At 42.0% G+C, this 288,358-nt stretch overlaps 5 protein-coding genes and 5 long non-coding RNA genes across 19 annotated transcripts; 4 read left to right on the forward strand and 6 right to left on the reverse strand.

The window, feature by feature from the left end:
* Positions 1-8,247: 8,247 nt before the first annotated feature.
* On the reverse strand, positions 8,248-33,296 carry LOC309371110 (solute carrier family 22 member 15-like). Of its 3 annotated transcripts, none has more exons than XM_081913717.1 (12): positions 32,927-33,296; positions 30,384-30,536; positions 21,304-21,436; positions 19,082-19,246; positions 16,999-17,128; positions 16,091-16,312; positions 14,904-15,044; positions 14,653-14,741; positions 14,240-14,348; positions 12,488-12,560; positions 11,686-11,849; positions 8,248-10,181 (listed from the first exon to the last, which is right to left on the reverse strand). In XM_081913717.1, exons 1-12 carry the CDS (start codon positions 33,008-33,010, stop codon positions 10,178-10,180), a joined length of 1,467 nt encoding a protein of 488 aa, XP_081769843.1. In that variant the 5' UTR covers positions 33,011-33,296; the 3' UTR covers positions 8,248-10,177. The 3 variants fall into 3 exon arrangements, with proteins under 3 accessions (XP_081769843.1, XP_081769844.1, XP_081769845.1); XM_081913718.1 differs by lacking the exon at positions 32,927-33,296 and adding an exon at positions 28,215-28,357 and having other exon boundaries at positions 30,384-30,526; XM_081913719.1 differs by lacking the exons at positions 30,384-30,536; positions 32,927-33,296 and adding exons at positions 28,215-28,357; positions 29,572-29,807.
* A 1,045-nt stretch (positions 33,297-34,341) lies between these two features.
* On the forward strand, positions 34,342-41,064 carry LOC309371309. Its single transcript, XR_014169036.1, has 2 exons — positions 34,342-37,141; positions 40,632-41,064. It is a non-coding gene; the product is annotated as an uncharacterized lncRNA (long non-coding RNA).
* Positions 41,065-41,446: 382 nt separating this feature from the next.
* Positions 41,447-73,214, reverse strand: REEP3 (receptor accessory protein 3). The gene is made up of 8 exons (XM_081913821.1): positions 73,015-73,214; positions 60,085-60,157; positions 52,441-52,517; positions 52,017-52,137; positions 51,722-51,835; positions 46,740-46,890; positions 46,322-46,473; positions 41,447-44,643 (listed from the first exon to the last, which is right to left on the reverse strand). The coding sequence occupies exons 1-8, from the start codon at positions 73,044-73,046 to the stop codon at positions 44,587-44,589; spliced, it is 777 nt and encodes a 258-aa protein (XP_081769947.1). The 5' UTR covers positions 73,047-73,214; the 3' UTR covers positions 41,447-44,586.
* Positions 73,215-73,293: 79 nt separating this feature from the next.
* JMJD1C (jumonji domain containing 1C) lies at positions 73,294-187,156 on the forward strand. 5 transcript variants are annotated; one of them, XM_081913418.1, is made up of 26 exons: positions 73,294-73,367; positions 115,476-115,640; positions 135,467-135,580; positions 157,477-157,582; positions 159,436-159,560; positions 160,349-160,492; positions 160,585-160,771; positions 160,860-162,535; positions 163,780-163,952; positions 164,241-166,408; positions 169,189-169,390; positions 171,387-171,601; positions 172,311-172,463; positions 173,061-173,150; positions 174,386-174,513; positions 174,720-174,933; positions 177,756-177,970; positions 178,591-178,869; positions 180,309-180,477; positions 181,323-181,413; positions 181,508-181,638; positions 182,281-182,403; positions 183,010-183,149; positions 184,077-184,253; positions 184,678-184,809; positions 185,959-187,156. In XM_081913418.1, the coding sequence occupies exons 4-26, from the start codon at positions 157,576-157,578 to the stop codon at positions 186,046-186,048; spliced, it is 7,029 nt and encodes a 2,342-aa protein (XP_081769544.1). In that variant the 5' UTR covers positions 73,294-73,367; positions 115,476-115,640; positions 135,467-135,580; positions 157,477-157,575; the 3' UTR covers positions 186,049-187,156. The 5 variants fall into 5 exon arrangements, with proteins under 5 accessions (XP_081769544.1, XP_081769541.1, XP_081769540.1 ...); XM_081913415.1 differs by lacking the exon at positions 73,294-73,367 and adding an exon at positions 77,365-77,517; XM_081913414.1 differs by lacking the exon at positions 73,294-73,367 and adding an exon at positions 91,980-92,384.
* Positions 115,240-123,258, reverse strand: LOC309371306. The gene is made up of 3 exons (XR_014169033.1): positions 123,178-123,258; positions 122,147-122,196; positions 115,240-115,385 (listed from the first exon to the last, which is right to left on the reverse strand). It is a non-coding gene; the product is annotated as an uncharacterized lncRNA (long non-coding RNA).
* A 7,807-nt stretch (positions 187,157-194,963) lies between the features above and the next one.
* Positions 194,964-203,626, reverse strand: NRBF2 (nuclear receptor binding factor 2). The gene is made up of 4 exons (XM_081913795.1): positions 203,469-203,626; positions 197,608-197,692; positions 196,944-196,984; positions 194,964-196,411 (listed from the first exon to the last, which is right to left on the reverse strand). The coding sequence occupies exons 1-4, from the start codon at positions 203,514-203,516 to the stop codon at positions 195,707-195,709; spliced, it is 879 nt and encodes a 292-aa protein (XP_081769921.1). The 5' UTR covers positions 203,517-203,626; the 3' UTR covers positions 194,964-195,706.
* A 142-nt stretch (positions 203,627-203,768) lies between these two features.
* LOC309371223 lies at positions 203,769-218,544 on the forward strand. The gene is made up of 4 exons (XR_014168936.1): positions 203,769-204,639; positions 205,569-206,096; positions 207,967-208,100; positions 218,507-218,544. It is a non-coding gene; the product is annotated as an uncharacterized lncRNA (long non-coding RNA).
* An 18,700-nt stretch (positions 218,545-237,244) lies between these two features.
* LOC309370438 lies at positions 237,245-238,348 on the reverse strand. Of its 2 annotated transcripts, XR_014168565.1 has the most exons (3): positions 238,251-238,348; positions 237,629-237,820; positions 237,245-237,468 (listed from the first exon to the last, which is right to left on the reverse strand). It is a non-coding gene; the product is annotated as an uncharacterized lncRNA (long non-coding RNA). The 2 variants fall into 2 exon arrangements; XR_014168566.1 differs by lacking the exon at positions 237,245-237,468 and having other exon boundaries at positions 237,571-237,820.
* Positions 238,349-239,264: 916 nt separating this feature from the next.
* Positions 239,265-252,416, reverse strand: LOC309370439. 2 transcript variants are annotated; one of them, XR_014168567.1, is made up of 3 exons: positions 250,832-252,416; positions 249,272-249,446; positions 239,265-241,084 (listed from the first exon to the last, which is right to left on the reverse strand). It is a non-coding gene; the product is annotated as an uncharacterized lncRNA (long non-coding RNA). The 2 variants fall into 2 exon arrangements; XR_014168568.1 differs by lacking the exon at positions 239,265-241,084 and adding an exon at positions 247,892-248,033 and having other exon boundaries at positions 250,832-252,409.
* A 26,448-nt stretch (positions 252,417-278,864) lies between these two features.
* EGR2 (early growth response 2) lies at positions 278,865-285,013 on the forward strand. Of its 2 annotated transcripts, none has more exons than XM_081910268.1 (2): positions 278,865-281,413; positions 282,411-285,013. In XM_081910268.1, the coding sequence occupies exons 1-2, from the start codon at positions 281,236-281,238 to the stop codon at positions 283,706-283,708; spliced, it is 1,476 nt and encodes a 491-aa protein (XP_081766394.1). In that variant the 5' UTR covers positions 278,865-281,235; the 3' UTR covers positions 283,709-285,013. The 2 variants fall into 2 exon arrangements, with proteins under 2 accessions (XP_081766394.1, XP_081766395.1); XM_081910269.1 differs by having other exon boundaries at positions 281,273-281,413; positions 282,319-285,013.
* Positions 285,014-288,358: the final 3,345 nt, after the last annotated feature.

Genomic DNA, 288,358 nt, shown 5'->3' on the forward strand with positions numbered 1-288,358 from the left:
CACTTTAGCTAATGGGGCCTCCCACTGCTGTGCGCCGCGCAATTTCTGTTCTCATCCTGAAGCAAAGTTCTTAACCCGAGGTACTATTTCTGGGTTAGCGGAGCCTGTAACCTGAAGCGTCTGTAACCCGAGGTACCACTGTATATTATGATGTTGGAAAGCGGGCATCGCCCAACCCTATTGGTGACATTAGTAGCCCACTTGTGCCAGAGTCGCTGACCCGGCAATGGCAACTGCAGACTTGCAAAATGCTGAGGCGTAATTTGCTGCCACTTCTTGGTATTTACAAGTGGGTGCTCCTCTCCTCCATCACCCAGCCACCATCACCATTGATTTGTGGTACCTGCGGCACCTGCCCTCGTTAGCTCCCTGAACTAACCTGTACAGTTTATCTATATCTGCTTGCCTTGACAGGTCTCTTCTGAGTATTCCTTTCCCAAGCCTGTTGTTGTTGTTTGCTTTGAATCCTGCTCAACCCTGTCTGATCTGAGTTTGCCTGGTGATAATGCTCCCCAAATGTCATCTTTCTTCAGATGATGCTAATCGAGTTTGCCTTCAAAGGATGTGCCGAGATTGCTCCCCTGGTGCAAAGCTGCCATATCTGTTTGGAAGATGGCAAGGAATAAATATTACAGTCATTAAAAGGCTCCGCTATGCCCGACTCTATTTTCTAAAGGGTATGCTGAAGCTGTTACTTGGCAATCTGCCAAGAATGAGCTGAAATCTGCCTCTAACATAAATGTCCTCATGGGTTTCCGCTGAAACATCGTAAAAGCAAAATAATAATCTCTCTGTGAATTCCTGTCTATGCTGCTGCTACTCAACACCCTCTTAGTAGGCCCAGATCCACCCAAACAATCAGGAGTTGGCAATCTAAGGCCCGCCAGATGTTGTTGGACTACAACTCCCATCATCCTTGGGGCAGTTTGGGGCAGATGTGAGTTGGAGTCCAGCAACACCTGGATAACTTCTGCTTGCTAGTTCCAGATCTAGATAAGTCTAATAGGGACTATTCATGGACACTAAGTGAAGTATGTGGTGATGTTAGCGATTGTTGTTGTTTTTGCAGAATTAGCATTATTTCTGGATTATATTTTATCCCCTTTCGGTTCTAAATTTTGCACCCCATTTTACAGAACAGAGGATATGGTAGGTTAAAACAGCTCTGCGGAAGTGGCAGGGAACTGACGATACAAGATAAATTAGATAATGAATCACTAGCAGATCTTTGTGAATTTATCAAGGTGCCTTATACTGAAACAGACTGCTGGTCCATCTATCCCAGATTGTTTGTTCTGACTGGCAGAGGATGTCAGGAAAGGTCCCAGACCTGCAGCCCACAGATTCATTCAAGTACAAAGCACATGCCAGGAGTAAGCAGCACGGTGACCTCTGGAGATGTTGTGGGACTGCAACTCCCATCAGCCCCAGAAACTATAGCTGTCAAGGACAATGAGAATCAAGAGTCCAGAAGCCTCTGGAGGGCTTCCCCTGTACTGTATTGCTTATATGAGTCCTCACTAGCTATTTATGTAGTCTATTTTCTATATTTCTTTGCTTACTTTCCCCCCAAACATACTCAGCATTCTAACCTACATCCCAGTTGCTACTTTTGACAATATTAGATAGCCGTCTAGTCTCTGCCCAAGTTGTCTGCCACGAGAAAGCCCACCATTCCTCTAAGTACCGGTAATTGGTTCCATTGTGAAGGTGGTCTTAATAGTTTCTCCTAATGCTCAGCCATTCCTCCCTGAGACAGCAGAGAATAGTTTCCCCCTCTTCTGTGCTATAGGACAGGGCTGCCCAACTTTCAAGAGACTGAGATCTACAACCACTATAAAAAAAATCTGGCAATCAACCAGTAGATCACGATCGACCTGTTGGACAGCCCTGCTATGGGTATTTGAAGAGTGCTTTCATTCCCTCTCCCCACAGTCTTCTCCAGTCTTAACCTTTCCTCAAAAGACTTTTTTTTAATTGTTCTTAAGGTGCCACACCCGTCACTAGGTAGTCTTCCAGATGAGGTCTGACAAGCGCAGAATTAAGTGGGTTTTTGGCTTTGTGTGTCTTGGAAACCATGGTTCTTAGACTTTATTGTAGCAGCATCACACTGCAAACTCATGTTTCAGGTTGTGTGCAAGTACAGCCCTAACATCCTTTTCACATGTACTACTGCCAATTAATGTGTCTTCATCTTGTGACCTTGGTTATTATCCTCCATTCTGCGCTCCCTAGGTGTGTACTGGGATATCAGAGGTCCAAAAGCGAGCTAATGCTCCATTTTCTAGGTTAAGTGAAGCCTTTTTGTTCCTTCAATGTGCTCCTCAGAGAACTTATGAAAACTCTCTGGTTTTATTTAAGGAATTAGGACTGATTAACTACCCAAAATCCTCCTGCATTAGTTTTCAGACAGTGTTCCATGGACCCTCAGGTTTCTGGTGTAACCTTTTAAGGGTTCTTCAATGAGAAGATCAGGACCAGCAAATGGACTTCCCTTACATAACAGCTTGATTATCAGTACTCCCATTGAACCCTGGCTAATATATTTTTTGTTCTGGGTGTCCATTACCTCAAGTTACAATTTCCTTTTGATTCTCCTGATGGATGCCAATGATTTTTTTTTGTTTTGTTATGGCCAGGATCCAAAGGATCATGCTCCTTTCTCCACATGGGCAACAGTTCAGGGCTTTCAGGGGGACAGGGGGACTCAAGTCACTCCTGAAAAGCAGAGAACCTTCCAGAGTGCCATTGATGTAGCACAAGAGGCTGCAGCTGGTAAGGGAAAATTCGTTAACCCCCTAAGCTTGTATAGAAGTGATTTCCACTCTATGCATGGATCTTTGGACTTCAGCCTATGCATATCTCACCTCATCCTATGCTCAGTATGGCTTACATAACACAATGTGATCAAATGTCAAGGCACTTAGCATTAAGCCTACTCCATTTAGCACAATCTTGAGGACCCATTTAGTAGATAGCATGTCTGGCTTGGGCAAGGGAGATCCAGATTTAAAATCTCACTCAGCTATGAAATTCACTAAGTGACTTTGGGCTGCCATGATACTTTAGCCTCCTCCCATGTCAAGGAATTGTTTTGAGGACAAAAGGGAGCAAGGACCACAAGTGTCACCAGTGGCTCCTTGGAGAAAGGGAATGGAATGACTGAATGAATGAATGAATGAATAAATAAATAAATAAATAAATAAATAAATAAATAAATAACACATTTCATTAGCAACTCTAAATGACTGCACTCACACCAAATTCTGAAAGGTACCTCCCCCGCATTTCAATTATTTAGCTTAATATTTTAGAAATGTGACCAAGTACTGCTTTAATCAAAGTTATAGAACTGTCTCAAGCAGTTGATCACTGCTGTCAATTTCCTGTCAGATTTGGAATGGGATTCCATTCTCCTAAGGAACCAGCAACCAATTTACAATGTAGAACAGAACAGCTTAATCAATTACACAAGTAATTAGTTTCATTGCATTTTTTTATGTTATGATATACCAATTTTCATGCTTCCTGGATTCATCTATTTCAGGATTCCAATTTGTAAGTTCTACAAACTTGATTAACTACAAAATGCTTGGCTTCATAGTGGTACATTATTGTAAATAAAAGGTGGTTTGCTCACTTGGGAAGCAATTTTAAAATGATAAGTACTTGATGATGTATGGCCTATAAGCTGCTGAAAGATAATTGCATATAGTCAGCTGTTTGTAAATTCAACATTATTTAATTACACGTAATTAGATTCTTTGTAAATGTAACATTGATAGTTGAATGTTGTCCTATTAAACTGATTGAAAGCACCTGCAATGTGTAATTAGCTTTTCCAACACCAAACTTTTACATACATACATACATACATACATACACACACAAAATCCATGCCAATTATATTATTACCTTCCTAGCTGATTGCTAATATGTTTGATAATTTAAAAGTACATTTATAAGTATGTATATGAGGCAATGATGAACTGGAATGTATATGTAAGGCAAGAGTTGCTCTTTTTAAATTGGCCTGGAGGTTTCCAAGAGCAGTGCCTTCGATGGACCAGCACCATCAAGCTTTGGTACTTTATTATTGGTGGCCACGCCAATCTTGGAGTTTCCTTTTAGAAGTCAGAAACAGCACATGGCCTGTCTAACTGAACAAGTACTCAATGATCAGGGAGTCTAGAGGGTTATATTTTGGCTCCTGTAGTTCAGCACGCTGTTTCCACAGTGGCTATCCCAACACCTCTGAGAAAACGTGCAAGCAGCACACAAGGGCAATATCCATCTGCTGCTGGTATCCTCAGCAACATGTATGCCACATCTGAACCTGCAGATAGTGTGTGGGTATGTCTATGTTTTGTGCTTGGGGGGTGGGGGAAGTGATATCTGTTGATGTCAGAATGTAACAGTCAAAGTTCAAGGCCTTGTGCTGTGACAGGTTGTAAAAGGGAGATCATGTAATCACAGAATTAGAGTTGGAAGGGACCAAAAGAGAAACATCAAGCCAAAATTCCTACAATGCAAGAATCACAACTAAAGAATCCATGACAGATGGTCATACAACCTCTGCTTAGAAACCTCCAATATGGAGGGTCTACCACCTTCCAAGGGAGTCCATTCCACTGGCAAACAGCTCTTACCGTCAGAAAGTTCTTTTTGAAGTTGGAATCTCCTTTCTCATACCGTATTTTTTGCTCTATAAGACTCACTTTTTCCCTCCTAAAAAGTAAGAGGAAATGTGTGTGCGTCTTATGGAGCGAATGCAGGCTGCACAGCTATCCCAGAAGCCAGAACAGCAAGAGGGATTGCTGCTTTCACTGAGTAACGATCCCTCTTGCTGTTCTGGCTTCTGAGATTCAGAATATCTTTTTTCTTGTTTTCCTCCTCCAAAAACTAGGTGCGTCTTGTGGTCTGGTGCGATAAATACAGTAATTTGTAGAGCGACAAATACAGTTATTTGAATCCATTGGCATGAAAAAGCAGGAAACAAGCTTTCCATCTTCCATGTAAAAGGACCCCTGGATGGTTAAGTCCAGTCAAAGGCGACCATGGGGTTGCGGCACTCATCTCGCTTTCAGGCTGAGGGAGCCAGCATTTGTCCACAGACAACTTTCTGGGTCATGTGGCCAGCATGAAACTAGGGACATCCTACCGTACCCCTCCAACTTTTCTCCAATAAAAATAGGGACATCCTAGGGGAAAGCAGGACATTCTGGGATGAAATCAGAAACCGGGACAGCTTCTCTATATCATGGATGTCCCTGGAAAACAGGGACACTTGGAGGGGCTGCTGTACCAGAACTGCATTGCTGGCTTTGGAGCAGATTCCCTGAAAGAGCTTGCAAGATCTTACCCAAATCTCATGAGATCTTTTGCTCTCCTTGATATCTTGCAAGACTTTGATGAAATCTTTCAAGATCTTGCAGGAAATCAGCACTTACACAGGCACCGTTTCTCTGGCAGAGGTAGGGGCACAAGAGGAGGCACTCATGAGGGTGCTCTTGTAAGAAAAACACTGGAACCTAATTTGAATAATAGACTGCTTGGTATCTAGTGGGACATTCAGTTTGCTGAATGTGCCAACCCTGACCAAGTGTGGTTTTAATGTAAATTTTAATCGCAACAAATGTGCACTCACCAAAGATGGAGTTTTGCATGCACAAGGTTTTGAAAATAATGGAGTCTTTGTGCTGGATACCGGTCAAGAAAGAGCAAATATGGTCAAGAACAATTCAAGTGCAACCTGTGTTCATCTGTGGCACAAAAGGCTTGGACATAGAGACTTCAGGATTATAGCAGACCTGCCAAAGAAAGGTTTGGTGAGAGTAATGGAAATTAAACCTTGTAAAGTTGACCTGAATAGTGGGGAAGGGAACAAGACCTTCTATCTCAAAGCAAAACCAGGGGAAAAAATGCTGAATGTTTAAATAAGAAAGTTTTGAGAATTTACATGCTAAATTAATATTAATTCAAATTAGGCACACTGAGAAGGGGATTGTAAGAAAAACATTAGGGCCTAATTTGAATAGTAGAGTGCTTGGTATCTGGTGGGCGGGGCTTGTGTGCTTTGCTCCGGAATCAGCCCCTCCCTTCAGTGTGTGTTCAGTTCTGTTCAGTTAGTTAAGAATGTCCATTAAGAGGGACCAACTGTCTCTTCTTGTTTCTTGACTCAGACTTGCCTCCTGTTGCTGTACAATGGTACCTCTGGTTACAAACTTAATTTGTTCCAGAGGTCTGTTCTCCTTTCTGACACTGTAATATACTGCCATATCACAAAGTTTAGTTGGCAATACAGTGGTAATTAATTCTGGAGGTCCGGTTCTTAACCTGAAACTGTTCTTAACCTGAGGTACTACTTTAGCTAATGGGGCCTCCCGCTGCCGCTGCACAGCGATTTCTGTTCTCATCCTGAGGTAAAGTTCTTAACCCGAGGTACTACTTCCGGGTTAGCATAGTTTGTAACCTGAAGTGTTTGTAACCCAAGGTACCACTGTATTTAGTTTTTCTCATGATGTTATTTTGTTACAATTTTCTTTATTATTAAAGCTTAGTTTACATTTACGTGAGCCACTTATTTTTCTCAAAGAAAAATTCATGAGTAGGCTGGCCTTGCCTGAGGTCATTATGGGCATGGCACACTGGTATCTGCTTACCTGTAAGCACACACCTTTAGTTAAAATAAAATAAAATAAAATAAAATACAAGTTTCTCAATCTACCAGCTTTGCACAAAACAGCAGCCATATGCATGTTTGTGTTTGTGTTGCTCCAAGCGAGGAAACCTGAGATCCATGGGTATTTGTTCCCATGTGCACATACACCTTTTGTGATTTACCATGCTTGCAAAAAAGAGCAGTCCAAACATAAAAATAAGTGATGCCTCACTCCAAACTAGGTAAGGATTTGGAGTTGTTCACATGAAAGGCTGCCTGTTGCTTCCTTTCCATGCCTTTTCCTCCCCATCTCCTCTATCCATGGGTGTAGCCAAGGGAGGGCAGGGGGGTCCACAAATCTTGTGCGAAAAGGCAGATTGCAGCCTTTTCCCACAAGAGAGACAGCACCCAGCAAAACATCACCACAGGCAGGGATTTTTTCATTGGAGACCCTGGGTGGAGTAGTAGGGGCAATCTCATCCTTTATTTCCACACTGTGGCTCCAGACCAAATCATCTGTCAGGAGAGCTACAGCCTGGTCAGGACAGCTTTCCTGTTATACCTTCTGGGCTTGATGAGGCATGTGATCCCTACCTGTCTCCAGTTGAGGAATCACACACCACTCCCCAAACTAGCGAGCTCCACCTAGGCTGTGGGTCCTTGCCTGCCCTCCCTCAGAATTGCCTGCCCTCAGATTGTTTGATCATTTTTGTAGGTACTCTCTTGGCGGCAGAGTACATGATTTCACCTTTTTGAGCGTTATTTAAGATATCAGCCTAAACAAGAGATTCCAGTGATTCCAACAGCTTACTGCAGGGAGGGCTAACCCTTTTCAGATCAAGTGCCACAGTGACCTCCTGGAGGCTGAATATTGAACTAGCAAGGATGTTATAAAGTCCAGGCTACCTTCCAATAGTCCAAGCATGGGCAAACTTGGCCCTCCAACTGTTTGGGGACTACAATTCCCATCATCCCTGACCACTGGTCCTGTTAGCTAGGGATGATGGGAGTTGTAGTCCCCAAACAATAGTCCATGCCCTAGCCATCCCTGGTTTAGTGTTTCTGATAAAGATCAATGCTAAGGAAAATGGATAATAATGGGATTTCACCCAAAAAGATATGCAGGCCCTACAAACGTGTGTAGACCATGCAATACCAAGGAGGGTTGGCTGTGTTCTTGGGACTTAAGTATCTGCAGCAACGTGTATTTGAGATGGGAAAGCAACGCTGCAAGAATTCAAACCACAGAAAGGTGCCAACTATTATGAGACACCTCTGAAGTCAAAATCACGGGGTCATTCAATTTAGCAAAATTGGTGAGCTACATACTTCATTTTTCAAGGTAAGTCAGCCTACTGATTCTTCTCTATTGTCCAGAGGCTACTTCTGTTTCTGCCAGTAATGCTTTACGTGGTATCCTGTATACAGTATACTTGCCCTTCCCTTTGCCAAAGGATTTATATGATTCTGCTCCTTCCTGTGCACAGAAAGACATAGGCAGAATGTTAGCCTGTCTTCAGACAGATTTACAAAATTTTAATATAAATGTAAGAGAATTGTTTTAACAGTAAAGAATAGAAACCACAGCATTTAAAAGGTGTTTTTATTAGCCATTTGAAACATCATTGGAATAAAACAGCCTCATTAAAGATACATTATTATTTATCTGACATGAGAACTATTTCATTATGTGTCAGTAAGTTGGTGGAAAATTATCTTAGCAACTCACTTCTGCTTCCACAGGAGCTATATTTTCTCTTACAAAAATATAGATTTATAAAGCTTTCCATAATTATAAGCAAAACCCCACGTAAAAATGGGTCTTCCATCTTTTTTTCTGTTGTTTGGACATGAACATCAACATAAATTAATGAATTACCCAATGACATGGACAAAAAGTTCTGGCTGCTATGTTTTGGAATTTTAAAAAATGAAATATGCATAAGTATATATAAAAAAAGCCCCACAAACCCAATAGTTCATCAAGTTTAATAACCAAGTGCTGAAGCACGCTGTTTAAATAAATAATAGATATTTAAAGAATTGTAAGCCAGGTATCGTAAGGGTGTTTTATCATTATTATTTTGCTATGCTTACTTTATTTTAATAGTTGGACACTGAAATCATAAACTGTAAATGTAGATTGTTGTCAGCTGAGCCTTTGCCAGACACCAAAATGATTTGACAGCTGACAGCAGTCTGCTGAATGCTATAAACTGTGGGCCTTGTTTCCAGCAGGCTATCAAAACACCATTTTAACCTTCAATTTTCCCATATATCAAGGGCAAAATGAAAAGAAATCCCTTTGGTATGATGTCATATTGTGAAAACTCGTTAGGATTCGATTCAAAGAACCGTAAGGAAAAGAAGTGGCAATGCAATATTGCAAAGGGCTTGCAGCTCATTGCAATGCTATAGTGTAGTAGGGAGGGTCTATGGCAGGCATAGGCAAACTCGGCCCTCCAGATGTTTTGGGACTACAACTCCCATCATCCCTGACCACTGATCCTGTAAGCTAGGAATGATGGGAGTTGTAGTTCCAAAACATCTGGAGGGCCGAGTTTGTCTATGCCTGGTCTATGGTGTTTCTCATGATTCAGTTTATGCAAAAGGCTCTTGTGCAAAAAGATGAACAGTTTTGGATTTACTTTCACTTTTATACTTTACGCCACTGACGTGGGCTATATAACAGCCCTTCTGAGTGGAAGAATTTTTCTGCAGATGGATGGGCACATTGGGATCCACTCCATAATCATATATAACACTTTCTGCCATGATACATGGAACGTCATTGGTAACTTGCTTCACACAAAACCTGCATTTCCTAATTGATCACTTAACTGTTTCTAACAGCAGGTTTGTACTGCAATAAATTTAATTCTTACTACAGACAAGTCATATTGCAGCAACAGTTTGAAACAGTAACAAAAGGCATCTTTGGTCTTTATAAATATTGTGGAACATTCATCTTAAAACATAAATACAAAAATATTGGCATCATGAAGAGTGTAAAAAGTAACAACGCCTAAATATTCCAGGCTGACCTGTAACCCTCCATTCTGAAGGTGCTTTAAGAAGACTGTGCTAAGGATATCCTGAGCCTATTTAAATAAGCCAGATGCACCGATTAAATACCTTCCTCTTGCTTTCATGTTTAGAATTACTGTAAAAATCCTCAGTATAATTTAACACTTACACAGTTAAGTCATCTAATCAATATAGGATTGGTCCTTTTGTTACCAAAGACATAAATCACCAGGTAATTCTGAATGTCCTAGAACGTTTATAGAGTGTGGCAGTTTAAGATAGATATTTCACTCCTTCATTGTTCCTCGTGAGTTTGTATAACCCCTTCCCGCCATTCACAATTTAAGTTCACATTATTGAGCGTACTGGCATTCCCAAAATACTTTTAGAGTTGAATCTTGATGGCACCACACCTCAACAGTGGAAGTACTGTTGTCATTTTCAACCAAGATATGGTTATTGCACACTAATTGCTTTCTTCTAACTGATTTACCTGTTAAGCAGATGGAAAATAAATTATTAGAATGTGTTGTTGTTTTTTGTACTGTTATCTACTATTATTATTAGTCACTATTATTATTAATCATATAATACCTAGAATTTTCTAAGCGCTATACAGGGATTAAAAGAGAAGACAGTATCTGCCTGAAGGCTCACAATCTTAGCAAGACACAAAAGGAAAGGGGCAAGAAGAGAAAAACAAGAAAATTATGGTACCAAATCTTGAATCTCAGCAATATTATCTATATTGGTAGGTCTCCTGCTTGTGATTCCCGTTGGGTATGTTGTCCTAGAACAATTGGAGCAGTGTGACAAATTATAAATAACTCTGCTTCTATAGGGCTACCTAAAGTGATTTTTAATTGTGTTTTTTACAAATGCCTTTGCAAAAAAATAATATGCTAAATGCTCCAACCTAATTTCAATTGAATCTAACTATTTCAAGTGTTTCAGTTACATGAGCATTTAAATACAGTTGTACCTTGGATACCGAACGCCTTGCAGGTCAAACATTTCGGCTCCCGAATGCCACAAACCCGAAAGTGAGTGCTCCAGTTTGGGACTATTCTTTGGAATTCAAATATCTAGTGCGGCTTCCGCGGCTTCCAATTGGCTGCAGAAGCTTCCTACTGCCAATCAGAAGCCGGGCTTTGGTTTCCAAAAGTTTTGGAAGTTGAACAGATTTCTGGAATGGATTCCGTTCGACTTCCAAGGTACGGCTGTACTGAAAAGGTTACCTGACAAATTTTGCCACAGCTAATAGCTACATATGTCAAATAGAAATAATTTACTTGTGTAATGCATGTTCTTTAAGAATCAGCAACTGTATATTTTACATCAACCAATTTTTAAAAAAATATCTTCACAAAAATGTTCATTTCCTCTGAAATGACAAACTTTTCTCTCATTTGAAAACCTTGACTGAATACTTTGAAATGTTATATAGATTTAAAGAGTTTACATTAAATAACTGTAATCCCCAAATGCCACTGCTATTATGGGATCAGAATTACATTTCTTTTTAAAGTGGCAATGGCAATTTTGCTGAAACTTATCCATGACAACCACTAAAACAGACAAAACTAAGACAACCATTTCCATAGTTTATTTGCCATATGTCTGTTGCTATAGGAAAATATTCCAGATGGCTTCCATAATGATGGAATGAGAAATATGAAACCAGGAGCTCTTCCTGATACCACACATTAAATAGCCTATCAGTAACAGCATGACTAAGTAAAAGCAAGCAAGGAGCCGAGTGAATGAGATAACACAGAAACTCTGCTAAGAACATCATTTCCTATATACAAATAAAAAACAGATTACATCCAGCATTTGGAGAATTCTTTCTCATTAGACATCGAAAAAAATATTAATTATGTACATTTGAGAAATAAGGAGAAAGGGGGGGGATACTCTCAGATTTCAAATAGAGACTTCCTAGATTCTAATAGGGACAGGGGTTACTTCAGAAATTTAAAAAAAATCATTTTTACTCTGCCTTTTTATTTTTAAGTATTTGGTAGGTAGGTGTCTGCAAATCATCAATGGTCTCTGCAATGGGTTTATTCAGTGTTTCTGGTAGTAGAAGAGTAAGGAAACCAGCTGACAATCCACTGATTCCAAAGACCACAAATGGTACAGATGGGCCAAGGGATTTCTAGAAGAAATTAGTAATAAATTCATAATTGATACACACACACACAGATTACTGAAGAACAAATACCAACAAATATATTACCCACTCAGTTCATATGCATATTCCCAAGACAGACATTTGAAAAAATATAATTGTATATATACAGATACCCATAGGTTATACAGTAGTAGTAGTAGTAATAATAATAATAATAATTCAATGACAGCTCACTTTAAGTCCTGTTATCAATGGGTTGTATGCAATGCTAATCCAACTCAGAGTAGACCTACTAAAATTTACAGCTGTGGTTAACATGGTTTCTTAATTTCAATTGATCTACAGTGTGTATAACTTAGTTGGATACAACTGGGTACCTTTTTGACATGCTAAAGAACTGTTGTTGAAGACAGTTATATTCTTCTTCTGCTGAAGAAAATGTAATGTGCTAAACTATTTTCAGTCCACAGAAAGCAACACACCATTTACTAGGAAACTGCAAGAGTATGATCACATCAGCTATGGCCATGGTTAACTATAGCATATGTAACCCTGCTTCATTTAGTGCTAAATATTGTGTGTGTGTGTGTGTGTGTGTGTGTGTATGTGTGTGTGTTTGTATAATGCAATATAATGGAGGGAAGTAAAGTCGTATTACTTACCAGAGAAGGGACAAATGGAGCCAAAATACCACCAAATCTACAAGTCATTGAACATACACCTAAGCCAGCATTTCTGTTTTAAAAAGAGAATTTGTGTTAAGTATCTGCAAAATATTTGCCTGCGAAGAGAGGATCAACACTGAAACCTTTTAATTTTGTTAAACAGTTTATGCATAACAAGATTGTTGTGCTGAAATAATCATTTAATCTTTACCCCCATACAAAAAGTTTACAATGTATTACAATACTAGATATCTTGTTATATTAGTTTCCATACAATTGACTTCCTAATCATCATACTGTGTAACCTGGAAGAATGCAAGGTGAATTTTAGAAAATGGCATCTTACCACTAGGTGGTGATAAAACACCATTTTTTAATTTCTCCATAGTTTGTAAAGTATATTTTTACTAAATGATAATGTTATAGGTTTGGGGTGGGACCAACCTAAACCCTGGAAATTCATAAATGGTAGGATTTTGATTAAAATGGTAGGATTTTGATTAGGTATGAATGAAAATAACAAGCTGCAGAACTGTGCCAGACAAGGAATCCCTGGGTTGGCCTATGTCAGGGGTTGGCAAGGTTTACCTCGCCTGGGCCGGTTCACTCCAGCAGAGATCCCTCTGTGGGCCGGATCTCGCACGCCTGCGATTTCCGGCGCCTGTGTGGGGACTCGCTGAGCAGATGGCTTGGTTCGGGGGCGGCTCGTGGGCCAGTTAAACACCCCCCCCCCCCCGTGGGCCACTTGTGACCCATGGGCCTTAGGCTGCCCCCTGGCTTATGCAAACCAGCCTGGCCCTGCTAGTGAAGAACAAACCCATTAACATGACAAAAGGTGTTGATGGCCCATCTAAGAGGAATCCTTGGTCCTGGGCAGACAGAGACTGCTAAAGTGTACTGGAAAGAGGAAGGGAGAGAACAAGGACAGAGATCTGCCTTGGGCAAGCTGGCTGAAGGGAGGCTGAGAGAGATGTCTTGGATTCCAGTACTGCACTCTTGTGGGGAACAAGTCCCTCTTGATATGACAATGCTATAAGATCTGGACTCCCTCCATCCAAACTCAGGTGTAAATACATGAATAAATCATACTTCTTAAAGCTCTGACAACCTCCACCACATCTTCAATTCTCTAAAGGAATCCCAGGCATGCCTTGGCAGGGACTGGGGTGGCCGGTAACAATACAAATGTTTAAGCAGAGAAATGTATTCAAGCATGCAATATTGTTTCAAATGCGATTAGCTGATCACATATGGGATCCTCTTCCTTAAAAAGCAGTAGAATGGTACCTCGGGTTAAGTACTTAATTTGTTCCGGAGGTCTGTACTTAACCTGAAACTGTTCTTAACCTGAAGCACCATTTTAGCTAATGGTTGTTTAGCTGCCGTTCTGCCGCCAGAGCACAATTTCTGTTCTTAACCTGAAGCACTGTTTCTGGGTTAGCAGAGTCTGTAACCTGAAGCATATGTAACCTGAAGCGTATGTAACCCAAGGTACCACTGTATATATGAATCATTTTGTCCCAGAAAGACTTGAAATGTGGAGAAATCTCCATGATTTAAAACATTCAAGCTTCTAAACATGTAACTCAGGAACAGCAATGCTAATGCTGGCACACCTGTAGCTTGTAAGCTGAATGCACTTGCCGATGAGGTTTCATTTCTTTGCACATTATTGCTCTTGGTATATGAGAATCGTATGGGATTTGAAGCCAACATTTTTTAAAAAAATACAAAAAGAAATTTGTTTACCTCACTACTGTTGGGTAGAGTTCTGAAGTGTAAATATATACGATGTTGAAAGCAGCACTTACAGTCAATTTCCCATATAAAGCTAAGATGTTGGGACTGAATAAAAATCCTAAAACAGAGTTTGAAAGAAATGTGTTACCATTATCAGCTCCACCTTCCCCCATTAAGTAAAATGACACACAAAGTCAAAGTTCTGATTTGGCCACATTTGGAGAAGATTCCACTGAAAACAAGGAAATTGTTTCAAGAACATTTGTATTTAAGTTCAAGTGGCGCTTCTAGCTTGTGTCAGAGGTTCTCTTTTACAAAAGTTATTCTTTGGCATTAAAACACTGCATGCACCTGCTTTCATGCCTTTTGATGAGATGAATTATGTGTGCGTAATGTTTACTTAGAAAAGGACATATACTCACCAGCATTATTTTCTGGTAGGAACATAGTGAATATACAGGCAAGGCCTGAAAATATCAAAAAAGCAGTTGTACTTTTACGTCTTCCTGACCTAAAGAGAAAATGTAGAAGAAGCTCAGGCTGAAATCTCTGCAAAAATGTATTTTACAATTTGATTATTTGAAATGATATTATATTTTCTATTAAGGGCCAACTATACAAGTAAAGGAAAGCCAAAGATGCCAAAGGGCGGAAATAAATAAATAAATCTTACCATGATTTTTCAATGAAGAACATGCAGAGTGGAAATGCTGGAACTTCTACCAGGCCAGAAAGAGCCACATTTAGATATAAGTTTCCTCCCCATTCTCCAGCATTCAGCGTTAAGCCGTAATAGACAAGGCTGCACACATACCTAAATGTATCAATTAAAGGTTGATCAGCTAATGCAGATCCTCAAAGGTCAGTGATGTATGCAACAGTAACATTTATATTTGTACCATATAAAGAATATGTACACAACAGAAGAAAGCATACAACAATGTTACATGTACAAATTATAACAGCAAGAACCAAAACAGAACTCCACCTGAGATTTTGCTAGTTGTCTGATTACGTTATTTTCTGTTATTTTACCATTTGTGGTGCAATTCCTGTTCAGGTGCATTTCAAATACACCAATAAGGTAATTGTGCCATAAACAACAAATTTAGACAATTGGATTAAGATTCTGTTGAAATCACCAAAACCTCAATCACACCAAGCTTCATTTCAACTAGATACAGAAAGATCAAAATCAAATTAGAATACAGGCAGCTCAACTTCTTTTCTTTTTCAATCCCTAAAAGACCCAGAGAAAGAAAATTTTTCTGCATGTCCACTGCAAGTGATTATTTTGCATCTGGTTCTGACTGTATCAACATCCAGTATAATCTTTAGTACAAAAGACTTTAGGGAGACCCCAAACCTACAGTAATAAAACAAAGCCAACTCATATGAAGCACTCCATCAAGAAATAATAAATACTGTATAGTAGTTATTTCAGTTGTAACCTTCTTTGTGGAGTGATACCCTTAAAAAATAAATTTGCTTTTTTTTAAAAAAATGGACCTTGTGCTCTTAAATCCCCCTAGACACACATTCATACACACTTCTAAGTGGAATTCATAATAATAGTTCTGTTATTATACTTCTCATAATGATTATCTCTTTAAGCATTATACCACAGAAGGTATGAAACTTAGAAAAAGAAAGAAACAGAATCAAAAAAATAATGCCTCACGACTCAGAAAAACTCATAGCTCTTTCCAAATATTTATCTACTTTTGGAAACGTCAGCTAATTTTGAAGTTGTTCCAATGAGGAATCAGCAGAATAACATTTTTTTCAAACAGCCCAAAGTTTGCTATTTTGTGTGTGCAACTAATTCATGTACCCCGAGAAGCTCTTTTTATTAATTACCAAATATACATCAAGATGACAGTGCGCCACCGAAGGACTGGATGCTTAATGAGGCTTCGGACACCAGAAGCTGAATCATCCTTTTCTACTGCTCCTGTGCATTGCTTCAGTTTCACAGACAGTCTTTCTTTCCCATTACCAAGGGCTATGTATTGCAGCACATTCTCTGCTTCTGTTGTCTTCCCTTGGGAGTATAACCATCTTGGTGATTCTGGAAGCATGCTGTAATGAGAAACATTCAAACCGAGATGCTCAGGGATAATTACTTTGGGGTTTTTTAATCTGTATATTAACACAACTGTCTTTTCATTAGATCACCATATATTACTAGCCTTTCAAAGCTTGACAAAATCTATCAGAAAGCAGGTAAAAATAGTGTATGCTAGTGATCTGCAGCCTTTTAAATTTATGAATCTGCAAACCACTGTGAGATTAGCCAAATTTATCAAAATATTTTAACAGAATGGTACAGAATGACGACAAACAAGATTACTTCCAGTTCTCTGGCTCCCAAATTAGCAAAGCCACAACATTATTTATATATCCACCCATTATGGTCATATATATAAATTATTTTCATGAATCTGTAAAAGTACAAAAACTGTTCAATCATTTAATTCTAACAAAGCTATACTGAATGTGCAAACACTGCCAACCTTGACTTCCTTGCATACAAAGGGGTGTTTGTGAGAATCACAACCAACTGGATTTTTCTTCTGATTATATTGTTCCATAAGCAAAATGTAAGCATTTGATTGACAGCAAAACAGAAATCCCCCAAGTTCCTCCAACTTATTTTACTTAGAACACAAGTCATTTCAAAATTCTACCTTTACTAGTCTGCTCTCCAGTAACAGTACTTTATTTCTGGTTTGCAAGTTACATAACATACACAAAACATTACTTACAACGAGAGAAGGAGAAAGAAAAGTCCTGGAGAATTGGTTACGAAGGCAAGGAAACGCCACTCTCTTATGTAATAACCCAATAATGCATAAATTGCTATGCCAACCGCAAATGTCAAATTTGTTAATGAGCCTGAAAATAGAAAAAAAGCAAAAGGTTTCATTAACTATGGGTATAAGTCTCTCCACACAGAAAGTATACATAAAGGGTGACCCAAAAGTAGGTATACATTTGAATCAATGAAATTCATCACAACAGATTTTATGGGTACACATAACTGACATTCAACAAAGTGGCAGTTAAATTTCAGACTGGCAGTTGGAAAGATTAGTGGAGTCAGATAAAAGGATTATTGTGAATGATAACAGCAAATTGAGTCAAGAACAAAGAAAGTGGATTCTAAAGCAGTATACCTCCTTTTGGGCCACCCTGTTGTTATAAGAATTTAAGGTCTCATATATATAAATTAAATGTTCATAAATTTACAAGACAAACACATACGTATATAAACCACATGTCTGAAATAGTACAAGAGAGCAATCCTGAAACCATTTTAACTCTCCCAAATTGACCTCAAATGTTTCTCTGCAAGGAGGAAGGAAATGGGAAAGCCTCTCTATTGTCTTCTGCTTACCTGTCTTTAGGGCATCTTTGTGTATTAATAGGGTGAGACTATTAATTCAGGAATTAAAGTATTTACCATCACAAAAGAATGGGCCGGCTGCCCAAGTAAGCAATCGGCTGCCCAAGTAAGCAATCGCTGGCCATTGTCAGCAGACAGGATTTCTGTTGAAGACTGCCTCCTTCTGTGATGTATGTATGATGTTTTTTGGGGTGGTCTTGAGTTACAGGGTCTATATAAGGGCTTGCACACCATTGTTCTGGGTTCCTCCTCCTTCCTGCATGTGGTAAGTGAGCACCCTGTTGCAACAGTTTAATAAAGATCAGGCTTACTAGCTGCTTTGCTTCTCAATACTCTCTGGTTGGCCTCTGTTATTTTCTCCTACCAATAGGGAACCCACTTAAGGGAAAAGGAGCAGATTTTTTCTACATGACTGTATATTAAGACCATAATTCATAAACCCTTACTCATGAGAAGTCCAACAGTGTTTAGTTACTTTATGCATGTTTGAGCCTCTAAGCTAAAAGACCTGAAACGCCTTTGTGGACTTTGCCAATTGGAAACCAACTCAAACATTTAGGAAATAAAATTTAGTATTTGAATCAAGTACAATAAACTATCTTACCTACATACTCTAACCTTCTTGAATCTTAGGCAAGCTAGCAAGCCACAGCAAACTTACTTTAATAAATTAGATCCCAATTGTTTAAAAATACTCTTTGAAATTCAAGGATCTAAAGTGAGTAAGATGAAAAACAAACAGCAGACATGAACTGAAAAAAAGATGAAGAAGAGAAGCGTTTGGATTTGATATCCTGCTTTATCACTACCCAAAGGAGTCTCAAAGCGGCTAACATTCACCTTTCCCTTCCTCCTCCACAACAAACACTCTGTGAGGTGAGTGGGGCTGAGAGACTTCAGAGAAGTGTGACTAGCCCAAGGTCACCCAGCAGCTGCATGTGGAGGAGTGGAGACGCAAATCTGGTTCACCAGATTACGTGTCTACCGCTCTTAACCACTACACCACACTGGCAAGAAAATGTTGTAACTGATGTATTTCAGCATAATCTAAAATATAATCCAGAATAGAGATGGGAACTACATAAATTATGTAGGCAATGGGCCGAAAGCCATTTTCAAAAGTATTAACATCTGTCATAAAAAACAATTAGTTGACTGAACAAATTCAGTGTTGTATCCACCTAAATAGATGCACTAAAATTAATGAATCTAAGCTAGTCGTAGCCATTATTTCCAATGGGTTTACTCTGAGTAGGACACAACTGGCAGAAAGCCCCAGACACAAAGTCTTAAAATTTTACAGTTTTTAGTAACTGGTTCTACAGAATCACAGAATCAAATTCCCATCAGAAATAAAGACCTACTAAATATATATTTTTTTTGCCAGAATTTTAGGAACTGCATTTTTTTTTAGCAGACTGAATCAAATTCTCATCTCTTACCTGTCAGTGCCCAAAAGGATTTTCCTACATATTCTTGTGTCAAAACAAAAGACACTAGAGACATACCACCATTTGTAATTCCAACGAAAAAGCGCGACATTGCAAAAATTTCATAGTTTGGAGCAAATGCTGAAACATACCCAAAAATGACATCTAAGAAAAGACCTGCACAAAACATATAATGGGTAAAAAAAAAATTAGTTTTGTGGTGCAATCCTACATATGTCTACTAAGAAGTCCCATTGAGTATGTTTAGGATTGCAGTTTTCAATGAAGAAAAAAGAAGGTGAAAGGAGATATAATAAGACCCCCCCACCTTAGGTGAAAACTTAGCTCAACTGAAATAGATCATACTGTACTTCTAGTATCTTAAAACATCAAGAGACAAATTATGCATACACACATAAGTTGACAGTACCCCAAATTAAGATTTATTGTTTAGAAATAATCAAATATCCTATTTTGATAAGAGGATGTAGCTACCACAACCCCAAAGTCTTCCTACTAAGTTATTTTAGTATGGACACAAATGTATCAGCTACTTGCAAATGTGTTAGCAATATCTAAAATGTCAAAGGTGTCCAAATGGAAATCTGTGAATGCTCCTTCTACAAGACAACACTGCAATTCTGTGCATGTTTACTTGGAGCAGAGGGTTGCCAACCTGGCACCTGACTGAGCATTCATTAAAAAAGGAGAAGTTTCTAGCCCTCATTCCCCTTGAAAGAAAATTAAGAAGCCTGGCTTCTCCTTCCTGTGAAATCAGAGATGTGATTGATGAGTGAGTTGTTTGGATACCAGGCAGCAGGAATCCCATGTGTCCTACAGAGCTCCTCTTTCCCTTTAATGCACTTTGCCTGTTTCTTATTTTCTAGTCCTTAGATCCACACACTTGCTGCTCTATTTTTCTATTTGTTTGTTTTGCTGCCTCACAGCTATGTGAAGCATTCAACAGGCAGCTACTTCAGAGGCTTTCAAATCTGTGCTGAAGTAGAGGAAGTGTGGAAATCACCTGTCACTTGTTTTGCTGCCTGTTGGTCCCATGGATCAGGCAGCTGCAGGAGAGGGGTCTCAGCTGAATATTGGGAGGCAGGATACGGCAACCCTTTATTTTAATTTTTTTGCTTCTTCTGAATGCTCTACAGCAAGGACTGTTCCATAGTTGTTGTTGGGAGGGCGTCCTCACAAGCTGGAGGCACAGCAGAACTTTGCTGAAGCTCTTCAACCTCCTGGTTAACAGCTGATGTACCGGAAAGCAGCAGCTACTGAGGCTTGAGGCTGCTCAGCTGATGCATGGGAAAACATCCCCGCACATCAGCTGAGTAAGTCCCACTTCCCCTCCATCTCACATGAGCTGGAGCAGCAGCAGGGCTTTCTTGAGCTGCTCAGCTGATGTTTTATGTTTCCATCTCATTTTTATTTCTATACTTTTGGAGCTGGCAGTCATTTTGTGAGTGGTGCCCTTGGCAGCTTCTGGAAATTCCAAGTGTGCTCCAGACCCAAAAAGGCTGGCGACTGCTGGCTTAGAGGTTAAGCCCCATAGCATCCAATGGGGATTTCTGCCTAGTTAAGTGCATTTAGTCTTACAGAGTAATTTTATTTTGTAATTTCATAATTTTGTGTACTATTCTGAAACAATTCTGAAATATAATGTGTGTGTGTATAAATGTATACACACACAAATAAGGCACTCATACACCATCAGTATTGTGATGGGACGATGAGCTGCTTGTGCGTAAAATGCAAGTCCCTCAGAGTTTGATCAGGTTTTCAAACCTCTGCCTGTGACGGAGCCCCTCCAGCATGGCTGCGTCAATCACTAGTAGAATCCGAAAGTGGCTGCTTTCGGAAACGTTTCCAACATAAAAGCTCCTTAACGGAAACACGTCGTCTGGCCTCTCGGCGTGACAGTTTCCGTCGAGGTGTGGGTGTCCCTATAGGAGGTCCTGAGACCTCCCCACTGGTTTCGCTTGAAGCGTCTCTGAGCCATCCCTCCGACTCACTTTCCCTTGGAGTTCTTGCTCGCCCTCTACTGGTTCCCTCTTCCGCTGCTACTGCTCTCTCAACCTCAGGGAGCCTTTGCACCTGCGGCGCTTTAGATGTCAGTTCCCTGACAAGTATGAATCACTTAAATCTAAAGAAATCCCTAGGTGATATTAAACTAGCAAATTTCAAACAACCAAAAGACTGTGCCAGATACACAGTTTTCCATATCATCTTACCTGTTAAATACACAGGCTTCCTGCCCAGCTTATCTGACAGCTGACCAAACAATATATTTCCAATAAGTAACCCAGCAAAGTACAAGGATGCTGCCAGGCTCACCTTATATGCTTCATGTCTGATTAAATACCACTGTTAAAAACAAAAAAGGACTCTTTTCAGTTAAAACATAGTAACAAACCAGTGATAAGTTATCTAATCTCAACAGGTCCACTAGTCAGAAACTAGTGTAATGGCAACAGGCCTGTTAGTCAGAAACAAGTTGCTGCCATTTCCAATGTAGCCAGGAGATTGGTTGGGAAGTGACTGCTGAATCCTTTCTCTGCTTGCTTGCTTGCTTGCTTGCATACATGCTTGCTTACATACTCCTGAAACTGCTGCTCCCGATTCATTAAACTCCCAGTCAGGCTAAAGTAACATCTACCAAATGAAAGAGGCAGGGATCCCTAAATTTAATTTGTTATGGAGTATAACCAAGGTTTCTAAAATTTGAGATATAACATTGAAAACTAGACAGTAAGGATGGAAGGAAGGTGATAATTTGTTGGATTAATATTTTAAAGTGGAAGGTAGGGGCGGGAGACGTGAGGAGGTCCTAAGAAGATAAGAAAATATGTTATGTGATGTTATAACTTTGTTTGTTTGTTATATTGTAACCTAAAAATTTCAATAAATATTTAAAAAAAAAAGAAAGAAAGAGGCAGGGATCCCTCCTGCCAATCTAAACTGCACTTTAAAATTTTCTCCCACTTTACAGGAAACACACAAGACCCATATTCTGGCACATGGAACATAAATTTATTCTACCTTCCCACATCAGATTTGAAGTTTAAAGGTAAATTGTTGGTGCACTATACTTCCCAAGCATCGGTTTACAATGCATTTCCTATTATATGCTGGTTTTCTACAAGAGGCTACTTAATACCCACATGGCATGCAAAACTGCCTGGCTGTGAATGAAAAAGGACTATGGTAGAATTGCACAATGGGAACAGTAAAATGCCTTCTACAACCCCCAAGTTCAGAAGTCATCTCAAGAAGAGAGCACAGAAGCATATCCATCGCAGACCATTAGGGACATAGAGGAGCTCTCTGGTCTGGAATACATTTTGGAGTTTTGCGTAGGAAAGAACTGCAATCTGACATTGGTTACTATGGTAACTAGCAAAATATCGAGCTGAATTCATAACGGCTCCTTGTTTAAACAGCTGGCCCTCATATTTCAATGTAATTCTAGGAAGCTACAGATTTAGAGCTTCTGATGAAGTCCTTGATGTGATGGTTCAGAATTTATCTGGTTAAATTCCCCTGGTGTGTGTCACCTGCTAACGTCAGCTTACAGAAGCTGGGCGGAGACATAAGCTTTTAGAAGCTAAGAAGGAGGAATTTTTCCCTGTACTTTCACTTCTTCCCTCTGTGTATCTGAGAGAGAAAGACGTGCCTTTGGACATGGCTGAAAGAAGCCCTGGACTTTAATGCTGTAATGTTTTAATAAAGAGCTGTAAATAGACGGAGCTGTCTATGTGTGCTTACAAGAAGCAAGACTGCTTTACACGCTGTGTTCAACTCTGCTAAAAAAAGCCGTGACTGAAAGGAGAGACAGCAGGAGTTATTGCGCAGCCAGAGAGGAAGCCTGCCGGACCGCTGTAGGTGATTGATGCGGATCGTAAAGCTGTCTGACGTCGCGGCTCTATCGATAAGGCAAGATCGATAGATATCTCCACAGGTTATGGGGTGTCAGAAAACGCTCGTAAAGCAGTCGGTGTGAGCTCCAGGAACGCTTTGAAGTCAGCGTGGGTGCCGGAGAGCAGATGATTAATTGCCTGCTTCTGAGAGACAGTGAGAGCATCTGATACACAGAGAGCTGGAGCTGAAAAAGCAGCTAAAAGTTGGGAGCTGAGACGCAGCTGAAATATCGTTTCTCCACGGAAGGGAAGGCCGGAGGAAGCTGGTACGGAGTAAGTACAGCTTGGGGCACCTTGGGAGAACGGGAGAAGATGGCTGAAAGCCAGGATATACCGCTGGAGCCTCTAACTCTAAAGAGTTGGGCAACGTGGTCCAGACAAATAAGGGGATGGTTCTTGGTTGAAGGCGTCTGGGAAGCAAGCCAATGGGAGCCAAAATCACCCCTTAGCCGGCCAGCAGCTGGAGCAGGTGAAGCAAGCTGTGGGGCTGTGTTGGCTGAAGATAGCCAGAGGCTGCAAGAGCTAGAGATGCTCAGAGCATGCGTTGATGCATCACTGAGGCCTCATTTGGAGGGCGTAACGACAGCGTGGGCTGCCTGGAATTTGCTGAAGGGCTTGTGTGAGGCGTCAGCGAAAGGCCAGAGCCCAGGAGAGGCTGAAGGATGCCCAGAAAGCCCAATGGGGGCTGGGACAGTGTTGGGGAGCTGTTGTAATGCTTCTACACGTCTGTGTGATGGACTGAGTCCTGGAGAGGCTGGACTGGCAGGCCCTGTTCCCGATGTATCGGCCTCTAGGAGCGCTAGTGAGCAGATCGGGGGGGCGAAGAGTTCCAAAGGCAAGTTTAAACAACTTTCGCTTTGTGCTGAAGCAGAGAGGAGCTTCAGGGGGGGCCAAGCTGGTGGAAGGCACCGTTCCAGAAGGAGGAAGGCCAGGCCAGCTGGGAGGAGCCCCGGGCAGTGTTTTTCCACTGGAGTTCAACGTCGGCGTGGCTGTTGCCCCCACCGGAGCAGAGAGCCGATGCAGGATGTTTTCAAGGACTTTTCCCATGGGAATCAGGGAGGTTTCCATGGCAACAGGCCTGGGAAGACAGGCAGGCGTGGAGCTGAGCCAGGTGGCCGTGGTAAACAGCAGGGAGAAGAGTCTTATCAGGTTTCTGCGAATATGGCAGTGTTTGAAGACGGCCGAGTGGAAAATTTCCAGCTCAGCCTTGTAATTGACTCTGCAGCTAACCGCAACATGGTTCCAGAGATCCCTGCAGTCGAGAGGTGGAATTGCACAGCAGTTCCGAAGGGACAAAATATTAAGTTCGCGAATGGACAGAAAACTAGAGTTCTCAAATGTACTAATGCCTTTCTTTCTATTTTACAGGAGACGGTGGATTTTTGTATTGTTCCAGAGATTCATCACTGTTTGCTATCTGTGCCTTATTTGTTAAGTAAGGGGTTCAAAGTTTGTTTTGAAAATGATGTCTGCACAATCTCCAAAGGGGGGAGGTTACTGGCCAAAGTGCAGAAGGGACAGAATGATCTTTTCATTCTTAAAACGTCTCTTGGGGGTGAGGGGAAGGTTGAGAAAGCACAAGCGTTGCGTGCTACAGTTCCCAACCAACGTGCTACAATTCCCGCTCATAATGTTACATGTGCATGCGTATGGCATCAGAGAACAATTCATGGGTCGGTAGAGGACTTGCAGACTCTGCCCGAGGTTGCCACGGGGTGTAGGATTCAAAATTGTGGAAGTGCCATTGATTGTGACACTTGCAAGCAGGCAAAGGTGAGAGGGTGCAGTTACCCAAAGGTGGAACGTGTGGCCACTAAACCTTTTGAGTTGGTACACATAGATTTGGCCGGTCCTGTCAAGGAACCAAGTCTAGGGGGGGCCAGGTTTCTCCTAACTTTTTTGGATAATTTTTCGCAGAGTTCCTGGGCTCACGGTCTCAAATCCAGGGAGGATGTAGCACAGCTGATCAAGAGCTGGATTGAGGGGGTGGAACAGAGGTTCTCCACCAGGGTTCAAGAGATCATCAGTGACAGAAATGCTGAGTACACTGGTTCTGCGTTGCAGAAGTTCTTGCAGAAAAGAGGGATACGCCACACAGTTAATTCACCCCAGCAAGGGGGGGTGGCAGAGCTGAGGAGTGGAGCTCTGGTTAAGGCTGCACAGGTGATGCTGAAAGAAGCCAGGTTGCCTCCTGAGTTTTGGCTGGAGGCTACTAGGGCTGTGTCATTCACCTGGAATCGTGTCTACAACTCACTGGTAGGCGACACACCGTTCTCTTTGTTAAATGGCCGCAAACCCCAGGTTCACTTTCTGCGGACGTTTGGGACTCCTGCGCTTGTCGCTTTGCCCAAGGCTTTGCAAGGGCCAGATGGAGCCAAAGTCCAGAAAATGATCTTCTGTGGGTATGAGCCAGATGCCCGTGCATGGCGGTTTGCCTACCCGTCAGGTGATCAGAGTAAGGTGCTGATCAGTAAACACGCTGAGTTCTTAGAGGAGGAGGTAAAGTCAAAGACTCCTGTCAGGCGTGATGTTCTCTCAGATTGTCTCTCTGACCCAGAAGACAGTTCTGATGAGGCAGCGGAAGAAGAGGCTGAGGCTGCTGATGACGACCAGGTCACTGACCAGGGTCAGGAGCAGGATAGGGCATCTCCACAAGCTGTTAAGAGACTGCCCAAGAGTGCGCCTAGTTCTCCTGTGAGTGTAATGGAGAGGATTCGAAGACGCTTTAAGTCAGAGAGTGAATCCCATGATGCAGAGGATACACCTGCTGATCAAAGTGAGTCAGAGGAAACACCTGAGTTTGTGCCTAGGAGGTCCAGTCGCACAACTAAGGGTATCCCACCAGAGAGGTATCAGGCCACAGGTGCGTGGGTAAGTTTCGCACAGTGCGATTCTGAGAGTTGTGAGGTGGTTCCACAAATGCCAAACAGGTTTGCCAAGGGAGGGCACAAGGCATTGGGGAAGGGATCGATCTCACAAGGTGTTACTGAAGATGTTGCACAGGTATCACGCAGGGACACAAGGGGGTGTGTGATGGTTCAGAATTTATCTGGTTAAATTCCCCTGGTGTGTGTCACCTGCTAACGTCAGCTTACAGAAGCTGGGCGGAGACAGAAGCTTTTAGAAGCTAAGAAGGAGGAATTTTTCCCTGTACTTTCACTTCTTCCCTCTGTGTATCTGAGAGAGAAAGACGTGCCTTTGGACATGGCTGAAAGAAGCCCTGGACTTTAATGCTGTAATGTTTTAATAAAGAGCTGTAAATAGACGGAGCTGTCTATGTGTGCTTACAAGAAGCAAGACTGCTTTACACGCTGTGTTCAACTCTGCTAAAAAAAGCCGTGACTGAAAGGAGAGACAGCAGGAGTTATTGCGCAGCCAGAGAGGAAGCCTGCCGGACCGCTGTAGGTGATTGATGCGGATCGTAAAGCTGTCTGACGTCGCGGCTCTATCGATAAGGCAAGATCGATAGATATCTCCACACTTGATATGTAGGTTAGTGATCAGTACAAGTACAAAAACAAACAACACCATACAATTGGGTGTTAATCCAAGCGGGAAGGTGAGATGAGCTACAGGAACCACCGTTATAAGAAATCAAAATGCAGCTGGATAAAATATTGAAATTAAGAGTGATGCTAAGAACACGTCCAGCATTTTATTAATCTACATTGACATTTCTTAAAAGTTTGGTTTCTGTAACTCATTTTTCCCCTTATTACATCTGTAGTTCTTACCCACATGTTTGGCTCTCACTAAGTTTATAAATGCACAAAATTCAAATACAGATCTTAGAGTGACACACACCCACCCAAACACTAAAACATTTAAACATTTACCAAAGCAATACAAGAGCCAGTTGTCAAAAACTGACATAATATTACATTTATCAAGCTTTATCATTCTATTCTTATAATAGTTTTGGAATGAGAAAAACATACACCAATATAATACACTTTGTGAGCCCATCATACCTTCAAGCCTTTGGCAAGTTCTTGAATCACAGAATTGGAAGGGACCACGAGGGTCATCCAGTCTAACCCCCTGCAATGCAGGAAACCTTTGCCCAATGTGGGGCTTGAACTCATGACCCTGAAATTAAGAGTCTCATGCTTTAGCAACTAAGCCACCTGGCTAAGATCTAACAGAAGTTTTGACATGACCAAGAACATCTAGTTTATGAAGAATGGACGTTTAGCTATCAGGATTTATGTGCAGAATATGATTATTCCAACAGTGATTTTAGCCAGAATACAGAGGTACACCACTCAAAATAATCATAAGCACTTCCATGCATACATCTGCAAAACCAGGAATTTTATGATGTTATAAATCACTGAGCAACTTCTCGCTCCCACCATTTCAATTCTCCAGAATGCAATGTAATGTAGCTAGTGTGGTTCCATCCAGATGTTGTTAGACTGCAACTCCCATCGTCCCTGGCCATTCGTCATGCTGGCTGGGGCTGATGGAAACTGGAGTCCAACAACATCTGGAAGGCACTACGCTGGCTACTGTTTAAGGCTAGAGAGCACAAACACTTGAGTGTACTGCAGTAAAAAGGAAAGCAGAAAATGTATCCATGTTTGCATGTGCTTACAAATCAATTTAAATTCTAAGAACACCAACATGAGGCTACTTGGAAGATACTAATTGTGTGACATCTCTTTCAATGATGGGCCCAAATTTAAACAAAATGCTGGTTCCCACAAGAGCAGTCACCTTCAAAGGGTTTCAAGCAGCCTAGTTCCGTTTTTAAAGGGTTCATAACCTTCGCAGCACCCTTTATGTAAGCAGCTAGTACATATGTGTACATCTTCCCTGATGGACACAAATCAGTAGCATGCAAGTACCACATGGATAAGGGCTAGAAAATAATGTAAATGATTCTTAAACATTGAAATCAGGCTAGACACATGGAAGTCTGGATGAGCAAATGCTTTGCACACACCCAATCCCATGCTTTATATAAGCCCTTTCAAATATGTAAATGCTGCCTTGAACAATGTTTGAAAGAGATGCACATAGAGGCAGGGAAGCATGGCTAACAAGTGGCAAGAGAAATAATAAGTTTAAAAATAATCTAAAGGTGCTCTAGAGAGCACTAAGCCAGGGCCAGAGAAACTATCTGACAATATCACTTTCTCACATACAATTCTGAGGTGATAAAAATGCAACCTCTATAGCCATAGCTTTTCATCACTGCTTTATTAATTTTATTTCCTTACATTTATTTCCTGCCTCTCTTCTGCCACGGAACTCAAGGCAGCGAACATGTGGTCCCGAGGTGGTCACCCATCCAGGCACTGACCAGACCTAGACCTGCTTAGCTTCAGCAAGGTGGTAGACTTATGTGCCTTCAGACCACACCCTGAGACACAAAAAGAGCACAGACATAGGAGGCTGCCTTATACCAAGTCAGACTTTTAGTCCAAGTAGCTCTGAATTGCCTACTACACTGCCTGGCAGCGGCTCCCAGGGGTTTTTGTAATAATCCTTATTGCATTTGCCCTAAAAACAGTGATAATTATCAGTGGTGAAGCACATTGGTAATGCTGGTAATAGAACCAGAGCTAAAAGAATTGCATGTTGTAGAAACAGCTTGCAGACTTCCAAGAAGGCTGAATGCAGACTCCGCTTATTAACCAATCTACTAATTTCCTGGGCAAACAGACCAGATTGTTCCTAAGGGAGAAGCAGTATGCATGTTCCAACTTTAGTTTAACTTTCTATGTTATCAACATGATGATTCTAGCAAAAGCCCCTCCCCCCTTCTTGTTCTTTTGTAAAATCAAGTGATTACTACTAACCTTTTAGTGGGCAGCAGGAGTGGTTCAAAACGTCTAATTTTTATTCAGCAAAAATGAAACAAGCAAGGATATAAAATCATTTTTGCTTTTTAAAAAAATGTTTCCCTCTTTAGTAGGAAACATGTACCTGTGGAGCACGAACCTATTATTAAATGTTCTAGATGATATTTGAAGTCTACTGTGATTAATGCGTAGGTATCACCATCCTGTATCTCCTGAACCTTAAAACAAACAAAAACAACATAACAGGTGCCATCAAGAGCACTGCGTGTGGGGCCACATTCTCTGAGAGCTGGTGCCTTCCTCTGGGGATCTTCCTTTGTGAAGGCACAATTTAAAAGCAATGTGGAACAGAGATTTTTCTACAGTGATATCTACTTTACAGAATGCTCTTCCCAGAGACATCCAGCTAGAAGCAACCTTCCCTTCCACTGAACGGAGCCTTCTTAAAAAGAAAACAGAACAATGCATATGGACTCCGTGTTTAAACTATAGTAGTTCTCAACATAAATGTTGTTTTTTGCCTGATGCTGAAATAATACTTTTGAGGGTGCCTGGGTACCTGGAGAGAGCATTCCAAAGGTGACGAGACCACACTGAAAGATTCTCTCATCCTGACTACTACCTGCTGCCCATAATGGCAGCAACTGGAGGAAAGTCTCAGATGACAATCTCAGCCGATGTGGGAGGAAGTAATGCAATAGGTATTCAGGTTCCAATATGCTGAGGTTTTCAGGAATAAGACTAGGACTTTGAACTGAGCTCAGAAACTTACTGAGCAACAGCATTGTTTTAGTACACCTGAAATGTGAACTCTTCACCTGGTCCCAGTTGGGAGTCTAGCCACAGTGTTCTTCATTAGCTGCAGTCTTCCATGACAGCCCCATGTAAAGTGCATTGCAGTAGTCAAACTGAGAAGTCACCTAGACATGGATAACTGTGGCCAGACATATTACAAACTACTTCTGAAACTCATCTGTTCCATAAGCAAGGTTGCCAATGGCAGGAGCAGGAGCACTGCAGTTTAAGTACAATAAAATCAAAGTACCCTGGGACACATGAAAGAAGATGCAAAATTCTTTGGATCCTAAAAAATACAGACGACAAAAGAGAAGAGATCCAACAGCAAAAGATGCTTAAAATGCCCACAGCAGTATTTGACTGTACATTAAACAGACTAATTAGGTTTGTGAGACTTTTAAAATATATAAACGTAAATATGTGGTGTAAGTTACACTATGACACTTTCATTATAAAAGAATTCAGATCATACCATAGTAAATTCTAAGCCTTGAAGAATTAGAATTAACAAATTATTTTTACTCAGGGGAGTAGTACTTACACGTTGAACAGCATAAGGAGAAATGTTAGAACTATGAAACACTAAAGATTAGAGTCCTGGTTCAAGTGACTTTTTCTTTAGCAGTGAATTCTATGTTCTCATTTAAAAAAAGAATTGCAACATACACAAAGTTCTTTTCTTCCAAGGTTTTAAGAGGCAGCATCCTATATTGAAGCCATGTGGGCAAAATAAGAAACCTAAAAAATAGAAAAGAATGCTAAGAAACAGCAGCAAAATATACTTGCCTCTGTTGCTATGGATGTGAAGTTGCTGGTAAACCTGACGTGTTTTGCAAGAGCCTCCCTACTAGTGCTAGTTTGAATCTCCTCCAGGTCGAGATGATATTCCGGCACTGCTCCCACTATCACAATAAGCATAGATTGAAAGGCCACAAACACCTTAAAAGCAAAACAAGGAGAGTTTATTTAGAGCGATCAGTCAGATAAATAAATAAATACACATGCCAGGTCCCAACACTCAGTCATGCTCTGGTGTGACAAAGAAACAGAACCCAGTATAGAGTTGTACAGACAGGAAAAATTGAATTTAGCTCCTACACCTATTGCATCTAGGCCTTTTTACTGCCTGTCATACATATGATTAGTTGCTATTTCATTTTTACGGAACCAAGTAAGCCACTGTACTTGAGTCCACTATTTCTGTACAGGCAAGATCTGATGCTTGCTGGACTTTCTCTCACTGACAAGAATCCTGCAATGGGTTCTATTGTGTAGCTGACCACACAGACAGTATGCAATAATCTTCTACTTCACAAACACACTGGCCATCAAAACAATTAGCATCTTCCAAATGTTTATACAAAGGCATTCCAACAACAAAAAAGAGAAGACTAATTATTTGCCCCATGCACATGGAGTTTCTCCCACTGGACTTAGCTTATGCCTGAGATCACACAGATTGAAATGCCTGGCAATTTAAAGCCAGTAGGGTATGGTAAAATCTCCTGTTCCATCTATTCTTAAGGATTGGGTGGGATTTGGGGGTCTTGAAAATCTTCCTTAGTAATATAGGTAAAGGTACCCCTGACCATTAGGTCCAGTCATGACTGACTCTGGGGTTGCAGCACTCATCTCGCTTTATTGGACAAGGGAGCTGGCGTACAGCTTCCGGGTCATGTGGCCAGCAGGACTAAGCCGCTTCTGGCGAGCCAGAGCAGCGCATGGAAACGCCGTTTACCTTCCCGCCAGAGCGGAACCTATTTATCTACTTGCACTTTGACGTGCTTTCGAACTGCTAGGTTGGCAGGAGCTGGGACTGAGCAATGGGAGCTCACCCCATTGCGGGGATTCAAACCTCTGATCAGCAAGTCCTAGGCTCTGTGATTTAACCCACAGTGCCACCCGCATCCCTCCTTAGTAATGTAGCCTTATTAGACTTTACCGATTGTAATATACTTTTCAGTAATATACTTTTTATTATATTCAATGATGTGAATTTTCCATTATCATATTCCACAGCTCTTTAATCAGTGTTTAGTGTGTAAGAAGCTCTCCAAGTTTTAAAATAATCTTTCAAATAAAGGCCCCAATTATGGAAATGATAATGCAGTATCCCCAAGTCATGACAGCAGTGTTGTAGTTACATCTTAATTTCCATTAAAAGATCACATCTCCTTTTCCACATATTATTTTTTGTGGCCTTTAACAACAGTGGAACTCAAAGAAATCATACAGCAAGCCCACAACTTACACTCTTTCCTAAATTACATAGTCAAAAACCATTGGGTTCAATGGTGGGTCGGATTGCCAAAGTCATTTTCCTGGAACCTCGTCCCCCTCTGCCCCTTTTAATTTTTTTGCCACCTGCCTGAAGCTGAATGCAGACAAGTTAAACAAATGTAAATTGTGGGCTTACTGTATCTAGAGTAGCCCAGCATACATCCACTAATCAGAACCAGAACATAACATTTGTGCCAGGGTAATAACCATGTTATTAATATTACTTTGAACACCATTACAACTTGGGAATGATAAACTAGAAATGCCATCTTCAAAAGATTTTATTTATTTTTAAATCTGTATACCACCCTTCATAAACAGATTTCAGGGAAGTTCACAACATAAAAACACAAGATAAAAACAATAAGTGACTTCAAAATCTTAAGCAGCACTTTTCTGGGGGTGGGGAGTGAGTTGGTAAATTAGTAGGGGGGCGGGGAATAGGTCATCAGCCTTTTCTTCTCCCCAAGATATCCCTCATGGCTGCGGAGGTTTACGACCAATGTTTTCCTTCTCCAAATGGGCTACTTTCTCAGGCTGAGAAGCCTCTCCGCAGCACGTGCAGAGCATGAGAATCTGAACCTCAGGGTTGTGGGTCGGAGCCCCACGTTGAGCAGGAGGTTGGACTAGATGACCCTCATGGTCCCCTCTACAATGAAATATTCCACAGGGGGAGGTCTCTCTCTTCTCCAGACACCCAGCGCCCCGGAGGGCGAGTCTCGCTGGTCAGGTGCTTCCAAAGGAAGCAGCATCCTTCTCACTAGCAGCTGCGTTGCAGGAACAAGCGACGTCGCTCCCCTCAAAGCCCCCCCCCCCAACTCAGCATCCTCCCTCGGGAGGCGCCACCAACAAGGCAGCGCAGCCGCTTCCTGCCTGCCCCGCGCCCAGGTCTACGTAGCGCCCTGGCTGTTGCCTTGGCAACGCGCACCACGCGCCGCACACCCCGTGACAAAAGGGGCTGAGGCGGAGGGAATTATGGGGGCAACTGCCATCTGGCCGGGCGGGGAGGGGGGAGGGGGAGCCGGGCGGGCCCCGCGCGTCGCCCCCACCTGCAGCAGCACCAGGAAGGCGGTGAGGCGCTTCTGCCTGGGGCCGAACTCCCCCACCAAGCCGAAGGCCTCGTCCAAGTCCATGGCTCCGCCGGGCCTCTCCGAAGCATCCCCGTCAGAGAGAGCGAGCGAGCACCGCAGGGCCTCGAGCGCTTCTGCGCTAGGCGGTCGCCGCCGCCGCCGCCGCCGTCCAAAGGTGGTGAGGTGGCCGAAGTGCGGGGGAGGGAGGGAAGAGGGAAGCGGGAAGCGGTTCCTAAGCGACCTCTAGCGGCGGTTGCTGACAGGACAATGGCGAGGCGTTTGTGGGGCGGGGCTAGGGCGCCGCCACTCTCAGCCTCGCCCCGCCCCTTTTCTCCCCGATTCAGCCGTAAGGATCAAAGTAGGCAGGAGCGAGGGGGGAGCGGCCTGAGTGCGCAAGGGTTTCTGGGACAAAAGGGTGCTAATGGGACAGCGCCTGGGAGGAATTATTCGTTTCTCTTGTCAGACTCTTCCTGAAGCGTGTTCATTCGAAGCGGTTCCCATGGAGTTCACGTGTTCATTTGTAAAGTGCGCACACAAAAGAGGACCTGGCTTATAGCTTTAATATCTATTTTGAATAAATCCTAAAGTAAAAATATTAATAATAAGACTTAGTTCAAGGAACTCCCATACATCACATAAGAACACTAAATTTTATATGTCGATTTCCATGTATAGATGCAAAATTAGAAATATTATCACTCCATATGGATGTACACATGCATTTGCTGCTCTGGGGAACATGCTGTTTAATTTTCAATTTGGAAAATTAGGTGACTCATCTAAGAGCAAATGAGCTCCCATGCAAAAGACACTAGAAGCGCTGCTGCCCGCCAGCATTTTAAAATCGCCCCAGGACAGCGGAGGAATTTAAAAGCGATTTAAAAGCCCCCGGGAAGGCAGGCAGGGGGGACAAAGACTTTTGCCCCCCGCCAGCCTTCAGAAGAGGTCCAGGACCTCTTCTGAAGGCGTGCGGGGGGCAAAAGTCTTTGCTCCCCCCCCCTGCCTTCAAAAGCCATCCGGGATAGCAGGAAGCGCTTCCCTGCTATCTCGGGCTGCTTTTAAAATGCTGGTGGTGGGGAGCAAAGCCTTTCGGCCCCCGCCGGCCTTCCTGGACCTCTTCTGAAGGCCGGAGGGGGGGGGGAAAGGCTTTGCTCCCTACCGCTAGCATTTAAAAGAGGTCGCCGGAGATTTCCCTATGGGCTTGCTTCGCAAGAAGAAAGCCCATAGGGAAATTCGTTTTGCGAAGCGCCTCCAAAACGGAAAACCCTTTCGTCTAGCGGGTTTTTCGTCTTGCGAGGCGTTCATCTTGCGGGGCACCACTGTACTAGTAAGTGTGCATAAGGATAGTAGTATAAGGCAACCTAACATATAGCTGTTTTCGTGTACTCTCTAGATCAGGAGTCAGCAAACTTTTTCAGCAGGGGGCCGGTCCACTGTCCTTCAGACCTTGTGGGGGGCTGGACTATATTTATTTTGGGGGGGTGAACAAATTCCTGTGCCCCACAAATAACCCAGAGATGCATTTTAAATAAAAGGACACATTCTACTTATGTAAAAACACCAGGCAGGCCCCACAAATAACCCAGAGATGCATTTTAAAGAAAAAGACACATTCTACTCATGTAAAAACACGCTGATTCCCGGACTGTCTGTGGGCCAGATTTAGAAGGCAGTTGGGCCAGATCCGGCACCCGGGTCTTAGTTTGCTTACCCATGCCTAGATACTTCTGTTCCAGGTGAATAAATATGGAGAGAAACTGGAAGGTTGTGACATTCATCACACTAGCCCCCACACAGGCCCCTGATGCAATGTATGGGAAAAGGAGCAAGTATAGTAGGAACCAGTGGGGGAGACTGGCAAGGGGGAATGTACACAGGATATGCCTACTGGCAAAGCAACCTGCAGTGTGCACGCAGGTTCTCTACCAAAACTCCGCTACCCACTTCTTCCACAGGTTTCTTATTGCATTCTTATACTGAGTCACTTACTGGAGCTTTTAAACAAACATACAAACAAACAAACAAACAAACAGACCAGGAACATCTCATTCTTGGAATTTACATTTCTGCATCATAAAAACTGATTTAAGACCAAAACAGCAAATAATGGGCCCTCTCAGAATTCATATTATGCTGTTCACAAAAATAAGGAGACTAAATATTTTCTCTGTTGGGAGTATGTGTGTTTTGAAGATTATGGTTTAATCCCTTCCCAATCCTCTTTGGAGCACTGTTGTAGATTTTGTTGTTATTTTTACACACAAGTTCTGATCATGAATCAGGATCATGCCTTATGGGAGAGAGAATAACTGCTATAAAAGAAGCAGCCAAGGATGTCATCTGACTGAGAAGCACTGGTACTTAATTAGGCTAAGCAAAGATAATATACACAGCTTTCCCAGCTCAGAAATTCCTTTTAATGTAAAAATAAGCCTATAATCATTTATGAACAGAGCGGGTCATCTGTGTGCTACCTGTTTTCCCCCTCTTCATGCAAACTTACCTTTTCATACCTAATATAGGCAAGATTGAATAGGATGGGGAGGGGGGAGGGGGAACAGGATGAACCCACAAACACAATAGCTTATGTAGACATACCCACAAGCAAATAACTAACTGTGACAAATGTCTGGCTTATACTAACAAAAGTCAGGAAATGGCTGGATAGCACTAAAGCTGTTTTTAATTTAGCCTAGCATGCCTATGTCTCAAGGCACATATGGTAGGAAAACAGTATCTTTCGGTATCATCTGGCTTGCCTGATAAGAGGCTAAGCTAGCAGCAAACCAGCTGGTGGTGCTTAGGCATTAATAGAAGGGGTTTTCAGCAAATTCCTACATACATAATTTTCTTTAATATGACCCAATGTTTATAAACATTTGAAATTTTAGAGCACTTCATAAATAAAGCATGCATAAGCTCACTGAACTGACCATAGTTCTCTTATTCTTTGGACAACCACCTTGAGGTGCACTCTAGATTTAAGAGCTTAGACATTACACCAGACACACAATCCGTATTTAGATTTCTGACCCAATTGATTTTCCTCAAGCACCTTCTGGGAACCTCGTATTTCCACTTTCATCCTCTACTTAAACGAAAAAGAAAAAAGGCACAGTGTTAGGAGGGCAACTCAGTTCTCTTGCAGATCATGACAGTGCTTTGGGCACGAAACTAGATGAATCCATGATATATTCAACTGAAGCAATGCTACCAAAACAAATCCCTGCAAAGAAAAAGAGAATACAGAAGAAAACAACACAATTGCTTGCCAATTTATAAAATGAATTTAAAAAACAACACAAAACCACCTGAATAAATAGAATTGTCTAGCAAATGTAGTATAGGGACCACACTCAAGATTTGTACAGGATGTACCTCTAAATATACAATGTGTAAAGCAATTTCTATAACACCTTGCACCTTCTATAACTGTGTATCTTCCTCCTTGCAGGCCTTCAAGCACTTTTCTGGAAATAGAAGTCTTGAAAGCCCATCCAGTTCACTCTTGTTGCTTGTGCAGGTTGGGTACTACCACAAAGCCAAATCATCTGAAGTCAAACTGCAGCAAAAGCCATGTGTGTATGAAATGACTACCCTATGGGATGTGGTGGTTTTAGCTGCAACAGTGCAGCCATTAGCCTCAGCTAGGATAGCCAGTGGCCACAGATGATGAAAACTAGCCTGCCCAGCACAGCAACTTCTGAAAGCCACTTGTGCCTGCCTCCTGCCTCCTCCTCCTCCTCCTCCTTCTTCTTTATACAGCACCTTATACCCATAAGTCTTAGGGCGGTTCACAACATAAAGTACAAAATATGTGATAAAAAATTTGAAAGAATTAACAATACAAGCTAAAAAACCCCACAAACATTCCCAACAAAAGCTCCTACACAATACCCCAGCCCTCAAATACAGACAAAAAACCAAATTAACATATATCGTTTAAATTCATTGTAAAACCACCTGATCCAAGGTAAAACCCCATCCCTTAGTGGGTGGGGCTAAAGAGGCAGCAAGGGACAGGTTTTTGTTTGCAATATTTTGAGCTTGTTGGGGGTGTGTGCATTCCATCTTTCAGATCATGGATGGGGAACTAATGACTCTCATCAACCTTGGCAACTAACCACGGTGACTGGGGTTGATGGGATTTGAAGTTGAGCATCTGGAAAGCCACAGATTGCCCACCCGTTTTAGGTAGATAAAGTTTATTTTTATGTGTCATATTAAATACATTGTATCTTACGCCTTTGAGATAGGGTGCAGTGAAACAACATAAAATTAATTCTGTAAAGAAATTGACTCCACTTTAACTGACACTACTAAGTTTATGTATACTATTTCCAGTGTTTTTCTTGGCTGTTATAATACAGGATCTGAGAATTGTTTCCATCAGGGAGCCCCTGCTTTAAAAAACAAGAGTTTGGGATTGTTGTCCTTTAGTGACCACTGTGGTTGGAAGTTCTCATATGTCTCACTGTGTGGGTCTTCCAAAAACATTCCAAGATGCACACAACCCCTCCATCAATGCGCATACAGAGCATGAGAACGACATTACTATTTCTCTTGGCATCCACTATTAAGAGGAGATTCATAGAGTTGGAAGGGACTTTAAGGGTCCTCTAGCCCAACCCTGTGCAATGCAGGAATCTCAACTAAAGCATCCATGTCAGATGGCCATCCAGCCTCTGCTTAAAGGCCTCCAAGGAAGGAGAGTTCACCCCGCTTCACTGTCAGAACAGCTCTTACTGTTAGTTAAGTGCTCTCATCAGTATCTAAAAGGATGAACTAGGTTGCAAGAGCTACAACTAAGTGATGGTACTATCCAAGCTAATGGGTAGGCCTCTCTTCCCACACCCAGCAGCTACATAGAACAATAGCCAAAGTTGTGAGCTGAAAAGCTGAAGATTGAGCCATGTTTTGCTCTGTGCTGGACTTTGGGGCTCCCCTGGAAACCTAAGGCGAAGTAAGATCTGTTGGGGTGTTAATGCTATGATCATGCCCCACCATCCTACGCTCAGGTTGTATATATGTGTAAATATAACCATATGTGCTAAACAGCCTTAACTGACATTCGTTCTAAGGAAACCACACCCTGGGAAAACACTTGGGACCCTTGGAGTCTCTCACCATTCAGAGACTAGGGTTGTAACATTATACAACATGCATCTCTCCTCTTTGCATGCAAATAGCCCTGATAATTGTAGCTTGATGGTTTTTAGTTTAGTAAACAGAAACACTGCTCTGGGGCTTTCGCTTTGAATTTCCAATTAGGGCACCACAACAGGAATGACAGTACTTCAAGATCATGCAATGGGCCATTTTCCTAGAAGCACTCTATCACTCTCATTGCCAGCTTGGCTAGAATATACCATACTTTGAATACTGCTAGGGAAGTTACTTTACTCTTCAAAGAATAGAAGCAGAGATGTATGTGTTGAAAAATATTGGAATGTACTTTTAATGCCTAAGACAATCCAAAAAGAGTTTTCTGCATCTGCTGAGAGATGAGACTTTGGGGAGCTCCATGTTGTGGGGTCCGATTGCTGCTGCTGCTGCATGGCTGCTATTACAGTATTGCCATAATACCCATTCATCCTGTGCAATTTGACATTACAAGACTACAAATTACAAAAGCACCATTCAGGGTCTTCTGCACTGTGCCATCTCAAAGAGCTGGGAAGCCACAGAGAAGAGACTTGCACTTTAAGCCTGCAGTATATTGTGAGACTGTGAAGAAAGAGCTTGAGGGACAAGGCAAACGGTTTGGTGCATTGAAAGAACCCATCTAGTCCAGCATCCTGTTTTCATAGTGGCCAACCAGATGCCTGTGGGAAACCAGTAAACCAAAGTTGAGCACAAGAGCATCCTCCCCTTCCATGGTTTCCGGCAACTGGTATCTGGAAGCATTTCTGCATCCAGCTGTGGAGGGAGAGCATAGCCATCATGGCTAGTTAGCCATCAATAGCCCTCTCCTCCATGAATTTGTCTAATCCTCTTTTAAAGCCATCCACGTTGGCGGCCATCACCACCTCCTAGGGGAGCAAGTTCCGTAGTGTAACTATGCGCTATGTGAAGAAGTACTTTCTTCCAGCATTCAGCTTCGCATTTCATAGAATGTATGAAAACCTTTCTAATCTCTAAGGCAGCATACCCAATGGTTTATTCAGTGAGGAAGGTTGTTAGAGACAGGCAGCATGTATGATACAGGGTATCAGAAACCAGAACAGTGGGAAAGTAGTGGATCAAACACTTATTAGATCTGCCCATCTTTGCAGATCAGTATTTTCCATGTGCAATTCTTCAGGTGTGCATATGAACCATATTGTAATTGCAAGTCTTAACAGTGCCATTGGACACTGGGGTCTGCTTCCTGGGCAACACCCAACAGCTAGTTGAATGTATGCCACTTAGACTACCCATTTTTCCTTTCATGTATTCCATCCCTCTTATTGCTGTGTAACTTTCCCATGAGAGGATTGGTTACATCCAACAAGAGAGCATAAAAAGATATCCATGTTGTTCAGAAATATAAAAATGGTGGCCTGTACATCCATCTTTCCAAGTGATCCTGCCCGCTCAGCAGTTCCACTAATCCACTTTCCTCTGTGCATTGACACCAAAATTCCAGTTTAGCCAAAAATTTATTCTATGTTATTTAATAAATTATAGGATAATTTAATAAAGTAGCCTAAACATCTTAAGTGAAAAAAGCAAAAACATTAGAACTCCCCACTGTCAAACATCTTTCTATTGTAAGGCAAGACACAAATCAACAGAATCCTAAGATGTACTTGTCTCTGACAAGATGCACAGACAATCTAATACAAAAGTTAAAAGCATTGCACATGAAGAATTCAGGGGGTGGAGTGAGCAGCCAACCCACTTAGTTGATTCCAAGACATTTCGTCTTCAGCAAAATTGCACGTTTCCCATCCCAGTGGAGAAAAGACGCTGGAAGGTCACATATAGCTCACTCACACAAGTGTTTCCAATCAAAAGCTCCTTCCCAAAATTATCAACAGTGCTGGCGTAAGCTTTTTTTTAAATAAAAAACAACAACCATGGAAGCGAAAAATATGTTCAGAAGAAAAATAAAAACAATTGTTTTTATAAGAACGATGAAATCACATCCTTATATTTTAGTTTTGAAAGGAACGTGAGAATATTTTCTCAAGCTTGGCAAGACATGATCATTGCAATTCAAGAGGGCACGCCTGAGGATATTCTGGCTCAAAATAAATAGTAGCTTGTGCATTTTACTCTCCCATAATATGTAACCATTGCTACCATGTGCCACCATTACTAAAAATGACCCTACCGCTCTTAGACAGATGTCTGAGATTATGATCAGGATTTAAAGCAACCATGAAACTATTTCAGCACAACTAAAGAGGTTTCAGGCTATTTCTTGCTCAACCAGGAATTCACTCCCCCACCCCCCAACTGCATTTGAAAATGAGATAGTTCAGCTTTGTATCAGATCACTTTTGGGATCTTTTCTGGAGAGGAGACAAAGGCTTTAGCTAGGCTAAAGGAGTCTTGGCCCTGCAAGCATCCATGGGATCAGAGCAGGTTTAAAGAGAGATGTGGAAGAATGACAATTTGCAATTGGTATGATTCCAACCATTTTAGATTTGAGGCAGCTCAGTACATTACTTCCTATAATGTTTTTATTTCCCTACAGATATCAAGCTGCATGGCATTTGAATGAGACAGGACAAAGACATTGAAAGTATTCCTTTTATTAAGTTGGTTTTTTAAAAAAAATCTTTTCAAGAGCCATTGCATCTTCAAAAATAGCATATACATAGGTAAAGAAGTATCAGTACAAAACTCAGTACTACAAATATGTAAACAAGTTGACAGTCTGTTACAGATGGGAAAGTTAAAGCTTGCAGTCTTAAAGCTGCAATTAGTCAGTATGTTGAAATTGCATTTGTAAGAGCTGGTAAGTAGAAGCAGTCCTTGAAAATAGTGTAATGTTTCTTTTGCATAATATGTACTTCATTCAACATCGATCTATCATCTTTCAACAAAATACCTTGTTTTTGACATGGTAAAACCATTATATTTAATTTGCAGCAATTATTTTGCCATTCTTTGAATCCAAAAAGTTATTTGAATCCAAGAAGCTAAAAAATGGATTTTAAAAATGGGAGAAACGAATTGCTTTTCATTCATTTAATTGAAGGACAACCTCACTGAGTGAGTGTCCAAGGAATGTGCCACTTGTAGTTTCCATGGGTGCACACGAAGCGGCCTTTAGTCTTTCGATATACTTGAACCAGGAAGATTCAGCCAACCAAGAGCTCCCTTTGTATCACACCCATACCATACAAGTACAATCACACCTGCACCATACACATGCAAGCACTACATGTAACTTTGGAGTATTCATGATACAAGTACACACCAACAACATAACATACAAAGCAGCCCTTAAGCCTTACAAATTTTCAGGATGAGTCTGTTTGACTAAAGGCATGGATATATTAAAAAAAAAAACAGCTGAAATAACGTATCATTTCGCAATCAATTCCTATACAGTTCCTTTGAAATTATCTGGTTGGATCAGTTGTAGGAAGACACAAAACTGTTTTGTCTGACCCAGTATGGTGTGTGCTTCTACATAACAAGCCACAAGTTATTTTAAAAGCAAAAGTGGAAGACACAAGTTGAAAACTAGGCTGGCTTATTTTAGAACTATGGTCCTCCAGTATGTAGGCTTCAAAAAAAAACCTTAAGGCTGATTTAAATTTTGTTAACAGAGGGATTATACAACAGAAAGACTTCTGAAAGATAATGCTGGGAATACACCTCCAATTCAGATACTATACTCCTTTCTCCCTACACTCAGTGTAACCACGTTAGTAGCTACTCTGAGGGCCAAACTAGAGAAGATCCCATTCAACAATTAGCAGCTACATAGGTGGCTTTTTAAAAAGAAATTGCAGCCACAGAGACATTAGTCTGAATTGGGAACTTTGTGTGGGAGTAGCCCCCCCATTTTCAATTGGGGGGGGGATGCTCCATGCCAATCAGCCCCATCCCCAGCAGCTGTAATTTACCTTTTAAAAAAAATCAATCATGTATCTAATTTTGTGAACAGCATCTTAGCAAGTTGGGTACAAAAATGTAAAAGCAAGCATTGTTTCTTATTAAAATCCTATTTCCAAAGCTGAAGAGAAAACAGTTCTTTAGTTCCTTATTTGGGGCAAGCTGTCAGTATTCAGAATAAATGGTAAATTCTTCTCTGGAGAAGAGACACTTCCACATGGCATGAATTAAAAATTGTGAAGCATATACATATTTGGAACCACTTCCTTTGGAACCACTTTACCAAGTTAAAACCCTAGTACCAACATATACGGTATAACAGCAGCAATTTTTTTCAAGTGTTTGGTTAAAAAGTGTGCAGCACTCAAAGCTGTGAAGATCAGGCTTAAAATGTGAACCTCTTTTCATGATTTCTTACATAACATTTAATGGCTGAGGGTCTGACATGGTTCTTGCATCCAGAAACAATACTAAAACTCCTGGTTATTCTAATAGATTTGGAAGATTCACCTGTCTAAAAAGGACAAGACATTCCTCAGGAATCTAGCCAAAAATAATAGTATTTTGTGAGCCAGCACTTGTTTTACATAAGTAAGATATGTACATATATGTAAGCCCAACTATCCAGTTGCTCTGGATCGTATCCAACAAAGAATTTCAGTATCTGGCTGTGTAGCTGAACTTTCCTTCCCTCTCCTTTCTTCTCCCATGAGACCCCTAAATCTGTTCTGGGGTTTCACCAACCCTCTGCAGCAGATTTGGGAGGACATGCAGGGAAAGGGAAAATATGACACTGGAAATGAAAAATCTTGCAACTGCTTGGTTGCATACCACCCTCGTGTTCCTGAAATGGCCTTCAGTTCTCTGCAGTGCCCCAACATAAAGCCTTCAATGTTTTACAAAAGAATAAAAAACACAAGCACAATAAAAAGCATACGCAAGATGATTCTTAAACACTAGAAACACAGGACTCTAAAATAATAGAACTAAATTTAGAGTGTGCAAGTTTTTCCTGTTTCTTGAGTTTGACATGTCTAGTACACGGTACACCATACGACTGCTGGTATCCAACAAAAAGGTTTAAAATCTTTTGGGTCTTCAACTTGTAGTTAAATTCCTTTATATACATTCCAAAAAGAAAAGGCACCTGGCCCATATTACTCAGCTGCGTGCTCTCACATGCAGCAGTGAACCCATAAGAGAAAGTCCACACGAAGATAAACTTGGTAAGAGTTGCATGCAGAAAGTGCTAAGTTCAATCCCTGATGGTCTCCAGGTGTTGCTTGGAGAAATACCTGTCTGAAACACTGAGGAGGTGCTGCCAGTGTAGACTATACTAAACTAGATAGACCAACAGTCTATGTGTTGCAGATTTCTATGTTCCTTGGTCAACACTGCATTGAAAAACCCAGTTAGAACTGCAATACTGCAGATCACAGCATGCAAGTGTCCAGATACAAATAACAAAGGGACTTGTGTAACACATTTATTGTGACACAAACTTCTGTGGACTACAGTGCACATCTACCTGTAACTCACGGTAACACTTAATGTATCTGTTAACTGTAGTTCATGGAAGCTCATGCCTGTTGTTTTTTGCTGCAAAAGACTAGCACAGGGGCTGCTCTAGAAAGAGATAATGTTCTGAGTGATCAACTCGGCTGTATGCACAGGCTACCCTCAAATCCCTGGTTACAGTAAAGCAATATACAGACCTCCAAACAATGAAGCAAGTTATGTGAGCCTTCTGGGGTTGTTGTTTTAGTTCTATACTGCAAATTCATATAAAAATATATCTATGCAGTATACAGAATTTCAACTAAAACCAAACTCAGACTGAATAAAGCAGTCTCCCCATGTCACATAGCAGTGAGGAAATTATCAAACGCAGTTTGTCATGTTTTAAGAAAGAGAATTCCACTAGGTATCAGAAACCCCTTGAACGGCCATAAGTTGTTCTTTGGATCCATGCCATTAAGAAGATTAATTGTGAATGACTTTTTCTTTCACACTCAATACTCTTACATTGCATTTTAAGAATTTTAAAGGAATCTAGCACAATGATGCATTCAAGTATAAGCTTTCCAAGTATAAAAAGGAAATTCTGGAAGTGCTGAGATTTTCAGTAAGTGTTGGCATTAACCAAGCACAATGCTCATCCACAAAAGCCACAATTAAAAGTCTCTAAGAGTCAGCCATTAAATTATTTCACTTATGAAGTACAAAAGCGTAATGTGCTAACCTAAACATATTAGCAATTAGTTTTAAGAAACTGAGATTAAACATAACTCCACTCTTTAAAGCAATATATTCTTACCACCATGACTGAATTATTGATATGGATAATCCCTAAACATAGTGGCCAGTTAAGTCAGGTATGCACGCAGAGCTCTGTGCATGCAGGGCTTTCCCCTTCCTCTTCAATGATCAAGAAAATGGACTACACAGGCAATGGGAATCCACACGTATGCCAAGTGTTTCCCTTCAGAGAATGGGGAAATCCTATGCAGGACAAGGCCCTATTGTGGGCCTGCAGGAAGCAACTAATATAGCAGTTTGACATGCTGAATTGTGAAGATCGTTTAGAAGTACACTTGTGGTCTTCTCTTCACTTTGTATTTTAATGAGCCATACCGCACCTGAAAGAAAAAAATGGCATGGAAGATTTAGATACACGGGGCAAAATCTGTTGCAAAATTTGTAAAACTGGCTGTTTATTTTCTGTCAGGAATAGAATCAAGCATAAGGACATGAATAAAAGTGTTAATCCAATTATGTGCAATAAAAACAGCTTCAGATCATTAGCAGCCTTTAAAAACTGCCAGTCTGTGCACAGGGGTAGCCAATATGGTGTCCTTCACATGTGGTTTGATTACAGCTCCCACCATCTCTGAACATGCCTGCTGATAGTAGGTCAAAACATCTGGATGGTTCTATGTTGGTTACCCCAAATGACCACTACAGAACACACAACAAGGTCGATGCATACAGTACAGTCATCAAGAGCTATTGCACCCCCTTCCCACTTTTAGTTCCCTTAGCATATGAAAGATTTGACAAAATACTGAACAGAAAAACCTGGCAAAGCAGGACATGAAGAAGAAACAGATAAAAACAAATATATTTGAAGGCTGGAACATATTAATGCTGTGTGAATGTCACTTAAACCACAATTAGAGAGATCCGGAGCCAACTGCTGGAACAGCAATCTCCCTCCCTCCTAGGGAAAACATGTCCCCCCTCCCAGCTTCAGCATAACTCAGAGGGATTTTAGCATTATTCCTTTAAGCAGACACTGAACCCAAATGTTCAGTCAGTTCCAACTTACCCTGACCTATGATACAAGAGAAGGGGGAATGGAGTCCTGAGAGGGAAGGGAGTAGAAAGAATGAGCAGGGGACTCCCCATTGCTTAACCCAGCCTTCCTCAAGCTGGTGTCCTCCAGATTTTGTTGGGACTCCAGTTCCCATGGGCATCATGCTGGGGAAGGTTGCTTAACTACTGTTAAAAGGCAACCAGTGCATCACTCAGAAAAAGTTCATACACTAGTAAACCAATTTATAAAATCATAGCTGAAGACTGCCAGATGCACCTTTTGAATTATAGCACTTTGAACATCCAACTATGGTAGCATGATGAGCCAACAGTTAATATTTAAAGGCCATTTGTATCATGAAAAAGCTTTAATAAAACCTTATTTTGAAAAAAGAAAGGCTATGTTTCAAAATATCCCCCCAGAGAGGCATAAAACACTAAAAAAAAGTCTATCTTCCAGGCAGCCTTAGAATCACCAAAAAAATCAGCAAAACAAAAAGATGTCAGTAACAACAGTGGAAAAAGCTGCATAAAACACACATTTCCCTTGATCTGGTTCTTGCTGCAGAGCAAGCTGGAAATATTCAGCTTATTAGGTGTTATTTCATGTGCCCATTGTCAGAGACATGGCCTGGAGCAGCTACCCCACTCTGCTGGGGGCAGAATGGTCAGGGAGGGTTTCTGGCTAACAGGGCTCTGAACTGCAGGACACACAGGGACGTCGACAAAAATGGCTTCCAAGTGCCCTCAGCAACATTGTGGAGCATGAAGGTTGTCTTGGTACTCTAGTGACCTTCATGTGATAAACAGGAAGATCAACTTCTCGAGCGCAGATAGCATAAATTCTTATCGGAACCTAAGCAAACAGGAGTGAGAGTGCATTACTGCTGTCCATCAGGAGATCTGGAGTGAGGTGTTGCCAATATGTAAATGACATACAGCTCTATTTCTTTGTACCATCTGAACACAGAACTTTATATTACTAAGTAGAGATGTACTTGCCTCTTTGCGGCCTTTGATAGTTTTTACCGATTTCATACTTTGTGTTCGCCGGAGACCTCTCTGAGTGAACGTCTCATCCTCTGAATACGTCCCTTCCCTCTCCTCATCTGTTTTATCATCTTCAGAATCTTTTTTTAATGGAATATTGTAACCTGATACTGCAAAGTTGAAAGTTTGTTAAAGTATAAATCATTGGTATAAATTATCTTTAAATAAGGCGAATACTGGGGACTAGAAAAAGCTGGGCTATCCTGATAAAATCTGCAGGAACAAGGCTTTCTCGGTTTCCAGTAAAATAACATGGTTGTATTCATCCACTGCTTGCTTTATACAAAATTTAATGGGCAACATCCAATATCAGTTATCACCTGATCTAGCAAAACCAGAAACATCCCAGTTCTTTTAGTAATATACAAACCTAAAGTTTCATTGGTGGTGGAGCTTCTGCTTCTCTTTTTTGTATCAGGTAATGTTTGGTAGTGTCTTTGTCCCACTGGTTCATCACCTTGTATAGCTGTTAAGTCATGCATACTGAAACTCCGCAGCTTTTCAGTTATTGCCCCTTGACCCTGGAAAATTAAGGGGGGAGGGGGAAGAGAAATGTTTCAATAGGAAAAGGATCATTTTCCCCCAAAGTTTATTTGTAACAGTCAAAATACAAATAGTACTATTACAAGGCATCACATGCAGCGCTTCTATTTCCATCAAGCATATTGTGTTTTTTGTGCAGCACCTTGCTTAAACATAAACATAAAACTTGCATAATACAAAATTTACACTAGTAAACCAATTTATAAAATCACATTCTCTCTTTAAAAATAATGTCAGATCTTGACTGTATGTTAAAAGTTATGTTCTGCACAAACGGAGGTTTCCCAGTTTTGTATTAGAGCTGAATTGTATTGTTACACTCCCAGCTGTAGATTAAGGGAGTGACAACGCAATTCTACATACATCTTCGACTGAATAATTCTCAAAATCACTGTAGCTTATTCCTGATCCGTGCTGTAACTATTGCAGTATAGCACATGTACAAGTGCCTCTACGGAAATGGAACTGCAAAAAATACACCTGGAAAAGCTCTATCCCTTAAATAATTATAAGGGGCATGTAAAGTTCTGGGCAAGCTGACAGTTTTGAATGCAACAAATAAGATTTCTTATCTAGCAATGCTTCCAAGTATCAAGATGACACCTATTTTTTTTTTTAAAAAAAAAAAGGATGGGGTGTGTGTGTGTGTGTGTGTGTGTACATGTGCAAGACAGGGCTGAAGCATGCAAGTGCATGTAGCACTTGCAATAGTTTCTATAGTCTGTGAACAAGCCTGTGCAAGCCTGAGGCTCTTGCATTTCTCTCTCAGCTTTTTCCTTCGGCATGGGTGTAAGAAGGTTTTTTGGATACTTCCACTTCCATTTTAGATTAGCTGCCACTTGTAGCGTTGCCCAAACCCAGCCATGGTTGGTTTGAAACAAAACAGCTTGTTTCAAATCCAGCCAGAGTTTTAGATTAATTATAGTTTAGGGTTCAGAGGAAACGCTAAACTGTGGTTAATCAGAACAAAAGTTTCAGATTTGCTCCTCACACAGCTGCACAAGAAGTGGTGGTGGCGGGAATGCACAAGTCTTGAGGCTTGGACAGCCTCATTCCTATAGTGATTAACAAGGTTTATCATGAGATCCATCCAAGTTGTAGAAGCCAAAGTGACAAAAGTGTACTAGTAAGGCAATGCAGAAAACCAGCAGTTAAAATGTAAGTAGAAAGCTGGGAGAAGCACAGTATTCAATGTTTTGCACTGCGTACCACATGTATTTGCCCAGATAGTCAGCATAGTGGTACCTCCAGTCGTGGACGGAATCTGTACCGGAGCTCCGGTTGGATCCCAAGGTTTCCGCAACCAGAGGGACTGCTTTTATGCATATGGCAAAACCTGGAAAAATACTTCTAGGTTTGCCATGTTCACATCCTGGAGGATACACAACCAGAGGTGTGCTTATCCAGAGGTACCACTGTATTGGCTGTGCAAAGAGTCCCCTGTCATGTAACTACTTTGTAGATACAGAACACAAGAAAATACCTCATACACAACACTCAATTTATGGAATTGCTTGCCATAATATGCAGTTATAGCTACTAGCTTAGATGACTTTAAAAGAGATTAAACAAAATCATGGAAAATTGGTCAATCAATGGATACTGGCTACCACAGCTAAACAGAGCCTCAGTATTCAGAGGCATTATACTAAACATGAGATGCTGGGATGTACAAGTTGCTGTTGCTTTCATGAATTGCTTGTGGGCTTCCTGGAAGTATTTGGCTTGTTACTGTAAGAAACAGCATTCTCAACTAAAGCGTTTCCCTCCATCTTAAGTGTAAGTCAGGACCATTTCAAATACCCAACCCAGATTACTCCTTTTTGTGAAATTCTATTTAGCATCTGGATCACAATTTCTGTATGAATGAACCCCAATCTATTAAAAATAGTCTTATAATTATGTACCGTACTTACTCTGAGAATTTTTACAGCTCTCCAGCTTTTATAGGCCTCCAGTTGTCAGGGAACGGCATCTTTGACCCAACTAGCTTCCTATCCTATATTGCCTTTAATTGTGTCCTCCTGTCATATAGGATCTTTAATGCAGCCAACCCAACTGTGCCTCATATATCCATTCCATCTGGTAGAATCTCCTGGCCATAAAGTTCCGAATTTTATTAAAATATAATTACTGAATTTACACTTCAGCATGCAAGCTCATATAAGTTACCTTTTCCTTATTTATTTTAAGCATGGTGAATTTCCTTGCTGTAAAACTTCCATGTGCTATACTAAGCAGTTCTGCCCACGTGAATTAATTCACTAACAGGACCAGCAATCCTTTCAAGCACATTTGGGAGAAATTTGGTTTAACAAAGGGCTGCAGTTATGGCTGACAAAGTAGCCTTACGCCATTCATTTTCTTGTTTTCAGCTGTCAACACATTAGTACTGTAGTAACATCCTTAGAGGTTGCATGATATATAATAACCTGTTTAAACATAGATCTGAAACATGGTATAAATGGTCAGAACTTCTCATACAAATCTTTGTCCTTGAGCAAAAAGCTACAAATTGGCAGTAACCAAAGGCCGTTATGAACCTCTGTAGATAAACCAGCAGAGGAATCATCTCAGAACAATAAATTATGTATTTGGAAATATAATGGTCTTCATTAAACAGATAGTTCTAAGGATAAGAGTAAATAGACAAAGCATGGACAAATATAAAATACTATGTATGAAAGCGAAGTGAGAAGCTGCTTTGGCTGCATACCATCAGCAGTTTGCAGCATTTGATGTTGAGGAAATGAAACCTTGAGAATAGCAGGTCCATGAAAAATGGAAGCCATAAACAAGCCAAATAGGACGAAAGCTGAACAATATGACCCTACATTGTTGTTTTCTTTCAATAAATTGAGCTCCAATGTTCAGGAAAATTCTGTCTTGATCCAAGACTCAAGAGAGGAAGGTTAGGTCTCATGTCTCAGCCTTAGGAAATCCTGGATGTGTGGTTTCTCTGCGTTTGTAAGAACACAGTGGTCACATCAAATCAGGCTACTGCCAATTCAGAAAGAACTGATGAAGTAGGCATAACACTAACCCATAGTTTAAAATAAAAAAAGAGCCACAGCAAGTCATGCGATCACATACTCTCTCCCTGGTGCAGATGTGAGTGTGAGTGCACATATGCCAAAGATAGGCATGATTTGATCAACTGAGGCCTTAAGGAGTCAAGCAATTTCCCCTAAGAATGGCAAATTCTGCATAACCTTGCCAACTAGTAATTATTCCTCCTCAGAATCTCATCTAGTGTCAATTAAAGCAATAGCAATTTCCTGAATAAAATGGCCGTGTGCAGAATTTGAGTAGTTGTTTACCAAGAATATCTGACAACCAGTTCAAACGTTATCCTGCTGCCTAAACACAACACACAGATTATGGCTGTTTGAAAGCTTTTCGCTTGGCAGCACTCCATGAGGAGTGGCAACAATCTCAATTATTCTTAGCACATCAAACCCAAAAGCATGGGCCACTGAAGTGCTGTACAGACATTTCCACTCATATGCAAAGTTTTAGACTAGAAATGGGGTACCTGTAGCCTTCCAGATACTGCTGCACTACAACTCCATCATCCCTGATCACTGGCTATGCTTGATCTAAGGCTATGTCCAGTGTCCTGCTGCCAGCTGAAGTTCATCAGGTATCTACTACGAATAAGGCCCTTGGGGCTGCAGTGTCAATTTTATAGAATACTCTCCCTAGGGTTTCAACAGCTGATCCTTCAGGCACGAGGTTCATCTGGCTTTTTTTAGGAAGGATTTCAGCCTGACTGCTCTGACATATCCATCCATGTCTTGCTGCAAGCTGGTTTTTCCTGCTCTACTTATTTGTTTTTGCTTCTCTTGTAATATCTAATGTGAATCTGACTGTTTAAATGTTCACATTTCTTGTTCTGAGATTTCCTTCACCTTGAGGAAAGTGAAACAGAAGGGCAGGGGCTTTGCTCTGAAGATACCTCTTTAAAGTTAGCCAGATATATTTTTAAGCATTTCCACTACCTTTTTGTTTCTGATCCATTGACTGCTGGTGAAACTTGTCTACAAAGCATTGCTACAAGTATTAGGAAGGTTACACTTCTACTAGTTGCAGTTATAATTTCCTAGAAATATGAAAGACAGGGAGAAAAGAGGAAACTACCCTTCACTAATGCATGGAAATTTACTGCAGGCAATGTCCATCTTGTACAAACTATCTTGTCCCATTTATTCTAAGCACATCTTTGATTGGAGGTGTATAGATTCTTCTTTTATATTGCTATAGTTACAAATGTTGACTTCATTAGTGTCCATTAGCTACATGCCTGAATTACAGGAAGAGCCAAGAAGCTTATTACTTAAGACACGTCACAGAAAGTCAGGAGCACCTTTTGGGTCCAAGTGCAGCAGCCCAATTAAATTAATGTTTTCCAATATCACACAACTCTAAGCAAGAACAGTTATGGTTCAAGTTCATGTAGTGAATTAATATTTTATTCTAAAAAGGTAAAGAGAATTCAGTGGGGATTCATATTAATTTGCCAACTCATATGTACTGTAGCACTGCTTCATGCTTTAATTTCCATGAACAATTACCTCAACTTGATTGAAGGAAAACAGCAGAAAGAAGCCAGAAATCCTACGGAGTGTGATTACCAGCAAGAAAAGGCAACAAGAGAGAAAGAAAGGGTCATCTTCACTATTTTTTTTTTTAAAAAATCATAATATAGCTAGTGTTTAAGAGAGGACATACTTTTAGAACATGCTGTTAGAAAAAAGTTATCCAACTTAATATGCAATGTATTTTTATAATGAACGGTTAAATATTTACCTTTACAGCTGCTGTCACTGCAGCAGTAGCAGCTAAATTTAAGCCTTGTTTACCAAAGTTAACCATTGTTTCATAACCGCGTTCTTTGGCTTGCACAATATATTCATCAATCTCCTAAGGGGAAAAACAGGCAAACAGTGTGGACATTAATCTAATTTGACATAACATTCTCAGTGTTAAATACAAAGTACTAATGCAAGTTTCTCCTCCCCTCCCCTCCCCACCCCAATTGCATTAATTTTTTTAATATTATGGAATAAATTATTTTAAAACCACAAAGAGAGGAATGTCTCACCCTTTCTCTTGAAGAAAGAAGAGGATGAAGAAACTTCCTATATATTAAACTTGCCCCTCTAGTATATGGAGAGAGCAACCAAATAACAAATGCAATCTTCAGCTCGTAGTACAATGGAAACCTGCAAAACAAATCAGAATTCAAAATTGGGTTCTGTTATTTTAGAAACAGGTACATTCCTTCTAGATCAGAAAGCTCTGGATGATATTGAATAATAACACGTTTTAAACAAAAGCTTTTTTTGGCTTTACTTTAATTATCTATAATCCTTAATCTAGTTTTACATATTATTGCTATTTTATAGCTCTACCTTTTTCAGAACTAGCATAGGATAATTCGGATAAAGGGTATGTGACACTATAAACTACAATATGTCAAAACACAACTGGAATTGTAACATGCTCTGAACCCAAACAAATCTTACCAAGATATCATGAGGTCCGTTATTGTTTCAGTAACAGTATAAAGAGCAAACACAATCCAGTACATCATCCACCGCACCTGAAAAGGAAAGATGTGACAACCATTTTAATTTCCAATACATCAATGACAAGAACACAGGATACACATTTTGCAATGATTTAAACTATGCTTACTTGCTGCTTGTATTCATATGTTTTAGAAAGATGGGAACCGTAGGTAGCAGACAGCAGCTGAAAGAGTCAGAACCTTTCTGATAAACAGCCCTTTTACTCTAGCTTAAATCAAAGCAGCTCTGATAGCCTGACCAACTTCTGCTGGAAAATGAACAAAACAACCTATTTGGAAGAAGCAGCTATTGTTTCACTACCATGAGTTAAATCATACAACAAGGAGAAAATACCCTCCATCCCATCGCTTTCCTTAAAATGGGGACTCATGCTTGCAAACCACCCCACCCCTTTCTTCAAAAATATAATCTAGCCTTTAACGCGGACAAAACAGAAAGGTAGCACCACTGAGAATCTTCTAAATATTGTAACATTATTCTCACCAGTTAAGCAAGCTGCAGAAAGTGATACATGTCCATTTAAGCTAGTACAGTATTGGCAGTAGCAGTACACAGTACAGGATAGATGGACAGATAGATATCTCCACCAAAATAAAATTTTATATCAAATTAATATTGTGTGAGTGCTGATAATTTTGTGTTAGTGTCAGATGGAACCCTACTCATTTTGTATCACAGGACTGTTGCTGACCCGATAGCTATAATATAACCTATGGCAATCTATACAGTCCAACAGTTCCAGCCCTTAGCAAGCTACCAGATCACTGCAAAGATTACAGTGGTTTAGCTGGGTCCCATCGCCTGTGTTCAGTTTGAGACCTCCAGCATCCTAACGTAAAGGTAAAGGGACCCCTGACCATTAGGTCCAGTCGTGGCTGACTCTGGGGTTGCGGGGCTCATCTCGCTTTACTGGCCGAGGGAGCCGGCGTACAGCTTCCGGGTCATGTGGCCAGCATGACTAAGCCGCTTCTGGCGAACCAAAGCAGTGCACGAAAACACCATTTACCTTCCCGCCAGAGCGGTACCTATTTATCTACTTGCACTTTGACGTGCTTTCAAACTGCTAGGTTGGTAGGAGCAGGGACCGAGCAACAGGAGCTCACCCCGTTATGGGGATTCGAACCGCCGACCTTCTGATCAGCAAGTCCTAGGCTCTGTGTTTTAACCCACAGCGCCACCCTTTCCATCATCCTAAACAGAGGCTAATCAGAGCTATGCCTCGCACCAGTGGGTAGGCTTATACTTTATGAGGAAAATATCCACTTCTGCTGGCATGCTACACTCACTTAATGATACCGTGTTCCAATCCAGTTCAGAAGTTCATTATCTTGCTTTAATAAGACACAGAAACACAACAATCCAAATCAATGTTCCATCACTGACCCACTGACTCTATAGAGATTGGGAGTAGCTTTCCATAGTTTCAGGTGCAAGTCTTTCCTAGCTCTACCTACGACTTTCTGCAAACAAAACATGTTCTCCTATAAAGCTATAGCCCTTCTCCAAATAAGTCTGTGGCCAGTACACCCCTTTGCATGAACTGTGATAGAACCACATTCTCTAACCAGTTTCCCATTTTACCCATTTCTCAATTCTGGAACAAGGCAGACTCTTTAAAACAGTTTTGAACCACAGTTTCAAGATTTTGACTTGTTCTGAACTTGGTAGGAATGGTCGCCCTGTTCTAAAGAAAGGGGAAAGTGTGATTAGAGACTTCCTGATTTAAATCACAGCTTATGAAAAGGGTGTGTGTATGGGTGTATCTTGTTCAAATCTCAACCTCAGTGAATATATAGTCATCCAAACATGATCAGTAAGTGGACCAGACAAAAGAATCTGAATGCAGAAGCACAGACTGGATGAAATGTCATGGAGAGTCTTCCTTAAAATGTGCTTTTAAAGAGAGAACAGATTCTCAAAGCATGCGATGGGCAAGAAAAGTGTCTGTAGTCACTATTTTTGCCGCTTGAAAAATGAACTGCAGTATTAAGTCCAAGGATTTATTCCCATGGGATATTTTAATCTGTCTCTTTTACATTTCCTACACACATTTATGTCATACTTGGTAATTTAGAGGGTTACCAGAGGGGATCTATTGCTAACTACGCTATACAAACCACTACAAAAATAGCCAGATGCCATTTCCCTGTTAAAACAAAAAATGCATAAATAAGTACTGGTTTTCAATCTATAATAAAAGTTATGCTCTAGTTGTTTAAAAAGCAATTCTCAAAGTCAGGTTGTGAGAATATTCTATAAAGTTATCCTGCTTCCAAATGCATGAAGTACAGTTTTTTGGAGCAAAACATTTTTCTCTAGCTTATTAGCCTGACACTTCTAATCCCAGTTCTCCACAAGGCAGACCATATCAAAATGCCACCATACTAAAATACAAAAAATTGAAAGACACAGCACTACTGAATTTAAAGAAAGAAAGAAACCAATTTTCAAAGCTAAGCTAAAAAAAAGCTTTTGTAAAACTAAAAGTTGTAATTTACATAGTAGATCAATTAATTACCATACTTTCCGTGTATAAGACTAGGGTTTTTTTTTACTAAAAAATAATGTTAAAGGGGGGTAGTCTTATACACGGAGGCAATCTCCCCCCATTTTCTTAATTTTGAGTCCCCAAAAATAGGGGGCGTCTTATACACAGTAGTGTTTAATACACAGAAAAATACAGAATCTCTTTAGCCGATTAACTAGCGCGGGGCGCGGGGGTTAATCAGCAAGGACATGTTTTTATTTGTGATATGTAAACTTAATCACCCAGTTGAGCAATTATATGCATTTTATTAATCAACTAAAAGTTATTTAGACAGCTGACAGCCTTACGTAATCAATTTTAAAATTACACCATTGAACTCATAGATGTATTTTCCCTTGGAGCAAACTTCGCTCGCTTTATTTTTTGAAATTCCTCAGGTTCAGACAGATTTCTTAGCATTTCAGACTGAACAGAGCACCAGTCATGTGATGATATCCTAAGCTTAATTCCCAAAGGAATTAGAGGGTATTTTAAGCACGAGTGAACAGAGTTAAATTAGTGTACATACCAGCTGAAGTTACTACACTGATGGGCTGTCTTCATCTGAAAAAAATTGACCTTCATGTGAACTTCCATAGACTGAGCAGAATGCTTTAATGCAGAGGAAATGGGGAAGAATAGCAGAGGAAATAGGGGGAAATGCCTTAGCTCTAAAACTTAAGGGTAATTCACTGGCATGTTAATCACCCTAGTGCAGTGTTAGAAACTGGGGTATGAAAGCTAGGAGCTAAATGGCACCTTAAACCTAGGTTATGGGCACCGCAATCGAGTGTCTAGGTGCGCTTTTTTATAACAAGAATACAAAGCTGAAAATGAATGAACTGCAGCTAAAACCTTATGTTCATTTTTCACATGGTCTAGTCCTCATCTGAAGACTACAAAAAACAAAGCCATACCCCCCCTGCCCTCCCCTCTAATATTCTTATGAGGGTCCCTTCTCCAGTCTTCAGAGACTGGCTGGAAGTAGGGAGGCAGAAAAAGGTCCTTTCCTTCCAGCAGTGGCAGTTTTAATCTGAATTCTTAGGTGCAGTACTGCACTCAGAGCTCAGAAACTGCTTGCATTAATGAAATTCCCTGTTGCAAAACGCGCCTATCACAATCAGAATTTTGAACATTGCCCTAGTGATTCCATGGAGCCATATTTTGTGGGTTGCACAATTTTAAAAGAAAAATTATTTATTGGTAAAGTGCTCTTTGCAGGGCTAAAAAGAATGTTTCTGATCATTTGGGGCAATGAAAAATCATTTATTAATGCATACTAACGCTGTGGGTTAAAGCCTCAGCGCCTAGGACTTGCCGATCGAAAGGTCGGCGGTTCGAATCCCTGCGGCGGGGTGCGCTCCCGCTGCTCGGTCCCAGCGCCTGCCAACCTAGCAGTTCGAAAGCACCTCCGGGTGCAAGTAGATAAATAGGGACCGCTTACCAGCGGGAAGGTAAACGGCGTTTCCGTGTGCAGCTCTGGCTCGGAAGCAGTGATGTCACGCTGGCCACGTGACCCGGAAGTGTCTCCGGACAGCGCTGGCCCCTGGCCTCTTAAGTGAGATGGGCGCACAACCCCAGAGTCTGTCAAGACTGGCCCGTACGGGCAGGGGTACCTTTACCTTTACCTTTAACATACTATCCATAAGAAGACCATATCAACAAAGATTATCTCCTAAAAGGAATCAAATCCGATTTTTTAGAAATATGTAAACATAAAGATTTTTTCCTCAGGTGTCAAGAATTTATATTCTGATGGAAGACATGTTTGCTTATTAGCACATGATTTCTGAATTTAAAAAGTGAAATGCTGACATGCATGTGCTAGGGTGTGCTCTGAAGGCATGAGACCTGGATGAATGACCACCTAGGAACCACGAGTTCCATGACTGAAGAAAGGTGAGGTGTACATTTACGAAAATATATAAATATGAATGTTTATATTTAAATCATCAACATAGAGCAATGACAGATTAGATGTACTGCTGCAGGAGAGGATAACTTATGGCATTCCAAATGTCGTTGGGTTGTGACTCTTGCAAGAAAAGTAACAATGCCAACTCTTTACCCAACTCAACTAAATTCACAAACTTAAAGTCTCATGAATTTCAGTCTCTGTTCTCTGTACTTATATTATTCCATTTTATATATACTTAAGGGTAAAAAGCTTTAAATGCCAGGCGTTGATAATTACATTTGAGAAGTTAACATTATTATGTTCACGCATTACCAATAATTATTTGAACTAAACTGCTGGTGGAAAGGGGATTTGTGGAAGAGAGTCTGTTTTAAACAAAGAGACATGCTTCCTTAGAGAACTCGTTTAATAATTCAGTATTTCAAGCAGTGCGTGCTTGGGGCAATTACGAACTCAACATCCTGGATGACAGGCTTGCTAATTCAGTCTCGAGGAACTAAAGTTCACCTGGCAAGTTAAAGCAATAATTCAGTTTCACATGCGGAAGGTTTAGCTGGCCCCATCTCATTAGCCATGCTCATACAATCGTATACAGCAAGATGGGGAACCTCCAGATGTTGATGGCAACTAACTTCAATCAGCTCCAATCAGCATGGCCAATGGCCAGCGGTGACTGGAGCTATAGTCAAACAACATCTGGATGGTTAAAGTTTTGCCATCCCCAATATACAGATACTAGTTCAAATAACGACAATGTACAGTATTTACACAGTGTTGAAACAGGGAACCATGGTGAAGTACTTCCAAATAAAATACTGGCTTATATTCCTGGCTTGTTTGGAAGCATTGTGCCGTAGTTCCCAGTTCAGACGTAACTGAAAATAATGTCTGTACTGAATCCTGGGGTGTTTTTGCTACCCATGTAAAGAAGACTATAGAAGCAGAAAAGGGGTTATATGTGGTTGAACTCCACTCATGCATATCCACGATTATTAAGTTAACAATGAAAACTTAGTAAGACATCCTAAATTCCTACCTAATCTGTATATAGATTGTGTTGGTTGAAGTTCTACTAGTAATTAACAGGTGATAAATCTTAGTTTTTAAAAATAGTTTGTGCTTGCCCTTTGAGAATTTGAACCACCGTAAAGCTGTAGGGAAAGTCTCAGATGCAAAGCAGGGAAGCGTTTTAATTAATTTTTCAAGCAAGAATATACAACTTGTACAAAATGTTGTTTTAAACTTTAAAAATCACTTGGTATGGGTCACAAGAATCAAAGACCTTTAATCTTCCTAGATTGTAGAAGATTTGTCAGCTCTCTGCTATCTCAGATAAGGCTGTCAAAGTGTTTATTCCCTTGTAAGACAACATCCAAGGGATGAAAAGAGCACCTCCAGAATAGTTCCTATGTAATCTCACCTTCAAGGACATACTAGCTGCTCTAACTAAATTTGTCAAAGTTTAATGTTTTGTAAAGGCTGTGTGGAGAAAACTTGTTCTCAACATGATTCAACCAAGGTGATAACAATTCTGACTCTCTTGTTTTGAAGGAGAGCTTCAGATCCCCATTTCTCAAACTGGAAGGTGCGTTGTTCCTGGAGAGGAATAGACGGCTGCATTGAAAAAGACATACAAACAAGCCCACCCGCCAAATAACACAGAAACCAAAAAGAAAACACCACTAGAGGAAGATCACAGATTCCAACTCATTCAACTACATAAAGACTCTCATAAAATTGGACATAATAGAACTTAAGAAACTGCATATTTGCACTCTTCCAATTTCAGTCAAGGCACACATTGGAAATAGTTACCTCATTGCCTTCCACTTCAAGTTTAACTGGTTGTAACAGAACAGATTCTAATCTTATTTTTTTCTTAAGCAGGTGACATGAAAAAGTTTCTGCTTAAGTAGGTGAACAAAGACCTCTTTCATTAAGATCAACTAAGGCTGCAATCCTACACATTTTTCTCTAAGAGTAAGCCTGAATTCAGCGGTCTTTACTTTTAGCAGAAATGTAATGGATAGGTTTGCACTATAGAAATTTGAGTCTTACTTCCACTGACTGTACAGCGCACCTATTCAAAAATCCAAATCTTGGCTAGGCGGAGTCTTCCTCTCCCCACAGATGGGAGAGTGAAAGAGGGAGACACACCACCCTCTAGGTCAGTGCACAATGTAATAATATGCAGCATGGCTCTCAGCCTTCCTAAGGTGGGTTGGCTTCACAGGAAAAGTATACCCTATACCACAATTAAGGTTGGCAGAAGGAAATGTGCATCAAATTAGGGAACAGCTGACACTGTTCCCTACACAGTGTTTCTCTACACTGACGCAATCAGGCATGAATTAGGATCACAAGGTGTTACAATAAATTATTGTCTGCTGTTCACAAACTTGTGCAGTAGCAGTATATGAGACGGGATGGAACCACCCACTCAGCACCAGGGTTGCTGCTGATCACCTCAGTGGGGCTGGGATATGAAGGCAAAAAGATTGGGACCATACAGTTGCCCCAGTGGGACTGCCATCATCAATCCAGCACTTCTGCTGGTGCAACTGCTCAGTCTCGGTCTCACAGCTGTCATGTCCCAGTCAGTGTTAGAAACTGAGATATGAAAGCTAGGGGCTAAATGGAGCTTAAACCTAGGTTATGGGCACCACAATCGAGTGTCTAGGCACACTTTTTTTACAAGAATGCAAAGCTGAAAATGAATGAACTGCAGCTAAAACCTTATGTTCATTTTTCACATGGTCTAGTCCTCATCTGAAGACTGCAAAAAACAAAACCATACTCTCCCTGCCCAGCCCCTAATATTCTTATGAGGGTCCCTTCTCCAGTCTTTAGAGAGTGGCTGGAAGTAGGGAGGCAGAAAAAGGTCCTTTAATCTGAAATCTTAGGTGCAGTACTGTGCCCTGACCTTAGAAACTGCTTGCATAAATGAAATTCCTTGTCGCAAAACGTGCCTAGCACAATGGGAGTTTCGATGCTGGTCCCAGCCCCATTCAAGTGAGCAGCAGCATCACCAAACATACTACTGAACTTGAGACAGTATGACTTTTGATGAAGCTGTGTTGTATCACACCACAAACGCAACTCAGTAATGCAAACATACTGCAACAAAACTTACGTATTCCTTCACATTTTTTGTCTTCACAGCTTTGTATGAATAATATGCAGGATACAGCATTCCAAAAACCAGCCTGTTGAAAAAATAAAAGTATTTAGGTTTGACAAGAAGGGCACAATAAATAAGCAATGAATCTGCAATATTGCTTGAGAAAGAAAAGGAGATAAACTGGTTTTTCCAGTCACTTCAAAAGCAAACTTTGACAACATAAATAACCTAATGAACAACTGCTTCAGTTAACAGGACTATCCCATCTGAAGTCTGTATGAAGTTTATTTCAGTGCTAACCCATGAACCAATCTTAACAAAAGTTCCAACATAATCCTGTATATGCTCTCTGTATATTGTATTGCATTAGCCTCTGTAATTCGCCCTTCTTAACTTCAATATGAAATACCTCCCAAATATTATTTCTTTGGTCAAAAAATTAGTTGATTGGGGATTGTCTTTGATGCATTTCTTTAAGGTTGGCTGCTTTGATTAAGAAGGAAGTATTTAGAATTCAGTCATATACACATTTCTTGTTTTGCATAGTGAGTTTATTTTTAAAAACCTGAAAATATTGGCAAACATGATTTAATCTATTAGATTTTTAATACAGATTACCCCATTACACAATCTGCAGTAAGACTTACATATTTGCCATTCCTACAGAAACACGCTTACATTTGGGTTTTTCCCAGTGGCTTTGGCATTGGGAGCTAAACTATTCAACTGGCTGTTGCCAGCAGGGCAAGTGATTTATATGACCTGCAGAGCTCCTAAGGTAGAATTTAATGGGTAGCACAACAAGAATATAAAAGTTTTACCTGTTACAAGTTACACTTACAGATAGAAAACATAGAATAACTACTTTGAAGCTGGACAAAACACAAACCTTATTTGTTTAAGCCATGACTTACCGTATTTTTCGCCCTATAGGACGCACTTTTTCCCCTCCAAAAATGAAGGGAAAATGTGTGTGCATCCTATGGGGCGAATGCAGGCTTTCGCTGAAGCCTGGAGAGCGAGAGGCGTCGGTGCGCACCGACCCCTCTTGCTCTCCACGCTTCAGGAAGACATCTGCAAGCCTTGCGAGCCCGGTGGGAGTTCCCGCGGGCGCGCAAGGCTTGGGGCGGCAGCCTGTAGCCCGAAGCATGGGGCGCCCTCCGGAGGATGCCCCGTGCTTCGGGCAGATGTCCGCAAGCCTTGCACACCCAGTGGGAAGTCCCGCCGGGTGTGCAAGGCTTGCGGCGGCAGCCTGCAGCACGACGCACGGGGCGCCCTCCGGAGAACGTCCCATGCTTCGGGCAGGTGTCCGCAAGCTTTGCGCGCCCTGCGGGAGGTCCCACGGGCTCGCAAGGCTTGCGGGCAGCAGCCTGTTCTATGGGCTGGGGTCGGGGGAAGCTCAGTCTTCCCCTGCCCCAGCCCCGCGGCTGGGGGGGGAAAATTTTTTTTAAATTCATTTCCCCCCCAAAAAAGGAGGTGCGTCCTATGGGCCAGTGCGCCTTATAGGGCGAAAAATACGGTAGTTAAAAATCAGCTTCCTTAACTACACCCCCCCCAATCCCCTCCAAACAGGTGCCAAAGTTTTGCAATTGTTTTGCAGCATTTTGCAGCACAAATCCCACATTTTGCAGCACTCCCAAAACTCAGCAATTGATACTCAAACTGGGAGTCATAGGTATCACCCCCAAACCCAACATTCTCTGTTCTGCAGTCCAAATCCCATGTTTTGCAGCCCATCCCCCAAAAGCACAGAAAGCAATACTGTATATCAAACTGAGGCTATTCCAAACCAATGCAAAAGTTATTGCAATAATTCTTTCTACAGCACCCTGAAAACTGTTTATGCTGGAAAATGATTGCAACATTTTGCTACAGGTTTGGAGGGGACCCAAATTTCAGCATTTGTAGTTAAGGAAGCTTCATGAATGTGCTACAACTACAAATAATAGAAATGCATGAAGGTAAACAAATCTGTTCATCTATCACTTAACATATTTGGCAAAGGGAAAGGTTTGGCTCAGGGAGCTTTCTTTTCTTTTCCTGCATGTCTTCACAAATATCACTAAAGGGCAGAGATTCTAGTACGTTACAGCTGTGTATGTACATACACACACACTTGCCGCAATTATTCACAGAGGTATCAAGTTTACTCTTTGCTAACTAGCGTATATAGCAAATGTAGCCCCATAAGAGAATATCATCTGTTTATCTGAAGACTTCGGTACTCCAAGCTAGTTGGATAAATGAAGTACTTCTGTAGGCATAAATACTCATATTTATATTAACTATTGTATGCACTGTAGCAAAGGCTCTGGGATTACGGTATTTTTGAAACATACTAGGGGCAGCACTACAGCACTACTAAGCTATATCACAGTTCGCTTAACAAAACATCGTACAAAGACAAAAAATGCTTGATTTTTATATTGAAGACACTACGTTGACTTTTAGCTGGCATTAAATAAAAAACCATTTTCAGTCACACAGTTTCAGCTGATTCTAATTATATTACACACTGCTTTTTAATTAATAGACTTGTTTACAAATGTATGTAGTGCCATTTGAGTTCATGATCGTTTCATTTCTCCAGCTTTATAAAACATCGTGCTTTCTCTGGAATGGAGACAGAGATTTCTAAAAAGAATATGCACTCATCAAATATAATAAATATTTATATTCAAATTGAAGTGTGAGGTTTTAAGCATCTAGTCATTCTACAGCATGCAGTTCTCTATATACTGAACATGTTAATGGGGGTGCATGAAAGCAGCTTGCAATGGAGATAACTCTGGCAGCAGACAAACCAATAACAAGATAGGCACACAATCATGGCAAGAAACTCAACTGTAGATGTGAAAGGGTTATCATCCCAGTATCGCATTAATGTCTTTGTAAAGTTAGGTTAACTGAATTTATATACTGCTTTCCACAACAAAGGTCTCAAAGTGATTTAGAACCAAGGAAAAATGCAAGGTTGTATTAAATGTAGCAATAAGGAGCAATAAGGTCAGTGTTAGTGTTTCTCGAGGAGAGTTTAGGAAGGATGAAGGGTTGCTTGGGGGGAGGGAGAAAGAAGTCCTATTCTGAAAGCATAAGGTTACTAGATTTTTTTAATGAATCTGGGGACACTTTTCAACTTCCTACTAATTAGATTGATTTTGTCAGGGGACTGATTTGTAAATCCGGGGCCTGTCCCCAGGAAACGGGGATGTCTGGTGGCCTTATGCTAGCAGGCATAGTTGTGCTGGTTCAGCCAGTACAATGATTTGGTTGAATACAACCCACAGTAATAAAATCACATCTTTAATATATTAGAAGCAGAATTAATAATACAATATCATATCATAGGTGTTGCCCCAAGACTTTGCCTGGTGCCAAACTAGAGAACCAGTCTGTTCTCTCGTTGCCATTCTCCAGACCTCTCTTAGAGGTGGCTCGTAGAGAAGGGACTTAGATGATGACCTTGGTAACTGGGCGTGTTCATACAGGGAAAGGCATACCTTTACACATAGGGTCCCAAGACTCATAAGGCTTTAAAAGTCAAAACCAGCACTTGAATTAGGCTCAGAAACAGAGAGTTATCCAGCACACTCAGGCCAGAATTTGTGCTATAGCTTCAAATTTGGAAAAACAAAATGCCACATCCATCAGCCCAGACAGGAGGACGGTTGACCTGCAGGATGGGTGACAGCCCATCAGAATTCTTAATATTTCCTGTTTGCCCAATGAACCAGCACTGAACCAGCACTAAGTCAAATAGGAAGCCTAGGGAAGAAAGAAGACAGCAACTCTGACTGAGCCAAACACTAATGTAACTAAGGGCATGTAGGGAAGACAAATGCCCATAAGGAAATGTGCCCTGTTATAATGTAATAGAAAAGAACACTCAGCATGCAATCTACTGTAGTTCATGTTGTGAGTCTCCAAAACAGGGGATCCATCTCCCTAGTAAGGTTATGTTAGCGTGTGCACTTCACCAGAATAGTCAGGCTTTAGGAGTCACTTTCTTTCAACGAGGAAGTGTTTTTCTAAACTCAAATAGCTAGATACTGTTTAATACTTGGTTGCCATGGCAGTCTGGCGAAACATGCTTTAAATCACCAGATGGCTGATCTTTATACAAAGCAGGTACTGGCAGCACTCCAGTTCTTTCAAGTATTTCCCAAGGCATCCATGTCTGTAGAGAACAGGTCTACAGCAAATGTATGCAATAGTTCACCAGAGGTAGATTTCACATAATGAAATATATGCACTATCCTTTTACATTCTTCCCAAACATGTTCTGACAACTGGCCCCACCCACACTAGACACTCAGGTAAGTTCAAGGATTCCATACACCTTACATCAATACAGCAGTTTGCCACATGAAGAGAATAAAATTCAACACAACAAGGTTTGCTTCTGTTAAACCAGGACCAACTAGGTCTTTTAAGATTAATACTCCTTTAGAAGAAAATGCCATGTTCTTGATGCACCGGCTAGCATTTAAAAAAAAAAAAACCACCTTTGTGATTATGGCAATTATAGAGGTGTATTCTCCCCACCCAACATGCATATCATGAGAAATGACTAATTCAGTAGGACTGGCAACACAATTAAGATATGTTAACTACTCATCTTCTAATCAACAATTAAAAATGCACTTTACCAAAGATCAATATAGATGTCTTCCAATATACTGAAAAGCATGTTAACATTCCAAGAAGGAAAAAGCAGGAAAATGGACTTTCATTCTTCAAAAGGAAGGATAAGAAATTTATGGCCCTCCAGATTTTTTGAATTCCAATCCCCATCAGCCCTAGGCAGCATGCCTATGTGAGGGTTGGTGTGACAGTGTCCAACAACATTTGAGGGGCCACAAGTCCCCTACACCTGTTTTACAGGAACATTCCAGTTAAAAAATAATTTCAAAAATTAGACAAAAATAATCTTAGCTTGCAATCCTACCAAATAAAAATTACAATTGATTAATTTGCGGTGGCCAATTTATTAACACTAACACTAAATGCATAACCTACAGTGTCCACTGTTACATTGGAGGCATGATCCTGGGATCTGAATCAGGAATCTCAGGAGCCAGGGCAGTGACCTAGCTTAGTGAACTACCTGGGATTGAGTGAATGCAGGCCTCAGATGCTCTCCAAGCACAAAATGGAATGGTGTATAATGTCAGCCCTGGTCAAACACTCTGCCCTTCCCTAGTAAGAGCACATACTAGGCCTTGAATCAGTTACAGCCTCTCAGCCCTGACCTGGCTCTGACATTTACTGCTGATTACTGGTTGAGATTTGTTTACCTGCATTAGTCATGTGCATTTCCTTCTTAGGAGCTAATTCAACAGAACAAAAGCACAGGGTCAATGCTTTAGGAATCAGCTGGGAATGATAAACAGAGAAGAGGATGCTACTTATTAACAAAGTGACCAAACCATCAGTGTGATTCAGCTATCCACATATAAACTTCAGTAGGACTAATGAACTACAGTGGTACCTCAGGTTACATACGCTTCAGGTTACAGACTCCGCTAACCCAGAAATAGTGCTTCAGGTTAAGAACTTTGCTTCAGGATGAGAACAGAAATCATGCTCTGGCGGCGCGGCAACAGCAGGAGGCCCCCTTGACTAAAGTGGTGCTTCAGGTTAAGAACAGTTTCAGGTTAAGTATGGACCTCCGGAACGAATTAAGTACTTAACCTGAGGTACCACTGTATTAAAGCACAGGACTGATGAAATTTGATTTGGAACACTTTGCCCAGTTTCAGCAACCCATTTCTGAACATTTAGGATACTGCTATTTCTATTGCCATTTACATTGGAAATAGAATATAGCTTTCCCCAGGACCTAGAAATGGGACATTTAGGGCAAAGCCTATTCGTTTTCCAGACTGAAACATTATTTGCTATTTTATTCTTTTTAAGTCTTTAAGAGCTATTGTGGACTTCCAAAATGTTACCGATTACATCAGTTGGAGGAATTCATCATCATCATCGAGTGCTTGCCACATTGCTTCAATTGCACCACAACAGTTCATAATGGATAAATTGATCCAATGTGGCAACACTGGCAAAACATCAACTTTTTACTGAGTCTATAAGCATTATAAGATACAGATGTTAAGACAAAAAGAATAGTGAGCAACTACCATAAGCAAAGTTGAAAATAGTTGTTTCCAGTCTTACTATTTCACAACATTCATCTCTATCCCACTACCTAGGAGGATAAGCAGAAGAATGAATAATGAGGTGACTGTGAATGGTTCAAGTACACCAAGCTCTACTTCCCCAAAAAACCTGGGTCCATAAAAACTTTTTGCATAGTTTGGGTCATCCATAAAACTTAAAGTTATTGCAAAAGTGGAACCACATATGTAAAGAACCGAACAAGTTATATCGTTCTCCCTAATAAAATGTCTAGATCTGAAGTCAAGTTTTTCAGAAATAATTTTCACTGCTGGCCTTGGTACCAGCATCATTCTCCAAATCAGGAAATAACACTTCTGGTAGGTTGTATGAAGTTGCCAACTTCCTTTTAAGGATAAGGGTAGACTGTGAAGTAGCATTGAGTCTTCCTATTTTGACAGCTTCTCTAGGAGATGGACGTTGATTTACCTATGCAGAGACCATCTCCAAATCATCTGGAAGAGAGGCAAGTTCTCAAAGAGTATGGAAATAGCCTCTGATATAGAAAGGGCTAAGAACACAGTAAAAATCATAGGTAGCAACGGACTAGGAAAAATCTCTACAGCTAATTGTGAGAAAATACACAGATCTCTCTCTTTAAAAAGCAGTGATTACATCAAAACCTTTATCCATCCATAATGCCACTTTCTTACAGTACAGCTTTGACTTGCGTTCAACAAGATCACTGAATATTTTGCAGAGCCCTATAGCAAAATAAAACATAAGGTTTTTCCTTGTGTCACAGCCTTTCCCCCAGCAGTTTAGAAAATACTATCTTGTGCATGTTGAGCTTATAAGTCTGATTTTTTTATTCCCAAAATTTGCATTAAGGTTTTAAACAGCAACTCTTCTCCGAGTATTAGAAGAACACATAAAAGACAGATTTGTGACTGTACATGCAATGTTCTCTGCCTGGCACTCTTGAACAATTGTCTGACAAGCAGCCAAAACTGTTATCTAAGGACACCACCAACAAAGTGCGATTGTAAACAACTTTCTAGCCAAAAAGATAAATATTGGGCTCCAAATATATAGAAAAACTATTGTTCCTGATTACTCTATGGCACTCTTTGCCACTCTAATAGTGATACTATCTCTCCCAATAATAGTTACACTTAAACATATTTAACTTATGTGCATGGCAAAATAAATAAAAAGAGGGCAGGGTTGTGTGAAAAATGACTTTGGCAATCCCATCTGCCATTAAACCCAGTGGGTTTTGACTATATGCAGTTTTGACTTTTGGCGCAATCTCCAGAACGTAACCCCGTAACTGGGAAGGCACAGTTTTTCACCATTCCTTTGAGCCTTGTTTCAATTTACATAGTGAAGAATCAATTAATCTTCTAAATCTTTAGAACTCTTCTTCATGCTTAATGGAAAAGCATTCTATAGCTCAAGAAGCAGCAGTAACATTTTTGTACAAATCTACTATCAAAGTGCTGTACTGTCGCTCTCCATTTATCACATATATTAGATAAGGATGACTACCAATACTTGCTCTTCTTTTATAAATGTATGAAAGCAGGCATTGTCAGGACTATGTCCAAAGACTGCATAGCCCTTACAGCTTCAGAGCAAAAAATAAAAATTAAAAATTAAAAAAAATCTTCCAAACATGGTTGACATGAGCCACAGCTCAGCAGCATGTTTAACAAAAAAAGAAAGCCTCTTTGAGATACAACACAGAATTCTAAGCAAGGGCCAAATGTCAACCACTTTCACTGGCTGGAACAGAATTAGCATCGCTCAGCACAGCAGAATCCTTCAGCAGCAATTCTGCAGATAACTGTGGGACGGATGTTACACTCATGTACAGTGATGCCCACTATCTATTCTATCAGAACAGAAGAAATGACAGGCATCTTACATCATAGGACAAGTATCCCATCAGCCCAGTGCTTCTACTTCTTCCTCTCAGTAGCAGTTTGCTAGCATGCCTTGTTGCCAAGAATTCTAGTCACAGCATCCCTTGAAATTCCTAGTCCACAGACATTGCCTATCTATAGCAAGTCATTCACCTACAAAGTCCTGGAACATTTTTCATGGTTCAGTGGCATGATTTGCCTTGGCAACAACAGATGGGTCTACTTTTAAAACATATATAAATACTGGAGACTGATTTTAAGGGACAACTTCCCTCTAAGGAATTACCTACTTGGATTTCCTTTTTAAAAACCTAGCTGCTCTCTGAATGCTGCTTTTGTTTCAGTTCTTAGTGCTACAAAATTCACATTATACAAACATGCTGGCAGTTCACATTAAACAGAGATGCAAAAAGATTTTTTTTTTTAAATGTTAGGGCTATTCTAAAACATTCATTCTTTAAACAGCATTTTAGAAATCTGGATCCACATGAGCGCATTTTTGTACTGGAAATACCCTTTTGCTGCCAATGAAAACTTCTTTAAAACATTACACCATTTGAAATACAGAACTCATAGATGTGTCTTTAATCCAACCCACCTGCAATTCTCTAAATGTCACCAACTCCGCCACTTAAAATTAAAGAACATGCAGAGATCCTTCTGGTTATTAATTACACAGCCTCTCTGTTGCTAATTTTACTGGCTCCTCCTTTTACACCCTTTCATTACATACTTCTACCCACAAGCAGACTTCTAAAAAATCTACTTTGCCACATCCTCTGGTCAAGAGTCAGCCAGTCTTCCTTCCAACTCTGAAGCTGCAAAGGTGGGTGGGGATTGCCTGGGTAGTTACACTATTCCTCATCATATCCCCAGTTTCCAAGTTGGGTAGAATCATAGAGTTGAAAGGGACCACCGAGGGTCATCTGGTCCTACCTGCTGCTATGCAGGAATCCAAGCTGAGGCTTATTTGTCAACTGTGTGGCTAAGGCACCTTAAGAACCTAGGCCATGAAAGTTAACTCTTTTTGGAGTATGTAGAGTGTACTCAGGGTTGACATTGTAGTACTCTGGAGAATGAACACATAATGAATCACCTAGCTGGTGAGATCAACATGACTCCTAGAGTGGTGATCAAAACTATCTCATTCAGAAGCCTGCAGTAACACCTCTTGGAACACATCTTGTCTCAGAAACAAGACAAGTCCACACACGCCTCTAAATATAAGCCAACAGGCACAACATGGGTGAAAATCCTGAGATTCTCCCAGACACTGCTAATATTTAGTTACTAAGGGTTTGGTTTTTTTTAAAGAAAGCCTTCTTCGTCCTAAAAAATGCCTTTCATTGAAAGGCAAGGTTTTTGAATTTAAGGTTTCATAAACGTTAACTTTTACTGACTGAACACCTTACTCAAAACTTATATTTAGTAAATGGAAAGTCACGTACTATTTATTGTGTGTTACTGCACAGACCTGCTAAAGCCCTAGCTTTAGGGCTTGAATGCTACCTCCCAGCTGTAACCATTCACATTCATTAATATGCTCAAGGATAGACATATTTCCATGTGTTAATGTTCCCACTATTTGGCCATTGTCAGCCACAGAGCAAAAACAACAATTCTCTTTGACACTGCCACCCTAAGGACCCTTCTTTCTTTCCTTCCTTCCTTTATTAACAACCATACCAGCAGCTACTGTTCTTTCCACTATCAAAACCCATTCAACTGGGCCAACTGTTGCCACAATAGATCAGATTTCTACTCTTCTAGTTTTCTTTCTGAGGCTGTGAAAGCAGCAGAGAAACCTCCTGCAGAAAAACAGACACACTTTTGCTGTATCATCCTCAGAACTCTTGCTTCCATGGAAGCATCTTGGAAGAAGAAAACTGAAAGGTCCACAGTGTGTGCATGAACTAGCATGCAACTACCATTTAATTTCATGTGTAAGCTCTTTAAGAATTCTTGGGTGGATGCCACGTGGAAGCTGGTGATGTGTCGGTTTTTAATTCATTAGTAAGACCTAGAACATTGTCTCTTCTCACCAACATTAGCTTCACTTCCTCATTGGGTGGAATTCAACATCATGTTCATCTAATAATTCAATCTACCCCATGATTTCAGCTTGCCAGAGAGAATGACACCCCCCACCCCTGTGCTGTTCAGGGGGATCTCCTGACTCCTCTCCACAGTCAACTTGGGGAGGGGCACAGGGGAAGGAAAGTGGAAAGCCCTGTTGCTCAAGCAGACATCCTTGCACAGGACTTATGGTGAAACGACTGGTTTGGTGAATTCTGCCCATTTTGTTTACTTTTAGTGGAATGATGTTCTAATCTAATTAAATTAAGCATGCACTGTACATATACGGTATGCAACATTATTAGGTTTTTGCTTCTATTGTGCTAAAATTTAAGGAGTTACAGGAACCACACAGACTAATCAGCAAAAAGGAATGGTTGTTCACCTTAGGCAATGAATTGCTATTTCCATAATTAGTCACTACGGATGTGCAGTTGGGAGGATAATTTTTAATGTAGGCTTGCAAATTTGCTGTAACCTGCAAAGCTGTTGTACACATGCACCAACAGACGACCAATATTAAAGTTGAAAGACTGATTTAAAAGAAAACGTTCACAAACTCTTGGATAATGCATACCTTCAAAGCTGCAACTGCTGCCACCTTCAGTCCATATATAATTTAGTGGATCTGATACAGTACTGCCTGCTCAGAAACGTTTCCATGAGATGACAGTTTCATGGTTGTCTGTGCAATTTCCACCTCATACCCATCATTACAGAATTCCAAATATCTGAAACATGCCTACTGGTTGACTACATGCATTTAAGAAGATATATTTACCATTTAATTGCTTGCTCACATGGCAGACACTCTCAAAATGCCTGGTTTACATCACAATTTTATTCACTTCAAGGGTGGGCCTCATAAGGCCACATCACTTTGCCCTTTGAACTCGAAAAACGAGTACTTAAAAGAAAAAGGGTTGTTTGGTGTTTTCGGGGCCAGAGTTCTCTGCAGCAAACAGAGACCTACTCTTTTCCAAATCATAGCATGTGCATGCTAATTTATATGGCTGACATAAAACATTTGATTGTTTTTATACCACAATTTTAAAACAGTCCTCAGAATAATAGGCACTGTTTGTTTTTAAAAAATCACACTGTATTTAGAAATAAATTATAAGGGTTGCCAAATTAGTATTTAAGCTGCCACAAGATTGCCATTTGGGACTGGAACTACATTTACCAGATCACATTCTTATAACCACTACAAATTCTTGTTAAACTAGGTTAAAATCACTACAGCATGCATTTAAAAGCCATTCTTTAATCATCTAAATGTTGAAATTAATGGATAATATATGGGATTTCTCAGGAAAATATACCTTCTTTCAACACTTTGCCCAATGACCAAAAAATGCTAATCTTTCAATAGGAAAAGTACACTAACTTTTCAACTACGGCCCCCTCCCCCATGATGGCAAAGGTATTTCTGATAAAAACACAAAATGGTGTATCCAAGGTCCAGCCAAACCCATCACTTCAAGTCTCTTTATAGGCAGTGGACATTCATCTATCTCCCAATTAGTTTCTAAATCGTATGAATTTAAGCAAACTGACATGGATGAAGACCTGGCATTGTTGGGTCATACTCATCAGTAGACCTATCAGTATTATACTAATAAACCCCTGGTTTTTTTTATAAAACGGGGGGAGATCTACAAAAATATAAGGAGCTTCTCGTTTACAGAGTATCACTGCACCACGTTTACAAATAAAACTTATGAGCCAGCAGTCACATAAAAGCTTGTTTAGAGTCACTGGCTAGGGCTCAGTCCCCAAACCGGTTTTCAATGACAGGGCGAAGCTCTAGACAACAAAGGTGGCTGTGGCCTCAAGCGTGCCTTTACTGTTTTTAGTGTGGTGTTTTAAGTAGTTGTGACCACCTCTGGATCATAGAGTGAACAAGAATCATAATCAGATTTTTAAAAGATGACCATTATATAATTTGAGTGCCACCCAATGACCACAGTGATATACTGTATACACATATCTAAAGCTGAGGGGAAAGAGTCTCTTAAAGTTAAACAGGCTGCGTGATTGCCCCCCCCAAAAAAATCTGAGAAATAAACTGCCATGACTCTGCCCCGCTCCAACGCATCTCCTCCTCTCCTTACACAACATGCCTTAGGGATGGGCTCAGTAGGTAGAGCACGATAATCTGGATCTCAGGGTCATGGGTTCGAGGTTCCTGCATTGCAGGAGGTTGGACTAGATGATCTTGTGGCCCTTTCTTACTCTACAACTCTGTGAATCTATGATCGCACGTGAGGTAAGGCAGCCTCTAAACTTGGCCCTCCAGCTGTTTGGGGACTACAACTCCCATCATCCCTAGCTAACAGGACCAGTAGTCAGGGATGATGGGAATTGTAGTCCCAAAACAGCGACACCGCGACATCCCTGTAACTCGAACTCCCCGCGTTTGCCGCACCGAAGCCTGACGCTCTCAGGAGTACGCGGAGAGCCGCGTAAGTTAGGGGCGCGCCTAAGAGCACGACGAGGCCCATAAGGATTGTTTTCCTGCACCCTAAAATGGCCATGCGCTGGATGTGGGGACCGGCGCTTTTGCTGAAAGGCCCACTTCGCTCCACCCCAAGTATCAAAGCAGCAGGAAGTCCCAGAGGGCACTTCTATCACCCCCGCTGTGCGCGCAAGCGCAGTAGCACCGCATTCTTCTCCTCCTCCGGCCCCCACAAGCCTCAGCGGCGAGAGAGGCAGGAGCGAAGATGCCTCCCCCACCCCCCGCGCGAGTCTGAGGGAAAAGTCCGTTGGTACCGGTCCCTCTTGAGGCCCCGCTTCCCTCACCCTCTCCACTTACACAACGACTCGGGAGATGATACACGACACCATGTTGCCGCCCCGGCTCCGTGGGCGCCGCTTCTACCTTTAACCGTCCGTCAGTCCGTCCGTCCAGCCAGCCGGAGCCCTACCTCTCCTCCCCACTCGCCACTTTCCGCCGAGCCGGGCACCGAATGGCCCTGGCCGCTTCGCCCGACAAACACAGCCTAAGCCCCGCCCTCCTCCCGCCTCGGGCATCACAATAGGCGCGGAGGCCGCGCCTCCCCATAAACGGATTGGCTCGCGCCGCCCAGCCTCATTCGCCCGCCGCCTGCCGTCGAGCTGGGCTGCAGCGCGCATGCGGCGCGCCTCTGGACGGCGAGGAGCGGATGGGTATGTAAGGAGCCGCAGCTATGCGCCGGCGCAGTCTTTTTCTCCCCCCCCCTTTGCTGGCTGTGTGGTGGCTTGTAATGTAGGCTGTGCTAAACCCCTTTCCCGTAGGGTCGCATGCGGAGTTATTTATTGCTTTTTGGAGGGGGGGGGGGTGGGGGAGCCGGCTTAGTTTGCCGCAGCGTCTCGTGCACCTTAAAAAAAAAGACTTCCCAAATGTTTATCTTGCCATTAAGCATCCGATGGAGGCGCCGCAACAAATGCAGCAGCCTTTTAGGTGCCCCAACACAAGGCCCCGGGTGGCTTCTGCTCGTGGTTCGTTGCTTTGCCCCCTTCGCGCCCCTTCTTCCTTGTCGCTGCTCTTGAAGCGGCCTCTGGGGATAATCTTTGCACGATGGATCCGCGTCGCTAAGGCTGGAGAAAGCGGCGCCTTCGTTTCCGCACGAGGCTCCTTTCTCCTGGGGGTTGTTTTCTTCCCCCAGCTGCGTCAACGTTTCCACCCCACCAAACTGGGGAGGAGGCAGCCGATCTTCTTGGGTGCGGCTGGAGAGGTGAAATTGGAAAGCGAGGAAGTCTTGGGAAATGCCACTTTTGCACACATTAAGCTCTGCGCGGTGTTGGCCTTGTTTGCTCATCTTGCGCCCGAAGCCTTTTCTCCGCCGCAAAGGTGTCTCTGACGTCGCCCTCGTTAAACAATCGGAAAGCCTTGCTGATCTGCTGCAGATCGGCCAGAGATCTCCCAGTAGATCCTGATCCACCTTCTGCCCGCCCCTGGTAAATGAAAATGGTGACAGCATCCTGGAATGACTCGTAGTTTCCTTTCTACTGAACAGTTTCAAACGGTCAAATATATGCAAGGATAAATTTGTTTGGCACTGGATTTGGGCATAATTTGCAATGGAAGTGTTAGGCATTAAATAGTAGAATGGGGCTGAAGGGGGAGGGAGAGGAATTGTAAGCATTGGTACGCACAGAGGACAAGGAGCAGCACTAGATCATTTTTTGATGTAGTTTTCTGAAATTAGTGAAGAAATATACTGAGACATACAAATCCCACATGCTGGCGGTTCTTGAACTAGTGCTTTCTCCTCAAATATAACCTTGTGCTATGTTCCGAACTTGGCTTCCTTCCTCCTATTGTTCAGTTCTGTAATCCTGCCAATAAATAATGTGTGTTTTAGTGTGGAAATAAATAACAACTACAGATCTGCCTGTCTGACAGGTAATGAAGATGGAGTGTACTTCCTAAGCTTCTTCAGGACATGTGAAATCCTGCACTCTTTTTTGCAACTGTCCTTTTCTGATCAGATACCAGACACAGTAACCCAATTCCAAGTTTTGCCTGCTTTTTTTCTCTTCAAGGGCCATGCATAGCGCCTTTTAAGGAGGACTGTCTCATAAGGTTTCTGACTCTTAGATATCTTTTTTTACAATCCAGATTTGCAAAAATAGCAGGAAATGATGTAATGAAAGCTTGAAGCTGCAGCATGCATGAACTGTGATTCATGGAGGTGAATTTTGCAAGCATGATTGCTATGGTGAATTGCCCACCCCTCCACCAATTTTAGCATAAGGGAGCAGAGGACCACTAGAACTCCCAGGGTGTGTGATTTGGCAGACATTGTGCTGGACTGTTGTGTCTAGAAGGTAAAAATGCATGAAAAGCAAACTTTTGAGGTTTCCACTGTTGACGTCAGTGTTTTTTCAAACACTGGTCTGGTCTGCTGAGCAAAGGTGGCCATGAGACAGAGAAGTCTGGGTGGGAGGAAGGAAATATGGTTTCCCTACTCTGAGGGCAAAGATCCAGAGAAGGAGGTGCTGAGGGAAATGAGGTTGTGAAATAAAAAGATAGTTGAATATTTACTATTAATAAGTAAATAAATAGACTGGGAATTGAATGGCAGGGGATAAAATAGGGTGTTATGGGAGGAATAAATGCATGTGAAAGGACCAGGGAAGGGTGTGGGTGTGTGTGTGTGAGAGAGAGAGAGAGAGAGAGCGCAGATAATGTGTAAGTTGAGTGTAGAAGGAGAATTGGGGAAGATATGGGCATGGGGATGTAAAGGGGAAAAGATTTTTAAAAACCATTTTCCAGCAAATACCATATTTTTTGCTCTATAAGACTCACTTTTTCCCTCCTAAAAAGTAAGGGGAAATGTGTGTGCGTCTTATGAAGCGAATGCAGGCTGCACAGCTATCCCAGAAGCCAGAACAGCAAGAGGGATTGCTGCTTTCACTGCACAGCGATCCATCCCTCTTGCTGTTCTGACTTCTGAGATTCAGACTATTTTTGTTCTTGTTTTCCTCCTCCAAAAACTAGGTGCATCTTGTGGTCTGGTGCGTCTTATAGAGCGAAAAATATGGCACTTCCTCAAATTGGGAGGCTGAGTCAGTACCTCCGCAGCTACAAGGAAAATATTGGCAAATAATTTAGCAATTTTTTAAAAAATGTAATAAATATGTATAGGAAGTGATGCCAGCTGATTATACCAAACTGCCACCATTCTGTGACTGACTTAGTGAGCTGGGAGAGTCTGAGGCAGAGGGAAGTCCAGATCAGGCAAAAAAGGCAGAGATGAATGAAGAAGCATGGGGGTCTCCCCCTCCTGCTGTGACAAACTCCTCTCCCCCTTGTCTCCTAGGACCAAGGAAGGCATGAAGTGGGAGGAGCAAAGGCAGGCGTGCAGTCACAGTCTCAGATTGCTTGGGGGAAAACCCTGGAGAGGAGGAGACTTGGGTAGCTGCGGGAAGGCAGGGACCTTTAGTCTCCACAGCTGCTTCATAGGAGCAAGACATTTGAAGAGAATTGCTGTGTTCATTAGGCCTGGCACTCCTGTGCAGATCCTGTTTAAATAATTAACTTCACCTACTCAGTGTGATCCACTGCGAGCTTCCGGCAGATAGATTAGGTAAATATTTCATTAAGAACATAATAAGTGTTCTGCTGGATCAGGCAAAAGGCCTATGTCTAAATCTCTTTCCAAGCCTTCCAGGATAGTTGCCATTGTTACATATTGTGGGGGCGAATGTGCCTTCTTTTGATCAGCTAATCTGGATTGTATTTGCTTTGCTTCAGGCAGGGTGTATGTGAGTCCAGGCAGGATGTGTAGGAACAGTCAGAGAGATTTCTGGTTCTCTGTGCAATACCTACAGAAGTTGGAATGTCACTAACAGTGCCACACGATTGTCTGCCTGAGGCAGCAAATTGCCTGTTGCTTACCTTTGAGTTTGCCATCTTAAATTAATGTGAGAGGGTAGAAGGCAAGTGAGATAAGAAGTATTTGACTGCAAATGTTAAAGTCCCGACTGTAACAAGGTGGTGAAGTAAACCAGAGTCCATGGCACTCTAGGGAGGCTTGCTTATTAGAAAGATACCTGTTATGTATTGGGTTTAAGCGCAAACGAGCCTTGATCCAAATGGGTTGCACCGTGGGGTTGAGCCATAGGGAATTCGGGGGTCCGTTGTACAGGCCCAGGGTTCCATCAAAGACTGATGGAAACTCCTGGCAGATCGATTCAAAATCTGCCCCTGGGAAAATCTAATAAAGCCCTGAAATACCAAAGCCTAACGGCCCGAACCATGCTAGGCCTAGAAGGCTAATGAATGGGCCTTCAGTTATGATGATGTTCAAATTCTTGGTGTACTTCTTAAACTGGACCTTGAAGGTGCCCATCCCTTTTAGCTGGATTCTTTTTCTCTGTAAGTCCCATAGCACTACAGGGGCTGGACAGAGAGGAGGACCGCCGTTAGGGCAAAGCTCTTTCAGAGTCTATCTTGAGTTGTACCCTAAGCTTATTGGACCCCGGGGAAGGAAATTGAAGTACCTGGCTGGAGAGGTGGACTGTAAGTCCTCCTCTATGTATGCCTCGTGGACATGTTGCTTGGGTCGTGCTCTGGAGGTCTTGGAGCGGCAGACTCGACCAGTGTGCCCGGTCTTCTCACAGCGGTGACATGTGGCGTCCCAAAACCTGCATGTCCGACGCTCGTGGTTTTCTCTACAGCTGGCACAGGGCCTTGAGGTGCGTCAGATGATCGCTGGTTCGATGATGTGCTTGTAGCTTGGGAGCAGTGGTGTTGGTCGGATCGGTCCAAAGCTCAATGGACATCCTCATTGTGGGAATCTACGGAAGAGGACCCGTCTCTCTGGATGCAGTGAGTTCTCCTTTCAGTACGTGGGCTGTGGGCCGCCTCGTGGGCATTATCCTTCTCAAAGGCCGTGGCCATATTCATTGCTTCCATCATCATGAAGTCATCTTTTGCCAGCAGCTTGCGACGGAGATGGCTGTGTCACACGCCACTGATGAACCTTTTGAGAAGTCATTATACAGTGTCAGCGAATTGGCAATACATCGCAATCGCCCAGAGTGCTGTGATGTATTCACTCGCTGACTCTTGCACTTGTTGCTCTCTTTGTGCAAAGTCGTAGCGGCGGTGGTTCTTAGTTGGCTGAGGCGCGAGGTGTCTTGTCATAGCCTGTGTCAGCTCATCGAAAATGCATGCCTCTATGTCCCTGGGTGCCATCAGACCTTCCAGTAGAGTGATGGCAGAATTTCCTAGCACCGTCAGTAGCACATCCACCTTGTCTGCCTCCCTAGTGAAGCCTTGTAGTCGGACGTAGCTCCTTATTCGGCGAAGCCAGTGCAACCATTCTGCAGGATGGCTCATATCCAAGTCCGATGACAGCCGACTATGACTGGTGGCCATCCTCGGACCTGGACCAGTCGCTTGTGCAATTGTGGGTGGCTGCGAAGGCGTGGCAGGTGTGGTCTCGTTTCTGGGACTATTTGCTGAGTCCAGGGTGGCGGCGAGGTCACGCTTACTGCGAGGCGGCAGGCTGTGGTGCGCGGTCTTGGGCCTCTGGCAGCTGGCAGGAGCTCATCAATCCCACCTTCATCGCCAATGTTAAATGTTCGGAAAAAGTCAGACGCCCAAGGCAGTATAAGTTCCTCAACTACGTTTATTCAACATTTGTCAGCGACAACAGCTCACTCATAGGAAAACAAGAACCGAACTGACTGGACAACACAATAATAATGCTGAGCATGAACTGACCGTTGACAGTTGAAAGAGCATGCACTTACTTGCCATTAGAACGTTCGTCTACCAACCCTTATATGATTGGTTAGAACGCACTTTGTAACATAAAAAGTGTTAAACCCAATACATAACAATACCCTTGAGTGGCTATAACAGGGCATCAGATATAAGAAGCCAGGACAAGGCTTTGGGCCAGGAGAAGGTATCTGCAGTCATGGGAGTGGGAGCTGAGAGGGTATGCTGATCAAAGAGGTAGGGAGGAAAGGAACAGCTTAAATTGTTGGTTGTCAGAGCAGCTGAGAGGCTGTAAAAAGAGCCCTGCTGGATCAGGCCAAAGGCCTATCTAGTCCCTTGTTTTGTTCCCATGATGGCCAACCACATGCTTATGGGAAGCCGTCCGGCAGGACCTGAATACAATGGCCCTATTCATACTTGTGTTCCCCAGCAATTGCTCCTCAGTGGCATACAGTCTCCGATACAAGAGCTAATAAAGAGAGCCATCATGACTAGTAGCAAATGATAGTCTTAGTTGTTTTTTAAAGCTGCCCAAGTTGATGGCCATCATCGCTACATCAAATACAGTGGACGCTTGGGGTGCGAACGTAATCCATGCGGGAGGCACGTTTGCAACCCATGTCTGTGCACGTGCGGGTTGCGATTTGGGGCTTCTTCACATGCACAAAGCGCGATTTTGTGGTTCTGCGCAAGCACCAAAACCTGGAAGTAACCCATTCCGGTACTTCCAGGTTTCGGCGCATCAGTAACCCAAAAACACGCAACCTGAAGTGTCTGTAACCTGAGGTTTGACTGTAGTAACTAATTCCACAGGTATGTGAAGAAGCACTTCCTTTTGCCAATCCAAATATCCAACCAATTGCCTTCATTGAATAGCCCTGGGTTCTAGTATTGGGAGAGAAGAAGAAAAACTGACCCCACCTACTTTCTCTCGATACCATAAATAATTTTATAGTGCTGTAACATGTCCTCCCTTATTCGCCTTTTTTCTAGGCTACAAAGCCCCAAACGCTTTAAGCTTTCCTCATTGGTGAGTTGCTCCAGCCCCTTTATGAATTGGGTTGTCCTTATCTGCTGCACCTTTTCCAGCTCTGCCTTACTAGAGTTACAAAATAAAGGTTTCCAGGTGCCTGCGAGTGCTGGAGTTGCTGTGGGATTAATTCTGCTGTGAATCTTGCCTTGTCATGCTGCTGTGCCCCTGTAACCTAGGAAGCTGCCTTCTAGTCAGATCATTTGTCCATCTGGAATCAGCTCTCTGGGGATTCAGACTGGGATCTCTCCCAGCCCTACGTGGAGATGCCAGGGATTGAACCTGGGATCATCTGGATTCAATCAACTCAACGCTACTTGTGCATTTAAAACCAGATTATTACAAAGACGATACATACAATACCCAGTACTCGCAGAAACCAATCCTCTAAAAGGGGTGGGGTTGCATTTTCTCCCGTTTAGGAAAAGAGGTGTGCAAAACAATTAAGCACTAGTCAAACAAGTTTTAAGTTGTTAAACTTATTTTGCAATGTAAGTACATTTACCAGTTCTATGGGTTACATACGCTGAAGCTTGCATGCAGTCAGTTTCTGCTAGAGAGCCAATCTTATACCAAAGTGTTGCCCTTTATGGGGGGGAGGCCACAAGAAATAGCTTTTGCCTTCATTGCCATGGTAACAGAATCCTTAGTGGAAAGCTGCATTTACATTTAAAGAGACACTTATAAATGTAAACACAAATAGCAATTAGGTGTCAGTTTTGTTACTAAGAGTCTGTCATATCTCATAGAATTTGAGCTTCAGTATAAAGAGGTACAGCAAAAGCTTGTTTATCAAACAGGAATGAAAACAGAAATGCAACTGCAATTAATATCAAGGAGAAAATCAAAGGCTACCTGGAATCTGAAAAATAGAAACTGAATTAATTACTTCTCCAGAACGAATTTGGCATTTGTTTCTTTAGGAATGAACTGTAACAGATTTTGACGCCTATCCATTTTCAATCTGAAATTATTTCCCTATAAAGTAGCAATTTTTAAGATTCCATTAGAAATGACAATATGCTAGTGTTTCTCAAGCTAGAGGGCTACTGTCCACACCCTGAAGGGAACATCAGCAGGGGCTGTGCAAACAGTTGTATATGCCTTACTGGTACTAGGCTTGTAAACAGTCAAGGCTCAGCATTTCTCAATCATCTTTGTGGCAGTCACACATTGTGTATTTAGCAGAAGTCTTCCTTTTAACACTTTTATACCTGGTTCCTGTGCCTGCAAGATGCTGTTCCTAATACTGAGCCTCTTTCATGAGAGTAACTGTCCTTATTGCAAAGCTTTTCTGTTTTGAAATGTTTGTTTAAAGTCTTTATATCTTTACCACACAATCTTTATATATGTACCCCACAGTGGTTTACAGCACAATTTAAAACAAAACAATAATAAAATGCACAGTAATCTAATGAAAGGTAATAGACAAATGGCATGATTTGCGCGGGAAATCATTGTTAAACTAACAATGAAAGCAGCAAAATAAAAACTCCAGTTCCAGTGTTTTAAAATATAGCATCCTCCTAATACCATTTTAAAGTACACAGCATTACAATTCCCGAAATTAGAATAAAAATGGCTTCACCCAGAACGTAAAACATATCAGTGGGTACCAGGCATGCCTCCGTTGGGAGAAAGACCCTCATCCTCCCATATCTGGGGTGGGGAGCCTGTGGTTGTTGCTGAACTACAACTCTCATCATTCCTGACCATTGTCCATGTTGCCAGAGGAAATGGGAGTTGGAGTCCAGCAATGTTTAGAGGGCCTCAGAGCTGTGGTTAATAAGTGACTTTTTTGCAGAAAAAAACAAGCTGTAGAAATCCTCGGTGTTGAAAGACCCGGTGTTTCTGCCACCTCTCTAGTGCACTTTTCCTGCTTCTGTCTCATTTTCTCGTCGTTGGATCTGCCCATATGCTGCACTATTTGTTTTGTTTTGCTGCCTGCATGCCACACGAAACAGACAGCCTACTTGAGAGGCGCTTAAAAAACGTGTGTGTTGGGACAGTGGAAGGAGCACAGGAATCACGTGTCACACATTTTGCTGCCTGCCAGCCACAATGAACAATCAACAGGCAGCTGCTTGGCTTGAAAATCTGGAGTGAGGGGAGAAATGCGGGAATCTTCCCATTGTTGTGGTTTTTCCTCTGCTTACAGGCACGTGGAACAGGTTGAGAGGCATCTGAGTTGAATCTGGCAGTGGGATTGTTCCAGAGTTGAGTTGGGGGAGCAGAGGTCAGAGGCATTGTAAGAATGATGGTGCTAATAAGGATCACCTTTTTCCTGCTTGTTCCCAAGTTGTTTTGGAGAAAGCATTTCAGTGGCATCATTATTATCAACTTTTCCTCTTCCTCTGCTCACAGCAAGGATTATTCCCACGTCGTTTGAGGAGGGTGTCAGCGCAGTGCAAAGGCAGAAATAATATTATTCCCATGCTTCCCTAATTGAGAAGCTTGCAGATGACGTTCGGCTTCAAACATCAAACTTATCTGGGCCAGTATTGTTCAACAGCTACTCTAGTGAGTTCTTAAACGTGGGTGTTTTTTGTGCAATTGTATATTTTTTTATTATTTGTGACTATGTATGTGCATGGCTGGCTGTAGTTACTAAACATTATTTCTGGATTCAGATGATTTTTGTTTTCTAGCTCTAATCTGTAGCAGCATACCAAGACTTAACAATGTCTGGGGGGGGAAATGTCTTTTCAAACATTTTTTTAAAAAAACAAAAATAAATCTGAATAGATTTTTTATATTTGAACAATTCTAGGTTTTCGTCTCTTTTCTTTTTCTGCTCTTTTTTGAGGCAGCAGCTATTTTGTGTTAAGCCACACCCCGGCAGCACCAAAATTCCAAATCTGTCCCCGGATTTGAAAAGGTTTTCAACCACTAGTGTAGGCACTACTGACACTGGTCTGACTCAATAAAGGCAGCCTCCTGTGTTCCTATTCAGAGCTACGTTGCCTAGGAACGTGGTTAGCACCTCATAATAAAAACTGGATTCAGCCCATGGCATCAGAAGAGTTAATGGGTTAGGAGAACCTGAAACAACTGGAAGCCAACATTAGCTGAAATGGTCTGTATGAATAATCTGCCATGGTATTTTCCTGTTCAGATGCCCTCCACTTTTTAATCACTTCTTATGGGCTTTTCTCTTAACCAGACAGCTGGGAACACACCTATAGGTTTATTTTATTTTGACTGACCTGCCCTTAGTCTTGTCAAAACCCGCCCCCAGCATTTTGCAATTACAACTCTCCTCTCTCTGATTTTTATTTAATCATAACATTTTTGCTAAAAAGAACCTCAAAGCACACACTAACGGCCTAAAGCATTTGGAGTTGCAGTTTCAAACTGAAGATTTTTAATTAACCTCAGATTAAATTAGTTTGATTGCATCCCAGTGAAATGCAATGTTTTCCCTTTTAGGTGGAGCCTCACAAAATAGTGTGATCTTACTGTCTGGGGTGGGGTGGGGGAGATAATAAAACTTTTTTACAGGAAGCAACATAAACGCATTACTATTCACCCACCATTAAAGTAGATGTTATTTCTGTGGCTTAGAACCTGCCTAAATCTATATATCCTTATTTGTTTTATAAATTAAGTTTATAGAGAAAGTTTTTCTCTTTAGTAAGGTGGCGAGGGAGTTAAGTACCTTTTTCACTTATAAGCAGAGCTAGAAGAAAAAGCTTCCCGAGTTCCTTTTTCTAAAGGAAACATGATCCAGAAAGGAAGGGGAGAGTTCAGCATGGCTCAGTTTCAGGTCTGTAGCTATGGCAGCAGAGTCTTATGGCTATACTGGTTTATTGCTTCCATTTGGTGTTATTGGAGCCTGGAAAAAAAATGTAGCTCCTATGAATGGAGACTATAGAAAACGGAAACACTTCACTCCTTCCCTCTGTGTTGACAGCCTGTTAAGATTACTGCTTTGTTAGGAACTTTTTCTCGACTGAAAGCAGAGGTTCTTATGACTTGGGGATGTTTTCAGCTTTCCATTTTTTCTCCTCCTCTCTCCCCCCCCCCCCCCCCGGCATAAGACCAGGATCTCCTCGTGATGACCTGGCAAAGGCTGAAGGGGAAAGTTCCAGCAGAGGCAGATTGGGTGGCTGAAGAAAAGGAAATAAATAGTGCCAAAGCAGTTGTTAATGCAAGCAAAATTTCCTAAGCACGCACAGAAACTGCAGAAGTATCTATCAAGCTGGTCATGTTTTGCGTACGGAATGCCTCTGCCCATGTTGCTTTCCAAGCGATGATGGATTTGCTAGCTTCTTAGTTGTAGAGGACCAATCTGGTCCAACAGCTAGAAGGCTGGGCTCCAGTGGAGGAAATTCAGGCTACAATTCTCACTTATGAAACGTGCTAGGTGGCCTTGGCAAGCCAAAACCTTTCAGCCCACCCACTTTGCAAGGATGGTGTCGGGCAAAGTTCTATGCATAGTTAGGTGCACAGTTCCATCAGGTTCGATGAGTTTAGGTGCACCAAACTGCATAGGACTGAGCATAGCTGTCAACTTACAGATTTGAAACTAAGGCTTGAAAATAAGGGACCAGCAGCCAAAATAAGGGACCTGCAGCCTCACCTGTTCCAGGCACTCCAGTCTTCCTGCCCTCCTGCAGTCTGGTCAAACTCATGCTGGGTAGCTTCGAGAACACTGTCCAACCAACTTTGTAACCAGAGGTTCAACTGAATAGAATCTGAATCACACGGACCACAAGGCCTATGCAGCCTCAACTTAAGATGGCTCCCTGGCCTGGCTTTGCACTGCAAAGTTTGCAGCAGCACGTGCAACAAAATGGCATCCAGCATTTAAAAAACTGAGCACAGTATTGGGTTGCAGCATTCGAAATTTGCCAGGCACATTTTGCGTCTGGCTGTCTGCCACTTGCGACCAAGTGAAGATGCCTAGCTGCCAGGATAGTGGCTGACGTCTCCACCAACTGGAGGTTCATGCCTTACGATCCACGGATCTTGATTGTTTTCACACACTACCAAACACATCCTATAGAATTCTGTCCGTTATATTTTATCTGCACAATCAGAATGAATTTCAGGAACCAATAAGTCGCATTGAAAAATATGACTTTTGCGCCGTCTGGCCCCAAAATGGCAACTAGGCATTCCATTTTGGTGACTGTAACCCTGGTTTAAGGAGCCATTTAGTGCCTAGCTTGTATACCTGACACTAGCCTAGCTTATATACCTGAGAAGGGACACAGGTGGCGCTGTGGGTTAAACCACAGAGCCTAGGACTTGCCGATCAGAAGGTCGGTGGTTCAAATCCCCGCGACAAGGTGAGCTCCTGTTGCTCGGTCCCTGCTCCTGGCAACCTAGCAGTTTGAAAGCACGTCAGAGTGCAAGTAGATAAATAGGTACTGCTCTGGTGGGAAGGTAAACAGTGTTTCCGTGCGCTGCTCTGGTTCGCCAGAAGCGGATTAGTCATGCTGGCCACATGACCTGGAAGCTCCCTCGACCAATAAAGCGAGATGAGCGCCACAACCCCAGAGTCGGTCACGACTAGACTTAATGGTCAGGGGTCCCTTTACCTTTATATATACCTGATTATATATACCTGACAGTTTCTAACACTGTTGGGTTGTAATATTTAGAAGTGAACTCCATTGACACCAGGGAACCTTACTTCTAGGTAAATTTCATGTATGGAGCGTGATACTAAGCATATTTGCTGTGTAAATTCTAGTTCACTGAAGAGAGCTTAATCCTAGGTGCCTTAATCCTGCAAGCTTTAGTGCAGTTGTGACCTCCAAGTTAGATTGGATAATTAGAAGCAATGTTTGTTCCGTTGTACCTTTGAAACCACAAATTTGTTCTACATAGACTCCAGCCTTCTTTCTAAACCACTCTGCTTTCTCTATAGCTAAAGCTTTTGAGCAGCATTGTACAAGTCATGTGATTTATGGAAACTTGGGGGGGGGTTACCCCAAGTATTGGTTTTCTAGGCACTTCAAAAGTAGAGTATTATACATACTAAAGTGAAGCATTTCTTATTCAGCTGATAGCCTTCACCTATGCAGTGTCTGTTAATGTAGGGTTGCCATACTGTTGAACTATTTTTATGGAAATTTGTCATAATATCAACACTTCCGACATGGATTGCCACCCTGGTCATTTTTAACAATTTTTGGAAATTCCAACCGGACGCTGTTTCCACCAGACGAATCCCGCATATGTATGGCAGCCTGAGTTAATGAGCAGGGAGGGGCAGCAGTATTTTTCATACATACAACACACCATGCACCTTGTCCATGTTCTCGAATCTCAGCAGCTGAAATTGGACCAGACTGTACCCTGAACCCATTAATTGATTGAACTGATGGATTTGTGGTATTCAAGTCATGGCAGATGCTAATGACTTTATCTCCAAAGAATGCTTAGCAAATGGGTCACAGCAGGCTACTGAGAGTTTTAAAATATTGTGATGTAAATCAGGCTGAAGGCCTTGAGCCACTCTAGTAGACAGCACTACACTACATAAACAGGCTGTTGGCAGAGTGCTGTTTCTTCACCAGAAGCAGCACAGTTGCTTGTTGAGACCTATTCTGATTCCTGTACCTACAGCTGAGCACAGCCAGAACTCTTTCCTGTGGTCCTCACTATTTCTCCAGAGCTTCAGGCTCAGATTCCTCAGGCTCCATCTATTTTGCATTATGCAGTGATAGGCTGGTGCACAAATGCATGTAAGTTATGACTGAATGTGTGACTAGCCTCCATTGAAAAGTATCATGGATGAGGTCCTGTCAAAAACCATCACTTAACATTATAATCACAAGATAAACGTGCAGTATAATAATTCCATTTGATTTTATGACATAACTCCTATAAGGAGCAGTAGTATTTGAGGTGCACAAAAATAAATAATGACAATCTATTTAGTTTTGACATTAGACAGAGTATCGATGCCAGAACTTGACAGTCAGGCACCACAATATTTCACCTAGGAAATTAATGCACAGTGTTAAAGAAAGATTGACCAGTTTAACAACAGCAATGTACTTTTTTCCTCCTCTGGTAAAAACCTAATGCCCACTCACTATTTTCTCTACCGCAAACTCGACTGCCATGAAGACTGATTCTTTCATTTGGAGCTATCTCTTCCTCCTCCTCACAGGAAACTTCATCAAGGGCAGTAGACCTCTCAAAAGTGAAGAATCTGGCTCCCTATAGCAAAGACTTGCCTGTCATTAATATAGGATCTAGCTGCAGGCCACCTTTGGCAAGCCACTGTTACCATAGGCTTAGCCCCGACTCATCTGCAATCTAGAAATATTACTTCCCTTCCCACCTTGCAGGGTTGTAAAGATCATTGAGGTCGTGGTGACTTTATTTGTATGTTGCTTTTCTATATACATCCCATTCAAAGTGGTTCACAGCCAAGCATGACACTGACACAAGTGATTCACACGAAGGGCTCTGAACATTCTAAAGTAATGCACACATTTGATTGTTTAAGGGATGAGTAGTATTTTTAAATACTAAACCACTGAGCCTTCAGGAGAGGGCAGAGTATAATTATGAAGTAATTATGCTTCTTTACATGAACAATATCACACAACTAATCTGACCAGTCTATTCAACCCTAGACGTACTCCATTCATTTAAATAGTAATACGGTAAAACCCTGTCCTCATGAATATTAACTCACTGGTAAAAATGTGAAGAGCAGTGAGTGATTGCATCTTTGGCGATAAAAGTTTATTACTGAGGTGTTTAATCTGATAGGTATTTTGAGCCTTCCAGAAATTAGGTCAAAGTTGACATTGATCTAAATCTAAACCAAATGCATTTTCTTAATAGACTTGTTTTGTTCCACCTCATCTTGCTCCCCACCTCTGTAGCAGTACACCCTGCGTCTCCTTTGTGTTTTGCTCCTCAGTGGTTACCATTGATTGGTTTGAGGTAGGGGAAATAAACATATGCAAGCAGAAAGCAAAGGGGGAGGGAGAAATGTGGCAAATAGATGTAAAAGATTATGGCCCTAATTCACCTAGTTAGCAATTGCTAAGACCATTGAAAGATATGGGACTCTGGTAGCCACAAATAACTTGTTTTGGTTTCAGTAAAACGTGTAGCGCAATCCTATGTATGTGTACTCCTAAATTTGTATAGGATTGTAGCCTGAATCATGACTGACTGTAGCTGGACTGGGGCATATAGTCAGTCTAACATCAATACCATGAACTATCCTGGTGTGTCTTCTCATTATCAGAATGAGATGGAGCTTCCTTTTGTGGGGTTCACTCAAGACACTCTGTTTTAGCTCACCACCAGCGCATTAAAAGTATAAACAGTTTCCTTGCCCTTTTACATGACTTTATTTATGATGCGGGAATTCTAATCTGCTTTGGTGACTGAGAATATTTCAAGGACAAGGAGCAATCTTGTGTGCCACAGCTCAGGATGACTAATGTAGTGTGCATATAGTTTAATGAAGGAAAGGGGCTGCTTTAGGATAACAAGGTATCTTCGATCCCTTCCAGCTCCTGTGATTCAGTGATTAATCTGCCTTAACCTGTTTGTTTGTTTGTTTGTTTGTTTTTTAACCTGACCAAGTTATGCCGTTGAAAACTATTGAGTGATGTGACAGAAATGACCACACCGTGGTTTGATCAATTAATCAATTACAGGTCAAGAGTTATAAAACCATTTGGCACATAGAAGGCAAGAAGCATTTGAAAGCCTTGATCTCCTTATGGGCCAATAAAAAAGTCAGTTGCTTCACAAAGTGTAACAAATACTATGAGGATATAGGATCTCAACCATCTGTATTTGGAACATCCAGTTTTAAAAAACGCTTAGGCTATCTGCTGCCTGGAAGCTTCAGTACTGTAATTTCTTCCCGTTTCTCTCAGTGAGTTTTATATGCTTGGCAGTGCTGCTGCTGATTGACAACAAATTGATGAGGTGGGAAGTGAGCCATAAGGGAACAAGGTGTTCTCCCATGGGCCTATTCATGTTGTGCAATGGTGTCTAGGGAAGCGGACCACTTGAAGGCATTCTTACGATCTGATGTTGCTCCTTTCTACTCATGGAGTAGTTGTATTCTGCTCTAGTATTGCATGGCCTATGAGCTGGTGTAGGCTCTCTGATCTCTGCTGTCTACACTGTATTTATTGTGTGAAAGTTCTTGCAGCAAGTCAGAGGGACAGGCTTCTCACACTATTAGAATATGAAACTTCCAGCTACCACTGTGCTAATTAATGGCAGCTGGGATATATTCCCTTTGCCCAGAGATAGTTTAAAGAATACTGTACGTTTACTTACGTTCTCCTAACTAGGGGATTCAGATGATGGGGAAAAAAGACCTTCATTGACCAGCCTAAAAGATAAGCATATAATGCTTGTAAGGCTTAATTAAGGTGGGCCCTAGATGTTGTCATTGTTTTATAATGGTTAGCACTTTGCTTTTTCACGAACTTAAGAAATAATAATTATGCTTTATCTATATAGAATTTTTATAGTATGCCAGTGTTGTTTTTATGTTAATTTAGAATTAAATGCTTGCTTCTACTTGGACTGAATCTAGAATTTGATTAGAATCATAGAAATGTAGAGCTGGAAGGGACCCTGAGGACAATTTAGTCCCAACCCCCTGCAATGCAGGAATATGCAGCTGTCCCACACAGGGATAGAATCTGCAACCTTGGCATTATCAGCACCATGCTCTAACCAACTCGAACTATTCAGGCTAGAAAAACAATTAAATGTCTAAATTATGAAATCTCCCTCATCCTTTTAATAAACACATAAGGGAGATTGTTATTGTCTCCATTTATATTACGGGCAACTGTGGCTTACTGATTTGGCAAATGCCACCCAACTAGGTCCATGGCTGAAATGGAATTTGAATCTATGTATGACCCGGAAGCTGTACGCCGGCTCCCTCGGCCAATAAAGCGAAATGAGCACCGCAACCCCCGAGTCTGTCACGACTGGACCTAATGGTCAGGGGTCCCATTACGCAAAATATTAAATACCTTCTCCACAATTTCTCCCCACAATAAATTACTAATTTTTAATACTTAGTTCACCTCTTCTCTCAAGACTGCATCTCTTTTGTGGAGCTGTCACATTTTCTCTAACACTCAATTTGCAATACTTCGTATCAGGCAAAATCCAATGCTGTACACATTGCTCTCATGGTTGTGACATAGGATTCAATTGCATGCCTCTTGGAAATTGTCTGCAGTACAGTAAGCCCACAATTTAAGCACAGTTAACTTGTGTGCATTCAACTTTAGGTGCTTGCCAAAAAAAAATGTTTTTTTAAGTAAAATAAATAAATAAAAAGGGGGCAACATTCAGAAAAACCCCTAGCAATTCATCTCACCACCTTTGCACCTAATGTGTTTGGACGACTGTACACACAATTTTGGCTTTATGTGCAATCCCTAGAGCGTAATCCCCCACCCATTAAATTGTGGGTTTACTGTATTAGCAACTAGCATACATTTCACCATCTGAAGCTTTGTGATTTTAAAAAAGTCAACAGGGATTGGGTGCTGGTATGCAAAGGTAGAGTGTGCCAGATAAGCTTGTCAGATCACACTCAGATTTGCAGTTTCTCTCAGTTGTGGCTTCTTCCTGTTCCGTCCTCAGTCCCTTTGTCTGCCCATTCTTCTCCCTGCTATGCACCACACCTGGAGTCCTGTTCACTACAGCAGGTGACAGGGGGTAGACAAAGGCACCTAGAAACAAATTGATGGGACTTGTAGCTGCTGCAATTTCTGCTTTAATCACTAGCTTTAAAGGGAGAGAGTAAATCTCCAGGATGCCACCTGACAAACCTAACCTCCCTCTTTCATTAACCTTTTATAAAATAAAAAACGTTGAGCAGCAGCATGAAAACCTATCAAGCTACTTCCGCATTACAGAATAATATTGTACTCTATTGGCATTGAGTAGGGCTGGCTAGAGTATTGTGCTTACACACAAAGGATAAAATGCGGCACTCATTGTTTGCTTGTGTAGAAAGGCCGAGTCAAGCACTCTATCCACTAGCCCACAAAGACTGCTTAGCCAGAGCCGCATGTTAATCTGGTTTCCCTTTCTGACTGAACTGGAACTTAGAAGCATATGGTGTAATAGTACAATCTTCGCCCTGTGCTAATTGTGAAGCAGTTTGCTGACACACTGTGCTAGTAATGGCTGTGTCCCCTATCTATGCATGCCAAGCTCTAGCAGAAGGAGCTATGAAACGTCAGTGTACCTGGAACAGAAAATACAACCTGCCAGGGCAGGCTGAAATATTCATGCATTATAATTCCTTCCAAAACAATGTTAGCAAGCTCAATTCTTCATCGCCTTTTCCTTGGACTGATGCAGTCCTTCCTATTGCAGCAGAAGCAGCATCACTACAGCGCAGTAACCATGGCAAGACTATGTTCAGAGCAAAAACACTACGCTGGATAGGTAGAATTTTCCCTGGGTGGGTGTTTCATTCAGAGAGAGAGAGAGAAAGAGAGAGAGAGAGAGAGAGATTGGGTGACCTCAGCCGCTGTGAGTCATCCTGCAGAGATGAGAGGGAAAAGCAGTGAAGAAAAACAAAACAAAATCCAGACCAATCCCTGTATGGGTAATATAGGAACAGGCAGTGTCTGGAATAGAAACCAGGCGAGGGAAGGGCAGAGAGAGGCATGGGGTGGGAGAACAGAGGACGTGGGGTGGGGTTCTGCTGTCTTTTTGGGAAGCCTAATTCGGATAAGGAGAGGGAAGCAGCCGACCAGGCGAAAAAAGAGAAACAAAACACCTCGTTGAGAGTTGCAGATTCACAGCATGCTGGCTGCAATCTCCCCTGCTCTACTCGCTCCTGAAAACCCCAAAGTCGTCCCGTTCGCTTTTGATCTTTCCCCCCGCCCTCCCCCTCTCCACTGCGTGGAATTCCAGCTGCTCGCTTCCAGTGGCGCCAGAGGGGCTCAAGGCGCGCGGGGGTGGGTTGGTGGGGGGGCGCGAGAGAAAACGGGAGCGCCTCCTCGCTCGCATTGTCAGAAACGGCGGGTGCGGGAGGGGCCTCGTGGTCTGTGTGCGCCCCCACCCTCCCGCGCCAGCCAGCTGCTCCGCTTTGCTCTCTGAGGCGATCTATATCCCCTCGCTGTTCTCCTCCCTCTGGCGCGGCCCGGGTCCTTTGGCCGCCGCTGTTGCTGAGGCGGCGGGAGCCGAAGTTTTCCAGCCACGGAACGCCAGACAGTTGCCCGCTCTGTTCCTGGCTGGCTGCCTCCCTGCCGTGCCGCCGCCGCCTCCTCCTCCTCCCCCCTAGGGCACGGACGTCGCGCGCGACCGCGGGCGGACTCTTTCCCTTGCCGCGGTGTCTCCCCCGCGCCCTCCCCGCTCCTCCCTCTCCCGCCCGAGCCAACGCGTTTGTGTCTGGCGGAGGGAGACGGCGCGTTGTGCCGGTCTCCATGGCAGTGGGCTCGTGTGGGCGGAGTGGTCGGGGCCGCAGCGCGGCTCTGAGCGAACGGCTCCCCCGCCCCCTCCGCTCTGCCCTCCCTTCCGTGTGTTTGTGTCAGGCTGGTCGCGGCGGCGGCGGCTGAGCGGCTGCCCGGGGCGCCCGGCTCGGAGCGGCGGGCGAGAGGAGGCAGAGACCCCCCCCCGGTCCCCCGTCTCTCTCACACACGAAGCCCCGACGCGCGGACGCCCTCCCCCCGCCTCGGCTCCTCTAGGCATGGGCGACCCTTAGCGAGAGCGAGGGAGAGAGAAGGGGGGAGACGCGAGCGAGCGAGCGAGCGCGGCGGCTGGTGCGGTTGGCTGCTCGCTCTGCTCTGCGGCGGCCGCCATGGCGGTGGCGGTGGAGTCGCGGCCGGAGCTGGTGGGGAAGCGGTTCTTGTGTGTCGGAGGAGACGAGCCGCCCGAGAACGGGCGTTGGAGAGCCGGCGTCATCCGCACCGTCTCGCACCGGGACTCGCGGAGCCCCGAGTTGTCGGTAAGAGGCTGCCATTCCCGTCTCCCTCCGTCCCTCCCTCAGGGGGGTCCCGGCCCAGCCCCTCCCGCGAAGCGGACCCCCCCCCCCGACGCAGCCCCGTAGCCGAAAATTTGGGGAGCGGAAAGCAGCGAGGAGGACTCCCTGCCCTTTCCGAGGAGTGCAATGGCTTTCTCCCCTATAGAGAGCCCTTTTAAGGGCGAGAGCAGGGAGGGGGACGAAGTGTGGGGCTTCTCTTTTCTTCTCCACACAAACACACGCATATATGGGGCCACATATATGGGGTGTGTTTGTTGGGGCGAGTGAGAGGAGTGGAGGTAGTAACAGGACACTCCCCCCCCTGCTCGTGAAGGGGGGGGAGGCGACGAGGGAGTTTAAACATGACACATCCGCTCTCATTTCCCCTTTTCTAGGCCCCGAACAGAGAAGGGGCTTACAGTGGGTTAGCAACAGCAGAAAATCTCTTCTCCCCCCCACCTCTCCCTCTCTCTCTGCTTCCCACCCAGCCTCATCTTTAAGGAAGGGAAGCGCCAATTGCTCGTCCGTTTTCTGGTGTGATGTGGGCTTTTTTGCGCCCACTGTATGTGTGCGGGTTTTTTTGGGGGGGTGAGGGGGGATGTCTGGTGTTGAACCAGGTTGATTCGGATCATTGAACGGGGGGCGGGGGATACCGTGATTACACAGCAGCAGCCGCCAACAGTTGGTGATTTGCAGATGGGAGTTCTTAGGAAAGAAGGGTTTGTCTTTCACACGCACAGACGACAACACACACACACACACACACACACACACACACACACACACGTACATATATACTTTGCTGCCGCTGCTTCGCAATATTAATGTGGAGTTGTGTATGTGCCCAGCATATGTGATGAGGAAAGCGGATAGAAGGCATTGGTTTTTGATTCACATTCTTGTGAGAAATGTAGCTGTTGGTTTGGCCCGTTCATTCCTTTAAATACCACCCTATAAAACAGGCGCTGGCTGTCCTCTGGCAAATCTGGTGGGTGGGTCTTTGTTTTTTAAATGCCACAGGTTGAGCAGTTGTAGTCAAACAGAAAACCTCCTCTTGTGGAATTTTTATAAACGTTTTAAGAAGCCATTGGTCTTTCGAACTAGTGTGTCTCCTGCCAGTGTTTTCCTAATGGGTGTAGGAATGTGAATGGAGGGAGGGAGGGAGCCAGGATATATTGTGGGGGAAGGGAAGGAAAAAGCAACCAGGATTTCCTTGCCCTGTGTAAGAAATACATACTACTCGAATTCCATTTACAGTTTTTCTAAAGATTTAACATTTATGTTCAATGCTTGCTGGAGAATCTAGCAATGTGATACATGTTACTACTACAGTTGTACAAGCTGCATTTTTAAAAAATGCTGCAGTGCTTATAAAAACTTAGTTTCTCTCTTTTCCCAGTGGTCTTCAAATTGGCTTCCCGATTACCTCCAAGTACCATTAATAACAAATTGTTCAAGGATTTTTCTTTAACAAATTAAATAGGAAAATAATGATACTTACTTTTAGACAGTAATATTTGCTTCACTGCTGACAATGTGCTGTTCTCGTTTTTGTGGGTCTGTTGTGTGACTGTTTTACAGAGGAAGGGTGCTTTTTAAAGATTGTAAATATCCCTTTTGGTGTTGCTTTAAAATCCTGAACTTTTTATTTTATACTTAATTGTCAATGTATGTAATGCGTGCTTATAAAGAAGTAGCATATTTACTTTGATGTAAAATATTTGGAGAAATGACTATACCCCTTCCTTTTTCTAGTCCACCACTTAGCAGTTAAAGGCTATGGAGAAACAAAGGAAAAATAGGAAAGGGGGGGTCTTTGCTGAAAGAGCCGAATATAATTTCCCAAAAAATCCACCCCTTTTTTTGGTGTATATGCTTACAAACTTAATTCCTTCATAAATCCTGCAACCTCCTGCCCCCAGCAAATTGATGGGTGGAGCTTAGACTTGCTGCCAGGATATATCTGCTCACAGTTGTTTAAAATAAATAGAGGAGGTGTGTACTGGAAATTGTGAGCACAGCACCTTCAATGAATGAAAGAAAAACATTAAGAAGCAAATGGTTGGTAAAAATCATGCAATGCTGCTGTAGAAATGAAAAAGGGTGGCTTTGCTGTTGTTCATCACTTAAGTCTTGTTAAAATAGCTTGAGCATTCCCACGCTTAAGATGTGATGTGAAGTGCTCATCTTCTAAAGTATTGGGTGGGGTGGGGGGACCTATAAGTCATAACAGTGCAGGCATGGTTGGGGAGGCGTTGTAGCAGATACTGTTTACTAGGAGCCCATGAGTGTCACACAGCTGATCTCACATTAGTTAAAACTGCAGTGGAGGTACTAGCTGGACAAAGAATATTATTTTCCTAGCAACAAATACTGTAGTTTGTATATAGAAAATACAGTATCAGTGTTGTAAAAGAGTGTTACCTTGAGTGTAGATATCCAGGTCCTTCGCAGCAAATTAATATCTGCATTACTTGAAAACTGGAATCCTATGCATGCTTACCAGTGAGTATACACCTGTTGTGCTGCTTGGGATGTATTTTCAAGAGAGCAAGTAGAGAACAAGCTGCCCCAATTGTTACTGTTCTCATAGCAGAGTGATAAGGTGCAAAGTAAAGAAAGACCCAGAGTCCAAAGTTCTGCATCTTTTTAGAGGAAAGGTTAGATTTTATTGTACTAAGGTTTAGGAGTACAGATTACAACTGCAAATCTTCTATATAGGGTTAAGTTCTATTCTAATTACTGGAATGTAGAAGGGAGTTCCCTGGCCATTGCTGGCTTCTCTAGTATTTGACTGCTGTTGTGGGTGGAGCATCTTTGTTAATCCTTCTAGGCTTCCATTCTTAGGTTGTTTCTATGAATAGTTATAAAGTCTGTTGGTACTCAGAGTGAAATAGAAATCATTTATGTTTGGGGTAAGGGAGTGGTGGTTTAGTTCATCTGTGCAGTATTCAGATAGCAATTTAGAAAACTGCCCAGTGTTGTAAATTTCACTGCACTAGACATAAGCTACCAGCAAATCAAAAGCAATAAAACCAGACTGTTTTCTAAAACTTTTTGTTGTAGACCACTCTTCTGGTTTGCTTTACAGGCCACAACATTTTTAATGTTACAGTCCTAAGAGGCCATTTGAAATATATTGTGGAGTATTATAAATTCAGAGTAGGAGTAACTATGTTAGTTCCTCCACCTTCTTTTTGAGACTGTATATGTATATACTCTGTGTGTGTGTGTGTGTGTGTGTGTGTGCGCGCGCGCGCGCTTCATTTTCGGGTATTTGTCAATGGGACACTGAAGTGGTGTAACAAGGAATATGGTCACACCAGCTGGCAGTGATTATTCTACTGCTGGCATACGCTGTCTGGAAAATGAGCATGTTGTCTTTGCGTTGCACACAGCATTCTCTGATCCAGAATTTGAAATCCTTCGTTAGCTCCAGTTGTATTTCTACTTGCATTATAAATGGTTCTGGAAACTTGATACAAGCATAGTATGCATGTATAATGCATAACTACCTAAATGCAGACGTACTCTGTGAATCTCAGGAGGGAATATTAAGCTTGTGCCAGAAATTCAGCTCAGAGAGCCTTTCAGACTAATTTCAGACTCCTCTGTGGTCCTCCCTATTCCTCTTGGAGTCTGGAAAATTGGGACTATGGAAAAAACCACAAGGATAAACCTTGAGTCTACCCTGGTGTAAAACCTAGCATATCATTTTGTAAAACAAACCAGGAGTGGTCACCCAACCCAAATCCTGCCACCCAAGCCTTATCCAATTCAGATATTTATTTCTCTTGTATTCAGAGCTAAGGTCCTCTGTATCTCTTTCTGCCTCATATCACAAGTAGGCAGGTGACTGCCTTTTAGCAAGCCTAGCGTAGCCTAAAATGTCCTACATTGGGCATAGGTAATAAAATGGTTAATAGAATTAGGACTGAGGACAGTGTGAAGACCCTATGGGGTTACCTGCTATAATTACTTTTGGGTTCAACATCTGTAATTAAGAAAGCTTTTTTCACATAAAAGGTCATTTCTTAATGTTAGGCAGATGTTTGGTATTCCTTTAGTAATATTAACCCAAGAAATCACATTTTTCTGCAGTCGAAAAGTGTTGCATAATATGCTGAACTAACAAGTCTACAGTTGAAACTCAAATCTCAGAAGTGTCAACAAATGAGATATTTCTGTTTATCTTCTCTGTTACTTATAAACAGACGTTTGAGCCAGTCTCCAGATAGCAAGCTTTAGGGAAAGAGCATTTTGCTTAAAACATACACTAGAGCTATCATTCCTTTCAAATAAAAACATAATGCTTTTAGTGATGAAATGTATAGTTTTGTGTTAGAAAAAAAATCAGTTATTTATAAACACTCAGAAATAGTTTGTGAAGGATTGGATATTAAGAAATTTTGAGTTTGATGAACCACTTAATATACAGTGGTACCTCTGGATGAGGACGGGATCCGTTCCGGAGCACCGTTCGCATCCTGAAGCGAACTCAACCTGCGTGCGCGGGTCACAATTTGCATGCGCGAGCAGTGAAACCCGGAAGTAACAGGCTCCATTACTTCCGGGTCGCCGCAGAGCACAACCCAAAAATGCTCAACCTGAAGCATATTCAACTCAAGGTATGACTGTACAGTAAATAAATGTGTAGAACATCCTTGTAAATTGGCTCCTTCAGTTCCCTGTAGTTCCCAAATACGCTCCTAGTTGCTACAGACCGCATCATGATATTGCTACTTTTTAATTTAATTTTATATTTATTTAATTTATTTTACTCCTTGCACTGTGATGCTCCCTGGGTCAATCTTATTTTCACGCCGCAGAGCAAGCCAGCTGACTTGCACTTCAGCAGATGATGGAGATGTCAGTTGCTGAGCCTGGCAACAGGACATCTCAACTTGGTCACAAGTAGACCACCCCAAGTCGCAAAACGTGCCTGGCCCCCTGGGGATTTTGAACACTGATTTAAGGGTACCCCCCCATTCATGTTGAAATGCGATGTCAGTACTCCCCAAGTTGGATCAGGGGCCCTGCAAAGCCATTTGTCTTTTACATTGTTGGGCTGAGGACTACAAATATACCAAGAAGGAATATAAAAATAGTAGTGCATTTTTAGGAAAGCAGGTGGTGGTTGGGTTGGCTGGCTTTCATCTAACAGATTCTAACTGCTTGAAAACCAGCCAGTTTGCTACCACCCTCCTTGACAGCTGAATGGATAATTCCAGCTTCTACAGTACTATGAGCAAGTAATGAACAATATAACAGTGTTGTCTACAAAAAGTGGTCATTTTTTAATGTAACTTACATAACAAAATATTAAGTTTTAGTTTAGCTGTGTTACAACTGCTTCTGGTAGCTAACCCCTGGACGCCATTGCAGTGGTACCTCGGTTTAAGAACAGTCCGGTTTAAGAACGATTCAGTTTACAGGCTCTGCAAAACCGGAAATAGTGTCCCAGTTTGAGAACTTCACCTCGGTCTAAGAACAGAATCCGAACAGTGGAAGGGCACCGGCGGCGGGAGGCCTCATTAGGGAAAGCGTGCCTCGGTTTAAGAACGGTTTTGGTTTAAGAATGGACCTTCAGAACGGATTAAGTTCGTAAACCGAGGTACCACTGTATTAGTGTTAGCTAAGTGATTTACAAGATGCTCTCATAGTGTGTCACAGTCACACCCTAAATATGTGGAGCCTGTTCTTACATTTAGACTCCAGTTCAGAGCAGACATGGTGGGTGGATAAAATTGGTCCACCCAAACTGCAGGTAAACTTCCTTGTGAAGACTTGTTTAAAGATAAGGGCATCTTCCATCCGTTTATCATACTTCATTGGCAGAGATAGCAAACATGGTGCCTTACAGATGCGGTTGGATTCCAGCTTCAGTGAGCTTGGCCAGTTGTGAAGGATGAGGGGTGTTGCAGTCAAGCCAGATCTGGGGGAACCACATTTTCTAACCTGCTTTATGAACAGTAACATTTTATAATGCTATTGTGACACTCTAGAACTGATGTGTTTTGGTATGGTGTTTCTGAAGCAAAATACTTGTACATTGGTGTATAAGAGGGATTGAGATGGTGGTGGGTATACATAATATGTTCTGATATTCAGATTCCATAAGTCACCTTGACAACTTTGTTAACAAGGTGAATATTAAAATAATTTTACAACTACACTGAAGGTTAAAGTATACTGGTGGAGGAGGATACAGCAAATGCCTGCTATTGTAATATGCAAAGCAGTCACAATAAATAAAGTCCTGTTGCAAACAGATTCCTCTGGGAAGGCGGGATAGGATAGAGAAATCCATATTACTTAAGAGTAAGGAGGGCTAGGGAGAAAACTTCACAAAGGACTTTTAAGAATAGCAAGGCTGTGCTACATACTGGTAGGGAGTATATTGAGAGTTTAGAAAACTTTGGAAGCCAGCAAAGAACAGAAGTGTTAAGGAGGCAGTTTTGGCATTGACCTGCAAAGGTCAATGTGATTAAAAATATTTGTACCATCATGCTTGCTTTATTGAGAAGTAAATATGCTCATGGCACTAGTCCATAGTCCTTTTGGTCTGAAGTGGTTTGTGGGCTCCTACAGATGACTTGTTTATTCTGCATTCATCCTGGTTTGCTTGTGCAAAGCTTACTTACGCAATGGGTAGACTGTGCCCAGTCTTAAGCATTCATTCTGATCTGTTTACAGTGCAATGATATGACAATGACCATTCTTATTTGTTTGTGCAGTGCATCTAGGTCTTCCCACTAATCATTTGTTTATTCAACATTTTTCAATGCATTTCCCCCTCACTTTCCAACCTCCAAAAAAATTGTTATTAGAAAAATATTGATTAGTTGTGCCAGAGTGATAGGGCACTATAATCCATTTTAAATGTGCAAAGCTAAAGTGCCAATACATGCTTGAATCCCTCCCATAAGATACTGACAGTTTGGAGGCACCCTGTATAGGATTGCTTTGCAGGGATGGCTAAGAATTGCATTTTTGCATGTTTTGCAAGATAGAAAGCATTGCCATATTGTCTGACAGCTGTTGACCAGATACCAGTCCAGTGTTTCTTTAAGACAAAAGATTTATAAGAGAAATATTTAATACTAGTAAAAGAAGAATGCATCCTATCAGCATAGATTAACGTTCCCAACTGCCTGTGGGCAGAATTCCTTGCTTGCAGGAAGTTGGACTAGATGGCTCTTTGTGTCACTTCCAACTCTATGATTCAAATACTTCTCACAGCTTCATCAAGCTGGCTTTCCCCTAGCATCAACTTTCCTGGAGGAAGATTTCAGGAGGCAGAGGGATGCAGGGGAAGATCACCTTGGCGCCTTCTGCAGTTTTAAACTTTCTCTCCACACCCCACCATAGGGCCACTTTATCAACCTGCAGGAAGAATGCTAATGACATTTTATATGTTGATATTGTTTGCAGTCTTTAAAAATCTTAAATTATAAGCCACCTTGGAAGGCTTTGTGTACTGAAAGGCAGGATATAAATAATAAATAAATCCAAGCTTGCCCTTGGAACTCATCATTCCACCCTAGCTTGGTTTAGCTTTTCTTCTTTTTTCTTTTTTTGCTAGAACGTCAGGGGTTTTTTTAATGAAATAAACATGCCCTAGGTTTTAACTGTTAAATTAAACCTGTTTAGTAGTCTCATATTGTGGGCTATGTGTATAACACATTTCAGCTTTTGGTGTAGCCTGGATGTATTATAACCATTTCAGGGTATATTTTTTGCTGTTCCTATTGAAAGCTTTATGAAATTTCCCTGTTCAGAATCTTCTAATAACCAGACTCTCTTGAGATACTTTGTGTGTGAAATTCTAGATCCATGGGAAATGCTGACTTACCTTAAACATTTCAGGATGTCATGCCTTCTATTTAAGGTAGAAATGTACAAACATCCTATTATCAGCCTTTTCCAGTTCCAGATCTTAGTTATTTAACTGGTGTGTGAGTAGCAAAACCTGCAAATTGAGCATTTAACATACTTTGGGTCACTTGTTTGGAGGAGATGCTTGCAAACCTCTCCTCATCAGATTTCTCTGGTAATCTCATGTGCTTTGGACCAGGTGTGTAGCAAATTTAAATAACTTGTGAAGAAATAACAACATCAGTACTCCCATGAACAAGTCATTGAGGTTGACATATATATATATATAATGTTTCATAAAGTTATGCTTTTTGAGATTAACTGTTGGAACATACTGATAAAAGATCATTTAACCCTGACACTTGCAGTTATTTCTGTGGTGGTAAATGTAAGCCTATGGCAATAGCCCTCTAGATTTACCCTTCATTATTTCTGTGGTGGTAAATGTAAGCCTATGGCAATAGCCCTCTAGATTTACCCTTCATATATTTGCCATCACAGAGCATTATTTGCATTTTACTATATTGACTATAGTAGGAGTGAGGGACTATAATGGAAAACATGAATAGAATTTTCAGTTGCAGTCCTCTGGATGGAATACCTTCCACTTATCTACTATGAGCATTGTAGAAGATTCTACAATGAAGAACCACATTAGAGAAATCACTGTGCTAGAAAGTTTTGTAAAGTAGTTGGTGAAATTATTGTTGTTGTCTTAATGAATTGTGGTTTGTTTAAACTATGGTTGTGTGTTATGTTTGGACTTTGCCATCTTGCTTTTATCATGGTTTGTTTGGTCAACCCACCCCAGGTGCTCACCAAGCTACAGAGGAGCCTCTGTTCAACAAATAAAGTGTTGAAAAAACAAGGAGCAGCTTGTGTGCTTGTCTATAAGACAACTCATGGTTAAAACAAACCATTACTTAATTTGGGTGGCTAGCCTGTGACTCTCAACTCCCATCAGCTGCAGCTTATGATTCTTCAGATGTTGATGTTCATCAACATCTGGAGAGTCATAAGTTAGCCACCTCTCATGTATGTTATATGTGAACACTGGCATTATGTGGTAAGAGCAGGGAACCTTAATTCAAGTGGATAACTGGTATCAGTGTTAGAAACTCAGATATATAAGCTAATCGCCAAATGGCACCTTAAACCTAGGTTACGGTCACCACAACTGACTCTCTAGGCATCATATTTTATACAGTGAAATAATATAACAACAGCTTCATTTCTATACAATTTTATACTTTAAAGAAAAAGATTGAAAGCAGTTTACAGCACATTAAAACCTCATTCTAGAATAAAACAAATTAGAGCTTCAAGGAAAATATTTAAGTTCTTTCTCTAAGTGACATTTTGCTTTCCCCATACTGTATTTATTTATCTACTTAATTTATATACCTTCCGCATAAGAGAAGTACTCTAGGAAGTCAGTGCGGTGTAGTGGTTAGAGTGTTGGACTAGGACCTGGGAAATCAGGGTTCAAATCCCCACTCATTCATGAAGCTTACTGGGCGACTTTGGGCTAGACACAGCCGCTGGACCGAGGGGCGGGGTGAACCATGTACTCATTGGAGGAAAAGGTGGGCTATAAATGCAGTAAGTAAGTTCTTGTGCTTACCTGCTTAAGAAAGCTGGAGGGGCCAGTCAGATGGAGATGTCAGTTGCCAACCTGGCATCCAGAGATCCCCACATGGTTGCAATTGAACCAGTGCCAGTCACAAAACACACCTGGGGCTCAGGGAATTTGACAAATATACCCTATGACACACTCTTGTTAATTTAAGTGGGAATTTTGTGCAAACAGTACTTGATGGTTTATGCCCTTCATCTGCTGCAGTTACTAATCACTTACCCTGGGATATGGCTCCCCCAATTCCTCCCCCTTTCAATTATCCTAATCAAATGAGTGGTGGTGCCAGGAGGGTGTCAATGATATATTAATATCACCCTGGAGAATTACACAAAGCAGATCCCTTGCCTGGAATTGCACAAGGGCAATGGTAGTGGAAGTGGAAGGAGTGTAGACCCGACAGTGGATTCTAGCCTGTACTTTCCAAGTCTTTCTCAACTTGTATTCCAGCTGTTATATCTGCTGCTTCATTGCTCCCTTTTCTTCGTGTAGTCTGTGAGAGATCTGCTCAGGAATGATCTCTGGACCATTCATATTCCAAAGATGCTCAACAGCCAGGTTTAGTCTCTGGTTTCAATCAATGTAATTGACTCCTTCCCTCAATTCTTTTATTTGACTAATTTGGTTTTTAAACATATTGCAGGCTACAGACATGTTGATGTCTGTATGCTTGTTGGTAGGTTAAATATGTGTCAGAGATTGGCATTGCAGCAAACGAAAACCTTCCATAGTATATATAGTGCCTTTTAAAGTTTAGTTTTTCAGATATCCATTTTAAACTTTTGTGCAGTTTAAAATTATTAATTTTAAAATTATAGCGAAATAGAAAGTTGTGTTATTGTTTGTTCCTGTTTATGGACCAAACATAGTTTTTTATAGAACTTTAGGTTTATTAAGACTATCAGGTAGATGAGCTAACCACCAAAGTGATTTTTTTTTGCTTACTTTTGTTTCATTTCTTGTTTTAAAAGGCCTTGTCTGTGTGCATAAACTTATAGTACCGTATATACTCAAGTATAAGCCGACTTTTCCAGCAATTTCTTTATGCTGAAAAAGCCCCCCACGGCTTATACTTGAGTGAGGCGGGCGGTGGCGGAGGGACGAGCAGCCCCAAAGGAGCCCTTTCTTGCCACTGGTCCCACCGCCGCCAACCCCCTCTCACAAGGGCAGGCACAGGAGTCACGGTTGGGAGAGGTGCTGCGCTGTGCATCTCTTGCGAGCGGCAGAGGCTGCGGCTGAAATGGCCACATTTAAGGTTTAGAGTAAATGCATGATGAGGGTTATTTGAATATGCATTGTTGAAATATTAGTTATTTTAGGTAATAAATCATTGAATCAAAAACAAGAGGAAAATCTTTTTTAAAAAAAAAAAAAGTATTAAAAATTAATTGCTTCAGTGAGGTGTTAGGGCTTCCATGGATAACTCTCAGTTTGATCTGATGCCAACTCATTCCATGCAATTTTTAAGCAGGGGAAGAAATTACCATATAAAGAAAGGTCATGTTTTGAAACAACCCTCCTTCAGCATCCTTTCTGCATAATCTTTTTAAAAAGTACCTCATATTGACAGGCTATTAACTTAGTAAAAATACGTCTCTTGTGTGTGTCATCTATATTTTTAGAAAAGCTAGCATTCAGGAATAAAAACTGCCTTGGGCTACTTAGTTGTATATGCCTTGAGGAATTCAGTTTTGCATAGTGTTTTAGATTATCCTGAAAGATGGGAGGTAACTGCCTGATTCAGTCAGGTTAAATTTCTGCAAGGTATTGTGAATTACAGTTTATCTTGCAGCATAATATGAGCAGGTGTTAAAAGTAGTTGCCTCCCAAGCAGTGATGGTAGGTTAACAAGACTTATACACTGTGTTGTTTGAAGCACTGTTACATAAATATGAATACCAGTGAGGCATTGAAACAGATTGTAGAGCAAAACTAAATAATGTCTAATGAGAAATCAAATAGTTTTTCTCCCAGCACTAAATTACATATCCACAATTTTTGTCCATTCTTTAAATATCTTTGTGACATTCTGTATTTGTTACAGATCTTACTGTGTGTATTTTGTAATGGGAGTTTTGATGATGGCCAGGGTTGATAGATGTTCTAGTCCAAACATCAGTAGGACTCCAGGTTCGGGAGGGCTGATTTAATACCTCACTGGATCCCTTTAGCTCCGAACTCCTCACAATCCTCAAGCAGTACTTTTTAAATGTCTGACATACTAGATCCTCATCTCTATTCCTGCCAGGATATATTTCTGTGCCCCAAGTCTTGGCTGTTTAACCACCAGTGCCCATTCCACAACTTTTTTCCTTGGCTTTTGATAAAGAAAAATAACAGGGGTTCTGTGAAAATTCATGACCATTCCTGAGGATTCTCATAGGCTTAATTTCTGCAAAGTATTTTGCATTTACAGGGTCTTGTTGCTCTGTTCCATTGTGTTGACTGAGATGGAAAGGTGGTTCCAGCCCCAGCCCCCCCCCCTTTTTTTGCAGCAGACCCTCTCATTCTCTCCTCTCGCATTGAGCCAGTAGTGGAGAACTCTAGCCCGCAGGCCCAGTTAAGCTCCCTTAGCCACCTCATTTGTGTTACAAAGCTGCCCTACTCTGCTGCCCTACAAACTGTGTGGGCAGGTAAACAGAGACTTTGTAGGATTTGCCAGCAAAGCAAAAAAATAAAATAAAAAATTGTGCTATGCACAGTGCATTGTAAACCCTGGCATCAGCTGATGGTAGAGTCTTGCAAAGTGTCATAAAAAGTACCGTATTTTTCGCTCCATAGGGTGCACCTAGTTTTTAGAGGAGGAAAACATGGGGGGGGGGGAAATATTCTGAGTAAAATGTTGTACTAAACTATTTAAAGCAGCAAAGCGGGTGGCTCCTGTCCGCTTTGCTGCTTTAAAGCAAGCCTCAGAGGAGGGAAGGAAGGGGAACCATGGCTTATCTAAGTCCAGTTAATAATGCTGAGCTTGATTTTATATGCATCTCAAAGCCCTTGACATATATACAGTACATTATAATGACAAGCCAAGATAGGCCTCCTGCATAGGAGGAGGGGAGGAGAAGAGAGGGAGCCATCATAGCTCAATGGGGAGAGCGTGGAGAAGATCCCAAGTTCAGTCCTTGAAAGCTTCTCCGGGTAGGGCTGAGGGTGTGTCTCCTGAAACCCAGGTGAGCCTCTGCCCATCAGTGAAGACAAAACTGAGCTAAATGGGCTCAGGGGTCCTGATGTGGTACAGGGAAGGTCCCTCTGTTCCTGTTTAAATTAGCCCTTTCTTCAGAACCATGGGGACTACAATCTTAGTTTGTTTTTAAAGGGAACAGCTGTAACCTCAGTGGCTTTGCATGCAGAACACCACACGTTCAATCCCCGGCTTCTCCAGGCCTGAAACTCTGGCAAACTGCTACCAGTCAGTGTTGACATTACTAAGCTAGATGGAGTAGTGGATCCAACTCCTTATAAGGCAGCTTCCTAGGTTCCCATTTATGCTTCAGATCTGGGCGTGAGGCCTGCTGTCACTTTTAGTGTCAAGAGGGTGGTTCTTTGCACATCTGGAAGATGACTGTATCACCTCCCATCACCCTTTTGAAGGTGCTTTTACAGCTCAGGGGAAAGGGCAGGCAGACATAGCATCTGTAAACTGTAGCATCCTGAATTAAGGGAGGGAGGGGAAAGAGCTGATCTTCAGCTTGAAACCAGGACTTGCTCTTTAACCATGCTGCTCCTCCAGCTGCCAATGCCATCCATGTAACCTGTGTGAATATCAAGTGTGGGTTGTGTCCAGGAACCTGGGAGGATTTCTTTCACACGAGTGCATGTTTTCGTCTTTAAATAAACAGCCCATGCAAGTTTCCAGCTCTTACGGCCTGGCTGTCTCAGTGGAAATCTGAGGAGGCTGAGGTGGACTTTCCAGTGGTCAAAGTCTTCCTGCCCAGCATCTATTTCCTGCCCTCTTTCCCCACTGAACCCCTGCACCTTGCTTCAAAGCAAGCCACGGAAGGGATTCCCTCTGCTTTGAAGCAGGAAAGTGGAAGAGGAGCTGCTTACACGGGTGTAAGCGGCTCCCCTCCCACTTTGCTTCTTCAAAGCGAGCCACGGAGGAGGGAGGGACCAATGGAATCCCCTTCCCTCCCTCCTCCCCGGCTCAGCTCAGCAGCCGCGGCTCTTGCTGGCTTTACAATGAGCCGGAAGGAGGGACAGACGGCAGTCCCTCCTCCCGCCTCCCTGTAAACCCAGCCAGAGCCGCAGACACACTCTACGCAGCTCTTGCTTTAAAGGGAGAGCTGTGCAGAGCTTGTCGGCAGCAGCAGCTCTTGCTGGCTTCGCTCCATAAGACGCACAGACGTTTCCCCTTACTTTTTAAGGGGAAAGAAGTGCGTCCAATGGAGCGAAAAATACGGTAGTTATCAAGACAGTACCTGATGATAAGGGGATCATCAGTGCTTTTGTAGATTGTGCCTTTGCCCAAACATTTTGATTTCAAACCACACATGCAAAAGCAGGCCAGCATCCATTAATGTGATTGTGGATGGTTGACAGGTGGGCAGCCCTGCCAGCTTGTCAAACTTGTCACTCAAGGGGTGGGAAGATGGTACTCTCTGGCCTGCTGATCAGATTCAGTTCCCCACCTCACACATGAACAGATTATTTTAAAGGAATGGTGATGAACAATTAATTCTATCTATGGGGGAGAGGAGCACATGGGGAAACAGTTTTAAGACCCAGGAAACATGCATGTGACAGTGCCATTACCTGAATGCTAGCACTCTCTCACACAGCCCCTGCAGTTGTGAAGGAGTTTGTTGAACTGATGCCACAGGAGGCATCTCATGGTGTATCTTCCTGCTTCCCTCTACTTGCTTCCTAGACCTGTGAATAATTCATTATTTTTGTGTGGAGTGTGGTATAGGTGATTCCAAAGGGGTTCTCCAGCTCTGGCTTAATTAAAAAGAAACTGGAAGCCTGTTCCTCTTATCTCTCTCTTCTGTGACATCCTTTCCCATCTTTTTCACTAAATCAAGGCAATGCAAGCCAGCCTAAAATAGAAGACAGTACCTTGGGAGCTCTCACAATAAAGTCACGTAACCTTCATGTGTACTCGTTTAGCATTTTATGGACATATGTTTGTTACATCACTTTGATTTAAGGGGGAATGAATGACTAAAGTTATACCTTGACCTAGAATGTAGAGCCAAAAGTTTAGAATAGTGTTTAATGCAGTAATGGAAAGTATTTGTACAGCAGAACTGTACATGTCTGTATATGTATTCTTTCACTGGAATGTTTCTAGTATATAGAGACAGTAACTTTGAGTGGTTGGCTTTTTTAATAATTATAAAATTAATGTGAAAGTACAGGGGACAGCATAATGCCAGTAAGTGATGATGAAGAAGTATGTAGCATGTCATTTTAAGTAGAAGCTAGAGTAATGTTTCAAGTCAAACCATTATTTCTGGGGAGAAGTTTTCATCGCATTTTTCATTAAATGTTTACAAAGATATCTTTCCAAAGGCATCTCTTCACATTGATGATTCCAGCATTAATAAAGGAGGGCATTTTGTTTACACAGTAATCAGAGAGAGGCAGGCCTCTTCTGCTAACTTTTCCACTTCAGGAACGTGTAACCAATTTCTTAATCATCCTGTTATTATTGGCACACATGCAGATTTCCAGTGTCTGGTTAAAACTATTTTTTGCAGCAACAAGCAAGTTTACTGCAAGCCTAGTGGTTTTGAGGAAGAAAGAACTGGATTTATTTTGTTAGTCAGTGTTCTTAATGGGGAGTGTTGGGAACAAATGAGATATAACCTGAAAAAAGGCATATGTGATTGTTTTGTCTCTGGAGTGCTTCTTCATCTTCATCTGCCCTTGGTTATGAAGAATACCTTAGAGCCTAAATTGTGAAACTGTATTGCAGTGAAATAGGCTACCTATAACTCCAGATTACATTGGGGGCTTTTAAAGGAAGGAGTGCCATTTCAGCTGAAATTACTGCACATTCTGTGCAGGTACAGAAAAGAAAATCCATAATATTTAGAAGGTAGAGTATTCACTGCATACCAGCAGCATCAAATAAAGAGATTTATTTATGAAAAAAACAAAAAACAAAAACCCACTAAGTAATATGTAGGTTATAAATCTTAAGGCATTTAAAACCAATTCTTAGCCTTTTGCTGCTTGAAAGTATTGTTGGAATCCAGTTAACACCCTCAAGAATGCTTAATCTTAACTGCTTTCTTTTCTTTGTAGACACTCCTTGCTGCCTTTTTGGTATCAATTTGAATGAGGTTTGCTGATGGTTTTACAGGTAACTGCTTTTAGAGTGCAAGGAAAAGGCAAGAGTGCCTGTAAATTCTGCAAAGCCCATTGAAAAAGTAGTATGCCAGTGAGTGAAACTTGAAATGTAGCTTATCCATAAACTTCTGCTAAGGTAACATATATCGGCCTAGTTCGCATGCTATATTAAAACCGTAGTAAAAACAATGGTGTAGTTTGAATGAGCAGCATGCTTCTGAATGCTCCTGAAAATATCTTGCTCTGCTCTTTCTATGGTCCTCCTGTGCTGCCTGAGTTAGGGTTGTGACTGCAAACCTGGGTTTGTGACCTGTTTCTCTCTAAACCATGAGTGGTAAGCCAAGAACAAAATTTGGAGGAAATAAACCATGACTACATGTTTTGATTTCTCAAGAAGCCAGGTTCTAGCTTGTTTCTTGGTGATGTGGCAGGAGTGGGAGAGGAGCAAAGCAAGAACGTTTCAGCAGTGTGCACTAGCACATTGTGTATTAACTGTGTTTTAAACAGTGACATGTTTAATGTGATGTGTCAACCAGGCCAATATTTTACAGCTCTGCGCTGGTTTTTATTCTTTTTGCTTTTAATAGAGATGAGGGGGAGGAACTTAAAACATCTTACTTATGTTTAGAGGTACTCAGAAGTATTAGAACTGTAGCAGTGGAAATAACTCATAACATCCTGAAAGAGCAATAACCAACTAAGAATAGAGGAAAAACAAATGTGATCCACTTTACAATATCTTTACAATATCATGTACAGTGGTACCTCAGGTTACATATGCTTCAGGTTACATACGCTTCAGGTTACAGACTCCGCTAACCCAGAAATAGTGCTTCAGGTTAAGAACTTTGCTTCAGGATGAGAACAGAAATCGTGCTCCAGTGGTGCAGCGACAGCAGGAGGTCCCATTAGCTAAAGTGGTGCTTCAGGTTAAGAACAGTTTCAGGTTAAGAACGGACCTCCGGAACGAATTAAGTACTTAACCCGAGGTACCACTGTAGATCTTTACAATATCCAGAGCTTTTGATTTTTAACTCTTAACACTATTTTAAAAATTCCGTATCTTTGTGGTTCCCAGTCTGTGGTCCACAGACTCTTGTGGAGCGACATATTTCTCCCAAGGGGTCTGTTCACATGGTCTTTGGGAATTTGCTTTCAACTTTATGTGGTGTGAAAGAGCTGCACACTTTGGTGCAGGATAAATAAGTAGAATTGTGCTAGGTACCTTTTTTTGAAAAAAAATATCATTTTTACTTGTGATGTGATAGACATATTTGTTCCTAATTAGTATTTAATGTATTCTTTTCTCCTTATATGTTTAAAGTGACCTCAGTATTTCATACAGGAGCTGCTTTCTGTCAGGATTTCAGCTTGGGGAAGAATTTTTTTACAAACTTATTTAAAGGAGAAAATGTTCATAGTTTTACAATAACTGATAGTTTTTTTAAATTGCTTTAGGAATAAGCCTGCCCATTTTCAAGAAAATTACAAAAAATTAGCATGTGGGGTCCACAAAATGTTTTGAGGTTAAAAATGGTTTCTCATACTCATTAAGGTTGGAAGCCACCACCATAGCTTATATAAATTTGTGAAAATGAAAGCTGAGAATGCTTTACTGCAGATGCTTTGATGTAATTTAGTAGCGGAAGAATAAAATTTTTTTAGTGTTTTGTATACTACTTTATGAATACTCAAAGCATGCCATATACATTCCCATTAACACTTAAAATAATCATGCAAACCAGGCCTCCAGTTGTATTTGGGGTACCTTCATAGTTTAAGCATCTTTGTCCATAAGAGAATGATATGCTGAATAGTTTTTGATATTGTAAGGTTTAATCCTTATACTGTACAAATTTTAGTAGTTTGTTTCTATATGCAAGTTTTCACAGGATGTATCCTTGAGGTAATGTTTTCAAAGAAGTATCAGCTGGAATCCTATCGTTTGATTAAATGAAAGGCAGATGTCTCAGGAGGTTATCTGTATCGTGTGAAGTTGACTGTTTTTGTTGACTGTCTGAGGTTATAGCAGCATGCATAAACTTTTTTTGTGATACCTACTTCAACGTTCTGTTTATGTTTTAACTCTTTAATGATACAGTATTTTGACATATATTCAAATATGAGAATTTTTATTTCGATTGCTATTATAGTTGAAATATTTTCCTTCATTAATGATACTGTCGAAACACCAGTTTGTATAGCTCTCTTGCGTGTAGTAAGGCAGATTGAGGTTAAGAGTGTAGTTAGCTGCTTAATGTCATCTGATGATGTTTGATCCAACGTCTTCCTGGTTGACAGCTGATACTTATCTACCTTGCATATTATACAGATGTATTGGTATCATACCATGCTATGGATTCTTCCCCTCATCTAACATCAGTAAAGAAGTAATTTAGTTTTTAAAGGCTTGTTTGGAAGTACATGAAGCATCCTAACTATCCAACAGTGGGGATACCTTCTGTCAGAATGTTTTTCATTCTGCTACTGTAACTGTTTTACAATATATAGCCATGAACAGTGATTGCATAGGAACTGTTTTAATATGACAATGATTTATATACAGTATTATGTATATTAGCAGGTGCACATTGCATATATTTCTAATGTTTCCATAACATACAGGAGACTTAAATTTTCAACAACATAGAAGTTATGTGCCTTATACTATGGGGAGCCACAGTTGGTCTTGGTCCTCCACAATGGAGACATGGAGCCAAAAAATAATCAGTATGACTCGCAGATAATGGAAATATTTGTGAAGCACATTCAGTAAGTTGGTAAATACATAATTTCAATAGCACATTCCATAATCTTGATAGAAGACGTCTGTATTTAGATGTGTATGGGGGAAGATGTTACACAAAGGTTGTTGGTTTATGCCTTTGGTTTTGTGACTTCAAATTTGAAATTTCCTCGCACGTTTTGTAGTTTGTGTTTTAAGAGACTCATTAGTGTCATAAAAATCTGGTCATTTATCTAATTATGGCAAGTGTTTTTATAGGGCCACAGGGCCAGTTGTTTGTTTTTTATTGGATACCTCAAAGAATTTGTGCTCTTGTTAGAACTGGGCTGGGACATGGTGGAGTGCTAATTAATAGGTGGGTATTGGAGGGGGAAAGCTGTAAGATGGAGTCTTAATTTATTTTTAAGGGTGATGCTTTCTCAAAGTGAGGATAGAGTAGATTTAGGCTGACTGACAAACATTTAAGTGGTTTGGGGTGTTGGGTTCCTCAATCTGTTTACAGTAGAGCTTTGTATATAAAGTGGCTTATTAAAGCAGAAATCTGAATGATAAGTCGTCTTCTGTAACCTTTTGTTTTGGAGCCAGCAGCTAGATCGCAGAGCACAATATCGGTTCAAGCTGTGACATACAATCAGGAAAATGAATGAAAGGGAGCTGGAACCACCAGGCTCTGAGATGAAAGACAATGCATAGTCCTATCTTTAGTCCTTTAAGATGGGAAAGATTGCCTTTTTAAATTTTCATTCTTATTGCATAATCCGGTCCCCAAGTTGATCTGGTGTATAAAACACTTCAGAGGACTGGAGGAGAGGAGGACAACTCAGAATCTGATGCTTGCTGAGAAAACAGTCCATAAAATGTAACATAATACAGGTATCTGCAAATATGGTTAGATAAGCAACGTATTCTGTTGGAGTTATTTCATATATAAAAACAATTTCAAATCCACTATCTATATAATTTTACTGCTAAATTGCTTTGAGATATTTCTTAGGAAGCAATTCATAAATGAAATAAATAAATAAGTTGGCACCGAGTGAATGAATGAATGTTGCTTTAATGTCAACATGAGTTCACCCAACTAGTGTATCCCTGACTGTGGGTGCCTAGTGAGAGACTGGGGAGAATCGATGGGGCATGCAGAATTGAAAAACTTGGAGGTGAAGGCATCCTTTCCCAATGGACAGCCAGACACAGATAATTGGTTCATCTGGATACAATAAATCATTACTTAGCACCACAGGAATCAGCCTGAACAAAGCCCAGGCTCCCATGTTTTTCCTTTTGTGGAAGAGAACAGAAACATTAGCTTCTTGTTTGAAGCTAACTGTGGTTTACCGTTATGACTGAATGGTGAACCGCAGCTAGCTTTGTTTCTTTCAGGTGAAGCCATGATTGTAGGCTGAGTTTGAAGTAGATCCTGTTTTGCGTTCAAATGAGAATGTTGTCTGTTGCAACTGCTATCTGTTATTCTGCATTCTCTCTGTATCTTTCCATAGACAGCGATCCTCCAAGCACAGAGACAAGGATGTTCCCCAATACTGTGCCACACAGATCAAAAACAAGGCTAGCAGCAGTGACCAGTGGGAGTCCAGCTGTTTTTCATAAGTTGCCATCATTTCCACAGCTTGTACTGGGTACCTGCACATTTTGGAAATTATTTGACAGGTGGTGATGTAACAGGTGTATCTGTACTTGGCATAGAGATGTTGTGCCTGGTAATTTTCTGTCTCAGGTGGAGTTTAAAGGACCAAGTCTTCCACAAATAATAATAAAAAGGGCAACCCCCATGTCTCTGTGATGCTATCAGAATTTGCTCCATAGCTAATCCTATGTGTCTATTCTGATATTGGCTGCCAGATAGTCCTCCTCATCTAACTCACCTCACCAGTCTTCATAATGGAGGGGGCAGTGAGTTCTCTCCCCCCCCCCACTACCTAGTTACTGCTGGTGTTAGAAACAAAGCAGTTGAGTGGGATATATGGGGCAAGGCAATCCCACAAGTAAACTGTCCTAAGCGCTTTATATAACAACAACAACACATTGAACTTCGCTTGGTAACATGTTGGCAACCAGTGCAGATCTCTGAGTAGAGCAACCATGTCATGCTTCATCATTCTGCATTGATTTTTCAATGATGATTTCTTATATATTGTAAAGTAAGACTTGATTTTATATAAATGAAAAGATGAGTAATTAGAAATGTGTGTTTATATTAAAGAAAGTGTCTTCATTTTACAGTTGAACCAATTTAACAATGATGCAATTTATACAACTGAAGCAGTGTCAGATATGAAGTACAATAAAAAAGAAGCTGAAATAATTCTAAAATTGCCAAGTATGAATATATCATAAGATTCATACTTGGCAGTTTTAGAATTATTTCAGCTTCTTTTTTATTGTACTTAATATAAGTGGTGAGAGTTCATGTTAATATTTAATAATGTAGGTTGGTTGTTATGTAAAGAAATTGTCTTTCTTTTAGCTGAGTATAGTGCTAAGAGTTGTGTAGCTCCATTGATTGGTTCCATGCAGGCGAAACCTGACCTTTAGCAGATGTTTGAAAAACTGCCAGTACTCGGTGTGATCAGTAGGCTAGACAGTTTTTCCCCCCTCTCATGCTGGCAGAAAACCTACATTGTCTTAGTAACACAGTGTTGCAATTTTAGCAGTTTTTGTTTTGTTTTCTAAGTGTTTCTAATTCTTGAAAAGAGTTTCCAGACAGGTACTTCTAAAAGTTGTGAGATAGATATAACTGTTGCAATGTCTACAAGTTTGTGTGAACGTATTTTAAGTATTAAGCATCTAAAAACATTTTCAATTGCTGTGCTAACATCTCTGTCATATGTACCTTCTTAGCACAAGTTGTGAAATAAGTACATTTTGCAGCAACAAAGAAGTGAACTTCTGTTGGTTGAATTTGTTATTGCCTTTGACAATTATGTAATTCTGGTGTCTCATACTTTTCTGGGGGCATGTGTGTATGAAATGCTTTTTTTCCTTACAAATCAAAACACAGCCCATCTGGAGCTATTGGCTAAGAACTGGATGTTGTATGACTCTCTGTGAAGGCAGCTTTTCTAGCAGTATTTAAGAGGAAGATGCAGCTGCTTAGCTGTAGGAGTTTAAGAAAACAGAGCCTGTATTGTTCATTTTAAACTCTACTAGTTAGGCTTCAGGAAAATGTGAGTTATCTGATGAATACTTTGACAATACCACCAGCTCCAAGGCTGGATCTTTTCCTGCAGGTGCTAATATTCCTAAGAGCTTTATAAATGCTTTTGAGTGCACAGAATTTGGGTTTTTTAAAAAGATGGAATTACAATAATCTTGTTTCAGTCTGAGATGTACAGTGGGACTAATGGCCTTAAACAATTTAAATGAGTCTACTCAGAGTATGACTAACATTGCAAATGGTCCAATATGTATAAAACCTTATACTGCTCTTCTCTCTCTCTCTCTCTCTCTCTCTCTCTCTCTCTCTCTCTCTCTCTCTCTCTCTTTCTCTCTCTCTCTCTCTCTCTTTTTTTTTTTTTACTATTGGAAACAAAGACCTCTTAAGTAAATCAGAATGAGGGGCAGATGGTAGGGAAAGTGTCTTGTAATTGTAGTGCTAATGTGAATTGTGGAACCTTTTCTTAAAACTACTGCAAAGCTAGGATCTGCTCCTCATTACTGTTTCCTGACATTAAACTTCAAAGGAAAATCCATTTGGCCACTCTTCTTCTATCTGCATACACCTATCTGCATCTTGCTTCAACAAATCTGGCCTATATAGGGTTGCTGTGACACAATTCGTAAGTTACCCTTAAATTTTAAGGTGCTCTAAGCATGGTTATATAAACCTTTATCACCACAGGGGTAGCTTATCACTGAAGGACCACAAAAACTTACTTCGCAAAAAAAAGAAAGATGAGGAACACAATTCTTCAGAAATAAAGAACTTAATTTGAAACATATAGGAATTTCATTTTCCAGACATTGCTAAATTTTGTCGATTTTGTTGCCTCCAACTGGTGAGGTGTTGTAGATTAGAGCTAGAAAACAAATAAAGCATAATTCTGAATTGTTCCCAGACTTGGTTATTACTTAAATACTCTCACACAGGTACAAATTAGAATATGTATTTAAATGATTTTTATCCTGCTTTTCAGCCAAAAAAGGTTCCAAGCAGCCATACAGATCACTTAAAAAGACAGTTACTGCCCCCAGGATTATAACTTGAAAATTCAAAAGGAAAATGAATTTGGAGGAAGAAGTAATCAAATGAATGTTGTTGGGTTTTTTAATGGAACACAGAATAAAAAACAAAAGCTCACCAAACAGAAGTCACCAGAATAGTGGTTGAAAAATACTGACCCAGGCCAGTGTCGTGAAGGACCACATCAGCAGCTCAGGACTTATCATTCTGATGATTTTGCTTAGGAGCAGTCTAAAATCAAAGAAATGAAATATTATGGTCTTGCTGTTAAAGTATGTGTATCATTGCAATAATGTTTCTCCAACTACTTTATCTCCCCAGGTATATGTGGAATTTGATGACCTTGAATGGGAAAAACGAGAATGGGTTAAAGTTTATGAAGATTTTGCAGCCTTCTTGGTGGAGTACCAGCTGGTCTGGGCAAAGAGAAAGGATCCTAGCCAGACTCAGGGATCAAAGACCAAGCATATTCAGTGGCCTGCACTGGTAAGATATTGAAATTCTTTTTAACAGTGGTGCAAAGGATACAAACTGCTCTGGGCCCCACTTCTTGCCTTTACCAGCAGGGTTAGAGAAATGACATTAGCGTGCATATACAGTATTGCTCAGTTATTCCATTGAGGCCGATGGCTACCTTGTTATCATCATGGAGTCTCAATGTTTAGCCCTTGTGTTAGTTTAACAGAAAGCAATAGAAACATTTCAGAATATTAAAGTTCAGGGTTAAAAAAATAATCAAAACATACACCAATCAAGTTTTAGACAACAACATTGAGGCCTAGAAGTTCTTTGGCCGCTGCAAGTTCTGTTGTCGACTCCTTGCTAGCTAGCCAGAAGGAGGAGACCACTAGGGAGCAGCCCATACTCAGTACACAGAGGCTTGACTCTCTGGGCAAAGTGTGTTCCCTTCCCTGTTTTCTCTGTCCTGAAAGAAACACTTTTTAAAATCCATACTTTATCTGTTAGAGGGTGAGTGGATACTTAGAGGGTGAGGTGGAGGAATATTTTTGGGGTTTTTTAGTCTTTTAAAATCAAAACAGCTGTTTCTAGATATTGGAAGAGAGCTATATTAGCCAATTCCTGTCAGCCTCTTTTGGGGGCCTATTTTCTAGGTTGTTCTTCCTTAGGTGCTGGAAGGTTGGTTGAGGTTGGAAGGTTGGTTGGAGAGAGAATAAAAATAAGATTGAAGGGCCTGTATGGGAAAAGGCTTTGACTTTGCTTCCTTGGTTTGTGTGGATCTTCCTCATTAATTCCATAGTCACTTGTTTCCATTTGAAATCTCATGGCTGTGTTATTGTTACAGGAATATTGCAGTGTAGTTCTAGTGTTTCTGAATGGAGGGTGGTTAAAATTAGTAGCTGATGCCTTAGTTATAATTTTGAGGCAATGAAATGAAAAACATTTGCGTATTCAGTAAGCTGTAAGCACCCCACCTCCAGATTTACATGCTTAATTCCTTTACCAAATACATAACTATACAATCTATGTTTGGCTTACGGCTTCTTGATTCAACATTTTATGATGTTATGTATTCTCATGTTATTTATTTTGTGAGTTGTTGTGTAGGCTTTTACGATGTGCCTGAGTTGTTAAAGGGAGTCTAAACATTGTCTCTTGGGAGCAGGGCCTTCCTGTCCACCTCCTTGAGTTTCCACCCTGATTCCATTTTTGTTCCCTACCATTTTCAGAGCCCAACACAAATCTCAGGATTGCACTATTTCACACTGAGACCCCCTTGAACTACATCAGATTCTTTGTTTTTCAGATTTCAGATTTTTAGATCTTTACTTAGAAGCTATATGACTATACACTCCTTGTCTCTTTCCTTGTGGAGTGGCTTCACTGAAGCTTTTCTGGTTTATTAAACCAGTCTCCTGTGGTGTCTAAACCAGTAGGATGTGTTTTAAGGCTCCCAAAAAACAGGATATAAAACCAGGATCTTATTATGGCTTGTAGGGAGCTCTTACCAGTTTTGAAGTGATGGGAAACAATGTTTTGGGAAACCAGGAAAGTTTTGCTTGATGCCATGCCCACAAGGGGAGGGTGGGTGCAGGCACACGTTCATTTCTGTATGAGCTGGATCACCATAATATAATTTTAGCATGTTTCCGCCCAACTGGTGGGCCAACAGGTTCACCATTTTTAGTTAATGCAGAGGAATGACTTAATGTCTTGCAAATGTTTTACAGATTTCTTATTTTTGGTGGACTGCAGGAGCATTTCTATTTAAGCAATTTAATTTCTTCAGAAGAAAGATCACTTGTTACCTGTTTTACACACTGAAGTGGAATGGCAACTGAATTGTGCATTTGGAATCTCTAGTAAAGCTTATATAAAAGTCTTAAAGCTCTTAGAAGATCATTTCTGAGACTATAAGATCTTTATGGCTAGTACAACAAGCATAACCAATGCATGTGGGATGACTGGCCAAGCTGCAGCCCTTTCAGGGCCTTTGGTTGATTTAATGTATTCCCTCCTGAATTTCTGTGCACTTTGTTCTGTGCTGCTTGGGACCTCCAGTTTGAGTTTTCTTGGGTATCATTGAACAGTTTCGGTAAGAAAGATAAGCAATATATCTGGGATAGAATTAAGGTGTATATTAAGGGACAAAGAGTATGAATTGCTGCTGTGAAGAGGCTTGCTTGCAGGGATGGGGGTCAGTGAGGAAGTGGAAGAACGGTAGCCATGGTGAGGACAAGGGGACTGTGTCCATCACACATTGAGATGTTTATTTGTGGTTTAGAAACTGTGTATTCCTAATACAGAATGTTAATTCTGTCTTCCAATATTAAAATATTGTCTTCATAGCTGTAGATTGGAAGCATTCATATTCAGAATCAGAAAGGCAACAGGTGCCTGCAGGTTTGTGTTCTTAGTTTATTGCAGAAAATGTACTACCTGTTGGCAAGGCTAACAGTTTAGCAGGCATGTGTGATTTCTATAGCAAATGAAAAGACTGATTTTCATTTGAAGCTTGTAAGCTTCTGTACCGTTCTTGTGAAGAACTTTTAGTTGGTTGAATGACATTTTCAGGACACTGGTTTAATTTATACAGTATTGTGCTGCTAGCTGACATATGCTTACAGAAGGTGTGAGTCTATTGAAAACAATACAGTTCCATTTAAACATCATCTTATGATTGGACTATGTTTTCTCTGCTGCATCATTATGTTTACTAGAATGTATGTGTGCATGCACTGTTCTGCACTGTCTCCTCAAGTTTATTAACAAGGCAGATACTGTGTTCCCATTTTGCTGTCAGAGGAAGTATAAAATATTCCTATGACATTGTCAGAAGTGATGCAGTTGACCTATTTCCCCATTGTAAAGACCGGACGGATTTCACAAACTAAAGTTTTTCTGTGAAATTCATTGCTACAAAGAAGTCTAAATGTTCACTGCCACATTGAAGAGTATTTATTGCAGTATCTGAAAGTTGCCTTGAAGCACATTGTCAAAAATATTCTTATGTTGTAAGTAATATTGAAAGCACAGAATTTCCCAAACTGCGTGAAACACTGAAAACATTTTCACTTCTGTTGAACATAGTTACTGTATACAGAATGATTTGACCTTGGCATACAAGGCATAAGGCATGGGATCCCTTCTGGGTTTGTCTTCCATTTAGATTTTGACAGCTTATTGCAGTTGGCCTAGATGTAATGGTACAGAAGAAATGCTGTTTGTTTGAAATGGAAATGAGACTCAGCATGTGCTTGACTGAGCAGCCTGCATGTTCTGTGGCATCTCTGTAGTGCCAGCAAAGACTAAAGGTCATATGAGGGTGCTGGGATGACTCACTGGCTTAATTTCCTCATCACATCTTAGTATATAAGATGGGGTATATAAATTGCCTTAGGGAAAATATAGTGAAAAGAAAAGAAAATGTTGCTGATTTTAGTTGATTAGTGCACTTGTGTTCATCCCTTTCAGACCCATGCTTAACCTCAGTCTACAACATGAGACCCACTTTTATTTTTTCACTACAGAGGTTCATCTTTCGCGTTGATTTTTAAGAGCTAGAATGACCATGTGTGAATCAGGTACAAGACCCTGTTACCATTAGAAGAAAAGTGGGAATTTGGGTCAGTGCAACTTGTAGAGGAGTGAGAACTAGCAGCTGCTGAATTTTCCTTCTCACTTCACAATTATTTAAACAGTAAATAAGCTCTGACTTCTTTTTTTTCTTTTCGCATTTAGAAGCTGTTTTTCTTTTTTGCTCTCATTACAAAAACATTCTAAAATTATTTTGTAAATTACTACAAAAATAATTGGGGGTACCACTGCTGTGAACCCACCTTAGTCTGGGGTGCAGTTTACTAATTGAAGACCAGTGGACTAGTAGAAGCTAAAAGTTAAACATTTGCAATTAATTTAGTGAGCAGGAATTATACCTGTTGTAATTCACCTTGATTTTGTGTGTGAACCCATGTTACATGTTGAAATTGTTGGGACTGAAGTTGTTGTTTGGAAGAAGTGATATATCACAAAGGCCTGCCTGGGTGCTCTTGAACAAATCAGATCTGGAACAAATTTTGAGGGTCCTGTTCCTGCAGTGTAGAGGAGAGGAATATAAAGTTCTGTTGCATGAACAGAACTCCTTCTTTACAAGTTTGTGTGCTCTTTTTTTTGTTCTTGGCAATGTGGAGTTGTCATAGGGGAGTCTTGAGAGCAAATTTGAAAATGTTGCTCCTGTTGTAGGAAAGTAGGATGCTCTGCCCTCAAAGTTAGCACATCTGTAATTAGTACAATGTAAATTGTGATCTCGTGAATATCATAGTGCTAATGAATAGTACCTACAATATCAGTAGGTCCAGAATTGGCCTCCACAGTCACCTCTGGACACACTGTTAAGACCATAGTCACGGAAGACAATCTTACTGTGTTACGAGTGATCACCAAAGAAGAGGATAATATCAGTAATGAAAAGCAACATGATTTCCTCTACTTTTTAAAAAATGCATATAGTTAATTCAGTGCTCTTTCTGGCAGGGAAAACACACTTTGCTAAATAACAGATTCAATGGGCAGTCTGCAGCTGCTACAGAGAGCAAACTGTAGAACAACCACCCCAGAGTGGGGTTTCTCTCCTCTCCCTTGCTTTTATGCTAAGCAGTAGCAATAACAGCAGTGTCTCCAGCAGCTAGAATTACAGCCAACCCATGAGAGTAAAAGAATGGGTGAACTGTTACCTCTGGCTAGTGGTGCTGTGAGATCCCTCACCATAAATATGTCCAAAGCAGGAAGCCAGCTGGGTGTCCGAAAGCTCTTGGGGCTAAGGGGATGAGAGGTAGGAATAGCAGCACAGTCACACCCAGCTGGATGCCATCTGTTCTAGCCTTACTGGACTCAGCATCCAACATACTGTGTGTCTACTCCTTCTTTCACTCTCCATACTACATTCTCACACTGCTGCCTTAAGCAAAAAGACCCATCTCTCCCCTGCCTTCCTTTGGAGAGGGCTGGTGTCTTCTTGCAAAATGAAATGTTTGGGGTGATCAAGCAGTTCCTAAATAAAAGAGGTGCATATTTTGAAGAGCAAAATGGATCTATAGTTAAGAAGTCAAGTTGCAATCACTTTCAGAAAGCAATCAAAACAGAGTATGTGGGAAGGAGTGGGTAGCAGAACTGGTGAGACTGAGGTTAAAGAAAAGGATTAGCAGGGCTAAAGAGCAGGGCCAGTCCAAGGCATAAAGTATAGAATCTGTGAGCTTAGCACATGGTAGTGGAGAACAGGAAAAAAATCTGCAAAAGAAAATAAAGAACCAGAAAAAATTCCAACCCACATTTCAACAAAACAGCAACTTCTTCCTCAAAGACCAGAGGTCGGCAAGGTTCACCTTGCCTGGGCCAGCTCACTCCAGTGGAGATCCTTCCACGGGCCGGATCGTGAGTGTGTGTGCCCGCAATTTCCAGCATCTGCAGACACGATTTTTGGTGCCACGGAAGCGAGTCCCTGCACTGCGCCAGTTTAGCGCAATGCGCAGGGACTTGCCAAGCGGGCGGCTCGGTTTGGGGGGTTTTGTTTACTAAATGCAGGTCAAATATATGACATTAGGTCACTCTCTAGGGCATCAGAAAATTTTCCAATGCAAACTGAAAAATTTCTGGTGAAAATAACTCTAATTTGCATAGGAATTTCCCCCCACCCCCAGAAAGCCCAAATGTCTATTTAGTAGAAACCAGCTCAGAAGCTTTCTAGTCTGCTGCAGTCAGCAGCCATGTGCCAGTAAACATTGCAGCAGGGTTTTTCTCCCCGTTAAAAGGGTTTGTCAGTGCATATCAATTGTTCAAGGATTATTGTGCTCCTATTACTGAATTAAGATTAATGGTAGTATAGCATTTCCTTCACCACCACAACCTTGCTTCCCAACCCCCCTCATATGGAAAGGCCTTTAATTTTATCAGTCTAGCCTGATAAGCTTTCTTAATCATTCTTGTAAACAAAGTGACTGCTTTCACTTTGTAATCTCTTCACTGATATATTGCTAATTGTCTTAAACTAAACTAGACCATATTTTTCTTTGCCTTATATAAAACAAAATATATATTCTAGTATAAATGTTATAGACAGCACCAGTATATGGTTTTAAATCTGTATTACGCAAACATTATATCAATAGAATGTATGTTGTCCTCCCTTTTTAAAATGTAGCAATTTATCTGAAGAAAATTACTTTTAATTTTAATTGCTTTTTTTAATGATGATGATGTTGATGCAGGAACGTTTTCTAGCATGGTACAAGCTTCAATCAGTAAATGCATCTCTTTTGAGTAGCTGCCTTTGTACATAGTACAGCTTACTAAGAGGACCTTGCATTAAAGCTACTCATTTAAATGTACACCTCTCTACTCCTGACTGGAAATGCCAGGGCATAAATGGAAGGGGCCACTAGCTGTTGATCAAATCACTTTATTCTCAGTATTATAGGACACAGACCAATTAATACACATAAAACTCTTATTAAAATGTCTCTAGGTGATTTACTTACTTTTCATCGCTAAACTTCATGGTTGTTTAACTGTGTAACGACAGCAGCACCTCCAATACAAGAAAGAAAGAGCAATAAACACGATAATCATATTCCCACAAATTCCTGAGATGATTTTGTTCCCTCCAATTTCTCTTCTCTGGATCTTAACCCTGCTGCAAAAGCCAATAGTACAAATACAGTCATACCTCAGGTTAAAGACGCTTCGGGTTAAATCTTTTCAGGTTGCGTCCCGTGGCGACCTGGAAGTACCGGAAAGGGTTACTTCCGGGTTTCACCGCTCGTGTATGCACAGATGCTCAAAATGATGTCATGCGCATGTGCAGAAGCGGCGAATCGCGACCTGCAACGTTGGGTTGGTATGAATATGCAAGCTCCCTGAAAAGAGCTCATAGCTGCTTGGTTCCTCCTAATCCTCCCATCCCCCATCTGCTGCACCACCAAGCTAAACCAAGGTTTGGTTTAGCATGCCATCCCAACATGGACAATCACAAGAATGAAGTGGGTCCATATAGTCTCTCTCTCTCTCTCTCTCTCTCTCTCTCTCTCTCTCTCTCTCTCTCTCTCTCTCTCTTTCTCCCTTTCTCCCCCTCCCCCCCCAGCTTATAAGGCATTGTAGACCAGGGTTCAGCACACAACAAAAACTGTATAATGAAGGTGCCACACATACTTCTGTAGGGAGGGCATTATACAACTTAAGCACTGCCACAGATAATTCCCTTCCCCCCAGCTTTTGCTTGGTGGGTGGTGCCAAAGCCTACTGATCTTTACTCCCAAGAAGGTCTCTAGGGCAGTCTTTCATATATTTGGGGTCTGTTTCAACAGCAGCATAATGATAATAATGATAATATAAGATTTCAACAAAAGTTTTATGTTTATAGCGCTCTTTCTCTCCCTCTCTGAACTTTTAAATAAGTAAAAGTAATGTTGAACTAGAATATGTCTTGAAAGGAAGTGTGCATTTTCAATTTTCCCTTTCTTCTGCTGTTCTCTGGGTCTGTTATGCTCTCAGCCTTCCAGAAGTGACTCACATTTTCAGTGCTGGCCGTCATCCAAGTTGCAGATAAAAGCCCTCCAGCTGGCTATCCATCTTGTTCTACACTTCAGCAAAGGAGTTGCAGTGAAGCGTTGCTGTTGGCAGTACAGAGCAGCTCCTCTAGCAGAGTTATATATAAATATTTTTCACAATTTCTGTAGAGGTTAATGAACAAACGCTAGCACATGCAAGTAGCATTTCTTGATAAAAGTTCATAAGAGTTCTTTGAGACAAAAGAAATCTATCTTAGTCTTTCTTCAACCTTAGGAGCTAATCAATGCTTATCAAACAAAAAATTCTTTTTTTATAATCTTGCCGTATAGTTTAAACTCTCAAGGGAACTTTGACCACCATTCTGCATACTCAGATGCTGTATGTACATGTTTAGATCCTCACAACTACTAACATTTCTTTTATATGCTGAAGTCACAAATCATTAGGATCAGTTTTTCTTTCATAAAGGAAAACTGAGCTTGTGTTTGAGCCACATTGAATAACTTTTCTGTAAAGTAGGGCACACTGTTAGCAGAAATACACTAGTACCGTGGCTGTAAGCCAAGACAGTAATTGAAGGTCATGGATTGTTTGCTAAGTGCAGTTCTGTGTGCTGTTTTGGTCCATAGGGGGACTGGCAATGCCAAGAAACAAAGAGAGCTCTGTTTGTTTGCTTTTTTTAAGGTTATGGTATGGATTGCTTGACAGTTAATGCCTGACTGTGAGATGAAGCAAATGGTGGCTTAATGAAATATTATAAATTCTATAACTTTAAATGAAGTTTGTCAAGTGTGAAAGTTTGTATACCTCAATACTTTGTAATGCTGGTTTCTGAAATAAATTGTGGTGTACATTATGCAGTCACTCTCACTCTACATTTACATAGTTGCTCAGTTTTGCCTGCATTTTTTTACTTCAATCAATTTTTTTTTTACTGCAAAACAGTTGCTGGTGAGGTATTAGAATGCAACAGCCACAATTAAACTCTGTTCAAGTAGCACACATTTACAAGTTTGAACTAGCCTGCATTTATATTCATGCAGATACAGTATTTTCTTAGGTCTGGTTTACATAAGCATAGAATGAGATGAGGAGATCCTGTTGTGGTAGAATATTCTGTATTAAGGAGGCTGAACGTAGGGGAAACATGCTTTCCATGTTTTGTTTCTTTAATCTTAGTTAAGCGAAAATTAGCACACCTCTTTTTTCAAGAACCCCTGTTAGCAGCAGTTTGCAACCTTTTAACCACTGTTAGGGCAGTAAGGAAATTTTGCACATTAGAAGTTAGCATGAAACAGCTGTTTGTCACCATCCCTTAGTTGATAGTTAAGAAACAGGCAGTGTTACATCTGCACCAGCCCTGTGTCATAGTTTTCTTGAAGAACATAGGTAAAATACTTAAACTATCCAAGTGCTGTTGCTTGTTTAGGTCATTCTAACACAATTTGTTGTGACGCCTTTAAATCACTGTAGTTTACACACCAAGTAGCTAGTGTTTGTAGTAAGGTTAAAAATCCTGTGGATACTCAGAGGGTTCTTCACTTTCTTTCCTACTTTGGGCATGCAGACTGTGATATGAATAGTCAATGGAATTTAGGGTTAACAGCAGCAAACTGCTGAAATGGTTTTGAGGTTGTAGGAAAGGGAGTAAGATGTCTAAGAATTCCCTGATGTGTAAAATTTAGATGGTTGATTCAGAGGAAAATATGACTCTAGCTTTGATCATGAAAACAAGTCCCTTGAGCTTTAAACAAGACCTATATTTTTAGTAGGACTACTAATGCAACTGATACTAATGTATTGCTTGTTGAATGCTATTAATACATGGATATACAAACTTTGCCTGTCAGTTTTGATTGCGTTTGAATACATGTTTGTCTTGTCATTATAGAGAAATGAAACATTTTGCACAGATATTTTGTGCACCAATGAATTGAAGTGTCAACATCAAGTTGTTGTTGTTGCTGTTGCCACTGCTTATTTATGGTTGTTTAAAATAACATCCCAGGTTAGAAGTGGGGGCAAAGAAATCAATAAAAATAATTTTTGTGATAGTAATTTGTTTTAAACAGTTTTCAAGTTGTATTTTAAATTGTGGCTCAGCCTTGGTCCTTATGGTGAAATAATGTAAATTAATTTGGAGATTGGTTCCATTAGTGCTGGAGAAAATATCAATAGAACAAGTGGTTGGAATGTTTTGCATTTGCCCCAGCATTGTAAGGTAGACAAATGTGAGCTTAGGACATATGCTTTTTAACCACTATGTCACATCAGCACATGTTTTATGTGTTTTAAAGGCACATGAAATAATGTTTCTACCAAAATACAGTTAATGGAACCTCAAAACAAAGGATGAATGGAATAAGAATAATGAGTGACTGTGATGTGAGCAAGCTCAGCAGTGTTCACACTCTAAACATACTCCTTGTCTCTAAGCAGGTTTCTTTTGGCTTATATTGCCTTTCAGTTTACCGTAACAAAATTCAGTCTTCCCACCTCTGAAGCGTGTGAATGAATTGTGTGTAACAATTCCTTGTGTATGGTGCAGACAGGTGTATTCTTGTGAACATGTATATTTCGTAACATTGGGAGTAGCCTGCTGACGTACTTGCACATTCAATAGAAAGATATATTTCAAAGCTGATCCATGCATTTGCTTACTGATGTTATCAAAATGGGAGGGGGGGGAACACCAGCCCTGTCATTCCCTTGATTACAAAATTCACACATTATTATACTTTAGTGCAGAATGATGGGTCCAAAAATGCAATAAGGACATCTGAAATGTCATCACTTCTTACAGGCTAAGACTGTTGAAAGTGTGTTTTAAGCAAGAATCCTAGATACTGTTTTCAGCCCATTACTGCCTTGACTGCCATACTTCTTCCTTTTTTCTATTGGTTTTGAGCAAGAAATAATGTTTCAGTACAGATTTTGCTAGCTCCTTTATTCTGAGAAGAACATTCAGCCGCAGAAGGTTCTTGGAGGGATTAGTTTTGTACAGGTTCCATGTAGGTATTGCTAATGTGACTTCATTTAACATAGCTATACTTCAATGCAGCAATTCATCTCTGAGGTTGGGGACAGGGCAGTAGCTCAGTAGGACAGCATCTGCTTTGTGTGCAGAAGGTTGCAGGTTCAAACCCCAGCATCTCCAGGTAGGGCTGAGAGAGATCCTTTCCTGAAATCCTAGAGAGTTTATGCCAGTCACTGCAGACTGAGCTAGATGAACCATCTGACTCCGTGTAGGGCAACTTCCTATATTCCTATGTTCCTGTGTTCCACTGCAACTGGGATGGGCAACCTTTTTGGCCAGGGAGGCCAGATCCTTACCTGCTCCTACCCACACAGGCCAACTTTGATAGGTGGGCAGGACCACCCATCTGTCAATAATCTGACATTATGATGTCAGATGCTTGATGGATAGGTTGTCCCACCCACCTGTTAAAGTACTTTGCCCAGTGCTCTCAAGGGCTCAACAACCAACAGATTTTCAGGCACTTGATAACTACAGCACAAGGGGCTTTTACCAGCCCTATGCTTGCCAATTGGGAAGCAAAGAACATAGGGCTGGAAAGCTGCTTCCTACACCGATCAGCTACATGAGTAAGCTTGCCACAGGGAAGTCAAATAATGCCGCTAATCCAGTTGAATCTCTCTACCTGTCCTGCACTTGATGTCACAACATATCATCTGGTAGGGAGTAGGTTGGTGTGCTTTGGGGGGAAATGGCCTTGTGGGTCAAATTCAGTCCATGAGCTGGAGATTTCCCATTCTGAACTAAGAGTAAAATAGTCTCATTTTGACACAGGATTACTGTATCTGGGGTTTAGTGCATCACTCCCTAGCTACATTTTGTATGTGTTAGGTTTGAACATTTTTGCTTGATGTAAACTATTTTGGTTTCTTTTTAAAGCTGCTTGATTTTCATATTACTAATACTCCAGTGTGCCAAGTCTCCTTAGAAAAAGGCAATTCTCCCTGGACCCTTTGTTTGGGGTTCTCTTTGGACTTTGTTTACTAGTTTCTGTGGCTTAAAAACATTTAGTCCATTGTTCTTCATTCTAGACTATCTTGACTTTAACATGATATGACTGCTTTCACCTTGGTGACATGCCATTTTTGGACCATCAATTTTTCATTATATCTTTGAGAAACAAGTCTTAAAATAACTTACTTATCTTTCCAGTTAGTTACTACCTCTTGATTTAACAAATTGACCTCCCAAATGTATGTGAGCATGACTGCTAACTTTTCTTTAGCTTTATTGTTTCCTGGACAGATAACAGAAAAATCATCAGATCTTTCTCTTTGCATGTTTCCCCGGGTTGATAAATAAAGCAGCCTTCCCTAACCACTGGGGCTTTTCATATATTTTTGACTACATCTCCCATCTATCCAGCGTGGCCAGTGATCAGGGGTGGTGGAAGTTGGAACCTAACAACATCTGAATGGCATTAGCTTGGGAAAGGCTAAAATAATGCTTTGTCAGTATTTTTCTGCTCCCATTGTGAAGGCTAATGGTAGACATATACCATTATATCCACTTGTATTTAGTTTGGTAAGCTCAACAGAAGTGCCCCACTAATATCTTCTGACTTGGAATTTCTTGCATATACATTTGCTATGTACAGAGCAATGCTTCTTTCAGTTTTTACTTTCTTTCTTTATTTCTTTCTTTCTTTCTCTCTCTCTCTCTCTCTTTCTTTTGAGTAGTCTGTATTTTCCCAGATGTGTTCTGTTTCTTACCATGTCTTATTCCATAATTCCATGTGCCAGGATAGCCAATGAACCCTGTTTATTTCATATGGTATTTTAAATGTATGTATACCAATAGAAGTGTAATGTGCTGTGGTCTAATAATAGTCATGTGCAGCTGCATACTACTCAAAATGCATGTCTACACCCATAGTTACAAAATATAACACATAGTTATATTCCAGTATCCGTAAACGGATTTTTTGAAGCTTTGGTAGATAAAATGCTCACCATCACATGAATCCCAAAATTTAGCAACATCCATATACCCCTTAGATCACATGTATTTTGGAGCCATGAGGCATCACAGCATATTACTTGCCTTGACAATCAGTTTGGCCAGCTACAGGGCTTACACTCTACCTTTTTATTTTAAAGACTTAGAGCATTGTACTTTCATTTAAGAATTCAGTTTTTTAAAAAAATCCCTCCCCTAGTGCAGCAATATTTTCCCTTTGTTTTAATGTATTTCAGAATGTGTTGAATTTTAAATTGGTTTTATAATTTAAGACGTGGCCCCAACACACAAACATGCAGTGGAATTATTGACTTTGTCATCCTTGGCTCCCTGGTATCTGCTAGTTCCTCCAAAGCTACATTAATATAAACAAAACAATGCCAAGTTGTAGGTAGAACAGTTGCATAGGACTCCAGTCCCCATGTTTGTCAAAATTGCATCCTGCTTTTCCTCCAAGGAGCTCAAAGCACCAGTTGGCTGTTTTTGGCATCCGTCTGTCTCAAGAGACAATGGTGTGCACCTCTGGGAGTGAAGTCAAACTGCTGCTGTAATGCAGCTTAAAATGGAGTTTGGTTGTCCCCAAATTACACTACTCTTTATAATGAGACACGAAGAGTTGAGCAGATAACAACACAATTTAGAGACTTGCACTCTAGTAATAGTTCAAAACTATGTTGCTAGATTATTTGGGCTATAGAACTTCCCCTGTGCATGGAGGAATCCCTATATATGCACCATTTCTTGCTGGGCCTGCAATACTACATGAACAAGTTTCACTAAATCTGAGTAAACGTACGTTGAATAGTCTGTAAGTAATTCAGGAAAGTGGAAACCCGATACCTGCATTTTCTGTACAGGGATATTAAACTTGAGCTGCCAGTCTCTCCTTTAGTCTGGCTTTGTCTGTAGTTAAAATTATGACCCATGCTCCCTGGCCAGCCCAGCCAAATGAGTAATCAGTAATGTGACTCGTGCTGGAAGTGACTCCATCACCACCTGTGACGGGGGATTAGTTACAGTTCACAGAGCACCGCCTCTTCCCTTCTTTCAACATGTCGTAAGCAGAGGGATAGCTTCTCCTTTCCGTGTCTGCTCGGCTGTAAGGCAGTGTATGTGCAGGCGAAAAAGTATTGTTCCAGACATTTTCTCTCCTATGGACTGCTAGCTGACGGTTCCTTTGTATCTTTGAAGACTGCTTTGTTATGTAAGCGACCTTGGCAGAAATTATCATGACCCAGATCTGGGAACGCAGTAAGTGCTTCAGTTGCAGGATTTCTTAGTCGTTAACACACACATTGCTGATGACAAAGAGAGCTGTAATCTGCTCAGCCAAGCCTAGGTTCTTGGGGTGGGGGAGGTGGGGAGAGACTCTAATTTGTGTAATTCTAAGGTTAGATTTTGTTCCCTGTACATATATTTGTGTTGAATTCTATATTGCGACGAGCACTAGAAATCGCTTACTTACTGGCTGGCATGTCTTGTGAAAATTTTAAATATTAATGAAAGGTACTTTGAAGCAAAATAAGGTTAGCGTTGTAGCTCTCCATGTATTATGAATGATTTCTAAATCTTGCCTTATATTAATAAAAGCTACTTAAAAGTTCTGTCAACAGTGTATGCCTTTGGATATTTAAAGAAGAATATAGCAAAAATGTGTCAAACCTCATTCCCTGATTCCTCATCTTTTAAAAACTTGTAATTATTTTGTTTCCAGTGGTTTCAACATTTGATAGGATACAAATCTAGGATCTAAACCTTGTTTGCTAGCTTTCTCAAGTGCCTAAATTATTCTTAATTTGAATTCTAGCAAGTTTGAATAAGAAATGTATAAAAAAAATCTGTAGTAAATATCTACTTGAATTACAAAACATCACACAATAATTAAGAACACTTCTAAGATTATTTCTGAAAGGACTGGTGGACGACGCAGAATGATACAATGCCTCCTGCAATTAAGTAAATATATTTCCTGCTGCAGACAGGAAATTGAAATGGTTGTGTGTGTGTGTCAGGAGTTGGGAGTGGAGAGATTGAGCAGCTGAATTCTGTGTTAGGAACTCTTGCTTTTTTAAAGTCTTTCAGAGAAGGATCAGCTGGTCTGTTTTTTCTCATATGAATGGAATTTAGTTCTGCATGGAAACCCAAACAAGACTGTTGTTCTGAGTGTTAGTATAAAAAGGAGGTTGTAATAGTAATATAGATATCTTCATCCTACTAGCAGAAATTTCCTTTCTCTCGCTTCCCCTTTATTATTACTTTTGCAAAGATAATTGGTTCTAAATTGTCCCTTGTTTTTAACATGGCATTTTGCAGTAGGGCTAAAAATAGTCTGTAGCCCAATCTGGTTCACAGTATCTTTGACAACAGCTTCCTAAGGCAATGAAAGCAACTTGTAGAATGGTAGATGTGTGTTTTTATTAATATCATTTTATTGATTTAAAGAGTCCAGAGACAGAAGAAGCAAAAATATAAATTTATGGTAGACCTGTATAGGTCATTATTTACTTGCGTTCACAGAGGTCTGTTTCTTTTAATGCAGCATGCATCATAGGTGAAAAATGAGCATATGGGGTGCCACTTAAAACATGTGGCCTATTCCGATCCTGAATTGGAAAAGGAGGTACTGTATAGCCACTACATAAAATCCATGCTAACAGTATGCCATAACCTTTACATATAAAATGATACTTGTGTTTTGATTTATTTCTGTTTTTATATTTAAGCCAGTTCATAAACAACCATGGTTTCCCCACGTATACATTGAATGTATGAAAATGCACCCTAAAAACTAGGGCAATGAGGAGCAAGCTTGGGCATGATTGTTTTGGTAATTACACCTAAACATCCCATAAATTTGATTTCTACTTTAGCCAGCACTACTAGTTGCTTAACATTACTCTCAGAACCCTTTGACCTTTGCAAGGAAAGGCGGGTGAGGGAGGTCACGTCTTCTAAAGAATGTGTTTTTCACATTAGTAAATGACTTAAATCTCATGGGTAAGGCAAACCACCTGATTAGCTTGAGTAATATTCTCATATTATTAAAATGAACTGTCTGAGTTTCCTGTCAGTTTTATACCTTGTACACCTCCCATTTCTAAAAAAATGCTACCTACAGATTTAATGGTTAAATATTATTAGATACTTGTTGCAGCTCACCTGGAATGTTTTAGAAGCTAGAAGCAAATAATGAGGCTTTAAACATTTTTAAAATAATGAATTTTAAAACCATTGATGCTTACACATAGATAAATAAGCATCCCCTTCCTTAATTGGCTGAGCATTTTGATGTTACGGAATAACTGACTCTGGGGGAGGTCAGAATAGAATACAGGTAATACACATCTTCCGCTTACTTTATTTATACGTTCACAGCTTTGCATGGTTGGGAAGGAAAATAAATAAATAAATAAATTGAGAGAGGAAGAAGCCCACTCTCCATTTATTTACCCTACCCATGCACAGCTGTGATTGTGGGCCTTCATGGCTCTAGGTAGGCACCAGGAGGCAGCATGTCAAGAGTCCTCACATCACGTTTCCAAAGCAGCCTTGCACCTGGGGGGGGGAAAGATTCCAGGGGGCTGAATCTCTATGTTTTTGGACCCCTGGGACCAAACTCACTTAAGATAAGAGTTACCTGTATTGAAAAACAGTGCAGCTTTGTGAGGATCATGAAATATCAGTTTTTAGTGAGGGATATCTTACACAAGTTCTAGAGACAGGAGTAACTGATGTTGGTGAAAAAGGAATGGAGGAACCTTGGAGACTATGAGACAGTAGGACATGGAATCAATAGGAAAGGGAGACCAGAGTGGATGAGCAGATGGTACTTTAGGTGGCTTGAATTTTGCCTACTAATTTAGTTACTAGCAGATCTTTAGGGTTTTTTTTAATTGGCACACAAAGTTTCCATTAATAAGAAGCTTTAAGAAGATTGACAAGTTATTCCAGGCAGTAGTATATATATGAATTAAACAACTACACCATATAAGGCAAATACCTTTGAAATGAAGTCAGACTTGGAAGACAGAGTTTGGTACTTAAGTACGATAAAATAGTAGTAGTGCAGATTTTATCAAGTGCAGCACACTAACCAAAATATTATTTATTGATCTGTATGTTGATATTGTTTCCAGTGACAATTAGCTTTAACTACCCACAAACCTAAAAGTTGTCAATTTCCCCATTTATCCAAGGAAAATTATGAAGTTTTGAAGTACGTAATTGAAAGACCTTCAAAACCTTTTTGTTTTTAACACAGCAAATGTGCTAGAATTAAAGAAAACAATGATTAATTTCCTCTTATCTTTTTCGCCTTTCGTATCTGGACACCAGCTCAATTGAGCAATTAAAGAAAAAGTTGGAAGCAAACTGCTATTTAATACTGTTTGGAAGGGGTGTCCTTGTAATAGTGTTGCCTCAAGGACTTCTGGTTGGAAATGTTTGTTTTTTCCTGCTTTTTTTTAATCAGGCTGAGCCATTCTACCTTTTATAGGGCCATCTACTGAGAACAGAATGCCTTCCCAAAAGCAGTGTAAGGAGTTTATTTGGCCCGCAGCCTGCAGATTTTGTGTCCTTGTGGGGGTTTCCATGGTAACATTTCAAAATTGTTACTGTTGTTTATCTTTGCATCCATTCTGTGTCTGGAAGCTGGATGTGAATTATTGTGGTGTATGAGGTGGGGAAAACAGCTGAGCACAAGGAACATTTTTAACTACTGTACTAGACTCATTTCTGACTATTGAGTTAGCAAACAGGAGTTCTGCTCTACCTTCTTAAATTGATTTTGTTTGTTTGTTTGTTTAAACAAGTGTTTTAAACTGCTTGTGGAAATTAAAATAGGTATACCTAGCCAGCTAAAGAATTGATACAAATGCCTATGACCCTCCTTTAATGTCAAAAAATATATATTTTAGTTGACATCTGCCAGGATTATGCTAACGCTATTCAGATTAGCAACTATGAAATTACTGTTCTATGGGAAAACACATTCATGTTGATAAAATGTATATGCAACATGATGGCATGTACATAAAGCCTTCCAAGATATGTTACTTGCGTCTTCTGTGATGCATGTGCACATTTTTATTTATAGATTCAGGTAGGTAGCCATTTTGGTCTGACATGGTCAAAATATATAAAAAAATCAAAAAATCTGAAGAAGTGTTCATGCACACGAAAGCTTATACCAAGAACAAACTTAGTTGGTCTCTAAGGTGTTACTGGCAATTTTAAATATATTTTTATATATTTTATTTAATTTTATAAATTTTTATACTGTCCTTCATCTGGACATCACAGGGCAATTCACAGCATCAAAATACAAAATGAAAACACAAAACACATAATAAAACAAAAGCAAATGCACAAAAGGCTAAGTTAATTGGGAGCTCCTCCTAGCTGGTGGCAAAGTATTTTTCCAACTCCTTGGCCTGCAAGAAATACTTGTACTTTTCAGGATATGTGGAGCCTGGTGTTATCTTACTGTATGCTCACGTTATCTTCTCATCAGTCAAACCAATTTGTGCTTGGGGCCATTTGTTGTCATGTAGTGATACGAAGCCTAGTTGTGACATAGTATTGTACTCCATGAGTGGTGTATATGGCTAAAGGATGCCAGAGTTCATGGAAAGCTATTGTTCATATACATAGTCAGGGCAAATACATAAGCTTACTCTGGTGGCCCAGTGGCGTAAGAAGCCTAGAAAATAAACTGATGGAACAAAAAGGTTCCCTGAGTCTATCTTAGTTTGTCTCTTAACTAATGACAGATCTTCCATCTCTCTTCTGTGCCTCAAAATCAAGAAGTGTTTTCTTTATGGAACAGAAATGCTGTTACATTAGCAAAGAAATGATAAATGATAACTGAAATGGGCAGCATTGAAGGCCGTAGTATAAACCTAATGCATGCTAGTTGTATATTCTAGTTGAATGTAATAAACATACCAGTAATTTGCCTGTCATTATCTTGAACACGATCTCTGATCCCCATGTTCTAGTCCATTTGTAAGTTCTACTTCCTTTGTTGCAACCCTATTGTGTAGTTGAACACCACATCTAAATATTACTGGGTATCTTTCACAATTTTTTTAAAAAACAACAGTTGGGAGCTGATGGGCTGTTCGTGTTCACTGCCATATCTAGCCTGTACTATCTGAAACCAAGGGAGGAAACCTAGGCAGCAATGGCATTTTTCATTCTCCCCCTCAGGCAGGAAAAACACAACAGAAAACAAGAAAGACCTTCTTTTGTTCCTTCTGTTTGCTTACCATCTTGTATCTGCCTCTGTATCTCCCTGTCGCTTGGTGAAATGGTACAGCTTGTAAAACTGAGCTCCAGGGCACCAGTCCAAATCACCAAGCTTTATATTCCACTCAGCAAAGGTGGCTTTACCTCTATACCAAACTCTCTTCATCACCATGCTCCTTCCTAGGAAACCCCCTTGAGAGACACTGTTCATGTTTTCTATAGAAACCTGGAGCGTGCACACGTCCCCCCAACAGTGTGCCAAATCAAAATAAGGATGGAACCATTGAGATTCTGAGGGAATTGCAGAGGGCTGATGTGGTGCCCATGCTCTACATTTCTCATCATCGTAGCTAAGGAAACTCCTTATATTGGGTTCTTTTATCATTTCACAAACTTTGGCCCAAAAGATTCCACAATGGTCAGTCTTGTTTCCTGTTTTGTAATTTAGAAGTTGCCACCTTCCTGCTCAGACTGCCCTAAAGTTGTTATTCAGTCTGTCCCATCTGTTGTGGGGAGATGAAGGAATTTTATGGTGGGTTAAGCCTATTTTTGTCACCTCTACAGCCTCTTGTGCATGTGTTCTCTTTTTATAGGCTTCTTTTCGCTGCTTGTATGTGCTGAAAACACAGAAACTATCAAATCTAGCAATTTGTTGATGACACAGTGCACTGTGGCAGAGTGGGCATGGTGATAGACTGCCAGAAGCACATATTGGGGAGAGGGAAAGAGATTATATGTTGGAAAATGCACAGATATGGGGAACAGAAGCTTGTCTTCAACCGTTTTCTATTAGCAATTTCATTCTGTGATTCTGTCTGCCCTGTTTTTGGAATGAGTTTGAAAATCTTTCCCCAAAAATAATGCATTAAGTATATTACTGTTTAAAAGGGGGGTATGTAATTATTGATCTAAATAATTATTCAGATACTATTATATATCCAAGTAGCTGATAAGTTTATTTTTATAGTTATTGAACAAAATTTAAAAATAGAATGCTTTGATCTTTAGAAAGCATAATGTTTAAATGCTTCTATTTTGTCCACAGACGTTCAAACCATTGGTTGGGAAAAGTTTGTACAATTCTATCACTGCAGTTGAATTTCTTGTGGACAAACAGCTGGATTTTGTAGCGGAAGATAGTGCCTTTCAGCCCTATCAGGTAAGGAAAACAGTTGTTACTAAAACTAACATATCTGGCTAAATTGAATTGCATATAGTTGTTCTTCTGATTTGATGTTGAGCAGCTATCTGTGATACTTCTGCTCTCTGAATGGTCTTCTCTTAGGACCTGGTAGCACATCTGGCAGTCTCCAGGAGTGTGTTTAACCAGCATCAGCTGGTGTGCCAACTGTGGCTGGTTACTGTGTGCTAGCCACAGTAATTCCAGACTTGACTACTGTAACACACTCTTTCTGGGGCTGCCTTTTGATTGCTTTTCAGCTAGTTAAAAATTCAGCTACCCTAGACTTGAAGGGAGCAAGGCAGGCAAATTCCGACTAAGCATCAGGAATAACTTTCTGACCATAAGAGCTGTTTGGCAGTGGAACAGAGACTCCCATGAGGGATGGTGGACTCTCCTTTCTTGGAAGTTTTTAAGCAGAGGTTGGGTGGCCATCTGCCATTGCCATTGGGGGGGGGGGGGTTGGAATAGATGACCCTCAGGATACTTTCCAACTCTGCAGTTCTCTGATTCTATGGTTATTAGTGTGTTTCTGAGTCTAATTTAAAGTGCTGGTTCTAATTTTTAAAGCCTTGAATAGTTTGTGTCAGGATTATTTGAAGGACCACCTACACCAATATTAACCTGCCTTTATATTAAGATCAATGTGGGAGGCCCTCCTCATTAGCCCACCACCACTATCAGTGAAATTAGTAAACATGAAGGGCAGGAACATTTCTGTGGTTGGCCCCACTACTCTGAAATCTGTGGCCAAAAGATGTCCAGAAAGCTGCCACACACTGGTCCTTCAGGATGGCTTTAAATACCTGTTTGTTTCAAGTGATATATGCTTGCACAACTTTTTTGTTAGTTATGGTTCTGCTTTTAGCTGATGGCTTTGCTGAAATTGTTTCTTATATTCTGGACTGCACATTCCTAGCTTGTTGGTGTGGGTGTTTAGTAGAATGTAACTGGTGCTCTTGTTGAATCCTTGGCAGGTTTGTGGAATATGCAAAAAGCCCATAACATTGACATGATCGCCCTCTGGCACTTTATAGTGCCTGTTTGGCTTCTTGGTATACCAAGAGAACTTCAGGAAAGTGTGTCACTGTTAATTCTGCTTGATCTCTCGAGTGGCTTTTACCATCAACCATGGTATCTTTTTGGAATGGCTGTATGAGCTGGGGGGGGGTTGGCCCTGTTCTGATCCAATTTGGGTGGTCGTTTTCAGAGAATGGCACTTGGGGAGTATTGTATGGAACCTTCAGTGTGGGATTCTTCAGGGTTCAATTTTATCCCCTATTCTGTTTAATATCAGCATGAAACAGGAGCGGGGGGTCATACAGAATTTCGGAGCAAGTTGTCAGCAATATGCTGATGACATACAGTACTTTTTCTCCTTTATATCTGCAGATGTGGCAGTACTGTAATGATGTCTTGCCACAATAATAGACTAGGTTTTTTATATCTGTATTTTGCATTCTCATTTTGTATTTATATTCTGTGAGCCACCCTGTCTGTGATTTTCAGATGAGGGACAGTACAGTGGTACCTCGGGTTACATATGCTTCAGGTTACATACTCCGCTAACCCAGAAATAGTATCTCGGGTTAAGAACTTTGCTTCAGGATGAGAACAGAAATCGCGCAGCGGTGGCACAGCAGCAGCAGGAGGCCCCATTAGCTAAAGAGGTGCTTCAGGTTAAGAACAGTTTCAGGTTAAGAACGGACCTCCAGAACGAATTAAGTACGTAACCAGAGGTACCACTGTATACAGATTTAATAAACAAACTGTCATTTGAGGCTCAAGAGTCCCTTCCATGAGCTTTGGTTGGTGGCCCAGCTGCACCTTATCTGGAGAGGGACTGCCTAAACCAATGGTGTCCAAACTTTTTTCAAGGAGGGCCAGATTTGATGACGTGAAGGGCCGTGAGGACCAAAGTTGTTAACCTTTTTTAGGGTTGAAGTTGTGGAGGTTTTTTTTAGGTTTTTACCCCAGGAAATAAACTGCCACAGGGGCCAGATTAAACAGACCGGCGGATTAAGCAGGCCCCTGAGACGGTCTTTGGACATGCCTGACCTAAACGCTGCTATCTACGCTCTGGTAACCTCTAAGCTAGATTACTGCAACATGTTATATGCAGGGCTGCCTTTGAAGATGGTTCAGAAACTACAGCTGCTGCAGAATTTGATTGCCAGATTGCTGATCAGTGTGAGACATGAAAAACCAGAACATATAAAATTCTGGCATAACCGTGCTGGCTACCAATTAGTTTCTGGGCTCAACTGAAAGTGCTAGTTTTGACCTACAAAGCCTTATTCATTTTTGTATTCCTCTCCCTCAAGGACCACCTCTCTCTATTTGAACAAACCTGGACCCTGTGTTCATAATTTGGGGTCCTTCTCAGTGGTGACTCCCTGCGTATGTCATGCGCTCCCCAGGCTTTGCCTGACTCCCATCACTAGCTATTTTTAGGTGCCAGGCAAAAACACTTATTTTCAGCGAGGCTTTTGGCCTTTAATGGAGCATTTAGACATTGTGTGGCCTCTTTTAGTGGGTAAGGGATGTTAGTCTGCTTTTTCATGTCCTTGTTGGAATCCATTTGTCTTGAGAGAGAATGCAGTGTGCCTTCAGGGGTGAAGTCAAACCGCTGCATTAGTATCACGAAAGTGACCTCTCCGGGGCGCAAGCCGGAGCAGTGTGTATGGAGGTTCTGCATTGCCAAGATTAAACAAAAAACCACTCTCAACCTCACTGATGAGCAATACATCTGGCACCAACCTGGTTGCAGGAGTTGCCAGAAGGAGGTGTACAAGGCGCCAACCAACCATCTTTGGGACTCCGCTTCAGATTTGTGTAGGGTTTACTGCTTAGCCCTTTCTTTTCCTGAAGATATTTTTAGCTTTATATTGATTTTAATTTTGAATTATACTGTAAGTCACTTTGAGATTGTATTCGCTTTTTAAAAAGCAACTAACAAGTCCAATGGGACACAGGTGGCGCTGTGGGTTAAAGCCTCAGTGCCTAGGACTTGCCGATCGAAAGGTCGGCGGTTCGAATCCCTGCGGCGGGGTGCGCTCCCGCTGCTCGGTCCCAGCGCCTGCCAACCTAGCAGTTCGAAAGCACCTCCCGGTGCAAGTAGATAAATAGGGACCGCTTACCAGCGGGAAGGTAAACGGCGTTTCTGTGTGCAGCTCTGGCTCGCCAGAGCAGCGATGTCACGCTGGCCACGTGTCCCGGAAGTGTCTTCGGACAGCGCTGGCCCCTGGCCTCTTAAGTGAGATGGGCGCACAACCCCAGAGTCTGGCAAGACTGGCCCATACGGGCAGGGGTACCTTTACCTTTACTTAACAAGTCCAATTAAATAATAAAATATTGTAGTGTATTTTTATTCTATTATTGTTGAAGCTGTAATTTAAGTCGTTACTATGTAAGCTGCCATAAGAGATTTTTTCTCAGAAAGGGGACCTATAAATATTTTTAAATAAATAAAAATAAATCATGTGAAGCATCTCATGACACATATTAAACAATCCTCTTTTAAATCCACGTGATTGTCTCACTGGGAAAGATTAACCATCTTTCCCCTTGTCAGGGTGATTCCTGGCTTTAATCAACTTTCTTGGTGTTTACTTGCCTACATACAGTATACACCAAGCCCCAGGCAGCCCTCCATTCTGCTGGTTTACTTCATCTGTTGTCACTTATCACCCTCCTAAAACATGGATTGTTTTCCCTGCATTCTTTGTTATTCTCCTACTATCCTTAGACTCCCTGGGCACAAACTGTGTGACCCTGGGTTACCACAGAAATGCTTTTGCTATGTTAAATTGCTCAACATAGATTTAGGTAGACCATTAAACTGTTGCATCTTCTTTCACTGGAAACACTCCTGTTCTTTTCTTCTCTCTCTCTCTCTCTCTCTCTCTCTCTCTCTCTCTCTCTCTCTCTCTCCTCTCCTCTCCCCCCCCTTTTCTAGTCTTCTTTAATAAAACTTCAGTAATTTGACACTTGGGTTTGATTGGATTCCTATATCATCCAGGAACTAGAATCTCTCTATGCAGCCTTGACTGTTTGGTTTATGGTCCAGGTTTTAAGACAATGGGAGACAAGGAGAGGGAAGCAGGTTGATGCTGGCAGCTTGGTTGGTGGTCACTGTATTCCAAGTTACATTGTAAGTGATAGCTGTTGTAATGAGACCAAAAACATGCTCCTGGCCATCTGCTCTGCAGGGTCAGTGCCAATCCCTTAATATCACAGGAATCTAAAAGCAAAAACCCAAACTTATGCCAATGTTTGTTGGGAACGGTAGGAGTTGCTTGCCCTAGGCTCCTTTGGGAAGAGGGGAAGGATGCGAATTGAATTGTTGCTGTTGTATGATTTGAATTAATGTCATTATCAGGTGGTTTGATATAGCATGGGCATAGCCAGGGGTGGGGGTGGGGAGCTGCCTCTCTAAATCAAGTAAATTAATAATAATACCTAACTAACTGATGATTTGCATTGTAGATAAACTTGATTCTACTCTCCCAAACATAAAGCCTGCCCCCCCACCAAAATAAATCGTGCCTATGCCCATGGTTTAATAATAATAATAATAGGGATATAAATTAAATTATTATTATTATTAAATTGATAATAAGCTGCCCAAAACAGTTCTATAAAAGTTCTTGAAACTGCGAGTTGCAGGTTATTTGAAGATGATACATAGTTTCTGTGAGTGTTGTATCATTTATATTCAAAAATATTTCTTTCAAATTTTGTATTGGACACTTCTTTACTTAAATAGTAGTTTTTACAAACTTCATATAGTTGGTATTTTAATCTAGGTTGTTAATTTTAGAGAACACATTTCTTCAGTGCCTTAGGACCCATTCACGAACAGCTTAATGGAGCATGTGGCTGGACAGACAGGTTACAACTTCATATACAATTCTAGATTTTTTCCATTATGCTACTTTAAAACCTCATTTAAAAAAAAAAAGACTTTGTGGGGAGAAAATATCTGGAATTGCTTAGGAAACTTCACAAACACTTTGCCACATGCAGCAACCTCCATATGGCTGTGTTGCATATTTAAATTGGGCTTGAAACTTCACATGAGGCATGTGTAATTTATCACCACCTGGATGTTTGTCTTTCTAGAAGAAAATAACTTTCTTACAACTTGATTTGTTGAAAAATGTAAGCAAATGTTTCTGGAAAGTCAGAAGTGGATATATGAGAGAATTTGTTGCATTTTATGCAACAGTATGTAAGCATTTTGCTTGGCAGTCATTTTAGCCTGTGTTGGGTTATATCTATATTATGGATAGTTATCAAGGAAGCTCCTAACAAGAAAACCTTTAGAGTTTAGTTTGAGGAAGTAAATCAGCAGTGTGGTGGTGTATGAGCTATTTCTTGCCATACACATTGCAGGCTTTGTAGGCAGTGGCTGTGTTTGGATGAGATGAAATGGGATAAATAGGTTTCCTTTATGCCAATGAGTGATGGTCATGTGCACATGAGAGTCAGTACCATTGAACTCGAGGACTTTCTTCTGAGTAACAAGAGGAAGGAAAGATTGTGGTACGAATGAGAACACAACCTTGAGAGGGAAAGGGAGTAGGAAAGCAGTAAAGCAATGGGAACAGAGTAAAGAGATTTGATTTTCACTGTCCTTTTAACACCTCTGTTTTTCTTCAGTTATTTTTATATGTATGCTGCTTCTATGAACTTGCTATTTTTAGCTTTCTGTTTCGTATTTTGCCGTGTGTTCAATATTTCATTGTAAGCTGCCCCAATAATGTGCTTGATAGGAAGAGTATAAATAATATTAAGCGAGGCAGTCATGAATTGAAAGAAAACAACAACCCACAGAAGCAATAGCAGGATGGCCGCTTCTAGATAGCAGCTGAGGGAGAAGAAACAAAGGCCACTAGACTCTCAGCAGAGCTGTTGGCCTGCTTCCCATTTTGTGCTGCAGCCATACTATTGCTTCCTTGCATTTTGATATTTACATTGACCTGCCCCTAACTGTGAACTTACCGGAGTATTTTTCTTTTGTGTAGTGTATTCCTCAGGAGTCTCTTCCAGCAGGAATGTGAGAAAGAGAAAAATTGGGTTTAAATTGGATTTTGTGTGAGAGTTGTTTTTTGGATTCATGCCCCCCCCCCTTTTCACATCTGCTACAATCTTTGCTGATGTATTCTGTGAAGCTGATCTGCTTTCCTTAACATATACTGAGGTAATAGAGAAAAGAAAGAAAGCCTATTGAAAGCAATTTCAAAAATTCTTCCTTTTGGTTGGAGAGGGGAGTGTTCTGCTGGTGAAACTACTGTTTTAAGTAAGTTTGCACTACACAAACTAGAGAAACCTGTGCGTGCATGCTGGTAGCAATGTCACCACCCAGATTCATTGCCCCTGTGACCTGCATATATTCTGTTTCTGGGGGTCATGAGGCAAAGGGAGCTATGCAGGACACTCAAATTCCTACATATCATATTCACCTCTCCCCTAGCGCTGTCCACTTGTTTTCAGGCTGATCTTTGTACTGTCAGGTCTAGAAATTTAAAGTTTTGTACAAATACTATATCCTGAGTTTTTGTTTTACATTTGGAGTTTAAGGTAGTAGTGTTCATGACAGGATTTTAAATGAAAAAATCTTAACTCATATTTATTGTATGCTTTTTAATGGAATTCTGTTCTTTACCTTTGGGCTAACTAAGAGGAACATAGCATTATGTACAGTCACTGGCATACCTACTGTTTGTTATGCAACATTTGAATGGCTGCAGTCACTACAGACTTTGACAGTTAAGGATTTTATTGTTATGGAACCTATCTCTCCTGTTTAACTGTGCTGCTTTTGCTAGGAATTGTTTTTCTAACTGTGCATAAACTGTTTTACTTGCTTTTAATTGTATGATAATATCGCTATAACTCTTCCTGGGACCTTACAGTGAAGAGGCGGCAAGAAATCTTGTATAAATAAGCAAATAGGCTTGTGGGCCAGAGCTTCCCTACCACTGATATACATGAAAAGAGGGAGGGAAGACTATGCAGACTGAGGATTAATTTCTTTCCCCACAATAGCCATCACCTAACCATCGCCTTGTCTTCTGGAGTTTTCCTTCCTTTTCCCTTGTTTCTTCATACATCGCCAGAACAGATATATCACTCTAAATTGCTTGATATGTAACTCTAGAGACACAGGATCATACAATTGTAGAGTTGGAAGGGACCCCAAGGGTCATCCAGTCCAACCCCCTGCAATGCAGGAATCTCAGCTAAAGTGTATCCAAGACAGATGGTCATCTGACTTCTGCTTAAAAACTTCCAGTGAAGGAGAGTCCATCATGTGAGCTTCACACATGTCTTCTTCTTTGGCGACCACTCATAGCTGAGTAAGATTGTCTTCCATAAACGTGATTTTAACAATGAGTCCGTAAGTGACTGTGGAGGCCAATTCTGGATCCACATGTCCTTCCACAGTGGGGACATTGGTTTTCAGGTGGGAGTTGATAGTGGTGTGGATTTGCCAAGCATGCCTTCCTTCTAGCACGTTTCTCCCTTGCATCCTGAGTTCGAGTGTCTTCAAAGCCCATGACACCTTTGGTAAAGGCTGTTCTCCAACTGGAGCGCTCGCAGGCCAGTGTTTCCCAGTTGTCAGTGTTTATACTACATTTTTTAAGATTTGCCTTGAGACAGTCTTTAAACCTCTTTTGTTGACCACCAGCATTTCCATTTTTAAGTTTGGAATAGAGTAGTTGCTTTGGAAGACGATAATCAGGCATCCGCACAACATGACCAGTCCAACGAAGTTGATGTTGAATAATCATTGCTTCAACACTGGTGATCTTTGCTTCTTCCAGTACACTGGTGTTAGTTTGCCTGTCTTCCCAAGTGATGTGTACAATTTTTTCTGAGACAGCGTTGATGAAATCTTTTGAGGAGTTGGAGATGTTGTTTATAAGTGGTCCATGTTTCACAAGCATATAGTAAGGTTGGTAGTACAATAGCTTTGTAAACAAGCATTTTGGTTTCCCTGAGAATGTCCTGGTCCTCAAACACTCAGCACTTCAATCGGGAGAAAGCCGCACCTGCAGAGCTCATGTAGGAAGGGAATAAAAGCTGGTCAATATGTCCTGCATCACAAACAGTATATTTGGGAGGGAGTTTCTTTCACTGTACATACCAGTATTTCAGTAAACAATACTGAACATATTTCAGTAAACAATATAAAATACAGTACAAAAACCTCCAGTAAAATATCCAGGGATATACACAGTTGGTTATTTCTTCTGTTACCATGTAAATGCATTTCTGCGACACCGATACTATTTCTAGTGCTTAAAGTACCATATTGGCCTGAATATAAGCCTCACTTTCCCCCCAAATTCCGACCTTTGAAAAGTGTGGCTTATATATTTGCGACCTTACGGGGACAAACAGCGGCAGCGCAAGAGTGCTCCCCACCCCCACCCAGTATGCAGCCAGGAGCAGTGAGGAATATTCAAGTATTTTTTCTTTCCCCCCCCTCCAATTCTAAAGGTGTGGCTTACATTCGGGTGCGGCTTATATTTGGGAAGTAGGCAAGCATAGTTGCTTTCTATTTTGTATGGTTTTAAACACTGTTGATTAATCTCTGAGAATTTTTCAACAGCACTAACTGTAGAACTGTGACCTCTCCACCATTATTTTATGAATGTTTGCTAAATCTCCCCCCCCCCAAGCTAAACCATTATGGGACACATAATAGTGCTGTTAGCGCCTGGAGACGCATAAAGAAGTACTGAGGTGACTTAATTTCCCATGAAACAAAACCATGCCTTGGATCCATTGGATTACTATAATAAATTATGTGTAGGTCTGCCTGTGGTCAGATTAAGTGGGACCTGCTGGTTGGTCATCTTTTACTGTTGATAAATTTCCACTGGCTTTCCATTTCTTTCTGAATGGAATTCAAAGTGCTCATTTGTCCTGTAAAGCCCTAAATGACTTGGCACTGAAATATTTGAAGAACTGCTTTCTCTCAAATGAAGATATACGGTACTGAGAGATCCTCAGCTGAGGCCTTACTTTGAGTATTCCCACTTTCAAGGACCAATAGGTAATTATTAAAGGCGGATTATCTTCTGTAACAGTACTCCAATTATGGAGCACCGTTCCTAACCATGTTTGCCTTGTGCCTATTCCACTGTCCTTTAGGCACCAGATGAAAACGGTTTTGTGACTTAAATTTTGCTTTGTGCTATGCTTGTAGTGTGATGTCTTTGTATTTAATCTGGCACAGAGGCCGTTAAATAGTGTTGCATTTTTGTATTTATAATGTTGTATTTGGAATTCTATCCTTGATAGTATGTCTTTGACAAGCTTTCCTTATTAATTTGTAAACTAGAAAAGAAAGAGCACAGGCCTATCCAAAACTGACCACCTTCCAAGTTCAATTTATTTCAGTGAGGGAGAATGAAATAATGCTTAACTCCGTGTTGGAATGAAATAGGACTTAAAAGTGCTTAACATGGTTCATCCCTGTGAGAGAGAGAGACAGAGTGTGTACATATAGTCAGTAGCTAAATCTTAGTAATGAAAGTTCAAGATGTGAAAGTTGTAGATTAATTAAAAAGGTCAAAGTAGAATTGAATTTATTTTAGTCTAATGTGTGGAAATATGGTATACAGTAATTTTCAGGTAACGTTAATACTTCTGATGACAGACAGGAAGGGATTTAAAAATGAACAAACAAACAAACACCAGGATGCAAATTCAGATCATTTAAATTATGGTGACTTTACTAGCCAACAATATAGTATTTGTTTTGATGATTACAAGCTACTGTGTGTATAAGTTTGCCCATTGATATATAAATACTTTTATAAATCAAGGGGCAAACTTCTGTACCTTGTAAACATCAAAACAGTAGCTTTACATCACCGTCTACAAGGTGGTAAGAGGTGGTATATAAATAACCACATATTACAAGGTTATGTACAAGAAAAATACAACTGGATAATCCACAAAGCTCTGTTAATTAATTCCTGGCATTAATTGTGAAATGTGATAGTTCCTCTGACCAGTAAATATTCACAGTCATATATTTCCTAATTAGGATTCTTTCAAATGGTAATAAAATGGTTGAGATTCTCCCCAGCCCCAGGTGTGCAGCTGCTAGTACCACTGAGAATGGATTTGCTATATAGCAGCAGCACATAATCTGTTTTATCTAGGTCAGGGAGAATATTAACATTTTGTTTCTATGAAATCACAAAAATAGACCACGAAAATGTTTGGAGATGAAAATAGTAATCAGCAAAGCTGAGATCTGACTTGTGCCTTCTGTCCCCCCGCCCCCAAGGTACAGAAAAGAGTAGTCTTTTTTCCAGTAAGTCCCTGGCTATGTAACAGAATGGCAGACTATGTGATTGATGCAAGATGTGTGTGTTTAAATAAGGGGGGGGGGGGAATCAAGTATGTTTGAAGCCCAGGCCTCAATTATGTTTCTACGTTGCCTGTTAAATCAGTTAGTCATGCTTACCAGCATTATGCAGGACGTGTCATAGTTGATTCTGGAGTTGCTAAAGCAGCTGAACATTTGACTCCTAACAGCTTTGCATGTTTTCAGATATACTTTGATCAAAGTAATGAAAAGTGTTAAAGTAGAATTTGGATGATGAAATTGAAACTTAAAATATTGAAGTTAATACATCTTAGTTTAAGGTAATGAGGTCAATGTGGGGAGAGACAAGTGCTTGGAGGAAGGGGAGTGAGCCATGCAAACATTTTGGCCAAACATCTGTGGCATCACGAGTATCTCAAGATGCATCCATGCCTTCTGTTGAGATTTATAAACATTGTGCGTTTTATGTGACAAATAAGTTTGACTCCAGAATTGAATTATACACTTTCTCATAATCAAAGAGCTGGTGATAGTCAAGGACTGCATTTAGCAGTTCAAGTACTAGAAAGTGAAAGGTAATTGACAGTGTGGAAAGAGGAGGAAGTGTGTCTTAATGGTCAGTGCAAGTATACTGGAATGAAAATGTCTGGAAGCAAGACTTCTTTGAAGAGGATTGGTTTAGGCAGGGGTTGGGAACGTCAGGTCCAGGGGTCAAATGCAGCACTCTGGGTCAAACTTGGGACTTTTCCTACTCCACATCCCTTTCCCTAGACCTAGATGCCCTCCTGAAGTACATTTGTCCGACTGGAATGTGTCCTTGGACTGTGATAATTTGACTTTCTTGTTTGGATGTGAGATGGAGAGATGTGTTTATATGCATATACCTCAGGTTTTTGGAAGGGTGAAATATAGCCTTCTGTACAAAGGTAAGAGTTGCATCCATTACACTGCCCATTTTTGCGTCTGGCCCTGCCCACTACTGTCTGGCTGAAAAAGGTTCGCTTCTCCTGGTTTAAGGATTTATGGTTTATGCAAAACAGTGGAGATTGCTTGGTAATAAGGACTGAGTAGAGTAGTCTGTAGTCTTTCTACAGAATGTCTGGGGGTTTCTTTGCAGCCATAGGCACATTTCTCCTAGAACAGTTTACAGATCAAGTTGCACATATTCTTAAGTCACCTTAAAAACTTAAAACACCACAGTAAGCTCAGTATATTTCTCAGTATGGAACTATATGATGATTCAGCAGTCCTGGGCAGAAGGTGGTTGTGTAATTTGTGGCTAGCATGCAAGACTGAGTTAGCAACCTTTGTTCTACGGAAGCTTCCCCCTGATAGCAGCAACCTTTAATAAGTTTAAAGGTCTTCGCCTTCATCCCACACATGCAGAAGTGTTCTGCATGCTGGCTTCCCTGAAACTAATAAAAGAAAAGAAAAGAAGAAAAGGGTCCCCAAAAGTATCAGAATAACAGAAGAGGTCACAGAAACTCTAACAAACAATGAAATTGGAAGGGACCCGGAAACGTAATAAAAGACGTCACTGAAAGGGTGGAACAGGGTGTTTCAAGTCCACACAATTTTACGCAAGTCTGCAATGACCCGGAACGTAACCCCTGTTCAAATTGGGGGTTGCACGCGAGCAAGCAAGCGCACATACACGAGTTATAGCCACTGCTGTGTGACAATCATAACAATTTCCCAAAACACCTCAACTTGTTAGACCTGATTTCATGGTCTGCATCCCATGTCTTACTTTGCCAGAACAGAAATGGAGAAATTTTGTCTGTTCACAAATCATGTTTTATACCAATTTCATTCTTTGTTGAGGGTTCCTGTGTCCTTTTCTGTTCTCTGGAACAAGCCGCCAAGTCTATACTATGAGAAATCCATATAATTAGCTTAGCAGTTTGCATTTGTGAACATCCTGGATGGAGATACTAGTTTTAAAAAAAGAAAAGAGTGAGTTTGTTTTGCATGGCTAGAATGTAGCCTATTGCTCAAGAGTCACCTCCATTACTGCACCCACTTTTATCTCTGATCCCCACTCATCGCTGCCATTTTGCTCCTGAAGGTTTCACTGGTAATTCCGCATAAAGGCATTGGTGTCCAAACTTTTTTCAAAGAGGGCCACATTTGATGAAGTGAAGGGCCATGAGGGCCGACCAAAGGATTGAAGTTGTTGAGCTTTTTTAGGGTTGAAGTTGTTGAGGTTATTTTAGGATTTTACCCCAGGAAATAAACTGCCGCAGGGCCAGGATTAAACCGACCAGCGGGCTGCATTAGACCCCAAAACGGACTTTGGACTGTGGCCATTGACCTGAAAAAGATTCCCCACTCCTGGTTTAAGTTGTGTATATTTGTGTGACATTATTGATCCAAATTCCTCTGGAATTGCTTCTTTGACTTGCTCCTCATGTGCATGGCTTACCTTCCATTAGGCTGTAAATCAGGAACTGATCTATTAATTCTAGTCTTTTGTTTGCAGAGTAGGGTTGCTTTCCATCCTTTCTTTCTTCCAAGAAAAGGCCTGGGGCAGAGCTATTAACCTCATTGTTGCTTGAAAAGGACTAAGTGAACAAAAAGAAAAATATCAACACTTCCTTTTCTAAACAGTTTTCATTTCAGTAGATTTAAAGCAAGTGTTGAGAATTGCAGCAGATTATTTGAGCCCAATGTAAGATGATGATGATGAGGTAACCTGTAAGTTTTTTAAAAGAATGACATATAGAAAATAGTGCTTCTTTCTGAGAGATCTTTGCAGGACTTCACCATTGACTAAAATATCAAATGTCTCAAATAGTGCCACAAAACTGTATTTGATTTAAAATGTGTAATATATTGCAATTAAAATTATATCTTAGTTAGTGAATTTATGTTGTTGAAAACAATTTTTCATATTTATCTTTCCTGCTGCTGTATATTGAAAATGCTTGTCTTGAAAGTGATGGTACATTTTAAGGAATCTCATCTGTAGTAGTCTTGATTCCATTTCTTGTTTTAAATTGTCCCTCTCTAAGTATCTAGTGGGAGCTATGGTTAATTAGACCACAGATGGCAAGGACATGTGCTGCTGACCTCCATGAGAGCTGCAAAATCTTCTTATCTTTATTTTTGAAAAAGAATGCAGCTAAAATTAATGCTTAAAATGCATACCCTGTGTGCATTGAAACCAATAGTATGGCCACATCTAAACAGGTACAGAGAAAGCAGTTTATGAAGTGTATAAAGAATTATCTTGATAGCCTGTATCTATCTCTCTCTCTCTCTCTCTCTCTCTCTCTCTCTCTCTCTCTCTCTCTCTCTCTCTCTCGGTTTTGTTTGGATCCCAAATCCTGATTCTGTTTTATGTTAGTGAGTTTGTTAACATTTTGGCTGTATGCACAGTGCACAAAATTAACAAATCAAAATTCTGTTCTAGAATTAATTCTGTCAATTGGTCTTTCATTTTTATTTTTTGTATGTATATAAATACATCTCAGATTGAGATTATCAATGAACTTGGAATGTACAAGGGACTAAGATGAAAACAAGAGACTGTGGAGGTAAAAGGAAATGCTGTGAGAGTATGGGGTTTTATGGCCATTGGCCAACATGTTTGAAAGAGGGCTATTTAGTTTTGCAAGCTAATGAAGCTTTATTTAGCTCCAAACTTCTATTGCAGCCTGCACCAGCTGTTCAACTGCACTCATGTGAACAAGAGATTCTCAGGATATTTGCTTATTTGTTGCATTTGTATCCTATCTTTTGCTTCAAGGAGATGGTGTATGTGGTTCTCTTGAGTTGTGGGGATCCACAACAACCCTGGGAGGTAGGTTAGGCTGAGAGGCAGTGACTGGCCGGAGGCCTCCCAGTGAGCATCATGACTGAGTGCAGATTTGAACCCTGGTCTCTCAGGCCCCTGTATGATACTTTTATCACTATACCACACTGGCTCACAACAGGATATTGAATTCTGGGCCAGAAACTAAATTCCACGTTTATGTACTGATATTGCAGACAACATGGCACAGTCTCTGTTGAATTGCTTCAAGCTGAGTTAAGAATTTATCAAATAATAATACTGTTGCTCTTAGTGGACTTCAACTAACATACATGGGTTTCAGTATACGATTCCTATGTTGTTATTCTGCAGAATTGCAGGAAGCAGGTTTTTTTAAAAAGGACTATATATAGTTAAAAATTTATTTAGCCACCATGTAAGGTGGTGAGTAACACCTATTGTAGTAGGAGCAGTGCTGTTGGGACTGGCCTTCTGGCAAGGCCTCTGATCCCTCACTCTTTTCCCCACTCTCACTATTTTGGTACTTTTGCTGGTAGTTGCATGAAACACTTCATAGATAATGTTGGTACTGATTATGGTTTGCTGCATATTTACTACCTTCCACTGGAATGCCACCAGAACCTGTAACGCTGGCTGCGTCTGCATCCTTCTCTCTTTCAATACATAAAACTGTTGGAATTTATTCACCTCAAGTACTAGGAGTCTTAATTGATGCAGTATTTTTCCTATTGGGAAGAGATAAGGCACTTGTAAAAAGAATACAAAATTCATTGGAGCCAAAGTAGGAGCCTAACCTTCCAGAGGGCTATGTAGAACTAACTGAGAAGCAATTTGTTTCGCATTCTCAAATTTGTGGAGCTCAGGAAACATAATGGCCTCATCTTTAATACTTGCCTTTTAGTAGGGGTCAGGTTTTAATTTGCCATCAAAGAAGATGTCATGTGCCCATAGTGATCACCAATAAGTTTGCATCTTTATAATGAGTCTCACAGACCTGGACAATACAGTGGTGCCCCGCATGACGGATGCCTCACAAAACGAAAGACGCGCAAGATGAAAGGGTTTTTCTGTTTTTGTGTCGCTTCACTAGATGAATTTCCCTATGGGCTTGCTTCGCAAGACGAAACGTCTTGCGAGTTTGTTTCCTTTTTCTTAAAGCTGTTAATAGCCGCTAAGCCGCTAATAGCCGTGCTTCGCAAGACGAAAAAACCGCAAGACGAAGAGACTCGCGGAACGGATTAATTTCGTCTTGCGAGGCACCACTGTATCTTTATGTTCCAAACTCTCATGTTCTGTACTGGCATAGCAGCTTCTCAGAGAGTAGAGACATTATACTCAAACTTTTTTTTACAGTAATTGCAACAGTTGTAGTTTACAACTTGTGTTAAATTCATTACATGTGCCAATGGTACGTTGGCTGACATCTAAAGACTTGTTGAGGTTCATGGTTTGTGCTAGAGGAATTTATGACTACTTTATAAACAAATGACCCCCCCCCTCAATGCCATAGCATAAGTGACTTTTGACATTCTCCTTGGTTTCAAAAGCAATTTTTTGTGTGACCCGAGGAAATTCTGTTTAGGAAACACAACTCCCAAAGACCCATTGGACTCATAGAAACCAATTCACAGTTCTTTAGATTATGGTTGATGTAATTGTTACCCTCATTGTAGGACTACCTTTCCTACGTGGATTCATTCACAAACTGAGGTCTAATTACAATAAGCACTAGATAAGATTGAAATACTCTTCTTAACGGATCACTTGATCCAATTATAGGTGTACAGCTTGTACTATGTGGGCTTGTAGTCTACCTAAAGATGGAGGCTCATCGATTTGGGGTGCTCCTTGATGCCATTTATGGTGATTTACAAATTCATTTTACTAGTTTTGGCTGGTGTACAAGTCATGCTCTTTGCTGGAACATAAGGACCTTCCTGTAGCCATTTATGTTTTACTATCTTCCAGAGTGGGTCACTGTAATGCATCCTACTTGGAGCTCATTGAAAAGCAGTTGGAAACTTTAGCTGGTTTGGGGTGGTGGATTAGTGACATTGAATATTATTTCACCAAAGCCAAAGACCTGGTTAAAGAGAATCATTTTTGCCTGGCGCCTAAATATATGTAATGAAGGCACCAGGTGAGAATGTTACATATGACCCCAATCTCTGATCAGTGTGATCTTCCAGGGGTTCCTGGTGTACAGGGTCTATGTTTCCTTTTGGACAATGAGCCACAGCTGAGACTGTGTTGTCTTTATGATATGTGGTTTATTTACACATATACAACCTGAGTCTAGGTGGAGAGAGTTCAGCACAATCACATTTCTAGAGGATCTCTTCTCTCATAGGTGCAGCATCATTTAGGTCCCAAACACATAAATCAGCCATTTTCTCTTTTATAGCCTGTCACAGTTAACCCACATGGTGTTCTCTGTTCCCCTTTTTGCTATTTGCTGCTTACAAACTCCAAGGAATTTTCCTCCCACCCATATCCAGCAAACTGAAATCCTAACCTAAACCCTTTTGTGTCTGCATACTAACATGCAGCTGAAGGAGGGCCCCCCCATCATATGGAAAATATTAACTATTTTGTTAATAACCCATTATCTTTCTTTTGTTCTACATGATGGCTCTTCTGCCAGGTGATTTCCTGATCAGAAAAAAAACTAGTTAAGCCAGGAGTTTAGGGGATCCTTGCCGATCCCCCCCTTAAAACACTACCCCTCTCAGGAAAGCACACATCTGATCCCAGATGTACAATAACAGAAAGAAGGGGGGACAACCCCCCAAAAATGTTGAGAAATGTATAGTTTCTGATAATTTGAAATGGTGAACTTATATACATATGTTCCGTAAAGCAATCATCTTCCTGCATCCTCCCAGATGTGCTTAGGGACTAGAGAAATTCTTATTGAATCATGTATTTAAGTGCTTACTTTGTCACTTACAGCTTCTGTCCACTTTCCTCATTTAAATGTCACCTTCAACAGTCACATAAACAGCCCTAAAAAGCCCATTTGGTGAAATTAATAGTGCAGGTTTAAGCTTAAATTGTGTATGCATCACAGCTATCGCTTCAGTTTTTTGGTCACTTTCGTCTCTGTTTGATCCATGACGTCACACAGCAATTTTGCTTTCTCGCTGCAAAGAGATTCTGCATGTTTCTTTCCATAGGAAAGCCATGGATATTTTGACTAGTCTTAACTAAGTAACTTGTCTGTTTTTGTGCATGTGTTAAAACATTTTTTTAAATGGAATATTGTTTTGTAATGTACGGTGAGTATATTTTCAAGTCTTGCATCCAGGTGGCTCATAGAATCTTAGAGCACCCAAATCTAATTGTCAGCTTAGTGCAGTAGGCTGTTTGCCTCTTCTAATCCTCAGTGAAGGCAGATGAGATATTATGGATCATCTGGATAAAAGCATTACAAAGCCCATAAATCCCTGGCACTACCTCCTTCCATAAGTTTTGTTGATGTCTGCCAGGAGGGTGAGCTTTCCACATTTTCAAAGCAGAGGATAGACCCATAGGGAGAGGATTATTTATTTATTAATCAAATGTATATTGTTTTATTCTCTCAGTATATAATTTTTTAACCTTTTTTTTTTTTGCATGCTCATTAGATATTAGTCCTTGATGTAGAAAATACTTCAGTAGCCTGTCACCAAAAGGCATGAGATAATCCTACTTGCTTTTTTATGATTGGCTCAAACAGACATACCATCCAAAGCAGTTTTGAGCTCCAGAGCTGAATAAAGAGCAGTAGGGGACAGTAGCCGGCAGACACATTGTTGTTTGAAGCTGAATAACTTCAGTCAAGTAAGCAGACTTGCTTTCCATCTGAGGGCCAAACAAGATGTGATGGGGCAACTGTCTTCATAGCTTCCCCACTCATATAAAACAAGAGCCAGGTCCCTAATCTTTACATGAAAACCCTCCCTGCCTTATTTTGTTACACTCCATTGCTTTAGGCTATTTTTCCTCCCAGGCTGGCTTATTTCCATTATTGAAGTAGAGCACAGAAAGGTAATGTGTTCTTCCCTCCCCTGCATGCTTTTGTTCCTTCAAATAATACACACATACCACTTTATGAGCAGCCAGCACAGCCAGGTTGTGTTAATGTATCTATAGTGGCCTTCTATGTTTAGTTTGGGCCTTATTTCACTAACTTGAAAATTAGTAAGTATTGTAGGATTGGATTTCTTTTCCTCTGATGTTTAAAAATGCCTTTAAAAGATGATATGTGTTTTCAAGAAAAACAGGACTGAGTTAACAGACCTGACAAGTATTTGACCACACAGGCAGCGATCATTTTAGGTGTGTCTGATATGTGTGCAACCACACAATCGTGCATTGCACCAAACCTGGAAGTGACACAAAAAAGTCACAAAAGGGGGTGGGGCAGGATGTTTGCAGGCTTTTTCAATGTATGATTTCACAGAAGCATGCAATGACCTAGAATGCAACCCCTTGCCAACTGGGCATTGTCTGTACGGTGCTTGAATTTTGAGAAAGTGCTGTGGGCACAAGTCAGAAAATGGCTGCCATGGGGGAGCATGAATTGTACATGACAAGATTGTCCTGTGTGTCTTCCACTGAAAAACGCCAGTGACAAGAGAAACTAGCAACCATGCCTTAGATCCCCAGTTCATGGGATCCAGAATTCTATTGCCTCTGGGACAGGACAGGCAACGACTCCTTCTTTGAGAAACCTGAACCCCATTGACCCCAGTTCCATGCAGTAAGCCAACACAGCTCTTGGCCTGCCCTATGGCAACCAGTCCCAGCAGGCGCCACTGCAGCCCCAAGTGCAAGGTCGGCCAGCCACCCAGCCTTAGGCTCATCTGCAAATGAGAACCATGAATGCACTGGGAACTAATCAAATGAATCTGACTCCTGAAGGAATAACAGACCAGCAACCTAGCACGATCCCAGAAACTGCTCTTCCGACTTCACTTGGGACAACAAACTCCTTAATGAATGATGACACAAATTCGATGTCCACAGCTTTACCACCTTCAAGTACCGGGGTGAGGAAAGCCTGGCACGAGCATGTCATTCAGGATCTGTGCAATCATTTAGTGCACAAACTCGTGCAAGCCATCTTCCCAACTCCTGATGCAGTTGCACCGTAAGATCTCCGGATGGAGAATCTGGTGGCTTACGCTAGGAAAGTAGATTGGGGGGGGGGGGAGGTGGCCAACACAAAATTAAAGAGAGTGCTGTCATTGCTTCTTCCCTCCTACTTCTGCCATAGACAACCTTAGGCTTATTGGGAGGCAGCTATGTCCTACTGCTCCTGACTGTAGAGATCACACAGGATATATCTGCGTATATATCACATAAAAAGGTAAAGGACCCCTGACAGTTAAGTCCAGTCGCAAACAACTCTGGGGTTTCGGCGCTCATCTCGCTTTACTGGCCAAGAGAGCTGACGTTTGTTTGCAGACAGTTTTTCCAGGTCATGTGGCCAGCATGACTAAGCCACTTCTGGCGAAACCAGAGCCGTTTACCTTCCTGCTGGAGTGGTACCTATTTATCTACTTGCACTTTGACGTGCTTTCGAACTGCTAGGTTGGCAGGAGCTGGGACCGAACAACGGGAGCTCACTCCCATCGCAGGGATTCAAACTGCCCACCTTCTGATCAGCAAGCCCTAGGCTCAGTGGTTTAGACCACAGCGCTACCCACGTCCCATATATCACATATGCACACACTATTGAGCGTTCCAGCAGTACTATGAAGAATATATAAGATGGCTACACCACACTCACACTCTTACATACATACACACAGTCACTGCTCACAGACCACAGACATACATGCACCTTTCTAACATTCATACATACACTTCACCTATCCATCTCTCCCTCGCCGCTCAAACCGCACATAACATGCAGACTAGATAGTTTATACCCCCCCTCACACACACACACACACACACACACATGTGCATCTATCCCTCTCTTGCCTAAGTGCACCATCTTCCTCTCTCATACACTTGGGAGTCCACAGGATTATTTTCTGGTGGGGTGGGAGTTTTTTCCAAGTGGTGGGCGGCAAAGTAAAACACTGAAATGGTGGCGCTGTATAATTTATCACAAAAAAATTGAGAAGAACTGTTTCTGTATGTTCTGCCTCATATCTCGGGTTCAATAAATGCTAGAAACTTCTTTTTAAATTAAAACTGGAGATCAGGGAATTGCAGTTCATTTTGGGGCACCTAAGAAGGCCTTCACAGGCAACCCTGAGAAATGCAGTAATAGGTCCACCATTGTACTTCATGCTATTGAAATACAATAGTTGGGGGGGGGGATTCCTTCAGTAGAGAGTCCTCTTGTATGGAAATAAGCAGCCGTCTTTTATATTCTTTTCTTGCATTTTGTGAATATATTTCAGCCTTTGTCTAATCATAGTCATTGACCACTCAGTATAGATTTTTACTTGTCTTTGAAATTCACAGATAAGAAAAGCATTATTTAACAGTGTTTTAAAATAATTAATCTTACTGTGATAATTTTTCAGAATCCACCCACACTGTATAAATTGTGTAACAAAAGAAGTGTATACAAATGCACTTGTTCAGATTCAGCAATGTCATCTCTTTGTTTCATTTTGTTGTATTAATGGAGGAGTGTCTGAATTTGGGGTTTTAGAGCATCCAAACTCCAGTTGGTGTGTAAATCAAAATGTATTTAAAGTTCAATATGCTAGTTTATAAGGCAGCATTAGTTTTATTAGTCACACAAAAGATGAAGGTAACTATGTTGACCCATACGATTTTGATTATCCATATTAGTACAATGCCTTTTATTAAGCCAACCAAAATATAGCAAAAGGGTGTGCAAGCTTTTGCGCACTCCTAAAATTCTTGACCAGGCTAGAAAGTTAACAGAGCACTTGGCAGAAGTGAGATGACAACAATTATGACATTGAACCCATGGAATCTTCATCTGATCAGTCTTCAAGGTGGAATGGGAACTGGGTAGCCCATGTGCAAATGAAGCTCTTAATGGAGCTTTTCCTGCTGGGAATAAGAGGCATAGCAATGGTTGATTCACAATTTCTGAAAAACTTTCGATCCTTATGTGTGGAAGCCTATGTGTTTCATCTAAGGTTGGAGAGTTTCAGAGATGGTAAATCAGCCATTGTTCTGCTTCTTGTTCCCAGCAGACCTTGGTGCAACTCAGTAGCTGCATAGATTCATTTGTATTTTTTTCTGTCTTCTCCGTTATTATGTTTCAAGACTGCCACCAGATGCAGACCCCATGGCTTCAACACCAACCACAAGCTGCCCTCTCTCCCCCATATTGCCCTGTTCACCATGTAGCTTGATGAAGCGTTTTGGAAAACTTAAAAGCTTGCACTATTTTGTTACATTTTGGTTGGCCTAATAAAGAGATTGTCCAAGTACAGAATTTGACAGTAGCTTTATTGAGGTATTGTAGTCTTAACTTGCAGATTTTTTTGATCCAAGAATTTAAGTGGACTGATTTGGTGCTATTGAAAACATGCATGGAATAGAGAAGTATTTAAAGCCATTTATTTATTTAGCAACATATTGGATCTGGGTCTGTAATGGAGGGGGGAATCGAGCATTTGGGACAACTTCTGTCACTGGTCTGCAGTTGTGTTTTTCAGAATACATAGGTTTCAACAAATTGTTGGATTGCAGGAAATAAACTTCATAAAATACTAAATGTGTATAACATAGGGTTCTTCTTAATTTCTGCTTTAGGACGACGTAGACAGTTTAAACCCAGTTCTCAGGGACAACCCACAGCTTCAGGAGGAAGTAAAAATCTGGGTAAAGGAACAAAAGGTGCAAGAGATTTTTATGCAAGGTAATTTTGAGAAATATTTTTTTCTTCTAATTAGGTCCCATGAAAATTAATACTGAAACATGATTGGAGGAAAAATTATACTGTAAGTAGAAATGTGGATTTGTTTTCAAAATTTATTAAATGAAAGTATATTCATATTTCAGAAACTGTTGTTTAGTATATGGTAAATAGCTCAGTAGTTCAGTAATGCCATTAGCCATGATTTACTTGTTTTTTTGTGTTGAGGGGGGATGCTTTTAAAAATCAGGTGTAATCGCATGTATTATTAATTATTTATTGTCGCTTGAACCATTTGTGAGTAGTGAATTTAAAAAACAGTTTGTGGTTAAGTCCTTGGAGCTGATATGAAAAAGGGACATGACTGACATCTTCTGAGTCTGTGACCCAAGTTTATGTATTAAATGTAAATACATGTAATATTATGCTACATTAATGGTACATTTTCCAGGCAAACAAAGGGTGTCAGCAAGTAATATTCTGCAGGGACTGGAAATGCTTTTTCAGTGGATTTGATTCCCACAGTAAGAGTATAAGGAGTCCTGCTGGATCTGATCCAACGTCTGTCTAGCCCATCTTGTTTCTCACAATTCCAGATGCTTCTCGGAAGCCCACCAGCAAGACACGAAGGCAGTATTGTTTTAGCTGCAATTCACAATGCACCCATACTTCTACTGGATCTGTAGTAATATTTTTTCATGCATAGATAAGAACATTCATAGGGCTAGGTAAAAGTAAAGGGACCCCTGACCATTAGGTCCAGTCATGGCCGACTGGGGTTGCGGTGCTCATCTCGCTTTATTGGCCGAGGAAGCCGGCGTACAGCTTCCGGGTCATGGCGAACCAGAGCAGCGCACGGAAATGCCGTTTACCTTCCCGCTGGAGCGGTACCTATTTATCTACTTGCACTTTGACATGCTTTCGAACTGCTAGGTTGGCAGGAGCAAGGACCGAGCAACGGGAGCTCACCCCATTGCAGGGATTCGAACCGCTAACCTTCTGATCGGCAAGTCCTAGGCTCTGTGGCTTAACCCACAGCGCCACCTGCGTCCCTTAGTTATTGTTTAGTTATTGACAATTTTGGTGCCACCTGAGGTGTAATGTCAGTATGATCTTTTTCACAGAACATTTTCCACGCTACACTACAGCTCAGTGCTAAAGCAACAAACAGGGAGCATAGGAACAAAACTTTAATGCAGAAATGTCTAAAATCTTAAAATAAGCAGACTAAAAATTTCCTTCTTAGACTACTTATGTATTATGACTTGTGGGTAATAGCCATGGTATTTCCCAACCAGTTTTCCGTATAACCAATATCCAATTTTAGGATATTTTGTTCACAAAGCCCCACCCCCTTTTTAAAATTTGTAGTATTTTAAAATAGGAAGTTGTTTGTTGGTTACTATGTGATTTAAATTTCATCTGCTGGGTTTTATAAAATAATGCTTGCACAGTAGCTTTGGGAAGGAGAAAAGGCTGCTGAATGATTTTGATTTTTTTTTTAACTACTGCAGAGGCTACAGAGTTCTGTGGTCACTTTTGGGAAGCTATTGGCAGCTGTGAAACCCAAAACTTCAAGAACTACATTGTTTCTACTCCAGAAGCATCTGGGCATGCAAACAGCTGCTGTGGAGGTTCTGTTCAAGAAGTTAGACTTGCTTGATCATAAAAATGCCTCTGTATCCAAAGAGAAGTATGCAGTAGACTTAAAGGCATAATGGAAGTTCGGTTTTTGGGGGTGGGGTGGGTTACAATGTAAGAGAACATCTGTGCTGTGTGCGCATTTAACACCAAGCCATGGATTGGAAAATTATTGCAATAATCCTCAAAAACTATTTTTATTTTTATTTTCGAAGGACCATATTCCTTAAACGGCTATAGAGTGAGAGTATACAGACAGGACTCTGCCACCCAGTGGTTCACTGGTATAATAACTCATCATGATCTATTTACTCGCACTATGATTGTTATGAATGATCAGGTAACTATTTCTTCTGTGTTTGTCTTCAACATAAATAGGTTTGTCATGTCTTTGGAACTGTTGGCCTAAAATTGAGTTGCATATATACATTGTTTTAAAATATTACTTAACACAATCATTTATGGTTTTAAAAACTCAAATCTGCTTATTCGGCTATTACCTGAACAGTAAGATAAATAAAATGTGGATGAAGGGAATCATGTCTGTAAGGATTCATTGTTGTTTTTAAAAATGCTGTCAGGTGATAAAGTGGCAATAAATGCCTACATGGAACAAAGGAAACCAGAATGCATATTGCAGTAGTCTTTAATATTTTCAGGGCATAAATACAGAAATAAAATGGGGGGGGGTGAAGATCTATTTTCCTTAATTGAGCTCCCCAAGATAATGAAATGGTGGCATAGAAGTAACGGCCAATATAACCTTTTGTCCTATTTTCAGTTAGCGTTGGTTTATAGTTATCATTAATCACTTATACTCCTTTCCCTCTGAAGCTGAAAAAAAATCTTCATCCTGTATGCTTTATTTTTGTTTGACCAGTTAAAAAAAAATTGAAGGATTTTCAGTTTGGGACCAAAGCTGGAACGTTGGCATTGTTCTTATAAAGCATGTTAACATGTATTCCCCCCCCTTCAATATGAAAGGATGCCACTTCTTCATTCCTTTTGAAGTTTTGTGCCAAAAAAGTTGTTTCAAATTAGGACATAAATTTTGTATTTGCAGCTGGCATTCATATGGAATATATAAATAAGAATTGATTCCCTTTTTTGTTTTTCAAAATTAACCAGGTTTTAGAACCACAAAATGTGGATCCCTCTATGGTTCAGATGACCTTTCTAGATGATGTTGTTCACTCTTTGTTGAAAGGTGAAAATATTGGCATTACATCACGACGCAGGTCTCGTTCCAACCAGAACAGCAACACAGCCCACGTAGATATATTTTGATTTTAAATTACATTGCCATTTACTTTGTTAACTATCTTGTATTAATGAATTATAAATGTATTACTCTTTTTATTTAGGGCCACTATACCCGGGCACAGGCAAATAGTCCCAGGCCAGCAATGAATTCCCAGAGTGCAGCACCTAAGCAAAATTCACATCACCAGCAGCGGAATGCTCGTCCACATAAAAGGAAAGGCTCTGATAGCAGTGTGCCTGATGAAGAAAAGACAAAAGAGGAAAAATATGACTATATCAGTCAAGGAGGTATAAACATTTTTCAAAGGGTTGGAACAATACTTCTTCAACATAGTACTAAATAAAGGATTGATTATTTATTTATTTATTTCTACAGAAAATTCCAAAAATAAGAGCAAACACTTTATTTCCAAAAGAAGAAAACCAGAAGATGATGAAAAGAAACTCGGTATGAAGAGGCAGCGGATAGACAACACTTCAGACTATTCTGAGAGCAGTGACTCAGAAAATTCAAACAAAAGACTGACAGATTCTTCGTCGGAGCAGAATTCAGAGAACGAATTGAAAAGCAAGAACACTTCAAAGATAAATGGGAAAGAAGGAAAATCCCAGAGCAGTGATGGTATAGAGGAACAAACACTAATAGACAGCCAGTCACCCTGGCACGAGATACAGGAAGATAAAAAACATCAAGAAACAGATAGGCCAGAGTCAGCTGACTTGGAGCTGCAAGAAATTTCACTCCATCAAGCTGAGCAGCCAACAGTTTATGATAGGAATGCAAATGATGTATGCATTCAAGAGTGCAGTATAGAAAAGCAACAACCCAGGGAGCTCTTACCGAATGAGCAGTTTGTGCCCAGTTGCCATACACCAAAAGGTTGTATTGATATAAATATTGAAAACAGTTCAACTATTGAGCCCCAGGAAAACATATCAAATACTTTTGGTTTGCAAACTCGTCAGAAAATGGAGCCTCCGGGTAGTGATACAAAACATCTGTTTACAAATTCAAGCTTTCTGGAAGTGAGAAAGCTGGAAACTGATGAAAACTGGATTAATAATGCCAACAAAATGGATTTGATACAACCAAAAGTTGTGAAAAGTACATCAGCAAATGAACATCATAATTCTGAAAAAGTTCCGTATGGCTCTGTTTCATCTTTAACTGTCATTTCCATAGCAGAAGAGGGCAGAGTACGTAAACAAAGTCCAGTCTCTGATGTAGTGAAGTCAAAAGCTGGCTCACTGATTGAAACCCCTAAAATCAAGTCAAATTCTTCACCTGAAGTTAAATATAAACACGCCCAATCTCCCGACACTGTGAAGTCTAAGGTTAATTACCAGAACAGCCATGTTACTGGAGTAACAAGGTCAGCAATTAAAACTGAACATGATTTGCCTAGGTCTAGCTTTCATCCAGTTCCAGCTAGAGTTAGTTCAATAGAAGCTACTAAAAGTCCTCTTATCATTGACAAGAATGAACATTTCACAGTTTACAGAGATCCCGCTCTTATTGGACAAGAAACGGGAACTAACCATATATCACCCTATTTACATCAGCATAACTATCCTCCTCATTCCACTTCCCATAGAACTTGTTTAAATCCAAACACTCATCACCCCGCATTAACTGGTGCATCCCATTTGTTAGCTGGGTCCTCAAACCAAACTCCTTTGTCTGCTATTAATACACACCCTCTTAGTAGTACATCTCACCATTCTGTTCATCACCCGCATCTACTTCCTGCAGTGTTACCTGGAGTGCCTACAGCCTCTCTGTTGGGAGGCCATCCACGACTAGAGACTGCTCATGCTAGCAGCTTAAGCCATTTGGCATTAGCACACCAGCAACAGCAACAGATGCTACAGCACCAGTCACCACATCTTCTTGGGCAAGCTCACCCTTCTGCTACGTATAATCACCTGGGACTTTATCCAATTATTTGGCAGTATCCCAACGGAACACATGCATACTCAGGACTTGGAATACCTTCATCTAAATGGGTCCATTCTGAAGCTTCTGTTAATACTGAGGCTCCTCTGAGAAGGGTAAGTCATGCTGAATCCCCAGTTTATTATGCATTGGGATAATATCATATGATAACTTGATGTGGTGTGTAATCTGTTTATAGTGCTTTATAATTGCCTTAACAAATTTAAATAATTGCTTCTTTGTAATCAGGCTTTGATTCAAGAGGGGAGGGGGAAATGAAACATGTATTGTATTATGTATATTATTAGAGTTGGGTGACTGAGTGCAACACTTATATTTGTGCTTAAATTCTGCTCTCTGGTGAGAGGTTGGGAGGCACTTTAGGATTGTTTTTGTTTTTTTAAAAAAAGAGAAATCTGGATTTATAGAGTTTTCTCTTTCTTAAAAAAAGTCATTGTTGTAGAAGCTTACAGAATGTGGGGATACTTAAAACTGAAATTCAGAGACTCAAATGTCCTTAGCTTTGTAGAAGGATTTCTTTCACCCATTACTGTAGTATCTTAGCAGCAGATTGTAATATGCTACAATAGGATGGAGGCCCGATACAGATGCAGTAATAGCAGTCTCCTAGCCATGATTAGGAGATTGGAGGCAGGCCAGAGGCTCATGTATTCTTTCTCCTGCTCTCCCTTTCTGTTGTTAACTAAGGTGCAACATTACATTTGCAGCAGTGGTAACTAATTGCTAGCTTTTAAACTGGGGCCAGATGTTGGTTTTCAAACCCTTCTTAGTACCAGTGCAGACTTAATACTGCACCATACTAATTCTAACCAGAGAAAGGGGACTGGGAAAGAACATGGCAAGCTTCCAGGCTCCTAATCATGATATCATTAGCACTGCATGTGCACGAGTCTTTTCTAGCTAGTTAACTAACCCATTATTGAATTTATTGCTATTGAAGATGTTTCATATTTTTGTAGTAAGTGTGGCATGGAAGATGGTATAGCTTTGGCTGGGAATTGTGTTCCAAAAATGGGCCACGGGTGATATTTCAGTTTACTTTTAGAAGATGCTGACCACAGATTTTTCTCCTACTCATTTGGTATGCTTTTCTTTTTAGTTAAATTATCATTTTACCTTGCTTCAGAATAAACTGCATACATTTTCATCTATTTTGAATCCTTATTCAAATAGGATTCAAAAATAGGATAGCCGTAGTAATTTAATTGTGTCACTTATACCTTAAACAATGCCAGCACAGAAAAACAGTTTGGCACCCTAGGATTTTGATAAAATGGAGTTATGCTTATGTTTAGGTTCCAGTAGTAACTATAAAGTCTGGTTTTGTTGCTGTTAACAGAATACTCCTAGTCCTTGGTTACACCAGCCCACCCCTGTGACCTCAGCTGACGGTCTTGGGTTAATGAGCCACATACCTGTAAGACCATCCAGTGCAGAACCACATCGGCCACTTAAATTGACGACACACTCTAGTCCTCCATTGTCAAAAAGTATAGCGGATCATCATAAAGAGTAAGTTTGCTTTGTTTAAATTTCTAAACACAAGAGGTAAGATAATGCCGATGAAAGAGTGAGGATGGTTTACTTGTTTGCTTTTTGTATTTAGCTTTAAGTCTCTGGAAACTTTGCATCACATATCACACTCAAAGGATAACCAACAGGAATGTGAAAAGTATATTCATGATGAATTATATTATTACTATCACTTTCACATTTATATGGCATATTTCTTGTTTAGCGTATTAATGCATTGATGTGAAACAGAATTATTTCAGTTCTGCTTTCTGTGTCTTTGTACAGAGAATTGGAAAGGAAAGGAATTTTTGAACCTTTACGTTCAGTTGCAGCTACTCCAGCAAAGTCAGATGTAGAGCATAACAGATCACAGACCGCAAAAGAGGGCCATTTGCAAAGACACTTTGTAGACCCACTGCAAAGGTCACTTCAAGAGACAGGCGAGAGGCTAAGCAAGTATAAAGAAGAGCACAGGAGGATACTTCAAGAAAGTATTGAGGTTGCTCCTTTTACTGCTAAAATCAAGGCACTTGAGGGTGAAAGGGAATCATATTCCAGAATATTGCCATTATCATCCTCTAGCCCCAAAAGCCATGGAGTAAAACATGAGAAAGATTCAGAACTTTACAAGATGAAGCATTCTGTACCACAGAACTTGCCACAAAGCAACTATTTTACCACTTTGTCTAACAGTGTGGTCAACGAACCACCACGAACATACTCCTCCAAAGAGGTTTCAGGTATGTGTGCCGATAAACAGAGCAGTTGTCCTTCAACAGCTTCTGCTCAGTCACTCACTTCTTTCACTACATCTCTTTCAAAACCACCACCTTTGATTAAACACCCACCAGAGTCTGAAAGCTCAATAGGCAAGATAACAGAGCAGTTTTCACAGCAAGCAACCTCTAATTCAGCAAATTCTTTCAGAAATGACTCCAGAAGTCCTACTCAGTTGTCTGTTTCATCCTCAAGTACACTCCGAACAATGCCCGCTTTGCATAGGGCACCGGTGTTTCACCCTCCAGTCCATCACAGTTTGGAGAGGAAGGAAGGAAGTTACAGTAGCCTTTCTCCTCCAACCTTAACTCCAGTGCAGCCAGTTAATGCTGGTAGCAAAATCCACGAATTACAGAAGCCACCAACTTTAGTACCTGAGCCGAAGGAAGCACAAAATGTTTACAAAAGTGCTTTGGAGCAAAAATTTTCAGATATATGGAAAAATAATAATATTCCAAATAATGACAAAATGGAATGGCACATAGAGAGGAAATTGCCTTCTGCCACAGCTTCTGTCATTGTACGTCCACCTTCACGTACAAAGTATGATACAGTATCTGTCGTGCAGACAGCTCCAAAAGAACGAGTTGTCGAAAGATCGCTGATGGGGATAAACCAAACCGATTGTCCCAAACCAGCGGAAGCCAGAGAGACTGGAAGAATAGTTATGCCGACCGTGAACTCAGACACAATTCATGCCCAGTATGAAAAGAACTTGCCAGCTGCCTCCCAGGGCACTGTTCCCAGTTCTGTCACGCCAACTACGACGACACTATGCAGCACCAAAACGGATGTAACAGCATCTGTGTCTACTACTGGCGTTCCAATCATGGGCAGTTCAGAAGTGACTTACTGTTTGTCCAATGCAGCTTTAGCTTGCACGTCAGTAGAGAGTACTGCCTCCACAGCCATAAACCAGGAAGTGGCACACATACAAGAATGTGGCCTGAGCACCGCAGCTCCAGTTACATTAGCCTGCAGCAAAACGGAAAGTGTTCTTCAGGCCAGCTCTGGATTCTCTGGGCCATCTGATTTTATTCACTTGAAAAAGCACAAGGCAGCATTGGCTGCTGCTCAGTTTAAAAGTAGCGGTGCCAGTGATACAGAGTTGACTGCTGCAAAAAATCCAATATATCCAGCCTCCGTTTCCCTAGACAGTACTGTCATCTCTGGTACAATAAACAAAGCAAATACTGTAGGCAATGGGCAAGTATCCCAGACGAGTCAAGGGAACTACCACACGAAGCTGAAAAAAGCTTGGCTCACAAGACATTCGGAAGAAGATAAAAATACTAATAAAAAAGAGAATTCGGGGAGCAGTGTCTCAGAAATCATTAAGCCATGTACTGTTAACTTAATAGCTTCTACATCTAATGATTTGCAAAATAATATAGATTGTAAAATGCTGGGTGAAAAGCTTGCGAAAGAAGAGAAACAGACAAGGCGAAAAACAAAAAGGACGTATGAATCTGGCTCTGAAAGTGGAGATTCTGATGAAAGTGAGAGCAAATCAGAGCAAAGGACTAAGCGGCAGCCTAAGCCAACTTACAAAAAGAAACAGAATGATTTGCAAAAGAAAAAAGGCGATGCAGAGGAAGAAATAAAGCCAAATGGTGTTCTTAGCAGAAGTGCCAAAGAAAAAAGCAAATTGAAGTTACAGAGCAGCAGCAGCAATTGTAAGTATATAGTTAGCATACAAATTGGAATGTAAGAACATTAGGTTTTTATTGCAGTCAGGATTGTGTGTCTTTTGTACTTTAAAAAAAACCCACCCAATATTATATACCAGGAAAAGCTTGAACCTATCTAAATTATGCATCTGTGTATGTGTATTGTACAGTTCTGCTGTCCGCTATGCTTTTTTCAGACATTCATTCTGAACATATGGCGAGGCTGTGGGAATGCTTTAGTGTAGCTCCGTCCCTTCAATATAACCCCACAATACTCCCAAACCGGCACATGATGGACTGAGTCTGTAATGGTCACCCTCATGGTGCAGAGGGGTTTCCAGCACAGAGAAACTCTCGCCAGTTAGGGATCTTATCCCTGTATTCTGCATGTGTTAAAAGTTGCCCCTTCAGACGCAGGCCACTGATCAGAACTGACTGATTTTGGCTGTACTGTAACATTGTTGTCAGTTTTACTATTTACAATGATACTATTTAAAATTACTATTCACAAGTAATTTTAGGACTGCAACAAAACAGGGCTGAAATTGTATAAATGCTATAAAAGGGACACTTCAGTTTACCTAATATTCCTAAGTGTTACAAATTAGAGGTTTATACAAATTGTTATTGTAAGTAGCTGTATATTATCCCATTTTTTAACTGTTACTTTAAAATGTTATTTTTTACTGATCAGTACTTGCTACACAATTCCAATCCCTGAAGCTATTTTCTGACTCATGCCCGTTTACTTCTTCCAAAGCATACATCTCTCTCTCTCTCTCTCTCTCTCTCTCTCTCTCTCTCTCTCTCTCTCTCTCTCTCTCTCTGCCTATGCTTTTCCTGTCTCCCTGTTGCTACCAGCTGCTTCCCCATCTAAAGATTCTTCATCTCCTATTGCTGTGAAGAACTATTCCTTTTATGTATTTGTTTTCCACTCTGTGCACATGCACTTCAGTTGAATTGGTTATCATTTTCACACTCAATAATAATTTAGGATTGAGCATGTGATATGGACCACACTGTTTCTGTCTAGATTCTAAAATTAGTTTTTGCAATGCACAGTTGCTTTAGGAGTTAGCAGATGAACAGATGTGTGCTTCCTCTTTATGTCTGCGGGCTGGTTCAACAAATAATCCTTAGCCATATATTCTGCATTTTCTTATTTCCCTCACATAATTGTACGGGGAAACTATACTACATGAACCAGTAGAAAACAAGCTATGTGCGCACTGCAGGAATTTATGATCACAGTAGCTCCATAAAGTACTACCTCAGCAACAGAAATCACTGCAGAGCGTAACTAGGTTGCATAGCACTTTCTACTCCCAAAGGCAGGCAACAATGCGTCAGACTAAAATGATGTGAAGAAAAATCAGTGGCACAAAGAACCATGTGACCTATATCAATGTTAATGTAGCTGTTTGTGTTAGTGTTAAGGCAGTGTTTGGGAGTGTCTAGCCTGTGGGCCTAATTAGGCCTGGCAGGGGTCCTAAATTGGCTCATGAGGCTGTTTTCCCAAACCACGTCAGCCTGCCCCACACCCAATGTCATATGAGGCAAAAAGTGACAGCCACAAAGAAACAGTTGTGAATCTAAAGTGTGTTCTTCAGTGTTCCTTGGCAAGTGGGGCCCCTTGATCAGTGCTGACAGCAAGCCCTTAGAAGTAGTTCGCTTGCCGGTGCAGTTTGAATTCTAACCATGCCTGCAAATGAATATTTTTCCTCTACAAACTGGCTTTGTAGATAGCTTTGCTATCTGCTAGACTTGGATCAAATGTTCAAACAAGTCATCCTTTGAATGAACAAACCATGGCTTAGCATTAGTGTAAGTCAGACCTTACACACTTGAAAAATGTAAAGTGTCACAAGATTCAAGAAAATGTGCTTGCTGCCAGGCTGCAGTTTTTTTGAATTTCCTATTATGATTGGCTGATAGTCTTTTGTGAGTACTGTTTTAAAGACTGAAATCATAGCCAGGATATAAGGGACATGAGACCACCACCTTGCTTGAAGTGTAGCTGGTTCTGAGTCTAGTTAGTGCCTGAATAGATGTGCCACTTTGGGTTCTATGGCATAAAAAAGAAGGGATATAAGTGTTTCGTTTGCATTGTACATTACTGTCCATATGCAATCCATAGGAAATACTTTTGCACTGAGGCCAATAAATGTATTAAATGTTTGCAATCCTATTTTTCTGAATTTTCGGAAAGGAGATGTGTAAAAGATTTTACTTCGTTCTTTCGAAAATACTTTCCTTTTTTTATACTACTGGTCTTAACGAGATAAATAAATAAATTCATTATGTAGGTAAGCATAGTAGTTTACAGAAGCAGAGTCACAGATAAGATGTGTTTGAAATTATACTGCCTTAGTGGTTGTACTGACAAAATGAATGGGTTATCATCCATTCTTCTGTAAATTATGGGGCAAATTGATAATAAAATTGGTAACTGATAAAAAACAAAAATAGCTTAAATAAAAAAGTGTGAATTCTCCCGTCCGCCCCCACCTATTTTCAAACACTTTTGTATAATTTAACATACATGGATTCATCCTTTTTATTGCAATATAAACACTTTTACTCAATTTTTTTAATGTATTTTAAATTTTGTATCATGTATATATTCTTTTATAATTGTAAGTTGCTTTGAAACATTTTTGTAGTAAGTGATTAATAAAGGCAATAAATAATAATACTAACTCCCACTACAGCTTCTGTTAAACTCTAAATATTAAGTCCTGATTACATTGCCTTTCCTTTTACTAAAGAAGTTGTCATTTTTGCAGCTGGCATACCTCGTTCAGTATTAAAAGACTGGCGTAAAGTAAAGAAGTTGAAACAGACGGGAGAATCCTTTTTGCAGGATGACTCTTGTTATGAAATCGGGCCCAATTTGCAAAAATGCAGAGAATGTAGACTTGTAAGAAGCAAGAAAGGAGAAGAATCAGCTCACTCACCAGTGTTTTGTAGATTCTACTACTTTCGTCGGTAAGTGAAAAACTTTTTTTCTTTTTCAGAAACCAAGTTTTATTTCTACACTCCTGTTGTAGCAATGCCATTACGCTTTGAAGAGGTGCAGTTTGAAACACGCTGATGCAGTGATGCATACAAGCTATAAATGCTTTTGAAATTGTGGGTAGTCACTTTTTTTACCTCACTCTTCAGTTAAAAAGCTCCCAGAGTGCCTTACATAGGATCAGTTGCAAACAATGCAGTACCTACCAGCAGGTTTGCAACAAGTGGTGGGGAGGCAGCAATCTCAGGCACCAGTTCTTAAAGTTTTGATGTTCTTGTCATGGCCTACTTGAGTGGAAGCATCTCAGGGAGAGGAGAAACAAATGGATCTGATCTATCAACCAAGCTGATGAAGTGGACCCTGCTTCCTTTTTCTTACTTTGCTAAAGCCTGGTACTTATGAAACTCGTACATTATCAAAGCACTGCCTCTGCCACTATTGCACATTTCTGGGTCTAGATGTTGTTGGACTCCAACACCCATCAGCCCTGGCCAGGATTAGGTTAGGTCTGATGGGAGTCCACAACATCTGGAATGCACCACTTTCACTACCCCTGGTGTAAATGGGCGGAATGGACTCCCTGATGAGGTTGTGGACTTTCCTTCCTTGGAGATCGGATGGCCATCTGTCATGGATGCTGTAGCTGAGATTCCTGCATTGCAGGAAGTTGGACTAGATGAACCTTGGAGTCTCTTCCAACTCTCTGATTCTATGAAATATTTTTCTTTGTGTAAACTCAATTGGAGCTTCTCTTGCACAAAAGCAGCAGGTTTTGGTGGAGGTGATTTAACAAAATATTGAATCCTTTATTTTAAATCCAAGGTCTTTGGCTTAACAGGTTTGTGATTTTGAACTATAGGCCACTTCTCAGATCTTTGAATCTAATAATATATTCATACATATTATGCAGCATGCTCCGTTCTTGGTGCAGGGTGGCCAAAGGCAAAAATGGGTGGAGCAGCTGAGGTGACTCTGCCTTTGTGTAGTGGGCTTCATTCCTGCCACACAAAAGTCATATGTATGGGACTGGTATGTATAAGGAGAAAGTGAGAGACTGTGGAAAACATGCAGCTTTTCAACAGGAGAGAACCTGAAAAGGAACCTTTACATGGAGCTCCACAGAGGAAAAAGCAGGGCCTTTGTGACATCAGCAACCATTGAGCCAATCACCAGAGCAGATGTACATGCCTACTAGTAGCTGAAGGACAGAGGCAAAGAGATGACTAAGGATTGGAGTAACAGTTTCTGATGTCATAAAGGCAATACTTTTTTCCTTTTCACAACAAGAAGGATGAGCTAGAACTGAATAAGACTGAAGGGAAGAGAGGAAGGAGACAGTAGCCTGAGGTAAGAATGAATGTAAGAATGTAGCCAGCGACTATGTTCCCAAGTCATGAAGGGGGAAAAAAAACAAAATGGGGTGTGACCTGCAAATTAATCCCTGTGGTTTTGTGGTATTATTTTTGTTGTTGTTGTTGTATTTATGTCATTACATTCTATGCCAAACACATATTCAACTAATAGAAACGTTGAAAAGCTTTCTAGTAGTCACGTTATGTTGATAATGAGTAGATTGAATAGTGAAAAAATACCATTATGCAACAAACTTCTCATGTTTGGGTGCAGATTAATAATTAAATTCTATGAAATTATTGTTTTATATGCGGCATCAATGTATATAAGGTATATAAAGCAGAAACGGGTAATCTATATTTCAACTGTAGATTCTCCAATGATACACTAATACCACCATCTCCCTCTTAGCTTTCCAGCAGTACCTTGTCTGTCTCTGCCAACAAAATGGTTCAGGGAGAGAACCAAGACAGATATATACATTCTCATGCTGCCTTTTAGAAACATTGGACATTAGCCAACCATAACATGTTTGACACACAGTTAACATCGAAAGACAGTTTAAATTGATCATGATTTTGATACTTATGTAATTTGTGCTTCTTTGTTTTGTAGGCTTTCTTTTAGTAAGAATGGAGTGGTTAGGATTGATGGCTTTTCTTCTCCTGATCAGTATGATGATGAAGCAATGAGTTTATGGACACATGATAATTATGATGATGATGAAATTGACCTAGAAACTTGCAAATACATCTTAGACCACATAGGTGACAAATTTTGTCAGTTAGTGACATCTGAGAAAACAGCCATGTCCTGGGTCAAAAAGGATGGTAAGTATCCAACTTTTTCTGAATAACTCTGTTCAAAAGTTAGTTGCTGCTTTTTAATGTGGCTCATCCATCGTGTTCTTCCTTGGGAATTTCCCTATTGCATCAAAATGTTATTTTATTGTACTATTGAAGTGGCACAGGGGGATACAAAAATGTATTGGGATAAATGTCCAAGACATGAACAAGGTGGGCTACCCCAAACTTACTGTGGTTGGGAGGAAGGGTGGGATATAAATTTAGTAAATAAAATTAGCATGAGTTCCATTCCCAATGCAGCAACAGTCTTGCTAGCTTGATTTGTTCCATAACTTTTCTTTACTTTTGTAAAAAGAAGTATTTAATATGATGTTTTGTAATTATGGGTTGTCTCAACTGTATCTTTATTGGCTCTTTGGAAATGAATGCACTTTTATTAAAAAGTGCAAAACTATACAAAAGAATCAAAGTGTGGGGCGGCAAATGTACTTTGCAAATCAGTCTTCCCTGAGCTAGTATCCTCCACAGGGTTTGTACTATGAGCCCCATCAGCCCCAGGAAGCATGGTCAGTGGTCCTGGATGATGAGAGTTGCAGTCTGGAGGGCACCAAGTTGGGGAAGGACACCCTAAATCAAACAGGTTTTCAGCTGAAATTTCATTTATGTGCTATAATTTTGCAGTTGTTTGCCTTTAAATTTCAGTACTTGGTCTTCTGTTTACTCTGTATTCCAGCCAAAATAGCTTGGAAGAGAGCAGTCAGAGGAGTCCGTGAAATGTGTGATGCATGTGAAGCCACTCTGTTTAACATTCACTGGGTCTGCCAAAAATGTGGATTTGTGGTCTGCTTAGATTGCTATAAGGCTAAGGAAAGGAAGAGTTCTAGAGGTCAGTGCACTTTTTGTAAGAACTAAAGATAATAGTTAAACATTTTAGAACTGCTTGTTTGAAGTTTTAGGTTAGTTTCTATTTAATCACAAAAACTGGATACAAAGTAAAATCACCACAAGTGTACTCAGCTTTGTGCAAAACCACTGCTCTTATGACTGTAGGTTGTATGTTTAGAAGGCTGATCTAAAATTACTGTGTTTAATTGAAGTTAATAAAAAAATGTAATTGATTCTATGATGTAAACCAGGAGTAGGCAACCTAAGGCCCAGGGGCCGGATGTGGCCCAATCGCCTTCGTAATCTGGCCCGTGGATGGTCCGGGAATCAGCGTGTTTTTACATGAGTAGAATGTACCCTTTTATTTAAAATGTATCTCTGGGTTATTTGTGGAGCCTACCTGTTGTTTTTACATGAGTTGAATGTGTGCTTTTATTTAAAATGCATCTCTGGGTTATTTGTGGGGCATGGGAATTCGTTCATTTCCCTCCCCACAAAAAAATATAGTCTGGCCCACCACAAGTCCAAGGGACAGTAGACCGGCCCATGGCTGAAAAAGGTTGCTGACCCCTGATGTAAACTGTTAATGCCTTCACAGATAAAGAATTGTACGCCTGGATGAAATGTGTGAAAGGGCAGCCTCATGATCACAAACATTTAATGCCAACCCAGATCATTCCTGGAACAGGTAAGATCATAATGAAGGTCAAAGCTTTTGTATCAATGAATATTGGTCCTGCATTTCAGGATTCATAGCTAGCGCTGCAGACTCAGAGGTATTGCATCTCTTTTCCTAAGATGGAAGGTATTTCACAATGTTCTTGAGCCTCAGAAGGAAATGTGCCTTCTGCCGGCTATTGTCAAGCCTTCATCTGAAAAGGCACTCTTTTGTAAACCAGGCCGTAGCTGAGATCAGAATGTTAAGTATAAAATTATAACTTGTTTTGTTCCTGGTCATAGTTTATAAACTTTTATTGATCAGTGAAGGCTGAGGCCTGATTGGAATGATGGTTACATTAGTGTTCCACATAGCAGAAGTATAAAGTATGGATTTGTTCAAAAGCTTTTTGCAGGAATTTAGGAAAGAGATCAAGACCTTTTACTTCATCAGAGTTCATGAGACAGACCAGGAGTAGCCAACCTGGTGCCCTCCAGATGTTGCTGGACTTCACCTCCCGACAGCCCAAGCTAGCTTGGTCAGTTTTCAGAGATAATGGAAGTTTTAGCCCAACAACATCTACATATACATTGGCTAACTTGGTATAGAACGAGCACCTCGGGTCCTCCTGGTTTTAATGAGTTTAACTGGAAATGCTTTTTTGTTTCTTTGATTAGCTAGTGATGGTTCTTGGTGCATTTTAAATACATTTTGATTTTATTGTGTGTTTAATTGGATTATTCATGTAAACCATCACGTACCTGCAGCAAGTGGCCATTGCTGTATAAAATGTGCTGCTGCCCTTTGTCTAGGGTGGGAAAGCAACACAGAAAAAACATGAAGTCGCAGGCCAGCATTGCTTTTAAAGGTTGCAGTGTGCAGGAAATGTTGTGTTAATGATGGTCGTGCTTTATGATCTTTGTTTATTCATGTATCAAGCCCTTCTCTGCCTTTCCCCATTAAGTATCCCTCTTGTTTGTGTCCCTCAAATTCTGCAGCTTACCCTATGTAATAAAAATTGTACTTAACCATGTTAACAAGATTTTTTTATTTTAAAAAATGTCATATTTTAAAAAATCATGTTGAAGATAGCTAGTGTCAGAATTTTGCTGTTTATTTTGGGGTAAAATTCTGAAATGTGTTGGCAAAGGTGGCACTGGTTCTAAGGGTTTGGTCTCTATTCTCTTTGGTGTGCGGATGCAGATGAAGTTTGAGGTGGTCAGCTTCAAAACTGTATAATTCATTGTTTTCTTAATATTTTATAGTATTAATGGAACTTCTTGAAGCAATGCATAATCTTAGAGAGAAACATGAGATTAGAGCCCATTGCCAGTGTGCCAGCAAACAGAATTTACAACCTGGCAAGTTCCCTTCAATGAATGGTGTATCTCAGGTAAGGCCACAGCTTAGTGATCAAATATAATTTTGTTAATATTTGTTATGACACTTTTAAGATGCACAGTTGCATATGCTATTGACTTTCAGTGCTGCTTAACTGTGCATCACTAAAGCATAGTTTACATATGCTGCATTAGGGTCTTAAAGTAATTACTGTTTTATCATATGCAAAGTGCTTAATTGAATTGTTGTCTCCTACAGATTTTGCAGAACGTCCTTAATCACAGTAATAAAATTTCTCTGTGCATACCTGAGTTGCAACAGCAGAAGGCAACGCAGAAATCTGAGACAAACGGTAATACAAGCCCAGGAAGTGACGTGAGCACAGACAGCAAGTTAACTCCTCCTGAATCCCAGTCACCACTGCACTGGTTGGCAGATCTAGCAGAACAAAAGGCCAGGGAAGAAAAGAAAGGTAAATAATGGGATATGTTGATTAGAAAGCAGATTGCGGGTGAGATCCAATATAACATTAGCACAGGAAGTTTGAGAATCTTAATTTTGTTCAAGAAATAGCACACAAGCTTAACTGTCACCAATAACAACAACTGGTTGTGCTAGGCAGCTGCACAACAGCTTTGACAACAGCAACAGCAACAACTTATTTGTACCCCGCCCATCTGACTGGGTTGCCCCAGCCACTCTGGGTAGCTTCCAACATATAAAAACATAACAAAACATTAAACCTTGAAAAACGTCCCTATACCGGGCTGCCTTCAGGTGTCTTCTAAAGGTTATATAGTTACTCATCTCCTTGACATCTGATGGGAGGGCGTTCCACAGGGTGGGCACCACTACCTAGAAGGCCCTCTGACAAGAATAGGACTCCCATTGGATTCAGCTGTTGTGCTGCACAAGATTTCTCCTAGTACAGGAGTGGAGAACCAGTCACCCTCCAGATATTACTGGACTGCCATTTCTGCCAGACACAGCAAGTGTGGCTAATGATCAGGAACAATGGGAGCAATAGCCCAACAACATCTGGTGGCAACAGGTTCTCGACTTCTATGCTAGTGGGATGGGTGGCTGTTGTGCAAGCAGGCTGCCACAGAATAGGCCTCCTTTACACGTTAGTTTTCTGAAATGACAGGTGTTTTGCAAGATTACCCAGTTTATTGTTAATTATCATTATAGGGACCTACATTATCATTAAGTTTTTTTGTTGTGTAAACTTTCCATGTTAAGAAAAATGTATGTTGCACGGGCAGGAATGAAGAGGATAGGAAGGAACAAATGGTCCTTCTAGAATAAAAAGAAAGCTAATTCAGACCTCCAATAATCTCGTGGAACCAGGCAGTACTGGAGGGCTTTGCCTTGATTTCTGTAGACCGAATAACACATTACTCCAGAGGAGCTGTGAATGAGTCTGCAGCAAAAAGATCAACCAGTATGGTTCGGCTGCTTGTTCATACATTCATGTTTACAACTTTTATATTGACAGTGTGGTTACAATATAAATACAGCAGAAGTAGAATAACGTCTGGATATACTGCAAGAAGAGGAACTGGGGAGGGTGAGGAGTGAAGGAGTGAAGCTTTAGTGTTTCATTAAGACAAAGTATTTGTTTACTATGTAGCTCTGCAAACGCCTGAACAGGCTTTCAACTTCAGCTGCCTTATTTGGTCCCTCTCTCCTTTTACAGATTATTTCTTAAAACCGCTCAGAGGTTTTGTTTACTATCAAGCAGTATATTCATTTTGTTTAAATATTAGCAGTAGTAATACAATGCTACTTCTAAGAAACAGCAGAGCTAGGTGGTGTTTTCTCAGGAGTCCTGGGAGAGGGTAGTGAATATCCCCTGTGCAATATTATCACAAAAAGCCTAGCCACATCATATGCCTCTTTTCTTCAGCCCTCGTTCAATGCACTCCTTGTTCTGTTCTGTGAGCAAGAAATGCCATCTGTAACCAGAAAATGTTAAATACAGAAGGATGCCTAGGGGCGTTGAAGAGGCTGTGGTGAATATGAATTCTTCCAGCACATTTATATATTTGAGCCACAATCCAGCACACAGGCACATTTATGTCCACTGAAGTCAGTGGTTGGAAGAGTGTTGGATTATGGTCATGAACTTCAGTATCATTCAATATAACTATAAATTACTTTAGCATTTTGAGATTGGACGCAACAGTTTGCCAGAAAATAAAAGTAATTTATTTCTTTTATGATTTTTCAGACTCACCAGACTACTATTAGTGTTATTTTTTCACAATAAAATGAGAATTTTTTTTGGGGGGGCAGATTACATTTCTTACTGGATTCCCAAAGCACTAGGGTCAGATTCATATTAAAACCTTGTTACCCCACTATGTGAATGGCCCCCAGACTTGCATACTTCTCCTCCTGCTCTTTCATACCTGTAAGGAGGAGACTAGAAATTTTTGCTTCCACTTTGAAACTATCTTTGGTTCCTTCTGATGTGTGAACTCAAGGAACTACAGTTTGCTAAGCTATGGTTAGTAAGAACAGGCCAGGATCATATTGTGGTCTCATTCCAGCTTTTTCTCAAATCATAGTTCTTCTGACACCTCCAGGGGACTTTGATTAGTTTTAAACCAAAAGTGGGTGTATCTGGCTATCTGTTGTGACATGGAAAAGTGAAAGGGAGGAGAAAATTCCTAAGACCAAGGCTTGTTGCAACTAATTCACATTGCAGAAAACTGTGGGTTCCCGTTGTGTCTGAATTGGTCTTGTAAATGATTGATCTATGTCATCATTCACAGTTTGCTATTTTTTATAATATAAAAAGCAATGGAAATTCCATATTTTCCAGTCTTGTGTGTTGGCACCTTCCGGAGGCATCAAACTAAACAATTTCTTGTATATGATAGGAAAATCATATGCAGATGGCGTGTGTTTCCAGCCTTTTTTTAGTTATATATTTGTCATTTATGACAGGACACTCAACAGCCACAAATGTCATTTACATAGTTAAATAGGGTCTAATTTGGAAGATTTAATTCATCCCCATGAGTTCAGGGAAATATTACTATTATTTATTAAATTTGTCTACCACCCTATACCCACAGGCCTCAGGGCAGTTCCCAGGATAAAATCACAACATAAAAACATGAACTACACAATCAAAATTAAAACAAAAACAACCCAATAATCCCCCCAAAAAAATAAAGCAATAAGCACTACAAGTAGATTGTTGCCATTGTGAATCGCAGGCAGCTAGTATTATTCTTGTTGTATCATGGCACAATTATATACGATTAATCCTTTTTATTTTAGAAAACAAAGACTGCCCTCTTGGAAAGCATACAAAGGAAGAGCAGGACCAAGACAGTTCAGAATCTCTTAACTACAAGATGCCAACTCCTTTGTCTCAAAATAGTGAGCAGGGCTCAACGTTACGAGACCTGCTCACCACTACTGCTGGAAAACTGCGTCTCGGCTCTACAGATGCTGGCATTGCTTTTGCACCCGTTTATTCTACAGGAACTGCAGTGAGTTTCTTACCAAATGCCTTGCTCCAAATGTTCTTGAGTGAAAAGGGCTTAAATATAGCTTAGAGAGCAATGTCTAAATGGAACTGCTTTCACTGTATGATATTCGTCATAGAATGAAATTGTATACCTAAGGGCCTGGGCATGTCCAGTGCTATTATTTGGAATTATCATTAACTGCTCTTGAATTTTTACCTCACTGCAGAACAAGGGAGCTGTTTCTCATGAGTCCAAAGGTTCCTTGGACATGTGGAGTTAGTTATGCAATTCTCTGGATCTCAGTCTGCCATGGTTTCACTTAAAAAGTTTAGTTATGAGCTAACTTAGTTAAAGTTCAAACTTATTAACAACATTTTAAGGCTCTGTCTATGCATGTAAATATTACACGGGCAATTCACTAAAGAGTTAAACTCCTGCAGTCTCATTGTCCTTTATTGTTTGTGTAAAAATCAGAGGGGTTTGTATCAGTTTGTTATCAGAAGATCACTTTTTAATGAATGAGAATATAATACATTATTGTAGTTTTCAGTTTGATTGCACCTCTTCTATGGTCTGATAATGAAAGGTTTCCTCCTGACAAGTTCAATATTGCTTAAGTCCTCATTTTATTTTTCCAATAGAGTAACAAAGGTGGAAGGACAATGCCAAACATTCTTGAGGACATAATTGCTTCAGTTGTAGAAAACAAGATTCCACCAAATAGAACACCAAAGATAAATGTAAAATCTGAAGTGAAGGATGAGCCAAAGGATGAGAGAAAAATTATTACAGATGATTGCAGCACATTGTTCAGTGATGTTCCACATTCATGGCTCTGTGATAAACACATTTTGTGGCTCAGTGATCATAAAAACAGCAACAACTGGAAACTTTTCAAGGATTGTTGGAAGCAAGGAAAGGTATGTTTAAAATGCCCTTCAACACCTAGAAAGGGGCTTATGAGACAGCATGCTTGCACCTTAATTTTAGATCTGTTGTTGGATTTCATAGATTCATAGAATTGTAGAGTTGGAAGGGACCATGAGGGTTATCGAGTTTAAATGAAGAGAATCCATTTGTCAGTGGATGCAGCCAAATGTGGCCTAAGAATTACCACTTCCTAACGCTTCAGCCAGAGTCCCTCACTAACTGCCACTTGTCTCATTATATATGGTTTGTAACACAGATGCCTCATTTCGTCTTGAAGACTATTCCAGACTAACTGGGGGAAGGGAAGATAAGGATTATGCAATATCACCAACATGGCACCTCATGTAAATTTTGCAATACTTCCTTATCATGAAATATTCTTCAGAATAGTATTTTACCTATAATGGAAGGGGGAAGAACTATAACCCACAGCAGTAGCAGGGATGTACTATCAGAGAGAGTTCTTGGTCTCTGCTGACAAAAATGACCAGCCACATAGCTCAATGTATTATCATTTTAATGCCAGTCTTGAAGTTAAAACTTAATGCATTAACAGTTTTTTAAGCGTGGGTTAAGGCCAAGAACATATTAAATACTGAGAATTATGGACCAGTTAAAGTGTTCCCTATTAATGTTTGTTGTGCAATATTACTTCAGTATATATGTGTAAAGATCAACCTAACAACTCCTTTTGCACTCACAGGAAGAAAATTAACAGGGTCTAAATTGTAGTCTAATTGTGTTGAGGTTGGCCAGTGGACAACATCTGGTGATGTTTTTCCACTTGTTCAACAGAAACCCACTTACAAAACAAGACTTGTGGTTTCTCTTTTCTCCACTGCAGCCCCCGTCAAAAAACCCTGCTCTGGAGCATTCAGCAATTCTCTGGAGCAGATTTAGGGGGCTGCAGTGGGGAGGAGATGAAGAAGCCCCATTACATGAGCTGATTTACACTCACACAATGTTGCACCTCACTATATATTTCCATTGCTGGCAAATTAATTGATTTTAAGTATGAAGTCTCATTATGCAGTAAGTAGCAGGTAAATTGTTTTATTGGTTATTGTTTTGAGAGTAAATCTAAACTTAAGAATTCTTCATAGAGGATATTACTAATGTTTGGACTAATTTTCAGCTCTTGGTGATACAAGCAGCAGTCTTGCAAATCAGCATTTAAGAAAACGAGTTGAAAAATAGTAGAAAGAACTTGAAATGTGAGACAAATAAAAAGAGTAGAAACTCTGAAAACCATGCTATGTTAAAGACAATTTACAGGCCTAAATGAAGATGTCCCAATATTTATTGATAAACAGTTAATAGTCTAAACTTCTGTGCAAGACAAGGTGTCCTTTCAAGAGTGATGGAAATATGCATGAATCCGTTTTTAAAGTGCTCTTGCTTATTTCCACTTTTCTGTTTTCCTTTTCAGCCCGTATTAGTGTCTGGAATACAGAAGAAACTGAATGCTAGCTTATGGAAAGCAGATTTTATTAGTTCAGATTTTGGTGATCTCAAAGCTGATCTCTTGAATTGCAAAGACAGCATTACTTCCAGTGGCAGTGTCAAGGAATTTTGGGATGGCTTTGAAGAAGTTTCAAGTATGTTGTGCTTTGTATAGGACTATAACAGACCCAAATAAAATACCTATTTATAATCGGGAAAAAGAGGATATCAAAGAATTGTGGAGGTCCTTCCTTTTTCATTATTTGCCAGAGAAGATTTAGTTTGGGACAGGATGCTGTTAATTGTCCAAGAGTTGATTGTGTGCTTAATTCTTTCCATTAAGTTCAGTTGAAAAGTATTTAGACTTGACAGGACCCTCCCTCTACATAATATACTAATGCAAAATAAGCCTTAGTAATATTTCATAATTATATGTTCTGCTTATTTTATTTTAAAAAGAAAAACCTCAGTGTGAACCTGTAGGCCACTTCCTTGATTAAAAAAAAAATTCAGATCAGAGACACCAATTACTTCCAGTGACAGGCATGAGCATGAATTGGAAAATATCTGTATTGCTATATAATAGTGTGCATTTTGCTCTACCACAAGATACTTTAATGTTGTTTTTGAAAACCCATTTTTGACATTTAACAGTATAGTATGTACATTCAAATATCTTCCATTCTGTATTTCAATCTCTAAAATGCCTAAATGTTTAGAGTGTGTGTGTGTTTTATACATTCAAAATTTGTGAGTATACAGCCAAACAGAATTGCAATATAGTATTAACTAGTAGAGCAGTTTTGATATCAGATATCAGAGCCATAAAATTGGAATTTCAGGATTTCTCCCCCCGCAATGTTGGTAAATGCCTTATCACCCCGTTACTCCATGATCAAAAAGATGGGATATCTTCTAAGTTATTGTTAAAACCATTATAAAAAAAATCCTGTTTTTCCACATCTGGTAGAACACTCACTGATCTCTTCACTGTTTGCAGAACGGCAAAAAATAAAAAATGGAGAAACAGTTATACTTAAGTTGAAAGACTTTCCTTCAGGAGACGATTTCAAGACCATGATGCCTGCAAGGTATTTAATATTATTTAGCTCATCAATTGATAGGTTGGGCTTTTTGTTTACTGAAAAATTATTTATGTTGTTTATTTTACTCTTATTTTGTCAGATATGAAGACTTATTAAAATGTTTGCCACTGCCTGAATATTGCAACCCAGAAGGAAAACTGAATTTAGCTTCATACTTGCCAGGTTTTTTTGTGCGCCCAGATCTAGGGCCCAGATTATGCAGTGCATATGGTAAGTAACTTACAATACTGCTTGTGTCAGGTCAGGGGATTGTGCCTCCTCGTTATTAAACACCTTCTCGCCTTTGAATGGTTGGAAGAGCCAGAGACACAAAAGTGGTGATGAGCATGAAGAAGGGATAAAGAGGTTGGGGAAATCTCAAAGAAGGAGCAACAGGTGGAAAGATTAAGAAAGGCAAGTTTATAGGAAACGGAAGAATCAATAAAATTGAGAGGGTCAAAGCATGTAATAATGTGGTCATGGTAATATAAAGATGTTTGATAAAAGGGAGTTACAAATGTCAGTTAACTTGGCCACTTAACAGAATTCCCTCATGAATGAGAAGGGAGTATACATGTACATATTCAATGTACATTGAGATGAGAGAAAACACATTACTGCTCCTGATGTAAATGAAATAATTGGGTGGAATGTTCATTAATTTCAATGGGTCTCATCTGAGTAAAACTTAGTTGAATAACACCCTCATGGCTATTCATATCAGACTGCTAACTCCTAATCTTATACATTGTAAAAGCAGTATTTGTTTAAGAAAAAACATTTAACATTTAACATTCATAGGAAAACATTTTACAAGTCTATGATAATTTTAAAATGCCCTTCAGCATATTCTATATATTCTGTTTGAAAAAGGTGTAGCTGCTGCTAAAGATCATGATATAGGAACTACAAATCTTCATATTGAGGTATCTGACGTGGTGAACATCCTTGTCAGCGTTGGCATAGCAAAAGGGAATGGCGTTCCTTCAAAATCAGGTAAAGTAAAAATAATACAATGTTTATTAAACAGAAAAATATGAGTTGGCACAACTTGCTTAATAGCTGATCTACACCCTGTAAATGAAACCTAAATGAATCCACTTGATATTTTAACAATCCTTTGGTGCTCATTCGGATTAAAGGACATTCTCTCCCCCCCCCCCCCCATTTTGCAAAGTATTATTGGGTGTAATGACTTATATTCTAGGAAGTGCTCATGGAAGGGGTTTGGCAAAGAAAAACCTTTCTTCCCCCCTCTTCTCACTTCACTTCCCAAGACTCTCGTAAAGTCCCTCCTCAGGATTAGGGAACCCTCCTAAATAGGTTGAACTGTGGCACTGGGGGAGAGTGAATTGCCACAAACTGGATTCTGGTATTTTTCATGGAGACACAGAAAGCCTTTGTGTAGCAAAGGTGTTTCTAAGCTTTCCCCTGGTACTCCTATTGTTTTATATTTGTTCCATTATAATTTTTACTCAGTGAATGTGGATTTGCTCCACCCTGCCCCTTTTTGTTAAGGAGGGAGAGATTTATGGTAAAGTGTTGAATCTAAAGCAAGAATTTCTCCAGCTCTGGAAAGTAATTGCATTTCTGAATTCTCAGTGGTATTAAAGAAGTTTGAAGAGGAAGATTTGGATGATCTTCTAAGAAAAAGACTGAAGGATTCAAGTGAACTGCCTGGTGCTTTGTGGCACATTTATGCCAGCAAGGATGCTGACAAGATAAGGGAGTTTCTACAGAAGGTTAGATTTACAGTGAATGTATATTGGTAATATTGCGTATAAGATTTGTGATGGGCAAATGCTTGTCTTCTGGGTACCAGCCACTCTATTCCATCATCCTTCCCCAGGTTTTCCTTCCTTTCCCCTAACAGTCAGCCAGAATTCCTTGCCCACTGAGCATGCTCAGTACTCATTGAGTTGTTGATGGGATCCTTCATTTTTGGGGTGGGGAGTGTTGGATACACTTGTGCTCACTCGCAGGAAGTGACTATCCAGACATTGAGATGGTTTTCTTCCCTTCAGTTGCATCTGCGTTTCTCTCCTTTAAGACAGCCTCCCCCAACCTGGTGCCCTTGATGTTTTGGACTACAACTCCCATCAACCCAAGCCAGCATGACTAATGTAAGCTATGGTTGGAGTTGGAATCCAAAATATCTGAAGAGCTCCACGTTGGGAAAGGCTGCCTTAAGATTTTTCTTGGAAGCTTTGTTCTAGTTCCTCTACCAGGTGTAATCTGGTGGAGAACCGCTTGAGACAGAGCTTCTTTGTCCAAGAAGCAGCAAAGCTATGGAACACGGTTTATTCAGTTATTTTTCTAGCTCTGTTTTGGAGGTTTTGGGTTTTTACTTTTCCTTTTCATATTTTTTTTATGTCTTTAAGTAAAGTTATTTTAGATTACGAGCCAGTTGTAGGAGCCTCGACCAAAAGTCAGGATATAAATATTTTAAATAAGATCTCTGAGATACGGCCCAAGCAGTCTGTACGAGACATGGGGGAGGGAGCAGTTTGTCCCCCATTTTCCCCTGAGGTTTTCAAAGTTTCATAGGAGAGTTCTGAAACTGAAACTGTATTTATGTTGGAAATAAGATGTTAGAATGAAAGGATTTTGTGAACATAGATATTACTTAAAACCACACAGCATTCACTTTTGCTTATAACATATTACAGATGGCAAAAGAACAAGGTTTAGATGTTTTGCCAGAACATGATCCGATACGTGACCAGAGTTGGTATGTAAACAGAAAACTCCGTCAAAGACTTTTTGAAGAATATGGAGTAAAAACCTGCACTCTAATCCAGTTCCTTGGTGATGCCATTGTTTTACCAGCAGGAGCACTTCACCAGGTAAAAACGTCAATTTATTCTTACTAGAGTCACTAGATACCTCAGACAAGCTGTTGTCATATTTGGTGTCCAAGAGTGGAGCAACCCAAGAGGATGTGTGAAGGCGGTAATAGGGGTGTGTGCATGCGTGTGTGCGCACAACTCCTCATATGTATGTGAGAGAGAACAATTGTGGGGTGGTCAGAGGGCTGACCCTACAGAGAATTCAATGCTCATGCTGATAAAAATTACACACACACATAATTTTCCTATCTAATCAGCTGGAAAATTTACGTGCAACTCTACGGGTTTTTGAACGCATAATAGGGTTTTTCGATGATTTGGAAAACTGATCAATGCACACTGGCTTAAAAAAAAAACTTTTTCTCGTTTGCCCAAGAACAATTCAGAATGTTGTTGTTTTGTGTTTCCGTTTCTTGCTCAGGTACAGAATTTTCATAGCTGTATTCAAGTAACTGAAGACTTTGTGTCTCCGGAGCACCTTATACAGTCATTTCACTTAACACAAGAATTGAGGCTCTCGAAGGAAGAAATCAATTATGATGATAAGCTGCAGGTAACAAATGAGTACTTGTCATAACTCCATTTCTGATGAAACATCAGTCCTCTCTCATGTTAACTTTGAATGTGAGACAGTAGTATCACTTTCATTTGTGATAGTTTCACATTGGCTTTTCTGAGCATTTCCATGTTAGTTAGTTAGTTAGTTATTAAATTTCTATATCGCCCTACGTCCAAGGATCACAGGGCAGTTTACAATTGAAAAATGCATAAAATGAAAACCATGGCTAATTCTGCTTATGGCCGCTGTAACAGTTAAATAAGCCTTTTTTAATAAGAGGGGGAAAACTATGTATTAGGTTCATAGTAAAGAAAAAAAATGGACTCTCCATTTCCCCCTTCCCTGTAGAATTAGGACCCAGATGTGTATGTATGTGTCAAATGCTATAGATGTATTTTAAAATACAATTTAAATAGATCCATCACTTTTAGAACAGTATAGGGAATTTTAAAATGTTTGATGCTTTACTGTGTTTAATGTTTTGATTTGTTGGAAGCAGCCCAAAGTGGCTAGGACAACCCAATCAGATGGGCAGCATGTAAATTATTATTATCCAGAATAATTCCTATACAGGAACAAGGTTATGGGCTCCAACAAGGCCATATAATGTTATGACAGGTGCACATCTTGGGCTTGTATATGCTCACTCTACTCCAGGGGTCGTTTTACCGGCCCCTGAGCCGCTCGCTCAGCAAGTCCCTGCACCCTGCACTAAACCAGCATGGCACAGGGACTCGCTTTTGCGGCGCCGGAAAGCACGCCCGCGATCTAGCCCACGGAGGGGGCTCCACGGCAGTGAACCAGCCCCGGCAAGGTAAGCCTTGCCGAACCCTGCTCCCTCTCCCGTTTTCCCCAGGGAGAAAATGCCATATAATAGGCCAACCAATTGGGGTATACTGAACTTGCTCTGTGCCCCCACCCAGTATTGTGTTCTCTCCTTAAAAAGAACAGGCTTAGACCTTAGCTCAGGGCCTTATACAAGTTATAAAAGTGTTATTGATCTTTGCACCACTTGATTGTAAACAAAGAACCTCCCAAAATGATGCAGTCTTTTTTCCCTTTCAGTGTTTTCCTCTCTCATGCCTTCCTTTACATTGTGTGGTACCCTACTAATCACCAATCTCTCTAAATTTATTTTTACAGATTAAAAATATTTTGTATCATACAGTTAAGGAAATGGTGAGAGCTTTGAAGATTCATGAACATGAACTAGAAGATATGGAGGAAAATTAAGTGTGCACGCTCTCTGTCCTTTTTGGGTCAGAAGAACGTATTTTATCTTTTTTTTCTTTATTATAAAAGAAATCTACTCACTAATCTAAGCAGCACGAACCATCAGTGCCAAGAAAATATATTTGTTGTATTTTACTTGCTACTGACGCTGCAACAAACTAGCTTCTCATCACAGCTGTTGTGATTTAAACGAGAGGTTTTTTTAAAAAAAGAAATTGGAAATCCTAAGCAGTGCTCTGCTCCTCTGTATTATACTGTAAATGAAATTTTCAAAATGTCAAAGATTTAAGATGTATTTATTTTTTTGGGAAGAAAACACAGAATTCTATGCTCTATTGTTGATCAAATGTAAATGTGATTTGTACAGTTTGGTTAAAATAACTTGGATATTTTTCACTACATTGAGACAGTTACTGTGAGAGTAGGACACAAACACCAGCTATTGCCTGCATTTGGGATATTGCTGAAACCGCACAGCAGTCATGTCATGATCTGAAAATTACTGCCAAATAACTGTAAACTTTGTACAATATAAAGTATATAAAATAGATATTACAGACACTTCAGTATTTTATTGAAGCTATTCAGAGTACAATTAAAACATTTTCAAAAAGGTGTAATTTATTTAAAAATTGTCTCATTTTGGTAAAATTTATGTGAACTTTTAAAGCTAAATATTAAACTTAATATGCTATGTAAATATATACATATATACATTCAATGATGTATTTTTTTAAAACATTGGCTTGCTTTAATTTGTTAAAAGTGCAAGTGTTAAACATGCTTTGTACTTTGAAAGTTGAAAGGGGTTTTACATTTTCCATTAAAAGGACTTTATCAAATGTTGTCTCATTGTGTGTGTTTTTCATGTTTTGTGGCACATTTGTTAAAAATGCACATGTCTTGAGTCATTCATTCATTCACAGTGGTTGCAGATGTCTGTAATGTTGACTATTGTAAATGACAGATTGTTGTGTGTTTAATTAGTGTGGATCTTTCTGCCCTCTCCAGGTTTCATATGAAACTGCTCACATGTGCTAGAGCACAGTTCAACTGGCTGAGCCAAAGAAAGTTTATCTAATGAAGAATAAAAAAAAATTAAATCCTTCCTTGTTATGTATTGTCGTTAATTACAGTTCAAATTACCATATTAAAAAACCTGGACTTTTATTATCAGTCAGGAAGATTGCATTTGGCAGACTCATAAAATATGACAAACTCCTTGACAAACTTTTGTGCTAGGAAATGATAGTTATGTACACATTTACAAATAACAATTTAAGAGTTGAAGTCTTCACATGCTTTCCCCGCACTGGTGGTATAGTGCATATTTTACAATATTTTGTGTACTTCTGAAGCACAGTATCCCAATGACTGTATTTAGAGGTTGATAGTCTTATTCTAAGTTACCAACAAAATGGGTACACAACATAACTGAAGTAAAATTTACTATCTAATCACTTGAAAATGTTCTACTTTAAATTCCGTCTGTAAATTTGATGTGACATTGTTTAGCCAAAGTTTTGGCAAGGTTTCAGGCTTCTCTGATAATTGCATCAGTTAGGGGCTAACTATACATTATTGTGGTACATACAGCATGTTGTTGGTCCTCTTAGTCAATAGCCAAAGGAATAAGAATCTTCATTCTAGCCATAGAGCTTTAACGGGGGGAAAGGCTGGAGACTGGAGAGAGACTGCAAATACCCTCTAGGTGGCTGATCAGAATCATTGTGCCTTTTTGTTGGATCTGCTATTCCTTTGCCGGTAGCAAAACCTTACCTTGACATAACTGGCCTTGAAGGAAGAGAAGGTTACCATCTCTAGATATGTATGGAAGATTGAACACATCCTGAAGTTTATGTGAGAGATCCTTGATAGTAAACATAAGATGTAGATGTGTCTTGGGTGGTTGAAGCTCCACCAAGTGGCTGTGGAGGACAACCCATCCTCTTTAAAGGTAAAGGACCCCTGACAGTTAAGTCCAGTTGCGAACGACTCTGGGGTTGCGGCGCTCATCTCGCTTTACTGGTCGAGGGAGCCGACATTTGTCCGCAGACAGTTTCTCCGGGTCATGTGGCCAGCATGACTAAGCCACTTCTGGTGAAACTAGAGCAGCACATGGAAACATCATTTACCTTCCCACATGAACGGTACCTATTTATCTACTTGCACTTTTTGGTGTGCTTTTGAACTGCTAGGTTGGCAGGAGCTGGGACCGAACAATGGGAGCTCAACCCGTCGCGGAGATTCGAACCACCAACCTTCCAATTGGCAAGCTCAGTGGTTTCGACCACAGCGCCACCCGCGTCCCACATCCTCCTCTTTAGGCACTTCAGTTACAATGTAAAAGAGGTACAAGACTAACATGCTTGAATTTAGTGTGATTTCCTATTGTGTCTAATGAGCAGATGCCATCTGCCCTAGAATATTTGCTTGTTAATTCTCAATATGTAGGGAGGGAGACCTGGAGGTGGGGCAGGACTCCTTCCTGCCTGCTGTTTGGACAACCCAGTGTGTCTACACACTTTGCTAGGGGAAGGAGTAGACAGAATGAAATCCTGTTGAGATACAGAAAATGAAACGTTCTCTTTATATGGAGATGCACTTCAGAGTGTTTTCAAATGGATACATTGGAGTATAGTGTTTGGATAATTGTGGTTAATACGTTTAGGTAGACCTACTGTGTTGATTTCATGCATTTTATTTATGAAATGATTTTATAATTAAATGTATCATTATGCTCACCCTGTAATAACTGCATTGTTTCCATAGTAACTAATACATTTTAACTAGGAAAGAGAGACCACAAGCAAACAGAATATGGCAAATATTACATGATGGAACCACATGATCAAAAATTTCCTGTTTAGTCTGTTGCATATGTGTTTTCAGCTACAACCTAGGCAATAGCAAAGGTAAAACACACAAATGCATAAACATGCTGCAGACTTTAAAAAATTAGAATTCTAAGGCCCAGTTCAGACATTCATTCATGTGGAAACAATCTTGGTCTGGTGGAGTTGGCAAGGTCTGGTGGAGTTGGTTGGAGTTTACAAGGCAGTCACTTGATATGCTTGATATCTGAAGGCAGCACTGTATAGGGAAACTTTTTAATGTTTTATTATGTTTTTATATGTGTTAGAAGATGCCCAGAGTGACTGGGGCAACTCAGTCAGATGGGTGGGGTACTATTATTATTATTATTATTATTATTATTATTATTATTATTATTACTACTACTACTACTACTACTTTAAAATAGGAGGTTGCACAAATTGGACCTTCATATTCCAATCTACATGGTGGAATAATGTGTGCTGTTTTCCCCCCACCATATTTTGACTGTCACCACCTAGTTCTTGAGTTTCTGAACTGAGCCCAATATTGGTGTATGAAACTGCCTTATGGCTTCGCAACTGGAACTATTAACTATGAATCATTGAAGCAGCAGAGCTAGAGTTAAAAGAGGATGTTGGACTGTTACCATGTAAAGCAGGGATGGCTGACCTGTGACACTCCAGCTGATAGACTCCTAGCTCCCAACAGCCCCAGCCAGCAAGGCATCAATGGTTAAACTCGAGTTTAACAACAATCTCTGATCCGTAGTAACTCAACTACAGATTTCCACTTCTCATGTAACTGGTTTAGCTCCCGTGCCATATTTTATGCCAGGCTCCAGTTGGTGTTCCTTTGTTTCTAGTAGAAAACAAATGCAGATCCAATGACCCTGAAGTCAGCCCATGCCTGGTATAAAGTATTGGTTAATCTGTGTATCGGATAATTTAAAGACTGTTTCAAGCACACTACGGCACTCTGCTGTTGATTTAAAAGTGCCCAGGTTCTGCTCATGCCTGAAAGGAAGTCACTTCTTGGTCTGCACCCCACCAAGAAACTTTCCATGCATGTGCAATGTAAGCAATACAGTCAAATATTGAACAGGTTTGTATAAGAGTTTAGAATTGATTAAAGGAGTTCAGTGTCTCCTAATCTCCGTTGTAAGAGTTAGCTGTGGGTAGCTGGTGCCGAAGAAACAACATTGTCCTTTCCAGTGTACTGAATAAACCGTTTCAAAATTGTCTTTGCTCTTTGTGTTTCTTAGTGCTCTAGCATGCTTCATTAACTTCTCTCATAGAGGTAAGTTAGCGGCTGTTTGCCAATGTTGTGTTAATAGATTTCTAGCTGAAGAGAGAAAGATTAGTAAGTCCTTAAACTCTACATGCTGATGGCCATCTATAAACAGGAATTCCATGAATTCTTGGCCCTCGCCTGCATTTCATAAATTGTGTTGTCTTCTTCAGACCAGATGGTAATTGTATACACCTGAAAAATGCAGCTCATGCTGGAGTGAACAGGAGTGCACTATGACAGTTGCTTCTGGTGATTTTAATGCATAAGAGGTACAGCCTGTTCAGTTCCGTGCCTTTCTTTACAGCTGGGATAAGACAGGTGTAGCGGCAGATAGGTGGTACATGAACTTAGTAAACTCTTCTGCCTTCAGCACTCTTCTCCCGTACTTTTTAAAGCAAAGCTGCTTTAAACTGTCTCTCCCAATCCTCTTATCTGCTAAAAGTAACATATTAAAATTACATGGATTGTTGCAGTTGTTACAATTTAACACCAAATTTCTCCCCAGGAATATGTATTTGTTCATTTTGTGATGAAGTACAGGTGCCACCAAATTTGTTTTCTGTTTGCTTGGATAGCATGACTCATATTTTGGCAAAGTATGTGTCTGCTATACTCATAGACACTATTTCTGTGGTCCAGCTATGACAAGTGGTTGCTGTGGTGAGCAAACAAGCTGAGCAGAAATGAATGTCTGGTCCCCCATTTAAATCTGATAGGTGCAGAGATCTTAAAAATCACACACAACTTCCAGGTTCAGACTGTAGTGGGACCAGCACAGCAGTGTCCTGATTGCCATCAAAAGATTTCCATCTAGATCTGCAGCTCAGAAGCAGCAAAATTGCTTAAATAAGATCTAACTCTGAATGTACAGGGTTGATCATTTTCTAAAACCTTGAACCAACTCCCAGCCCTGGTCCCAGAGACCATGCATTTCACATAGCCAGTTCTCTTATTTTTAGGAAAATGGTAAAAATAATATTGTTCCTGGGGGTTTTTGCCTCTTTAAAACTTGGCTATAGTAGTTGTTTATAGATTAACAGCTGTTGTGACTATTTGTGTCCAGTCTGCCATAGACTGTAACATTGAATACACATTTCATCCCCTTTATTCTTGTGCTTAGCACTTTTTAACTAAAACTGATGTACAATATATTTGAGAAACAACTATGAAATAATGTCTGTAGCCATCTATCACTCCTACTTCCCTTAACGTTTAAATGAAGGGTTTGTTTGGTATGTGTGTATTTAATTTGTTGAAAGAGCTGGGGCAAATAATGTATTTGATTTATGTTTTGTTTTTAAAAAGAAATTACAGCACTTTTTTAAATTGTTACAGGAGTCAGTGTGGTACCCTTAGGCACTTACCAAAGGTTTGAGAGATTAGTGATAGCAGAACTTCCATGAAAAAAACTTATGAAACTTTCAGTATTCTGTGCATCTGTAGTATTAGAAAGCACTTTCAGTTCATGCTGAGAGGCAAGAGATCTGGCTTTATGAACTGAGCTTTAACCTATTATGTAACCCTGAATTTGCAACAGGCCTAGCAGATGTGCAGGGGTTCCCCAAGGTAGAAAGGGGGGGGGGACTCACTGAATTGAATATTAGTAAAGGTGCAGACCGCCTTTCACCATATGCAATCATGCACCAAACTAAGTGTGTCCATTAATTCCAAGTTGCTATTGATATGTAGAAGTGAGAGTCACCCATCAGCCCCCCTAAAACCTGATTTTTGTATAGTTGTAACCAGGTGCGTCCTTCACTGTCACACACACACACACACCCTTAAGAAAAAAATGTAGCAGCAGTGATGGGTGTTCCAGTTTTCACCCTTCAACAGGAATATGGAAGTTCCCTCTCGAGATGAGTTACTCTTGCACAGGGATAGGGATCTTGTGGCTCTCTCTGTGTTGTAGGATTCTATCAGTCCTAGCCAAGAAGGCCAAGACCCCGGGATGATGGGTGTTGCAGTCCAACATCATCTGGAGGGCCACTGAATCCCCATCCCCGCTCTTATCATTTTCTTTATGCTCTCAACATTCTGTCAGTCCTGGCTTTTGTTTTCTGCTTGTTCACAGACTTCTGCAACCTTTGGAAAACCTGTCTATAAAAGCCAATACATTATTTTTCATTAGCCTTTTTTAGTGGAAGGGACAATGAGAGTCATCTAGTCCAACCCCCTGAAATACAGGAATCTTGTGCCCAATGGGGCTTGAACCCACAACCATGAGATTAAACTCTCATGCTATTCATTATCCATAGGGCAGTGATGGAATTATGATTGTAGCATCATGGATATGGTTTCCATTTTGCACATATTACATTGCATACTGGGGATTGAATGCCCATAGAATACTAATATTCCTACAAAATAATAGTAAACCATTTTTATGTGATATGACATAACATTTTGATGTACAGCCAAAGGATGTAATGTTATGGGCCTGCAGTATGTTGAACTTCGTGATTTTAAGTTCAGAACCGCTGGAATACTGTGTAAAGAAAACAGCATTGTCCAGCAGATGGCACTCTTTGTATAAAATTTCTAAATTCTTATTCCTAGCTACTAGGAAGTAACATAATATTGCGGGACCAGAATTTATGTGCGGCTTTCTCTCATTTTGAATAAACAGTTATTCCACCAGAGCTAAAAGATGTTTTTTAAAATGACACAGAAAAGAAGCAAGACTCATTCTTGAACTGTGACCCAAAGGAAAGTGTTTAGATTCAGCTGGAAGTAGTAATCAAAGGAAGCAGTATCAATCAAAAATGCTCAAGTGTGTGGCGAGAAAGCCCGTCATAATCCCCCATCTTGGAGATAGCCAGTGAAATTGACTATTGCACTTAAGGAGCATAGCTAACAGGAGGCATTTGTTATTACTATTTTAAATGACTGCATCAGAACGATAATGTAAGATTTAACAACAACCATTAGCTGAAATAGCCTAACCCACCTCACAGGGTTGTTGTGAGGCTAAAATTGCAAGGGGAGAATCATGTACACCACCTTAAACTCATTGGAGAAAAGGGCAGTCGATAAATGTAATAATAATAAAATCTTCTGCATTCAAGGGAAATCCTCTAGCCACCAAAAATGGTGGGAGAGCTCTCAGCACTGCTTTCAGATGCATGCTGGTCCCTGCTGAAGGCAGGATGCTGTGCTTTAGCTGGGCCACATAAAGAATTTTTATAGGTCTAGCAATGACTCAAACACAGTAAGCTGTTAACAGAAAGAGTGGATTCCTAGCTGGGGCCAAGCAGCTCCATCGTGGTCTGCTTTTGGTCTTGCTTGCAATACCTGTATGGCTACCATCGAAAGTGGACCAGGTTGACATTTGGTTTGCTACAGCACAAATACTGCTACTGAGAATCTATGCATAGTTTCATTCTTAGAACTCTTGATTAGGTTCCATGACTTATCTGGGTAGTCATGCAACTCAGAGGGTAGAAGAGCATGTACCCAGACATGGAACATTTGGACCTCCATGCAAAGTACCTGCTTCATAAATATCACCCCACCTGAAGCCACTGCACATTTCTGCCCAATCTGCCCATGTCATATTCCTTTTCATGGGTAAAAGGTAAAGGTAAATGACCCCTGGACAGTTAAGTCCAGTCAAAGGCAACTATAGGGTTGCAGCGCTCATCTCGCTTCAGGCCGAGGGTGCTGACATTTGTCCACAGACAGCTTTCCGGGTCATGTGGCCAGCAAGACTAAACCGCTTCTGCCGCAAAAGAACACCATGACGGAAGCCAGAGTACACAGAAATGCTGTTTGCCTTTTATAATGTGGTAGATGAGAATAGGTAAAGGTAAAGGGACCCCTGACCATTAGGTCCAGTCGTGGCCAACTCTGGGGTTGCGGCGCTCATCTCGCTTTACTGGCAGAGGAAGCCGGCGTACAGCTTCCGGGTCATGAGGCCAGCATGACTAAGCTGTTTCTGGCGAACCAGAGCAGCGCACGGAAATGCCGTTTACCTTCCCGCCGGAGCGGTACCTATTTATCTATTTGCACTTTGACATGCTTTTGAACTGCTAGGTTGGCAGGAGCAGGGACCGAGCAATGGGAGCTCACAGTGTTGCGGGGATTCGAACCGCCAACCTTCTGATCGGCAAGTCCTAGGCTCTGTGGTTTAATCCACAGCGCCACCCGTGTCCCTTGGTAGATGAGAATACAAATGCTTAATTCCATCCCGCCTGCCCCCAAGCTATCACTAGTTATAGGAATTGAACCTTAGTACTGCAGCTTCCAAGAACTGAAAGAGGTGATATTCAAGAAAAAGATGCACCCCTTACTTCCTTGGCAATACTTGGAACTGTAATAACTGGCTAGGTTGTATAGTCTCAGTATTGTTTCTAGGCCAGGCAGAAGTCCTTCACCTCAGCTTGCTTAAAGATGCAAATGGCTTCCTCAAACTGCAACAGCGTCACCCCCTGCCTGCTCAAGGAACATATGGGGAACCCAAAGTCCACCAGGTAATACTGGACTACAATTCCCATCATCCCTGCTCACTGGTTATGCAGGTGGGACTCCACAGTTCCATTTTATAAACTTCCAATGCTTCCTGCTTTGAAAGGAACTGTATCTCAGTGAGAAAATATATCACCACAGGTTCCATGCTTGGCCTCTCTGATTAAAAGGAACTCAAATCATGGGATTGAGAGATTGCTGTTAAAGGAAGGTCTTGGAATTTTACTGCAAGTCAGAGGTGATTCCAGGTAGATGGACCTGTGGTCTGACTCAATATTCATCAGCTTTATGTGTTCAAATGAACAAGTAAGATTCAAAACTGACCCAAAACTTTTTATTTTCAGTCAAGTCCTGGCAACTGCCGTTACTTCCATTCATGCATCAAGGATTCTTCTTTGTTGTATTTTGTTTAAAACAATGCCTACTAGTTTCATATACAGAACACGCACATTATTAAGCACCCTGATTATGTAAACAAATCAAAATTTCAACAGAACTAAAATTTGGTTGCTTAAAATAAAAAAAAAGTAGTAGTAGTAAATTTAGCATCTCTCCTGATAAAGCATTTTTAAGTCAGGAGTGCGAAGTGTGGCACATAGATCCATACTGTGGAGGAACAGAAGCAACATCCAATCTATTGACCTGGTTTGCATAATTAAATTAATTGAATGCATGATAGAAACTTTTTTTCACTGCCAAAATGGTCACACTCTGGCCCATACCACTTAGGTTTTGCATTATTTTATGGCATTAAAGAGACATGTTACATATCGCATACTCAAGACCCCTGCAGGATCAAGTTGCTTGAAAGTCTCCCCTCAGTCATTTGGCTTGAAGGTGGGGAGGAAGAGAGGGCTTAGCTTTTACCAACGATGGTAAACAGTCAGCCCTGTTTAACCGATCCAATAGCATGCATATTTTTCACAGTGACAAAGTCACTAAGATATTCTCCCTCAGTAGGGTTGTAGTTGGTGTTTTGTACCTGTGAATCACAACTGTACTGGTGGGTTTCCCTTTTATGGATTTTGCTGAGCTACAGGTGAACATACATTGTGGTCTCTACTTAGCTGTTCATCAGTCCTTTCAGTATATCCTCCGAGAGCTCTAACAGAGGGAGCTCGGGGGATGGAATGTCCAGAGGCGGAAGGCTGGGTATCGGAATGTCCTTAGCCTTACCGGCATTCGTTGTAAATTTCTGCCAAGTTGAGGCTGACGCGGCAGCAGTTTCCGAATGCTGCTGCAGACCCCACAGCTCTGACTTCTCTACAAAGTCGGCATCAACATCTAGCTCCTTTTCTAGGGGGGATTTCAGGAGTCTGGCCCTCTCAGCTTTTAGCTGCTTGTTCTCTCGCTTCAATCTCTCGTTTTCAGCTAAGAGAAAGTCCACGTGCCGTTCTAGAACGGCGATTTTGGTGGCCTGCTCCTCAATTTTTGTCTTGTCGTCCTTTGGGGTTTTGCTTCCGACACACACTTCCAGGGGCTCCTTTCTTTTCTGAAACAGGAACAGTAGTGTGTCGGGGTCCCTATCCAAGACACCGTGGATTGCCTGTGCATCCTTCTCTGGGGAGGGGCTGTACTTCAGGCTAGCGGGAGCTGCCACATTTTGGTCATCAAATTCCTCAGCTGACGGCTTCGAAGAAGCAGTATCCTTGTCCACAGCCTGCTGTGTCTTTAGCCTCTCTTCTCTTTTTGCTCTTTTCCATCGCTCTTGGATAAGTAGAATCTGTTTCAGGTGGCTCTCCCTTTGTAATTCCAATGATAACTGGGCCTGTGGAAAAGATAAAAACAAAGGATGAGTTTCTCACCATTAGAACCACCCTTAATTAGCCTTGGATATAACAAAAGAAATAAGGTTGGTCGAATATCGTCCAATGGTGGTAAAGTGTTTTTAAAGCATTTACTTCATTAGAGAAACAGTATTAAACATCATTTATGGCACTACATAGATTCTGGTCCTGGAAGGCAGATGCACAGTGCAATCAACTCCAATGAAGCTATTATAGCTTGACAGCAATTGTCAACTATTTTTTACAAACATTTCCTAACATTTTAAACAGAATAATAGTAGTAATTCCACAAACCATCTTCGAACGCCAACTATTTTCTAGAACCCTTGCCAGTGAAGGATACAGAAGTGAAACAGCATCTGCATCCTCTTATCACACATCTCTCCCCAACCATTTCTTGCCTTTTCAGAATGTAAGCTGGGGGTGGGGTGGGGTGTCCTAGTCAATTTTATGGTTATAGAGATAATGACTCAATACTAGGCTCGCTCACTGTATGTTGGAGTGTAATCTCACCTGATCCGATTGTGTCAGCTTCATGGCCTCCAAGAGATATGCTGAATAAACCACAAAATGAGAAATGTTTAGGTCACAGAGAAGTCACATTGAGTTTAGATACAATGATCGCTTCACAGACATTATCCAGATATGTACACTGTGATCCCACTAAGTATCTAGACCGTAAATCTACTGCAATATTGACAAAGACAATATTGACAAACACCCCCCCACACACAAAAGGGGTTGTGTCAAGGAGCAAGTGATTGGAGAAACACTTTCTTGCAAACAGACCTCTTAAACCTAACATTGAACTGCAGTTTGGCAGCCAATGCCCAGTTTTGACAGTCACTTAGCCACCATGTAAGAGGCTCCACTGCTCTAACGTGGGATATTCAAGAGAGATAATTGCATTATGTCTTTGGCTACTGATTTTCTACAACCACCTTGATCTTTATGTATTTTAGTTCCCCGTGCACATGTAGGCAATTAACTTTTCTTCTGTATAAGGCTTACACCAGCTCCCAAGACAACAAACTTCTGCCCCAGTCAGGACAATCACGTCTAGCTTAACACACATTTGCACTAGCTTTGGCGCTGAATAGATGATTGCTACTCAGGCGTACTTCGAGGACAGTGTTTTCACACAAGCCATACAATGCTCTTTTTGTTAAATATGCACCTGCTGCCTTTTTGTGACAAGAAATCGCTTCTTCGTACTTCCCCGCTGTCAGCAAACGGTCAGCTTTCCTGCTCTGCTGATGAGCCTTCAAAAGAAAAACAAACTTTTTAATTATTGGAATTTTTTGCTATTATTTAAGCATCTCTAGTTACTTCAAACTTTTGCATGAAACAGACATGTAGATACACAAAAGGCAGGCAATGCAACAGAAACGTCAGCTGCCTCAGGTTCTGTGTAAGATAGCTTGGCACCTCAGTACAGAATTATCATAAAGCTGATTGCTTAGGTCAAGTTTGCCTCTGTGATAGCCTTAGGTATTTTCACACCTGCATGCATAACAACAGTGCTCATGTACACACACACTGGATTGCAGTTCATGTATTTTAAAAAATGTTAGACAGTGAGCAAATGAAAATGGTGTGTCATTTAGACATAAGGTGTGTGTATTGCATCTGACTGCCACATGCAGTTTGAGCCCTGGAGTGAATTATTAGCTGCAGCTTCCTCTTCCTTCATCTGAGTCTTCCTCTTTCACATTTCTAAGCTAAGAATTAATAATCGCCTAGAGGTAATAAAAAGGCACTAAGGTTCAGTGGAAAGGGCTGCATACTGAGCAACTCTGAGGAATGCAGCTCTGACCAATAGCACACCAGCTATTTCTCCAGTAACAATCAAATAGTGCAGTTATAAGGGGAAAATACAGCCAATTTAAACATACATTTCTGCTTGAAAATTACAAATAATAATAATATGTATAGTCAGTCACAGGCATGATTTAATTACAAAACACTTCAGTGTTACTACAGCCTGACCCTTTCTTTTTCTGAGGAAAGAGAAGTGCAAGACAAGTGAATGTATTTGTTGATGAGTGAATGCTAAGACCCTTTGTGAGATGCACATTCTAATGTCATGGTAGCTAGAGGAATCAATTTGAGTCTCAAGAAAGACAGGCTGCTATGGGAACAGAAAACATCAGCATGTAACTTTGTCAGAAGAGAAACAGGAGACATTGAATTGAATTTATTATTTCGGTCATAGAACAGTTCCAGCAACAGGAGATATTATTTTTAGGTGGGTTTTTTGTGGGTTGATTTTTATTTATTTTTTAGAGGCAGGCCCTGAATACAGTTTGTGCAGCTGTTCTGTCCCTCTCCTGGCCACATACGGTGTTAGGGAATTTCTGGCAGCAAACACAGGAGTTGATGTTGGCAGATTCCAGCAGCAGAAAGTACCTGGCTGTCCTTCACAACCAAGCAGACATCCCAGTCAAAGCACACTAAGACAGCTGCTCTGCAACAGGTACGAAAAGAACTAAAAAAATAGAGCAGCAAGAACAGTAACTGACACTTTGCAAGAAAAAAATTGAGGATTTCCTTTGAAATCATGCTGCCAAGGACTACAAAGTTTGATGATGCGGTGAGACTAGCTGGCAGATCTACAACAGGGATAAAATGAATATGAGATAATGGATGCTGTTTAGTAGCAACATGCTATTGCTGACAAAAAATACATAAGATGTGGAAGAGATCATGGATGTCCTTTAGTTAACAGATTGCACCTAGATTGTGAATATACTGAGTTTATGTGAAATATGCATTTACTGTTCTTGGCCTATTCTTACATAATATATAAACAGAAGAATTATTTTGGGTGGGATGCAACTAAGTTTTACTCAGAGTAGCCCACTGGCCTTGCTGGCTTGGGGTGATGGGATTTGGGAGCCAAACAACCTCTGGAAGGCCACAGGTTCCCCCTGGCTTAGTCCTTGTTGCCTTGTTTCTAGGCTCACTGTTCCTCCTCAAGACCATGGTGTTTCCAAAATACTCCAGACCCATCCAGCACAACCCCAAGACTCTGTGTTCCAAAGATTGCCGGAAATGTGCTAGGCTGCTCGTAGTCTAGCACATCACATGCCAAGACTGCATTCTGCAAAGAAGTAGTGTTACTGAGCCACCTTGTACTCTCATGACATGCTGGAACCATTTACTCATGTAGAAGGATTTCCTATTCAACACCCCTACAAATGGCTGCAGAAATAAAGAACGTGAATGGTAGTTTTACCACGTCAAAAATATGAAACAGTGCCACATTTGGACTGCACATATGAGGGTTTGCATGCCTGTAAAACCCCATGTCTTGGGATGGTCCAATCTATGCTGTGAACCACCCTGAGATCTGTGGATGAAGGGCAGTGTACTACTACTACTAATAATAATAATAATAATACCAACCAAAAGAGGCTGGCTGGCTTAAAACTATGCCCTACCCACTGGCCCTCTAGCTGCTCAAGCAAACAATAAACTTTGCATTTGCCATTTTGGTCACCTGAGTTTCAGTTGAGCCACATATGCTTTGCGTTTGCCAAACTTGTTTTCTGTTTTGAAGGAACTTTGTTATTGCATGCCTCTTTCCATGAATCATGTGTTGCTGCCCTCATTGCATCATCACATCCTGATTCTGTTTAGATAGCAAACTCTTCATGATTTGGACAATGGGTTGCACTTTAACCTGCCTCTTGACTTTGCCCTTAGATAGATGCCCTCTTTCTACATGATTCAAAAGTAATTTATGGTCTTGTAGTTCTTTTGTGACTCTTTTGTGACTTATTCATACAAATTGTGGCTAAATATTTATGCTTCTTTAATCTCGCAAGCTTTTTAGATATGGTGCTAAAGCAAAGAGAAATGTCACAACTTGTACTGATTACCATAGAACTGAATGGAGGGAAGCAATTCTATTGCTCCTTCATGTTATTACTACTTTTCCTTGACAAGCTACCACCTATTTTAGTCCACATCTTCTTAAACCTAAAAAGAGACACTGAACTCTGCAGATTGCATATGGTTTTGCTGGTCTACAGCCAAAGTTGTAGTTGGACTGAAGCCCAAGTATTTTGTGAAGCTTCTGAAGCAAGCATACTTAAATCAGCACTAGATGGCAACTGGCTCCATCTATCACAGCAGGCTCACATATAAAGTAAATGTGTTTTGCATTCCTGGCCATGCTGTCAAATTTGCTGACAGTTTAATAACCCTTCCAAGCCAGCAACATTTTGTTGTAAGCTCAATAAAACTACTCAGTACTAGTGGGCATCCAGATGTAATCTATTACTTCTAACAGTCGGTTCTATTTATTTCCTCTAGGCACTGAACCTGAGGGGTGCATTGCACACAACTTTCATACTAATGTAGGAGAAACTTATATCTATGTACACTGTAATGTGTGAAGACTGTACTCATCTATTTAACAATAGACACTCATCTATTTAACAACAGACAATACACTCCAGCCTGCTTAAGCCCAGTGAATTGATTTGTGGATTCTGTAAGATTTGAATGGGGGACTTTTAGCTTATAGCCACTATACTATACCAGTGCAGTAAGAATCACCCAGGACATGGGTGGCACTGTGGTTTAAACTACTATGCCACTTGGACTTGCCGATCAGAAGGTCGGCGGTTCGAGGCCCTGCGACGGGGAGAGCTCTTGTTGCTCAGTCCCAGCTCCTGCCAACCTAGCAGTTTGAAAGCACGTCAAAGTGCAAGTAGATAAATAGGTACTGCTCCGGCGGGAAGGTAAATGGTGTTTACGTGTGCTGCTCTGGTTTCGCCAGAAGCGGCTTAATCATGCTGGCCACATGGCCCGGAAAAACAGTCCGTGGAAGCGGACAAACACCGGCTCCCGCAGCCTGTAAAGCGAGATGAGCACCACAACCCCAGAGTCGTAACTGTCAGAGGTCCCTTTACCTTTAATAATCATACAAATTCTGAATTGCATGTGGTACAGATTTTCTAAACACAGTACTATGACCTTTCAGCAATGCTGATCAAATACCAACCATGTAACAAAGGGAGAAGAGCTGCTTCACACCCAATTGTTTTTCATACAGAGATGTAGGAAAGGTATTAGGATACACTTCTGTAAAGACAACTGCCATACACTTTGCTGTGTGGTACATGAAGTAGAGCTCAATTCAATGGATTAAAGCAAACTGTTCTCTCTAGTGTTTTCTATTTCTATTCAGTGTCCAGCACACAAAAAGATGGTTGATAAATAGTGGCAAAGGTGCCCATCTCTTCACATCTATAACGAGCAGGTAACAAATCTGATCTCTTTTGACAGGGCTGTTGCAAAGGTAACACAGGTGACTCAGCTTATCCTGGGGTTACTTTCCGGAGGTGGCGCCTAAAGCAAAATTGTGTATGGTCTAAACACAATGGGTTCAATGGCAGGTGGGAATTCTAAAGTTTTCCCCCCAGTCCCCTTTCCATTATTTTTATTTGCTAAGCACATAAAGCTGAATGCGAACTAGTTAAACTCACATCAGTTGTGAGTTACCTGTATATGTGGAGCATTTTAAATGCTCAAAAGCATCTTTTAAGTATTTGTGTACACCTACATTCATCCACAGAAGGTGCATCTTACTACGCACCAGGACCAAACCTGGCCTTCTGAAAGCACTGCCTCCTCGCAGTTGCCAACCAAAAAGCAACTGTGTCTGTGTCAAGGTTACCAGATGTCCCCGTTTCCCGGGGGCAGTCCCCGGATTTACAAATCAGTCCCCATACAAAATCCATTGAAGTTGAAAAGTGTCCCTGAATTCATTGAAAAAAATCTGGTAACCTTAGCTATGGTGGCTAAACTCAATGGCAGGGAAGTTCAAGAGGTGGAAGGGTTGGGATTTTAGCCCACTGCAAATCCTTCTTAAAGTAGTCCTCTAGTAAAATCTGGTCCAACTGGATCAGCACTGCAAGGGTGCCTTTAACATAGCAGATGGTCCCCACAAGCCCTTGCCCATTATTTGCCCACGGCATCTAGTATTCAGTACTTCTGAATACATCTATTTAACTATGATGTCTAAATTAGCTACTGACTGCAAAAAGGTTTCATATACATGAAACCTGGATTTCCTACAAATCGACCTGCGGGAACCTGAGGCCCTCCAGATACTGTGGGACTCCAACTGCATTAACCCCTTACCACTGGACATGCTGGCTGGGGCTGAGAGGAGATACAATCTAACAACATATGGAGGGCCACAGGTTCCTCATCCCTTGTTTGGAAGAACAGAAGTTTCATACAAACTGATAAGAATAGAGGTTTCATACAAACATTGACCTGGAATAGCTCAGTCATAGAATCACAAAACTGTAGAGTTGGAAGGGACCCAAGAGTTATCCAGCCTGACATCCTGCAATGCAAGAATGCCCTCCCCCATCCATTTCAAAGCCATACTGGATCCTGGTTGGCTTTGCAAATGTGCTAGCAGTCTTATTGCTGCGCTGGCCGGTAGAGTACGACAGTCTTAATCTCAGGGTCGTGGGTTCGAGTCTCACGTCAGGCAAACGATTCCTGCACTGCGGGGGGGGGGGCGCTGGACAAGATGACCTGCATGGTCTCTTCCACCAATCCAATGAGCCTATGATTAGGAAGGCAGAAGTAGGCGAAGGCCCTCTTGGAAGTAATTCCCTACACTCAGCGTCTAATAGAACCACGTAACAGGAAGTCCTCAGCCTCAGTCCTGTTCTCGCGTGTCCAGAGAGGGCCAGGAATGCGCCTCCTTCGAACCTTTCCACCCCCCGCAATGGGGTGTAGCTATTGTTGTTATTATTATCATCATTAGGTGTTGACATTATTATACTTGCTATTGTTATTATTATTAATAGCCTAACTTACAGGGTTGGTGGTTACTTTTACCACACGGTGACATCCATAAAGGGTCGGACACACTACCTTCTTCTCCCCCCGCCCCCGCCCGGTTATCTATCCTTCGCCCGTCCGGCCCGCCAGAAGAAAGCGCGAATCCGACCGGCCACGTCAGCTCGCCAGCGCGGAGCCCACACTCAGCTCGGCGCCACTCACCAGGTTGAGCGGGCCCTCCATCACCTCCATGGGCGGCTGAGGGCACATGGGCGCTGAGGCGGCCTCTTCGCCGCTCCGGCCCGAGCGCCCTTAGCGCGGCCCCGACGGCAAGCAGCCCGCTTGTAAACACCGCGACGCCGAGGCGCTTCCGCCCCGCGCGCCCGCAGTTACGTCAGCGCGCACCACGCCAGCAGGCGAGGCGGAGGCGAGGCCGCTTCACCACGCCCGGTCTCGCGCGCGGCCGCCAGTTCACGTCCGGACGCCCCGCGAGATGACCGGCCGTCTCCTTGGTAACCGGCGTCCAACGGCAACGGTTTTCCCTCACAAAGGCGACTCGCCGGCCTTGAACCGCCGCCGGTCGGCTGCGGTAGCCGCTAAGGGCTGGGGCCGCTGACTCAGTGCTGCGACCTCCCGCCTCCGCTTTCCCCGCAGCGCCTCAAAACACCCCGGCGGTTTCCACAGGCCGAATGTTAGGCACGAAGCGAAGTTCGCCGATTCCAGGCCGCTCGTCCATTGAGCTCGGTGTCGCCGCTCTGACTGGCAGCCGCTGCCCCGAGCTGCCCGGGGTTGAGCCTGGTCGCTTCCTGTGGCTAATAAAAACAAAAAAAAACCCGCAACACGCTGAGAAAGGGAGAGCGCGCGCAGGCTGTACTTCTAGAGCGCCTTCCCCTCCCCAAGAAGCCTGGGAAATGTAGTTTGTTAAAAGATGCAGGGAACTGTAGCTCCGTGGGGAGTAAACGACAGTTTCCATGACTCTTGGGTGAGCGGGAAGAGTGCTTTGAATGCGCTTTATGTGCATCATTTATAGTAGCAGGTCATGTCAAGATGTGAAGTGTGAAACCAATGCCACTGTAAATAGGTAAAAGTAAAGGGGACCCTGACCCAGTCGTGACCGACTCTGGGGTTGCGGCACTCATCTCGCCTTATTGGCCAAGGGAGTCAATGTACAGCTTCCGGGTCATGTGGCCAGCATGACTGAGCCGCCATTTACCCTCCCACCGGAGCGGTACCTATTTATCTACTTGCACTTTGACGTGCTTTCAAACTGCTAGGTTGGCAGGAGCTGGGACCGAGCAACGGGAGCTCACCCCGTTACGGGGATTCGAACCGCTGACCTTCTGATCAGCAAGTCCTTTAATTCCTGTGCTTCGGATGAGGTATGGATACCCAGGTGAGATTTTAGTGAAGCCAGAGCCGTGGGATGCTTCAATGAGATTTTAAAGATCTAGCAACATGCACAATTGGGGTGTGCAAATGTTACATTCTGCAAGTTCTGGGATAATGATGCTTTGCAATAAAGTTTGAGAATTCAGCTAGGTAACAATCATTTTGCTTTCTGTCACATCTTACTGGACTGCAACATCCATCATCGCTGACTATTCCCCATGCTGGCTGAGGCTGATGGCAGTTGGAGTCCAGCAACCTCTACAGGGCCAGTGGTTGCTTAGCTGATCAACTGATGATGACCGCAGCCATATTTATTTTGAGGCTGTTTTGTTTCGGTGTATTAATGTGAAAGGGATTGGTTTTTGGTTGTTGCATCATAAGTTAAATCAACAAAGAGCATAGAACCTTAAAGATGAACACATCTATTATGGTTTAAAATTTTTATAGGCTAGATTCCACTTATCAGATGCATGAAATCCCAGGTGACAGGTGTATGTATGTGAGATACACACCTCCACCATCAGAGCAATGTGGGTCAGCAGGGCTTCTCATCTGATTAGTCACAGGGAGAACAGATTAATGGACCACTGGTCTGATCCAGCAAGTTCTCATGTCACACAGAAAACATGGAGATAGAGTAATAAATGTAAACAGTGAGGTCAGGTGGAAGCAAAATGGGGGGTGGGGAAAACTGCCTGTGACAATTATATTACCATAAAGGTAAAGGGACCCCTGACCATTAGGTCCAGTCGTGGCTGACTCTGGGGTTGCGGCACTTCTCTCGCTTTATTGGCCAAGGGAGCTGTCATACAGCTTCCGGGTCATGTGGCCAGCATGACTAAGCCGCTTCTGGCGAACCAGAGCAGCGCACGGAAACACCGTTTACCTTACCTATTTATCTACTTGCACTTTGACATGCTTTCGAACTGCCAGGTTGGCAGGAGCTGGGACCGAACAATGGGAGCTCACCCCGTTGCGGGGATTCGAACCGCCAACCTTCCAATCAGCAAGCCCTAAGGTATGCTAAAAGATTTTGGTTTTGCTGCAACAACCTTTCACAGTGACCCTCAGGTAGTTGTCATATGTTACACTTCTTTCAATTTTTTAAAAGCATTTTTTGTGGACAAATAAATGCAAAACATTGGTAAAAGGTAGGTAACTAATCAACAAAACATTCTTTACTTGGTTATCAGAGTTACTTTTAAAATAAAATAAAAAACACTCTGGAACTGTATTCTGTGCTTGCCACAAAGTACAGGAAACATCAGAGGCAGATATAATGTGAATAAGCTGCATGTGTGGTTTTCCCCATGGTTTGTTTTGCCTTTTAGTCGAAACCAGCGGGAGGCTGCAGGTTTAAGTAGAGGACAGCAAAAGGAAAGCCTAATTAAACATTCCCGCCCCCACCCCAATATAAAACACAAACATCCTGAGCTGCTCTTCTCCAAATGGGCAGAAAAGGTATGAGCTCTATGACAACATCTTTCAGACAGGTTCATCCAATACATAATGGCTATTTGCCCTAACCATTTTGAAACAGTACTCATATCTTTCTGCTATCCTCTACAGAGTACACATGGGAGAGGCAGGAAGAAGATAGTATAAGTGTTTAGGAATTCCCAATTAAGCAATTTAGTACTTACTTTACCATTAATATATTTGAACTTGTGTAGTTTGTAATCCTATCCTCTAGGTGTCTTCAGTGACCAGCATTCCTTAAAAGACAAAATGACTGTATGAAATAATGACTATTGTAACTGCAAGCTATATTCCAATTGGTATGAAAAAGTTTTCATTTGGGCCATTTGGATCCCTTCCAGTCAGGATTCAGTCCCTTACCATGGGACTGAAACTGCCTAGGTCATGCTGGTTGATGATCTCGGGCGGGCTAGGGACAAAGGTAAGAGCTGTTTCTTAGTTCTGCTGGATCTCTCAGCAGCCTTTGACACCATTGACCATAACATCCTTCTGGACCGTCTAGAGGGGCTGGGAGCTGGGGGCACTGTTATACTGTGGTTCTGCTCCTTTCTCCTGGGCCGTGTCCAGAAAGTGGTGTTGGGGGATGAGTGTTCAGACCCCTGGGCTCTCACTTGTGGGGTGCTTCAAGGTTCCATCCTCTCCCCCATGCTTTTTAATATATATATGAAGCCGCTGAGAGAGATCATCGGGGGTTTGAGCTGGGTGTTCATCAGTATGCAGATGACACCCAGCTCTACCTCTCCTTTAAATCGAAACCAGTGAAGGTCCTGTGTGAATTCCTGGAGGCGGTTGGAGGATGGATGGCAGCTAACAAATTGAGGTTGAATCTTGACAAGACAGAAATACTATTTTGGGGGACGGGGTGGGCGGGTGTGGGGAATTCCATGGTCCTGAATGGGGTAACTATGCCCCTGAAGGACCAGGTGCGCAGCCTGGGAGTCATTTTGGACTCACAGCTGTCCATGGAGGCACAGGTTAATTCTGTGTCCAGGGCGGCTGTCTACCAGCTCCACCTGGTACACAGGCTAAGACCCTACCTGCCCACAGACTGTCTCGCCAGGGTGGTGCATGCTCTAGTTATCTCCTGCTTGGACTGCTGCAATGCGCTCTACGTGGGGCTACCTTTGAAGGTGACCCGGAAACTGTGATTAATCCAGAATGCGGCAGCTAGACTGGTGACTGGGAGTGGCCGCCGGGACCACATAACACCGGTCCTGAGAGATCTGCATTGGCTCCCAGTACGTTTCTGAGCACAATTCAAAGTGTTGGTGCTGACTTTTAAAGCTCTAAACGGCCTCGGTCCTGTATACCTGAAGGAGCGTCTCCACCCCCATCGTTCAGCCCGGAGACTGAGATCCAGCGCCGAGAGCCTTCTGGTGGTTCCCTCATTGCGAGAAGTGAGGTTACAGGGAACCAGACAGAGGGCCTTCTTGGTAGTGGTGCCTGCTCACCCTGTGGAACACCCTCCCTTCAGATGTGAAGGAAATAAGCAGCTATCCTATCTTTAAAAGACATCTGAAGGCAGCCCTGTTTAGGGAAGTTTTTAATATTTAATGCTGTACTGTTTTAAACACTTGATTGGGAGCCGCCCAGAGTGGCTGGGGAAACTCAGCCAGATGGGCGGGGTATAAATAATAAATTATTATTATTAAATAATAAATTATTATTATTATTATTATTACAAATTAGAAAACATACATATTCACAACATAATAATAATTATTATTAGTAGTAGTAGTACAAATTAGAAAACATACATATTCACAACAAAAGAAAATACAAAAGAAAAAGAAAATATATCTAACCAAGGAAAAAGAATTAGAGAATATTTTGTCTCTTTTCATATTTACAGTTATTTATACCTCTATAAAATGCTATTCACAATAAAGCAGTGAAATGAAAGATAAGATATCAGAAAAAGGAAAAAAAGAAAAAAGAAAGAATAAAGAAGTAAAAGAAAAAGATCATAAGTGAAAAAATTTAAAAGTAGATAAGTACTCACAATACATAGCCGTTTCCCATCTATATTTATATTCAATTGTATAATTTCAACTTGTCCTTATCTACCTTAGATAAATTGTTTTTTTATAAAAAAAAAGACTTCCACCATTTACCTCACACGTTTTTAATAATCCGTTCTTCATATTTTCCCTTTGGATTTCCTTAATGTATCACTTTGTATTTTTTATATTACACACAAGATTATTCTAAACACAACCAGATTTTTGTAGTTGAGCCCTGGTTTTGTAAATAATCATTTAAGAACTCCCATTGCTTCATAACCATAGTGTCAGGGAACTGACATCTAAAGCGCCGGAGGCGCAAAGGCTCACTGAGGGTGAGAGAGCAGTAGCAGCGGAAGAGGGAACCAGTAGAGGGCGAGCAAGAACTCCAAGGGAAAGTGAGTCGGAGGGATGGCTCAGAGACGCTTCAAGCGAAACCAGTGGGGAGGTCTCAGGACCTCCTATAGGGACACCCACACCTCGACGGAAACTGTCACGCCGAGAGGCCAGACGACGTGTTTCCGTTAAGGAGCTTTTATGTTGGAAACGTTTCCAAAAGCAGCCACTTTCGGATTCTACTAGTGATTGACGCAGCCATGCTGGAGGGGCTCCGTCACAGGCAGAGGTTTGAAAGCCTGATCAAACTCTGAGGGACTTGCATTTTACGCACAAGCAGCTCATCGTCCCATCACAGCAATCCGAAAGTCTCCGAAAGCCAGCTTGTGCAGGGAGAAGCATCATGAGCAATCCAGCCGGAACCGGGGAAGCAGGAGCAGCTGGAGGAGGTCCAAGCCTGGAAGAAAGGTACAGGGCGTTGGAGATCCAGTTGGCGCTGCAAACGGCGAGGCTTGAGGAGAGGAGGGCTCAGGATGCAGAAAAGGGAAAGGAGAAAACCACCCCGCTCGCCAGAAAGGTGCCAGGATTGGTGCAGAAATTCGGGGGGGATCCCAGGAACTATCATGCCTTTAGAACAGAGATGCAATACGCTCTAAACTTGCAGTTTGATGACTTCCCCGATGAGGAATCGCGAGTGGCGTATGTGATTGGCCATCTCGAATCCGGGGCGAAAGATTGGGTTAGACCCCTGATGGCAGCGAATAATGAGATCTTAAAGGACACGAGGAAGTTTTTTCGTGCCATGGACCTGATGTTTTCCAGCGATATTGAGCAGGGGGTGGTGCGAAGGCAGTTAATGGCTTGCCAGCAAGGAAGCAGATCTGTCCGTGAGTACTGGACTGAATTTACCATGTTGATTCACAAATTGGGGTGGGACCTATCGGCGGAGCCCATCCAAATGCTTTTCGAAGAGGGGCTTTCTTCAACCGTCAAAGATGAGCTTTCCCGGGGCCCCAGGGCGGAGTCTATGGACCAGTTAACCAAATCTGCGCTGGCCATAGGAGCGCGCCAGGAGGCGAGGGCTATGGAAAAGCGGGAAGGGAAAGGAGACCGTTGGAGGGAGTTCCGCATTCCAGACATTCCAGAGCCACCTTTCCCGCCGGCAGAGCCGATGGAAGTTGGAACAGCGCGGGCGCGCGCAGTTTCAAATCCCAGTGAAGGGCGGAAAAAGGAGGGAAAGAGCGCCAAGAGATGTTATCTCTGCCAACAGCCAGGGCACTTTGCCAGAGTTTGCCCACAAAGAAAGGAATGGCAAGGGATGGCAGGAGCTGTTGGGGGAAAGGAAGAGGAAGGCAAGGAGCAAGTAAAAGCCAACGCCTGGCTGCCACCGTTGGGGCACAGCAGCCAGGCCAAAGAGCAATGAAAGTGCCCATGCCAGAACCCCCCAGACCCGCTTTAGTGATAGAGGTGTTACTAGAACTGCCAAACGGACACCCACTAAAGGTCAAGGCGCTTTTGGATTCAGGCAGCTCCTGTAATTTCATGAGTAAGGAGTTTGCAGCTGAGCACCAGATACAGACTATCCCTTTAAGTAACCCCTTGCAGGTGACTACGATTGACGGCAGAGAGCTGTTGGGGGGAGAAGTTAGCCAACAGACTGTCCCGATGATAATGAGAGTGGCAAGGCACACCGAACAGATAGCGTTTAATGTGGCCATCCTGGGAGGAGCGCCCATCATTTTGGGGATGAGCTGGCTGGCGCTACACGATCCGCTAGTGGGCTGGCATCAGAGGGTGGTCTCCTTTGGGTCAGCGCATTGCCTAGAACACTGCAAGGAGGGGAAGGTTTCGGGAGGAGACAGAGTCACCCTAGCGGGGATGGAAGTGATGGACAAAGGGAAGGTGCCCCCGCAATACGCAGATCTGAGCAACGTATTCAGCGAAAGGGAAGCAGACAAACTGCCACCGCATAGACCCTTTGACTGTCAAATCAACCTACTCCCAGGGGCCCAACTCCCAGTAGGCAAGCTGTACGCCATGTCAGACAGGGAGATGCAGGAGCTGAGGGAGTTCATTGACAAAAACTTGAAGCGAGGTTTCATCAGAGAGTCCCGAGCGGTGGGGGGCAGCCCAGTGTTCTTTGTGGACAAAAAGAACACAGACAAACCGAGACTGGTGTGTGACTTCAGGGCCCTCAATGCAGTGTCGGAGCCCCTGGCTTTCCCTATGCCCCGAATTGATGACATTTTGACCAGAGTAAGGAAGGGAAAGATTTTTACAAAACTGGACCTGCGGGGGGCGTACAATCTGATACGCATAAGGAAGGGAGATGAATGGAAGACCACCATGTTTACCCCGTTGGGAGCCTTTGAATACCTCGTTATGCCCTTCGGTCTACAAGGGGGCTCCGCGTGTTTTCAAGCTTTTATAAACCACGTTCTGGGACCTTTGCTCTACAAGAATTGTGTGGCCTTTTTAGACGACGTGTTGGTGTATTCGGAAAATGAGGAACAGCATGTGAGGGACGTTCGAGAAGTGTTGGGCAGGCTGCAAGCCAACCAGCTGTGGGTGAAACTGGAGAAGTGCCAGTTTCATACCAAGGAGGTGGAATTCCTGGGGTACCGCTTGTCAGACAAGGGATTGGCCATGGATCCAGGCAAGGTCCAAGCGGTACTGGAATGGAAGACACCGAAGACCAAGAAGGACGTGCAAAGATTCTTGGGATTTGGGAACTTTTATCGGAAGTTCATCAAGAACTTTGCCCACTTGACGGCGCCCATCACCGACTGTCTCAGCAGCAAGAAGAAATTTGTTTGGACGGCAGAGGCGGATCGAGCCTTTGAAGAACTGAAAAGGGCTTTCGCCTCGGAAGAACAACTTCTGCATGTGGATTTACGAAAACCCATGAGAGTGGAAACAGATGCATCCGACCGGGCGGTAGGGGCGGTCCTTCTTCAACCGGGGAGGAGTGCGTCGGAGTGGAGACCGTGTGCCTTCTTCTCGCGGAAGCTGAATAAGTCCGAGAGGAATTACACGGTGTATGACAGGGAACTACTTGCCATTCACGAAGCATTCCGGAGGTGGAGACATTTATTAATTGGGGCACAACACAAGGTGCAAGTGTGCACCGACCACAAAAATTTAGAGTATTGGAGAACAGCTCGAGTGCTCAACCAACGACAAGTGAGATGGGCACAGGAATTCTCCAAATTTAACTTTGAGATTTGTTATGTGCCAGGCCCAGAAAACGTCAGGGCGGACGCGCTCTCACGCAAACCAGAATATTGGGAAGGGGAGGGGGTGATCGAAGAGAGACATGTCATCCCGGAGGACCGCTGGGTGTGTGGGGCGGCGATGGTGGGGCAACGAGAACTGGTGGAGGAAACGGAAAATGATGAATATGCCCAGGATAAGCTCAGAGGTCTCAGGGGGGAGGGCGAGAGCCCCGGAGGTTTTGAGGAAAGAAATGGGGCATTGTATTACAAAGGGGCACTGTATATACCCGAAGGTGAATTGAGGGGGAGAGTACTCAAGCAGTTGCATGATAGCCCCACGGCGGGACATTTTGGGCAACACAAGACCATGTGGTTGGTTACCAGGGAATTTTGGTGGCCTAAGGTGAGGGAAGATGTAAGGGAGTATGTAAGAGGGTGTGACCAATGTCAGCGAGCCAAAGGGGAAAGAAGGGCGCCGGCAGGGTTATTAGAACCTTTACCCACACCAGAACGGCCTTGGGAAGCGATATCAATAGATTTTATGACGGATCTGCCAAGGTCCAAGGGGAAAACAGCCATCATGGTAGTAGTAGACCTGTTAACTAAGATGTGCCACTTTGTAGCATGCTCACATGCAGTCACAGCGGAAGAAACGGCGAAGTTGTTTGTGGAACATATCTTTAGGTTGCACGGGGCTCCCTCGAGGGTGATCTCAGATCGAGGCAAACAATTTACTTCCAGGTTCTGGAGGAAGCTCATGAGCTTGTTACACGTGGAAGTCAATTTTTCAACTGCCCGGCACCCTGAAACCAACGGGCAGGCGGAAAGGGCAAATGGCATTCTTCAACAATATCTTAGGTGTTATGTCAATGACAGAGAGAACGATTGGGTCGAAAAGTTGGCATTGGCAGAATTTGCCTACAATAATGCGGAGAATGTGTCCACAGGGATGAGTCCCTTTTTGGCTAATTACGGGTGTCACCCCAGGGCATTTCCAGGGGAAGGAGGGGAGAGATGGAGCGTCCCAGCGGCTGAACATTTTGTAGAAGAGATGGAAGCCATCCATCAGCAGCTCCAGCTCAACTTAGAAAGGGCTAAGGCACAATATAAGAAGCAGGCAGACAAGAACAGAAGGGAAGGTGAAACCATAAGGGTGGGGGATCAAGTGTGGTTGTCAACCCAAGGGTTGCCGTTCAAAGGGGGTTGTAAGAAACTGAGGCCCAGAAGATTGGGACCCTTTGAGGTGATTCAGCAGGTCAACCCGGTAGCTTTCAAACTCCGATTACCCAATCACATGAAATTGCACCCAGTGTTCCACAGGTCGTTACTGTCACCATACAGGGGAGGAGGTGAAGGGGAGCACGTCAGGGGACCAGCCTTGGAAGAGAGGGAACGCCGCAACCATGTAGCGGAAATCCTCGATTCCAGGTGGAAGGGAAATCAGGTGGAGTATTTAGTGGCGTGGGAAGGGGAACCGGAGTCAGAAAACACCTGGGTAAGTGCGCAGGAAGTCAATGACGAGGTTTTAACAGAAACGTTCCATCAAAGGTTCCCGAGGAAACCTCAGCCGATAGCAAGGTTTAGGAGGGAGTATTTCGGCACCACCGATGAGGAAGAGGAAATGGAAGGGTTCGCGGAGTCGGAGTTGGAAGAGGGAGTGGACTCTGATGACGAAGAGTACCTAGAGAGTAGGAACAGCAACAAGTGGAAGGAAGTGTTCGCGACGTCGGAAGATGAGGGGGGTTCTTTCAAGGGTTTTACCTCCTCACCGCCAGTAGGAGAGGAGACGGGAGGGGGTGAAGGGGGCCCTGGAGGGGAGGTGGATGTCAGGGAACTGACATCTAAAGCGCCGGAGGCGCAAAGGCTCACTGAGGGTGAGAGAGCAGTAGCAGCGGAAGAGGGAACCAGTAGAGGGCGAGCAAGAACTCCAAGGGAAAGTGAGTCGGAGGGATGGCTCAGAGACGCTTCAAGCGAAACCAGTGGGGAGGTCTCAGGACCTCCTATAGGGACACCCACACCTCGACGGAAACTGTCACGCCGAGAGGCCAGACGACGTGTTTCCGTTAAGGAGCTTTTATGTTGGAAACGTTTCCGAAAGCAGCCACTTTCGGATTCTACTAGTGATTGACGCAGCCATGCTGGAGGGGCTCCGTCACAGGCAGAGGTTTGAAAGCCTGATCAAACTCTGAGGGACTTGCATTTTACGCACAAGCAGCTCATCGTCCCATCACACATAGTTTTGGATTTTCTCCTTATTATATCCGTCAATTTTGCTAATTCTAGGTACTCACAACCATTCTCCTGTTGGGATGATGTCTTCTTTCCAATAGCTAGCGATCAAAATTCTTGCCGCTGTTGTCGCGTATAGAAATAAGTTAGTTTTATCTTTTGGGATATCTTTATCTAGAATTCCTAATAGATATGCCTCTGCCTTTTTTGTGTGTGATGTCCTTATCAATTTTTTTATTTCATCATGGATCATGTCCCAAAAGGTTTTAATCTTTGAGCAAGTCCACCACATGTGGTATAACGTACCTTTTGTTCTGTTACATTTCCAACATTTGTCGTTGTTCCTTTTATTTATTTTTGGCAATCTGTCAGGGGTTAGGTACCATCTGTGGTGAATTTTTCTGAAATTCCCCCTTAATAAATCACACGCAGTAAAATTTATGTTTTCCTCCCAAAAAGTTTTCCATCTTTCCAGATCAATCTCATATCCCAAATCATGCTCCCATTTTAACATGTTTCCCCCTTTCGTCTCTTTTTGTAAGGTAGTTTTCATTAATAATCTATACATTTTTGCAAATATTTTTTGATTGCTTTGCAATATTTCCTTTTCTAATTCAAATCACCATTGGGGAGTTTTCTCAATAATTTTTCCTTTTGTTCTTTCCCAGGCATCCAATAAAGCCTTTCTTTTTTATGTTGATCTTTTTGTCATAGAATAAATAGCCATGCCAGCTGTATATTTTGTCCCAGCCCTCTAGTGTTAGGACTTCATTATCTTTTAATAATATCCATTTTTTTATCCAACACCGACACGCTGCCTCAAAATACTTTCTTAAATCTGGCACTGCGAATCCTCCACTTTCCTTTGGGCCCGTCATTACTTCTAATTTTATTCTTCCTTTTCCCCCCTGCCATATAAAATTTGGAAGATCTCTTTGCCAGCTTATAAAATACTTAGTTCCTATTACAATTGGAATCATTTGGAATAAAAATAGAATTTTGGGGAGTATCATCATTTTAATCATAGATATTCTTCCTCCTAATAATAGTTTTAGTTTCCCCATTTATCCATACTTCCTTTAATTTCTTTCCATTTTTTGATATAATTATCCTTAAATAAATTTGTATTTTTATTTGTAATCCATATCCCTAAGTAGTTCACTTTATTTTCTATTTTTAGTCCTGTTGTTTCCTCTAATTCCTTTTTCCCTTTCTTGCCTATATTTTTAGTTATCAATTTTGATTTATCTTTGTTCAATTTGAATCCTGCTACTTTGCCAAATTCTTTCATTCTTTCTAATGCTTTTTTATACTTTCTTTTGGTGTTTCAGTTGTAATGATCACATCGTCTGCAAATGCTCTTACTTTGTAACACTGTATATCAAGACATATGCCCTTTATTTCTTCGTCCTTTCTCAGAGCTATTAATAGGGTTTCTAATATTGTTATGGATGCGGGTTGTGCTGTGGGTAAAACCTCAGGGCCTAGGACTTGCCAATCGCATGGTCGGCGGTTCGAATCCCCGCGGCAGGGTGAGCTCCCGTCATTCGGTCCCAGCGCCTGCCAACCTAGCAGTTCGAAAGCACCTCCGGGGGGCAAGTAGATAAATAAGTACCACTTTCTAGCGGGAAGGTAAACGGCGTTTCCGTGTGCTGCTCTGGTGCCCGTTCGCCAGAGCAGCTTCGTCACGCTGGCCACGTGACCCGGAAGTGTCTGCAGACAGCGCTGGCTCCCGGCCTCTAGAGTGAGATGAGCGCACAACCCTAGAGTCTGTCAAGACTGGCCCGTATGGGCAGGGGTACCTTTACCTTTACCTTAATATTGTTATAAATAGGAGTGGGGATAAAAGACATCCCTGTCACATCCCTCTCTCGATGTTGAATTCTTCTGTAATTTCGTTGTTTAGGATTAATTTGGCTCTTTGTTTTTTGTAGATTGCTTGAATTCCATTCATAAATCTTTTACTTAAATTTAAACTTTCACAGGTTTTGATCATAAATTTCCAAGAGACACTGTCTAATGCCTTTTCAGCGTCTACCAAAAGCATTGAAATTTCTTAACTTGGGTTCATTTTGGCATATTCTATTAAGTCTATAATTATTCTGGTGTTGTCCTTTATTTGTCTGGCTGGCAAAAATCCTGCCTGATCTTTTTTAATTACCCTTTTTAGCAGAGTTTTCATTCTATTTGCAAGAACTCCAGTAAATATTTTATAGTCTATATTCAATAAAGATATTGGCCTGTATTTTTTTATAAGTCTCATTTATTATTATGCTTAAATGTTCTAAAACAGTCCACAATCCTGCCTTAACTACACATAATGTTATACGGGTTACTTGGAATCACCACTGTGCTGTGGTTCCAATGAAAAAATGACCTTTGGCTTAATTTTTTTTTTTTTTTAGTTGAGGGCTGAATAAATTTAGAGTGCATTATTTCCATGTCAGTTACTTATGTGAGTAGACATTCAAATAATTGCACTGCATGTTTACCTTGTTTATAAAGCAAGTCCCCCTTCAATTCAGTGAGACCTATGCCCAGGTAAATTGGGATTGAAGCCATATTATTTATCCATTATTCCTTACATAATATTAATTAGCTTCTTAATCGTATCCTGAATTATTTCCCTGTAGCTTGTCCTTTCTCAGCACTTGAGTTATAACCTGTCTTGAAATGATTCAACATTTGGGATGAGCATGTACATTAAGTAAGGAGTTCACTGAAATGATTCCTAGGTTAGTGGAGGGCAAACAGTAGCCGGGACAGCACTTCATCTTACTGATTTACTTAAATGTATGTTTATACTGTGATGTACAAAGCATTAAAAACAAGGAATTCAGTAAACACTGCTCCAAGATCAAAACAATAGACAAAGCCTGAAAACAGACTAAAATTATTACCTTCCCTGGATAAATATAATTTGGGCCTGGCAGCTAATGTTGATGACAGAGAAGCCACCAATAGGACATTCCATAGCTGGGCACTACAGTAAAAAAAACTCTCACCACGTTGATGTCCACCTTATACCAAATGGGAGGTACACACGGAGAAGAGCTTTGGTAGATTATTTCCCGCCCCCAAATTTTTTTATTGATTTTTCACAAAAATGTAAACGCACGAACAAATAAACAAACAAACATAAATCATAACCTTATTAAGACAAAAATTATTAACATTGTTAAGTGACTTCCTCATATCCCCCTGGTTGATTTTCAGTGTATATCATTTTAACAGTTTTCCAAAACCAGTATTCTTATAAAATTAACTTAATCACTTAACATCTTTCTTTCTTTCTAATTCAGCACTAAACATATTTATTCATCGCATTACATATTTAAATCCTAAGCCTATCTGGTGTTTGCAAGCTTTTCCAATTAGTTTAACTTAACATATTTAACTAAATAGTCTTTAAATTTCATCCATTCTTCCTGGTACTCCTCCTTCTGGTCACGGACTCTTCCAGTCAGGTCAGCTGGCTCCGAAAAATCCATCATCTTCATCTGCCAGTCTTCCACTGTTGGTACTTCTTGTGTTTTCCAGTTTTTGGCTAATAAAATTCGAGCAGCAGTTGTGGCATACACAAATAGTTTAACATCTTTCTTGGGCAATTCCAAACCTGTTATTCCAAGAAGAAAGGCCTCTGGTTTATTTATAAATGTATATTTCAACATTTTTTCCAATTCATTATAAATCTTTTCCCACAAGTCTTTCACCTTGGGGTAGGTCCACCACATATAATAGAAGGTACCTTCTTTTTCTTTACATTTCAAACGTAGGTTGTCACTATTATGATAAATCTTTGCTAATTTCACAGGAGTCAGATACTATCTATACATCATTTTCATTAAGTTTTCCTTTAACACTGTACATGCAGTGAACTTGATCCCTTTCTTCCACAATCTTTCCCAATCCTCAAACATTATGTTATGTCCTACATCTCTTGCCCAATCTATCATCACTGATTTAACTTGTTCATCCTTTGTATGCCACTCCAACAATAAGTTATACATTTTAGACAAATTTTTAACTTTAGAATCCAGCGGCTTTGTCTCCAACTTAGATTTTCAGAAGCAAAACCATTTTTCTTATCTAATTTGTATAATTCATTAATCTGGTGGTAATATAACCAATTTAACTTATCTTTAACTTGATCAAATGGTTTTAGTTTGTATCCTTCTTTATCCTCCAATAATAAATCTGAATATATCAACCATTTGATATCCATGTTTAAGTTTTGCTGGGCCTTCGCCTCCATTGGTGAGAGCCATCTGGGCGTCTTCCTTTCTAAAAGATCTTTATATTTTATCCATACATTGTACAAAGATTTCCTAATTACATGATTTTTAAATGCACTATGGGCCTTTACTTTATCGTACCATAAATATGCATGCCATCCAAACACATTATCAAATCCCTCTAAATCTAAAACATCAGTATCTTCCAGTGGTACTTTGGTAGATTATTTTAGACAAGAGCCTAGGTTCAAATTTACAGCATGTTAGCATCCCACATTAATAGTTAAAGGTGTGTTTCCATCAGCTGTCTTGCATCATTTCTAACACTGAAGGGGTGGTTCGATTTTCTACTCTCTCTCTCTTGTGTACAAAAGGAAAGGAAAAGAAAAGAAAAGAAAAGAAAAGAAAAGAAGGAGTTAGATGGAGAGATACAAGCATTGCGAACTGTTCACATGCTTGGGTCTCTGGATGTTTGCTTTGAGATACTAGGAAGTTTAATGTATCCCAGGGATTATAAAGAGGTTGTGCTTCCTTGTTATTAGCTCTTACACCAACAACATTTTGAAATAAACTGATGCCTCATCTTGCAACTACTTCAGTTTCCTCCTTTTTCTCATTCAACATAAAATAGATAATAGTAACACATCATACTCAAGTTTGAGTTTAGTAGAGAGGAAAACAGGCATGAGGGAACTTCGTTATGGCCCCTTGATTTTTTTTTATTTTTAGGAAATCAGCAGAGCTCTATTCATGTAAAACATGTGAAATACACAAACATTTGAGTTCAAATTCACTAGCTTGGAATTTATGACTTGACAATTTAAGATAATCAGTTAGCTAGCTAGCTTGCTTGCTTATTTATTTATTTATTGGGTACATGTACTGCCTTTGTGCCAAGGCACCCAAGGTGGTTTGCAATTTTAAAATACTAAAACAAATATATGAAATAATATTTATGGTTGACCCTGTGACAGGAGAGGGGAAAGTCCAACTGGGGTAGCCCCTGATGTTGTCTTTGCTTGTCTCCCTTTGGCTCTTCTTTTCCCCCCCAAATTCAAATTTCATAGTGAACCATGGGTTTGGAGCCTTAGAACCTTATTTTTGCACCCAAAACTTAAGTTTCATGAATTTTTTGGTTGCTTGCAAATATGTGGGGAAAATGATTCTTGCAAATCTCCTGGTGAAAGCTTCAAAACTTCAAATCATGTATATATTGCAGCCCATATAACTTCCCTGCTTGAAGCTGCCCTACATTTCCTTGACAAGCTTAGAAGTGATAACATTTTTCTTTTTGTCTCTTCAGTATGCAGCTTGAAGCATACATTTGGGCTCTGCCACATTAAGTTGTTTTAACATGCTGACATGTTCGGTTGCTCAGTTTTTCCTAAGGTGCATTGACTCAGGTATTCTTTGAAAAAGGGCTGCATTTCACTTATACTGCTACATATTTTACTGCCTGAGATCTGACCCACTCTACTAATTACCGTAAGCAGCATCTTTTGATTATCCATGACCATGATGCACTTAGTAATACAGCTGCAGACTGATGAATTCTAGTTAAATTCTACGTTGGTTGGGTTATTAGATACAATGGCAGTCAAATTGCTACTATCAAGCAGCTTACATTCCTTTCAGCTTTATTAGCTCCCTTCCGCTGTTCGCTGACTGAACTGCAGTTTTGAGATTGTTCTGGTATAAACAGATGACCTTGTTGCAAATCCAAAAGTGTATTGATTCATGGTTTGAAGTATCTGGGTTTCAAGCACACAAAGCAGTCCATCTGAGAACAAATTACTATATTAAAAGGGGTAAATTTATTAGAAATAACACAGATGTTCTTTGGGCTTTTCCCTTTCCTTGAACTCGTACAAAAAAATTCCAATCAGGTAGTCGTGAGACTTGAAGTTAACAGGGAACCAGGCAGAGGACCTTCTCAGTAGTGGCACCCATCCTGTGGAATGTCCTGCCATCAGATGTCAAGGAGGTAAATAACTACAACTTTTAGAAGACATCTGATAGCAGCCCTATGTAGGGAAGTTTTTCATGCTTTATTATGCTTTTATATTTGTTGGAAGCTGCACAGAGTGGTTGGGGCAACCCAGTCAGATATGCGGGTTATATTATTATTATTATTATTATTATTATTAGTCTGGTATAGCAAGAACATTTTAAAACTGAAGGTTTGCTATGGCATTAATGATTGTGGACTAGAGCGCACTTAGTCAGATTTGAAGTGATTTTGAGAACTTGTAGCTTGGTCCATATGTATGTGGAGTTTTTGTAAAAGGCGAAAAATTTATACGATCTGAAGAGAAACCAGAGTATCAGGTTTTTGGATAAGTGACACAACACTGGCTGTTTAGCTGACCATTCATTTCAATTTGTTTCTGGGCAGGTTCAGTGATGCATCAAAGTAAGTGTGACCCCACACTTTCCAGTCACTTTCTTAACTGCAAAAATCCTTTTGGGGAAATGGGCTAGTTATGTAAGGCGTCTCAATCAATAATAATTTCACAGCCTGAATTTGCTGATATGTGACTAAATAGCAGCAATCTAGAAGCACCCTCAACATGGATTTTTCCTATGAGAAGATTGCAGAAGTCACGGGGGGGGGGGGGAGCAGTCATCTGAATTATGTTTTCATCCAGTTAAATGGTTTTTCTTCTGGTACACAGTGGTATTTGGGAAATTAAATATAAACCAGATGCCTATGTTTCATTTTGGAGTTGGGAAACTTTTTCAGTCCAAGGGCTGCGCTTTCTTCTGGGGGGCCTCCCAGCAGCCACATGCCACTAGAGGGCAGGGCCAGAGGCTAAAGTGAGTGGAGCAATGACTAGAAATGTTTACCTTTGTACAGTAGACTACTTTTTAAATGTGTGTTCTCACACCTCCTGGCAAGCAAGGGTTGTTATCAGAGTTCAATTGAGCATTCTAGCCTGGATGGCCCCTCACTCCTGCTGCGTATCAAAATACAGATTCTTTCCAACAATAGCTTGCCTTGGATTGCTAAATTGCCACGCTTGGCTCTGAGTAAAATGAAAACATAGGGACACGAGTGGCACTGTGGTCTAAACCACTGAACCTCTTGGGCTTGCCGATCAGAATGTCAGTGGTTCGAATCCCCACAACAGCAGTTCAAAAGCATGCCAGTGCAAGTAAATAAATAGGTACCGCTTCAGCGGGAAGGTTAACAGTGTTTCCGCGTGTTCTGGTTTCTATCACGGTGTTCCATTGCGCCAGAAGCGGTTTAGTCATGCTGGCCACATGACCCAGAAAGCTTGTCTGTGGACCAATGCCAGCTCCCTCAGCCTGAAAGTATAATGAGCGCCGCAACCACATAGTCGCCTCTGACTGGACTTAACCTTCCAGAGGTCCTTTACCTAGCCAGTCTCCAGACCTTAATCCCATCAAAAATCTGTGGAGGGAACTGAAGGTTCGAGTAGCTACACATCAGCCTCGAAATCTTACTGACTTGGAGAGGATCTGCAAAGAGCAAGTGGGACAAAATACCTCCTGAGATGTGTGCAAACCTGGTGGCCACCTACAAGAAACGTCTGACCTCTGTAATTGCCAACAAGGGTTTTGCTACCAAGTACTTAAGTCATCTTTTGCAAAGGGATCAAATACTTATTTCACTCATTATAATGCACATCAATCTCTGACTTTTGTCTTGTGAGTTTTTCCTGTTGTTATTCTGTCTCTCACAGCTACAATAAACCTACCATTAAAATTATGGACTGGTCATTTCTTCGTCAGAGGTCAAACGGGCAAATTTAGCAGGGGATCAAATACTTTCCCCCCCCTCACTGTATAAAGATCTGGTTGACCCAAGAAGTTCCTTTTGTGAGATCAGTTGCAAATAATCGTTTACAGTTGAGTCAAGTAAATGCCTCTTGGAAGTGATTGCCATTTCTGGACCTCTTCTGGTATTTTGGAGTTGATTTAATACAGTGTGACATGTTCCAAAGGAAAGCAGAAATAGATATGCATTCCATAGGGCATGAGAGTATACTATACAGAATTGCAGGAGTTTCCCACTTGATAATTTGCACAAGAAATTCTGAGATTAGGAAGTTTGGAGATTATCTTCACTTACCTGAGAGTAAGCTTTATTGAATTCAGTGCAACTTACTTCTTAGTAGACACACACAAGACTGCTGTGAAGTTCTGTTTTGTTATATGGCAAATAATAGAAATAAGGCTGTAATTTAACCAGTATGCTAATTTTAGACTAGATAATTTTTAATTATTAGGGCTGCAAGCTAAAGGCAGACTTGCTACCCCCTCCCTCTGGCTATTTCCGTTTTGGTTTCCTTAAAAGAAAATGAAAAATAAAATGCTGAAAATGACCTATCTTAACAATGTATTAAAGCTTTTGTCTATTAAATTGCATGTTAATCTCACACTTTTTTCAATATCTCAAGAAGACACTTATATTAGATTTTGAGAAGATGCACAATTATTTAAATTCAATTGATCTATCAGTTCAAAGACAGATGATTAATCAACAAGTTTTTTTTAATTTGTTGATAGCCTTTTTTTTTTTTAATTAAGGATGTATTTGTTTGCTACTCTTCCAAAGAGTTCTATTGAAAGTTTCACAACGGTGTTAGGAGAAAGTGTCAATTTGCCTCAAATTGGACTATTAAAGACCAATCATTGTCCTACAGTCCCTGTCATTTAGGAACTTCCTGCATCCTCAGTGTTGTCAGAGTGGAATTTTAGAGTAGGAGGAAAGTGTTTAGCTGCTCTTTTACCTGTTGAAAGCATCTTTTGACAGACACGATGAGGCAGCTCCATTTGACTGTTGCCTCCTTAAGAATCAGATTCTTCAGCCCACACTTTGCTTGGCGTTGACTACTCCTTTATTGACTCTTTGTGCCTTTGAATTTTGCCTGGACTGTGCATTTTCTGTTAAGCACCAGCTGAAGACAAGCTCCTCAGTTGTGGCATTATAGAAAAGCCCACATAACCTCCCACACAGTGACTTCCTCAAAGAGAAAAACGGGGATGCCTTTTTCTTTGAAGAAGCACTTTTCAAACAAAAGGGATTTCCCTATGTGCTGATGGGACTACCCATCTTTTTTTTTTGCCACACACGGGCAGCAATCATGCTGCTGTGTCCAGCTGAATTTGGAAAGCCTTCAGGTTGAGCAAATTTCAGGACTCTTCTCTATCTAAGCATCTATATATTTAAAAGCTTTCTTTGAGGAGGCAAATGCTACAAAGCTAATCTATGAAGCATATATTAATTATGCTCTTTGTTGTTGGAGAGAAAAGTAAAAAATGTACTGCAAGGGACCCTCCAGTTCACCTTTTCAGTGAGCATTCAACTTGATTTGCTTCCACCAAAATATCCCAGGAGTTGAGTATTCTTCGTTAAGGAATTCCCAAGTTATTACAATTTTCTGAGCGGAAAACAGGCTGTTAAGCCTATTTATATCTGTGGTATAGAGATGCCCATATCATTTGTGTTCCATCCCAAGGTGGGTATGTTTTGTCGCTTACTAACTCTTGGTCAAATTAGACGCAATAGGTCAGCCATATGGAGTGGGGGCCCCCCCATTTGACATGGTGTAGGAGAGAGTTCTGTAATTTTTACTCAACAGGGAGGGAGAATTAAACCCTATGCCTGTCTCATCTTCCTTGGCTTGGCCCAATTATTTCAAGCAGTCCTGCACTACCATCCTCGCACAGTTCACTTCTAGTATCAGGGCTGGACTGGGAGAAAATTACTTGAAGCCACAGAGTACGGTGAGGTAAGAGGCTATAGTCTTGTTTCGCCCTTACCCACATGTGTCACTGGCTGTAAACATGTAAAAACAACAGTGCAAATGTGATTTGGGCATGGTTTCACCCATTTGTTGGCATATGTTTGGACACCTCTCAAGTTATCAGTGTCAAACTCAGCTCAACGGTTCCCGAGGTGAAGGCAACAGCCTTCATGGATGTTTGGATGCTGGGCATCATTTTGACTCAAGATGGCGGACCAAAATGTGACGTTGGTGTGATGGATCCAAACTCACAATTTAGAATATTAATTTTAAAATCTCAGTTTTTCATTCCTAAAAATTCCCAGGCAGCACTCCCCACTTGTGCTTAATAAATGGTGGTGGTGGTGATTATCCCAGGGGCATAGATTCTAAAATCTAGACAGAATATAGAGTTAATCTGAACACTTTCTGCCCACCACAGAAACCCTTGTTATGACTTTTGCCCTAACTCCCCACTTCCTTCCTCCAGTTTGGAAACAGGGAATGACATGAATAAAACCCATCATAATTAGCACTGGCACGCATAACTGCTGGATCTCCAACTTGGCTTTGGGGTGGGAAGAAAACCAAACGGCTGAAGTTGTGAGAGTCCCTTTTCCTTGGAGTTGCTCTTCCTCCATCTGTAACTCTCCCTTGCGAGTTTTCTCCTCAAACCATCAATACAACAGCAGGGCAATATTACCTCATCAGTCATGATTTACTTAATGTTTTCTGAATTTAGTAATTTTTGATTAAAATTTAATGCGAACATATCATATCATACGCCACATATATTATTGCAGCCATTAATCAAGTAACCTTATTAATGAAATGTCGGAAGGCTGGGTGAAAAAGCAGCTGAAAGCTTGATATATGTTTGGCACAGTTCTGTGAGTGATTACTGGGGGCGGGGGGGGGAGTGCATTGAAACCGATTGTACCAAGCTTCATTAATATACATTTACCATCTTCTGTGTATTGTATCATCAGATATTTTAACCTTAGTTAAGTCTGATCCTTAATTTGCTGAAAGACACTAAATATTAATAATATTGAAAAATACGAAGTATACGGTTAGCTCACATAATGCCAAAATGATTCATGCCACATCTTAATGCCTCTGTAGCAAAATACGTACCAGGAAGGTTGTCAGAGTTAATGGATCATTTTTTGTATATATATGTGTGTGTGTTTTGTTTTAGGTGGAATAACAAATGTTTTATGCATGCCTCTCTAAACCTCAAATTAAAACAAATGAACACACTATTTTTACTTTCTTTTAAAAGGGGGCCAACACAGCATGACTGGATTCATCAAAACAAATACACATTATAAGAAATGCAGAACCACCACCAACAAAGCAATCTCAGAGCCACCCCTCACCAGCCTTCCTATATATGTAGTTTCAGGACAAGGTTGTGTCCTGTTGTCATTGCACTGCACATTTTCCTGTCCGTGGCTGTACATGGGCTGGCAAGGGTGGGTGGAGAAATGAAACTTAGTGACGTCAGGGCATGGGGTAGTTCGTGCTGCATGTTATCAAGGTTTGGGGAAGGGGAGAACTCAGCACAGGGCTGCCATTTTCACTAGTGCTCTTACCATGTGTAGTTGCTGGAATATTACTCAGGGCGGAACACAATACTCAGCTAGATGGACCATCCCCACCCCCACCCCACCCCCAGAGCGGAGCTTCCATTTTGGTGGAAATAGTAGTTTTCCTCCTCAGATAATAGCAAATCCACAGAGAGGGAGTCACATCAGAACTACAGCATGTGGTCTTGATCCTGACTGTTCCAATTCCCCACTCCCTTTCTTATAACTGCTGTTTTAAAATGTAAAAACAGTTACATATGTTGATACAGGCTCGGTTTGTTGATATAATCTTGGGGGGGGTGTAGCGTTCAATTTTATTGCACAAACTTTGTGGCTTACTCTGTCAAAAAGTATCAAGAAACTTTGAATCCTGTAGGATTAGTTTTTTCAAGTGTCAGTGCAAAAAACATTAGCAATAGTATTTATTATTATTTTATTAAATTTATTAGTTGCTTGCAAGTCTCTGAATGACTTACATAAAGCACAATATAAAATCAGAAACAAAACCAATACATGCCTTTCCAGTCAGACATAAAGTGCACCGCATTCAAAGGTTAGCTCATAAAAACTATTACAGCTGTTACCATTCATAATTACTGTCCTTTTGAAATTACTGTATCTTTCTTTGACTTTGCAGCAATACTTGGGGCTAACTCCTCAATACAGTTGCTTTTTGTAAATATAGGTGAGTTCATTTTGCCACTTGGTAACTTGAAGGGAATATAATGTTTTATTTCTTGTTGGCTGACATGTCTGTTCAGAAGTAAGCTCTGCTCAGTTGAACAGGAGTTGCTCTCAGGTGGATCTCAGACTTGCAGCTGAAAGTTAACGTGACCCATAAAAGAACAAAATATTTGTGTTCCCAAGGTTTATGTCTTAGTTCACCGCAAATTGCAAAAGAATGAAAGGCACATTGTGCTTTGGATGTGTATCAAGTCTCCTTATTATAATACCTGGAAATTTGTACGGCAAAGGAATCTTTCCTGCTAGACATATCTTTTGCCAGGCTGCTGTTACAAAGGTCTGTGGGAGGTGAGTAAGAACACCAAAGCCTCTTCAATTGTTATCAAATAGCTGTTCATAGAAATATCTTCCCCGAGTTTGCTGCACACAAAGCACATCCCACACATTATCATTATTCATTCTTTTGGCTGAAGAGGCTTGTTTTTCCACAGATGGGCTCTTCCTGTTTGGCATTCGTAACCGTGGACTGCTGTTCAGTTGAAGAAAACACGTCATCTGTCTATGAACCGAGATTTTCAGCTGATTCATGAACGCCTTTTTTTAAGTGTAGCAGAAAGTGGCGGTGATAGTAAGGGCAAGAACCACCATCAAGGCTGATAAAGAAGTTCAGATGTCTTCCTTACCTGTGCCCCATACAGTGCATGCAAGGAAGAATCCAAATATGGTTTGATGCCTGCCCATCTGGTTTCAGGGTAGAGCAACTGGTTCAGCCACCCTGGGCACTGCACACGAGGGGGCACCACAGCAACACTGTAGAACAGAGTATGAGAGTGGGGTGTGTGTGGATTTTAATGTCACACAGGGCTCTGCTGAAATTTGAGAGCCTGAATTCTGCCACTGCTGCCCATCCTTAAATAAAATTAATAGAACAAGCAGCCAGCAGCTATTCCTGCATAAAGGAAGTGTGTGTATATGTATGTTTTATCTTGCTTTTTAATAGTTAACAAAAGTCTGCTATGCCCAAGAGAACTCCGGTAAATTTTCTCGTAGTTAAAAGTGGAGCGGGGGGATAGAAAGAAGTGACTCAGCAAAGAAGTCATCAGTAAAACAGTCTTGTGGGAGAATTTATTTGTGCCATTGTCCTGAATTTTGAAGAATAGTAGCTAAAGCAGCTTTCATGTAGTCCCGTAGGAGCCAATTCGTAGGGGTTGAGGTCCCTTCGGGAGTCCCATAAAATCTTTGAGGGGGCTGCCCCCCATAGTTGATAGGCATTGCCATTCAAATGGTGTGCACACACCAAAATTGTGATTGATTATTCGGGGCAGAGCTTACCTGCCCACCCCCCCAATATTTTATTCAAGTTGGTATTCCTGTGTATTCATAATAATGAAAGAATGTTCCGCATCAGAACACAGTTGCCCTTTTGTGAAATTCAATAGAATCTGTGCAGTTCCTGCTGCTCTGTATCATGCTTTTTCTTCAGCCATCAGCTAGTCTGCAATGATATAAGAGCTTCATCATCTGTATGGACAAAGCCTTAAGTATGTGCTCTGAACGTTCAACGTGGGGCACAGATGATTGCATTAGTCAACGTAGATTTATTTTTAAACTTGCAATTACTACTCCAATTTCATGTCTTGGAGAAGCTCAGAGCTAGAGCTACTTGAACTCAGGGTGGAAAGCACAATGAATTAGTCAATAATTCACTGAGGGCTTTGGGGGGCGGCAGTGGAATTAAAGTTCTGGAAACTTTGGGATTTATTTATTTATTTGCAGGTGTAGGAGTCCCAGTCTGAAATGTGCTCACAGTAGAAGGGCAAAAGGTCCTGCTAAGATCCTGACTGAAAGTACCCCTGTGGAGGTCCATCACTCATTTCACATGCTGTTTGGCCCTTTGTTTCTCTTCTAACTTGGTGTGAAAATATACCTGAAAGCTTTGGTGAGCTGGATGTTACCTAGTAAATTGAAGTAGCATTTTTGTAAGATAGAGGTGTTGTTTGTTCTGAGTTCTCAGGTCCGAGAGGTGAGAAGACGGCCTGTTGTGGACCAGGTTGCTCTCCCTTGGAAGGAGCAGGTCCTTAGCTTGGGGGTAGTCTTGGGTCCAACACTACCTCACGAGGCTCAGGTGTCCTCAATGGCCAGGAGTATCAGCTGGTTCTCCCATTTTGGGAGAAGGTGAAAAGAAAGAGGTGATGCGACCACTGCACTCCATGTCCAGTTTGGATTACTGCACTGCACTGTCTACATGGGACTGCCCTTGAATACTATGTCAACTCCTCAGCAGCTGCCTCACAGTTTTGGTCTCCCTTTACATGAAATAAAAGGACAATAAATCATAGCCTCACCATTTGGAGAGTGACAGATTGGCTATCCTTATTGTAATACAATTAACCATATACATATGCTTATTGCTGCAGCTTTAGGTCGTTTTCTTTAAAAGGATAAATAGACAAATTTAATTCATGGATCGCTTCCTCTGAAGCATCTCAAAGAGATTTCGCAATACAATAGAAACTTATCACATACTTTGCCAAACTTTTATTCGGCATTACGAATATAGGCCATCCTAAAACATCCATATATAAAAATTTAAAACATATACAAAAACAGCCATGTAAAATATGTAATACAGTGGTACCTTGGTTCTCAAACTTAATCTGTTCCGGAAGTCCATTTCAAAACCAAAGCATTCCAAAACCAAGGCGCCTTTCACATAGAAAGTAATGCAAAATGGATTAATCCATTTCAGACTTTTTAAAAAAACACCTAAAACAGCAATTTATCATGAATTTTACTATCTAATGCAACCATTGATCCGTAAAAAGAAAGCAATGAACAAAGTACTGCAGTCACAATCAGTAGCTGAACTGGGTTCCACACAGTCACACAAAAAAAGCTGCCAAAAAAAAGCAAAAACAGACCTCACTGTAACACTCAAAATGGAAGTGTGGCACTCAAATCAGAAGCGTAACACTCAAAACGGAGCATGTTCAGCTTCTGAAAAAAGTTAGCAAACCGGAACACTTCCAGTTTTGCAGTGTTTGGGTTCCAAATGTTTGAGTACCGAGGTGTTTGAGAACCAAGGTATCACTGTAATGAGGATTTTCATTGGATTTTCTTCTTGCTAAATAGTTCCATTCACCACTCTTAATTCGTTCTGAAGGTCCATTCTTAACCTGAAACTGTTCTGAAGGTCCATTCTTAACCTGAAACTGTTCTTATCCTGAAGCACCACTTTAGCTAATGGGGTCTCCTGCTGCCGCCGCTCTGCCAGAGCACGATTTCTGTTCTCATCCTGAAGCAAAGTTCTTAACCTGAAGCACTATTTCTGGGTTAGCGGAGTCTGTAACCTGAAGCATATGTAACCCAAGGTACCATTGTATTGACAAAAACTCAGCCACCCTTGCAGTTACTTCCAGGTTAATGTCAAACAGATAGAATCTGAAGAAGTGTGCATGCACACGAAAGCTCATACCAAGAACTAACTTAGTTGGTCTCTAAGGTGCTACTAGACAAATTGTTTTTATTTTTTAATATATTTCTACTGCATCAGACCAACACAGCTACCTACCTGAAGATAGAATCTGATATTTTCATTGTGCCGTGATGTTAGACTACCCAAAAAAGGAGATAGCACGCGTTTGCATAGCTGGTTGTACAATGGACAGTAGAAAAGAATGTGTTCTACAATAAAAACACACTCTCGCATTTAACGTTCCCAAACTGCGCAACAGGTGGCTGTTGCCCATTGAGAAGTATTGAGTGGAAGGCAGAGAGGCCAGTCGTAGGTGGAGCCAGAGCCAATGACAGGCAGAGACAACTAATTCTAGTTTTGTCCCCATCCTCTTCCCTGCTGAGTTCTACCAGGGCAAAACTGACACGAAGGAGGAGGAGGCTGACAGCCAGTGCCACCCCCAGAAAGGATGCAAGTAAGACGGCAGGCAGGTGGAAGCAGGCTGAAGGCAGGCGAAGGTTGATGGGGCAGTGACCCATTTCCCATAATGAGCCAGCCTCCTTTTGCAGTGATGCCCTGAACATCTTTACTCAAATCAAGTCCAGCTCTTCATCTGAAGTTGGAAAGGATAGATCCTAATGCTGTAATTTCTAGCAACGTTAGAATCTCTACATCCCCAGCTGCAATGCTTTTCCACGGTAGCGGAGGGCAGCTGTTTGAAGAATACGGGACCTATAAATACCTTGAATGAATATCACATATTCAAAGTTATATTTATCCCTGAAATAGATTGTGGCCAGCTGTAAAGTTTGCAGAAATTTGTGAAATATATTTTAATATCCCTGCATTAGAAAGGAATTATTGCTTTTTAATATTACGGGTAGCCACCTATCCCCTCCTGTACAGATACATTTCTTGGGTGATTTCATTATATGCTTAATAATGCTACCAATAAGCTCAGATTTCCTTTGAATAAAAATGATTGGAAACAATATCTACCCCAAAGCATCTTTAATGTCGTTAGAGAAGGGTAGGAGTAAATTAAGCGGTATTTAGCCACCAAAGTCTTTAATTTCATTGCATCTGAGTGGGAGTGAGACATTATGAGGTCCAATTTAAAAAGTCACTAATGTTTTTACATCTGAGTAGGAGTAAATTAAACAAAATCAGTCCTGAACTGCTAATATCATTTTAATTGAATGTCATTCAGTTTCTAGCTGCTGCTACTTTACAGCGGACGGTGAGATGTCTATGGCACAACTGTTACCAGCCAAGGTGTCACGGCTATGAGAAATGAAACTATGGTTATGTGACAGGCAGAACAAGGACTAGAATTTGGTACTGGTGTAGAAAACCCAGGGTCCTTGCATCGAAGCCTGCATGCAACCATTTAAAATATTGCGCAAATAAGATCTAAACTGCCAAGCCCGGTCATTATTACCAATATACATTTTACAGCAGAAACCATATAGAAGATGGGTTTTTATGGAGGCTGAGAAGTCGAATGAATAAATGAAATTAGTTTGGCCATGTATAATTCATGGTTTGGCTCAGTGCTGAGATGTTGACAGCGGGAGGAATTAGAGGTTGTACTGTTGCAAGTGTGCTGCAAGCTCAAGCATTTCTGCTTGCCAATTTGGGGGCACCAGAGGGGGAACAAAAGGAGGGGAAGCCCCATTGTGCTAACAGAAGTCCTGGCACAGGCTTCCACTAGTTGAATCCAACCAGCTAGTTGAATCCAATCCTGTAAGGCAAACCATGCACACACTTTGAATTTATTTATTTTTAATATTTCTTTTGGCAAAAGTATACCATGTGAGCAAACAAAACTGAATCACAGACCAGGGGTTGGGGTTGGGGTTGGGATTAAGCCTTTTGTTTGACAAAGATTCTGAACAAACAGCAGACCCTTAAATGCTGAAAGCCAAATTGAGATACCCCTCCACTGGTGATGAGAGTGCCTGGCAGCCTGGAAACATTGGGTCAAAGTCCTATTCATTTGTATGAATATTCTGTGTTGCCTCATTGTTGAATGCACTGAACCAAATTCAAGGGTTCCTGTTAGCTAGCACAGTGGAGTTCCACCCATTTTTGCCTCTGGCACTGTCTCCCAGTGGTATGTGACACCACCACCCCAAAGGTTTGATAAAAGTTCCCCATTTTTTGTTTAATACTCAGGGAGAGAAATAAAACACTCTCCAGGCAGCTGTTGGATCACTTCATAAATGCAAGTAGGTAAATAAAACATTTAGGGAAGTGTGAAATCCAGAGAAATAGTGTTCCATATTAGCCTGGGAGGTGCTGCCAGATCCGATTACTTTGCTTTAAAATGTGGAGTGAGTGAATTCCTTGAGCATCCCTGCCCGTCATGTGTGTTTGTGTATGTTTTGAAGTTTTGACTCCTATTCAGTTCAGTATGGCTTGTGCAGCAAAAGATTGTGGTGCATTATGTCCATGAACAGTAACTTCGTTTGATATAAATTGAATATCCTTCTTCATTCATCTAGGTGAATGACAAGATTCCCTTGGCTAATGACGTTTGGATATACATTTATTCGATTTCGCCGAGTGCTGTGGTTTAATATATATCTATCACATCTAATTCTAGCAGCTCTTCTCTAACATTGCTTTATAATTTTGGAGAGAGTTTTCGCGTCTTGAAGGAGGGCAGGCAGCTTCATGAAACTCTGAAGGCAAAGCTACATTCATAACTACATTCATCTGACGTTCCCTCTGCCCATGGACCCCCGGGAACTCTAGTTTTATGAGGGGAGCTAGGGATATCTAAAAGAAGAACTCACCACATCTCTTGCCTTCTTGTGGGGGGAAAGCATCAAGGCAGTTGAACTGTTATAAAATAGACACAAGTTGTAGTATAGCTCCACCATGGATGTCTCCTATGGGCAAGGTGAATGTGTTAACCATCAGCTGACATCACACACCCTGTGCAGGATGAAATACTGATAATAATTTTTGAGCAAAGATTTGCTAATCCCGCTGCACTCCCATACTAAAGCGAGGCTCTGGTTTACTTGGCTATTGAGCATTCTGGAGCAAGTTCAGAATCCAGACCAAGCACATTCGTTCATGCGCCCTCTCTTTCTCTGAGGCATAAAAGAGTGCCACAGCTGGCTGCCCATATGCTATCAAGCCAAGTTCAAGGGTGTGAACAACCTGGGTCCAGAACACCTGAAGGGTCTCCTTATACCCCTGCTTTATCAGCGAGATCTTCAGGGGAACCACGGAGGCTGTACCTTTAAAGCACATTTCTTTGAAGTACACTCAAAGCATGTTCCTTTCCTCAAAGAATCCTGGACACTGTAGTTTTGTTAAGGTTTGCTGGGAATCAAAGCTCCATGAAAGATAAACTACAGTGCCCAGAATTCTTTGAGGGAAAGAATGGACTTCTAGTGTGTTTTCCTGTTCTAGGCACTAACCCAGGGAGGGGGGTCCTGTCTGGGTCCTGTGCCCAAGCAATGGGGGACCCAGGGGGTTTTGTACACCACTTCAGATGCCACTCTTATTTGAGAAAGAGCAAACAAACTTAAGCACAGGTTGGCCACTGATTTCAGTGTTTGCAGAAACCGAAAGCACTTTCATTCAACATGCAGAGCTCCTACATCATTTATCCCTTGATACTGTTGGACTGCAGGTTTGCACTACTGCATTGCACTACACTATTTATTTATTTATTTATTTATTTGTATATTGTGTTTATGTGTATGGTTATTATGTATTTTTATGCAAATCGAAACAAGTTTTTATTGTACTTTATTGTATTTATTTTGTTTATATATAGATATTATTCTGTATCTATCTCTTGTAACCTGTGCTGAGAGCTTTCCGATAGTTATCAGTTTTTGAATGGAATAATCATAATAATAATATGTTGAGCAGCAATAGCCAACACTGTGCCCTCCAGACCAGATGTTGCTGTCTGTTGACCACAATGTCTGCAGCTGATGGAAGTTGGGAGTCCAACTGCAGCTGGAGGGCACCATGTTGGGTACCCCTAGCAATGAGCATAGAAAGCCAGAATTTTCCATAAAAGTGGCAGAGTTGCAGGCTTATGTCAGCCAGACCTAAAAGCCCACTATATCCTTGGTATGCTGCAAAAGAGGCAGGAAGACATAGATCTTTTCCAAACGTTTTTCAGAGCAGCAGCTAAAATATAAGCTTGGGCATTCTAATATAGAGCAACCTTAGTTGTGCCTTAACATTATCTCGACAGGCAAGATGAACAAAAGCTAAATGGAAGGAGGCTATGATGCATCAACGCTGGTCAATACGACCCATAAGCAACTGCAGTTCCTCGTTTCTCCATCTCATTTACTACACAGCTATCTCTCATTGTGTGAGACCGTGTGCCTCTTAAGTCGACCGAGTCCGGAAACAAAATCAATACCGAGGAAATCCTTTTGTCGTTTTTGAAGGCATAACATGTAAAGAAAGCTAAGTCAATATGCCTTTTAATAATGTTTCATGGAAATGCCTAGATTTCCCCTGTTGTGATATAATTAATTGAGCTGCCTGCCACCCACAAGGTATAGCCTTTCCCTTATATAATTCTCCTTTTGCTTAATTGCCGCTCACTTCTCGGTTCTATTTGTCGTGAGCTATTTCTTTCCCTCGCTCCGTTTTTTATGGTTCTGGACGTGCTTTGTACTTAGTTTTATCTTTCAGAGCTTTGGCTTCTAAATGTCAGCATAATTTTTCTGCCTTATAATATTGGCGATGTTATAACCATCCATCAGTCCCAAGGAAGAGCAGAAGAGATTAGATACCATTTGTCTGTATTGGTTGCTCATTGTAATGACCTGGTGGACAACATGAACAGATAATCTGTTGCTTTGATGGAAACTAATTAGTCTTAGGACTGACAGCATCGGAATAGCTTTTGTGACATTGTTTTTTAAAATGATGACTACCTCACCATTACCACTGTTGATCTGCAGCTCAGGCGTGTTCTTCAATGATTTCCCTACACAAGTGGCAAGGAGGATAGCTCTTCATTTCATTGCCAAGATGGAGCCATTTTGATCAGAGTCTGGCTCCTTGTCCCCTAGTTTTGGACCTCATTCTTCATCCTCTACCTACAACCCAATTCTTCTCCCTTGTACCCATTCACTTTCTCTCCAAGTACCCCTTCTTTGCAACTCAGTAACCATCACTGTTCTCCTCTGTATCCGTGGCCCCCAAACCAGCAAGAAAAGTCACACAAAAAACTCAGGTGCTGGACACAGAGGCCTGCCTAGGTTCCCTTGTGCAGGGACAGATTTAGAGCTGTGAGAGCAGTTCACATGCACTGGGAGGTGAGACGAGGGTGTACCTTCTCAAAGCCCAGTAAGCAAATCACTGGTCTTGGGGAAGGAGGCGTAAGGTGCTGACAGGGCCCTAGAGTCCTCCTGCCTACTGCCCAAAACCTAGTTAGAGCTTTTTCAGTTTGGGGAAGGAGGTGAGAGGGCTCTAGGACTCTGTTAGAGCCTCACACCTCCTTGCTAAAGCCACCTGCCTCCTTACCTAACGTATGAGGGCTAGTGGGGGCACCACATTTTGGCGTTTCACAAAGCGCCATAGTACCTGAATCTGCCACTGCTGAACTGTATTGGATTGGTCCTCCCTTACACCTTTGTCAAGGAGCTGTGCCAGCATCTCAGAAGCCAGGAGAGACCATGGACCAGAAGCTCATGTTTGCTTTTCAGTGCCTTTTGCACTCCACCAATGACTTCCTCCACGGCCATTGAGGTTGGGTCCGCTCTGCCTTCCCCTACCCTCCATCGGTTCACCTGCCTCCCTGCCTTCTGCCCTGCCTCCACTCGCTGCTTTCCCTTCTTCCGTCTTCCTCCCTCCCTTCCTTTTTCCTTCTCCCACAACTCTTGCCCGCTCTCTGTCTTTCTTCTGTCTGTTTTATATATTTATATATTTCATTATTACCGTTTCCAAAATCACATTCACATTCAAATATACCTTTCCACCATTAATATGTTTCTTTATAATAAAACATTCAACAACTTCCCTTCTTCCCCTTACCTGGTTCCTTTGATTTTCCCACCATCCCTGCATATTCTTATATACAGTATATATTTGGTTCACTTTCTCCCCTTATTCTTCCTTTATTATATGTTACACTGTTGAATTTACCTTAATCCTGCTAGCATTTTTACTTCTTTACAGTTATTTTCCATATACTCCACAAAAAGTTTCCATTCCTCTTTGTATACTCGATCTTCTTGCTCTCTTTTTTTACTTGTTAGACCTGCTGACTCTGCATATTCTATCATTTTTAATTGCCATTCCTCCTTATTAGGGACCTCACTCACCTGCCATTTTGGGGCCAACTTCCATCTGTACCATTCCCAAAAGGAATACCTCTGGTTTTGGGAAAAACGTATTTGAAAACATTTTTTCCAACTCATTAGATATCATTTCCCAAAGTCTTTCTTCTGCCTGAGCCTCACTGGGCACTCCACTCACACTTCTAATAGTGCTGCTGGCTGACTGGGGAGGGGGCCCTGCAGGGCGGCTGCCACAGCTCATACCAGCAACTGGATTCCTTCACCGAAGTACCCAGAGAAGTCTGAGCTCCTCACCCAACTGCCCAGAGCAGTGGGGGAGCAGCCTATGGAGTGGACAGGTGGGCTCATAGCCACTCTGAGCCAGAGTGGAAAGGCGAAATTTTTGAACACCCCCTGGGTCTGCACCCTTGGAATGGGCCAACCTAGCAAATCCCTAGGAACACAACTCACTGGATGCCACAAAGGGAGCAACTATAGTGATGCTGTGAAAAATTCAATCTGAAATTGTAGGCAACAGTAAAAGTTGTGTATAAATCCGATTGCCATATGTTTTCTTAGGATTTTTCTGGTGGTGGCATCTATGTTTGTTTTAAGGGTTTAGATGCCAAGCTATTTCTCACACAACCCAAACCTTTTAAAAAATATTATCTATCTATCTATCATCTATCTATCTATCTATCTATCTATCTATCTATCTATCTATCTATCATCTATCTGCTATAAAAGATAATGTTTTAAATTTGCTCCAAATCACTGAGGCGTTTTATTGTTCCAGGGATGTTTACTTATCTGTATTGCTTTAAATTGCTTCCTTTGCTTATTTTTGTGTTCTCCGCCTTGGGATGGCAGATGAAAGGCAGTGTTAAAATATGCTGTTTCCCAGCTCCCACAATCCACCCCCCCCCCAAATAATTGCTGTTAATAGGACTGGAAAAGTTGATGATTAGTCGAAAGTGTCTGGACTTCATCTGCAGGACATCATGTAGCAGCATCAACCGGTGCTTTGTCACAATCTGCAGCAGGGCCCTCATCCACTTTCCCTAATCGCAGCCGAGGCATCCAATGAAGACAGAATGCCTCAGCGGCTAATTAGACATGGCAGCTTACAAGGAGCTTACATGCATAGCTAAAAAGGCCGGAGTGCTGGAAATGTCAAGCCGATCTTTCTCCTTTCCTGAGTGATTTGCAGCCAGCGCTGTACCTGGTTGAACATTAACACCACAGTTTGCTGAGTTCCACCAATATCCTGCCACATGCAGGGATTGGGCTAAAAAGAAGCTGTTATTTATTTTTATTTTTTTGCAATGGTGGTTGCTCAGTGCATTATCCTAAAAGGCATCAATCTCCAACCCATAGATTTCTTTTTAAAAAGAAAAAGAACAAAGCACAAGATGATCTTCATTATTTGGAGTGGGAAGGCTCTATCCATGCCTTTCCAGACTGATGCCACTATTCCTTTTCTTTTTGGAATATTGGTTTCCATTGGGGTCTTGAAAAAAAGATGTAGAGGAAACGAAGGGTCTAATAATATACTGAAAGAACCACTACAGCTCTTCTCTGTTTTTAAAACAAAATAGCTTATTGGTAATGCAAAAAAACAAAACAAAAACACTTGCCATCTTAACCATCTATTTAGTAACAAAGGTCCGAATACATAAGTAAGGACAGATTGGTTAGTACTGTATTTCAGTCAATCAAATGGATGAACTGTGCTCACATGTTAGCAGTGGTGTGATTTCCCCACTTCTGTTCCATTTAACACCTTCTGGGTACAGAATTACATGGAAAACCTCAATATGAACCAAGCAACATATGTGTAGATAGCCTCCAACTATTTCCAATATCATGGAAATCCCACATATTTGTGCACAGTCCAGTTCTCTTCCCATTGTGCTGTACTGAGAGGGATCTGTGGAGAGAGAGAGAGAACTAGCTTGCTCACATATGTGAAGTGCTCCGAATCAGTCTGCAAATCCTATTAAAAAGAACTAGCAAGGGAGCTGAAAGAATAGGACACCCATTAAGACTTGACTCCTATAATTTAGCTGGGAGTAAATCCTATTGAACTTAATGGTGCCTACTTCTGGGTAGATATGCATGGGATAGTACTTTAGAGGAACAGAAGTTATCATTTTTGTCTGAAAGTTAGTAAGTCACAGGTGACCATTCTCCTGACTTCTCAGTCCTCAGGAAATTCACAGGCTTAAAAGTCAGCTAAGCTGCCAGGTAGAAGAAACATGCAGATGGATTTGCTGGCCTCCCACTTCTCTCTTGTTACCAGCCCTCACAAACAGCATGTAGAGTCCTCTAGGCTTCTAAATTACTCCACATTGCCTTACATGGAACAATGCTATCCAGAGGTATTGTGGGAGAAAAAAACTGTGGCCCATCACTGGCCAGGGAGGCTGCCATCTTCCCAGTCCTGCCAACAATGAGTCTGAAGCAATGTTACATCATAAAGCAGTAGTGTTCCATAAGCAAGGCATTGTTTATGTGTGTGTAAGCTTCCCCCTTTAGCTTCACTTTTGACCTTTGATGTGTATATTTTTACCACCCACCTTCTTTCTGTAAGTTGTTTTAAACTTTTTAATATTGTGCTGTAGTGTTGGGTTTTGTTGGAGTGACCTGCCCTGGGACCTTGGGGTGAAGGATAGAATAAGAATAATATCAGTGCTTTCTTCTGGGGGGACGGGACATGGGGGGGGACGCATACCCCTAAACATTTGTGAATCTAAGTTTGGCCTCATTGGGGGGCAGTATCGCAATATGAGTTGGAAAATGAGAGAACCCCTAAACATTATTTAAGAAAAAAAGCACTGATAATGCATCAATTTTACCATTTCATTATATTTACAGTGGTACCTCAGGTTACATACGCTTCAGGTTACATACGCTTCAGGATACAGACTCCGCTAACCCAGATATATTACCTCGGGTTAAGAATTTTGCTTCAGGATGAGAACAGAAATTGTGCTCCGGCGGCGCGGCAGCAGCAGGAGGCCCCGTTAGCTAAAGTGGTGCTTCAGGTTAAGAACAGTTTCAGGTTAAGAACAGACCTCTGGAACAAATTAAGTACTTAACCTGAGGTACCACTGTATTTTGGAATCACCTGGCGGTGCTGCTAAGAAGAAAACAAGTTTCTCCCTTTTCCTTGTCACCAAAAGACAGTGTGAAAGGAAAACTAGAGAGCTGCTTCTGCAAGTCTTTCATTTGATCCCTAATATCAGGCAAACAAGTGTGTGAAAGCTTATGGTGAAAGGAAATGGATGATAAAGCTGGCCATTCCATTAGGCAGAGTGAGGCATGCTAATAATAATATTCGTATGATTTTTAATACTGCCTATAAATGGACCAGCACATTATGGCACCTTCCTGGGTATGTGCTTGTCATAGATCGTGGACCTCCAAAAGGCAATCGCCATGCAGTCTGTGGCTGCATTGCCCCAGGCATGCTTACTAGGAAGCAAGTCCCATTAAGAACAGACAAAGAGCCCTACTAGATCAAACCAATGTTATTTACACATTTGCCCTTTTCTCTGCGATTGCCACTCTTTCTTTCTTTTTATGGAGAATCCACACAACTGGCTGTTGTGAACCGCCCTATGATCTTTCAGTGAAGAGTGGTATACAAATTTGATCAATTAAAATAATAAGTAAACAGGAAGCCTTTAATTGCCATTGGAAAGGACCTTTGTTGAGTGGGGCTTACTTGTATATTAACATTACAGGAGAACCTGGACCACGGGAAAGGGCGCTTTGCTATACTATAGCACTATATTACGTGGTGAGTGGAACCTCTGGTTTTTTAATTCATCCAATCATAGAAAAGCAATTCCTCAGCAGGCCTAATGGACTTTTATGTGGAGTAACCCAAGGTGCAGGCAGATCTGGTGCAGGCAGATGGTGATATTTTGTAGTATGGCGCCTTGTGCATGGCCAAAATTTGATATCCCCAAATGAATCTTCTCTGTTGTGGATCTTCTGAATTTTGTGGATCTTCTGAATTTTGTGGATCTTCTGAATTTTGTGGATCTTCTCAAAATCACCATGCAGCCCTAAATCTGAAACTGGTGTGGCATCCTGTGTCCAATCCAATACCTTTGGGAAGTCCTCAGACCATTGAACTTAGTGAGACATGCTTCTGCATAAACTTGGTTAGGACTGAGTTGTAAAGCCAAATCTTTCACACACCCTAAACTGCCAGTAACTTAAGTGATAGTTTGGGAAGTGAACACCCACCCACCCACGAGAAAAGGAAAGATTAATGCATTGTGCATATGCCCCAGATCCAAGTGTTGGAGAATTATAAGGAAATGTGCTTAGTTGTGTCAGAGTTTCCTTCTTTCTTTCAAAGTGACAAAATAAAAAAATACTTGCAGTAACTCAGCAACAAGTAACCATAGACCGGTTTCCAGCCGACAGCAGTAAGCTTGTTTTCCTTCAAATGTTTTTCAAGTTAATAAATCCTTGCCAGAAGGGATTCCATGGGGGCAAGAAGATACTGAACATACTGAAAAATTAGCAAAAGCTTCTTCCGTGTTGCTAATGACTTGGTCAATTGAGGATGTGCAATAAAGCTCATTTTGGCTCATTGTTGAACATAACTTGCTTGATTCCTTGGTGTAGAAAATATGAGCTTTTGATATCGCTGTTTAGAATAATTGACTCATCTGAGCCCCGTTTGAACCCCATGATTCATCGCTTCCCAAATTAGTAGGGACATAGTTAGGCTAATCTGCGAATATAATCAACAAAGCCTTTGCGGTGCCTTTTGCGATAATGGATTAAGCTGTCATTTACAGTATCTCTTATTTCAGTTATGATCAGGCATAGAAGTCCAATTAAAAACTCTCATTAGCAGATTTTCTTTCCAAGCTGCCCCTCTATTAGATTCTTTTTCCCAAAAAAAAAGAAAGAAAAAGTTTTGGACAATTGAAGTGTGTCAACCTGAATGGGTGTTATTTCCTTGACGGTGTGAGTAGCTTTACCTTCCCATTTAAGATACTCAAGTGTCATGCATTTTGAGGGCCATCCATCTTCTCTGGCTGCTCCACCCACCCGGGCGAGGACCACATGGCGCCTGTTGCTCTGTCCCCATCTCTGCTTTCTCTTGGGCATTATTTTGTTGTCAGTTCTTCGGTTTATTCGGTGATTAATCATCATTCGGACGCTCCTGTTGGGAGGAAACAGAAAAGAGGCTATTCCTGCAGGTGGTTTCTCTCTTGATTAGTCAAAGTCATAATGGGCTCACTGCTGAGGCTTTGTTTGCTGTTCTTCTGAAGACTGTGAGGCTTGTTTCTTCTCCCCAGCTTATCTAAGGCTGCAATCCTATGGATGTTTTCTCGAGAGAGAGAACTCAGCGAGACATTCTTCTGATTAAATGTGCACAGGATCAAGGGTGCCCCATGCTAGAAAGGGAACATGGTGCTACCAAGCCCATGTTTCACTCATGGTGGGGTAGGGAGTCAATTGCAGGGTAAAATTCCTTGGCCACTGATTCTCTTCTGCAAGCTCATGCACAAATGCTCAGTTTTTATATACAGTCGTATCTCAGAAGTTGAACAGAATCCGTTCTGGAAGTCCATTCGACTTCTGAAACGTTTGACTTCCAAAGCGTGGCTTCTGATCGGCTCCTGCAGCCATTCGGAAGCCACAGACGCCCTGTCGGACATTCAGCTTCTGAAAGAATATTCAAAAAACGGAACACACTCGCTTCCGGTTTTCAGTCGTTCGAGAGCCAAAACGTTCAACATTCAAGGCTTTCTGGAGCTGAGGTACGACTGTACATAAAAAAGGTTCCACTCTTACAATTACGTTCCAAACCTGGAAATGATCCCAGCTAGGGAGAAACACTTGCTTAGTGTGGATGCCCTGCTAGGGAGACAATGCTTGGGAGGGAAACCCCTTTCTGTCCATTGACTTTCCCCTGTAAGAGCACTTTGCCCACATACCCCATGCTGTCGAAGCAAATGTGTGGCTGGGACTTTACTGTCACTGAGATAGTATCTCGTTTGGTTCAAAGAGTTTTCTTCATTAACATACTGTCATCTGTGTCAGCGAGGGAAGGACACTGCAGGGCCTGTCTTCATTGTGGTCCAAGGTCTTCAGAACTCTTTCCCTAAGGAGGTCCACCTCAGTCCCAGCCTGACCTTTCCTTCAGAAAGAGTAACTATCTGGGTTTGCTTTGGAACCTATCAAGAAGCATTTATTTAAGAGCTCTGCCACCCTCCCCATATCTTGCCCCCTTGCGGTCAGTTTTGTACTTCATGATGCTTAAAACGTTTTGCTCTTGAGGATTTCATGGTACAGTTTGAATGTATGGAAGCTTCCATTGAGGGGGGAGGGATATCAATCTAATTAAAGGGGAGAAAAAAGATAATGTCCTTGCATTTTGACTACTATTTTGACATAATGGGGCACATTGTGATCCTTAAAGGAGTCATACAAATACAAAGGAATCGTTGGGGGAATAAATGCTTTCGGCTCTTGCTTGACTTTGAATCTGCTTCAAAATAAATGTTTTTTTTTTTAAAAAAATGCCTTTAGAGACTCTTCTTTCAATGGGACACTTCTTTCAATGGGACAGAAGACTTTGCTGCTATCAAAAGAGGAGGCACAATCAGGATATGTCTGTGGGAGGGGGGTGCAGCAGTAGCTGGAGGGGTCCTGCTGGGCCCTAGGACTGTGTGCTGTCATCATGACTGTACTGACCCATCACAGGACAACTGTTCCCATGCCTTGGCATTTCGACGGCGACTTGGGGTATTTGCAATTCACAACCTCAGCAGTCCTTAAAACGGCAAGCTCAAGACATTCAGATGCCTTAGGAGCTGCTCTAGCCTGGTAGGCAGAAAATGCTGAAGTAACACGCCAGTCCTGACGGATGAGGGACACCAAGCACAATGCAGCCAGAGTCAGGCACATCCAAGTGCTATTGATTTCAGTGGAAGTCTCTGAAGCTTTTAAAATATGTACAGATGACCTCCAACAGTACGCAAGCCACACTGAGCTCCTTTTGCGGGAGCAACCACCACCACCACCACAATTAATAATAATACAAAGAGGATTTTTCACACAGGTTCTCAGGGGGGATAATTTCAGATATTATAGCTGCTCCAGCAGAGATCCAGCAGAGGAGAGGGACCTATCATTTGCAGCTAGGGCTGCAAGCGTCAATCAATGAATTGGTGTGAATAATAGATTACAGCCTTTTTGTGCAGTTAAAATGTCCTCGCCAATGGATACTTGGGGAGCACAAAATGGCTTTTTCCTCCACCATCTCTGTGCCAATTTAGTTAGTGGGCTGGAGGAGCTGTCTATCCTCCCAGCATCCCTTTACTTCCTTGGATCTCCTCTTAGGTGCCATCTCCACGATTCCCCAACATTGTTCCTCCATTTGTAATGCTTTCTCCACTAGCTTCTCTGCCACCCATCTCATCTTTGAAAGATTGTCCTGTGATTATCAAAAGAGACCTGCATATATTATTAAATTGCATATATTAAAACAATTACATATTAGAAATGACAATTAAAACTGAGCAGGGGACCCCCTACCCCCCTCTTTCTCTGAGCTGTGCACACTTCCTGCCCCTGCTTCTGCTTGTCATTGTCCTTCTGGAGCACTTCTCCCTTTCCTCTCCCATCCAGTCTCTCCGCTCTCTGCCCGGCTCAGATGCCCCTCCCCATTCAGGTGCAGACCTGGGCCACCCAACTGCTAGCAGCAATGCAGGACCCTCAAGGGGAGGAGTGAGAGGCAGCCCCTAGCCAGACACAGAGGTGGCTTTGGCTCTACTCTGCACCCGGCCATCTCGTAGGGGGTCACCCTGGGCAAGGGTGGCAAGGCTGTCTGGCTAGGAATGGAGGGCAGCTGGCTACTTCCAGAGGCACACCGGGGAAGCAGTCTGCCTTGGAGCCCAGGGCCTCTGGAATGCAGCAAAAGGCACTAAGCAAGAGATTTCATTTATATATGTTATATATAAATGTATTACTATTTTTTGTTGGATTATCTTGGCCAAGGCAACCTAAAGTGACTTAAAAACAAGCAAACGAAACCCCACGTAGGTACATTAAAAGCAGGATGGAGGGAATACAGAAAAACAACCCACCAACTTCTGAAAGGACACAGATAGTTAGAAGCCCAAGGCCTGGTTATACAGGAAGGTTGTTGCCCAGCTTCTAAAGATGACACCAGACAAGCTTCCTTGAGGAGAGCATCCCACAAGCGGGGAATGGGCAGGAATCAGGCCCCCAGCCTGGCCATGGTAACAGTCTGCTTGCAGGGAATGGCAAGGTGCTTTGCAGGCAGTCCAGAAGGAGACAGGGGTCTCCCAGCCACGCTCCCCAAAGGGGCATCTTAACCAGGGTGATGAGCTTAAGTCGCAAGGGGTCCAAGGGAGGTTCCTGGCCTTGCAGAGACAGAGCTGGCTCTCAGCCTGTCACACACACACTGCACATCAAGTGCTGTAATGTGGGTTGTGGCCTGCTCCTGCCTCCAAGGCAGCTTTTTTTCTCACAGCTCATCCCAGGGAGGTGTGCTGTGCCAAGACAACCAAAATAAACCAAGGGTCTGGAAACTAAGTCTTACAAGGAGCTCTTGAATGAGCTGGGTATGTTTAGCCTGGAAAAGAGGAGACTGAGAGGAGATGTGATCACCATCTTCAAATATCTAAAGGACTGTCACATGGAGGAGGAAGCAGTTCGAAAGCACCCCTAAGTGCAAGTAGATAAATAGGTACAGCTTTATAACGGGAAGCTAAACGGCGTTTCCGTGTGCTGCGCTGGTGCTGGCTCGCCAGAGCAGCTTCGTCACGCTGGCCACGTGACCTGGAAGTGTCTCCGGACAGCGCTGCCTCCCGGCCTCTTAAGTGAGATGAGCGCACAACCCTAGAGTCAGACATGACTGGCCCGTACAGGCAGGGGTACCTTTACATTTACCTTTACCTTCTAACTGATTATCCCAACTGTCTATCTGACTCCTTCTAACAGTTTCTCTCATTCTCTCACATCAAAACTAGACCAACCCACAGACTTATCCTCCCTCTTCCTTCTCCAACTCCCAACTGACTTCCCAACAACTCCAACTCTAACTCTAACTCCTCCCCTTGGGTTCCCACTGGACAATCACATCACACTCATTTAACCCTTTCCTTATGACCCACCTAGGAGGGCAAACGCCACAGCGAGCACTAGGGGAAAAATGAAGCGGGGGAATCCCCACTTATGCGTGATCAGCACGCGTGTTCCTGCTTACATGTGCACCAAAAATGGTGCCCAAAATGAGCAGGGTCAGAATAGAGGTATCCCCATTTACACCCATCCTAGTGACGTGTGTGATGGCCCAGAATGGAACCCCGGTCCCAGCCAGCATGCCCAGTGGTCAGGGATCACAAGTTCCATTGTCCAACATCATCTGGAGGACAACAGATGTTCCATCCGTCCTCTAAAGTGGTACCTTCTATTTTGTGAAGTTCAACCTAAAGTGACTAGTTGGCTCTTAATAAACGTTAAATATTGGTACGCAGGAAATGGACACTTTGATTGCTCTTTAAAACCTGACGAGGGATTAAGAACGTCCAAATGATTTGGCAATTATGTAAGGAAATATTTATTTTATGGAAAAACAGAGGACAGTGCTCCTTGATGTGAGCAGTCTGCATAACCTTGTGATTTTTAGACTTGGTCCTGTGGGAACTTTCTCAGCTATAACTTGCCCTTTGCTGTCCATACCATTTAAACCTACTGTGTTTTAATGGAATTTATTTATCAATATTTTAGTTACTCTCATCCGTTTTTATTTCGGGCAGCTCTCTACTTGCTTTTTAACAACACCTTTTATGAGCATATAAAGTAAACGGCCCAAGTTCTCGAGTGGGCTCATTAATTTATCCTAGGATTCATCAACAGAAAAACAGTACTTCTCTGGCCGCAACAGAGATTACACAGTTACAGGGCAAGGGACTATCCAGCATCTGAGCAAAGGAAACAATCAGTTGATTTGAGTTGGAGAGCTTTTATAACTGACCAGTTTAGCTGCCACTATTGTTATGTTCCCACACCTCTGTGGTATTAAGATTTTGTATGCAGTCCCTTAGGATACATTCCTTCTTAAAGGAAAACTTAGCTGGCAAATAAGCCTAGGCCTGTCAGAGATAGGCATGTGGTCAGTCAGAACGACAGTTTTGAGAATGTGAGGCAGGGAAGGGAGTCTTTGGACTCAGCTCTACAGCTGCAAATAGAACATTTTAAATGTGTTGTTAAATTGCAATATACGAATGTGACACTAGATGGTGGCAGTGAGCTATGCAAAATTCAATGTATTTTTCAAAACACATTTTCACAGTGTTTTTTTTAAATTTGTGTGTAGATTCCACCTTTGTGTCCTTAACAATGAAAGAAATATTGTTCACTGGGTGACTTTATACTGGGGCCTACAAATTAATAAGGGGCAAATCCATCTAGGGACACAAGGAAAGGCAGTCCTAATGTTTTTTTTATTTATTTAGCAATGTTTTTTTATATTGCTTGATGGTTAGGAAACCTCTAAGTCAATGATTCCTAATTAGTTAAGTACTGCGGACCCCCTGTTTTTCAAAAGCCATGCCATGGACCCCCTACTTTTGAAAATGTTGATACCTCAATGGTAGCTTTTGTTAGGTTATGTTAAGTAAATTAAGATCATGGACAATCCAAATGCTGGGATTTCTCATAGGTATAAATAACTATATATAAAGAAGGTGAAAGAGGCCTGCAGTATATCTGCAGCTACTAGCCGATTTGCGACATGATATTTTGTAATTTCTTTGATGTGTGTGACATGTTGAATTATTGGCCACCATCACTATTGCTTGATGATCTTTTCATTTCAAAGGTGTTCATATCCTGCCTTCTGCTTCCTTAACTTTTTTCCCCTTCTGAAAAGAAAACAAGAGGAAAAAGTTAAACTAAAGAACAGGTTGGAAAAGATGCAGTATGAAATATGAAGAATCGTGGGACCAACTGACCACTTCAGTGATTATGAAAATTGTAAACTATTTAAAGGCGAGAATCCATCGCTGTTCTTCATTAGGATCTGATTACCTGAACCATTAACATTTGGCTTTTATTATGATGATTGTGAAATGCCGTCCACATTAATGGACAAAAGAAGTTGACATGGTTTTCTTGATTAACCCATCAATAATCATTTGGAATAATTTTTCTTCATACACTGTATGAAACATTTGCATGTCCTGTAATAATGGGCATTGCGGTCTCAGTAAATGAGCATTCAGATAATCTACCTCTGGGTGAAAGGTTCTGCTTCAAAGCTTTGCTAAAAGAGAGTGAAAGAAGCTAAATATGAAATTTCCTTTTAAAAAAGAATTGGTGTTATATTGCAGAAAAGTTTTCTTAGTAGCAGAGCATTAGGGACTGCATAATGGTACATAACCACCACTTTCAGGGTTGGTGCAAAGACCCCCCCTAATCTGCTTCCCATATTTACCTCATGAAGCAAACTTCTTCAAACAGTAAGACGTGCTCCAGACCAACAAGCTATATTTTTTGCAGTTTTTATAATTGTAAGTTTTAACCTGTTTTTAAAGTTGTTGTAAATTTTAAATTGTTATAACCTGCATTATTACAGTGGTACCTCGATTTAAGAAAAGTCCAGTTTAAGAATGATTTTGTTTACAAACTCCGCAAAACCGGAAATAGTGTCTTGGTTTGAGAACTTTACCTTGGTCTAAGAATGGAATCCAAACGGTGGAAGGGCACCAGCGGTGGGAAGCCTCATCAGGGAAAGTGCGCCTCGGTTTAAGAACGGTTTTGATTTATGAACGGACTTCCGGAATGGATTAAGTTCATAAACTGAGGTACCACTGCATTATTATTATTATTATTAATAATAATAATAATAATACCCATAAGCAGAAGCTGACTTCTGCATGGGGATGTGGGATAAAGTAGGTTTGGTTAATACTTTAATGTGAGTTACCTTCATTCACAACGCGGGTGGCGCTGTGGGTAAAACCTCAGTGCCTAGGACTTGCTGATCGCAAGGTCGGCGGTTCGAATCCTCACGGCGGGGTGAGCTCTCGTCGTTCGGTCCCAGCTCCTGCCCACCTAGCAGTTCGAAAGCACCCCTAAGTGCAAGTAGATAAATAGGTACCGCTTTATAGCGGGAAGGTAAACGGCGTTTCCGTGTGCAGCGCTGGTGCTGGCTCGCCAGCTGCAGCTTCGTCATGCTGGCCACGTGACCCGGAAGTGTCTTCAGATGGCGCCGGCTCCCGGCCTCTTGAGCGAGATGAGCGCACAACCCTAGAGCCGGACATGACTGGCCCATATGGGCAGGGGTACCTTACCTTCATTCACACTTCCTGAAAAAATACACAAACCAAAACATAGCTACCCTTCAAAGTTCACACTTCTATGCATTCATAACGTAGTTCAGAAAGAAAGAAAGAAAGAAAGAAAGAAAGAAAGAAAGAAAGAGAGTGTTTTAGGGGAAAGTGTGCATGAAAATGTAGATATTAGTGAAAAGAATATTCAAGAATGCACTATATTAGGAGAAATTGCTTGCAAACTTGTATATCAGGCAAAATCACATCTGCAGATGTATATATTCACACCCCGACGCTGATAAACACTTTTGAGGTGTTATTTTTTGAAAGCATTGCAAACCGATGCAGAAATGAACTTAAAAATAGGAACAATGAGAAACTGAAAGCAACAGATTCATCTGCCCCTTTGTGTGCATCTGATGCAGGTCAGGCTCCATGCTCCAAATAGGGCATAACACTGTACAGTATGTTGCCATTTCTCCTCCCCCTTGAAAACAGGCACAGGGAGTTGGACTGGTAGTCAAACATAAAACAAATAATTGTATCCCAAACATGTGTGCAACCATTCATTTTAAAATCTCATTGTTCAAGGAAGAAAGTGGCATTACAGGCACACACACCAACCAACCAACCAAGGATGCCAGCAGGTGGAGGATGACAAAGGCCTCACAGCTCAGACAAAAGTTAAGATCAGGCTTCCTTAACCTCGGCCCTCCAAATGTTTTGAGACTACAGTTCCCATCATCCCTGACCACTGGTCCTGCTAGCTAGGGATCATGGGAGTTGTAGGTCAAAAACATCTGGAGGGCTGAGGTTGAGGAAGCCTGCATTAGATTGAACTGGGGTGGGAAGTCCTTTTCTTATGTGTTTGTTGTTTCGACTTCTCATCACCCTTCCCTGTAAGGTCCCAGGGCGGGTTATAGCAATCTAAAAATACAGTATTAAAATCAGTTCCAAGCAAATTACAACCACAAGAATAGGGTGGGTCTTAAAAATCTCTCTCTCTCTCTGGTGTCAGAGGCCAGGGTAAAGAGGCTCACCTTCAGCATCTTCTGACTTGGTGGTTTGTTCAGTTTTTCATTAACGTCAGCTGCCTGCCTTCCTCTCAAAATTGCTTCAAAAAGACTGTTGATAATCTCTTTTTGTTCTCTATATGGTTTGGTTTTATCCGGTTTTACTCTGCATTACTTCTGTTGTTCTAACTCGTCCTGGGACCTTAGGAGAAATAATGAGGATAATGAAAGTGTCAGACGCTCTTCTGTGTGGAGGGAATTCCACAATTTGGGGGCTGCCTCAGATGGGCTCCTACGTTCATGGTGGAACGAACAAGAGAACCACCTCTGATAATCTTAACACCCGAGAAAGTCTGAAGGGAAGGTGGCAGTCTTCCAAATGTTTCTAGGAGTTCTTCTAAGAACTGCATACCAGAGGCGAGCAAGACCAAAGGTGAAAGTCGCTGGAGTGATTAATATAAATGTTACCTTTCTATAAAGGTAAAGGTAGAGGAGGCCCTGACTGTTAGGTCCAGTCGTGGCTGACTCTGGGGTTGCGGCACTCATCTTGCTTATTGGCCAAGGGAGCCAGTGTACAGCTTCTGGGTCCTGTGGCCAGCATGACTAAGCCGCTTCTGGCGAACCAGATCAGAGCACGGAAACGCCGTTTACCTTCCCGCCAGAGCGGTACCTATTTATCTACTTGCACTTTGATGTGCTTTCGAACTGCTAGGTTGGCAGGAGCAGGGACTGAGCAACAGGAGCTCACCCCGTCGCGGGGATTCGAACTGCCGACCTTCTGATTGGCAAGCCCTAGGCTCTGTGGTTTAACCCACAGCGCCACCCGCGTCCCTTACCTTTCTATACAGAAGGCTAATTTCTACACACACTATCCTCTATCCTGGCATGTAAGGCACATTGTCAGAGTTCAAGAACAGATACCAGCAGGCAAAAATACTTGGGGTGAGAAGCAGGTCCAGTGATGGGTGTGGCCTGCGGAAAGTGGGTGTGGCCTGGGGAGAATTCTAAGGGCCGGATAGAGAAGCATGAAGGGCCACTTTCAGCCCTCAGCATCATGACGCTTCCCATGTCTGGATCAACTGAAAATACCCCATGTGGCAATGGGGTTTCCTCCCTGTCTTTAATTTATCCTGTTACACTTTTTCTCTTGAAGCTGCTTCTTTACATGGGGGTGGGGAGGTGGTTTGTGTTTTCGTACATCTTTCTTCCAACTTTAATTTTTGCTTCTTGTATACATTTCTCAACATCTTTCCCCCCTTGATTTCAGGGTTGCTAATTTCTCCCAGTCCGTGGTGTTCTTCCTGAGGAGAAACAGCCAGATGTTCTAAATACAGAGTGTGCTTACTAACTGGATAGCGGTTTCTCAAGCAGCAATAACCATAATAAAGCTGTCAGAACTTCCTTCTTTCTCCTCATATGGCATTTGAAACGTCCCTAGGATCTGTGCTGTGCTGTCATGGGAAGGGCAGAGCTACGATGAACAGCTACTGCAATTATCAGCAACTTCATGCATCACCAAGTACACTTATCCCTTAAACTTCCAAAAATATTCCCTTTCAGAAGGCTTTAAAGAAATAAATGCCAGACCTGCCACATTGGCTTTTTGTAACTCTGAGAAATGCTAATCTTCAAAGTTGGGGTTCAGTTGCAACTTCCGGAGACCCAACCAGCACCTGAGTTAAAAAGGAAGAAAGAAAAATATGTGTCTTTATGATGCTGCCTCTTTTAAATATCTGAAGGTTCGTGGTTTTGACTGATCCTGCCAAGTGCGTCACTCAAGGCCCTAAAAGTCTTCTTGACTTCAAGTCAAGGAATTATGGCACTTGACGAAAATAAAAACCACTTTCACAAACAAGGCCAAATTTAGGTAACTAGCAATGGCTGTGAGCCAAACCAGACAACACGTTAAATGTGAGTATACACTTAACATGCCTGCTTTTTGTTATCAAATACTGAGGGCCAGGATCGAGACTAAACTGTGCAGCGAGGGTGTGGGGTTAGTCTTACGATGCGGTGCCAATAGGAACCCAGAAATTGCTGCTATTTTCCGGGAGTGAACCTGCTTTGGACACCAATGAAAGCTGACCTCCTGGGGCTTAAAGAAGGCATTTTCATTGGGATTGTGGCACAGGAGGAAAAGAATAAACTCTATCCTGCCATGTGAACATTGTTCTAATCCTGATCACACCCTCTGTAGCTGCTATTTAATTAACAAAGATCACGTACATGAAATGCATATACATAGACTATATTATTGGTCCTCTGCTAACAGATTACACTGGGTGAAACATCCAGAGAACTCTAACAAAGATACATGGATACTGATGGCTTTTTCATGTATTTCGTGTTTTTCCCAGGATTGCACCCAGAATGTTTTAACTGTGCAAACGAAAAAGAAAAGCGTTTGGGACATGGGAGAGGGCCTTCTCGGTGACTGCTCCCAGGCTCTGGAACTCTCTCCTTAGGGAAGATAGACAGGCTCCTTCCTGTGGAAGATTTTCTTGTTCCAAGAGGCTTTGGGGGTCTGACTGCTTTTAATGAAACGGCTGGTGCTGTGCTGTTTTCATTATAATAATTCATATGGTTTTAATAGCTTTTATATATGTATATAGTTTCAATTCTGGTAATGTTTAATTGTTTGCTCTTTTTTTAGTGGTTCTTGTTTTTATGTGTATGGTACCTTGAGGATAAGTTGGGGTAAAAACAAATATATAATAATATAATAACATTTCTCCACTTAAAGGCATCTTCAAATTATAGCAGAGGCTCCACTTTAGATGTAGCCAAAATCTTTAGGATGTGTTGTTTTATTTATTAATCCAAACATGGAATTGCACGAAGAATCTATTATCTGATGTCATATCTGATCTGATACCTTGGATTTTTTTTCATTTATTTTTCATTTATTCATTTATTTCTTGAATTTATATACCGCTCTATACCCGCAGGTCTCAGAGTGGTTTGGATGCATTTCTGAGAGCCATAACATTTACTTACTTACGTACGTATGTACTTTTTCTTGGTTCTGGAAAAGTCTTTAAAAATGTTTTGGCATTTGCCCTGATCTGGAATCCTCTTCAATGCATGGTAGAGATATACTTGTAGAAGGGTGCAAAAATACACACACACACACTTATTTTATGCACAAAGGGCAAGATGCCATCTATACCCAACAAAGGAGTCACATGTGGATTTGGCAGAACCGATTTGTGGATTTGTTTCCACATGTGTGAGGTTTAGCATAAACAGAATATAGTGTCCCCAGTATTGGTGGTATAGGATGGAAAATAGTATTGGGGAATGGGGGGGGGGCGGGGAGAGAGAGAGCATACCAAACTGATCGAAAAGCAAAATAAGCCCATTTGCAGGACTTTATTTTTCCCACTCCAATAGGCAGAACGCTGTCCTTTAATCAAATGACATGAAAAGCCCTGGGAATATGTACCTTTGAGCAGACTGCTATATCACGCTGGAGCTATGGGCCTTTTTCTTTCACCTCCCCCTCCCCCATCCACTTTCCTTTGCATTGTCTGACCTTTAGAAAAATGCCATTAAAATACATACTGTGGTATATGTAGCTGGTCTGTTTACTAAAGATATACGACATTTACATATAGCATGGGGTTACTTGATGCATGTGCAAAAAGAGATTAAGAGAGCTCTTTCACATTGGCTGTGGGTTTCTCACATTTCCCTGTGGTCTCTAGAAGCAGGCTAGTGACTTTGCAAGACCCTAGCAATATGCAACATGCTCTCTTTTTACATATTACTTGCAGGTTTTCTGCAGAGCAGCAACACTTTCCATGATGCACCATTTAATCTCATTTACTTTATATGTTTGTGTGTGTGTTTAAAAAAATGCTTATAAATCACATTTCCACTTTTCCAAATCCTCAAAAATTTAAGAGCACACTGTTTTTTTAAAAAACCCAACTCCAGCACCATAAATGTAGTTGAACTGTTTTTAAAACAATGGGATGTCTAATCTAATGTTGAACCAGTCAGTCAATAATTTGCTTTTTGCCAAAGCCTTAATATAGGTGACTTCAGGTTTGTGATATCCAGCCATGATCTGGAAAGAGAGTCAAAGGCTGCAGGGGCATCAGATGGGGAGCTGTGTCTGGGTCAGGGGTGAGCTGGCTGCAGAAGGCAGTGAGACCAGTGTGCCTGAGGCAGTTGGACCAGAACTCCCAGAGGAACCACCAAGGTCTGCAAAGCTAGAGCCAGAACCTTGATGGACACCTGAGTGTGGAGAACCAGGCCAGAAGCACACTGGGAATGAAGGAGTGTCCATCTTCAGGGCAGAGGGTTGGCCCTGTAAGTCTCCAATGTTGCACCAAGAGGATGGAGCACAAAAAAGGTGGTCTGGAGACAGAGACATAAAAGACCTCAGCCTGCTCCTAACCTTTCCTGGAGCAAGTTGCTCACTCAGAGCTCCCCACGGTCCGGTAACCTTCAACCACCCTCACCACTTCCCCCGTGGGTTCTGGTACTGGACCAGATCATGACAAAGCTGTTGAGGTTGCTTACAGCTTTCACAGAAGCTTCAACTTATTTAAAATAAAAAGGCTCTTCTTCAATTGTTTTTCTCATCCCCATGACACCCAAAACAAAAACATTCTCAGACTCTAAACAAGTGCACACAACTTGTGCCTCTGCTGATTAAAATCTGTCCTTGCTAATTAGCGGAAGCTTGAGCAGATTAATCTGTCAATTTAAAACTGGCTACAGATTGCAGCCCCTGTTAAAATGGATCAACAAACCAGATGAAGCTACCTTCTTACAAACTAGTCAGCTAAATATTACCCGTCCAGATCTTATAGCCTGGTCATTTCAAGAGAGACTTGTCCCCCACAGCCTTGGAGTCCAAGGCATATCTCCCAGCCAGCCTTCTCAAGATGGATCCCAGTCTTTCTTCTTCTTCCCAGCACCCCTTGCTCAAACACTCTCTTTTCCTGTCACCTCAAACACACAGTCCCATCTGTCTCCCCAGGCCAAAGGATTCCTCTTGGATGGCCTATCGACAACCCCTTTTGTCATGTTAACAGATCTCCTCTGTTAACAGGCCAGCCAGGTGCCATGCAGTTCCATGTAAAAAAGCTGACAAGACCAGCCCTACCATTTGCGATTGCTGGGAGTGGGGCAGTGGCAGCAGCCCCCTGGCCAGTCTTCTTGCGCAGAGGAGGAAGCTCTTCCATAGCCAGTGTTGAAGTAAGATTCAGCTGCCCTTCTGGGTTAGCTTTGGAATGTGAAGAGAGAAGGCTGCCATATTGTCTATTGTGTCACAGTCCAATTCTAGAAGCCAACTGTACTGATGGCTGAATCTCATTTCAACACAGGCAAAAGGACAACATTCTCCACCCTACCTGAAGACAGCAGGTTATCTTGGGGGACATGACAAGTTGGGCCAATACCCTCCTTCTACTCTTGCAGAGCCATTTGTCCCCCACAAAAAGGGGAGATATGTGGCAGCCTTTGGATGATGGGTGAATTATATGAAAATTTGTGTCTTGCCTTTAAATATGAGGTGGCTGAGTGTTTCTCTTCCCTTTTAACAAAAGAAAAAAGTGTTGTTCCCAGGGATGTTCTGTCCCACAACTTGAACATATATAGACAATAACAGGGAAAACCTTGAAGACTAGGGGAGACTGACCAGAGCTTGGAAAGATTGCTGCAGAGAGAGCTTATCCATTCTCAATTACCACATAAGATGAATTTGTTTATTATTTATTTATTTGCAGATTTATAGCCAACACTTGGGTGATTTTTTTTCAATCACAGAGTGGGGAGCAAAGCAATAAAAGTAAACAATGTACAAAATTTACAAAACCGTACAAGTAGGTCTAACCAACCACGGCTTAAAAATTCTGTCTTAAGGTAAACAAGCTGAATAAGTTTAGCAGAAACATCCCACTTTTCTTAATGTATGTGATGCACTTGAAAAGTATGCCAGTGATCTTTGACTGACTGACTGATTAATTAATTAAAATGTATCTCGTCTGCCTTTCTCTCCCAAAGGGGTACTTGAAGCAGCTATCAACTATAATAAAAAACATAACAATAAAACTCACTAAGAGTTAAGCAGCCATCAATAAAACAATAAAATTAAATGAGTGTAATCAAAACTAATTGGTAAAACAGCAGCATCACCAGTCAGCAAAGACAAGTATGCATGAAGAAAACTCAAAACATTTGGGGTGACATCCGTTGTTCACTTCTCAGAGGAGGCCTTTTGATTTCCATGGGCCTTGTGGGATATCTATGAGCAAGGGTATCAACTATAGGGTGCCCTGGGTGCCTGAGCACCGACAACATTTTTGTTGTGAGTGCTCAGCATCCACATCACAGGGGCCCCAACAGACTTCCTGTGCTTCAGAAAGCACCGGAAGTCACGTCCAAGGCCTTCGAGACCTTGGAGACACTGGCCGGGGCCTTGCGAGACCTCGGAACCTGACTTCCGGTGGTGCCACTGGAAGTCAGGTTCCAAGGCTGGGGCGCACACATGATGTCATGACATCACGTCACAACATGATGTCATGATGTCACATGCATGGGCACCCATAATCTGAGGCCCAAGTCAGCTCCCCTGTTTTTGGGAGAAGAAAGGAGATTGGCGTGTGAGGGGCTTGTGTTGTCTGTGGCTGGAATGTAGCCAGCTGTACAAAGGTAAGAGACACAGTCATCGTTTTGCCCAGTTTGGCCTCTGTGTCCCTCCCCCCAACCCTGGTATGCGGTCCCCAGAACGTTCCCCATAAGGAAGGGTGGCCCTTCGATTGAAACAGGTCTCCCAGTTCTAAAAAGCATAATTTAGAGTAGCTACATTTTAAAATAGATTTTATTCATGCAAGTACACTATCACTGCCAATAGTGGTTGGCATCTGCCTGTCGCAAGAGACAATGGAGTGCGCCTCCAGGGGTTAAGTCAATCCGCTGTGTTAGCAGCACTGAAGTGCCCTTCCTGGGGTGCAAGCCTGGGCAATGTGTATTGAGGTCCTACACAAATCTGGAGTGGAGTCTCTAAGATGGTTGGATGGCACCTTGTATGCCTCCTTCCTGTAACTCCTGCAGCCAAGCTAGTACCAAACTTATTGCTCTGCTTTCCTTTGGACCACATCAGTGGGGCCAAGAGAGGGGTCCTGTCATCTAGGCAGCTCAGGACCTCAATACACAGGCAGATGCCAACCACTATTGGCAGTGATAGTGTACTTGCATGAATAAAATCTATTTTAAAATGTAGCTACTCTAAATTATGCTTTTTAGAACTGGGAGACCTGTTTCAATCGAAGGGCCACCCTTCCTTATGGGGAACGTTCTGGGGACCGCATACCAGGGTTGGGGGGAGGGACACAGAGGCCAAACTGGGCAAAACGATGACTGTGTCTCTTACCTTTGTACAGCTGGCTACATCCCAGCCACAGACAACACAAGCCCCTCACACGCCAATCTCCATCCTCTCACCAGACAGGCAAGAGACATTTTCACAGTACAAGGACACATTCCAGCCAGACACACAAGGAAAATGGAAGCAGGGCAATTAAGGGGTGTGACCTGGAGAGAAGGGGTGTGGTCTGTATCCCAAGGGCCAGATAAAGAGGTCTGGAGCACTGATGTTATGGAGTAGTTGAATGCAGAGGAATGGCGGGAGGAACCAGCTAGGGAACCCCCGAGGGAAGAAGGCTCAGAGCCCAGGGAGTGGTGATGGGACAACTGTGAATGGTCAGAGGGAGAAGACCAGGAAGAGGAGGTGTCGGAGGCTGAGGAGGTAGCAGGGGTTAGTGAGCAGGGAGAGTCTGTGGCAGAGGAAAGTCCAGAGTCAGAGGCAAGGGAGGAGGGAGGCCAAGAGGCAGAGAGGAGTCCAGCTGGTGAAGAGTCACAGGTGTCTTCCCCTCCTGCTGTGACAAGCTCCTCTCCCCCCTGGTCTACAAGAACCAGAAGAGGCATGAAAAGGGTTGGCTGCACGCAGGCGCAGTCTGTGATTGCTTGGGGAAAGCTTGAGGAGGCGGGGATTGGTTTTCAGTCTCGGCAACTGATTTTCATGGAGGAAGACCACTGGGAATGAGCTGCTCTGTTCATTAGGCCTGACATTCAATTTAGTCAGTGGAGATCATGCTTTTGCTAATAAAGAGTTAGCTCAATTTCTGAACTGTGTGCTTTGAGTGCAGCTCTGGGACCTGAGGTTCATACCCCAACCTCCTCATGAAAAGGATCTACTTTCCATCTTTGGTATCTCCATTTAAAAGATTTCAGGAAGCAGAGCTCAGACAGACTTATGCTTGAGATCTTGGAGAGCTCAGGCCAGGCAGAGTAGATAATGTTGTGCCGAATGGACCTCCCAAAGTAACATAAGAAAAGGTTGTCAATTAGGAAATTGTGTAGGCCATAGTGGTGTCTTCCTTCTGCAAGGTGAAAATCTTGTTCTACTTTACAGAAACGGGACTAATAATGTAATAATGTAATTGAGAAAATAATTGTTTGAGGTCAGTTTCGTTAGAGGAGTATTTGTTTATTATTTTGTTGATGAATATTCAGAGGTAATGAGGCTGAAGATAGATGTGGCTTTGGAACACTCACCCTTCAAGCAAACACTGATGGAACAAATAGTTTCTACTTTGCCATGTTTGCCAGAGTGGATCAAGCTTTGTCATAAAATTCAAAGCTTTAAATAGGTATTTTGGGGCTCACAAAACCTGAATAAATACAGATACGAAGTCTTCAATTATGGATGGCTTGTGACCATTAATAATGAAAGACTTTTAATCCATGTTATGAAAGTTGTCTCCAATTCCCACTTAAATCCTGTTAGTTGAAAACAAAACCCTTAATACTGCTCATTTATGGTTTAATTTACATTCCCTCCCCACCTTTTCTCTTGTCTTTTTAAAGAAGGTTTCAGCTCCTGCACCAAACTAAGAAAATGTTTCCGTTTCCCAGTTAAGATGGCACTGGAGTGTCATAAAAACACTTAAATATTCAGCTATGGAAGTGGCTTTATTAAAACTTCTGTTCTTGGACGCTACTGGCGCATACATCTTGGAACCCAGTAACAAAGACGAGAACAGGTACTTCCATTTTCTAAAAATGTGGGCATGAAGAGAAGAAGAGTCATACTAGATGTTACAGAGACTGGGCTGTCAAAAGCAGCCACCCCATGTACCCTCACATTAACATCTAGTACTTTAATGAAATGGTGATGTGACATTGCGCTACACATTGCTCCACCTGCAATGGCAACAACCAAGCACATACAACAGGGACAGAAAGATGTTCATTATGGCAAAAATTAAGAAATTACCTCAAGGGACTGCAGTTTTGAGCAGAGATGGACACCCCCCCCCCCGGACACCATTTTTCTGCTTGCAGTTGCCTCTCTAAAGCTGCTTCCTTCCCTCACAATTCAGGTGTATATTTACTCTATGTGTTTGTGGAGCTGAGGCTGCCATTTTGAATGGAGAAGCAGTACAGTGGTACCTCAGGTTAAGAACTTAATTCGTTCTGGAGGTCCGTTTTTAACCTGAAACTGTTCTTAACCTGAAGCACCACTTTAGCTGATGGGGCCTCCTGCTGCCGCTGTGCCGCCGCTGCACGATTTCTGTTCTCATCCTGAAGCAATGTTCTTAACCCGAGGTAATATTTCTGGGTTAGCAGAGTCTGTAACCTGAAGCGTCTGTAACTTGAAGTGTATGTAACCCGAAGTACCACTGTACAGGGAAGAGGAACTGAACAAATACCTTGTTTTTCCATCCAAATCTCCCCCTTGCTCTCTCCTGTCCTGCCTCACACACTGGGTAAATAATATACACCTAAATCCTAAAGTGAAGAAGCAGTTTGGGAGAGGCAATTATGACTCTGTCTCTCTCTCTCTGTGTGTGTGTGTGTGTGTGTGTGTAAGAGAGGGAGGAGAATCCCTTGTGGAGGATATCATTCTCTCTTAAACATTTGGGGGGAAAGACAGTGATTTAAAACGTGGGTGAACAACAGCTATGAGAATCTAAAAGTTTTTTGGTTTTTTTTTAAAGCAAGTAGCTGCTTTGCTAAGCTGCCAAGAAGGAGCAAGCAAGAGTCTCATCTACACCTCCACAGCAAGGAGTGAAACTTGTGGGTGGACGTCTGATAGGGCTGCATTATGTTTCCTTGCCATAGCTGACACGAGGTTTCAATGGACAGGGCAAGCCATTGTAGTTTTGCAATGGCCCATTACGGATCCATGCTTTTGATCAATGTGGAATGGCAGCAGCTGTTTAGGAAGTGGCGTCCCAGTGGCCTTCCCCACCTCCTTAGGGCAGGGCACAAACTTGCCAACTCATTTTGGTGCCGTGCATCCCAAAGACATTTGATTATCAAGCGCCTGAGCTTCGTCCTAGCGAGTGCCTTCATGGGATGGCAATATGCTAGTAATTCAGAGAGACAACAGGCATATTCAGAGACCTTCTTCCCTCCCCTCTCCATCTGATTAACAACGCCTGGAGGAAGCCCAGGCCCCACCCTTCCCAGACCATCACCATCACTGCCTGCCAAATGTTGTGGGTTGCACTTCCGTCAGGGATTGTACTTCAGAAACTTTTTTTGGGAGGGGGAAAGCCACATGCACTGCCTCTGCTTTATCCTGTTTGCATGGAGGAGATGCTCTTGAACACCTTGACTGCCCCTTTCTGTACCTTCTCTGCATCTCCAGTGCCCTCATAGACATGGGAGAACCAGAACTGCCTCTTGTATTCCAGATGTGGCTGTACCTAGCTATTGTTATTCTGGCTGTTTTGCTTTCCAATTCTTTCCTAGTAAACCCCAACATGGCATTTACCTTCTTCATTACTGCAGTACACCATCACAATTTTCACTAAGCTATGAGGTGGATGATCTCTAGTAAGCTAGGCCTTCCTGCTGGTACAACCCAACTTATAGATGAACTTCCCTAGAGAGGCTCCCCTGGGTGCTTCCTTATGGGTAAAACCTTTTTTCCATTCACCCAGGCTGCTTATTAATTTGTACACCACCCTTAAAATACAATATAAAAGCACAAAATACATAATAAAAACCAAAACAACAAAAACAAAACAAACCAATAATGCCCCCCCCCCGGGTTTCTTTTTTAAAAACAAGCCGGGCGTCTCAATTTTATAATTTGTGTTTTATTATAGATCTGCCAGGAAGAACTTTTTTCTTTTTTTAATGCTGCTTTTATTGCTTTGTATTGCATGTTTAATATTGCGTTTTGAGTGTGTGAGAAAGCTGCCCGGGGAAGACGTGTTTTACTTAGCTGTACAAAGGTAGATGGTAAACAAACAAACAAATATCCAATGGCTTAAAAGAATCACCGGTCTAAAGGTTTCTTCTTCAGAATAAGGATTTTGGCATGTTCTTTTGGTGTGCCATGTTTGTTCTTTGGCAGTTTTTTAAAAAAATAAAATCAGGATTTTAACTGACTCCTCTGGGTGCAAAGCTGTGAATCCAGACTGCCATGCTGATGTCCCATGTAGAGTGCAGAAACGGCACATTCAGAGTTCTCTTTCATTGAAGGCTACCAAACAGAGAACTCGCTTGCGGAGAGGGGAGCGTTTTTCTTTCCCCCTTACTCTTCCCAGTGTTTCGTACAGATCAAAGCTAGAAGCAAGTCATTTGATTAATTGCCATGCAGCAGAATCCTTTGCTAGTATGTGTGATACAAGTCACTAAAGACAAAAGGATCCTTTGGAGGATGGTAGCTGTGTGGGAGCAGGGCAGCGCACTCCAAAAAGCGGGGGGGGGGGGTGTTCCCTCCCCTCAGGGCTAGTAACCAAAACATGCCATGGAAGAGTATAAGCACAAGGAGAAAAAAACAGTGGTTCGGACCAACATACACAATATATGGCAAGCATAGTACAGTGATGCCTCGGGTTAAGAACTTACGGTAATTCGTTCTAGAGGCCCATTCTTAACCTGAAACTGTTCTTAACCTGAGGTACCACTTTAGCTAATGGGGCCTCCCACTGCCACTGCCCAATTTCTGTTCTCATCTTGAAGCAAAGTTCTTAACCCGAGGTACTATTTCTGGGTTGCGGAGTCCGTAACCTGAAGCGTCTGTAAACTGAGGTACTACTGTACATTGGGGGGGGGGGCAGGATTCAACGGAGCACTAAGAAGCGTATGCACATGGGGAGCAAGTCCACTAGCGCAATAAGACTTCCTCCCCTTTCTCCCCCTTAAATAAAGGTAAAGGGACCCCTGACCATTAGGTCCAGTCGTGACCGACTCTGGGGTTGTGGCGCTCATCTTGCTCTATGGGCCAAGGGAGCCGGCGTTTGTCCGCAGACAGCTTCCGGGTCATGTGGCCAGCATGACAAAGCCGTTTCTGGCAAACCAGAGCAGTGCACGGAAAGCCGTTTACCTTCCCGCCGGAGCGGTACCTATTTATCTGCTTGCACTTTGATGTGCTTTCGAACTGCTAGGTTGGCAGGAGCAGGGACCGAGCAACAGGAGTTCACCCCGTCATGGGGATTCGAACTGCCAACTTTCTGATCAGCAAGTTCTAGGCTCTGTGGTTTAACCCACAGTGCCACCGGCGTCCCCTAAACCTGTTCTGTGCCCTCCAGAGCACATTTAGGGGGTTCATGGGGAGAAAGAGGAAGGTCCCATTATGTGAGAAGACTTTGTTCTGGGCCTGCTAAAAATTAGTTGAACCCTACCCAAAGTTTGCTCACACCAAAATGGCTACAGAATACTGGCCAATCAACACAACTCTTTGAACTTTAATATCACTAAGGTGTTAAATGTCACCACCAGCTATTTCTGGATTCCTCCCCTCCCCCAATCGTTTGTGAAGATATTTTTGCTCAAATTGAATATGGAGAAGCGCTAAACATTTAATAGGGATCTCAGCCCATAGTGGTGCATTCAGGCAAGTACTAGAGAAGCTGGCCAACCAACCCCCCTTCCTGACACAAACCAATCTCATCAAAATGGGGAAAGGTTGGAAAGTTGGAGCTAAAACCTTGCCTGAAATGCTTTTTGGTGCAGATTGCATTAGGACAACTCCCATGGTTCTTCAAGCATTGCAAACACGTGCTCTCTCACTTAGATCTTGAGCAAACAGATTCATGATCCTGCAAACAAATGGGCGATGGGGCAGAATGAGGGAGGGATGGAGCAAAGTATAATTCCCTATGTTTTACTTAGTTTATGGGAAACTGTGCCTTATGTGACAAGGCTGCAATTAATATCGCTCGTAAAGCAGGAGGCTCGTTCAATTGATCTCATTATGGCAGTTCTGGCCGTGTTATTGTTGAAAGGGATTCCCCTATTATCTGTGTCTGACACGTATTCCTAATCAACCCAGCCAATGCTGCTTTGTCAAAGGCCGGCCACACAAATGGATGCAATATTTATTCTGGCTGGGACTATTAGTGTAAAAAATGTGGCATGCGCTCACAGACAGGCAAGCTTCGGTCCCCTCAGAGCCATTAATCGAGGCATTTCCTCTTTGGAAAGGTTCTAAATCTAGGTTAAACTGTCAGTCACCACTTAGGAACCATGTGGGCTGTTTCATTTTCTCTTGAGGTCGCCTCCCAAAGTTGCTCCCAGGAGTGTTGCCCTGAAGCAGGAAGTGCCGTATAAGAGATCCCTCCTCCTGCAGGGGTTTGAACCACTGACATTGTTTAGGCATGACTGACAATAGCCCTTTCCCTCACGCCATGATAACTCCTGCATCATCCCTGTGGGAGCAAACAGAACAAGGACTGCTGCCCCACAGCATGTGATTTGAGAAAAACCAGCTCCCGATTTGAGGACCACAGACAAGATGTCCACGGTGGGCTCCTCTTCTTCCTCACTGCTGCCATCACTGCCCACATGCTAACTTCAGAAGTAAGTCCCAATAATTTCGTGGGACTTACTCCCTAAAAGTGGGCATAGGATGGCAGCTTTCATAAATCAATTGATTAAAACTAAGCCCCCAGATTATTGACTACATCCATTTTATTTAAACAGGTGACACTCCTACCTACCTGACAGAAAATGTTTTTCTTGTTTGCAACAGTAAAGTACCTTACAAAGAGGTGAGAGGCTCCACTGACCTGTCAAAATGGCCCATTGATGGCGGGGGTGGGGTGTTGCTTGGGATCTGACCCGTCAGCTTGATTCTGTTCACCATCGCTGACATAAAGAGTAAATCTAGTATGGATTCAATTCCTGCCATAGCCAACCTAACTTCCTGGTAAGGTCACGGTCCTCTAAATATGGGCCAATAGTTAGAGGTAGCTTTATGACTATTGCTTCAGTCAATTTCCTGCCTTAAAGGGTTATGCATGTGATAAATAGGTTCATTATTTTATCTAGCAGTCACTCACCAGCAAAAGAGAGAGTTTTTACTTTATTCTTCTGAGTGACGAGCCTCGCTGCTTTCATACTGGCTTCAAGCCTGAACTCCAGCATGATCAAAAATACTAGAAAACGTTTTTGTCAATGGCCAAACCTTATGAAACCACAGATCAAAAGGAATCTGCTATCTTCTAGGGACTGTGGTTCTATTCATGAGAGTAAAATAGGCTGTCAAAGCAATCAAACAACTGCTTGTTGTTACTGAGCAAAGCGGCAGCTGTTTCCCTACAAAGCCAGCTTAGAAGATCTTCCTCTAAAGAAGGTATACATGTGTTGTGCACCCAGCACCTAAACTGGAGGGTTTTCCCTCCTGGGGTGTGTGTGTTCACATTGGTCATAATGTCCTTGCAATGACAGCACAAATTCTGCTTCACCTTGTCCTGCTGCCATATCCCTGTGAGTTTCTGCCTTTAGTTTAGCCATCTGCCACTGTCCAAAGCACTTCTTCACACAAGACATAATTAAACTAAAGCATTCACCCCCCACCAGATGTAGTAGTGGCCATCGCTTTGGGCGACTTTACAAGAGGATTAGACAAATTCATGGAGGGTAAAGGCTATCAATGACTACTAGAACTGATAGTTATGTTCTAATTCCCCTGTTGGAGGCAGGATGCCTCTGAATTAAAGTCGCTTGCTGGGAATTACAAGTAGAGAGAGCTCTGTTACACCAGTGGTGTAGCGTGGGTTGCCAGTGCCCGGGGCCATCAGGTGGGGTGGGTGGGAGCGAGGGAAAGAAACAGACCAAGTATGCATGCACATTCAACTTGCTAATGGCATCTGCATCACCCAGGAGATCACAGCCACAGAGATTTCTTAAGAAGAGTTGTTCGATTGTCTTGAGAGGTCACTTCCTGGTTCGCATGGAGAAGCCACAGAAGCACGTAGCTGCACTGAGGCAGCACCAGGTTGAAATTTTGTGCCCCTAAGAATTTTGCACCCAGGGCAACTACCCAACTATCCCTGTATGCCCCCCCCAGAGGATTCCTGAATTTTCTGAGGATTTGATAGCCAGAAATGGTTGAGGCCTTGGTGTCACTGTGGAATGGCAAGTCATATTGGGCCACTGAAGCAATGACTCCTGAGCACCTTCTCCAGCACTATGGAGCCCAGGCTGTTCCATGGTTCTCCATGGAGCTCCAGGCAGTGAGGCAGACTGGATGATGGCTGGAACGCAGATGGCATAACACTCACTGTGAAGATGACTGAATTTATGCTAGAACACATTATAGTGCTTTGTATCAGTGAAGGCAACAAGGAAGGCTGGCTTGGCTGCCTCTGTTGCATCAACGAGGAGCTGTCTGGCTGAGCTCATCTGAGTAGGAAGGGGTCTGTTGACACAGAAGCCTGCTGTGACAACACACTTGGAGGGAAGGATCGCTTATCTCTACAAATCTTGGGTTCTGGTTAAAAAATACTGTGGATCTTGGAATTCTGAAGTTTTCCTACCCTGATTTAATAGACGCTTCCAGATGACTTGTTTTTTGAGTACTCATCCTGATTTGTTTGCAGGGAGATTAGACAAAGCTATTCAACGAACAATCCTTCTGATTTGCTCGTGGGGAGCTCAGATGACGTGGCATCAAAGGACGTGTTACCTTACACTTCCCCACTGCCTTTCCCCCTCACTTTCCTTACTGCAAAAAGTTTGATTTTTGGGGGAAGCAGGTTCAATGCACATGGCCTCCCATTCAGCTCTAACTGTGCAACTTGAATTTCCCAGGTTGCAATTGGAACTCACCTGAAAGGAAACTGCAGTCTGAAAGTGCCCCCTGTGCACAAGGAAAGCAGCACAGCACGACAAACTTTAGAAGTGTGTGTGCAAGGCGAAGGAGGATCCGGTTGAGAGGTAAGGCCTAATGGTGCAAGGCGCTCTGCCAAAACACAGAAGTGCCAGCTAAGGGTTCCCTGCACAGATGCTACAGCCCACTGAGGAACAAGTTGCCTATATGGCCTTTGATTTCTGTGAAGCTGATCGGTGCGTTCCACTCCTAATGTTATCAGGTACCATCACTGTTCCATCTAGTGTACTTCATGTTTTCTTGCTTTGTAATCAGAAACAGAGGCCCTCCCTGGCTTGCCAAGCTGGTTTCGCTCTGCTTACTGTAAAACTGCAGCAGTCAGTGAGACAAAGAAATATTATTTAAAGCAAATTAAAACATGGCACTACTCAAGGAGAGAAGCAGCTGGGCAGAATTGTTTGCATGCGCGAGAATAATGGGTAGTGATAAGACTTAGGCTGCATACACTTACCTGGGTAAAAAGTTCCGTTTAACCCAGTGAGGCATACCTCTGAGTAGACATGTATAGGACTGCACTGTTGATCAATTCTTTGTTGCCTTGACTGTAAGTCTTAACGGAGATAAAAGTGTGGTTGTCTCTGGCAGGTTGGTACTCGTGATAAACATTTATGCTTGTGTGAGGCAAGGCACACAATTACGGCCGCAGACACAGCGCCTCCACCCCTGTGCAGTGTCTTTAGCTAAGGTGTAATGAATAAACTCAAGCAGACAACAATCTGGGTTTAAAATGACCACAACTTTATTGATTCCAGATGTAGGTGAATTTTAACTCAGGCACTGGGTGTATCTCCGATTTCAGCCTCCTGGCAGAGGGCTGCAACTTCTTTCAGGGTCTTGTATAGGATTATGGCTTCCCAAAGATGCCAGTCTAATGAGGTAGCCATCCTCAGGCCACCCCTGGAAGTTCTATGGCCTGTCTGCCCCCCGCTTGGCTTCTGGACAGAGACTTGCACTGAGACCCCTCTAAAAGGGTACCCTGAATACATCGCTGGTTTGGTCCGGGTGATGCACTGCTTCATCCCAAAGCTTGTCAACTAGGATTCCACCCAAAACCTTAACTGCCAAAAGTTGTGGCATTTGCTACAAGGAAGGCAAAACCTCCAGACAGGCCAATCTGTCTGCAGGCAAATTCCTTCCCAGCTCCGAATATGGCAATCATCGGCAACCATAGCAAGGTCAGATAGTACAAAGGAAGCAAACGTGGTTAAGAAGCTACCTGGAGAAAGAAGCAAAACATGGTCAAATACACAACCCTGCTTAAATTTCACAAGAAGCGAGTGGCCTAAAATTCAACAAAATGTCAAACTAAACAATGATAAGAGTATGAAGGGAGGGAGGGTTTGTTCTTCTGACAACTGCACTGAAGGTGCCCAGAGTGGAAACTTCCAGCTAACGGTCTGCCAGCAAGGCTTCACCCACCAGCGGGTTCAAATTTGATGTTTTGGTGGCTTGGGGTTTACTTCCAAGCTAGTATGATTGAGCTACACATCTTTATAAGATTTATCTGGATCAGGGCCATAGATGTTAAGACCTAATTACATCACCAGCATTAATTTCCCTTTGTGTGGCAGAAGCTGCCTACCATACAAAAACTTCAGTCATGTTTATTGCTGGAAGTAGAGCTTTTTTGAAAGAAAGAAAGAAAGAAAGAAAGAAAGAAAGAAAGAAAGAAAGAAAAGAAAAGAAAAGAAAAGAAAAGAAAAAGTGTGAGAATGAATTCCCATTTGTTTCCAGTCTTTACAGAGGAGAAAAAAAGAGAGCCAGAACAAAGTTCTTTGTGGCAGATTTGTTCATGGTAAACTTGAAAGGCAACGGCTAAGAATCTTAGCATCCTTCCTTTGTAGAGGAAATGTGTGGGCCGGTGGCAGTTGCCCAAGAGCTGCTGACATCACAGATACATTGGAATGCCTCCGAACGAAGTGGGTGTGAATCCCGAAGGGATCGTGAAGAGCAACCTGGATGGCCAGGGAAGTCAACCAGGGGAAACGGAGCATGAAGATGAGCAATTCTAGATTAGCTTGCACCTGCAGGACGATGTGAATGAACGGCAGCTTCTAACAGCGCTTTCCGATCACTTATCAAACCCTATCCTTATTATTAGTATCAGTGTTTTTTAACAGGGGAATTCTCTGGGGGTATGGAGGGCAATGAAATACTGGCCTCAAATACCTACAATCTTTTTCCTTTTTCCACTTTATAAAAATTACAAATTTTGCATCTCATTAGTACATATTTTGGGGACGCAGGTGGCGCTGTGGGTTAAACCACAGAGCCTAGGACTTGCTGATCAGAAGGTCAGCAGTTCAAATCCCCACGACGGGGTGAGCTCCCATTGCTCGGTCCCTGCTCCTGCCCACCTAGCAGTTTGAAAGCACATCAAAGTGCAAGTAGATAAATAGGTACCGCTCCGGCGGGAAGGTAAACGGTGTTTCCGTGCGCTGCTCTGGTTTGCCAGAAGTGGCTTAGTCATGCTGGCCACATGACCCGGAACCTGTACGCCATCTCCCTCGGCCAATAAAGCGAGATGAGCACCGCAACCCCAGAGTCGGTAACGACTGGACCTAATGGTCAGGGGTCCCTTTCCCTTTCCCTAGTACATATTTAAGGTACAGTAGCCAATTATTGGTTGAGATGGCTGTTGCACGTATGGCTGTAAATTCTCCAGGGCAGTGGAGATTTCTCCAGCTTGTTCCTCCTCTCTGGTCCTGACAAGTCTCCCAGCAACTCTTGGCTGGCTGGAAGGAACCCTTAGCAGGAGCACTCCATTGGCCCTGGAGCATTCCTGTGCAGGTCCCACTTGTATTGACGAATTTATAAAAATTTCAGTATGAAGCACCATTGAGCTTTCCCCCTGATGCCCTAGCCTTAGTTACTAGAGCATGAGCCCATTGAGCACCTTGGTCATCTGATGATTTGGAAGGCCAACAGTGCAATCCAGTACAAGGAGGTTGGACTTGATGACCCTTGTGGTCCCTTCTAGCTGTATGGTTTTGATTCTATGAAATCCCACTGATTTCAGTGAAGTTTACACCAAGGTATGTGAGTACAGGACCTCACACAGCCGAATGCCAAGGAACATCACCCTATCATTTAGAAAAATGGGGAGGTACAGAGCATCTACCTTGCACATAGAAGCTCCCAGATGCAACCCTGGAGAGCCACTGCCAGTCAGTGTAGATCTGGCTTTCCCAAACTTGGGTCTCCAACTGTCTTTGGACTACAATACCCATCATCCCCAACCACTGGTCCTGCTATCTAGGGATGATGGGAGTTGTAGTCCAAAAACAGCTGGAGACGCAAGTTTGGGAAAGTCTGGTGTAGACAATACTGAGCTAGACAGACCAATGTTCTGACTCAATATAAGGCAGCTTCGTAGGTTCCTAAGTCTTGGGAATTTAGGATGGGATGGGGAATCTGTGGACCCCCAAATGCTATTGGACTGGGGCTTGATGGGACTTAGACAACATCTGGTGAGTCACAACTTTCCTATCCCTGTGAAAGGCTAGCAATATACAGTGGTACCTTGGGTTACAGACGCTTCAGGTTACAGACGCTTCAGGTTACAGACTCCACTAACCCAGAAATAGTGCTTCAGGTTAAGAACTTTGCTTCAGGATGAGAACAGAAATCGTGCTCCGGCGGCACAGCGGCAGCAGGAGGCCCCATTAGCTAAAGTGGTGCTTCAGGTTAAGAACAGTTTCAGGTTAAGAAGGGACCTCCAGAACGAATTAAGTTCTTAACCCGAGGTACCACTGTACTGTAGCAAGGGGTTTCCTTGGGAGGCAACAGCTTGCTTCCTCTTTGCCATTTTTGCCGACAGATTCAGTGGAAACAGTTCTAGGATTTATCACCATTTGAACAAGACGCTTAAAAGCAGACTTTGATGCAAAAAGCAGGAGCTTGAGAATTTCAGGGTGCCATGTAAGCCGCAATGGCTTTGAAACCGCATTTTCTAATGAAAATGCTGAGATTATTAACTATTGGAAATAGCTTCAACAATAATTCCTCTACAGTAGACAATTAAAGTCGAATTACTATGTAACTAAAGATTCTGTGACAGTTATTATTATATAAGTTGATTCTACTAGTCAGATGCTGACTTTCCATAATACATTCTCCAAATATTATACCCAACGTGGCATCATATATAACAGTTACCTTGTCAAAATGCTGTTTGGTGCAAATTAAATTATTGACAGCAATATAATTTTCTGTTCACTTTATTATTTTGATTCATTCCATCTGTCAACAAGCACAATGGCTTATCACCAGATTTAGAACTGGAGATGTTGAGGGAGGGATACTTGTTAGATACTGAAATATTTATTCTCTATTCTTTTTTCTTTTCTCCCTCTATAGTTATACTTCTGTTAAGGTTCTCATAGTAGGGGTTGTCCATGCTTTAGTGTTGCATTTGGAAACTCGTGTTCATTAAAGCATGCTTCTGAAGTTGACGTTTTCTAACACTCACCTACCGTAATTGGGGAGGGCATTCCAGATCTACAAGTTTATGGGTATAACTTTCTGAGAAAACTGCAATGATCCCTAATAACCAGCAGGAGGTCTAGTAGACCTTTTTCTGCTTTAATATTGCTAGCTTCAGTGGAATGACTCAACTTTTAACAGTGATTCCGAAACCTTGATGTGCTGGGGACAACTGATTGGGTTTGCTTCTTTTGTTCTCAACTACCAAAGTTTTGAACATTACAGCTACTTTGCATGTCACGGCCACAAATATTGGCCAGGACACTTGGCACACCACAACAGACCAGCCAGGAGGACCAGGTGGCAGAAGCCAGCACCAGTGGTGCTGGATCCAGTCCTCACCACCAAGCCCAACAGCCAGGTGTGCTTCAGTCCAGAGGCAGCATCCCTGAGCCAAATTCCCCTGAAGGTTTGGCACCCTCAATACCAAGTTATCCCATGCTCCTTGGTATCCCATGCTCTCCAGTATAGGCAATGCATCAAGTGGGAAACAGGCAGGAGAAGTGATGGAATGATAGACTGTAGGTCAGAAGACTATCCTTTTATCCACCACTTCCTCTACTCTTCATGAGGGGGAGGAGCCTGGGTGAGGATAGTCAGGCTAGGAGGGTTATAAGGGCTCTTTTGGAGCTATGATGCCATCGGAACAAGTGAACTGTCCAGGGTACTGAAGGATCTTGATACACAGTCATATACAGTCAGGCACCAGGTCTGTGTTGCAAACGTGATATGAGGCTGACAACATCAGCCTGGAGACAGACAGACAGGTTGCTTAACCACAGCAATGACCAGAGGAGAAATGACTGTTGAGAGGAGTACAGAGGGAAGCAGCACCATGGCGCATCTGCAGCAGCACAACCAGATTCCTTCATCTGCCCCAGCTGCAACAAAACATGTCTCTTCCATACCAATCTCTACACCCACAGCAGGCGCTGTGACTCTCCCAACAGTTTGACTTCACCCTCAAAGGCGCACTCCTCCATTGTCTCCCGAGATGGAAGGATGCCAATAGCAGTCATATACAGATAGGGGCTGTATATGTTCATATACTGTCCCTGTCTATCCCTTCCGTTTTTGCCTTCAGATTAAGGCTTCTGTGGGTTCAGCCTCCTCAGAAGCAGGCAATACAGAAAAGTTCCCTTGAAGCATTTCTAAGTTAAAAATACAGCGGAGCTGTGTTTGCGAATCAAAAAGACGAATGTTTTGTGGGAGTTGGTGGGTGGGTGGGAGGGAGTCTTGCTTGGTAGGCAACGTTACACATACTGTGAGTCACTGAGATTTTTTATCAGCTGAGATGCTACTATGCAAGGCTGATCATCACTATTTGCTCTGGGGGGAAAGAAGACATTTAGAATTTCCCTGTATTGGTTTTTGTCAGAATGCAACCAGTGCCGGATTTACGTATAAGCTAAACAAGCTATAGCTAAGGGCCCCACTCTCTTGGGGGCCCCAAAAAAATTAAAAGAAAAAAAAACTCTGGATGTACATTTCCAAAATATAAGATAAAAAACAAATAAAATAAAATCTACATACAGCAAAAGTGTTAACATAGGCTCCTATGGTATAAGTAATGGGCCCCGCTTGCTAGCCTTCTCCCTAAAATATCACAGTTCAACAATTACTTTGATAAAATACATATTTTGTTATGTGCAAATGGCTTTAGATACCTATTAGGTCCATAAATTACCATATAGTATATATTCAACACAAAGAACAGCAACAATTTGTTGTTGAAAAAGGACAGCTGGACATATAAAGGGCCCCATTACCTTCAGTAGCTTAGGGCCTCACCAAACCTAAATCCGGCCCTGAATGCAACAGACTACCAGAAAGTGCATCATGGACCACTTGTGATCCACAGATCACAATTTATATGAGAAACAAGAACTCTGAGAAGCAGGTGATGCACACAAGACAAGGAAATTGTGTTTCAGTTCTAGCAGATTCTCTGTTGGTTGGAAAACCCTTTCCCAAAAATGTTGCTATGGTCCTTTGATACAAGAACATGAGAAGCCTGACAGGATCAGACCAAAGGCTCGTCGAGTCCAGCATCCTGTTCTCACACTGGCCAGGTCAGGAGCCTATGGGAAGCTTGCAAGCAGGACCTTAGTGCGAAAGCAGTCTTCCCACTTGGGATTCTCAGCGACTGATATTCAGAAGATGAGAACTGCTTCCTTCCTATCTTTTATGTTCAGAGCAGCCAGATGGGCAAGAGAGAAGCAGCAATGGAACAAAGGGGAAAGAAGTATGGTCCTCAAACCATCTATACTATTGCTCACCCACCAATTCAGACGGCTGGCTTTGGGGTGGTGTATGAGAGCACCCTTACAACACAGGGCCCATCGTGAACTGCTGGATCCATCTGCAGTTCCCCCATGTGGTGAACTGTTGAACGGCAAGGAACCTTCAGCCCTTGGACGGTCTCTGCCCATGATGTTGGGTTCATTGAATAGGAAGGAGTCCAGGGGAGATGCAGGCACAGAGAAACAGATCAGCCCATGGTGTGCCCAGCAAGTAAAAAAATGTGGCTTGGAAAGCAGCTGGAGAAAACAACCTGACTGCGTTTTAAGCTGCTAATGTGCACACTGTAGCCTTAGTGATTGATTATGTTATTATTGTATCTTGATTTTCTGTTCCCCGCTCTTTTCTTCTATTAGCAACCTTGTAGTTTGTTTGTTTTTAACAGAAAAGCAGGCTACCCCCCATGTTTAAATAATATTTTTTAATAAATAATGATGAATTGTGGCCTAAATTAATTTGGTGATGTCTTGGGAATCTGCCTCCTTTGAGCGTCAGTTGGATGAGGCAGGATTCACAGAGGTACAAATGGGACCACTCCGCTTTCTTTTGAAGGGGGCTGGGGTTACAGTTTATTAAGAGCTGGAGCAGGCATGGGAAAACTCGGCCCTCCAGATGTTTTGGGCCTACAACTCCCATGATCCCTAGCTAACAGGACCAGTGGTCAGGGATGATGGGAACTGTAGTCCCCAAACATCTGGACGGCCGAGTTTGCCTATGCCTGAGCTGGAGAAAGACAGGGAGAGAGAGCAGGAGAAGCAGAGAAGGGGAAGAGACCTGTATGACAAGATAGGATCCTACATTGCTGATTGGGATGAAAGGGTTTTGGAGACTAATCCAGGGCAGTGGTTCACGAGCTTCATTCAGGTGTTTTGCAGAAGTGATGGGGAGGGAGGAGATTCTGCCATCCTCAGAGGCATAAAGCCATGGCTGGAGGCAAGATGGGGGAATGTCCCAAGTGGGGGAAAGAGGCTGACAAGGCACCTGAAAGGGGTGGAGAATCAGTACATGAGAATGAAGGAAGCAGCAAAAGAGGAGAAGGAGCTCAGAGGGAAAGGGCGCAGCACATTATAACCCTAAACAGGCAGAAAAATCATTTGTTGTCCAGTGGGCCCCACAACAATTGTCAAGGGGTTTGGTGGGTGGGTGGGAGTTTGAGAACCACGACTCTAGTTTCAAAAAGCATGGGGGGAAACACAGAGAATACTTCACAAAACAGCGTCCTCAAATACATACCTGGACTTGTTTCGATTAATGTCTGCAGGAGACTTTGTGGATATTTAATTTATAATTAGAAAAATCTTAATAATTATTCATAAAGGAAACGGCTTATAAGAAGTAAATAAGGAGGCCAGATACAGGATAAAGGAAGTCTTTTATTTGGTTGTTTGTATTGTTGTATGTTATGCTTATTGTATGTTATGTTCACATTTAATGAGGGTGGATTTCTGTATTGGGGGGTGAGGGGTTTATGTTTTGTTGTAAATAAAATTTCCAATAAAAATTAAAAATTAGAGAACCACGACTCTAATCTGCTTAGGAAATGGAGGCATTATAGGTTGTATCCAACTGCATTTTACTCCACGTGAACTCGCTGACATCCATGGACCTAAGTTAACCATGTTAATTCATTTTAGTAGGCCTGCTCTAACAATGACTAACAGTAACATGGTCATAAATGAGACTCGTGGGTGAGAATGAGGCAGGATCGTGCCACACCTCTTGAAAGGAAATTGTGGTAGTGCATAGCAATCCAGGGCCTCCTCCCTCCCTTGCCTGAGTGATACTACTGGAAGAGGTGTCTCGGTCTACCCGTTTTGTGAATGCTTGCACTAAAAGGGAGAAGTTGACGCTGCTGTGAAGACGGAGCTCTTTTGTGAATTCTCCCATCTGGTGTTACAGGCAAACAGTCTCCTCCTCAGTGTGTATCGGCTGGAGAAACAAAGTGGGAGTGCGGCTGTTCTTGCTGTGTTGTCGAAGAAAGGAACAGCTTGTTCCAATACTATTCCAAATATATAATTAGATAGAAGGAAAAGTGATTAGTGAGGGGGAGACAACTGAACAAATTAAAAACCAAAGATGGGAGTGCATTTAACTGAGCTATAAGGTAGTTTTTGTTGTTGTTTTTTAAGGCAAAAAGAGAGAGTTCTCAAGTGTTGGGAAAGGCAATAAGAGATCATTGCGGTGGCTTGAACTCATACAAAGTGTGAGTTCTGTGTTGTTATGTCAGAGGATGCGTGGATGTTGTTTGCCACTGGACGCCTTAAGGAGACATATGTCCACCTTAAGCACAGTAGTGCTTCTCACAAGCAAGGGCCATATCCATTTTGTTAAACAAAATAAAATAAAAATTTTAAAACTTTTTTTTTTTTACTCAGAGTAATCATAATCTTTCTCTGAGGGTTAAATAAAGCTGCCATGGTGCCAGAGCTGTAACGATTTGCCGCAGATCACAACCACACTATGTTAGACGCTGATTCATGAATTGAGCCCAATGATCACTGGGGTGAAAAACTTGTATTTCAGAATGCTGGGAAGGACTTGCCAGCATCACAAAATACTCCTCAATGTGTGACATGGCCTGCTCCAACCGGAGTAACCCTTCCCCTTCCCTCAGGGCCATCTACCAAGGACTCAGCTATACAGTTGCTATTAAAACGATATAAGTGTGTTTAAATGCAATATACAATGAGACACTAGATGGCAATGGTGAGCCTTATGGAAAATTCAATGTATTTTTTTTTAAAAAAAAGAATTTTCAGAACATTTTTTAATATGTTTGTAGTTTCCACCCAACAGCTGCCTTGTGGGAAGGATTCTGGTGTGTTTTTTTAATGTATATATTTATTGTTATGTTTATTTCTTGAAAATGCATTTTGATGTTACCTGTGAGCTGTTTTGGAAGGATCCGTATGCTGAAATGTGCTGTAATAAATAATAATTTTATTTATTTAATAAATTCCCTGCACATAGAAAACTAGCGTGGCAAATGCGGGTAGAACTCTTCTCTCTGAAACCTGGTGTCCTAGGTGTAGTGACTGGGTTTGAATGGTTTTTTGGGGAGTTGGATGGTGTTCAGGTGAGTTTTCACCTATAGTCTGAAGCAGTAGAGGTGAAACTATTTCCGTGAGAACTGAGCCTTAGCTTTTAGACTGGATGTCTTTAATTACTGCCTTCATTTTACCAAAAAGCTTTCCTCATTATGCCTCTTTGTATTTCAAGTTCAGATTTAAGACAGAAACATTTCTACCTTGATTACACAAGAGGTTCTTTAATTTCTATTCTAGCCTGAATTACAAAATAAAGAGATATAGATCTTGACATTTAAAGAACTCAGTGGGGTACCACTGAGATAGATGCTCCTGAAGCAAGCCATTTCGGTAAAAGGATTATTTCAGTTTTAAAGGCATTCATACTGAGAGAACACAGAGCCAAAACTGGCAACAGCGAAAACCATTCAGCTGTTAAAATCCTGGCCTGTCTTCTCTTCTTTTTCCTCTGTGTAAATAATTTTTGGGTTAGTTAGAGGCCTGAGAGGTGTGCTATTATAATTGCCTGAACAAATCTTTCCCAACTTGGTGCTCTTTGACACAAAAGAAAACCTTGCTGTACGGACAAAACATGTATTTGTAGTGTGATGCTCAGAGCACACCGCATCACAAGAACACGTGTTGTGAAAGTTGTGCAAAAATGGTGTCGCTGCAGAAGGCCGCAACTTTTATCGTGTCAGAGGTGTGGCATGAGAGCATTGGGCGTGTCAAAGGGCAGTGGCTTTTGCTTAGTGATTTACAACATTTATATCCCATCTTTCTTCTAAGGAGCTCACAAATGGCATACACGGTTCTCCCCCTCCTCACTTAATCCCCCAACTACACTGTGAGGTAGGTTAGGCAGAGAGGAGCTGACTGGACCGAGTGAGCTTCACAGCTGAAGGGTAATTTGGACCCTGGTCTCCCAGGTTCTAGTCAAGACACTCTAACCACTGACTTGGAGCAGGGTCTATTTTAGTCATAGTTTTGTTTTTTAAAAAAAAAATGTGTAGGGTGAGTGGCTAGTTAAAGGAAAACTATGGTAAAGAGATTCTGACGCTTTGGCCTTGTTCAAAATAAAACCGAGCTTTCACAAAGCTGGTGAATTTCAGGCTTTGTAAACTGGCCTTCTGACCTGAGCAGGTAGCAAATGTTAACTCTGTTGTGCTTTGTCTCTTAGCTGTTACCATCCCTGTTCAGTGGGAATTACACATTTGACCTTACGAGCATCGTCAAATGATTGCTTTGGTTTCCACTCGGTTTCTGAAATTTAGATTGCTGGTGCTCTTACTCCCTCCCAAACCCCGCCATGGAATTTCATTTGCACCAAAATCTCACCCCTTTTAGTTTTGTTTCCTCGGCCCCTCCTTCCTAGCCTGTGCCTATATTGTTATAAGTGACCCCAGAAAGGGGAGGGTGGGGAATGATGCAGCAAAATGTACAAGGCAAAGACTGGGGTGTGGGTGGGAACGGATAAATGTGATCGCATAGAATTTGGGGAATCATCGTGTGTGTGGTTGCAGCAAGAGGAGCCCAACATCATTACGGGGTGGCTGCATAATTGTAGGTTTCCTAACAAGGATGGAATGGTGTGGGCCATCATTCTGCAGTCAGAATTTGTGCTGACTACTTGGGTTCGTGAGAGCAGTAAGGCTTCTCTGATGCTGCTTACTATATACCTGCCGTTCTGAAGCTACTCCAGCTTGGTAAGCTATTTACTACTAATAATACCTTTTTGGGGGGGGGGGACTTTGTAAAGAGCGAAAGAGCAATGAGTGTTTAAATGAATTTAAATAGGAAGAGTGTTAAGCTGGAGAACTAGATAACAGAATGCTGGTTAATACTACACGCCCTATTTAACATCCACTATTAAATCTACTTTCAAATGCATTTATTGTTTTTTTTAAAAAAGTGTGTACTTGAACAAACCCACTGTGGCACAGCGTTCTTTCTAGAATAAAAACGATACTTGCAAGCCCACAGAGAAACAGACCCGTGACTAAAGTTTAATCTACATCTACCTTTTAAGTATTGACATAAAGCATTTTGAGGGCTTAGGGAAAGTGCTGTGCGGATATTAAGCATTAATATAATGCCAAAGCAAACTTCTCTTGATTTCACAGAAAATACCTAATTGCCTATTTATTTATTTGTTTATTTATTTATTTTTAAAAGTTAGCAGAGATTTTTCACTCTACCTCCCTTCAAAAGTATTAGGCAGCTGTGGGCATTAACAACGCCCTCTCAACAAGAAACAATTTATACATAGTGTTTAACATATAAATCTCTCGTTTTCTTCTGCTATTGCAAAAATGTGTGTCTTTTAGCTGAATTAAAACGAGTTTCTTTTTTTAACAATATGCAAACTGTTCTGCCTGCAATTAACATTTTTGCCACAGGATGGCGCGTGATCAGGCGAGGGCGGGGAGCAGTTTTAGATGCAAGCGGAATACAGCACTTGCACGAGGGATGGAAGATCAGGTTCCCTTCGGGTTTTTCTTTTTAACCGAGAGGAATAAAAATTTAACCCGCATTACTCCCCTCCCCTAAGCAATATAATACAATACAAATTCAAAAACTATCAAGGCAGCACAGGGTTTGTTGCAAAAGAGGCAAATGAGCTACATCGTCATCACCATTATTACTATTTATTTGCTTGAGAGTCGCGTCTGAGATACCTCTATTATAAGAAAGACATCGGAATAGGGAAAATGCAGCCAATTGCAATGAAAGCCACTTGTGAGATGCTCTAAGGTTCAGATTTCAGAGCCCAGATGAGCTGTAAATGGAAAGGAACCAACTAAAAGGGTGATCAGTCATGGAGGCGACCGGGCTGCGGTTCCCCCCCCCCCCCAGCTCTAGACCATGGGTAGGCAAACAAAGGCTCGGGGGCCAGATCCGGCCCAATCGCCTTCTAAATCCAGCCCGTAGATGGTCCGGGAGTCAGCATGTTTTTTACATGACTAGAATGTGTCCTCTTCTTTAACATGCATTTCTGAATTATTTGTGGGGCCTGCCTGGTGTTTTTACATGAGCGGAATATGTCCTTTTACTTAAAATGCATCTCTGGGTTATTTGTGGGGCATAGGAATTCGTTCGTTCCCCCCATATAGTCCGCCCCCCCCCACAAGGTCTGAGGGACAGGGGACCGGCCCCCTGCTGAACAAGTTTGCTGACCCCTGTGCTAGAGGTAGCCCGGCAACCTTCATCCCGGTTCAGCATGACCAATGGTCCGCGATGATGATGGGCGGCCCAGGACCATCTAGAAAGCGGCCCCACACTGGCGACCCCCATCCCTGAGCCTTAGGGCCTAAGGAAAACCTGCGCGAGAGGTTTGCAAGGAGTTGCTATCAGTTCGCTCCTTTAATAAAAGGCTTTTAAACTGAGAAATGGCACCTTCCCGCTTCGAAAACAACAAACGTGTCTCCGCGTGGCGCCTGCGCGTTGGCGGCCGGACCACAGGCCTCCTTTCTAAAAGGCGAAGCTGAGGCAGCCGTGACTTTCCAGCGTTTGCTGGCCTCCAACTCCCAACAGTCCCGGACCAGCATGATCAATGGACGGAGGGAATGGGAGCTGTAGTCCGGAAGAATTTGGAAGGCCCCATGTCCCATTGTTTTAAAGTTTACTTAGAGTTTACTTTGCCTGGGGTTTTTTTTGGGGGGGGTACTTCCAGATGGGGGCTTGGTTTGCTAACCGACATTGACATATCGCTAACAGGGCGACCCCCAAGACCAGATTTTGGGATAAAATGGGCTGGGGCAATAGACGGTGGCGTTTTGCATGCCAAGGGTGTCGTGTGCGCGCTTGCATCTATATGAGGATCACCCAGCCCACCATCAACACCTGTCACTCTGGAAGCACTCGTTTAGTGTTCCCGCCGGCGACTATTGCTAATTCTAGGGGCACCACGTGGCGATCATGCAAACGGTTTGTGGCCGCGTAGCCCTTCCGTGGGCAGAACACAGTTGGTGGCTTTGGGCCTGTACAGAAAGCGGTTCCCTTTTACAGCTTTGCTGCCGAGATCAGCCATAAAAAGAGGAGATGGTGTGGGTTTGCTTTGAAAGGCCCGGTGCAAAAGAAGTGATGGAAATATTGAGAGCGATCTCCAAAGCCCCCACGGCGCAATCCCACGCGCGTCTATTCAGAAGCCGGCCTCACTGGGCTCACATGACTTGCTTCCTAGGACACAAGGGCATAGGATCGCTCGCAGCCTTAATCTGCTGTGATCCCGCCACGGAAGCGTTGTGATCCGGAGTTCTCAAAACTCAAGCGCTGCAACAGGGTGGCGTTCCCCTCCACTCCCTTTAAATGAGGAGGCTTGAGGGTTGAAACCCGAGGCAGCTCCATGGGAGATAAGAGGTGACTAATCTGCATTAGCAGAGCTTGATTTAAGCTGCGAGTCAGCGCCTGCTGGGTCTGCTCTGAATGCCAAGGTTCAGCCTGCAACATGTGCGCGCGGGAGCGCGAGGATATGGCTCCTGAGCATATGCAGAGCGCCTGCCCCTTACTCGTGGGCAATTACCACCACCAGACCCTGCAAGCCCACAAAAGACTACGGGAAGAAGCTTCGGGACAAAGAGAACAAAGTCCAAACAAGAAGTCGGTGGGAGCATCTGAAATACTGCAAACCAGCCGGATCTATAGAAGGGGGAGAGGGGAGAGGGGAGTGTGTGCGTAAGAGAGGGGCCTCTCCTAGGAGCCCACGGCGGCCTGCCCCCATTTATTGAACTCATCGTGGCTTTTGTCATTGTCATCTAAAGTGCACCCCCACCCCATGAATTGCTTCGCGGGTGTTCTGTGTGGATTTGACTCCGACTCCAGATGGACCCGGACGGTGTTTTACGAGGCCCGAATCGCCCACAGGAAGTTTCCCAGCGGGCGGGTCGCGGAGAGGATATAAACAGTGGTGGCTGCGGCGGCGTCGAGACGCGCACTCGCCGCTGGCACAAACCCGGCAGCCGCTCGCTCTGCCCCGTTTGGCAAATCTCCCCCTTCCTGCAGACCTCTCACTCTCTCTTTCCACGGCGGAGCAACTTTCCACTTGCGCGGCGGAGAAAGCGCGCGCGCGCAAGTTTTCCATCCAAGCAGCTGCCGCCTAACTCATTCATTCTTATCGGCGCATCTTTCCGCCACCAATTCAGAAAAATTAAGTTGGGAGTGTATGTGCGTGCGGGGGGTGGGGAGTGGGATAGAATCCGGCTTGGTGAATGCAGCTCTTTTCCGATTGGCCCGTTAGGAGCTGCCCAGAAGAGAGAGCGGGGGGAGGGGGCGCTTACACGGCTATCTGATCTGCTCCCCATGTGTGTGCGCTTGTGTGTTTTCTTTTTTCCGAAGTTGAAGTTTCCGGAAGGACTCCCAAAAAGGCAGTCGGGGAGGAGCCCCGCCGTTGCCGGATGCTCGCCTTTTTAGGAATGGGGCTCAGCAACCGGAATATCCCTCTCCCGGGGGCTGCAGAAAGCGATCTCTGGTGGTCCCCCACGCCGCAGCCCCTTCCCCACGCCGATGGCCACGTGCGCCGGAGATCCGGCTCGAAATTGGCAGCCCCGCCGCGGCTCCGCTGCCCCTGCCATGCTATGCCCAAGTTTGCCGCTTCTTCTGCACGGTATAGAAAGAAGGCAGGGGCGGGGATGCAGCCACTCCGGGCGCGCCATGCTAATTTCCCATGTGACGAGCCTCCCCGGCCGCCCTTCCCCGTTCCTCAGTCCTTATATGGGCAGTGACGTAGCGGGCATTCACGGCCTCCCAATAAATACTTAGAGCAAGACTTTCCATCTACCGAGAGCTGCAATTGATTAAAACGGGCTCTGCAAGGGACACCGACTGTTACAACAACATTTACAGCAACTCCCGGGGCTTTGAAACAGAGCAGTTATCAGAGGGAGGCAGAGCAAGAGCCTCTCTTTAGATATAGGATTTAAACCAAACCAAACCAAATCTATCTACCGGAGGAGAATCGACCCTTTCCCCTTTCCCTGCACAATAATTACACCACGGGCAAGGCAGGGCAGTTTCCATTGTCCGTGGAGCAAATGATGACCGCCAAGACGGTAGACAAAATCCCAGTCAGTCTGAGTGGGCTTGTGCACCACCTCCCTGAAAGCATTTACTCAGTGGAGGACATCGCCACTACCCTGCCAGGATCAGTGATCAACTTTCCTAATGGTGACTTGGGAGGACCCTTTGACCAGCTGAGCGGTGTGACAGGAGGTAAGGCACCCCCCCCCCCGCGAGCCCCTTCCCAAAACGACCTTTTTGGATCCGGATCTTGGGCTTTTGGTGGTGGGCAAGAGTATTTTTTTGTGGGGGCAGAAGGAGCAGCACTTTGAGTTTGGGGCTGATGTTTCAGTGGAAGGAAAACCGGGTCTCTGTGCATGTGCAAACAGGTGTCAAGGGGCAGGTTATGCTGGAAGCTGCAAACCTCCACCTCTCTTGCCCTGGAGAAATCCCACTGACAACTGGAGTTTTCAAGAGTGGAAAAGGACGGGTTTTTTTGGGGGGGGGGTGTTAGTGTGTTAAATTGAAACTCGTATCCTGAAACTGGAAGAGATTCCCTAACCTTGAGATGAGCTACACTAAATAAACTGCCCCCAGTTCTTAACAGACATTTATATAGGGCCGACGGAACTGTATTTAATCGGGGGTAACCTAACTGTGTGACTAACTGCACAAGACGCCCACTGAGAGCGCTGGAGTCGCTTTTTGCTGTCAAGAGCGAAAAGGATAATTTGGGGATTCCCGTTCATATCAGTGGGATTAAGGTTGTGTGTTTTGGGGTAACTCACCCCCATAAAAGTGCAAATGGGGTTTGTGGGTTGCAGTGAATGTAGTGTGTGAAAGTGAAATGTGTCTTGTTTGGGATTTCGGTCGATAGAACCCCCCCCCCCCCGCCCCACTCCTACCCCTTGCGCGGGAATTTCTGCTCAATCCAAGCCACCAAAGTTAGGGCTGACGAACTTTCAAACGTGGCGCAGACTGCGCCGCTTGAAAGGCGCTGTCCCCTCGGGGAAATCGACGCCCCCACTCCCCCACCCCCACCGATCCGTGAGCAAGAGGCCCCCGTGTTGTGTCTGCGTGGGCATGGAACGGATACTGATGCTCACTTGCCCTGGCAGGGAGAAGACGCTGCCCGGGCGCTGCTTGGCCCTCGAGGAGAGCCGCGGGGCCCCCGGTGCTGACCCGCCTTTCTCTCCCCTCCACCCTCCAGATCATGGCCTGATCGACATGAGCGACAAGCGGTCCCTGGAGCTGCCGTACCCCTGCAGCGGCTTCGCGCCGCCTTCGCGCGGCCAGCCCTTCACCTACATGGGCAAGTTCTCCATCGACCCGGCGCAGTACCCCGGCGCAGGCTGCTATCCGGCCGACGGCATCCTCAACTTGGTCAGCGCCGGCATCCTGCAGGGGGTGGCTGCCCCCTCGTCGTCGTCGTCCGCCGTCGCCTCGTCCTCCTCCGCCCCCTCGTCGTCTTCGGTCACTTCGTCGTCCGCCGCCTCGTCGGGATCTCCCAACCCGCTGGGCTGCGCCATGGCGCCCACCGCCGGAGACTTGGAGCACATGTACTCGCCGCCCCCGCCGCCCTACTCCGCCTGCGGGGAGCTTTTCCAGCCGCAACAGCACCACCACCACTCCCAGCAGCAGCAGCAGCAGGCGCATCCGGACGGCTCTTCGGCTTTCCTGGCCGCCTCTTCGGGGCCCTACCCTCCGCCCCCTTCGTACCACCACTCCCCCAAGGCGGGGACGCCATCCGGCGCCGACGGCGGCGGCCTCTTCTCCATGATCCAGGACTACCCGAGCTTCTTCCCGCCGCCGCCGCCGCCCCCGCCGTGCAGCCAGCGCGACCTCCACGGCGCCGCCGTCGAGCGGAAGCCCTTCTCGTGCCCGCTGGACTCGGTGCGCGTCCCGCCTCCGCTCACGCCCCTCTCCACCATCCGCAGCTTCAGCCTGGGCGCGCCCCCTGGCGGCTTGGGCGACGGCCCGGCGTCGGGGCCCGCGGCCCGCTTCGCGCCCGGCGCCTACGGCAGCCCGGCCCACTTGCCCTTGCGCCCCATCCTGCGCCCGCGCAAGTACCCGAACCGTCCCAGCAAGACGCCCGTGCACGAGCGGCCTTACCCGTGCCCGGCCGAGGGCTGCGACCGGCGCTTCTCGCGCTCCGACGAGCTGACGCGCCACATCCGCATCCACACGGGCCACAAGCCCTTCCAGTGCCGCATCTGCATGCGCAACTTCAGCCGCAGCGACCACCTCACCACGCACATCCGCACGCACACGGGAGAAAAGCCCTTCGCCTGCGACTTCTGCGGGAGGAAGTTCGCCCGCAGCGACGAGAGGAAGCGCCACACCAAGATCCACCTGCGCCAGAAGGAGCGCAAAGGCGCCAACGCGGCCTCCGGCCCGGGATCGGCCTCCGCCTCGGGCCCCGGTGCGCCTCCGCCCGGCTCCATGTGCTCCGGGGGCGGCGGCGGCGCCACTCTAACCTCGTGTGCCTCTCGGACCCGGACGCCCTGATCCTGAAGCCTCTGGGCCCGCTTTTGGCCACGGACTCGCGTTGCGCGTGAGGGGGCCTCGCCGCCTCCTGCGACCCGCCCGTCCCGCCGTCGGTGGGCAGCGTCCGGCAGGTAACCGGTAAAGGATCGCCCGCTCTCCACGCCTCGTGCTTGTTGGGGCGAGCTGCTGGACAAACTGCAGGAAGCGATCGGGTCAGGCTGGACTTGGAGAAGCGCCCCTTCTTAGCACAGACCGGTACCTTTCCCGTGGGGAGAGTTGGGGAGGGGAGGGGAGGACTCTCACGTGCACTTTATAGCCCCCCAAGAATCCAGCAGCAAGGATCCCTTGTTATTTGCCAAAGCCGCCCAACCCCTGCCCTCCTCACCCCTTCCGGCACGCACGCACCACGGCGTTGTTAAAGATGGAAACCTTTCTTGTTTCGTTTCGTTTTAACAATCTAAATGCAACTAATTAAGCAGCGGCCCCCGAGCACTGTTTACTTGGAAAAGCATGCAAAACCAGTGGAAATCAATGCGTCTCTGGATAAAACAGAAATACAATGGGGACAGGGCAGGGGGACAGGAGGCAGGGGGCAATATCTGGCCTTAATAGTGGGGGGGGGGAGAGAGGTTCTTTCCAGATTTTAAATAACTATTTCCTCCCCCTCCACTGTATATTTCCACCTTTTGTGGTCTGTATTCTTTTGAAAAGCAATGTGCACTGTTCTCCTCCAAGGGTGAGGAGGGTTAGACGCGAGTGGACTGAATGGAGACTTATTTAACTTATTTCAAGGGGGACTGTACATACCTTCTCTGGTGTCTGGCTGCATGCAATCGTGTTGAACTGTCCTTGGTGCCTTGTTTGGGGGATGTAGGCAATGGTTCCGTGGCTGCATGGCGAATCGGTTGCCTTACTAATCACGGCACAGTGGGGTGGGATGGGAGGGAGAGAGAGAGATTTATCATCAGCTCCCTGGGTTTTAGTATAGCTGTATATTTCTGCCTATTAATATTTGGATTTTTTCATAGAAACTCTATTTTTGTATGCACTGGGTTTTCCTTTGTGACTTATTATTAAGTGTTGCTTTTGTAGAAAATAATATTTTGGTTCGTTGGTTCGTTGATTGGTTTTTTAAAAAACAGAAGGATCACAGGATGTGTATAATCTTTCTAGAGGGCTGACAGAGAAGCTGTTGGCTTCTGCACAATGGGTGAGACAGAAGTGATCCGCCTTAAAAAGGCACAACCACTAACTGGAGCCATTCCCCCAAGAAAGGTGGTTTTGTCATGAACGTTGTGTAAATAAATGTTTTGTGCAAAGAAAAAACCTCTCCTGTTATTACTATGACGTATCCCACACATTGAGCTACTTGTATATTACAGTCATGGGTACTGGAGAAGGGATGGAGGCAGGGAAGAGATTTCCAGCCCTACATTTGAGAATTTCCCTTCATAGACAAAAATTAAGCGACTGCCAGAAAAGTAGCTTAGTTCTTTAAAGTTTCTATCCATAACCTCCTGGTTCTGCTTATACATTTTCTCTGTCAAATACGTCAAACATGAACGTCTTTGCCTTCATGTTAACCTGAATTTAAAGCTGGCTATGTTGATACTAGGACTCCCACTGTCTTCGGGTGGAATCTTGAATTTCCCGTTCTAGGTTTGCTACCCAAGATCCCATGGAATCTATCGATCCACCTGTTAAAAAACATTTATCATATCGTTCTAGTGTACATACGCAGGACTGCTTGCAGTGCCTAAAACCGCAATTCCTAAAAAGCACTGTGGGACAACTGCAAAAGAAACAGGGTCAGCGGTTAAAGCATCATGAAAACATTGTGTGGAAAACCTGCTGGAAGAAAAATATGTTTAAAACCCAGTGAAAGTCAACAGTGAGGGAGGGTGGCCAACTGTGCTTCATGGGGCAAGGTATTCCTTCATTTTTCTGTCTTGTCCTGCTATATCGTCACTAGATCAAAAAACAAAATGATGGGATAGTCTTGAATTAGAGCTGTTTGTACAAGGAAGAGCAATCCTTTTAAATCAGTGTCTAATATTTTCAAATCTGCTCCCTTCAACTCCTATCAAGCAGACCTAATGTACTACCCAGCCAAAGTGATGCATTTTGTCCCATCAGCCTCAGTGGGGAAAGTGCAGGCCTGATTCTGTATATGTCTACTCATTGTATCCAGTGGGCCTTACAGGTAAGTGCAGTCACTATATGCAAATAGAAGAATCTCCCAATGCCTGTGCAATTCTTTTACACTTGTTCCCCCTAGCAAGTTTTCACCAGGGGTGGTGGTGGTGGTGATGATGATGATAGAAAGGGCATTGTTTTGAAATTGTGAGACTGAATAGAGCCACAGCCAAGTTTGTGTCATTGCACTTTGACACTTTCAGCTGTGTGTCCCTCCTAGCAATTTCACTTGCTTGCAGCAAAGGTATTTGGTAGAAACATCCACACGGCTTGAAGTAGTATTGATACCCCACACAGTATGGCCTGGATCTAAAGAACCATGAAACTTAATTTAGTGAGCCTGGAGGTACGATAGATATGGAAGCCGTTCCTATGCATGTTTACTCAGAAGTAAGCCCTATTGAGTGCAGTCAGGCTGTAGTGCAAGCCTAACCATGTGTCCTCAGAAGTACGTATGTCACACTGAATTCAATGGGTCTTGCTTCCAGGGGCTAGGAGTACAGAACAGGAATCCCTGTGCTTGAAAGTAGGTCCCACTGATTTCAGTGGCTCTCACTCTCAAGTAAATACACAGAAGAATGCAGCCTTCTAGATCACTTGAGAATGTTTTGAAGTAGCAGGTTTGGCACAAGTCCATTCAAAGAAAAACGATTTGGTCCACTGGAAGCACTTTGTGAAAGCTCATGTTGTTCTTTGGATTGCAGCCTATGTAAGTTGGGTGTTCATTTCAGATCTTGCAAGTTAGGTGTGCACAACAGGTCTTTCCTGACTCGTGCAAAATTCGACCTGAGGTTCCGGAAGGGCATGAAATGGCAACATGCGCAAAGCTTCCTTGTCCTTTTTGTAAAGGAGTATGCGTAAACCAAATCCTCGAGCCGAGTAGCACTTGAGCACTGAGGACTTCCCCACAAAGCAATAAATAGAAATGTTAATGCATTTTTGACTCATTACTGTTCCATGATTTGAGGCATGCTAATTTAAGCAAGCTCAGGAAATAAATACCGCACCGACCAAGCATTGCCCACTAGGAGAAAGCTGCTTTGATGGGCACGGAAAGGTGTCTGCAGCTTTGCAATGAGAGCGCTTAAAGAGCATCATGCTTCACAGGAAAATGGCACTTTAAATAGGTCACGGGCTTAAATGCCTTTTTGCCAGATCCCTCTGTAAAGAATCTTGTAGTGGTGGAAACTCCTGATAACTCTGTGACCCATTCTGTGTCTTGGAAATAAATCCACAGACATTAGTTTCGTGCTAACCTTTTTATTTGGCTGCCTGCCCACACATATCTACTGTATGTGGGGCATTAGGCCAGCATCGGGTTGGGGTTGTCAGTCAACTGCAAGGAAACATTGCAAGTTCTTGAAACCCCCTGGTTCTGCTGCTCCTCCGAAGTTGAAGGGGAGATGGGCCCAGGGAGAGCACTCAGGGGAAGGATCCCAAATGTGGTGTAAAGAAAAAGCACTAACTTTGGCCAAGCCGGAGGGAGAAGGGCAAGTGGCTATTAGTACGCTGGTTGAACATGGGAATTTCAGAGTTTTGGTGCCACCCCTGAGTCCTATTACTGTGTTTTTGCCTTATCGGCAATGAAATCGTAGGAACTTTGCAAAACGCGCAGTGATATGAGAATGGCCAACACATGGCATTTATATTACTTGACTTCTTCGACACTTGATGGTTGGCCCCCAAATACATGAGCTGACCCCATTGAAAAGCCCTGCCTTTGAGGCAAAGTGCAGAGATATGGAAGCTCTCTCTGTGGTCTTGGCTCTATGATGGCTCCTTTGCAAGTGCAAGTCTTCACTTGATCCTGCAGTCGTCGTGTGATTCCTATGTATGTATGTGTGAGCCAGCCTTTTGGTCTTTCAAGAGCGCTTAGAGCAAAAAGAAAGATGACGGGGACTAAGATAAAGGGAAAGAATAGGGCACGATAAACATTAGCAAATGTAGGGAACATTTAGCTGGTCACAGGAAAGGGAAGGAGGCAATATGTCTTTAGTTGTTTCCACAAAGTACATAGTGGGCACCTGTTGCATCTAGGCAGGAGTGCTATTCCACAGAACAGGGGCAGACACACTATAAGTCCTGCTCTGAGTTACTGTGGAGGGGGCTTCTGTGATCTTTGAAAGTTGCAGAAGAGATTCCACCACATAGATCGTGTCATAGATCGTGTATGCCTTACTATTTAAACAGCTCTACAGGTTGTGTGGCTTGTGGATTACGCCTTCAAAGTTTCTTTTGAAAACCTCTACCCTGGCTTGCGAAAACTTTGGATTCCACAGGCAGGAGGAAGAAACAGTCACATGCTTTCCTGTTTCATGTGTGTTAAATCCATTTGTTATGAAACACATTTACTCAAACTTAGCTGGTAACGTATGGTGTCCACTTTCCTGGTTAATGTAAAAGTTAGGCCAACTTAAGAATGGAGTTTTTAATAGTAACAACACTGGTTTAACACAGCAGCAGCTTTTTCCAGTA

This window comes from Podarcis melisellensis (assembly GCF_964234715.1).
Source record: "Podarcis melisellensis genome assembly, chromosome: 5".
NCBI lineage: Eukaryota > Metazoa > Chordata > Lepidosauria > Squamata > Lacertidae > Podarcis > Podarcis melisellensis.

Coding starts and splice junctions, on each gene's coding strand:
- LOC309371110 (XM_081913717.1), bottom strand. CDS start 33,010: ATGGACTTGGACGAGGCCTTCGGCTTGGTGGGGGAGTTCGGCCCCAGG. Junction 14,349..14,652: donor CCTACCAGAAAATAATGCTG/GTGAGTATATGT, acceptor ACTCTGTTTTAG/GATTTTTATTCAGTCCCAAC. Junction 11,850..12,487: donor CTCCATTTGTCCCTTCTCTG/GTAAGTAATACG, acceptor AATTTCTTCTAG/AAATCCCTTGGCCCATCTGT.
- JMJD1C (XM_081913414.1), top strand. CDS start 92,238: ATGGCGGTGGCGGTGGAGTCGCGGCCGGAGCTGGTGGGGAAGCGGTTC. Junction 159,561..160,348: donor TGATTGTTATGAATGATCAG/GTAACTATTTCT, acceptor AAAATTAACCAG/GTTTTAGAACCACAAAATGT. Junction 162,536..163,779: donor CTGAGGCTCCTCTGAGAAGG/GTAAGTCATGCT, acceptor TGCTGTTAACAG/AATACTCCTAGTCCTTGGTT.
- EGR2 (XM_081910268.1), top strand. CDS start 281,236: ATGATGACCGCCAAGACGGTAGACAAAATCCCAGTCAGTCTGAGTGGG. Junction 281,414..282,410: donor GCTGAGCGGTGTGACAGGAG/GTAAGGCACCCC, acceptor TCCACCCTCCAG/ATCATGGCCTGATCGACATG.
- NRBF2 (XM_081913795.1), bottom strand. CDS start 203,516: ATGTGCCCTCAGCCGCCCATGGAGGTGATGGAGGGCCCGCTCAACCTG. Junction 197,693..203,468: donor TGGAGGGCCCGCTCAACCTG/GTGAGTGGCGCC, acceptor TTTCTTTTGAAG/GCTCATCAGCAGAGCAGGAA. Junction 196,985..197,607: donor TTGTCACAAAAAGGCAGCAG/GTGCATATTTAA, acceptor TGGTTTATTCAG/CATATCTCTTGGAGGCCATG.
- REEP3 (XM_081913821.1), bottom strand. CDS start 73,046: ATGGTGTCGTGTATCATCTCCCGAGTCGTTGT. Junction 52,518..60,084: donor CAAAAAATGTGAAGGAATAC/GTAAGTTTTGTT, acceptor TTTCCTTTTCAG/GTGCGGTGGATGATGTACTG. Junction 46,474..46,739: donor CACCACCAATGAAACTTTAG/GTTTGTATATTA, acceptor TTGCAGTATCAG/GTTACAATATTCCATTAAAA.